Genomic DNA, 288,358 nt, shown 5'->3' with positions numbered 1-288,358 from the left:
AATTACGGACAAATGGCGTCCGTTAAAGAATCCTTCACGGACAACGGACAGACGGCCGAAATTACGGACTGTCCGTGAAATTTACGGACGGTTGGTCACCCTATATTGGCTGTATTGAGGACTACTGGGTAGTTGTGAATCATCATTCTATTGATAGTGCAGTGATCATGAAAAAGATGTTACACATTAGCTTTTCCCACCTTTATGTAGGAGAATATGGGCATATTACAGCGACTGACAGTAGGCTTGAAGGTGGAAATCATGGGTCAAATTCAATTTTTATCTTCAGGACAGAAAAAGTTTTGTAGAAACAATGTATTTTCTCAAATGTGTTACTTTAATGTTGATGGCTTCAACACCCCCCAACGTAGCTGTCATCATTTGCACCTAGTCTGGACCACCACTTAAAAGGAACCTTTTCAAGCAGCATAGTAAGTTCATCAGAAGTATTGGAACAGCAATTATTAGCAGACAAATCTGATTCATAAATGATGGCCAAACCTTCTCTTCATGATGCAGTAGAACAGTCAAGAAAAAAACATCTTTATTTTTTTAATATTTTTATTTGATTTAATAAAGCATTCACTGTACCACTTGTTAAGACAGGATTATACAAACCTATTAGGATATAGATTTCATACTCAATAAATTAATTACTTCCTTTTCACATATTATACTTTCATAAATAGAAACTCGATAATTACTCATAAAAAGAAAAGTGCTTGTGCAGTATATATTCCATATATACAGAGGGGGCAGTGTTTTTTTTTAAATAGTCCATCCCTTGATAAAATCATACCTGATCACCCCTCCAACCATTTCATGTTACCAGGGTCCAAAGCTTTTCCCCCTGCCGACGTCTTCTATGCCCTTTAAGTTTACACAGAGACATTTCCATATTATAAACTACAAGAAACCTAGATCTCCACATTTCAGAGCTAGGTCTATCTGGCTTCAACAAATCTAACACAATGCAAAGTCTTGCCACAGCCATAGCCATAAAGATTAAATATTGTTGATTTTTAAGATAATTTTCATCTTCCACCACCTCCAGCATCTTCATCTGTGATGATGCCTGGGTTGGTGGAAGATGAAAAGGATCTTAAATTCACTGAAGAAAAAAACATCTTTAGTACTGTAAACAGGGCAGTTGAATTTGTAAAGGAGGTCTTTTGGCAACAGGTTTGCACGGGATATGGGGTTTAATACGAAAGCATGTTTATCAATATTGAATGGGACCTAGGGTAACAGGAACAGGGTCTGAAATGTGGTGAAGTTCTCTCTAATTGGAGATGCCAACTCCATTGTTGGACAAGCCAGATAGAGGTATGGAACGAAATTTGGAGGATTTGAAGGCAGACAATTAGCATAGATATTAATGAGGCATGAAGTAGGCATCCTATTAATGGTGCACTTTACATAGGGGTCATTCTGATCAATGGGAATAAGGGAATTCATGATGCAGTTGCGACCTCTCACATAATTATTTTCCATCCGGGCCTGTTGTATTCTCTGAGGGGAAACCTAGATTCTCAGCCACTGCATTGCATCGCTTGAAGGAGAGTAAGCTTAATTGGTAGGCTCCTTTGTGCCTTACACTGTATCACACTTTATTGGGATTTTTGTTTCCACTCAGGTGGGAGCTTTACCTATGCCTGGTGTGAACGAGCACCATGACTAGTTTTCAGAGTCGCAAAGTCAATCTCTTGTCTCACGCACTATGCACTGTCCTCTGCTGCTTGTCTCATTTCATACACAGCAACTGCTCTTGCTTGTGCGCTATCTTCTTGTATCCCTCCCTGTAAGCAGAGCAGCCAGTGGTGCTTTGTTTTTAGGTGCAACCACAGGAGCAATCACGGACCCTTCAGCCAGCATGGGGAAACCAAGTAAATTATGGATATACTCTTCCTTTTTTAATTCTTCTGCCTCTATTGGTTTGGTTAACTGAGGAAAAGGTACAGGAGGAGGAGTGATTTTAGGGACAGAAACCCTAACTCTGCCAGCCAAATTGCTAATTTGGTAGCCAAAATTAGATTGGCTTCATTCCGCGGACCTGAGACCCGTGCTTTTGCTTTTTTGCTTCTTCAAACCAATCATGAAATGCTAGCGATAGTTCAATTTTGCTTTCAGGATCCTTTCTTTTCTTTCTTAAATTAGTCAATCTTTCTAAATCGAACTTACCATTCTCCATAAATGATGATTTTCTGTCACTGCTAGTAGATCCCACCGACTGTTTAAACAACCTGCATGTGATGTGTCCATACTTGTGATACATACCGTTGGCAGGAGTCCCTTTTGTTGGCCGGAGCTCTTATTTCTTGGATGTTTTAGCCCCAATCTCAATTTCACATGCACACTCTGGAATCCAAAAAAGAGTCTGGCAACCTTGTGCTGCAGCTCAAAGGAGAGAGAGAGGGAGGGAAGCTAATGGAAATATGGGAATGCGGAGTTTTGCTCTGCTGGTTTTGTCTAACTGATCTCATGGAGGGATGACGGAAGGGATCTCCCACTCTCACCCGTTAACCCACTTGCTTTCAAGCTTCCTTCACTTTGTGTTTGGAGGAGCAAGCGTAGGAGCTGTTGGGATAGGAATAACAAGCCTCTTTCGTGGTTGTAAGAAATTGGGTTGTTGGTTGACTTGGGTATGAGCCGTGGTCAAGCAGCAACCACAATCCTTGTCAGGGTGAGGCACAAGCCAACCCTAAATTAACCTGTGCTCAATCCTGCAGTGGCTTGGCACAGAGCAGTCGGGCTTAACTTAGAGGCAATGTGTAAAGTATTTGTGCAACACTTCAAACAGTATCCACATTCAAAAAGAATCCAACACAAGTTAGAAAAATAGAATTTCTTTTAGTAAATAAAACAAGTCCAAAGCGACAAAAATACAATTAGTAGAACTGGAGAAATGCATTTTTTTAAAAATTTGAGAAAATAGTGACAAAAAGCATGAAGCACAGATTGTAGATATCTGGTCACGTCAGACCGGGACAGTCACAAGTGACTGCGATGGAGTGTGGGCAGGCTACAGTGACTTAGTTAGGCCCACTAAAAAGAATACCCTAAATCCTGGTTTACGGAGTGTTCCAATTAACTGCGTCAATGATGCGCTGCGCAGCCGAAAAAAGTGATGCATCAGTTCAGAGATGCAGCAAGGCTGCAATGTGAGGGCCTGCTTTGTCGTTGAGGATCCTGTTGACGGGGCATGCAATGCAAAGTACGGACCGAGGATGAAGCACGCCATCTTGGTAATGCATTGGTTCCGATGAACTGCGAGGCTGAGATGCAAGGTCTGGCGACATCATTGAGGCTACCAGAGACGAGAGCTGCAAGGGCTTGCGCCGAGGAGGCATTGTGCAGCGGTGGTTCAGAGGGGCTACGATGAAGTGCAGGTCTTTCCAACAGGTCTAATACACGCAGCAGCGGCGATGCCTCAGTTCTGATCGGGGCTGCGCCGTGCAGCAGAGGAGATGTGTCTGTTCCGCTGGATCCACAGAGGCTGGCAGAACACCATAAACCCACTTCCAAGAGTCCAGGACTGGGGTGGCACTACTTGACAGGGTAGACTCGAAGATGGCTGAGTCCAAGTGCAAATGCAAGTTGTTGGAAGCCTGTTATGTCCCTGAGGCTTCAGATCAGGAGGCCAGTTAACTAGCCCTTCGAGTTACTCTGAGTTCAGGGTTCAAGAGATGCAAGTCCAGTCCTTCTCACCAAGGCAAGAGGGCAGTAGGCAGCAAGCAGCACACCAGGACAGTGGTCTTTCTGTGCAGCAGGTAAGTAGAGGGGAAGTCCTATAAGCAGCACAGCAGTCCTTCTTCGTGGCATAGTATCCACTGGTCCAGAAGTGTACTGAAGTAGTGGTGTCTGGTATTTATACCCAGTTGTGCCTTTGAGGTAGAATATTCTAGAGGCATGCCTTTGAAGTGCACAGGTGCCCTGCCGTCTTGGCCCTGACTGGAGACTAACTACAGGGGGTATGCAGCCCCTTGTGCAGAGACAGGGCACAACCTATTCAAGTTGAAGTGGGGCTGGGTCCAGCTCCTCCCTCTCATCCTGTCGCGATCCTACATGCAAACAAGGCAAGGCAGGGACGCATACACCACAGGTTCCTTCCCTGTATGCATGGGCAGTGGTATGAAAGGTATGGTAGCCCACTGCACTACGTTACCCAGAAAGCAGCAGGGCATCACCGTGCTAAACGGAACCTTCCTCGTAGGCACGCCTTCTATATAAGCGCTTCCGGTGCAAGGGGAAGGCGCTTGACAATCTAGTTCCGAGCTACTGAGAAGAGCGGACGCTTTTCTTCCTGTGGAACGGAGATTACAGCCGATGTTCACCAATGATTATTCCATCGCAGATTGCTCGCAGAGGACTTCAAAAGACCTGGGAGACATTTGCGTGCTGCGGTGTATTGTGACGCGCCTGTTGACAAACACCCGCTGAGCCGTTTATCGGAGCCGAACTGAAGTTCATCTAGAACCCGCACTACGCTCTAGAGTGCATTTCTTCCACATGACGGCGTTTTGACGTCTCCCAGCTGGGCGGCGTACAGGTACTGTTTTTTCAGTGAGAGAAGTGCTGGAGTACTTCTCTTTAGTACTTATCCTGCTTGATAGTTCTAGGCTTCAATCTGTGTTTGCGTGCACTACTCACATGCCGCGCTTTCACGGAGTAGACCCCCCGGTGGCTTCATGAACCGGCTGGGACAGTATTTATTGCAAACGCTGTTGGGAAGAACAGCGAAAGAAGCCTTTTCTGTGTTTACTCTTGCCTGCTGTGAGGTAACAGCGGTTGGAGTGACAAGTTACTGCCTTGACTCTGGTCTGCAGAGAAACGTGACTAGTATTTAATCCTACAGTAACTTCTGAGAATCGCTTTTCCTGGTCTGATTTGTGCAAGCTATTACATTATTTTCCGGTAAATTGTGAATGATAGAAAGAGAGCAATTGACTGCTGCTACATGTGGTGTGGCCCTTAACTTGTATGATTCATGTTTGTCTCGTGTTTTCCTTTGTCTCCCATGCAGTTCATCTTCATACACACCTAGACCAGACCTAGGAAGCAAGGGTTCCCGGCAGGATTTTGTTATTTTGTCCCCTTCCCTTTACCCCAGGGTGCTTTCTTCCATAGCTGTGTTTCACCATACGGTGGGAGGCAGTGTCCTGGCGAGGAGGGAGGCTTCTCTGCACGACATCGTCCCTGCTGGCTGCTAGGCAGAGGTTAGTGGCGAAATCACTCCTTCTTGCACTGCTGACAACCTGACAGATTGTCAAGCCCAAGATTGACGCCCAGCCCGGACGATGGACACCAATGTTGTGTTGACCTCGCTGCTGGAGAGCTTAACAGCTCTGCAGCAGGAGGTGCAAACCTCACGTTTGGAGAACCAGGACCTGAGAAAGGAAATGAGCACGTTACGTAAGGAAGTAGCGGGACTATCACGCAAAGGTCCCGGGTCGAGTCCCTACATTAAGGTGGCAACTCTACCTCCTCCGGTACAAACAGTCCACTTTCCTTCATCAGTTACCACACACGGGGGTGGGCTCTTTGCAGCCTCTCCTGGTCCCCCACCGACCTCCGATTCTGCTCCTACCGTCCATGTGATCCAAAATACAGGTATTTATTTGGCACCTCCGGAACGCTTCTATGGTGACCCCAAAAAGTTCGAGACGTTCCTCAACCAATGTCGGCTGCACTTCTTGTGTAAACCGCTCAGTTTTTCAGGACGAAGCTGCAAAAACGGCCTTCATGATGTCGTACATGGAGGGGAACGCAGCAAGCTGGACCATTCCTTTGATGGAAAGATGCATAGGTTCGCGGATTTCTGTTTGGAGATGAGTAAGTTATTTGATCGGAAGTCCCACATGATGTCCCTGGATCGCGAACTACTAACCCTTCGACAAGGGTCTCAGGACCTGTTGACCTACATCACCCCGTTTATTCGCTTAGTCGTGGGAACCGATTGGCCCCAGGAGAAGAGAACTACTCTATTTTATCAAGGGCAACGGGGAGAACTAAAAGATGTCTTGTCGCAGGTGGTACAACTGCTCTCAACATGCGAAGAAATGATAGATCTCACGGTGCAATTAGACCACCGACTACAGGAGAGAAGAGGGGATAGAAACAGAGGAGAAACGCGTCTTCTATATTCCAGACCTAGGCCTCCCATCGATGATCACACTAAGAACACCGATGGTCCAGAACCAATGCAGATAGGGGGTATCCGAGGTCCCCTCACCACGGAAGATCAAGAAAAGAGAAGGAAAATGAAGCTATGCCTATATTGCGGAAAAGGAGGGCATTTTATTCGTGAGTGCCGTGCCAGGGCTCAGCTCCCGGAACGGATCACCTCGCCGAGGGCACAAGCAACACTGGACACCAGAGGGCCTTCGGAAAACTGAAGCGCCCGAATCAGACTGAGTTCGCTGGTTCGGGCAGATGACGTACATCGATCTCTTCTGTCATTGCCAACACCATCCAACCAGCTGTGGCACATTTGAATGTTGGCGTCTCTCTGTGGATTGAAGAGACCACCGTACTGCAGGTGGAGGCCTTACTAGATTCAGGTGCGACGGGGAACTACATGGATCAAAAATACGCCCTGAACATTGGTGTTTCCTGGGAAAAGAAGAAGAACCCCGAAATCGTGAAGACGGTGGACGGTTCAACATTGACATCTGGACCCGTCATGTGTCATACCCTACCCCTTCTAATGCTGTTTGGTACGGATCACTACGAGTACATTCAGTTTGACCTTATTGACGCACCCGAGTTTCGTCTCATCCTAGGCATGCCATGGCTGACCTTGCATGACCCTGTTGTTAGCTGGGCTGCTCGCACCGTTTCCTTGAGTTCTACCTATTGTAAGGAACACTGTACCAAGAAGACAACCATGCCAGACAAGACCTCCGAGACACAAGCACGTCTAATGGCAAACGCCTATACTACCGAATTGTGTGATAGACCAACCGCCTTACCTGAAGCCTACAGAGAATACCAATCACTCTTTGACAAACAGAAGGCAACCCAATTACCTCCACACAGAGTATATGACTGCCGCATCGAGTTGATACCCGGAGCCGATATACCCTGCAGTCGAGTATACGCCCTGACAGAACCCGAAACACGGTATCTGAAAAACTACCTGGAGGAGAACCTGGCATCCGAGTTCATCACGCATTCCTCTTCGCCTGCCTCGCCCCCTCTTTTTTTTATTCCGAAGAAGGACTGCGACGAGCTAAGGACTTGTATTGACTATAGAGCAATAAACCGCGTGACAGTAAAGAATCGCTACCCTCTTCCTTTGATTCCTGTACTCTTGGACCAACTCAAGGGAGCTCGTTATTTTACCAAATTGAATTTGAGGGGCGCATATCAACTGGTAAGAGTGAAAAGCAGAGATGAATGGAAGACCGTATTCCGGACAAAATTTGGGCTCTTTGAATACCGGGTGATGCCCTTTGGGCTCTGCAACGCCCCGGCGGCCTTCCAATACTTCATGGACGAGGTTCTGCGGGGATTATTGGACACGTTCTGTGTGGTATATATAGACGATATTCTCATCTATTTGCCCAGTCTCAAGGAACATGTCACACATGTCAAGGCAGTGTTGGACCGGCTTCAAAGGCATTCCCTGTATGCCAAGCTGGAAAAATGTTTGTTCCACGTCCAAGAGGTAACCTTTCTGGGCTACGTAAGCAACGCTCATGGTTTTCAAATGGATACAAGCAAGGTTGAAGCGATCATGCAATGGAAAACCCCACATCACGTGAAGTCTGTACAGAGCTTCCTGGGATTTGCCAACTATTACAGGCATTTTATAAAAGACTTCTTGAGGATTATCCATCCCATTTCACGGTTACTGAGGAAAAACACCCCTTTCGTTTGGGGAGAGAAGGCCGAAAAGTCATTTCAAGACCTGAAAAGCAGATTCACCCAAGCCCCCATCTTATGACATCCTGACTCTCTTCTCCCTTTCGTGGTGGAAACTGACGCTTCTCAGTACGCCATAGGGGGAGTGTTGTCACAGCGACACCCCAAGACAGGACAGCTACACCCTGTAGCGTATTTCTCTAAAAAACTCACCTCCAGTGAAGTAAATTACTCTATTTCCAACAAGGAATTACTGGCGATAAAAAGGGCTTGCGAGGAATGGCGACACTACCTCTTGGGTGCACGCCATACTATTGAGATTTACACTGGCCACCGAAACCTGTTGTTCCTTAAAACAGCCAAGGCCCTCACACCACGACAACTGCGATGGACGCTATTCTTCTCTGATTACGACTTTATCATCAAGTACCGACCCGGACCACAAAACGGAAAGGCAGATGCCCTATCACGCATTGTAGACCCAGAGAATCGCATAGGAGCAGAGTATCTGGATCCTCCTTTGATCCTCGCTGAGGGAGCTGTCCAAAAAACATCCATCGCCTTACTCACCTCCAGGGATTTCCTAGAGGAAGTTAGGGTAGCTTTAGCCAACATCGATGTCTTGGTCTGGATTCAAGAAGATCCCGAACATCGAGTGGAGAACAAAGAACTATTGTACCATTATCATGCATTATATGTGCCGACCACCGATCTGCAGTTACAAGTACTGTCATGGGCTCATGATACGACGTTAGGAGGACACCTGGAATCTACAAAACAATTGCCTGTATCGAACGCTCCTTCTGGTGGCCTACGGTACGGAAAGACACAAAAGAGTACCTTAGGAATTGCTCTGTGTGTGCACAAGGAAAGGCCGATCACTCCAAACCAACGGGTCTGCTACAATCCTTACCTCTCCCTCCTCGACCCTGGCACACGGTGTCGATGGATTTTATCGTAGAAATGCCCTCCTGTAAAGGCTACACGGTAGTGTTGGTGATCGTGGATCATTTAACCAAGTTGGGACACTTTATACCATTGGACGGTTTACCGTCATCCTCTGAATTAGTCCTTATAATTCTTCAGCACGTGGTCAGAGCCCATGGACTGCCCAGCATTTTCATTATGGACAGAGGAACACAGTTAACCTCTCAATTTTGGAGGGCGTTATGTAAAGCAATGGACATCGATGCCAGGCTATCCACCAGCTATCACCCCCAAACAGATGGGAAGACGGAACGCCTAAACCAAACACTGGAGCAATATCTTCAGTGTTTTACCCTCCAAAACACTATGGACTGGGTCACGCTGCTATGGATGGCTGAGTTTGCCTACAACATGGGTACTCACAAACTTTCTCTCGGGGGCCAAATTTAAAGTGTGGTTTGTGGCCGAGGGCAGCACTGGTGAGTGCGGGTTCATTGGGGGCGGGGTCAGTGGAGGGTCAGTGGGGGAAAAAAAATCTTAAGTGGGATTGCATGGCAATTTGCAGTAACCGGATATTCAGCACATGCCCAGTGCAGCACAGGCTTCAGAGTCCAAAAAAATAGGTATGTTAAAGACAAACTGTTATAGTGTAATCAATATACAATTTATATGTGTCTGCCCCTTTAAGTTTGTTGTATACCTATGATTCCTGCACATGCTAGTCTGTTGTACATTCTGTTTAGAACTATGAAAATGAACTGTCTCCTTTATTCTACTGGAGACTTGGATGGAAGAAGTACTGTGCCTCATTGCATTAAAACTTCATTTCAATTTTAATGCTTGGATTCATTCTTAGAATTTTACAATTGGCGACGAGTTGTACCTGCTACTACTGAGAGGCACAGGAGCGGTATTTTCGACTGATATTTTGTTTTTTTTTAACATTTTGTAACATTTGGATTTTGATTTGCATTGCCTGAAGTTTCTTTTTTTTTCTCTCTTTCAACATCATATTGGACATCATATTGGATTAACAACCTTGCTGGCAACTTTTGGCATGTTAGAAAAGGCAAAAAGTAAGAGACAACGACTACGCGTGCAACTGTTACTATGGATACCTGAACTGTGAGGCGGCGCGAGATATCAAATCACGAAGTTGCCATTGGAAGGGTTTGCTGAGATCTGCACGAACATTTGCATCTGCACCATTTGATTGAAGAAACCATGGTGAGCTATGAGATCGCGCTAGGACTCGAGCGCGCCCCAACGTTGGTACCATGGTGATGTAAGGGATCGCGCTGTGATTCGAGTGCGTCAACCAGTGTCTGTAGATGTCATCACGCAAGATGCGTAACGTCTGACATCATTTCCTGTGATTTCAATCGGCATCACGTTGCGAAGTCACGTACACAGAAGAACGTGACGCTTCACACTATTGCCTGCAATTTCGAGGAGAAGATCACCGATCGTCTTTCACGATACATACAACTGGTGAATTGTTGAACTAGACGATTTTGATTTCGTTTGGGAAGTTGCAAAAAGGTATTTTTAATGGAGAAGCAATCCAATTCAAATGTACTGCTAAAGCGTTTATAAAACTACAGAACACAAAATTCATATTGGACAACAATTATAAAGTACTTTAGGGACAACAACAAGAAAATATATTGGACAATATGAGTCTGTATACAATTCAGAACAGTATTGCTACATTCTACAAATATTAATAGTGGGGTTTATATTAACTTTCTGGGATATTGTGTGTAAATATGCAGTTTGATCCCCCAACCAAATTTCTTCAATCAAAGGGTGATCCTCCAATTCCGTGGGTCAGATGGAAGGAAGAATTCATGACTTATTTAAAAGCAATTGATGGAGAAAGAATGTGGAATGAGAGGAAGAAAAGTATTTTTCTTCATTGTTTGGGTTTTGAGGGACAAGCAGTATTCAGAGCACTTCCTATTGTACAAGGAGATTTAGGGGGATTCGATGAAGCCATGTTACGTATAGAGACAAGGTTTAAACCCACTACCAGTATTGCACTTAATGGATACAAATTTTATACTAGAGCTCAAAGAGAGTCGGAGTCATTTGATGATTTTTTGACAGTGCTCAGAACACTAGTTGTTTCGTGCAATTTTGGAGCTATATCAGACTAAATGATTAGAGATCAGATCATTGTTAATGTTCAAAGTAAGAAGACACAAGAGCAACTATGGATTTTGGGTAATCCAAATTTGCATGATACAATTGCTACTGCTAAAGCGTTTGAGCAGTCTGATAAATGGATGAAAACTATAGAAGATGCCAATTCCAAAGGCGTTAAAAGTGATAAAGTATGTGATGAAGTGTGTGTGGTGAATAATACTGGCAGTGTTAACACTGGAAAAAACAGTATGGTAGGAAAGTTTGGGGGAAAAAATATCATTTGCTATAGGTGTGGAAGCAACAACCATGTAGCCTCGTTCAAATTTTGTCCAGCTATAGGAAAACAATACAACAAATGTGGCAGAGTAGGACATTTTTCCAAGGCATGTAGGGATGAAAAGAGAAAGTATTTGGATAAAAGTAGGAACTTCAATAAAAACAATGAAGTGTCTTGTATAAATTCAGATCAGTTGTCCGGAGTTACGTGTATTAGGTGTGAACATTCACCTTGTAGTGACTCTCAAGTAGAAAAAGGATTTGTTGTCTCAATATTGAATATAAGTAGTGTTGAGGGTGAGACTTTGAGTTCTCCGAAATGTATAGTAACATTTTTGGGTGAAGAACTCAGACTCATGGCAGATTCAGGTTCTCCCTGGACCATTGTGACAGAATGTTATTTCAAGGAAAAGTTTTACGGTAAAAAAAAAATTGAAGAGTTGTCCCCTCCTGATATAGTGGCACAAACGTTTGATGGTTCTGCTATTGATTTTATTGTTTTTTTGGCTTCCCAGATTGATTTCAAGGGAAGAGTTGCTTTGATCAAACTATACGTTGCAAAAAAAGGAGTTAATGTATTGGGTTGGAAAGATCAATGGAAATTAGGAATTATTCTCTATCCTCGTAACCGAGAACCTGTCATGGTTGTTGAAGGAGGTGTGGGGGAGTGTGATGTTGTTAGTGAGTTTCCAAATGTTTTTTCAGAAAAATTGGGAAAACTTAAAGGTTTTATGCATGTTATCAAACTCAAACCAGGAGCATCACCGGTTAAACAAAAGTTAAGAAATGTTCCCATTAATGTCAGAGGGGAGTTGAAAGAGACTTTAGATGAAATGCTTAGTGGCGGTGTGATTTAGGAGATCGAGTCATCTGAATGGGTTTCTCCAGTAGTTCTTGCACGTAAACCCGATAAGTCCTTGAGAATGTGCATTGATTTGAGAGCATTAAATGCAAACATTATTATTGATTGTCATCCTCTACCTAACATAAATGAAGTTGTAAGTATGTTAGATGGAGCTACAGTGTTCTCTACGCTTGATCTTAGATCGGCGTATCACCAGATTGAATTGGCGAAAGAATCTAGACATTTAACAGCGTTCATTACTCCACAGGGTCTATTCCAGTTTAAAAGAATGCCGTTTGGATTGGCGTCAGCGGCGTCTGTTTTTCAAAGGTCAATGTGTCATTTGTTCAAGGATATGAAAGGTTTTGTCAAATGTTTCCAAGATGACATTTTGATTTTTTCTCCAAACAAGGAAATGCATACGGAACACCTCAGAAATGTTTGTAATGTGCTAAATAATTACGGTTTATCACTCAAAAGCAAAAGTGTAAATTATATCAAGACACTGTTGAGTATTTGGGGCATACTGTATCAAAAGAGGGTGTATTTCCCAAAATATCTCTTGTTGACGCCATTTTGAAGGCTCCAGCACCAGATTGCAAAGAGCAGTTGTTGTCATTTTCAGGGCTGTTGGACTTGGCCCTTCTGGCAGGTTCACCCCTAAACTTTTTGCGAGTATATTAGCTCTTTCCCTATGGAGGACTAGTGGTTTTAGGCCTCTAGGCGCTTTCACACTGTGTCCCAGTGGAAAGCACGTGCCCTCTGTGTATTGTTTAGTTAGACTGACCTGCCCTCCCATAGGAATGCATGGGGGTATGTATGTGTCCCTGGTAGTTCCTGATGCATAGGGAGTGCAGGTGCGAGTTTGGTATGTGCGGATTCGTGTGATGAAATACTGCACGATGAAGTGTGCGGTGTCCATGTAGCTAGTATGGAAGTGCCACTTCTAGACGCTGGCATAAATGTGCAGTGACTGCCTGGCGCATGATTGGCTGGCTAAGGTCAGGTGATGGGCTAGGGAATCCCCAGAGTCAGGAGGAGTCGCCCAGTGGTGAATGGGGAGATCAGCAGCCAGATGGGTGGGAGGAGTACACCTAGGACCTGAATAGGGCTGGGCTTTCCCCACACAATGCTGGCTCCGCCCCCTGTGGTGCGACTGATGACCCTGGCCTGCTCTGTGTATAGGGAGAGGGGCTGAGCAAAATAAAGTGCTCAGGAACCAGTTGTAACTGGTTTGCCCCTTCCCTGCACATTGAGACAAAGGAAACCTATGTATAAAAAGGGGCTGTGACGCCATGTGTGGGTTCTGTTGTGCCTGTGTTCTTGAGGGGACACTCTGCCAGGAGGAACTGCCGCGGGACCCAGCTGCTGTTTCCTGTGGGTCCCTGCGTGCTGGCCTGCCTGGCTGCGGCTTGCTGGGGTCCCCCCCCAGCACCAAAGATCCTCTGACTCTGCCTTCCTGGGGACTTTGTGGGACCTAGCGCCTGGGAGCGCTTTTGGGCAGACTTGGAGGAACAGCGCTTCTGTTTCCCCTGCAGCCTGGAGCTGCGATCCTTTTAAAAAGGGAATCCCCGGCGTGAAGGATTCCCCCGCATTTCTAATTGTTTTCGGCAGGAGCCCACCATGCCGTTGTATTCCTGGTCGCGGGTGCCACCCCGCATTGCCGTGATCGTTGGCGGGTGCCCACCCCGCTTATTTACGTATATTTGCATGGAAACGCATAGCAGGTGCCCACCCCGCTTATTCACGTATATTTTAATTTTAACACAAAAGCGGGAGCCCACCCCTCGCTTCGGTGAAAGGAGCAGGAAAATAATCACCGCCGCAGGCCCGGAGTCTCCGCAACGTCATCTCTCCGCCGCGCTGGGATTGGCCCAGCGGGAGAGAGTGCGTCCACGTGACCAGAGGCTCGTCCAGGAAGCCGCGCTGTGAGTGGAGGAAGCGGACGGGAGCCTACCCCGCGCTTCCCCGAGGAAAGAAGGGAGGCCGAGTCCGCGGCATCAGGAAGAGCCCCGAGAGGTCCGAGGAGAGGAGTCCTGTCGAAGCCCCTGTGAGTGAGGGAGGGGGGGGTCGCTCCACCGCGAGGGCCTGACCTCTTGCTGAGTCCGCCGAGCGGGACTCCGATGCTTAACCGGGCACAATTGTTCCGAGATCCCCGAGAAGGCTCCAACGTTACGGGGGCAGATTATTTGTTTAAGAGCCTAGGGAGGCTCCAACGACGGGGCAAATTGTTTGTTAACGAGTCCCCCTGGCGGGACTCCGACGAGGCAGGCATTCTTTGTAAAGAGCCTAGAGGGCCCCAACGTGCACCACATTGTTTGTTTAAGAGCGCGAGTACGCTCCAACACTTGGGGGCATTAGGCATGTCCAGAGCCCTGTGAGGCTCTAACGTTGGCCCCCTCATTTGTTTAGAGCCCACAAGGCTCCCCCATTGTCGTGGGGCATTCCAGAGCCCAGAGAGGGCTCCAAAGGCACAGTGGTGCCCAAGCATTTTCCCAGCTGCCCAGCACTTAGTGGGCAGCTGCAACGTTTAGGTTGTGCCCCCACCCTCTTTACGCTTTGGCTTGCGCAGCCTGCGCAGTCTTGCCCTGACTCTGCTGGACAAAGGGCGTTTGGGCCCCTGAAGAGGCCAAGTTGGCCTGGGGACAGTTTTGCTGTGGTGTACCCTCACCTAGGGTACCGGGTTGTTCTTACATGTGTAATTTTGCGCCTGCGCAATGTCTTTATGCTTATTTTTCATTCCTAAACTGTTTTATGCATAGGAGATTGTTTTTGCTAGAAGAGATTATGCTAGTGAGTTCATAGTCCCCTGCGTGATGTGTGCCTAAGGTGTTTTAGGATTGCGTAGGGTGTACTTGCCTGTTACCAGTGGTTACTGGTTGTGCGCTACATTTTCTAATTGGTGCTACAGTGATTATATGTGCTATGTTCTAAAGTGTTATTCCTACAAAGGGCTAATTCTACAATGTGCTAGTTCTAAAAGTGCTTATTCCTGACAGTGGTCCATGGGGCCCTGTCCCATGTAGATAATTCCCCAGTAAATTCTGCCCATTGTAAAGTGTGTATTTATTATCTAATGTGTTTGGTATAATACAAAGGCTATTTTCATATATAACCTTGTGTGGAGTTTCCTTTTGTGGTGGGCCTTGGGTGTTGTTGCTGTGTGCGCGCGCAAACGCTTTACACATTGCCTCCGAGATAAGCCTGACTGCTCGTGCCAAGCTACCAAGGGGGTGAGCAGGGGTTATCTTTGGCGTGTAACTCCCCAGCCCTGACTAGAGTGGTGCTTTCTGCCTGGCTTTGGCGCAAGCCCTAGCCAACCAGAAATCCCATTTCTAACATTGGTGATCAGCGGTGGGATAGGACTTGCGTTTGCGCTGTACCGCAGCAGCAACTGGCTGCACTACAAAACTCTGCATTTTAGATAATCACATTTTGGGGATTATTGTTTTGAGTTCCATTATTTCTTCTCCTAAAAAGGTGTCATTTGAAAACTGTGTACTCTTGCTTCAGCTCAGACGCCTAGGTCTCTTGTGTTGCACCTGTGTTTTAAAAACCTTGCCAGAATGGAACCTACCTTTAGTGCATATAATCTGTTGGAATACAGTATGTTTGAGTTAAGGGGGTTCTGTGAGGAGAGAAGCTTAGCAGTGGGTGAGGAAGACACTCGGCCATCCCTTAGAACAGCCCTGCTCCACTGGCAACAGGATAAATGGAAACAGATAGGCAGGGACCAGGCCGCACTCCAATAGGGTGGTGGGTCTGAGGGTGACCCTGAGGAGTCTGAAGGGATGCCAGTAGATAGTGAGGACTCCATAGGTAGGGAGTCCCTTGCTGGGTCCAGTGTCAGGGGCAGCGCCCCACCCCTTTCCCTATCCCCAGAGGAGTGGGTAGATAGGAGGGAAGAAAGGGAGCATCAGCTGGCTTTGGAGAAGCTCAGGTTAGAGCATGCCAAGAAGATAGCGCAGCTGAATGTGGAGGAGAAAAGGTTTGAGACCGAGAGGGTCTTATCTCAGAAGCAGATGGCAGAGGCTGAGAGGGCCTTCGCCAGGGAGAAATTAGCTCTGGAGGGTAAGTTGTCCCCTGAGCGCAGTGGTAGTTTTCTGGATTCACCAGTAAGGGTGGGATCCAGTGGTGGCAGCGATAGAGAGTCCAGTGCAGAGAGTCCCATTCCCAGTTCCCAGAGTATGGTACCTGTTCCCCAAAGAAGAGGAGTATAGGTTGAAATTCAGGGGCAGTAGGAAGCTGTCTCACCAGTCTTGGGAGGAGTTTCTGGATGGATGTGATGATGCACTGACCGATTGTGTGGTTCTTAATATGGAATGTAGTTATTTCGGCATGTATAGGCTGGTTATCAAAGAACAGATGCTCAGTAGTTGTTGTCCCGGGTTGCGCCAACACCTGTTGAGATATGACTCCTTGGGTCCCTGGGAACTTGCAGAGGAAGCAGAACGATGGGAAAGTGCTCAAGGTTCTGAGGAGGCATGGGAAAGCGATTCCAAAAGTAGTGGCTCAGGTATCTTCCCGTCCTGTATTGGGGAAGAGGCTCAGAGTAGCCCAGCTAGGTCCCAGAGTAGTGAGAGGGGTGTAGGGGCTCACGACCTATCTCAGTGGAGTAGGAGTGAGTGGGTGACTGAGTGTCCCCAGGTGCCCGAAACCCAGTCTCAGAGCCTGGATGGTTTCTTCAGGGAACACCAGGTTGGGGGCCTAGGCTGTCCTGATAGTCCATTTGAGTAGGATCACCTAGCGTATGGAGAACCTGGAGCATCTGTAAGTAGAGCTCCAGTGGTTCTGGTGTCTGGCAGTGCCGCTCCAGTAGGGAGGGTATCGAAGTCCAGCGTGAGGGGTGGCATGGGGTTGTGTTCCCCGGTGGAGGAGCCAGTGGGTCAGGGACCAGCCGGGAGGGCTGAGTCTCCTAGAAGTGACCATGGGTCCTGGGGGATCTTCGCGCACTGTCAGGTGGACAGGGGACGGGAGATCTGCTCCAGGCAGACTGTCACGCAACATATGAGGCATATGTTACTCTCGGGGGGATGGTGTGTAAGTCCCCAGAAGTCCTGGAGTGCCAGGCAAGTACTCAGCCAAAGAGTTTAGACCCCTGGTTGGGAGGCCAGGTTCAGGATCAGCCTGACCTGGAGGAAAGGGCGACTGTAAGCAGTGTCCTGACCGATGTAGCTGATAGGGGTACCACTCCAGTTGGGAGGGTGCCAGACTCTGGAAGGGGGTGCAGAGGGAGGGAGTCCTCGTCTCTGACCCCGGTGCAACCTGAGGGGTTAAACCCTAGGTTGGGAGACCACTTCTCAGGGAGAGGTCCTGAGCTGGTGGGTGAATTGCGTTACGAGGTCGCCTCTCAGAGGAAGAGAGGGCGGAACCCTAGAAGAAGAGGTAGGGGGAGGAGAGCCTCGCCTGTGACTGTTGGTCAGCTTGAGGGTACAGACCCTAGGCTGGAGGATCAGTGGCAGTTTAGAACTGCCCTGATGAGGGGTAGAGTGGAGAATGGTTGCTATGTGCCAGGGGTTACTATCCCCGACTCTGTGGTTAGGCAAGGACCAATGGTATCTGGATGGCCTAGGGCCTGGTCCTGGCCGCGGACAGCTGAGGAGTACCAGTGGGGTAGCCCAGTTGGTCCGCCGAGTTTTTTCAGAGGGAACCACGTGGGTTCAGAGTGGCGTAAAACCGGAGAGTGTCCCTGCCGTTGCGGGCCTGCGTCCGTGTTTTATCTCCCCAAGCAGGGAAAACCATCACGGTGGTGATTGGTCTACCCTGCGTTTTGGCTGGAAGGGGGTTGTGTTGGACTTGGCCCTTCTGGCAGGTTCACCCCTAAACTTTTTGCGAGTATATTAGCTCTTTCCCTATGGAGGACTAGTGGTTTTATGCCTCTAGGCGCTTTCACACTGTGTCCCAGTGGAAAGCGCATGCCCTCCCATAGGAATGCATGGGGGAATGTATGTGTCCCTGGTAGTTCCTGATGCGTGGGGAGTGCAGGTGCGAGTTTGGTATGTGCGGACTCGTGTGATGAAATGCTGCGCGATGATGTGTGCGGTGTCCATGTAGCTAGTATGGAAGTGCCACTTCTAGACGCTGGCATAAATGTGCAGTGACTGCCTGGCGCATGATTGGCTGGCTGAGGTCAGGTGATGGGCTAGGGAATCCCCAGAGTCAGGAGGAGTCGCCCAGTGGTGAATGGGGAGATCAGCAGCCAGTTGGGTGGGAGGAGTACACCTAGGACCTGAATAGGGCTGGGCTTTCCCCACACAATGCTGGCTCCGCCCCCTGTGGTGCGACTGATGACCCTGGCCTGCTCTGTGAATAGGGAGAGGGGCTGAGCAAAACAAAGTGCTCAGGAACCAGTTGTAAATGGTTCGCCCCTTCCCTGCACCTTGAGACAAAGGAAACAAGGGCTATGTGAATATTACAGTAAATTCATCAAAGATTTCGCTACAAAAATGGAACCTCTTAGGGAGCTATCAAGGAAGAATATAGAATTTGTTTGGGGGAAAAGACAGCAAGAGGCTTTTGATAACATTAAAACTGAGATGTTGAGCGCTCCAACCCTCAAGGCGTTCTGCATGAATAAAGTGTGTGTGCTAACTGTTGACGCGAGCCTTTATGGTTTGGGGTGTGTGCTTTCTCAACGTGGAGGTAGAGAAGAGTGGAATGTCGCATTCGCATCTCGCACTCTAAGTATCACAGAGAGGCGTTATGCGGTTATTGAAAAGGAGTTATTAGGATGTGTGTGGGGAATTGAGCATTTCCGTAACTATATTTGGGGTGCTAGATTTGTTTTGAGGACAGATCACAAACCTTTAGTATCAATTTTGTCGCAGGGTGGTGGTTCAAAAGCCACAGCTCGTATTGCCAGGCTCATGTCACAGCTACAGGAGTACACTTTTGATGTGGAATTTGTTCCTGGTAAAATAAATGTGATGGCGGATTGTCTGTCAAGACTTCCCTGTAATGCTGAGGGTGATTGCGAAGTTGACGAAGTAGTTACTAATGTTTCTGAAGTAACATCAGGTAGATTTGGTTCCATTACTGAAGAAATGTGGAAGGAAGCGATGGAAAATGATGTTCTTTTGTGTTAAGTCATGGATTATGTTAAGATAGGCTGGCCATCTAAACTGGATATTCCTGCTGATGCTTTTCCTTTTTGGAAGGTTTCGGAAGAACTTTTCATTGAGGGTGATTTAATTTTCCGGCGGGGAAAGTGCATTCCTCCTTTATCTCTTCGTGATCGTATTATGGCAATAAGTCATGAAAGTCATTTGGGAATGTCTTTTATGAAGAGATTAATTAGATCTGTTTTTTGGTGGCCCGGACTGGACAGGTTTGTAGACAAAGTTGTCCGAGAATGTCAAGAGTGTATGAGTGGTGATGAAATGTGTAGATGTGATCCTGTGCCCCTTATGCCAGTTAAATGACCTGATCAACCTTGGCAGAAGTTAGGATTAGACATTGCTGGTCCTTTTAATTTTCTGCCGCATGATAGTAGATATGCTTTGGTATTAATCAATTATCATTCAAAATGGCCGGAAGTCAAACTGGTATCTCATCCCACAACGGAGAGCGTAGTTTTGTTTCTTAAGGAAGTATTTGCTCGAGAGGGTTATCCAGAAACCATCATATCTGATAATGGAGTACAGTTTAAATCTCATGAGATGTTGGAATTCTTTGACTTTTGCAATATCAAGCATGTGACAACTGCATTGTATGAACCCCAGGGTAATGGACAAGTTGAAAGGTATAATAGGGTTCTTAAAGAAGATATTTTGTGGGCAAGGAATTTTGGTGCTTTATGGAAAGATAAGTTAAGAGAGAAGTTGTGGTTGTATCATATAACCCCTCATACTACTACTGAGGTTTCACCTTTCAGAATTCTGAGGGGTAGGGATCCTGTTTCAAAATGATGCCCGTGGTGGTTCAAGAAAAGAGTGAAATGTGGTAACTCGGATATTTCCTTCAATGACATAGCTCAAAGAGTAGAAAATAAGCAAGGTAAATTTAAATCTTACTATGACAGGTGCATGAAGGTGAAGGAACCTTCTTTTGCAGTGGGAGATTGGGTCAGGATTCGATTACCTGGGTTTGTGCACAAAGGTAAATCAAAATTTGGACAGCCAATTAGAATTGTTAAAGTTAATTTTAATACTGTTGTCACACAAGATGGTAAAACATGGAATGTCAGACGTGTTTCAAAATGTGTTAGAACTAATTTTTAATTTTCCTTAGGGGAGAAATGTGTTATAGTGTAATCAATATACAATTTATATGTGTCTGCTCCTTTAAATTTGTTGTATACCTATGATTCCTGCACATGCTAGTCTGTTGTACATTCTGTTTAGAACTATGATAATGAACTGTCTCCTTTATTCTACTGGAGACTTGGATAGAAGAAGTACTGTGCCTCATTGCATTAAAACTTCATTTCATTTTTAATGCTTGGATTCATTCTTAGAATTTTACACAAACATTACAAACTTATTTTACATTTCATGTCACCAATTCATTTTCTGTAATCTGGTACCAAGTTGGAAATGGCAAGCCTTAAGAGCTGCTCCAGATGTATGTTTGTAAGCTTATTTCTGAGTTTGCTCTTCAACAGTCCCATTGTGGAAAATGAACATTCGCAAGCATATGTTGACCCAAACATACAAATTACCTTCTGGGCCACTGTAAAAAGAAGAAGAGGAAACTTGTCAGGAGGCACAATTTTCCAGAATTCTTCAGGTGCTTGCCCCAAAAAAGATGCTTTGAGGACTGAATTGTGCTACATGTCAATGAGCTCTATTTCTGCTTGAGCCCTTTCCATGCCAATAAGGGCAACAACGTCAAGATTTCGTGCACTCACCATCCAGGGGATTTTTCAACCAGCCTGAACAGAGGGGTGAGGGCTTTGAATTGAGCGAATTGTCGTTTGATCTCCCCAGAAATGTCCTCAAGACATGCACCAAGGTCTAGGTTTGACAGAATTTCTTGTGCATCTGGATACCTCTGCATCACAGCCAACAGTTTTGGGAAGTGGGTGAAGTCACTATCATCCAGTTGTTCTTTGAATTGCACAAGCTTACTTTCAAAAGCATAAATACCATTCATGAGGGAGCACACAAGCTGTTTACCTTGCAGGGTCAAATTGAGAGCATTAAAATGTGTGAAAATATCTGAAAGAAAATGGAGCATAATAAGCCATTTCACATCTGTTAGTTCTGGGAACGATTGGCCTCTACTGTTCACAAAGAGTTCAATTTCAGGAAGCAATGCGATGAACCGCTCCAGAACCTTCCCTTTGCTTAGCCAACACACGTCAGTGTGCATCAAGACGTCGGTATATTCCGCTTCAGATTCCTGCAGCATTGCTTTAAAAAGTCTATGGTTGAGAGCTTTGGCACGGATAAAATTAACAATTTTCACTGCACCTTTTAGGACATTATTCAGTTCTCCATGCTTTAATTTTGCACACAATACTTCCTGGTGAATAATGCAGTGGTAGTCTATCACAGTCTGTCCTATGAGCTTCTTTTTAAGTATAGATACAAAGCCTCTGTCATGGCCTACCATGGCAGGAGCCCCATCCGTTGTTATGCTGACAAGAGTATTCAGTGGTATGTCATTTGTTTTAAAGTAGTTGACATGCTGTCCAGTATATCTTCTCCTCGTGTGCCCTTGCAGTGGTAGAAGGCACAGGAGCTCTTCTTTGGGATGAAGCGATTGTTCCAGATCCCTCACCCAAACTAATAACTGGGCCACATCGCGTATGTCTGTGGACTCATCCATGGCAATGCTGAAGAACGGTGACTCTCTCACTGCTTTGATCACCTGCTCCTGGATGTTTTGTCCCATTGCCTTTATTCTGCGTGCACACGTGGAATCCGATAGCTGCAATGCACCGATTTCCTGAGAATGTTTTTTTATGTTTGGCAAGCAAGTAGCATATTTTGAAAGACGCTTCTGTCATAGCCTCAGATTCCTTCATCTGGCAAAGGAAGATCTCCTGCTGGGAAAAAAGAGCTTGCTTCAACGATGCCACTTTTGCAGATCGCAGTTTTGAGTTCAGTGGGAAGTTCGCAGTGTATCCAGAGTGCCATGTTTTGTAGTGCCGTTCCAGGTTATACCTCTTCAGAACATTTACTTTCTCTTTGCAAAGCAAACAGGTGGCTTTTTCTTTTGGACATTCTACAAACAAGTACTCTTCTTCCCATGCTTCATGGAAGGTCCTGCGTTCGCTCTGTATCGATCTGGGTCGTTTGCAAGGCTTGGAAACTGGGCTGTAGGCCATTGCAGAGCTCTCCAGCTAGTTTGTTACTATGCAACAAGTAACAAGGACCAGGAATCTGATTTTCCACCGGACGACGAATGGACCGACACCGCCCCACAACCGATGGACCGACATGACCGATGGACCGACACGACCGATGGACCGACACTGCGTCACAACCGCTGGACTGACACTGCGTCACTACCGCTGGACAGACACTGCGTCGCGACTGATGGACCAACACCACTTCTCGCAACAGATCTGTGAGCAACACCAAAGTAATGGGTAAACCTGTAAATGAAAAACAGGAGGCTTTCCTAAAGCCAGTGGTTTATGCAGGAAATGTGTCACTCAAGGGGATTTGAAATCAATGGTATGCACACACACGTATATACAAGCACAAGTTCATCCATAGGTATCTTGACGCTGAATAACAGATGTTTATTGCTACCCAACTCATTTTATCGACCTCAGATGGATGAAAGGCACGACCCCGCAGGATTTGAACCTGTGACCATGAGGTAGAACACAGGCCCCTGCAGTGGACGCATTAGTCCACTGCGCCACCAGACCCGGCATGCAAACAGTACAAGGATACAGAGTAGAAACACATATGGAAGGAGCTAATCTGGACAGCGCTATTTGGTGTGGATTAGCTGTCAAACTAAAGGAATCTGAAAGGCTCAGATACAATGGTCAGGCCTGTAGAGAGGGGATGGGCGAGGGGGGGGGCCAGGTTTCAGGTTGGGGTTAGTAGAGCGGGCGGAGAATCAAAGGGCGGGAATAACCAGAAGATTGGGCCAGTGGGCAGAGTCAGGTGTGGCCAGAAAGAGCAAAACATCCCAATTTTTTGTATTTGTTTGGCATTTCATTGCCCAGTTACATCTTATTACGTTATGTAATTCTCCCAGGAGATCTACTTCTACATGATCCAGCACTCTGGGCATCGCTTATCTCTGCCATAATGAACGCTATAGCTAGGGGCTCCATGGTACCTGAGTCATGGAAAGCCGCAGTGGTGATGCCCATATACAAAAAGGGTAATAAGGAGGACCCTGCCAACTACAGACCTATTAGTTTAATTGACGTGATTCAGAAGGTGGTTGGTAGGGTTCTCCTTATGAGATTGAGGTCATGGATCGAGGATATGAACATTTTATCCCACTTCCAAGCAGGTTTTAGGCAAAAGGTAGGCACAATGGATCAAGTTTTTAGATTTTTTATGATCTACTGGAAAGTGGTAGTTTTAGGAAAAGGCACTTTATACTTAGCTTTTATAGACCTTAGGTCTGCGTTTGACTTAATTCCTCGTCAAAGATTATGGCAGGTTTTATTTCAACTAGGTGTCCCCCAAGAGATCCTCGTTTTTTTAATGCTTCTCCATGAGGATAACCATGCTAATATTAGATGGGGTGCCCAGGGTCAGCTTACAGGGAGTGTCGCGGTGAACAGGGGGGTTCGCCAGGGCTGCGTATTAGCTCCCACCCTGTTCTCTCTATACATTAACGGGGTGGTGGATCACCTTAGAGACGACCCAGCTGATGCTCCAGTCCTGGCTGGTGAAAAAGTTCCCACCCTCCTGTTCGCTGACGACACTCTCCTGATTTCAAAATCCCCTGCCGGCCTACAAAACATTTTAAATAGATTTGGCTCTTTCTGCAAATCCTATGGCTGCGACGACTTTAATCCATAAAACATTCAACGTCTCGCACAAAGCTACCTTAAAACATGATCAACCAAAATGCACCCTGTTTTGATCTAACATTATTACAAAGGCATCTGAGACAGGTGGGGAGAAAGAGAGATGATGAGAGTCTTGAGAAAAGGCGCAGGGTGAAAGAGTCAGGGAAAGTAAGGAAGAGACAGTTGGAGAAACAGATGAGAGACCATCACATTGCCTACTGAAATAGGATGCTTTGCTTACCTCTCCGGGTGCAAAGATCAACCTGCGGGTGGAGCTGGTGTTGCAGGGTGATGGAAATCAAGCTGGTCGTGGAGATGGAGGCAGATGTGGTGATGGAGCTGCTGCTGGCCAAATCCAAGTGGCGAAGAAGGGGCCTCAGGCAGAGAAAAGGCTGCAGGGCGAGAAGACGCTGCAGTGGACGAGAAGAAGCATTCAAGCAGGCAATGTTCCATTCTGTTACGCTGCAGCAACTTCCCCTTTCACAACAAGAGGCAACGCTGTCTGTTACAGGGTGACCAGCCAGAAAAGACAAATATTGTATACGGACTATTGCACTTAGATCCCGGGCAGGAAAAAAGTAACTAGCAAAACAGCAGATGCAATGAGTAACATTCATTTCGAGTCAGTTCTCAGAAAAGGAGTTTATTAAGGTTTGTCTATTAAAAATTTCAGCATTCTAGATACTAGTTTGCAAGTTGCCATAGATACAATTACTGGAAAGAAATTACAAATCGTCACAATTTCTCTTTAAAGCACATTAAGCTCACACGCATTGAATTTCATATCTAATTAATTCCCATTGGCACTGACCCAGGCAGATCAACAGATCCATGAATCCTTATTAGATGACTTATTTTAAATAAACAACGTGCTTTATTAATGCAAACATTCAACGGTCATTAAGCTGCAGATACACTTGTTTCAGCAGTTCAATTGATCGACTTAAGTGCCTTCATGTTTTACAATGTACAGAGAAAATCATGTCATATAGTGAGACAAGTCGTAATTAGACAGTGTTTTAGGAGACAACACACATTTTGCAAGGTCATATCAGGTGCTGGGCTACTCCTGTCAAGCTAGTGTGTTTTGTAATGATAAAAAAAAATAATGAGTGCAATATATTTGTTAATGTGTTTTTTCAAAAAAGTTGGATGCATATTTAGTCATGGCTAAACTGACTCTCGCCAGACAATGGAAGCAAAACACAAGCCCAACGTGACACAGGTAGTGCGGAGTATTTGGGAGACAATGGTGGTGGAGCACATGTATCGGACGCTCACTGTGATTTTAAGGGTGCGGCAGCCGGTGACTCACCAGGAGGGAGCGTCAAGGGAAGTGAGGTGCCCACCGTACTGCCCGTGGTTACACTTACCTGCAGCGATGCTAAAGATTTTCCGGCTGCAGCGAAGATTCTCCGGGGCTGCGAGGACATCGACGTCGCCACGGACACAGGAAGCTTCTTCAACGGTCCTTTAAAAGTCAGCTGTAAAAGCGCTAGTTACAGCTGACTTTTAAAGGGCCTGTGCTTCGCGCCGGGTGCCGTGTGTGACGTCACGTCTCAGCGGCCCAGGCCAATCAGAGGCAAGCATAAGCAGAGAAGATGGTCGCAGGAGCAAACGTTGTGAATACATATTGAATATGTATTCACTACGTATGCTCCTGCGGCCATCTTTTCTGTTTACACTAAGGACCTGGCATACTGTATGTATGTGTATGCAAGGGTCTGCGGCCCGCCAATGAAGGCCGGGCGGGCCGTACTATGAATACCCGTGGCCTGCAACAACGCAGAACACTCTACACTAGGGTGTTCTCCTTTTTTTTGTTTGTACGAACTTGTTTGTACGGACACCATCCTAACATGCTCCAATTTGAGTGGCCCATCGAATCCCAGCTCCTGAGTGTTCACGAACATCACGCGCATCTAAGGGCTGTGTTACTGGATGCAAAACAACACCTCGCCATGGCGCAATCGGCGCATAAACGCTTCGCGGACCAGAAGAGAACCAAGGAACCTGTTTACAAAGTGGGGGACAAGGTGTGGCTAGCTACAAAGAACCTGCATCTTAAGGGAGCGGATAAGTTAAAACCCAAATACATAGGTCCCTATAGCATCATAGAGACCATTAACCCAGTGGCTATGAAGTTATCCTTGCCCCAGTCATTGCGCATCCACCCAGTTTTTAATGTGTCCCTACTCCAGCCATGCCCCATCAGCATGAGGTTGCCAGAACGTCCCCTCCCTATGGAGGTCGAGGAACAGGATGAGTACGAAGTGTAGGAGCTCCTAGATTCCCGTTTGGTAAGGGGACGAGTGCAGTATCTAGTGGAATGGAAAGGTTTTGGGGTGGAGGACAGAACATGGGAACCAGTGCAGAACCTCCACTGCCCTGATCTCGTTGAACTCTTTCATGCAGTTAATCCAGGAAAGCCGGGACGACTGCCGAGTCGGCGATCCTTGAGAGGGGGTTCTGTCGCGATCCTACAGGCAAACAAGGCAAGGCAGGGACGCATACACCACAGGTTCCTTCCCTGTATGCATGGGCAGCGGTATGAAAGGTATGGTAGCCCACTGCACTACGTTACCCAGAAAGCAGCGGGGCATCACCGTGCTAAACGGAACCTTCCTCGTAGGCACGCCTTCTATATAAGCGCTTCGGGTGCAAGGGGAAGGTGCGTGACAATCTAGTTCTGAACTAGCGTCCGAGAGCGGACGCTTTCCTTCCCGCAGAACGGAGATTACAGCCGATGTTCACCAATGATTATTCCATCGCAGATTGCTCGCAGAGGACTTCAAAAGACCTGGGAGACATTTGCGTGCTGCGGTGTATTGTGACGCGCCTGTTGACAAACACCCGCTGAGCCGTTTATCGGAGCCGAACTGAAGTTCATCTAGAACCCGCACTACGCTCTAGAGTGCATTTCTTCCACATGACGGCGTTTTGACGTCTCCCAGCTGGGCGGCGTACAGGTACTGTTTTTTCAGTGAGAGAAGTGCTGGAGTACTTCTCTTTAGTACTTATCCTGCTTGATAGTTCTAGGCTTCAATCTGTGTTTGCGTGCACTACTCACATGCCGCGCTTTCACGGAGTAGACCCCCCGGTGGCTTCATGAACCGGCTGGGACAGTATTTATTGCAAACGCTGTTGGGAAGAACAGCGAAAGAAGCCTTTTGTGTGTTCACTCTTGCCTGCTGTGAGGTAACAGCGGTTGGAGTGACAAGTTACTGCCTTGACTCTGGTCTGCAGAGAAACGTGACTAGTATTTAATCCTACAGTAACTTCTGAGAATCGCTTTTCCTGGTCTGATTTGTGCAAGCTATTACATTATTTTCCGGTAAATTGTGAATGACAGAAAGAGAGCAATTGAATGCTCCTACATGTGGTGTGGCCCTTAACTTGTATGATTCATGTTTGTCTCGTCTTTTCCTTTGTCTCCCATGCAGTTCATCTGCGTACACACCTAGGAAGCAAGGGTTCCCGGCAGGATTTTGTTATTTTGTCCCCTTCCCTTTACCCCAGGGTGCTCTCTTCCATAGCTGTGTTTCACCATACTGTGGGAGGCAGTGTCCTGGCGAGGAGGGAGGCTTCTCTGCACGACATCGTCCCTGCTGGCTGCTAGGCAGAGGTTAGTGGCGAAATCACTCCTTCTTGCGCTGCTGACAACCTGACACATCCTGTCAGTGATGGCCCATCCAGTCATATCTAAGTGCCCCATTGTGTGTGGCTCTCTAGGACGAATTCAAAAAGCCCAACTGCCAACTACCCCAGTCTTGTGACCCAGAGTGCATGCACCAAATAGCTTAGCAAAGCAATGCCAACTTTCTAAAAGTAGCATTTTCAATATTTTTAAATCTGACTTCACCATTAGTTAGGATTTTTCATTCCAATTCTAGAGACACCAACCACGAACTGGTTACCTGGTCCCATTTGGAAATGACGCTTATAAAACTCCAATGTTTCCTATGGGAGAGGTAGGCCTTGCAGTAAAAACAAATTGAAGAGTTTTTAACTACCAGGACATGTACACCTCAAAAGTACATGTCCACCATTTTAAATACACTGAACCTGGGCCTATCTGAGGGTTGCCATATATATTAAAAAGGAAGGTTACGACCTGGCAAATGGTTTACTTTGCCACGTAGGAATGGCAGTTTAACTGCATACAAAGAATGCATTGGTAGGCCTGAAATATGTTTAAAGTGCTGTTTAAGTGTATGGCACGATCAGTGCTGCAGGCCCACTAGCAGCATTTAATTTACAGTCCCTGGGCACAGGCAGAGCTGCTTTACTAGAGACTTACAAGTAAATTAAATATGCCAATTGGGTACAAGCCAATCTAACATGTTTTAAGGAGAGAGCGCAAGCACTTTATCACTGGTTAGCAGTGGTGAAGTGCGTATAGTCCAAAGACTAGCAAAAACAAGCAGGAGGTCTGAAGGAAAACAGTTAAGAGGAAAACCACACCAAGAATACCAGGTCTAACCGCGTTCATATGCATCCTCTTAGAATCTGTGCTTAGGGTCCTGACACTCCTGTCTATCTTCCCCTTTCCTCACCTTTCTAGAGCCCGCTCTCGCAGTACTGTATGAGACACACACACTTCTTCTTCAGTGACTATTCCATTTGCATGCCTACCCACCCAATCTACTGGTCATCACCTACTGAGAATACATTATTTGTTAATCCAAATACACTTCAGGCTGAGAGTACGCAGTGTTCCGGCCTAAAGCACCAAAACTGTTCAGTAAAATCACTTTCTCAGCAGCCTACTCAAACTTTGGAACAAAAAAACAGAGGGGCTTATTTATGAGCCCTTGCATCACTTTTGCACTGCCGGTGCATAACTTTTTGTGTAAAAATGTGCCATGTTGTGTCATATTTACAAAGTGACACATCTAGGTAGATGCGTCACTTTGTAAACCCCTGCGTCACATTATACCTGCATCAGGTATAATGTATGCAGGGTGGGCATTCTGATGCAAGTAAGCCTTGTGGAAGTGACACAGTGAAATTTATGAGACTTCACTGCATCACTTCTAGGACGTAAATGCGTCAATATCTTACGCCTGCCTCACAGCAGGCGTAAGACTGATGCAGGTTCATTTGAAAAGGGACTTGGCCATGTGAAATGAGCCATTGCTGGAGTTGCGTCACTTTTGCGACACACTCTAGTAATGCATCATTTTTGCACCTACAGATACGTCAGAAATACTGACATATCTGTAACTGCTTGCAACATGATGCATCATACTGTAAATATGACGCATCCAGCATGTCGCAAGGAGGGCGCAATGAATAGTGACGCATCGCTGTTTTCATGCATCGATGCGTCACTTTTCATAGATGATCCCCAAAGAAGTTAGTAATCACAAAACAAACCAACATAGCTACATCCTTACAAAGTTATTGAGCATCTAATACTAACGTGTCTAGGAATGTTATTATTTTTAGACATTTTTATCACATAGGCAAAGAAGAAGACATGTTTAAAACAAAACTACAGATAACCTGAGCTAAGACGGGTGACCTTGGTTCTTATAAGAAGACAGTCAGAAGGACCTTGTGCAGTGATGCTCTCTGCTGAGCTAACAGGATTCTAACTTTCTCATGAATGTCAAGGTGAAAATGAGGCTTCAACTGCCGCAGACAACGTGGCCTGCCCATATTGATATAACATGGGAGTACATTACAGATGCAGTTTCAAAACAAGATGGCTGAAATAAAAATGGTAATCTAATAGGTATAAAGCTAGACTTACATTTACAAATACATTCACTTTGTACAATAAGGACTTCTTACTAATTATTTACCTTGTCTCTGTTCAGCTCACACAAAATATGTGGAATAAATCTTAGGATGCAATCAACATTTCAGTTGCATTTAGATTGATAAGTAACAGTTTTTTTGTAATGCGGCAAAATACTGCTCACTATGAGGGTTTGCAAGTTGCAGGCCAAAACTGTGGTGTCAAATATGTTTCTGCCTCATGATGGAATTTAAGGGGCCATATTCAGGGAAAATAGTCTTAGACTCTTGTAGATAGTAGTCCTCAAACAAGTGACTCAGGGGGCTTGTAAAATCTGCCTTATCTAAAGATAACCCTCATATAGGGCTTACAGAGTTTATATTGAGGTCCCAAAAAAATTCAAACATCCACCAAATCAACCCCAAAGAAACTCAGTTCTACAGTTGAAAGGTAAAAAGAGAAACACTAAAGCCCAGAGCTGTATCGCGGGGAATACAGGGATACCACTCTGACACTTGCCCTGTTTTTCAGGGCCTGATCCCGCTGGGTCTGGAAACTCCAAACCTGGCAACTCCAGGCCCGGGGAGAATAGATCTAGGCTCATGTATGATACGGTGGCGGCTGCTAAACTTGGCACCCTCCCGCCCTTCTGCTGCACAATGCGTGGAGCAGCAATTGCTCCCAGCAGCTCTGCCCTCACCTGTTCCACCCTACCCTCTCCCACCTGCCACACACATCATGGGTCTAAAAAAAGCCCGTGCACCCATTTACCACCTGTTACCTGTAGGTGGTGAATAGATGGAGATTTTAGCAAAAACATGTAGATTTGGACGCTGTTTTCAAAGGTCTGCATGTTATTCCCCATTTTGGGATGCCATTTGTATTCCTCAGATATATGTGTGGCGATACCTACTGGAATCAGAGCTCCCATCACCCTTGTATCTCTGCACCAAAATCCCGGGAGCAGGTAATGAGGCCTAGAGTGGATAGATGCTGTGCCATGTTAGTGGAGTATAGCGCTTTGATATATCAACTTGCACCTGCTTCTTGGCTCTATGATGCACTGTAGAGATGAAGGAATGTCATAACAGTGAAGTTAGGCAGTTACAGTGAAGGGTGGGCACAGGGGTTCATAAGTTATTCTTAATTCTGCTTGGCGGTGCCATGTCTCTGGTTGCCCCGAAACATTTTGAGAAGCGCACAGAACGTCCAGAAAGTGCCCATCTCTTGAATTGGAATATTTTCAGCGCACAATTGGTGTAAGCAACCTTTGGTGAAGACTGTTGTCCCAGAATGAAATTGCACTAAACTCATCAGAAGATGGGATATCTCTGGGTACAGATGGGTGAAGAAGTCCCAAGGCTTCCCACCTACTGAGATCCTGTTTAGCAATCTGATATTTTTTGTCTTTAAGCTCTCTTGGAATGCTACAAGCATTGGCAAAGGCAATAGTTCTGAGTTCATTGGGTTAACCCGTACAAACATTATTTTTGTATGCATTATCACATTGCACTAAGTGCTAAGCTTATATACAAAATATTATTAGATTGCATTACCTTTTTCTGTGTTTTCCTTTGTTAACCATAATTAACTATCAACGTCGCCTCTGAAATGCACTGCAGACAGAACCTAAGAATTGTTGCTGTATGGTTGTCTTCTGTATGCTCTTTCAATGAGTTTTGGAGTCGCCAGGATCACTGCTGATCACATCACTGTCAAGTGGAAAAAAACTTTAGAGTGGAAGTTAACAAAATAATCTGGCTGTTCAATTGAGTATCTGTTACCCTGCCTTAATGTCCAGGCACGGTCATTTTCCAGAAGTAATTTTACCACTCTGCATTAGCGAATTGGACAATAGTTAAAGCTGGCAAGTTGAGTTTAGATTCTGTCTGGAAGTTATGTGAGGAAGACATTTAACAGATATCCCAGACTGTAGCCATAGAGCGCCTTGTGCACGATGTCTTAAAGTGTGGTCTCTCTTGAAATGGAAGCCAATGTAGACCTTTCAAGGCTGGTGAGATATGGATATAGCATGGAAAGCTGATGATGACCAAGAGCCATTGTTTTGTGTTCTTTGGAATTTCAAGGTGTCCTTTTCAGACAGACCCAAGAAAGAACATCGCACGGTCCAGCAAAGCGATTAACTGACACAGATGTTGAAAATTAATCTGGATGTTTATGTAGAGGGCGATGGCAAGATCCTTTAAAAAGGACACATGCAATGTATAGGCTTTCTGTGCTGCTTTTCTGGGTTAATGCCCAATGAGTGTGTATCTGGGCAGAAACATTGATTTTCTGTATCAGTGTCTGTTGTATAATTGTGTCATGGAATTCTTAGCTACTTTTTCAAAACCAACACTGCTGTCAGACTGTTTGGTACCTTTCATCAACACTGACCTCCATTCCATCCCAAAGGAAAACATGCATAAAAGTAAGATGGTGCCCTGTCGTTAAGACATCACTGTAGTTAAGATGGTGCCCTGTCGTTAAGGCATCACTGTAGTTAAGATGGTGCCCTGCCGTTAAGACGTCACTGTAGTTAAGATGGTGCCCTGTCGTTAAGGCATCACTGTAGTTAAGATGGTGCCCTGCCGTTAAGACGTCACTGTAGTTAAGATGGTGCCCTGTCGTTAAGACGGTGCCCTGTCATTAAGATGTCACTGTAGTTAAGATGGTGCCCTGTAGAAGATGTCACCGTTCTGCAGCTCTGTTTAGAGCAGATCTCCTTTCTTTCACATATAAAGCCCGCTTGCGTTCTGAAGGGGCCATAACCTTCATTCCACCTAACTCTGACATCCCCATTCTCACTGTACTATAATGCAACCATTGATAACATTTCAAAAGGGGTTTAGCATGTAGACTATACCCTCAATCAATCAATTAAATAATCTGTCATTCAAAACAATAAGCGTGAAAATGGGGAAACAAACATGGTATGGTGAGGAAATTATAAGAGAGACAGGAGAGACCTGTAGACAGGGTGATGCTATGGGGAACGTGTGTGTGTGTGTGTGTGTGTGAGAGAGTGAGAGTAAGAGTAAGAGTGAGTGAGTGTGTGTGTGAGTGAGAGTGAGAGTGAGTGAGTGCGTGTGTGTGTGTGTGTGTGTGTGTGTGTGTGTGTGGGTGTGGTTGTGTGTGTGTGTGTGTGTGTAGTTATGGGTGTGGTTGGTTATCGGTGTGTGGTTGTGTGTGTGGTTGTGTGGTTTTTTTGTGTGGTTGTGGTTGTGTGTGTAGTTGTGTGTGTGGTTGTGTGTGTGTTTGGTTGTGTGTGTGGTTGTGGTTGTGTGTGTGGTTGTGCATATGTGTGTGGTTGTGTGTGTGTGGTTGTGTGTGTGCAGTTGTGGGTGTGGTTGTGTGTGGTTGTTGTGTGTGTGTGGTAGTGGTTGTGATTGTGTGGGTGTGGTTATGTGTGTGGTTGTGTGTGTGGTTGGGTGTGGTTGTGTGTGTGTGTGGTTGTGGTTGTGTGTGGATGTGTGTGTGTGGTTGTGTGTGATTGTATTTGTGTGTGTGGTTGTGTGTGTGGTTGTGTGTGTGTGGGTGTGTGTGTGGCTGTGTGTGTGTGTGGTTGTGGTTGTGTGTGTGTGGTTGTGGTTGTGTGTGGTTGTGTGTGTGTGGTTGTGTATGGTTGTGTGTGTGGTTATGAATATGGTTGTGGTTGTGTGTGTGGTTGTGTGTGGTTGTGTGTGTGTGGTTGTGGTTTTGTGGGTGTGGGTGTATGGTGTGTGTGTGGTTGTGGTTGTGGGTGTGATTGTGTGTGTGTGGTTTTTATGTGGTTGTGTGTGTATGGTTGTGGTTGTGTGTGATTGTGTGTGTGTGGATGTGTGTGGTTTTATGTGTGTGGTTATATGTGTGGTTGTGTGTGTGGTTGTGTGTGGTTGTGTGGTTGGGTTTGGTTGTGTGTGGGTGTGGTTGTGTCGTTGTGCACGTGGTTGTGTGTGTGGTTGTGGTTGTGTGTGTGGTTGTGTGTGGCATTGTGTGTGTGTGTGTGTGGTTGTGCATATGGTTGTGTGTGTGGTTGTGTGTGTGGTTGTGGTTGTGTGTGTGGCTGTGTGTGTGTGTGTGTATGGTTGTGGTTGTGTGTGTGTGGTTGTGGTTGTATGTGTTGTGTGTGTGTGGTTGTGTATGGTTGTGTGTGTGGTTATGAATATGGTTGTGGTTGTGTGTGTGGTTGTGTGTGGTTGTGTGTGGTTGTGTGTGTGTGGTTGTGGTTTTGTGGTTGTGTGTGGGTGTAGGTGTATGGTGTGTGTGTGGTTGTGGGTGTGATTGTGTGTGTGTGGTTTTTATGTGGTTGTGTGTGTATGGTTGTGGTTGTGTGTGATTGTGTGTGTGTGGATGTGTGTGGTTTTATGTGTGTGGTTATATGTGTGGTTGTGTGTGTGGTTGTGTGTGGTTATGTGGTTGGGTTTGGTTGTGTGTGGTTGTGGGTGTGGTTGTGTCGTTGTGCACGTGGTTGTGTGTGTGGTTGTGTGTGTGGTTGTGGTTGTGTGTGTGGTTGTGTGTGGCATTGTGTGTGGGGTTGTGTGTGGTTGTGTGTATGTGTGTGTGTGGTTGTAGTGTGTGGTTCATGTGGTTGTGTGTGTGGTTGTGTGTGTGTTTGTGTGTGTTTGTGTGTGGTTGTGTGTGTAGTTGTGTGTGTGGTTGTGTGTGGTTGTGTGTGTTGTGTATGTGTGGCTGTGTGTGTGGTTGTGTGTGGTTGTGTGTGTGGTTGTGTGTGTAATGGTGTGTGTGTGGTGTGTGTGTGGTTGTGGTTGTGTGTGGTTGTGGTGTGTGTGTGGTTGTGGGGGATGTTTGTGTGTAAGTGGTTGTGTGAGTGGTTGTGTGTGTGGTTGTGTGTGTAGTTGTGTGTGTGGTTGTGTGTGTGTTTGGTTGTGTGTGTGGTGTTTGTGTGTGGATGTGGTTGTGTGTATGGTTGTGGTTATGTGTGTGTGTGGTTGTGGCTGTGTGTGTGGTTGTGTGGGGTTGTGTGTGTGCGGTTGTGTGTGTGGGTGGTTGTGTGTGTGGTTGTGGGTGTGGTTGTGTGTATGGCTGGGTGTGGTTGTGTGTGTGGTTGTGTGTGTGGTTGTGTGTGTGTGTGGTTGTGTGTGGTTGTATGTGTGGCTGTGTGTGTGTGGTTATGGTTGTGTATGTGGTTGTGGTTGTGTGTGTGGTTGTATGTGTGACTGTGTGTATGTGGTTGTGGTTGTGTGTGTGGTTGTGTGTGTGGTTGTGTGTGTGTGTGGTTGTTTGTGGTTGTGTATATGGTTGTGGTTGTGTGTGTGGTTGTGTGTGGTTGTGTGTGGTTGTGGTTTTGTGGTTGTGTGTGTGTGGGTGTGTGGTTGTGGGTGTGGTTGTGTGTATGTGGTTTTTATGTGGTTATGTGTGTGGTTGTGGTTGTGTGTGTGGTTGTGTGTGTGGTTATATGTGTGGTTGTGTGTGGTTGTGTGGTTGGGTTTGGTTGTGTGTGGTTGTGGGTGTGGTTGTGTCATTGTGCACGTGGTTGTGTGTGTGGTTGTGTGTATGGTTGTGGTTGTGTGTGTGGTTGTGTGTGGCATTGTGTGTGGGGCTGTGTGTGGTTGTGTGTATGTGTGTGTGTGGTTGTGTGTGTGGTTGTGTGTGTGGTTGTGGGTGTGGTATGTGTGGTTGTTTGTGTGGTTATGTGTGTGTGGTTGTTTGTATGGTTGTGTGTGTAGGTGGTTGTGTATGTGGTTGTGTGTGTTTGTGTTTGGTTGTGTGTGTGGTTGTGTGTGTGGTTGTGTGGTTGTGTGTGTGTGTCGTGTATGTGTGGTTGTGTGTGTTTTTGTGTGTGTGGTTGTGTGTGTGTGTGGTTGTGTGTGATGTGGTGTGTGTGTGATTGTGGTGTGTGTGTGTGTGTGGTTGTGTGTGTGTGGTTGTGTTTGTGGTTGTGTGTGGTTGGGTATGGTTGTGTGTGTGTGGTGTGTGTGATTGAGTGTGGTTTTGTGGTTTTGTGTGTGGTTGTGTGTGTGGTTGTGTGTGTGGTTGTGGTTATGTGTGTGGTTGTGGTTGTGTATATGGTTGTGGTTTTGTGTGTGCATGTGTGTGGTTGTGTGTGTGGTTGTGGTTGTGTGTGGTTGTGTGTGTGCTTGTGGTTGTGTGTGTGCTTGTGTTTGTGGTTGTGTGTGGTTGTGGTTGTGTGTGGTTGTGGTTTTGTGTGGGTGTGGTTGTGTGGGTGGGTGTGGTTGTGTGTGTGTGGTTGTGTGTGGTTGTGTGGTTGGGTTTGGTTGTGTGTGGGTGTGGTTGTGTCGTTGTGCACGTGGTTGTGTGTGTGGTTGTGGTTGTGTGTGTGGTTGTGTGTGGCATTGTGTGTGTGTGTGTGTGGTTGTGCATATGGTTGTGTGTGTGGTTGTGTGTGTGGTTGTGGTTGTGTGTGTGGCTGTGTGTGTGTGTGTGTATGGTTGTGGTTGTGTGTGTGTGGTTGTGGTTGTATGTGTTGTGTGTGTGTGGTTGTGTATGGTTGTGTGTGTGGTTATGAATATGGTTGTGGTTGTGTGTGTGTGGTTGTGTGTGGTTGTGTGTGGTTGTGTGTGTGTGGTTGTGGTTTTGTGGTTGTGTGTGGGTGTAGGTGTATGGTGTGTGTGTGGTTGTGGGTGTGATTGTGTGTGTGTGGTTTTTATGTGGTTGTGTGTGTATGGTTGTGGTTGTGTGTGATTGTGTGTGTGTGGATGTGTGTGGTTTTATGTGTGTGGTTATATGTGTGGTTGTGTGTGTGGTTGTGTGTGGTTATGTGGTTGGGTTTGGTTGTGTGTGGTTGTGGGTGTGGTTGTGTCGTTGTGCACGTGGTTGTGTGTGTGGTTGTGTGTGTGGTTGTGGTTGTGTGTGTGGTTGTGTGTGGCATTGTGTGTGGGGTTGTGTGTGGTTGTGTGTATGTGTGTGTGTGGTTGTAGTGTGTGGTTGTTCATGTGGTTGTGTGTGTGGTTGTGTGTGTGTTTGTGTGTGTTTGTGTGTGGTTGTGTGTGTAGTTGTGTGTGTGGTAGTGGTTGTGATTGTGTGGGTGTGGTTATGTGTGTGGTTGTGTGTGTGGTTGGGTGTGGTTGTGTGTGTGTGTGGTTGTGGTTGTGTGTGGATGTGTGTGTGTGGTTGTGTGTGATTGTATTTGTGTGTGTGGTTGTGTGTGTGGTTGTGTGTGTGTGGGTGTGTGTGTGGCTGTGTGTGTGTGTGGTTGTGGTTGTGTGTGTGTGGTTGTGGTTGTGTGTGGTTGTGTGTGTGTGGTTGTGTATGGTTGTGTGTGTGGTTATGAATATGGTTGTGGTTGTGTGTGTGGTTGTGTGTGGTTGTGTGTGGTTGTGGTTTTGTGGGTGTGGGTGTATGGTGTGTGTGTGGTTGTGGTTGTGGGTGTGATTGTGTGTGTGTGGTTTTTATGTGGTTGTGTGTGTATGGTTGTGGTTGTGTGTGATTGTGTGTGTGTGGATGTGTGTGGTTTTATGTGTGTGGTTATATGTGTGGTTGTGTGTGTGGTTGTGTGTGGTTGTGTGGTTGGGTTTGGTTGTGTGTGGGTGTGGTTGTGTCGTTGTGCACGTGGTTGTGTGTGTGGTTGTGGTTGTGTGTGTGGTTGTGTGTGGCATTGTGTGTGTGTGTGTGTGGTTGTGCATATGGTTGTGTGTGTGGTTGTGTGTGTGGTTGTGGTTGTGTGTGTGGCTGTGTGTGTGTGTGTGTATGGTTGTGGTTGTGTGTGTGTGGTTGTGGTTGTATGTGTTGTGTGTGTGTGGTTGTGTATGGTTGTGTGTGTGGTTATGAATATGGTTGTGGTTGTGTGTGTGGTTGTGTGTGGTTGTGTGTGGTTGTGTGTGTGTGGTTGTGGTTTTGTGGTTGTGTGTGGGTGTAGGTGTATGGTGTGTGTGTGGTTGTGGGTGTGATTGTGTGTGTGTGGTTTTTATGTGGTTGTGTGTGTATGGTTGTGGTTGTGTGTGATTGTGTGTGTGTGGATGTGTGTGGTTTTATGTGTGTGGTTATATGTGTGGTTGTGTGTGTGGTTGTGTGTGGTTATGTGGTTGGGTTTGGTTGTGTGTGGTTGTGGGTGTGGTTGTGTCGTTGTGCATGTGGTTGTGTGTGTGGTTGTGTGTGTGGTTGTGGTTGTGTGTGTGGTTGTGTGTGGCATTGTGTGTGGGGTTGTGTGTGGTTGTGTGTATGTGTGTGTGTGGTTGTAGTGTGTGGTTGTTCATGTGGTTGTGTGTGTGGTTGTGTGTGTGGTTGTGTGTGTTTGTGTGTGGTTGTGTGTGTAGTTGTGTGTGTGGTTGTGTGTGGTTGTGTGTGTTGTGTATGTGTGGCTGTGTGTGTGGTTGTGTGTGGTTGTGTGTGTGGTTGTGTGTGTAATGGTGTGTGTGTGGTGTGTGTGTGGTTGTGGTTGTGTGTGGTTGTGGTGTGTGTGTGGTTGTGGGGGATGTTTGTGTGTAAGTGGTTGTGTGAGTGGTTGTGTGTGTGGTTGTGTGTGTAGTTGTGTGTGTGGTTGTGTGTGTGTTTGGTTGTGTGTGTGGTTGTGTTTGTGTGTGGATGTGGTTGTGTGTATGGTTGTGGTTATGTGTGTGTGTGGTTGTGGCTGTGTGTGTGGTTGTGTGGGGTTGTGTGTGTGCGGTTGTGTGTGTGGGTGGTTGTGTGTGTGGTTGTGGGTGTGGTTGTGTGTATGGCTGGGTGTGGTTGTGTGTGTGGTTGTGTGTGTGGTTGTGTGTGTGTGTGGTTGTGTGTGGTTGTATGTGTGGCTGTGTGTGTGTGGTTATGGTTGTGTATGTGGTTGTGGTTGTGTGTGTGGTTGTATGTGTGACTGTGTGTATGTGGTTGTGGTTGTGTGTGTGGTTGTGTGTGTGGTTGTGTGTGTGTGGTTGTTTGTGGTTGTGTATATGGTTGTGGTTGTGTGTGTGGTTGTGTGTGGTTGTGTGTGGTTGTGGTTTTGTGGTTGTGTGTGTGTGGGTGTGTGGTTGTGGGTGTGGTTGTGTGTATGTGGTTTTTATGTGGTTATGTGTGTGGTTGTGGTTGTGTGTGTGGTTGTGTGTGTGGTTATATGTGTGGTTGTGTGTGGTTGTGTGGTTGGGTTTGGTTGTGTGTGGTTGTGGGTGTGGTTGTGTCATTGTGCACGTGGTTGTGTGTGTGGTTGTGTGTATGGTTGTGGTTGTGTGTGTGGTTGTGTGTGGCATTGTGTGTGGGGCTGTGTGTGGTTGTGTGTATGTGTGTGTGTGGTTGTGTGTGTGGTTGTGTGTGTGGTTGTGGGTGTGGTATGTGTGGTTGTTTGTGTGGTTATGTGTGTGTGGTTGTTTGTATGGTTGTGTGTGTAGGTGGTTGTGTATGTGGTTGTGTGTGTTTGTGTTTGGTTGTGTGTGTGGTTGTGTGGTTGTGTGTGTGTGTCGTGTATGTGTGGTTGTGTGTGTTTTTGTGTGTGTGGTTGTGTGTGTGTGTGGTTGTGTGTGATGTGGTGTGTGTGTGATTGTGGTGTGTGTGTGTGTGTGGTTGTGTGTGTGTGGTTGTGTTTGTGGTTGTGTGTGGTTGGGTATGGTTGTGTGTGTGTGGTGTGTGTGATTGAGTGTGGTTTTGTGGTTTTGTGTGTGGTTGTGTGTGTGGTTGTGTGTGTGGTTGTGGTTATGTGTGTGGTTGTGGTTGTGTATATGGTTGTGGTTTTGTGTGTGCATGTGTGTGGTTGTGTGTGTGGTTGTGGTTGTGTGTGGTTGTGTGTGTGCTTGTGTTTGTGGTTGTGTGTGTGGTTGTGTGTGGTTGTGGTTTTGTGTGGGTGTGGTTGTGTGGGTGGGTGTGGTTGTGTCAGTGTGGTTGTGTGAGTGTGGTTGTATGTGTGTGTGTGGTTGTGTGTGTGTGGTTGTGTGTGTGGTTGTGTGTGTAGTTGTGTGTGTGGTTGTATGTGTGTTTGGTTGTGTGTGTGGATGTGGTTGTGTGTATGGTTGTGGTTATGTGTGTGTGGTTATGGCTGTGTGTGTGGTTGTGTGTGTGTGTGGTTGTGTGTGTGGTTGTGTTTGGTTGTGTGTGTGTGGTTGTGGGTGTGGTTGTGTGTGGTTGTTGTGTGTGGTTGTGGTTGTGGGTGTGTGGGTGTGGTTGTGTGTGTGGTTGGGTGTGGTTGTGTGTGTGGTTGTGTGTGTGTGGTTGTGGTTGTGTGTGTGGTTGTGGTTGTGTGTGTGGATGTGTGTGGTTGTGGTTTTGTGGTTGTGTGTGTGTGGCTATGGGTGTGTGGGTGTGGTTGTGTGGGTGTGGTTTTTATGTGGTTGTGTGTGTGGTTGTGTGTGTGTGTGTGGTTGTGGGTGTGGTTGTGTCATTGTGCACATGGTTGTGTGTGTGATTGTGTGTGTGGTTGTAGTTGTGTGTGGCTTTGTGTGTGGGGTCGTGTGTGGTTGTGTGTATGTGTGTGTGTGTGGTTGTGTGTGAGGTTGTGGTGTGTGTGGTTGTTCATGTGGTTGTGTGTGTGGTTGTGTGTGTTTGTGTGTGGTTGTGTGTGTGGTTGTGTGTGGTTGTGTGTGTGTTGTGTATGTGTGGCTGTGTGTGTGGTTGTGTGTGTGGTTGTGTGGTTGTGTGTGTGGTTGTGTGTGTAATGGTGTGTGTGTGGTGTGTGTGTGGTTGTGGGGGGTGTTTGTGTGTGTGTGTGGTTGTGTGAGTGGTTGTGTGTGTGGTTGTGTGTGGTTGTGTGGTTGGGTTTGGTTGTGTGTGGTTGTGGGTGTGGTTGTATCGTTGTGCACATGGTTGTGTGTGTGGTTGTGTGTATGGTTGTGGTTGTGTGTGTGGTTGTGTGTGGCATTGTGTGTGGGGCTGTGTGTGGTTGTGTGTATGTGTGTGTGTGTGGTTGTGTGGTTGTGGGTGTGGTGTGTGTGGTTGTTTGTGTGGTTATGTGTGTGTGGTTGTTTGTATGGTTGTGTGTGTAGGTGGTTGTGTGTGTGGTTGTGTGTGTTTGTGTTTGGTTGTGTGTGTGGTTGTGTGTGTGGTTGTGTGGTTGTGTGTGGTTGTTTGTGTGTGTCGTGTATGTGTGGTTGTGTGTGTGGTTGTGTGGTTGTGTGTGTTTTTGTGTGTGTGGTTGTGTTTGTGTGTGGTTGTGGTTGTGTGTGTGGTTGTGGTGTGTGTGTGATTGTGGTGTGTGTGGTTGTGTGTGTGGTTGTGTGTGTGGTTGTGTGTGTGGTTGTGTGGTTGGGTATGGTTGTGTGTGTGTGGTGTGTGTGATTGGGTGTGATTTTGTGGTTTTGTGTGTTGTTGTGGTTGTGTGTGTGGTTGTGGTTATGTGTGTGGTTGTGGTTGTGTGTATGGTTGTGGTTTTGTGTGTGCATGTGTGTGGTTGTGTGTGGTTGTGTGTGTGGTTGTGGTTGTGTGTGTGGTTGTGTGTGTCGTTGTGTGTGTGGTTGTGGTTGTGTGTGGTTGTGGTTTTGTGTGGGTGTGGTTGTGTGGGTGGGTGTGGTTGTGTGTGTGTGGTTGTGTCGGTGTGGTTGTGTGTGGTTGTGTGTGTGTGGTTGTATGTGTGTGTGTGTGTGTGTGTGTGCAAGTATTGAGACTGTTGGTGGAAAACGAGAAGAATGTCTGAGATGTAGGGTAAATGCTGAAAAATACGACGGAAGAGTACTTACGGTGACTTAACAATGAAGAGAGAAACGTACACAAGTATTTATTTTATAGAGCACTATAGATTTGCTATACTTCAAGCTACATACATATACCTTGACAATATATGTATCTTCGATATACATGGACATGAAAAGTGGCATTTAAAGCTACCTACAAATACTACCCTTCGTAATATTTTTGTTCTCTCTATTTAGGTTTTGGGATTTTTGTATCACAGTATTTCTGTCGTCGACATTGTGACTTAAGGGAGAGATATGGTACAGAATAAAAAGAGCCTGAGGGACATTAGCTAAAAGGGTCGGGATATTTTAATATGGGATAATTAAAAGAAACATTGAGAAATTTTGGAACAGGTTTGGGATGTATTAGTTATTTGTTTTATTTGTATAGATTGGAAAAGTCCGAGTGCAACTTGAATAACCTCAGTGGGTGGGTCACCGACGAAGTAAAGAAGTCAATGAGAAGACCTTGACATCTTCAGGGAGCTCCTGAAGGACGAACGGACTGCGGGAGCTCTGGTGCAGCTAGGCTGTTGGTTTCCATGGCTGAGATCCCCGTGACTGCCTCTAGGATCCACACGAGTGTAGTTGAGCTCAGGAGATTGTTGGTGGATGGAAGGTCTGTGGTCAGGGTCAGAGGAGCCACAGTGAAGGAGCGCTGATTCTGCTTGGTGATGGTAAGCTGGGCAGAGAGACCTAAAGCTGAATCCAATGGAGGTTTCTCAGAATGTGTGTGCTGGGGTCTCTCCTTCTGATGTCTAGGATGAGTCAGGCTCCCTGAAACGGTCAATCTGGTTTTTAAGAATTCAAATGGACTCACGTGCGTCGGAGGCAAAGACAGAGGTGCAAGGGCGACAACCTAAGAGGGAATATGCAATACAGCACTCACTAGAAGGAAGAGGAGGCCGAGGAACGACAGACAGAATGGAACAAGAGACACTGAGAAACAAGCATTGGCATAACCAATAGGTCTCGTCTTTGGGACCTTAGAAGTGTTTAGCCATGCAACAGATGCATAACGAAACACTTATAAGGTCCCAAAAGCGAGACCTATTGGCTATGCCAATGCTTGTTTTAACTGCTGCAATCTATTGAAGCCTCACGGAGAACATCAAAGTGGCCGTGCGGCCGGGAAAGTGATCGCAATCAAACTTCAAAGCGGAAAGTAATCGCGTTAAAGCGCGGCGCGCGCGCCCGCGCACATGCACTGTAGCTCTAGGCTGGCCTGGTAGCACTTTTTGGAGCCCTCTCAAAATGTCTCACCTGACCCAGCGCGAGACCTAGAAACGGGCACAGGGAGGAGGAAAGGAGCGACGCGAGGAGATGAAGAGTGGCAGCAAGAGGCCTGCAACTACTTTAGAGAGAGCAGGGCTGGAAGAGGAAAAACACATCAATTAAGGGATAAGAATGAAATGTAATTTGCACTGATCTGTGTACAGAGAGGAACAGGGAAGCAGCCGTTTCAGGTGAGCCGCGCGTTCGTTCTGCCGTCTGCTCCGGTGTAACTAATGGAAACATTAAAAAAAGGCTTTTTTATTTCATAAAGGCTATAACTCAATATGGAAAGCCCGGCACTTCATTCAAAGTCGTTTCCACGTCTTAGAACAGATGCTGAGTCGCTGGGGATTATTCGAATCAATTTATAATGATTTCCACTGATAGAAACCTAATAACCTTCGATGACTTATGGAGGCTCTGTGGTAGGGTAAGCCGTCCTGGGCTTTGAGTAGTGTGTGCTTTTTTCCTCTGACATGCTGTTAATATTTACACATCTTGCTCCTGAACTCCCTCTTTGTGAGCTCATTCAATCCCTGCAGGGTCTCCTGTTTATCCGTCTCTGTCTTGCCTTGGTGTATGGGGCGCGTGTATGGGGCGCGTGCAGGGCCAGACTGGCAGTACCGGCATCGGGCATTTCCCCGGGAGGCTGGAAGGGTGGGGGCCTGTTTTGCAGTGATGCTGTAATATCGTTTCCCATTAACAAAAGCAGCAAGCAAGTATTTCCAGCCTCAAATGGCCAGGTAGTGCTTCCCCAGGGGCTAGAGCAACAAAATTGCCAGGGCTGCTTTGGGTTCCCAGCCAGCCCTAGGCTCATGCTGTGAAGGTCCGATGATTTTCGGCATTCAGCGTACTTTGTGTATGTTAACGTCTTTTACATATCGCTATCTTTATATGACTGGGTGTACAGTGCACATGTATCGAGATGGAGGAATATGCAGGCCCAGACTGGGAACCAAAACGGGCTCTGGCAAACTGCTTGGCCAGGCCCCCTGTGGGGCGCTGGGGGGAGGGGGGTGGGTGCGGCCAAGCTGTTTTATATTTTGTCACAGGCGGCCTATATTGCCGGCCCCAGGTAACAAGAATGTCCCCCTAGAGGCCCAAAAGCGGCCCTCACTCTGGAGTCCCACCGGGGAAATGCCCGGTGCCCGCAACGGCCAATTCGGCCCTGGGTATATGTCAATATGAACCTATGTGGCATAACAGTGTCATACGAGCGGAACCCTTGTCAGTAGCTGCCCCAAACACTCTCTTTTTCCTCATTATCTCTTGCTTCTGTCCACTTTTCTCTCTTTATCTATCGTCCACCTCTCTTTTATCCTCTTCCTCCTCCCTCGCTCCCCTTTCTCTTTTCTCACCTCCTTTGCCCCTCTTTGCTTTTCTTTTTCATATGGTTGCCTATCTCTATTATTTGTTTACACTCTCTATTATTTTTTTTAGAAATTTTATATAACGCAGATATTGCCCATAGGCATAAGAGCGCTTTGCGAAAGACAGAATGTATCAATAACAAATACTAAACATACATGTATCATTAAAGGTGGATAGAACACCAGGTTAGCCTCCCCGTGAGGTAGAGCACGTCACATGTATTCACTGTAGAACATAGCAGTGACAGGCAGGTGGTACAGTACCATGAGCTGGACAACAATTGTTTGTGCTGGTTGAGGTTGGTCTCTACACCTGGGGGCGTCAGGTGGTAGGAGCGGGTTAGGCCAGGTGTTGTTCAAAGAGAAGGGACTGTAGGTCTTTTTTTAAGGTGACCTTACCTGTGGCCAGGCAGAAGCTTGGCTGGAGAGAGTTCCTTATTCTTGTAGCATTACCATAGAAGGATTGACTCATGTTTGAAGGTGGGAGGAGGGGTTCAAGGAGGAGCAATTTAGCATTTGGTGAGCCTCAGCCAGTGCCTGAGATTTGCAGTTTCTCTGAGAGGTACGAGGGTGAAGATGGGTGAAGAGCTTTGTGCATGATGCAGGCAGTTTTAAATTAAGCTCTTGCTTCTATGGGAAGCCACTGAAGGGAGCATAGAATGGGGGAGTTGTGGTCGAATTTCTTGTGTTCTGTCATGAAGCGGGCTGCCGCATGTAGGACTGTCCTGAGAGGACTTAGGTGAACCTTGGGAATGCTAGAAAGGAGTGTAATTCTTTAGTCGAGTCGGGAGAGCACTAGTGCCTGGGCAACAGATTTAAGGTTGTGTGCTGGGATGAGGTTCCTGATTGCCCAAAGAAACCTTAGCTGGAAACAGTCATAGCTGATCTATCTTGTTTTTTCTGGGCAACTCTCTGTGGACCCTCCCATAGTCTTTACCTCCTTCCTCTCTGGAACTTCTCTGTCTTGCTTGCATTTTCTCTGGCCTTCCTCTCTCTCTCTCTCTCTCTCTCTCTCTCTCTCTCTCTCTCGCTCTCTCGCTCTCTCGCTCTCTCGCTCTCTCGCTCTCTCGCTCTCTCGCTCTCTCGCTCTCTCGCTCTCTCGCTCTCTCGCTCTCTCGCTCTCTCGCTCTCTCGCTCTCTCGCTCTCTCGCTCTCTCGCTCTCTCGCTCTCTCGCTCTCTCGCTCTCTCGCTCTCTCTCTCTCGCTCTCTCGATGAGCCCAATTCACAAAGGGCCTCCGCACTCATGGCAGAGGCCATGGAGTCGTGTTGTGCGGGCCTGCATTCGTAGAGGGGACCCGGCACTCGTGGTGGGACCTCCATACTGCAGTTACCTATTGCGGAGGTCCTGCCACGAGTTCAGGTGTTAATTTAAAATATCCACACGTAGAGTTCAGGTTGCGGAACATATGTGTTTATTCCAAGATTATTTAGGAGCAGACAGGTAAGTGTCTTTGCTGTGTAACGTCTTTGTGAACCAGATCACAACCGCTCTAGTTTTCTGCAGCTGCAATCAGCGATCCAACTGTCTGCTCCCTCACCTCATGATAGTTCTCCCAACTCGCCACCAACTTGGTTACGTTGAAATATCCACACGTAGAGGTCTGGTTGAGGAATATATGTGTGTATTCCAAGTACATTTAGGAGCAGACAGGCAAGCGTCTTCTAAGCGTCTCTCATGCCAACTGTCTCCCGCTCTTGCGCGTCCAACCTACGCACATGCATTCTACCCTTATCGATCACATTCCATCCTAATGTTCTACAGTAAATAAAGTCCATAATAGCGGGTCCCTCGCCACAAGTGTGGGCCCTCCCGCCACGACAGCAGGGGCTCCACCACAAATGCGAAGGTCCTTTGTGAATCAGCCCCTCGGTCTTTCTGACCTCTCTCTTGCTTTTCTCTCTGACTTTGGGATCTGACCTCACCTTCCCTGAAATGTCCTTGTATATGTTTTAGACTCTATTTCCCTAGACCACAGCCTAACTAATGTAATTCTCTGCCCACATGTTGGCCATCATCCTACATTTTGCACAAAGGTGGAATACCACCAGTCACTTATCAGCCCTAAATCTAATTAACACCTGATAAATGTGCAGGACAAGTATGGATAAGTTACACCTGATTCACAAAGCGTGAACCATGCCTTCATGGAGTCAAGTTACGTTTGCTTTGTGTTCCCAGTTATGCGCACTTGGTGCACAAAAGTGTGTAATTAGTTTAGATGAGTGGGTATTCTCTGGAGAGTGATCAGAGGCAACCAATGCAATGCAAATGATGTGAACACCTACAAAGCCTTAACTCTGTAGCTACAGCCAAAATTCTTTAGCAGTAGAGCAGATTCTTGAAACTTGGAGGTGACTTGGACTAATTGGTGTCTGACTGGCAGTAAGGGAGAGAACCGGTTTAGGAATAACCTTTGAAACCTAATGAGAAATAGAAATGAGAGAGAGTGCTTCATGGGTCACCAGGTCGAAAGTGGCTGAGAGGTTCAGCAGGACAAACAGGCGGGACGCCGCTGTCCAGGATGAAGAGGGCACCATTTGACACTTCGACTGGAGCCCTTACTGCAGTCTAGAGAAATGTAAAGCTAGAGTGGCGATCCACCTCAGTCCGGAGTTGCAGTATCCACTTCACTTCAAAGAAGAGTAGATTAATAATTTGCTCCGCGGAATCAGAAGTGGAGTAGATTATATTTAGTTTACGTTGAAGTGGGACATGTTTCTTGAGTATGTTTCTTAAGGTTCTTCATTTGTCAAACCTGTTAAAATGTCATTGTTGTCTACTGTTTCAACTGTCTGTGTAGAGCGCTCCCCTATCCCTCTGTGGAAATATGGATTTTTCTGATCAGTTATGTCCCCTATCTTGGACCCCAACGGTTCCATGTATGAATCACAAGTACATGTATGTTCCCTCCAGTTCCAGTTATGAAGACGCAAATACATGTGCGTCCACCGTCAACATGTCCTCTTTCAGATCCGCCATGAATAGGCCGGATATTCCATTCCTAAGTATGAAAGGCCACCGGCTTTATATGGTTCACTTATGCCATTTTTCAGTCCAGGCAAGTAGGCCCGGATTCTGTCATCAAGCTTTTCTTGCCTCCTGCCTCTGAAAGCTCCAGTCTGAGCCTGCATCTGCGACCATGAACTTTGTCTCATTCTCTGCGCGGCTCACGAAGCCTGACATCAGCTTGCTGCCTGCCAAAAACTGTATTTCACCTTCGAAATTATCTGCTCCGATCCCTGCCCAATGCATTCCTGTCTAGTAGTTTCAGTAAACATTCTTCCAGCTACCGAGCAAAGGCCCGGCTTTTCTGTCTTCATGCAAGTAATTCATAGCCCTGTTACTATGGAAGATTCCTGCCCTCGCATCTAGTGTAGACACTTAGACGCTTGTACACGCACTAACAGTCAGTATAGTCAGTATAGAATAAGATTCTACTCTAAGAGACCTCTCTTTTGGATAACATAGTTCTTTAAACATAGGATGTTAGATATGATTTGGGATTAGGTTGACTTGACCCTCCAGACTTCTGTCGCCACATGTAGAGCTAAATGTCAAGTCCCCTCCACCCCCTAGCTGCACGTCAATCACACGTCATGATGCTGCCGCGTGCATCTCTGCCAAGTATTTCTGCTGACATTGCGAAATTATTTCATAGGTCCACCCATATGTGACATCATAACCAATGACGTTTTCCTTGTTACTCCCAATTACGCCTTTTTCAGCTACGCATGTGAAATATTATCTTTGCTATCAATTGTTACGCCTCTTGCATTGGCTTCACTGTAATGCCTATTGTATAAAAGTGAATAATTATCAATAATGTATGTACTTCACTTCCTGAACCTTCGAGGTGATGGAACTTGGAGCAACCGATTATAATCGACCATTGGAATAAAGCCCATTCCGAACCTCTAATACCACGGATTCTGCCTCTTATTTACTGAGCTATTTTATTATGTTTCTGTATCAAATTAAGTCCCGGTAATTAAATTATTTACCACATGAATGGCGCCCGAACAGGGACACTTTCTCATCTCACGCGCCGGCGGTGCGTTGCAGGCCCGGTCTCCTGCCACAGCTGGACGGACAATAACGCGTACCAGCAGGATTTCCTGTATCTCCCTCCGGTCAAGGGGGGGCGACTGAGGCTGCGATCAACACCCAGACGAGGCGGTGAGAAGTGCGAAGTATCCCGACCAGAGCCTAGCTGAGAGAGCAAGATCCGAGGTATACAGAGGCCCACCAGTTTCCGAAGTCCCAAGTCGAGTCCGGTTTCCGAGGTGTTCGAGTCGAGTCCAGTCCGGTTCAAGTTCAGTTCAGTTTCCGAGGCCTTCCGTTCCGAGCTACCCGGTGAGTACCATTACTGGGGAGGCGTTCTGGCGTGCACATAAGTTGTGCCGGTCCAGACGGGTTTGGGTACACAAATCCGGTCTGCACTGTTTCAGCAGTGTATCTGTACTGTTTAGCAGTATATCTAGTATATCAAGTATATAAATTCAGAATAATTCAGTTCAAGTCGAGTATTATGTTTAGTGATTAAGTTTTCCTTAGATCGTCATCATCATTGTTGCTCGGTTAAATGTTAAATGTTAAATGTTTTTAGTACGTTCTGCATATTGTGGTATGAATGACTGTTCATTATTGTGATTACTGTATTAAGTTTGTTCAAGATCAAGTATCAGATCAGTTCTCAATATGCCGCTCTTTTCGAAATTAAGACAGATCACAACTAGAAAAGGGGTACTCGAAGAAGCTGTTCCTATTCCTCCTAGGGACACTCCAGGGTACTTCATGTATCATAAACATGGCCTAGATGCTATATTATTTCTTGATTTATGGGTAGACTACACTAAGGAATTACCAGAAAGTCAGAGGTGGCCCGCAGCTGGGACCTGGGATGCAGAGTGCATCGTGAAAGTAGAGGAAGAATTATGGAAAAAGAAAGCTAGACAATCACAGAAAGACGCCATTGAGTTATGGCATAAAGAATCGTATAGACGTACAGAAAAAGCACGTAGACAGGAAGAGAAGAGTAAAGAGAATTCAAATGAAGTCCGAGAAAATCTATTAATTGAAGAAGGTACACGAGTGAAATCAGAACAAGTAGACAGACAAAGACATGCCCTTATGAAGGGTATGTATCCCCTTCTGGCCGAGGGATTACCTAAGGCTACTGCGGGGATACCAAAAGATTTGCCACCCCCATTATTTCCAATAAAGATACATCCCAAGGGGCATCCTAGAACCGCAGAAGATGTTTTTCTTTCCTCATATTTAGATGACGCAGCTCCCGAGTATGCTAACCCCGCCCCACATAGACCGTTGGCCGGGGAGGTTCAACGCCAAGATCCTGTATCTGTATCTCTACAGCATCAAATACTGACACAAGTTCCGGCAAGCACATCTGTTTCCTCATCTGTTCCTACCGCTACTTCTATAGCTATGTCCACACCTATAGTTGCTGTATCACGTTCAACGAATCCTTTCACGCCCGATACCCCAGACGGGGCTACGGGAGGTGCTACCAATATTTTTTCTACGCCACCCAGAATAAATAAACTTACCTTTCAAGAGTCAGCACATTCACGTACCCCCAAACTCATAAATGCCCGTACGCTTAAGGAACTTCTTATAGATTGTAGATATGACCCTGTGCCCGGAAAAGAGGACGAAATGACCCTGGCATCATTACGTATCAGACGAGCCGCGGTGTATTTAGGGAAGTTACCAGGAATGACTATGCATCTAGATAATATATACCATTTTGTCCAAACAGGGCGAGATTCTGAATGTATTAACAGAGCTATGGAATACCAGAAAGTGGAAATACAGGGGGAACTGTTACGTTTCCTCATAAATTGTGTGATCAGAAATCAAGACCGACCGGGGGTAGACCCGGAAGCAATGCAAATTCTTACCAGATGGAGCCAGAATATATCAGAAGGGAGACATGATAAGCAAAACTGTATAATAGCCATGTGCCGAAAGATCCGTAAAGAAATAGAACGCCTACACGAAGAAAGATTAGCGGTAGACCAGTTTGAACAAAATGAGGAGGAGGAAGGATCAGGACTGCCCACAGGACAGTCAGAAACTATAGCCTATGTAGGTAGAGGAAGATCTTGTAATAGTACTAGATACTTTACTGACCCGATACGTCCGATATGTCCAGATAATAACAGGAATTTCCAAACACCTATAATAAATATGAGGTCCCCCGAGCATTCGTTCCAAGCCGCTGACAAATTACTGCGAGAACGAAGGGGTTATAATTTTCTTGATTCTATGGATGAACAAGAATTAGCCAGGTCAGCCGTTCATTGGGTTGACAGTCCCGGAAAGTATGATGATGATACAGTAGCACACACATTTTTGAATCTCACCCCAGATGAACAGCGTTTAGCTGGGATTTATATGATTCAACAACTTCTTATACTATATAAAAGCCAACATTCAGATCCTGGTCCCTTACCTGACATATTGACTGAATTACTCACGAATAGATGGAGAGGTTCAGGTACTAAGCTAATTAAAGAAATACTAGAATCAAGAAAGCAGTACATTCTTTTTATATGCCCAGAACATGTCTCACTGCCCATTAAGGAAAGAACCACGTATTACATGGACAGACAGAATCCCTTACGAGAAGTACACCCAATAAAGGGCGAGGACAATCAGTTTAAACGTGTATATGTATATACGCCCATATCAAAAATAGAATTGTTGGAAATGAAGAAAGTGGTACCCAGTCATGACAAAGACCCAGCGGGTTTTCACCGGGAAATTAAAGACATGTTACTCATGGGAGAGTATACCTATCCCGACATTATGACAATATTAAAGGTATTAATGCCTGCTGGCATTTATGAAAAACTCAAGGAAAAAGAGTGGGAGGTGGGAGACCAAAAGATAGATTGGACAGCATTAGAAAATGAAGAAAAGGCCCGAGGTCCAGGTTCGGGGCTTGGGGACAAAACTAAAGCACTACCAGGTTTACTAGTACAGGTACTGCCACGCTGGTTAACCACGAAAAAGGAAGACTGGGGTGCAATTTCAGCCTGTAAACAAAAGCAAGATGAAGACACTAGTGATTTCTATGCACGATTTGAAAAATGTTTTGGTATAAATAGTGGCATAAAAGCAAGTAGCGAATCATACCCACATCTGTTTGTGACAAAATTAGTTGAAAATTCCTTGCCCCAAGTGAAGAATAGAGTATTAAAATTCGAGAGTACCTGGCAAGGTAACACCCCATCACAAATGTTACAAATGTTACAGTATCATCACAATAGAATTAGAGAGGAACAAGATCATGAACAAAGACGCATGAAAGACACGAAAATGAAAATGCTAGTCTCCCAGACAGTTCCAGCTGAAGGACATAAAAAGGGTACGACACATTCCGGTGATTCAGCAGGACCTGTAAAAGGGACATGCAACTACTGTAAACAACCAGGTCATTATATACACGATTGCCCAGTCCTGAAGCGTAATATCGCCACAGGTATTACAAAAGAAAGACCACGGCCACCTAGACAGGATCAGAATGAACAAGGAGCACCGCAGCATGCACAGGCCATGCCAGCTCCACAACAATCTATACAGTTTGTGCCAGCCGCACCAGCGTTGCCTGTTGCTGCCACACAAACCACGACACGACAGCTGTACCAGACCGCACAGTATGACTATCCTGATTATCAGCGATACGCATGAACCAGCCTAGAGAGGGAAATTGACTTACCCCTTATCGAGGTCCCTGTAGACCAAGAAGGACCTTATGTACATAGTGAATTATTAGGCCAAGATAGAAAATTTTTACTCGATACAGGGGCAAGTCGAACAACTATAAAACGTAGTGAAGTTCCAGGGGTACCCCTCTCAGGCTCACAGAATATTTCCCTTGGTTTTTCAGGAAAACCTATTGTTAATGAAGTATCACAGCCTCTTCCACTTACGATAGGACCTTTGACCCGAACTACAGATTTATTGCTCACTAAATCCTGTCCAGAAAACTTGTTAGGTATAAAAACACTGAAAGCTCTAGGAGCTATAATATGTTGTTCTCCGGAAGGAGTAAGATTGTTTTTACGTGATTTCAAAGGTCACTATGTGTCTAGAGACATGGATCCCCGACTGCAGACTTTACCTACACATCTATGGGCACAAGGCCCTACTGATGTTGGTTGCATGAATATTACACCATATCGAGTTACACTAAAGGCAGGAGTGGTACTACCACGAATGCGACAATACAAGTTACCACCAGATGCTGTAGTGGCTTTACTACAAATCATTGACGAGCTCATTGCCCAAGGAGTGGTTGTAGAAACAGACTCCAATGTATGTAATTCACCGATAATTCCGATTCTTAAACGAACAGATCCGAAGGCCTCGCCAGTATATCGATTGGTTATTGATTTGCGCGAATTGAACAAATGCATTGTGCCACAATTCCCTGTGGTCCCAGATATCTCGTCATTACTGACAGCTATTGATTCCGAAGCAACATTCTTTACTGTAATTGATCTCAAAAATGCCTTTTTCAGCGTCCCAATAGATCCGGAAAGCCAATATTTGTTCGGATTTAGTTTAAATGGACGTAGCTTCAAATTCTCACGCGCACCTCAAGGATTTACAGAAAGCCCCAGCATCTATAGCCAAGCACTGAAACGAGAACTCGACAGTATCCACATGCCAGTTAACACTGCCTTGCTTCAATATGTCGATGATCTGCTGATCACCGCTAGAAGCGAACCCGAATGTGAGAAAGCATCACTGACAGTTTTACAATTTCTAGCCAAAAAGGGGCACAAGGTGTCCCCTTCTAAGCTGCAATTCTGTGTCCAGCGAGTTGTTTATCTTGGACACTCGCTGTCCAAGGAGGGAAGGCAGCTTACACCCGATCGCATTCAGTTAATAGCTAACATGCCAATACCCAAGACACAAAAGGAGGTGCGGGCTTTCATAGGCCTCACTTCATATTGTAGGCAGTGGATCCCTCAGTATGCATTTCTAGCAAAACCACTCATTCAGTTGACAACACAGGAGGCAGCCACATCGACTGTTCTCCCTTGGACTCAGGAACATACACAAGCTTTTGAAAGCTTGAAGAAAGCTCTATGCCAAGCACCTGTTTTAGCAACACCATGTTACAGAAAACATTTTACACTCTTTGTTACAGAACAAGAAGGTACTGCTTTGTCAGTACTCACACAGGAACAAGCAGGATCACACAAACCGTGTGCTTATTTTTCTAGTACATTAGATCCCGTAGCTCAGGCTCTGCCTGCGTGCCTGAAATCAGTGGCAGCGACAGCTTTAGCAATCAGACAAAGCGATGCTATAGTGTTAGGACATCCATTGACAGTTCAAGTACCACATGCAGTGGAGGTTCTTGTGAATCGAACGCAAACACAACATTTGACTATAGCAAGACTTACAGGGTACGAACTAACACTGTTTCAGCCACATATAGAAATCAGACGTTGTAACACATTGAATCCTGCCACACTTTTACCTGTAAATGGAACAGACCCACTAGCTCATGACTGTATTGATGTTATTACAATCACGACGAAACCCAGACAAGACTTGACAGATGTCCCATTGTCAGACCCAGACCTGACGTTGTATGTAGATGGTTCATGTATGAGAAAAGGTACAGGAGAACTAGTGGCCGCTTACGCAGTCACAACAGACACTGAAATTATTGAAACAAATTGCATAAATATCTTGTCAGCTCAAGCCGCAGAGCTCATCGCTCTGACACAAGCCTGTATTCAAGCCACAAATAAAAAAGTCAACATATACACTGATTCACGTTATGCATTCGGAGTTGTACATGACTTCGGCGTGCTGTGGCGAGAGAGAGGTTATTTAACTTCTCACGGTGCCCACATTCAGCACGGACCCCTCATTCATGCCTTATTAGATGCAATACATCTACCAACTGCAATATCAATTATGAAATGTAAAGCTCATACGAAAATTACTGATATCATTTCTCAAGGCAATGATCTAGCTGACAGAACAGCTAAACAGACTGCTCAAACTCAAACATCCGACATGACAAAGACAATAGTCCCGACGCCAACACATTGTATGACAATTAAAGATCCCGCTCTTGACGTAATTGACATACAGACACATGCTACACCAGAGGAAATAAAGAAATGGACTGAATTAGGAGGGATCCAAACGGATCAAGGATGGATGATGAAGGAAAAGTCTGTGTGGTTCCTTCCTGATTCAATGGTCCAGGTTATAATTAACACTGTACATAGTCCAGCACATCTAGGAGAAAAAGCTATGCTAGACAGCATTCAACACATTTGGTTCAATAAACATTTACGAGCAGCAGCCAAACAAAAAGTTCGTACCTGTATGATCTGTTGCCAGTTCAACCCAGGAAAAAGCGTTCCCGTAGAACAGGGTGGATTTCAGCCTCCTGATTACCCTTTTGAAGTCCTCCAGATGGATTATATCCAGATGGAACGATGTCGAGGATTCAAATATGTTCTCGTAGTTGTCTGTGCTCTTTCCCGTTGGACAGAGGCATACCCGGTTTCAGATTACACGGCCCCGACTACTGCCAAACAGTTAGTTCGAGAATTCTTCCCACGATACGGTTTACCACGTGTTGTTCACTCAGATAACGGCCAGCCGTTCTCATCCGAATTAATGAAACACGTCTCACTCTTGTTAGGCTATCAGTGGAAATTCCACTGTGTCCGACACCCCGAGGCAGCAGGTCTCGTAGAAAGACATAATCAGACTCTGAAAATTAGATTGTCCAAAATATGCAGAGAGAAAGGTGTCGACTGGGTAGTAGCATTACCAGTTGCACTCTTTTACACAAGAATGGTAGCACACTCTCGAACAGGGCTATCCCCGTATGAAGTGATCTTCGGCAGACCACCAAATATGTGGGGGACACCTATACCACGCAAAATAACTGATATTGACTGTAATATGCTGACAGATTATTTGGCTTCCTTGATGTCTGCACTACAATCTTGTCGTTCACAGGTAGCTGCAGCTTTTCCTGACAACACTGAGGTGAAACCCCATGACGTAGTTCCGGGAGACTTGGTCCTCGTGAGGAACTTTGATCGAAAGACTCAGTTGGAACCTAGGTGGAAGTCGCCTCAGCTGGTGTTGCTCACCACAAGGACAGCCGTGAAGATCGAGGGCAGAAAAGGCTGGATTCACTCAAGTCATATCAAGAAATTTCATGGACTACAATCAGATGTGAATACCACACCTCGCGTGTCTTCACCCATTGACTCAAAACTTCCTTTGGTTGAAACCAGTAGTCACGAACATTATAAACTAAAACTCAGATCTAATCCGTCGGGCAATTCGATTGTTTAAGTCCTCTCCAAGGTGAAGCGGTTGAATTTGTCTCTGACATGTATCCCTTAGATCTGAATAGAGAAAAAACCCGAAAAATGTTGAAACGACATGCGTATTGTAAATCACTGCGTAGTCATTGCACAGTGACGTTATTAATTTTGTTTTCCTTAAGTCTTTTTATAATTATTGCAAGTATATTGTTGCACATATATTATCCTATTTCTAGACATGTTTATAATATTACTGCTGAACATTCTTTTAGTGAATTACCTCCGCATGAATTGTCATATAGATTTGCGCTGCGCAATAACACGTTTATTAGTATGTTACATCATTCCCATCAGGTTAGCAATGCTACAAATTGTTGGATATGTGGCCGACTCCCTCCCTATCAGAATTATAAAGGAATTCTACCTCTCTTTCCATACCCGTTCACACACAACGGCTCCTGTGGAGCATGGTTTAGCTTAATCAATTCCCTAGATTCGAATTCTGCAGTTTATCAAGATAACTGGGTATGGGGAAATCTGAACTTAGTTTTACTTAAAGTCTGCCACCCCAACAAGGAGGGACTTCCCAAAAGAACAGGAACTGATCTAGAAAATGAAGTATATGGATTAGGTAATTTCACGCTTAATCTTATGATCCTAAATGTCGAATCCGAAGCTACTCCAATTTTGCCCGCTATGTCAATATTTCCAGTAAAAGGTGAATTATGTGTAAGAAAGAATGGTTCCATACATATGGGCCATAGTAGATGCACCACTGTAGTAGAATTTAGTGATCGAGGCAAGTCTACATTTAGAGCTTCCCGCCATTCCTATTTCATATGTGGTCAGACGGCCTATGTACGTTTGCCTCTAGATTGGGATGGTACCTGCTACATTGGATTTCTTTTGCCACCTGTTTTCCTAGCTCCTCCTGATTATCACAGAAATACTCATTTAGTATATAATAGAGTAAGGAGAGATCTCCCAATAGTCGATTACACTGAAACAGCATGGGAAAAATACACAGATTTCAATAAAGGTCTCTTTCCCTATATAGGTACCGTTACTAATAGTAAACTGATACGTAGATTAACTAGAACCCTTGAAGCAGTAGTGAACGAAACTATTTCCGCCTTAGGCAATTTAACAGAAGAGCAGTCTGCTATGCGGATTGTTGTGCTTCAAAATCGTCTTGTCCTTGACGTCATCCTGGCCGATAGGGGCGGAGCTTGTAGGGTCATCGGATCAAGCTGCTGCGTATTCATACCAGAAAATTCGCCATCTGTATATAAAGCTATAACCCGCCTTCATAAGATTGTAAGCCAGATACACCAGAATCCAGGCACCTGGACTTGGTCCGGTTGGTTTTGGAGCGTGTTATCAGCCTGGGGATGGAGAGTCCTATCTTTCCTAGGTATTGGCCTTCTCATACTATTCAGTTGCTGCTTATGCCTGCAATGTGGACCAGCGATTTGTGGTCTGTGTGCCACATCGTGTATTCCACATCAAGATTTTCGTTCAAGATCCCGGAAGAAGAAAGAAGAACAAATGATGCTATATGAACAGATCAGTGGATTAATGAAGATTGATATCTCTTGACGGGCAAGTAGGGGACAAGGAGGGAATGTGGAAATATGGATTTTTCTGATCAGTTATGTCCCCTATCTTGGACCCCAACGGTTCCATGTATGAATCACAAGTACATGTATGTTCCCTCCAGTTCCAGTTATGAAGACGCAAATACATGTGCGTCCACCGTCAACATGTCCTCTTTCAGATCCGCCATGAATAGGCCGGATATTCCATTCCTAAGTATGAAAGGCCACCGGCTTTATATGGTTCACTTATGCCATTTTTCAGTCCAGGCAAGTAGGCCCGGATTCTGTCATCAAGCTTTTCTTGCCTCCTGCCTCTGAAAGCTCCAGTCTGAGCCTGCATCTGCGACCATGAACTTTGTCTCATTCTCTGCGCGGCTCACGAAGCCTGACATCAGCTTGCTGCCTGCCAAAAACTGTATTTCACCTTCGAAATTATCTGCTCCGATCCCTGCCCAATGCATTCCTGTCTAGTAGTTTCAGTAAACATTCTTCCAGCTACCGAGCAAAGGCCCGGCTTCTCTGTCTTCATGCAAGTAATTCATAGCCCTGTTACTATGGAAGATTCCTGCCCTCGCATCTAGTGTAGACACTTAGACGCTTGTACACGCACTAACAGTCAGTATAGTCAGTATAGAATAAGATTCTACTCTAAGAGACCTCTCTTTTGGATAACATAGTTCTTTAAACATAGGATGTTAGATATGATTTGGGATTAGGTTGACTTGACCCTCCAGACTTCTGTCGCCACATGTAGAGCTAAATGTCAAGTCCCCTCCACCCCCTAGCTGCACGTCAATCACACGTCATGCTGCTGCGCGCGCATCTCTGCCAAGTATTTCTGCTGACATTGCGAAATTATTTCATAGGTCCACCCATATGTGACATCATAACCAATGACGTTTTCCTTGTTACTCCCAATTACGCCTTTTTCAGCTACGCATGTGAAATATTATCTTTGCTATCAATTGTTACGCCTCTTGCATTGGCTTCACTGTAATGCCTATTGTATAAAAGTGAATAATTATCAATAATGTATGTACTTCACTTCCTGAACCTTCGAGGTGATGGAACTTGGAGCAACCGATTATAATCGACCATTGGAATAAAGCCCATTCCGAACCTCTAATACCACGGATTCTGCCTCTTATTTACTGAGCTATTTTATTATGTTTCTGTATCAAATTAAGTCCCGGTAATTAAATTATTTACCACACCTCAATTAATTTCTTTTTTTTTTAAGTTCTGTTTTGCTCCTGGGTTCTTGGATTTATCTTCTAAGGAGACCTTTTTCTCTGGCGCCTCTCTGCCCACATCTTTCTACAGTATGGACTTGGGGACTCTGGGAAACTGGCTGCATACATTAGGACAGGCCAGGCATTACAAACAGAGAATTGTGAGGATACACATCTGTAATTGCAGGAGTATGTTGCAGGCAGCAATGCTGTAGCACAGAAATCTGTGGTGCACAGTGGATGGAGTGGAGTAGTGCATCCGTGTGGGAAACTCAGAGGGTATCAATTCAAAACAAAGACATTCGGAGCTTACACTTGTAAATTATATTATGTTGCATCGTTATATGCAGCACAATCATAAGAGAGGTTATGCCCAAATGGGCATATTATGAGAAAATAATTTGAGAGTCTCTCACAATGATTTATTTTCTAAAGAAATGTGAGACCCTGATGTTAATCCTTTTTAGGATGGGAATAGCGTTATTCAGTCAGACTCTGAGACTCCATCTCAATTAGTGAAATACAAATTTGTCTCAGCATCTGCAATGGGATCCCAACCGCACTGAAAGCCAATTTGACCGTGGGTGGGTGTGCAGCGATAGCCCACAAGGAGGAATCTGTGAGACTCTCCAGTGTACTATTTTTGAAGAGTTTCAGTCACTTAGACCATTTTTGAGGAGCAGAGAAACAGGACCAAGAACAGACAACTATTCAGCAAGTTGGATACGATTGACACTGAAACATCAGTGTAAACCCTCTCAGCAATGGAGCAGAAATTGATATGTGAGCTGATATGCTTGGATGAAGAAGGAGCAGGGGAGATAGATCCTAAGGTTTTTCACTGAGTTTTTACACAATGGATTGCTTCTTTGATGTAAATCTGGTGGGCAGCACTCCTTTCTTGCCACGTGTGGAGCAACTACTGTCTATAAAATGAGTATATTTGAGGCTCAGCTAAACCGTCCAATGCTTGATCATGGCGTTCCAATACGAGGCAGTTCCAGAGATGTGCACACAGCTGCTCGTTACATTGCCTTTAGTGGCTCAATGAATGTATTAACACCAGGGACAGCGCCCACACCAAAGCAATATAATATCACTGAGGAATGAAAAGAGATCGTTGAATGTCCCAGGCCAGTCTTTGTGGTTTAGTCTAGGCACAGTGTGGAGCCCTTAAAAAAGTCACTCGTGGCCCAGCGGCCCACTGTTATGCACAAGTCAACTAAGATCTGCACTATTCCTGCTATCTAGTTGCTGTGTTGTTGAGCATAAATGAGATGCAGAGTTTGCTATTTCGATGGTCTCTGGAGGCCACAAAGATGTCAGGAGAAGATTGAGAGAAGTGAATATGTCAATGTGTGGAGGAATGTTGGTGTTCCAGCCATTCTATAAATTTGATGATGAAGAAAATACTTGGCAATGTACAGGAAATGCTTACGTATGTTCCTGGTATAAAGAGATAATGGCTGACTAGTGTGAAGGGGTGCAATGTAGGGACAGGTTCAATCAACATTCCATAGTAGTCTCATTCCATCTTTTACCGTGACAAATTGACTGACAGAATTGAATGGCGGCGAGAAACTGCATCTTCCAAAACACTGTATTTCAGCTATTGATACAAGCCAGGCAGGGCAAACACTTCCTTGAAATACCTTTGTTTCACAGCAGATGGCATAATACAACAATATCAACATACTATATATATATCTGAGTCTCACTCCAATAGGTGAGAACCCTGCACAGTGATGACAAGATACAGTTTCACCTCGAGGCGCTTTTCTTTTGTCCACACATTTGTTAGCTCCTCAGGTATTATGCACTGTCCTAACAAAACTGTCTGTTCCAGCAGCACCATGCAGTCTTATTCGTAGTTTGGAGATTCAGTCTCTTGGGACTGGGACACTGTAAGCACTGTAAGCATTGTTGTTCTTTCATTAATTCATGCACTTAATTTATGATATTTCTAGAAAACGTCTCTGACAAACATTACATGTTACATTTTGAAATGTTACCCACTCTCTGAAGGGATGAAGGAAGCAAACTGGGGACATTACATATCGACCTTCAAGATGCCGCAGGAAAAAACACATTACGATAGTGAATAAGCAGCCTCAGGAATCACAATTACTGCTGCCAATCTGGAGAAGAAGCTTTGCAAGACTTTGCACATAATACAGTGTTGTTCAATAATATGAGTTAGCATGACTCTTTAAAATGGCATCGTTCGCAGTATCACATGCCGAGGGAGGACAGCAGTAGGATGAAACTCCACATGTGGAAAGCAACCTCACTTACTAGAGGCACAGAGGAGTGCTGGGAGCAATAGAGACAACAAGGCACACACTGTTCTTATGAATAGATATCATAATATTTGATTCTAGTAGGACCTTTGATGCACAAATCAACAAATGTATGTTTGCCTACTTTTCCATGCTGCGCACCTTAACAAAAGTTCTTCCATTCATCCCTTATGAACTTCAAAAATCAGTGGTTACAGCCTTAGTTTTGTCTAAGTTGGACTACTGTAATGCGCTATATGTAGTGTAGGCATTCACTACAACTAAACGTTTAAGCCAGTCTGTAAAGGCCTAATTACAAGTTTGCCGTTCCATAGGACCGTAAACTCGCAGCGGAGGTGCAGTAGCGGTCAGGGACTGCTGCATCAGTGGTCTGATCGCCGTGTTACAACTACAGTGGCTGGACTGCCATAGGACCGCACAACTGCCAAGGATCCATGATCCCTGGCAGAGGCACTGCATTCTGAGGGCTTCAATATACTGGTAGAGCCACTGCGGCACCATCATGCATATTATAAGTTTCCTCAGTACAACAGATTTCATGGTGGTGAGCCAGCCAGGAAACCTGTGGCGCTGAGGAAATTGGAAGAGCCCTACAGGGCCTCAAGTTCCCTCATGGACTGAAGATGCATTCAGGGGCTACATGGTTCCCCCCCATGTCTACATGCACCCTCGTCTCTGCACAGCATGGACTTCACAGTCCATGTCACAGAGAAACAGGCTTTGGCATTGCCATTACAGTGCCTTTTTAAAAGATCCCCCTGTGGGAAACTCGAAATCTGAGGCCGGTGGTGAGGTTTGATGGTATGGGAGAGGGGCAGTGGTGTGCCGCCCCGCTCCCACACCTCCAAACACATAATCAGGCCCAAAGACTTTATCAGAGCTTCACTGGCTCCTGGTGAGAAAGAGAGTGATGTTTAAAGCCTTATCCATGGCACACAAGATTCTGTCTGGTGATGGCCAAGCATACTTGTGAACAAAAGTTCTCTTGTTAGTTCCTCAGACGAAATTTGCCTTCTGCAAAGTCTAAAACTGTCAATGTCCCTAAAGTCAGAAGAAAGAAGTGGTGTGTCAGGAGCTTCAGCTATACCACGGCACATCTCTGGAATAAGTTGCTTGACCAGCTTAGAGGTCAACCTAGCTTAGCGAGCTTTAGGAAACATCTTAAAACTTGGTTATTCTCTCAAACATTCTATCAGCTTTAGGACGTCCGGTTAAAAGGTAGCTTCTGGACCCTCTATTGGCCTACACTGTAGACTCATCACCAAGATGCCTATGGCATTTGTGCGCTATATAAAACAAATCAAAATCAATAAACCAGCAGGACATGAACAGTCATACAGGGGCATCATAGAAACGATGACCAGTTGCAGATATTGTATTGCTGGCCAGATTAAATATCACTGACATCAATCTGTAATGGGTTCTTCAACTTACATTTGAACTACAAATAGTTGAATTCCCCTCTAACAGACACTCCCTGCTCACAACAGTCAGGAGCTCTGATCAGCAATCAACTAACCAAGATGTTGATATAGAAATTTGTCGGCCATTCTTTGTGACATAAGCCATCCCAAGTAAAAAATTGTGGGGCAGATTTACAAGCCCCCTGTGCCACCAGTACATCACTTTTTGTGTCGTACTGGAGGCGCATTTCACTTCTCCATATTTACAAGGAGAGGAAAAGCCACCCTGCGTGACTTTTCCTCTCCTTGTAAATATGGCCCCTTCACACGCAGCACTTTGCGTGGAAGGGGCGTTCCATGGGTGTTGCCGTGGGTGTTCCCACGCAACACCCATGGAACGAGACACATTTCCAGAGTTACGAGGAATCGTAAATCTGGAAATGCGTGCCATTGCTACGCCCCTCCAGGGGAGGCGTAGCGAGGCGCAACGAGGAGAAATGTTTTAATTTCTCCTTGATTTTTCCTCTTTCAAAGCGTGCTGCATTCCACGGCTCAAAATGAAAGAGGAAAATGCAAGTAGTGATTGTTTATGTGCAGGAAGGGGCACCATCCTGCACAAAAACAATCTCCCCCATGACGCAGGCATCCTTGCACCATGGTGCAAGTGTGCCTGCACCGGCGCATGGCTGCAGTTTGTGCGTCAGCGCAGGGGGAAGCACAGGAATGCGACATATTATTGTAAATATGTTGCATTCCTGTGCTTCGGAAGTGCCACAGCGTGGCACAGCCAAAGGGCTTGCTTTGCAGCACTGCGGCACTTCCTTGTAGATCTGCCCCTGCATAACTACCCAGATGGCTGTCTAACAGTGTTTGCAGAAAACATGAGTGACACCTACACACCAAATCAAAACATAGTTGAAGCTAAACACAAAACTTAACTTTACTAGAGATGATTGGGGACTCAGTAATCCACAACTGCACTGCATTACATTTAAGAGGCATATTTTTATTTATTTTTAAGCAGCCCGTGCCGCTGGTATTGTTCAATCACTGTGCCATCCCGCTTTTGGTTCCATACGAAAATGCACCCAAAGCCTCTCCAGTCGTCACAAGCAGCAAGTCTTCAGTGATCTCCATTGAAAACAGCATCGCGACCCGACACCAAAAGACACCTATGCACCCGGCTTCCGTGGGTGAGGTAACTCGTGCACTCCGGTGCCCAAGTGTGTGTTGGCCCTCGAAATACTTACCCTGTAAGTGGCTTGCTTGTTGACTTCTCCGAAGTGCCCTAAAACTTTAAATTACAAACCGCGACTTGTGCCATTGAAACCAATAGGAAACCCGCGGCTATGTTTAGACACTGCACGCGTCTCCCGTGGGCTGATTACTTACCTGCTAACACTGCAGAAGTAAAGCCCCAGCGATTCCCAAGGCCCTAGGCCTTTTCATTTTGCAAGTCGAGTTTGTTAAACCATTTTCTGAGTATATGGTCTGGTATGCCCCTAGGGCTAAAGCCATATTTGTGCTTAATTTATTGAGAAGTGTTGACATTTGAATGTGTATCTGGGTTCTAATCTCATAAAGAGATTAGTAGAGTGTATCTAAGAATAAATACATATATATTTGATATATATACCTGTGTGGTGTCCTTTTCATTTGGTAATTCAAGAGATTATAAGGTAAAACAAGCTGCTTTACATTCCTCAGAGACTTAGCCTGAAGGCTGCTCTCCACAGCTACCACTAGGATAGCTTTCGTTAAAAGGTTGTCTTAAACCTATCTACCATAAGAGTCGAATTGGACTGGTGCAAGGTGGCCACTATAACTAGTGACCAGCATATGCCAGGCCAACTTCTCACATTGGTGGGCAGCATGTGGGATTCCAGCTTGCCATTGTTTTACCAGAAAATCTCTATTTGAATTACTAACTGAAAACCACTAAGGGTACTCAAGGTACATATAAAGTCAAGCTAGTATCAATAAGTTCTACTGAACTTAGAGCTGTTTGTGAAGGCATAAGCGCACCCTTGCTACAGCTCAAGCTAGGTCCAGTAGGCCTCAACTAGTGTAGGTAGTACAACACTGCACAACACTAGTATGTCTCACCAAGGTGGAGCCAGTGGGTCCACCCCATCTCAGTACAAAGATATAGCCTACACTGAACTGAAGGCCTTATGCTTTGAAAGACAACTGAGGGTGGGCAGGAGTCCCTCATCACAACACCTGATAGATCTGTTAGTAGCAGATGACCTGAAACAAGCTCTAGGAGCAAGTGGGTCTGCATCAGGGAGTGGGTCAGCCATAGACTCTGGGTCTGATGATGAAAATCAAGATGACCTGGAGTCTGTGATTGAAGGGCCAGGCCCAGAAGGGTCTGAAAAGAACAGAGGAATTCTCCCTAAGAAAACTGACAAAGTGGGAGAGAGGCCTAGGTCCCTCTCAAGGGACTCTGACCATTCATACCACTCTGGAAGAGAATCTGTTCACCAGAGGAACTCCACCTATCCCAGGGAGTCCTCCTCTGAAAGAAGGTTCAAGATGCTCCAGTATGAGGAAGCTAGGCTTGCCCTCAGAACCAAGCAATTGGCCTTAGATAGGGAAACCTTCGAGCTCCAAAGAGCTTCTAAGAAGGAGGGGTTAGCTACCCCTGGTGGCAGCAACAGTGTCCCTAGAGGCAGAGATTACATTCCAGACCATAGGAACCTGTCCAAGGTTGTTCCTCCCTACCAGAGTGGGGATGATATCCACAAATGGATAACTGCTATGGAGAGGGCCTGTAAAGTTCAACAGGTCCCCCAGACACAGTGGGCAGCAATCTTGTGGCTCTCCTTTTCAGATAAAGGTCGAGACAAGCTCCTCACTGTTAGAGAAGAGGATGCTAATGATTATGAAGCCCTGAAGAGTGCTTTGATAGATGGGTCTGGCTTAACCACTGAACAGTACAGGTTGAAGTTCAGAGACACCCAGAAAGCACAGACTCAGGATTGGACTGACTTTGTTGATTGTGCAACCAAGGCTCTAGAAGGTTGGCTGGTTGGTAGTAGAGTAACTGACTTTAAGGGATTGTATAATCTTATAATGAGAGAACAGATCCTTAATAATTGCCAGAACCAGTTGTTGCATCAGTACCTGGTGGACTCTGATCTGACCTCTCCCCAAGAATTGGGAAAGAAGGCAGATAAATGGGTCAGAACCAGGGTGAGGCAGAAAAACCAGAAACAAGGTGGTGACACTAAGAAGCAGGATCCTAAAGGCTCAGAGAAAGGTGGGGATAAATCTAAAGATCAGAAGTCTTCACAAGGGCCCCAAAAATCTGCAACTGGTGGGGAGTCACAATCTGCAAAGGGAAAAGGCCAAAAGAAGCCCTGGTGCAAATTCTGTAAACAGAAAGGGCACTGGACTTCTGACTGTACAAAGTCCAAAGACCAAACCACCACCACTCCAGCCCCTAAGGCAACTGTTCCCCCTAGTGCAGTCATTGGTGGAGGTAATACTCAGAATAAGGGTGTAGTAGGGTTCACCCTGGGTTCTGATGTGGACTCCGGCCTAGTCAGAGTACCAACACAGGCATTGCTAGTTTGTGAGGGAGACCTTGATATGTCCTTCCTAGTGAGCCCCAGTAATCTGGGCAAATACAAACAGCAGCCTATCATAAATGGCAAACAGGCTTTGGCATTTAGGGACACAGGTGCTAGTGTCACCATGGTGGCAGAGGACCTAGTGGACCCTACACAGATCACCCTGGCTGCAATGTACCAGGTAACCAATGCAAGCAACACCAGGACCAACCATAGCCTGGCAGTTGTGAATTTCTCCTGGAGAGGGGTAACTGGCCTCAAAAAGGTAGTAGTCAGTGCAGACCTCCCTGTCGAATGTTTGTTGGGCAATGATCTGGAGACTTCAGCCTGGTCTGAAGTAGAATTATGGACTCATGCTGAGATGCTGGGCATACCTGCAGAGGTATTTGCTGTGACCAGGTCACAAGCCAAAATGCATAAAGCTGAACCAGCTCTGGATCCTGAAACTATGGAGCAGGTGCTACCCAAGAGGAGGAGCAGTAGGGTTAAGGCTGGGCCTTCCCCTCTGTCTCAGATCTCAGATTCCCCTCCTGAGGGAGGAGAAGCAGAGCCTGAAGAAGGAACTGCCCCAGAGGAACTTGAGCCTGGTCAGGTTGAGGTCTTGGGGGGAGGGGGACCTTCCAGGGAAGATCTGAGCAAAGAGCAACAGTGCTGCCCCACTCTTGAACCCCTCAGACAGCTGGCTGCTGCTGAGGCTGCTGGGAGTGATAGTGGGTCCCATAAGGTTTATTAGGATGAGGGGCTCCTATATTCTGAGGCTAGAGATTCTACCCCTGGAGCCACCAGGAGGTTGGTAAATCCTCAGAAGTTTAGGGGGTTCCTCTTGACCCTAGCACATCATATCCCATTGGCAGGACACTTGGGCCAAAACAAGACCTGGGACAGGCTTGTACCACATTTTCATTGGCCACACATGTCTGAAGACACAAAGGAGTTTTGTCGCTCCTGTGTCACTTGTCAAGCCAGTGGCAAGACAGCTGGCACCACGAAGGCCCCCCTGATACCACTACCTGTGGTGGGGGTTCCCTTTCAAAGGGTAGGGATTGACATTGTTGGTCCCCTTGACCCACCAACAGCATCTGGGCACAGATTTATACTGGTGGTAGTGGATCATGCCACCAGGTATCCAGAAGCTATACCCCTAAGCACTACCACAGCTCCTGTGGTAGCAAGAGCCCTCATTGGAGTCTTCTCCAGAGTGGGTTTCCCTAAGGAGGTCATCTCTGACAGAGGTTCTAACTTTATGTCAGGATATCTAACTGCAATGTGGAAGGAGGGTGGTGTAAACTACAAATTCACTACTCCCTATCACCCACAATGCAATGGGTTAGTTGGAAGATTCAACAAAACCCTAAAGGGAATGATTAAAGGACTCCCAGAGAAGCTTAGGCGAAAATGGGACCTTTTACTTCCCTGCCTTCTGTTTGCATACAGGGAGGTTCCTCAGAAGGGGGTTGGCTACAGCCCTTTTGAACTTCTGTTTGGGCACCCTGTTAGAGGACCATTATGTCTGGTGAAAGAGGGATGGGAGTTACCTCTCAAACCTCCCAAACAAGATGTAGTGGACTATGTACTTGGTCTCCGCTCCAGGATGGCTGAGTACATGAAGAAGGCCACTAAAAACCTTGAGGCAAGCCAAGAACTCCAAAAAGCTTGGCATGACCAAAAGGCTGTCCTGACTTTTTACCAGCCAGGCCAGAAAGTGTGGGTGTTGGAGCCTGTGGCCCCAGCAGCTCTCCAGGACAAATGGAGTGGACCCCATACAATTGTTGAAAATAAGGGAGAGGTCACCTACTTGGTAGATCTTGGCACTCCCAGGAGCCCCCTTAGGGTGCTCCATGTCAACAGACTTAAGGCATATGTGGACAGGGCTGACATGAGCTTGCTCATGGCAACTGATGAGGACCAGGAGGAGGAGAGTGACCTTCTCCCTGACCTGCTCTCACAGAACCCTGATGATGGATCAGTTGATGGTGTTTCTTTGGCAAGCAGCCTCACTGACCATCAACAAACTGAATGTAGACAAGTGCTACATCAGTTTAGACATATGTTTAGCCTGACCCCAAGTCAGACTTCCTGGTGCACCCATGAGGTGGACACTGGAGACAGTCTGCCTGTAAAGAGTAAAATCTACAGGCAACCTGACCATGTCAGGGACTGTATCAGGACTGAAGTCCAGAAAATGTTGGAGCTAGGTGTTATTGAGCCCTCAGATAGCCCTTGGGCTAGCCCAGTAGTCCTTGTCCCAAAACCTCACACCCAGGGTGGTAAGAAAGAGATGAGGTTTTGTGTTGACTACAGGGGCCTCAATGCAGTCACCAGGACTGATGCCTACCCAATACCAAGGGCAGATGAACTAATAGACACTTTGGCATCAGCCAAGTATCTCAGTACATTTGACCTTACAGCAGGCTATTGGCAAATCAAGTTAGCTGATGATGCCAAGGCTAAAACAGCATTTTCGACCCCTGGTGGGCACTATCACTTTGTGGTAATGCCCTTTGGTTTGAAGAATGCACCTGCCACATTTCAGAGGTTGGTGAATAAAGTTCTGACTGGTATGGAAACCTATTGCTCAGCTTATCATGATGATATTACTGTCTTTAGTTCCACCTGGCAGGACCACCTGGTCCACCTCAGGAATGTACTGGAGGCCCTGCAGAAAGCAGGCCTCACTATCAAGGCCACTAAGTGCCAGATAGGGCAGAGTCAGGTTGTGTACCTGGGCCACCTTGTAGGTGGGGGCCAGGTTCAACCATTGCAGAGCAAGATCCAGACCATAATGGACTGGGTAGCTCCAACCACCCAGACACAGGTGAGAGCCTTCTTGGGCCTGACTGGGTATTACAGGAGGTTTGTTAAGGGATATGGATCTATAGTGACCCCCTTAAATGATCTGACCTCCAAGAAAATGCCAAAAAAGGTTCAGTGGACAGCTAGCTGTCAAAAGGCATTTGATGACCTCAAGCAGGCAATGTGCACTGCCCCCATCTTACAGAGTCCAGATTACAAAAAGAAGTTCATTGTTCAAACAGATGCTTCAGAGCTGGGTGTGGGAGCTGTACTGTCTCAACTTAATGATGAAGGTCAAGACCAGCCAGTAGCTTTCATAAGCAGAAGGCTGACCCCTAGAGAGAAACGTTGGTCAGCTATTGAGAGGGAGGCCTTTGCTGTGGTGTGGGCCCTGAAGAAGCTGAGGCCATACTTGTTTGGCACTCACTTCATAGTTCAGACTGACCATAAGCCCCTCCTATGGCTCAAACAGATGAAAGGTGAAAATCCTAAACTGCTCAGGTGGTCCATTTCCCTACAGGGGATGTACTATACAGTGGAACATAGACCTGGGACCCAACATGCCAATGCAGATGGACTCTCGAGGTATTTCCACTTAGAACATGAAGACTCAACTGGTCAAGGTTAGTTTAATGTCCCTGCGTTTGGGGGGGGGGGGGTGTAGGAGAGTAGGATCTGCACTTATGTTGCCCCCACTTTTTTTCTGATGTATACACTGGTTTCTGACTATAGTCTGGCTGGGTCCCTGCTAATCAGGGCCCCAGTCTCACTGATCTCTCTAAAACAACTTGGTGTGCATATTAGATGCACTAGTGATTGCATACTGTGGTACCTTATGAGCCCCTAGTATATGGTACCGTAGGTACCTAGGGCATTGGTACTTCACAGGCCTACCAGGGACTGCAGCATGTATTATGCCACCCCTGGGAAGCATTCACAATCTGACACCACAGGCCTGCTACTGCAGCCTGTGTGAGGTAGTGTTAGCACTCCTCACTGAGGTATAGGTTCCAATATCTCACCATACACACACATATAAACCTATCAGTCACCCCTCTTGCAGGCCCTAACAATCCTGAGGGCAGGGTGCTTGGTTTACTATGTGAGGGGGTGCTTCTGCATGAGCAGGACCCCTCCGCAGCTGGCAGAGTCTATTCTCTGCTGCTGTTTGTGGATGCGGTTAAACCATATACTCTTAAGTGCATTATAACCTCGCGGTAAATGCTAACTTTGGAATGACTGCATCAAAGCATGTCGTGTTTGGTGTCAAACAACTTGGAATCATACACCCACACCAGTAACTGGTGTGGGAGTATGATCCCACCCTTCTAGAGGGGACGACATGTACCCACTGTACTAAACGGTAGAAATCTTCTAGAGCCCTGGCATCACAAAATGGATGCCACCAGCACAGACACTGGGCTGCCCTCCTGCTGCTGACCGAAACTCGCAGTGGAGGAAGCCCAACAAAGGGTATCCTGTCACAGGGAGGTGTTACCACCTCCCAGACAGGATTTAGTGTATTGGAGCTGGGTGGGTGCATTCTTAGAGTGCCTTTGAAGTCCTGCACTGGGGGAGCAGTAGGTCGTCTGTGCATATGCCAGCTCAAACCGGTTCAGGGGCTACCTGCCCCTGCTCTGGCGCGAAACTGGACAAAGGGAAGTGGGTGTAACCACCCACTACCCTGACCCTCCTAGAGGAGTGGTCATAGAGCTAGTCCCTCCCCTATCTTCACTATAAGATACCAAGCATTGCCAGTGCAATTCAGATTACACCTGGACGACGCTCTACAAAGAAGAATCCTGGCCCTTCGATGTTCCACTATCTCTGGAAGACTGAAGAATCTCCCTTGGAGTCAAGGAGTGACTCCCCTGCTTGGCAGGCACCAGTAACTTGATCAACAGTTGCAAACTTCACCGCTCCCGCCGGAGTCCGAAGTCCCTGCGTCCCCTGAAGCAGATTTCCTGACCTCTCGATGGCCATTTTGAGTCCCCAGCAAAGCTGTGGCGTCTGAACCCCACCAGTGACGAGGAACAGCAATACCAGGGAACCGTGCACTGATTTCGAGTGCAAACCCTAAACAACGTTCTACGAACTTGTGCTTTGGACCATCTGTACTCCAAGTCCCTAGCAAGTCTGGTACCCAAAATCAGCGGCCTACCCCATCCCGAGTGACCGTGGGCTCCTGTGGAACTTTTCCTGCAAAGGCATCTTTGTGGTTGCTTGCCCGTTGGCTAGTGACTCACCCAAAGACTTTCTCATCAACTTCAAGGGCTCTCCTGGTTGCTCCGGGCTTGCCCTCACTTACCCTCGCTGGGTAACTCCATCAGACCTTGCTGGTCTGCATCACCGTCAATCTTCACTCCACACAAGACTTGCAGTTGCCAAGGCTTGTTGGCTCCAATCCGGTTGCCGACACCGTCATCAGCTGCAGACGTTGTAGGACCCTCAGAATCCAGCTGCTGGTCATCATCGATCTCTCCTGGACCTCGTGAGCGAAGAGACAAATCACCATCGATGACCTGAAGCGAAGCGACATCAGTGGTCATCCATCCTGCTGGCCACCGGTCACTGGCAAGTGACTTTGAACTCTGTCCCCTCAATTTTCAGGTCCTCTTCAACTCCAATCCATCTTCGGATTCCAGCGGACACCTCTCCAGTCGTCACAAGCAGCAACTCTTCAGTGATCTCCATTGAAAACAGCATCGTGACCCGACACCAAAAGACACCTATGCACCCGGCTTCCGTGGGGGAGGTAACTCGTGCACTCCGGTGCCCAAGTGTGTGTTGGCCCTCGAAATACTTACCCTGTAAGTGGCTTGCTTGTTGACTTCTCCGAAGTGCCCTAAAACTTTAAATTACAAACCGCGACTTGTGCCATTGAAACCAATAGGAAACCCGCGGCTGTGTTTAGACACTGCACGCGTCTCCCGTGGGCTGATTACTTACCTGCTAACACTGCAGAAGTAAAGCCCCAGCGATTCCCAAGGCCCTAGGCCTTTTCATTTTGCAAGTCGAGTTTGTTAAACCATTTTCTTAGTATATGGTCTGGTACGCCCCTAGGGCTACAGCTATATTTGTGCTTAATTTATTGAGAAGTTTTGACATTTGAATGTGTATCTGGGTTCTAATCTGATAAAGAGATTAGTAGAGTGTATCTAAGAATAAATACATATATATTTGAAATATATACCTGTGTGGTGTCCTTTTCATTTGGTAATTCAAGAGATCATATGGTAAAACAAGCTGCTTTACATTCCTCAGAGACTTAGCCTGAAGGCTGCTCTCCACAGCTACCACTAGGATAGCTTTCTTTAAAAGGTTGTCTTAAACCTATCTACCATAAGAGTCGAATTGGACTGGTGCAAGGTGGCCACTATAACTTGTGACCAGCATATGCCAGGCCAACTTCTCACAGTGTCACAACATTTTCTCTATGGAATTGTGGGAGAGGTCACATAGCCCTGCAGTGGGTTGAGTCCTTTCTGCAAGGGCGCACCTTTTAGGTCGCACAGAAGACTCATCCGTCAAGGGTGTACCAGTTGAAGTATGGGTTGATACAGGACTCCTCTTTGAGCCCAACTCTGTTTAACGTGTTTGTGCACCCTTTGCAAAGGTAATTGAGAGCTTCGGGATCTCAATGGTGTCATATACTGATGACACTTAGCTTATCATTACTCTGTCAAAAAATGCTACTCAGATGGCTGCATCTCTCAGCCTCTGTCTGGCAGAAGTTGCAAAGTGGATGGACCTAAATTGTCTAAAGCTCAATGCAGGAAAAACAGAGGTTTTGACTTTGAGCAACCAGGCGAATATTTGGTCATCGGCCTGGTGGCCCAAGGAGCTTGGCCCTGTTCTGGAAGCCAAACTCAAGGTCAAGAATCTCAGCATCTGGGTGAATGATAAATTAACTTTTAACAAACAAATTCACAGTGGTGGTGTGAAAGTGTTTTGGACTTCTGACAATGCTGAGCAAAATAATGTGCCTCTTACCAGCAGAATCCAGGAAGACAGTGGTTCAGACCATGATAGTGTCAAGTCTGGACTACTGTAACGTGTTATACCTTGGAATTACACAAAGTAGACGCAACAGATTGCAAAGAGTGCAGAATGAGGCAGCTAGGCTAATTTTGAATCTGCCTAGATGGGTACCTATGAAGGACGCACTTAGGCAGCGTCACTGGCTCCCTGTGAGACAAAGAGCGGCCTTTTTAAGCCTTATGCTTCTGTGTAAAGCCATGAACAATAAAGGGCCATGGTACCTGCAACCACTGGTGAGACCTTATATACTCCGGAGGAATCTGAGATCAGCAAGGGAGCTGTTGGCTATAGTGCCCAAAGGAGAAAAAGCACGGATGGCCGGAAAGTCATTCAGCATCTTAGCACCTAAACTGTGGATTTCTCTGCCCATATCAGTTTGGCAGGCACAGTCAGAGAACATGTTCAGAAAAAAGCTTAAAACATTGTTCTTCAGATCAGGATGTAGAGGGGTTTCAGAACTGCACGTAGATGGGTGGGCTTCCGTACCAAGTGATGGGACACCTCTCATGAGGTAGCTTTGTGCTGTAAAAATGTCATTATTATTATTTATTTGCGGGTTTTGTAACATGCTACATGTTCTACTTCAGTGCAAAGAGGTTGGCAAAAATTCTAGATTGAACAGAATGGTGGAAGTTACACTCTGATTGTGGGAGGTGTCAAACTTGTCAAAGGGGCTTTAGTTGCTATCCACATTTTCAGTTCAGTTCAGTTAAAGTCAAGAGTGAACCTTTTGAATGCCATTTGGCGGGGCTCCTAAACTTGGGTTTAGGTCATTCTTCAGCCAGAAACCTTGTACTTTAAGGGTCCATGTCCATGGTTCAACCAATTGAAAGTTTGTTGGAGGACGTCTTCTGAACACAGCAGTTGGCCAGGAGTCCACCATTCTAGCTCCTCTCTTATTACTCGTTCAGGCAATAAACGTAAGATCCCAAAGCGACTGATTTACAATGGTTTCTTAAGGCGTAAGACAGTTTTTGACTGTATTTCCTTGTAGGCTTCTTAAAGCAGGAACAATCCTTCACAGTTTAACCCCAAAGAGCTTGTTACAGAATGGATCATTTTACTACATAACACCCTTTTAAATAAAGGGCCAATGATAATACAGTTGTGGTTTGGGGCAAACTGGGAGTGAGGTTTCACTGCACAGCTGCCGCCATGGCTGCTTCCATCCTTCCTCTATGTCATTCCTCCGCTCTGCACTAATGATATGCTGTTACTGCTGAGCACTTTTAATTTAATTATCTAAGATGAACGGTATGTCAGTGCCAAGCTGCCAGAAGCGCTCATTAATTAGAAAGCGCTTGCCAGTGGTCATTTGCAATGTCAATAGCTCAAACTCGCATAAATGCGAGACCTATTGCATTGCAAGTGCTAACGGCTGTCCTGCAGTTCCCCCGGGGCACAAGCAGGCATCCACTTCTGTGAGGACAGCTGATCTCATCAAAAAGACAGAAGTGGATGCCTGCTTGTGCCCTGGGGGGACTGACATTATGACAATGCCTTTTATTTATCTGTTTTGATAATTAACACATAAATAAATAGCATTGATATATGCTGTCACTCACACTTTGACAGATCCAACAGCTGAAGTGGGCTGATCCAATACTGTATGCTGTATAGGCTATAGTTAGTGAGTGAAAAATGTCAATGATAGTTCAATGGACAAATTAATGAACAGGGCTGATCCAAAGCCCCTCTATTTAAGTATATATGTATGTACTTTTCATTTATGTTTTTTTATTACACAAGTCCAGCCAAACAGCTAAAGCAGCCCCTAGGCAAATCCTAAAAAAAGTTTTACTTTAAAAAAAAAATTTGTTTGAGCCTATCCGACAACTCAAGCTGTCTGGTTGGAAAAGACTTGTTGTCAGCTTGCCAGACTGTTTATTGGTCATCATTGGTTGACATTAATATCACTCTTCTTTGCTCGTTTCTTATTTGATAGCTTTCCTTGTCCATCTTGTGTCTATGCCTCAACTGAAGCAAAGCCTCTTTGATTGCATCCTCCCACTACTCACTTTTAGGGAACTTCTTTTTTCTTTTCTGAAGCACACTACAAAAGCGCATGTGTTTTACAGCTGCCTATCGTGTGGTTTTCACCACATCCCCTGTTGCTCTCTCTCTCTCATATCTAAATCCTTCTCTCCCAGTCCCCCACCCTGTGCTTCTCTCTCTCTTATCCAAGTGTTTCTTTCCCTCGACCTTCCCTTCCGTGTTGCGCTCTTCCTCAGTCGCAGCATCCTCTCCTCCGTTACTCGCCCCCCCCATGCTTTAACTACAGCACCCGCTTTACAGATCTAACTGGCGTACACCATCTTCGCTCAGTGGATAAAAAAGAAATGCAAATGGAACCTGCATCATTTCAATGGCACCTGCATATGTTCTAAACATGCACAAATCAGTTAAATGCGTTGGTGCTGTATAGCACCACCAAAAGCAACTGGGAAAGCTAACCAGTCCCAAAGGTGAGACCTATCAGCTTTGCCAAAGCTCGCTTTTCATCTGCTGCTAATCTTTTAATTTGGAGCCAGGCTACATGAGAACTATACCAACACACACCCTAATCTGTTGGCACTTCCATTCATGTGCCCATCATTACTCATTCTCCTAACAGAATTCACGTGGGTGTAACTTACCTAGAAGGAAATACTTTAATAACATAACAATTTCGCATTGGGTGATCACCAGTTGTCATCTCTGTCCACTGCTGTTCCACAGATTACACTTTAGTGACTAAATATATTCAAATCTGCGTTTACGCTGTGTCAAGTAATTATATCATGTAAACAATTTGTGGAGAGAATAAGAATATTAATATCCTGTTCTCAAATTGTAGTGCACACTGCACTTCTGCTTTCTCTAAATTAACACTTTGAAGTATTAATGAATGAACCCATACAACGCTTAATGTAACTGAAACCAACTTTCAGCTCCAGCAGACCAAGAACATAGCCACCACCCAAGAGCCCGATAAACATGCACACACCTAAGACAGGTGCAATACAAACATTTTTATTTAGATCCTCGAATACGCTTGATACTAGCCAGGCGGGAAATATAGAGGCAAAACATTTCATAATCAATGTCCTTTTATTGGCCCCCCAGCGCCTTCAGACCCTTAGGGGTGATTAGTTCGCGCTTTACAAATACCGGGTTATTATGTGGGTGATTTTGCATGGGGGTTGCGGGGGTGGGGGAGGAATGAGTTTATGAGCTTCCAACACGAAAATGTGGCTAGTGTAGACACCAAACTTGGCAAGGACAGGCACCTTAAATTGCATTTGCAGGAACGGGGAAGCGGATACCAAAGGATTTTCGTGTGTTAATTGGCCTGCAACTACAACCACACCTGCCGACAGGTGCATGTGTCACAGAAAGCAATGCGAGTTTTTGGAAAAGAAAAGCATTCCATCATTACCCGATCCACCTAATTGGGGTTATTTCCGTAAAAGAGGAACTCAATAACAGATGCCACTCCCAGTCTTCGGTAATGTGAAGGCTACGTCTGGCTCTCACGCTAACACCGGCGGAGAGGTATTTTTGTGGGCGGACATCATTGCTCAGGTGTGTAAGGCTTCCACGTCTGTGTATTTGAATGGCAGATTATTCAAGGTTTGCTCCTCTGCTGGGGGAGAAGGCGTCCCCTTGGACGTGGCTGTCATCCTCGGGATCCAGGTCAGCAGCGAAGCCTCGGACGCGGGTGTCGCTCTGCTCCACTGCTCTGCGCCCGACTGGGGCTGCCCCTGTCCTGCATGGTGCTGGGCTCTGCGCGCTGCCATGCACAGCACTGCTCGTAGGCTGCGCCGGTGCCCGGGCTGCTGGCGGCGGACACTGTGCCTGCGTCACCTGAATCTGCTGGAGCGGGAGTGTCGATGGGAGCGGGATGCAGGGGGCGCCGGAGGTAAAGGCGACCACGAGCTCAGGGCATGTGGGCGGCATACCGCGCGGGGCAGAATGCCTCGCAAAGGTGGAGGGAGAGAAAAAACACAAGCGCGGCCGAAACGCAAACAGCTGCGTGTTTATTTAGCATCGCGCTTTAAAGTGAAAGCGGGATTCAACAAGCGCATGCGCAATGGGGTTTGCTTCCGAAGATTTCATTAAAAAAATTCCATTTACAACGCGACGTAACCTGGTTTGAACACATCTTCTGCGCACCCCGACGCATTGCTTCGTCACCTCCCCCCCCCACGCATTCGTCTGTTGGTTTATTAAAAAGGAATTGCGGCGAGTAGTATTGTTAATGTCTGACGTGTGGTTTGGGGTTGCAGTATTCCCGGTGAATTCGGCCATTAGCAGCTGTAGGACTGTGTTTGGGGCCAGTGCGTATTTGCTCGGCTTTCTGGGCCGTCCCATTTGGATGGGCTCGTCTGCCTTCCTTTTGTCTTTATGGGGCCATGTGTTTGGCCCCATAAAGATAAGAAACCTTTCACGACGAAAGGAAGGCAGACGAGCCCGTCCAAATGGGACGGCTCAGGAAGCCGAGCAAATACTTCACCAACAGCTCTTTTCCAATGGCTGGCCACCGTTTAGCCTAAACGGTGACGCCGGGCAATGGAAAAGTGGGGCGGGGCTTAATGCCCCTTACAGAAAATACCCATAAACGTTAAATCTCGCCAGCGAGACTGCGCATGAGCGCTTCCCACGCAGGCGAGACCTAAAAACGTTATTTAATCAAATACCCGAAGACTGTTGTTTTGCTCCTTAAAAGCTTGATTATGCTTCGAGTGTAAAGTGATTTTTTTAGGTTTCATCCCCTGTTTCTGCTTCTCCCCAAAAGCAAATCTTTTTTAAGATTTATCTGTTGAAGATCGAGCTTGGCTAAATATGTCAGCAAAATTCAGGAATTTTCAGTCCTGTATTTTAGAGGTGCATACAAACTTGTAAAGAATTGAAATCTATCTATCTGAAGATCACTATAACACTAAAACTATCATTTGCTTTGTCTTAGAAAACATGCATTTTGCACCCCTTTGATTCTACCGCTAAGAGCCTTTTGGGATGATTAATAATTAATCAAATCCTACAATGTTCTAAACCAGTGGTTCTTAATCTTTTGACTTTTGTAGCTCCCCACTGATTCCTTGCTGGAATCCAGGGCCCCATATTGAGCTATTATTAAAAGTGGGTTCCCCCAGCATAAGCAATTTCTACAATTTGAACCTCAAAAGAATACACAAAAATGAAGGAGCAAATATACATCAAATAAATACACAAATATCGGTCCTAGGATGCTTGATTCCGGTCCAGGGAAGACATGGCTTGGCAGTTCGGGCTGGACTGTTCCCATGAGGCACAGGGTCAAGACTGATTTGCATATGGCCATGTCTGAACTGGGGTGGCGTAGTGGGCAAAAGAATGATGGATTTAACCCAGATCTCCTGACTGGGGGAGAATGTCTGCATTGTCAGCAGTCCGTCCATCATTTGTTTGTTGTAACGCTTTTCGCCCTAAGTGGGATGGGTATTCCCAGACGTGGGACCCGTGCTCACTACGCCACTGGAGTCAAGCTATCCTGGCTGATGACTGCTGATAGCCAGAAACCGGTCCTAGGATGCTTGATTCCGGTCCAGGGAAGACATGGCTTGGCAGTTCGGGTTGGACTGTTCCCATGAGGCACAGGGTCAAGACTGATTTGCATATGGCCATGTCTGAACTGGGGTGGCGTAGTGGGCAAAAGAACGATGGATTTAACCCAGATCTCCTGACTGGGGAAGAATGTCTGCATTGTCAGCATTCCGTCCATCATTTGTTTGTTGTAACGCTTTTCGCCCTAAGTGGGATGGGTATTCCCAGACGTGGGACCCGTGATCACTACGCCACTGGAGTCAAGCTATCCTGGCTGATGACGGCTGATAGCCAGAAACCGGTCCTAGGATGCTTGAGTCCGGTCCAGGGAAGACATGGCTTGGCAGTTCGGGCTGGACTGTTCCCATGAGGCACAGGGTCAAGACTGATTTGCATATGGCCATGTCTGAACTGGGGTGGCGTAGTGGGCAAAAGAACGATGGATTTAACCCAGATCTCCTGACTGGGGGAGAATGTCTGCATTGTCAGCATTCCGTCCATCATTTGTTTGTTGTAATAATAGAACTTCCAGCTGTCAACGTTCCAGCTGACGTGAGCAGTCTCGCGCATAGGAAGGATAGCGCGCGGGGAAGGGGAGAGGAAAAGGATAGGGGCAGGCAAAGATAACAATAGACACAACACATCTCCTTCCTTTACGAAATTTGAAGATAACATGGAAAAGGGTAATTAAAAGAAGAGATGGAATACAACAAGTGAAGTATCTATTCGCATCCAAATCTTTGTATTTGCTGGGCTTTGCCAAGTTACGGCCATATCTACTTGTGCTGGCCACTTCAACCAAAGTGTCTTTTTCCAACACAGGTTCCTGTCTAAAAGTATAGCTTCCACTTGACTCACAAGAGCTACCCATCTCGCCGGCGGTGGTATCGGACACCTCATCGTCAAGCTCCAAAGCATCCTGATCTTCCACGGGTGTGGTGATGCTTCTTGCTTCAGGGGATTCCTCTGAGGCACTAGTGCTGATGTCTCTCAATTCCCCAATGGATTCGATGAGGTCATGTTCCTGATCATCCCCGGTGGTAAGTTAAAAAAAAGGCGACACTGTGCTATCCTCTTCATCATCTGAATCGGATGATGCTTGGTGCAACCAACTATACCTGTCTATTGTATCCAAATCGTCCTCTGCATCCTTGATTACCCTTGCATTTTTTCCTGTTTGTACACTCTCCTTTCTAGGACAAACGGACAACGCAGAGGCATGCCAAACCTTGCCATCGCTGAGGAGCGCAGAGTTACAGAACACCTTCTCAACCTTTAATGGTGCTGAAAACCTGTTCTGCCCTTTAATAACGTGTCCACTTCTTCTTACTCTCACGCTATCACCTTCCTTGAGCTTGAGTTGCTTGCAGTTGTGCTTGCTGTCATACTTCACTTTACTCAGGTCCTTCGCCTCTTGGATTCTTTTTCTGACAGTTTCCACTGACCACTCAGATTTCCTTGCTTCCTTGAGCCATCCAATATTGTCTTTTGAGATGGGTGTTCTTCCCCTCATAATCTCAAATGGGCTTATCAAGGTTTTTTCACTTGGTGTGATCCTGTACCCCCAAACCATTTTGTTAACTTCCTTTCTCCAACATTTGCCATTGTTGTTTGCTAATTGGATATTGCCTTTTATTACTCTATTAAATCTTTCAACGGCCCCATTGCCGGCAGGGTGGTAAACAGAAGTGGTTTTGTGGGTAATACCATTCCTGACAACGAAATTCTTGAAAACCTCTGACATGAACTGACTTCCGTTATCGCTTACAATAGTTTTAGGTATACCTTCTCTTGTGAAAATACCGTCCATGAACGTCACGATGTCTACAGCCTCCACCCTCCTGCAAACTTTTATTTCAGGCCACTTAGAAAAATGATCCACTAAGACCAGAATGTTCACTTGTTCCTCTTGCAATAGGACTGGACCCATTATATCGATTCCTACACGCTCCCAAGGCATGTTCGGGCACTTCAAAGGTTGCAAGGGTGGTCTGAGAGTCATTTGAGTCTTATCAGAGTTCACACATTGTATGCAGTCTCTTACTGCCCTCTCAATTTGTATGTCGCACCCAGGCCACCAATACCAATTTTTAATTCTCTGTTTAGTTTTGTTAATGGCTAAGTGACCCTCATGGCAAATGTTGACAATTCTTTCCCTTAAGGTGACAGGAGGTATCACTTTACCCTGCCTGAAAACAAGGTTGTTCTCCACCGATAACTCACTCCTCAATTCCCAGAAAGGTCTTAACTCGCTTTTTAGATATTTCTTCTTAGGCCAACCAACCACAATGAGTTTATTAACTTCTTTTAGAGTCTCATCCTTTTGACATTCTTTTTTCCAGTCCTCTTCTAGTATACTAGGGAATTCTTCATTTATGCTAGCTACGCAGAGCTCCTCTTCATCCACCCCTTTCTCCTCATTATGCAAAGGCAACCTGCTCAGGAAATCCGCGACCACGTTCTTGGCTCCAGGCAAATACTGTACCTCATAATTGTAATCCAACAGCCTTATGGATAAACGAGCTAACCTAGGTGAGGCATTATACAACCCTTTCACTGTCAGCACTTTCACAAGCGGTTTGTGGTCACACCGCAAGACAATCCTTTTTCCCCAAATGTACTGCCGGAAATGTTCCAGCCCCCACACACAAGCCAAGGCCTCCCGCTCGATAACTGAGTATCTCTCCTCTGTGGAAGTTAAAGAGCGAGAGGCGAAAGCGATAGTGACTTCCTTGCCATCCCCTTCAATTTGCGTGAGGACTGCACCAATTCCCTTACCACTTGCATACGTAGTGACTACACAGTCAAGATTGGTGTCAAATCCCTTGAGTGGTGGTGCATCACAAATTTCCTTTTTGAGTAATTTAAAACTGTCTTCACAGTCCTTAGACCATTCAAATTTATTCTTGTTTTTCAAAAGTGTCCTTATGCTATACGTTTTTGTAGAGAAATTCCTTACAAATTTGGAGTAGTACTCCACCAGTCCCAAAAATGCTCTTAGTTCTTCCTTATTTTGTGGAACTGGAGCGTCCTTGATAGCTTTGAGTAGTTCCTTCCTAGGTTTAATACCCTCTTGAGTAATTTCATGACCTAAGTAGGTGACAGTTTTGTTGCTGAACCTGCATTTTTTATGTTCTGCCGTCATGCCATTTTTTTCCAAGATTTTGAGTACCGTCATCAACCTGTTGTCATGGTCTAACTGATCTTTACCCATAATGAGAATGTCATCCTGGAAAATAAGTAACTTTTTGACCCCTTTGAACATTTCATGCATGAGCCTCTGGAATAACGCCGCTGCCGACGCTAATCCAAAAGGTACTCTTTTGAACCTGAAACAACCGAAAGGCGAAACAAAAGTGGTGAGGTGCCTACTTTCCGGATGCAAAGGTACCTGGTGGTAGGCAGCAGCTATGTCTATAGTCGAAAATACTGTCATGTTCTTTGTGAGAGATAACATCTCGTTAATTCTTGGAAGGGGATATTGATCTATGAGAGTGTTTTTATTTAAGTCACGCAAATCAATACACAACCTCAATTTGCCATTGGATCTCCTTGCGACCACCAAAGGTGCGACCCATTCAGAAGACTCTGTAGGTTCTATTACGTCCGCTTCCATCAGTTTATTAATTTCACTCCTCACCTCCTCCCTTAGTGTCATTGGGATGTGCCTAACCTTGTGCACACATGGCACAGCATCCTCTTTAAGTTTTATCCTATGTTGGAATCCTTTCAGTTTACCAATCTTTCCATTGAAGACCTTGGGGAACCTGTTAACTAAGTTACTACAATGTAAAACTTCCTGTTGCATGACTAGCACAGGTTCATCGCTGTTCGGGTTCAGTGTAATACCAAGTTTACCCTGGTGCTTCCAACCAAGCACCGACGACCTAGCAACCGCGACATACAACTTGCTCGAAGTTTTCCTCTCCTTGAATGTAAAAGAAAGTTCCTTGAAACCCATGAGTTCAATAGGTTCCCCTGTGAACGTTTTAAGTGTGATGTCTGGTTTTTCTAAGTGATTCCCTAACTTCGCTTTAAACTTTTCTCTCCATACATCCCTGTTGATTATCGTGCATGGTGAACCAGAGTCAGCAACAATCTCAATATTAACACCTCCAATTTCAACTAAGCAAACAGGTTTTTTCTTTTTGCAATTTCCATTTCCCTCACTTTCTGTTGCTTCCGTCACATTTAATACACATAAGTTGTATTCCGAGTCATCCGAGGAGTTTTGTTCATTATCCTCCTCATCCTCAACAAATTTCACTTTTTCTTTAATCTTCCTTTTGCAAGCCTTCTGAAAATGACCCATGAGGCCGCATTGTGTACATTTGTTATTCCTGGCTGGACACTTCCAGTCATTTGACAAATGCTTACTGCTACCACATCTGTAACATTTTAATTGCTCATACGTTCTAACATTCCCTTTAAACATTTGTCCTTCTTTCCCTTTGTATTTAGTTGCATTTTTGCTCCCACTTTTTTTTGCCACAATACTTGTTTCTTCTGCTTTACACTTATTCTCATTTATCACTTCCTTCGCACAACGACCAGTCAATTCCGCCTTTTTAACAATTTCAATGACCTGTTGAAGAGGTTTCTCTCCCTTGGCCCATAATGCGTCTTGAATGTTGGAATTTGCGGCGCACATCACTATTTGGTCCCTGATCAAGTCATCGTGCATGTTTTCAAATTTGCATGAAAGTGCCAAATCCTTTAAAGCAGAAACATAGTCATCTATGCTTTCCTCTTTACCGTGTTTCCTTCTGTAGAACTTGTACCTGTGTACCGCAACGCAAACTGTCGGCTTATAATAACCATCTAGGTCCTCCATGGCCTCATCATACACATTTCTTTCTTCACCAACTCTCACTTTTTTACTGATACTGTTATACACCGTAAGTCCACCAGCACCCAAACAGTGTAACAAATTCTTTTTCCTTTCCTCCTGTTTAAGCGGTTCATCATCCTTATCAAAAGTCGAAATATAATTACAAAAATATTCCTTCCATTCTTTCCATTGCACAGGTGGTGCCCCTTTACCTTTCAAAAACGCTTCTGGGGGCTGTAAGTTGTATATGTTCCCTGAAGCCATTGTTAATTTCCTTTTTATTTTTGACAGTCTATTAAAGTATGTGTGCTACGTGAGGTCAGTAGCTAGAGCACAAATGTTCCCAAGTTCATCTGAATAGAAACACTTCAATTTTTAAATAATCCAATTCACTCTCACCTGCGTATTATAGGCAAGGCTTCTTTTTCACCAGAATCTAATTCATAATCCCCCATCAACTTCTTCAAAGTTCGTTTTTAAGTAGGCTCTGAAAAATGCTCCGTATAAAAATCGGTAATCGAGAGTCTGTTACCAAACTACAAAATGGCTACATGCACGCTTCCTGTTGCGTGATAAAATCAAAATGACTGGTGCGTCAACTTCTTCTTTGAAGATGGCGTCGTTACCTGCATACGTCACCGGTGCTCCCATGTAACTGCGCACCACAGCTCCTGATGAGAATCCGATGCGTTGAATTATTCACAACCCCAACAGGTAACTTCCTTCAAATTCACTGCTTTCTATCCTCGAATACCTGTAATTTTCCTGTAGAATGCACGGCTAGTGATGTTTAGGCAGGGTTACGAAAGTCAGTAGTCACTTCCAAACTCTCAACACCGGACAGTCAGATAACCTTCGCCGGTACTGCTTCCCCTACCAACACTTTCTCACAATTTCCGCCGTGCCGTCATCAAGGTACTTCCACTTAATATGTCAAACTTCAGACTCTTTTCCGACTCTTGTAATTTTCCTCACCATCGATCACGTTGCATGTATATCTGCATATTTCCACTTAAATCAATCGGGCAACCTCCCTTGTATAAGATTCCATACAATTCAAAATAGACGTAGTGAAGATGGCATTTCTTACAACTTCCGATGTAACTTCTCACTTTTCAAATCCATTCACCAAGTTGTGGGTTCTTCTTTGTGCCGTCCAAGTTTCTCGTCGCCATAAATGTAAAGATAACGCCAGGAAACACCTTCAAGCAGTAAGTTATTTATTAACTCAAAAGGACGACACACCAAGAGGAGTGCCCTGTGTGAACGACACACTGTTAATCAACTGTCATAAGCAACTGTAAAGCAACTGTCATAATCGAACTTCCAGCTGTCAACGTTCCAGCTGACGTGAGCAGTCTCGCGCATAGGAGGGATAGCGCGCGGGGAAGGGGAGAGGAAAAGGATAGGGGCAGGCAAAGATAACAATAGACACAACACCTGAGCAGGTCCGGGTCCACCGTCCGCGCCGCCTCGGGTCCGTTTCCGTTACTTCTGGCGCCTACTCACTGAAACAGCCCATCAGTGCTGGCATGCATTGCAAGACCCCTCTCAGCCAATCCTGGTGCTGGTGCAGCACCAGGATTGGCTTAGAGCAGGCTTACGCTCCGCCCGCCTACCCATTGGAGACCGAGGTTTGAGCCTTTGCTCAACCCCCGCCCTCCTAATGGGCATGCGCCAGCCTTTGTAAACACGAGTGCACATGACTGGGCACGATGCAAAAATCACCCTCCGTCCCCACTCCTGCGCACTTGTGTGCTGCTGGCTGCCTGTCAGTCAACATGACGCCAGACCGCCCACCCCCTTCAGACTCTGAAGGGGGTGGGCGGTCCAACGTCATACTGACTGACAGCTCTCCCTCAGCGTCTCTGAACGTAAGTAAACTGAGAGTTTACTTAAGTTCAGAGACGCCAAGGAAGCTGCGGGCACGGGGCGCGGGCGGGGGGGCAACACCCCAACACCCCCAATGGACGGACCGCCACTGAAGAATGGTATCTTATGTACAGAAGGGCCTATTCTTTAATCGGGCAGCATATTAATGAATGGAAAGCTCTGTCCTTATTAAAGTGTACCCAAATCTAGACAGCCCTTCATGGCACTATCATATCTGAATATTGAGAGTGAAGGCAGCTTGTAGAGGCTTAATAGCAATAAAGAACTTCAAATTTTTTTAGGCAATTTACCTTTCAGAAAAGATTGATCACTTATAGCCTGGAAGGGCACAGAAGATTAGCTGATTTGTACCATAAACACCACAAAAAGCATCTCTGATATGATGTTAGTGGAAATTCAGGCCAAAGAAGCTTAACTCAAAACTACCATACAAATTGCCATCTACAAAAAGAATGCATGAGCTCAATAGGGACATTATTAAAAAACACAGAGGGGCAGATTTACAAGCCCCTTCCAACATCTTTACAAAACCTAACGCCTGCTTGTAGCAGGTGTAAGGGGTGACGCAGCACAGCAATTATAGGCCGGCCCTGAGCAGTGCTAGAGTTGCATCGCGCTTGCGACACGACTCCAGCACTGCATCACCTATATGCTGACAGATGCGTCACACATCTGTCTATCCTTGCACCACGGTGCGCCTCATTTACAATGCGGCGCATCCATAGTGGTGCAAGGGGTTTCTAACGTCACACAAAATAACTGGAGCATCCCTGCTGATATGCAGGGATGCGTCAGTTATTGTAAATCTGCCCCAGAATCTCTCGCTAATACACAAATCACAAAACCTTTGAAGGGCAACACCACTCCACAATGAATTAGTGGGAACTGGGGAACATATTTTGAAGTTGATAGTTGGAGGGTTCACCCACGAGGGAGAGTCAGGCTAGCATCACTCCTGATTAATGCATTGTCCATGAATGAGGTCTGTGAGTGGGCTGTCAGACTTCGTACCATCATGAGCCCGACTTTAGGGTCCAGTAGACTTGGTTGGGGCTCCACTGAAGAATGTATATCGTTTGTAATATTTCAAAGCGTATTCATATTTGTGAGAAAATGTTTATAAACAATTTCCTCACAGATGATTTCAACTGTATGCAACGATTACAAATTGCTGCTCCCTCGATTTTTGTAAACGCGATATTTACGCAATCAAAGCTGTAAACACGTTGACCTACAACTCATCTCTACACACTGGACCATCATTGTTTGACTTTAAAACTAATTTTAATGAAACAAACCTGTAGAAATCACTAAGGGGCATATCAACAAGGCGGCGATAAAAAATTATCGGTGCCTTAGCGCCAGTTTCCAGCGATAAAGCGGCGATAATTTTATCGCCCTATCAACAAGGCGACGCTAACCCCTGTTAGCATTACTTTTACGGCGATAGCGACCGGAATTTTATCGCCTTTCAAGCCAGCGATAATTAACGATAATGACATGCAAAGTAGGCATTCCTGACTGAAATCCCACGAAAAAAGTCGCTAACACAGCTGCTCACTATTAACAAGGATATCGCCAAACCGCTTAGCTACAAAAAAACGCACGCTAACTCCCGCTAACTCCAGTTTTTAACACCTGATGAAAACCTGACTTAGACTGGAGATAAGGGGGAGTATATAAGGGAGAGTCGGCCCGAGCTTCCCCAGAACAGCCACAGAAGCCATGGAGGTAGTCATCATGCAGATTGGAGTCCCACCAAGGCAGCAACAACAACAACCACCACCAATGCCACCACCACCACCACCACCCATGCAGCGACGAAGAAGACAGCGGGCAATGCGCAGACGTGTCTACCTCACAGACCTAAGGCCAGAGGAAGTCATAGCCCACTACAGGCTCAAAAGGACATCCATCCAGCACATCCTGACCCTCATTGCCCACAGACTGACGCCACCAACACAGTGGACAACCAACATCCCTCCGCAGACAAAACTGCTCGCTGTGCTGCACTTCTTGGCCTCTGGGACATTCCAACCAACAACAGCCAGAGTCGGTGGAGTATCACAGGCAGCCTTCTCAACCTTCCTCCCCACTGTCTTGGATGCCATACTCAGCCTGATTCCTCAGCACCTACACTTCCCCAACACTGTTCAGGAGCAGATTGCCATCAAGCAAGGATTCCATGCCATTGCTGGCTTACCACAGGTGATCGGTGCAATTGACTGCACACATGTACCATTTGTGCCCCCTGCTGACAGCAAACACATCTACCGCAACAGGAAGCACACCTATTCAATGAATGTGCAGGCAATAGTGGACCACTGCGGACTGTTCACAAATGTCATTGCCAATCTTCCAGGGAGTGTGCATGATACATTCATCTTCCGACACTGCATCATAAACCAGCGCTTCCAGGATGGCACATATGGAAATGCATTGCTTGTCGGTAAGTACCAACTGAACACACCACATGCACAAAAAACACAATCATGTTGACCCATCAAGAGGGAGGATGTAAATACATTGCCTAGGTACTGATTGGGGGGGTGCACAAAATGCATGGGCACATGTTGATGTATTGTGTACGAGGATGAGGTATACAGGCTCCACTGTGTAGAGCACGGCTACTCATAGTATGGCCTGATAAAGCGAACTATTTATGCCCTTTAGGGTGTGGTCACCTCACTGGTGGGCACAGGCCACCGACGCAACCCTTCACTGAAGAACAAGGAAGAAAAATGTAAGATGACGAATAGTTTGATTGGAGTGGCACTTTTATTCAATAAGCCAAGAATATATCAATAAATGCATATGAATTCATTTTCTATGCAAAGCTATTATGAAACCTGACTTCACTCCGTCAGGGATAAACCACATGATCATTATAATGCTCAGAAGTCTAGGAACCTGGCTGGAATTAGGACCTGCAAAATTGCATAATTGAAATCAATATGAAATTAAAAGACACAGAATATACTTCTATGAAAATACAACCCTAGAGGCAAGCCTTTCTAGAGAGACCTACACATGCAAGATTAACATTTCAAGAAACCGTAAATGCAAGGAATTGGGTGTGGATGGGAAATACCGAGAACAACCAAGGATTAAAAAAAAGCAAAAAGGTTATCTAGATTGGGATGTACCACCTGAGCAAGAGGCTTTGAGGTCCCAAATCAGATAAACGGCCGGCCGGAGAACCCACGCATGTGATGGACACAGCAGCAGAGTTCCACCTTACAATTGGGGTGTTTGATCTGATATACCCAAAAATGAGGAACAATGACACTGTCCTGACGCTTTCTCTGACGCTGGTGGCTTGACCGCATGTCTTAATATACGGAACTGGTCAAGTGATTGAAACAGAGAACATTTTGTCCTGTACATTTTGTTCTGAACCTTTTGTCCTGTACATTTTGTTCTGAACCTTTTGTCCTGTATATGTCTCTAAAAATATGTAAGAGCGGAACTTAAGACAGGTGCTTCCATCGCAAAGCTGCGTGTGTGGTTTCACTTGGCCAAGCTAGGTTTCGAAAATAATAATGTAACAAGAAGTACCAACTGGTTCCAGCTGGTCTTTGTATACGTGCATGCATGGGTGTTTTGCAAGTGTGTTGTGGAAAGTTACTGCACTATACGTGGTTGCCCAAGCTACCTCTCAGTGTTGGGCCCAAGAGGCATTTATAGTTATGACAAGTGAGGCCTGACAGATCTCTATATTTTAAGATGGTGAGAACTGTTGGACCCTGGTAGCTATGTCAGGGGAGATGTGAGTCACTATGTAACCAGTGACTGTGTGACATAAAAGTGGCCAAAGCAGCACATTTTCAGGGTATAGTTTGCGGGGCCTATATTGAGGCCTTCATGCTACCAAGGTCGATTAGAATGCTCTATTTGGTAATCAGATGGTAGAACGGGATCCTCCATCATTTCCCTGCTCTTGTTCATTTATGAACACATTTTGAGACTCTTCTGCTAGTGGGGGGATCCAGGGCGTATCGTTAACATACGACTCAACGTTGCCCTGGAGCTGTTCTCTTGGTCTGGCAGTATCTTCATCTGGCTCAACAAGTATTTCAGCATAGTCTGTACCCGATTTATCGAGCAGACATTCATATCGGGCAGCTATAGGGCCTTCGCTCAGGGTATCCATCCCTGATATGTCGGGGCCAGTGTCAGGAGCTGCAAACTCGCTCATTTCTAGTTGTATCCCAATTCCATCCCCAGGACCCCGATCCATATCCTCATATTTATCTACCTCACAGTTCCTTGTACTAGAGTAGTTCATCCCTACTATCTTAGTGCTAAACTTTTTGACGCAATAGCTACCTATCTGAAAGACGCAACACAGAAGCAACATAATCCCAACTATGAGTATCACTAATTTCAGAATTGCTGTCAGCCATGAGGGCATCCAGCCAAAATCGAACCAGTCCGTTGGAAGAATGTCCGCAGGGGCACCTCCCTCCTCCTTCATTTCTTTTCCCAAGTTGGTCAACTCCTCAATGGCCCTTGATATTGATCCGTTATCCTCGTCGTTTCCCGGTATGAAGGTACAGCAGGATTTTCCGATCTGATGGCACAGACCACCATCCTTAGCAGTTAGCATGTCGAGGAAGTAGCGATGCTCCAGGACCATCAGTCTTAAGGGACGCAGTTCTTCCCTGATTGCATTTAGTCCATCCCTAGTGCTGTTGATGGCTTTCATGACCTCATAGCGGGTTACTTCGAGCCAGCGTGCATTTGCATTTGTTTGGAACATTGGAGCTGCCCCTCCAAAAAAGAGCTGGGCCTCATTGAAGAGGCGGAACTCCTGAGGAACATTACCAGGGCCTCCGATGCGAAGTACTCAGCTGTTCGCCGGTGGCGGTGAAGGAATGTGACATCACCTGTCATTGGATGTGACAGTATGTGGGAGGCGTTTGATGCTGGCACAACCAGGTGTACTTCATGCACAGTCACAAGGGAACACAGTCCGAGCCACTGAGGAGGTAGCTGGAGATAGAGGCGTTCTCCGCAAGCCCAGTAGTAGTCCATCAACGTGGAGGTGCCGAACTGCATATCGAAATTGAAGATAGTTCTGCTGCAATCTGTGTTACGTCCAACAGGTACGGAGCCTTTACCTATGAAACAAACAGAAGGGTTTTTTAGTTTAAATGCTCTTTTAGGTTCTGATATCCCTTCCCTGCTCCAGGTGTACCTGCCACTTGCCTGCTCCCATACTTGTTTACACTTCACCTCCTCACCCCAGGCAATGTTATCTGTTTTGTCTCTCAGGTTTGCCAAAGGGAGGCCTAAGGAGGCTGCTTGACAGATTAGGCCGTCAGCAGGGATCCATTTGTTCTTTATGTAAACTTGTGCTACTAGGCTTAGCACAGGTCTTTGGGCACATGGACCATTGGGGTCAGGGTGACGGTGTATGGTTTCATCAAAATTGTGTATGTTTTTATGACAACTAGCGCCGGGTACCGACACTGAGATATATCCGGCCTTTAGGATTCTCGGTTCCCAAGTGTCCATGTCCGGTATACCCTTTTTGCGCATGCTTTTCACCTCTTTTTCCACAGCCCCTGTCTCGGTGAGAACCTCGTGTACCACAGGGGTATAGTCCCATACTGTGGTATTTACAATATACGCATCCATTTTAACCTCGCTGATATGGGTCAGTCCCTGCGCGCGGCAAAGATATAAGTGCAAAAGGCACCTGGTAACGGGGTATGGGACTTCCTTGGGAAAGAGTAGTCTGTCAGGTCCTACGGCATGGGGGATGTATGAACACACGTAGCAAGAATCATTCGTTGTTGATTTCCCTACTGCCGTCATGTCCCTGTACCATGAGTTGTCTACTAGGGAGGAGTGGACCGAAGGATCTCTTACTGCTAGCTGTAGATCGAGTAGGGGCCCAAAGCCCTTTTGTATCTCAACAAGATGTTGGAATGTTTTGTGGTGTTTAGGCTTATAGGGGACCAGGGGTTTTGTTCTGTAGGGGGAGATAGCAAATCGGCAGACTCTGTGATGGCGAGAAGGGCGTTTGCGGGAAAGTTGTTCTGTGATATTGGCAGCCCTATTTTCCGTGATATTTCTGTCCCCTGAGGTGGGAGCTGAGAGTTCGAGATGCCCACTAGTGTGTGTGGCTAGTGCTGCTGTCGGGGAGCGTGGGACCTAACAAGCTGTGCGTTATTTTCTTCTGGTTATGGGTGGCCACTGGTACAGTGGACGGAACAGTGGATGATACTGTTTCTGTGCTACCTATACTAGGATAACTTCTTACAGCAAAACAGACATACCAATTAAACGTTACTAGTGCCACTCCAACAAGGGTACATAACATGAATATTGCGCATATACACATCTTTGCATCCCGGCTGCTATATTCATGGAGCAGCACGTGGGTGTCCTCGTCTTCGTCATCAGTGGAAGGGGAGCCGCTGTCTTCATCCCGGGGGACCATGGGTAGGTCGCTTCCTTCTTTTAGTCCATTGTCTAGTGCTGTGAAGGTGCAGGATCGAGGCGGACGTCCTTTCTGTGTATTCATGCCTTGCGCTCATCTATCTGGATGGCAGTTGGGGAAGAGTCTGTCACCTCGAAAGGACCTTCGAACTTGGGGTCTTTCCAGCACCTGACGTGCTTCCAAATGAAGATCAGGGTCCCAGGACGGATCGGTGGGAGCTCAGGATCGGTGGGGCCCTTGTCTTTCCTCTTGGATACCTGGACAGAAAGGAACTGCGCAGCGCGTGTTAGTGTGCACAAAAAATCATAGAGCTCTGCTTTAACAATCTCAGAGGATGACTCGCTATCAGTTTTGGGCCTGGTGGGAGGGAGAGTTACATTTATGGATCGTCCAGTGACAAGCTGGTGGGGTGTGAGATGGTGATCTGAACTTGGAGAATTTCTTAGTGAGAAGAGGCAGTAGAGCCACTTTTTACCGATGGTGGCGCTTATTTTACTTATTTTGTTTTTGAGCAGACCGTTGAGGCGCTCACAAATACCATTACTTTGGGGGTGGTAAGCGGATGTCAGTTTGTGTCTGATGCCTAGCATTGTGGTCAGGGAGGAAAAGATGGCGTTTGAAAAATGTGTCCCGTTATCTGTCCTGATAGCGTCCGGGATTCCCCAGCGAGAAATGACGTTGTGGTTTAGGAATGAGGCCGCTGCTTTGGCATCGCAGTGGACGCATGGTCCAGCTTCGATCCAGCGCGAGAATGGGCATACTATCACAATGAGATATTGGTAATTTTGGCATCGATCAATCATATCGACATAGTCAAGGTGGAGTTCTTTGAAGGGGCCAGAAGGTTTAGGGATGGTGGAAGCGACTGTTTTGAGAGTTGGGTTTGGTGAATATTGTTGGACATGTTGTGGACATGTTATCTCGGGAGACATGTGCGGGAAGGTGTAGCTGATCTAGTGCCACCTGCAGTAAGGCTTGTGGCATGACAGGTTTCCCGGACATGATCTGTCTGTAAATAAAATCAGCAGGGCCATCTTCTTCCATAGCTCTTTCTCTTGATGTGGTGCACTTTCTTGTATTTCTCTGAGATGCAGTTGGGCAATATAGTCATATTGTTGCGTACTGTCAATGAGGTAGGGAGTATTTGTGTCAAGAGTTTCATTATTTACTTCTGTGTGATGCGCTGGAGCTACACTATCTTCACGCATTGTTGTCTGCTCTGCAGGGGCTATTGCTTGGGCAAGTAAGATAGAAATGTTTTGAGGATCTGGCTCACTTGCCGGTAGGGGGCCTCTAGCTGCAGCTTTGGCAGCCCAATCTGCCAGCGCGTTACCTCTGGAGACAAAATCTTGTCCATTAGTGTGCGCTGCGCATTTGATAACTGCGACCTCAGTGGGAAGTATGAGGGCCTCAATTAATTCTTCCAGCAATTGTTTGTGACATACAGGCGCCCCATCTGATTTGCGAAATCCACGCCTCTTCCAGCGCAAGATGCTCGAATGCGTTGTTGTTGTGACATATGCAGAGTCAGAGTAAATGGTGATGCGATCGTCAGCCCCGTGGTTCAACGCGGCAATTAATGCCACTAGCTCGGCAGCTTGGGCTAGGTAATGTGGGGGCAATGTAATTTGTTGTACAATGTCTAGGGAATCAGAGGAGTCAGGCTGTTGGGCCCTAACTACTGCGGCTCCTGTGTACCTGATCCCTGTCTCCTGATCAATGGTGGAGGACCCATCAACAAAATAGACAGTGCTGTCTGGTAAGGGGTCCTCTTTTGCTGCTCCTGACTCATCTGGAGAGTATGTGGCACAGTCATGCGTGTCATCGTCTGGAGTTGCAATTGGATGAGCAAAGAACGTGGCAGGATGGACTGTGTGGCATTTGACTACTTTCAGAGAGGGTAATGACAGTATGACTTCATTCCCTGACACTCTTTGTGTTCTTAATGTTGTTTTGGCTTTCTGAATTATATCAAAGACGGCGTGCTCAGTGTAAAGTGTCAACGGGGACCCCATGACAATGGGGGTGCTTTTCTCTACAGTGAATGCTGCAGCGGCGAGGGCTTGTTCGCAGGGGTAATGACCTCTCATGACTGAATCTAACATGCCACTGAAGTAGGCGATGCGCTTATGGCCCATGGGGTATTTTTGCGTAAGTACAGCAGTCATGACCTGACCGTTGCAGTGAGTGAACAGGTAGAATTCTTTTGTATAATCGGGTGAACCTAAGACTGGTGCGTTTGTGATTTCATCTTTTAACTGTTCGAAGGATGCTGACATTTCAGGTGTCCAGTCTATCTTATTATGTTTGTCTTTGGCTGCTTTAACTGCTTTCAGCAAAGGGGCAGTTATCGTTGAGAAATCAAAGACCCATTGACGGACATAGTTGACTAGACCAAGGAATTTTTGCATGTCTTCACAGTTTGGGGCTCTAGAGTACTTTTTATGGCCTCAACTCTATCTGGCGTGACTCGCCTCCCTGATGCTGATAGTAATTGGCCTAGGTAGTGTACCTCTGTTTGGCAGTACTGAAGTTTGTTTTTGTTCACTTTGTAACCTCTGTGTGCTAGTCTAGTAAGCAGAGAAGTGGTATCTTTCCTACATTGTTGTTCGGTGGTGCTACAAAGCAGAATGTCGTCGACATATTGCAGCAAGGTGCTGTCACATTGGAAGTTTGATAACTCCTCTTTGACAACTCTGTTAAAGACGCTAGGGGACTCACAGTACCCCTGGGCTTACCTTGTATATGTCATCTGCACCCCCCTGAATGTAAAAGCCAATAGGTATTGGCTGTCTTGGTGGAGGGGGACGCTAAAAAACACATTTTTCAGGTCTATCACAGAAAAGTACTGTGCTTCTGGGGGAACATTTGTGAGGATAACAGAGGGGTCTGGGACAATGGGAAACTCTGGTACTACTATGTTGTTTACGTGACGTAAATCGTGCACTAGACGCCATTGATTGGTCTTAGCCTTGCGGACGGGAAAAAGACAGGTGTTAGAGGAAGAGGTAAAGGGGTATATGACTCCCTGATCTAGCAAGGCCTGTATAGTGGGGGCAATACCCTCCTCTGCTTCTTTAGACAGTGGGTACTGTTTTATTCTGGGTAATATTGCGCCTTGTTTCAGTGTTATTCTAAATGGGTTGGCAGAGTGGATGAGGCTCACATCATTAGGGCCGATGGTCCATAATTGTGGGGGGACTTGGGCTAAGTCTGCCTCACGCACGGAGTCATATTTGGGTGTGACAGTGGGTGTCCTTTTTTCCACTACCACTGAGAGGGGTACCTCATTCATGTAAATGATCTCTGTTTTGGAAAACTCATCAGGATCGCCAAAAAGTTGGTCATCTGAAATGCTTCTTACTAATTGTCCAGGTTCAATAAAAATAACACAGGCCCAGTTGCGCATATTGTCGTCACCTGCTAGGAATGCCCCGTATGTAGGTGTTATTTCACGAGCATGTATGCCTAAGATCATGTTCCTACCTGGAGTCTGGGGATCCTGGGACTGTGGATGAAAAAGGAACTGTTTTGGGAGCTGGACAGTGCGGTTGTGCAGTTCTGGTGTGCTAGCTACAACGATATGTACAGCAGTGGAGAACGCTTGCTCATCTAGAGGGCGAACTCTTATTTGATCCTTCAGGGAGGAATCAACAGTGAGTGCCATCATCCTTGCCAAGGGTGTACCTGGTATAGAGCAAATCATTGTTCCGTTCTCATGGAAGTGAATAGTCATGTTCAATTTTGCCATGAGGTCGCGCCCTAAAATGTTAACCGGAGAGTGTGGTGAATACAAGAGTATGTAGCACCTGTGTCAATGAGAAAACTATATGTTTTATTGTTTACCGTGACCAGGACGGTGGGGTTATCTTCACCGCTCATGGTGCATGATAAAACCGGGCACACAAGAGTTGTCTGTGGGCTGTCCTATCTAGTATATCCTCCTGCTTGGTATTGTTGGATGGTGCCTTGTGCCAACGGATTGTTGGAGGCAATCACCACTCCACCTTGGGGTGGTGCATTTTGTGCTTGGGGTATCATTTGGTATGTGGGTGTCTGTTGCAGTGGCTGCATGGGGGCTTGCATCTGCGGGGGCGACTGTTGGGCTTGAGCAATGACTGGTGCTTGGAGCTGTACTTGTTGTGGGGCAGGTTGGGCGTAGGTATACAGCATCTGGGGTTGCTGGGGGTACATTTGCTGTGGCTGGGGTCGCGGTGGGGCTCTTTGAGTGGGACCCATAGACTGCTGGCCTTGGTCTCGAAGTCTAGTACGGCATTCTCTCTGTATGTGACCCACCTTATGGCAATAATAACAAGTGAGTTGCCCTGGCTGCCCTTGGAAATCTTTGCTGTCCCATTCCATTACCTCTTCCCTGCATGCCTGCGTTTCTGTTGACATTATTCCTATTACTGTTGTAATACTGTTGTTGGTCACTATTGTAGGAAGGTTGTGCTGCTATGTATTGTACTGGGGGCTGTGGCTGTATGTACTGCATGACAGGCTGTGGTTGTGTCTGGACATATTGTACGGGAGGAGGCTGTGGCTGCGCCTGCACATATTGCATCATTAACCACCACAAGGGCAGCCCAAACCACCTGAACCAGGGGCATTCAATAGTTATTCCAAACAAAAGGTTCAGAGTGTACAATTCAAAAACAAATATCCAAAAACAATAAAAGCATGAATTTATGTAAACGAGAGAAAAAGAAAAAGGAAAAAAAAAGGAAAGAGACTCTAATAGAAAAGCATACAAAGTTTATTTAATAAAACAGCTCAGTGTATTAAGCTGGTACATATAACATTAAAAACATATACATGACCAGACAAGTGGCAGACAAGGAGAAAAGTACATAACATGGGAGTTTATACTATTTTTCATAAAACTCCAGTAGACAAAGAAGTATGTCCTCCAATAGTTGCAGCCACAATAGCGTCAACGGCGTTTCGACCTGTGGTGTTAATCCATGGTCATCTTCAGGACGATAAATGTACTGAGCATCCTAAGAAAGTGATTTCTGTGTTAAACAAATTTAGATAGCAATGTTATTTTGCTCCAGCGGTCTAAACTTCAGAAGCCGCTTGAAATAATATGCAAACGTCAGGAAGACTTCAACAACCTCAGTTTGAAGAGCCGATCGTAAACAATTATGAATTCAGGGGGTCATGGAGCGAGCAAATCGTCCTCAACTTCACCCTATTTAATCCAAGCGGGAGTAAAGCACCGCACGATATATCACGAAACCAGTGGCAGCACTGGTTTCGTGATATATCATAATTGTTTACGATCGGCTCTTCAAACTGAGGTTGTTGAAGTCTTCCTGACGTTTGCATATTATTTCAAGCGGCTTCTGAAGTTTAGACCGCTGGAGCAAAATAACATTGCTATCTAAATTTGTTTAACACAGAAATCACTTTCTTAGGATGCTCAGTACATTTATCGTCCTGAAGATGACCATGGATTAACACCACAGGTCGAAACGCCGTCGACGCTATTGTGGCTGCAACTATTGGAGGACATACTTCTTTGTCTACTGGAGTTTTATGAAAAATAGTATAAACTCCCATGTTATGTACTTTTCTCCTTGTCTGCCACTTGTCTGGTCATGTATATGTTTTTAATGTTATATGTACCAGCTTAATACACTGAGCTGTTTTATTAAATAAACTTTGTATGCTTTTCTATTAGGGTCTCTTTCCTTTTTTTTTTCCTTTTTCTTTTTCTCTCGTTTACATAAATTCATGCTTTTATTGTTTTTGGATATTTGTTTTTGAATTGTACACTCTGAACCTTTTGTTTGGAATAACTACTGCACATATTGCATGGCAGGCTGTGTGTTGGCGGTAAGCGCGCTCTGAGCCGCCTGTGGGAACGTGGTGACCGCTGTCATTTGACCGACTGGTGCAGCTAGGATGACTGTGTCAGGAGTGTCCTTCTTTTTACTAAGCTTCTGCTGCACCAATTTAGCAGCTGCATTCTCTATGGCTAGCTGCCTACTCTTTTCCTGTTCTTGTCTCTTTTTACAGAAATGTATAATGTGATCCTGAATCTCAGGCCATGGTTTTGCTTCCATAGCTACTACTCCATCTAATTTCTCCTGTACATCCTCTGGCAGCCCCCTTTTAACCATGTGGTAGAAGACAAGTGGTCTTATTTTGTCGAATTGTTCCCCATCATACTTCGTGTCATTCATAGTTATTAAACCGCCACTGACACTTTTGAAAATGTCCTCCGCTTCTCCACCCATAATTGATACAAGCAAGATTTTCACATCACCTATCGCTAAGATGTTACCTGTAGTGTTCCTTTAAAGGGCGGCTATCCATTTGCCAGCACCCTCCGCAAGGGGGGTGAGTTGTTTCTTGAGGTTTTCCTTGTCAGCATAGGACCATGCCACATAAACAGGTGGGTCACCGGCTTTGTTGTACAATAGTGGCATCTGGTGTGTCACCCCTGTGTCCAGCGCCTTGGGCCGTGTAAGATCATGTTGTCTGGCGTATTTCTGCCAAATCTTTAGACTAGCCCTCATATAGTCGTAGTCCCAATCTTCATCTCCTGCACCCTGGAGGATGCATTCTACAGCTGTTGCCATATGCTGGGGCTCGAAGGACCCTTCTCTTGGCCATGGGAGCATCTGCAGGGCCAGGGACTCTGTCCAGCCCGCTAAGTCATCTGTGAAGGGGTTGACAGCATAGTCTGAGCCTTCCCCTAGTATCACTATCTCGTTGGGGGTCAGACCGTTGTCTCGCAGGGCGCATGGTCTGCTGAGAAACATGCTGGCACGCTGGCTAGCTCGGGTGCTGCGCATGGAAGCAGAGCCAGAGACATCGTACATGATGTCATCGGGACATCTGTGCGTCCCCAATACCCTAAGGCTCTCTAATTCTGTTGTCCTGGGCTTTCTCCTTCCCCCTGCATTACCTAATGTGCGACATTCCTGGCATGGTGGGAAGAAATGGATCAAATAGATCTCTAATGGCAGTGCTCAGTGGGGGTGCCCCTTGTTTTAACCCCTTGAGTGCCCCGCCCTTTCCACGCCCTGTGCCGTGCGTTTCATTAGCGGGCGGGGCTCATGACGAGATAGTCTCGTCATGGGCACAGCGCAACCGCGGCCCATGACGAGACCATCTCGTCATGGGCACTCAAGAGGTTAAGAAGCGGACCTGAGCTGTTGGGACAGTTATATGTGTTGGTCTCGATGGAGTTGGCTCAAGGCAGGGGGAGCACAGTCCTCCATTTTCCTCCGTGTCTGTAAAGAGTTCTGCGCGTAATGTGGGTGGGGACGGGGAGTGTGCTGCTGCTTGGCCGCTTGAAGGTCCATGGCTCACTCTCCTGAGGGTATCAGTTATATGTTTATTCATTTGCTCCAGTTTAAATGACGTGCATCGGATCGTGTTTAGGACATCCCCGGGTGGGGGGCTGGGTGTTGTTATTCTATTAAATACGGGGGCTGGTGTTTGTTCATTCGGCCTATGCTCCAGACCTCCACTCAAATCTGTAGTTGTTCTCCAATTGCCGTAGTGGACCGGGGTAGTCGCCAGGGGGGCCTGCTGTTCCCTATCCCTATACTCTTGGGGGACCAAAAAATGGCAACTGGTCTTGAGGGGCGGCCTCCCGCTCTTGGAGCTGGGGGGTCCTTGCGTTGGGGCTGGGGAGCGAATGGTGAGAGGAGGCAGGTGAATGGGATGATGCGTGTGAGTGGTGAGATGAGGTGTGAGAGTCAGTGTCCGACTCATCGCTTTCATCCTCACCTAATGGGGTAGTCATGGAAGTGGGAGTGAGTTTTAGGGTAAATTGCGCATCTATCGGTCCGGGTAGTCCTGGTACTGTGGCATGGACAGTTGGACTGCCTCCGAGAGCGAACGGTGCAGGCAAAGGGGCGTTAGGGGCTAACGGTGTGGCAGGTGTTGTTCCACCGGTGCTAGTGTCAGGTGGTGCTGGCCAGTTGGCACTGCACTCAGCAGCGGGTGCAGAGGAATCTGATGGGGCGAAAAGCTCTGCTGGGAGTTGGCTGTAGCCAGCCGCTGGTAAGTTATTCGTGGTAGACTGTAAATCTGGTTCCTCGGTCGGGGCGGACTTTATTACGGGGTACATACCGTTGGCCTGATATGGCGGAGGGGCCGAAGGGGTGGTGGCCACTGCAGTGGTGTGCTCTTGTGCGTTATCCTTAAAGATGCGCCAGAGAGCTAAGGTAGCCTTCCTCTTCTGTAGCTTAGCACCAGAGTACTTTGTGTCTAGGAAGGTAGTGGCATGATCTAAGATCGTTTAATCAAAACTACCCTCTGAGGGCCATGGGTGATTCACGTTTTTCATGAGCTTATGAAGTTCCCTACAATGTTTGAGTATGCGTTGTTCTTGCCCACCGAATGTTTTCAGGACGTGCTGGAGAGGTGTTGCCATAATGAGATCTGTGAATGTGTGCAGGCAAGATAGGTATTTCACTGGGGGGTGGTGTTTCTGCCTACACCTCAGCAAAGATCAGGTACGAGTTCACCTCCTACGCCCTCAAGGACCCGGTGGTATATACCGTCTTGTAGTTCGAAGTTCTGGAAAGGGGTGCAACCAGGAAAAAGTATCTGGCCACCAAAAAAGGCGTCAGCTATTTTAGACTGCAGTGGATTTCTGGGCCAAAAGCTTGACAGAATTACTGGGCCTACCCAATCTGCAAGTCGTAAAATAAAGCATATGTGAAAACCAGTGGTCCTCTTATATACAGTAGAACTGAGTATTCTATTCATAGAAGCACTGGTATGTATGTAGTACCCTATGTGTGGGGGAAGTTGGTAAATTGATCTCTTATAAGTTCATCTCCTATCTCATGAAGAATAATGATAACAAGTAGTAGTCTTAGATCCAATTCCTCAGGTCCCCTATATATTCCCTCAAGGGAAAAGTCAGGCAATTCAAGATTGTAGCGGGCAAGGGTGAGAATGATTTTACTCTGTAATGGGTTTCGTGGCCAGGAGGAAGTGAAGTTGGTGGGTATTTCTAAGCCTGGGGACAGCAGGCGGATGCGTATGTAGATCCAGTGTGGTGTGTTGTGCACCGCAGTGCCCAATATTCTTTTCTCATATATTGCATGAAGTGCCTGCATGGAGTTCTGTGACAGTGAAAGATAGGTGGCGCCAAATGTATATATATATAGTAGTGCAGCAGGAAATACTATTTTAGTTTGTGTTTGAAGGCACTCGTTGATGAGGGTGTAAAAATGCTGGAGCGATAGATAGCGTAACTTGCCTGGTATGAGTGTAATCAATGCCAAGCGCCTGAAATATTGTGAGAAGAATTGTACTAGTGAGGGGTGTCACGTGAAGGAAGCAAGATGGGTGACCGTCAGAGAGACCAACTACGTGGTTGTTGATCAAGTATATAGTGATATTATTGTGGGGATTACCGTTCATTTCCAAAACCTGAGCTGGAACAATTGAATATGCGTGCCCGATCAGGCAGGGGGACGGAATCTGCGAAGTCTTGGAAATGATCAGTCAACAGTGCTCTTAAAAGAGGTGCTGTGTTGTTCTGAGACTGTGGGTGTGCAGAAAGAGAAGGAGTGGGGGAGTTGGGAACTTCAAGGTCTGGGAGAGAGGCTGTCTCAGATGAAGCCACTGATACTACGGAATCCAATGAAGATTCCCCGTCGGTAATAGAAATAGGGGACGGAGCAAGATTGATAGGGTGACCTGGGTGGTCAGAAGAAGGTACAGATAGGATGGAGGAGTTGTAGTGTTCCTCAGAGTAAAGTAGGCGGGGGCAAACCGTGTCTGGAGATGGCGGGGTGAGAGATATATGGGGGAGGGCGTCGGATAGGTCTGTCAGGGAAGTGGCAGAGATGTGAACTTGGGTGTTGGGGGTGAGAGTGACCCCCAAAATCGCCCAAGCGTCGGATAACTTGTTTCTGAGTTCGTCAGTGAGGGGAGTGAATTTGCTGGAAGTAATATTGTGGACAACCTGAGGAGTGTCATGCACAAATTGGATAGAGCAGTTGATAATTCGTGGGGAGGTGGTGGACATCACAAACGTGGGGGAAAGCTAGTCATGACTGGAGTAGGAGGTGCAAAGAGGAAAACAGGGGGGTAGGAGAACTACTTAATTCCCCCCCTTTTTGGCATCCAGTTGCAGGAGCAAGTGATAGACAAAAAATTGGACGAGGTGAGAGGCGCAGTGAGAGGCAAAGGGAGGGAGGGTGTGATAAGAGGGGTACCTATCGAAGGGAAATAGTTGTCCGTACGCACCCCAGATAACAGTGACAAGGTGTGAGGATGAGATGGCCAGAAGGTGGGGGGCTAAGGAGGTGCTAATGTTAGCAAAAAGCACAAGGAGGCACTTCAAAGCACAATGTTGCACAGACCAAAACAAATGACAAAGAACATGAAACACACAAATGTTAATCCAGACCAAATATTGTTTTCCAGACTAAACATCGTACAACAAAGAATAATAAGATACACAGGATGCATCTTGAAAGAAGAGCAGAAATCCTAGATATGAAATCTCACGAACCACGAAAGGTACAGTGGTGCACCGTGCAACAGGGGAGGAGAGAGTCGAGAGGCAGAAGTGCACAAGGAAGGACCCGGAGGGGCAAGGGTGGGAAGGCGGGGCGATGCAGGCGAGTGGAAAGGGAGAAGAGGAAAAAGAGGAGGAAAAAAGGGGGAGAGAAAGAGCACCGAGAGATAGTGTAAATAAGCAAGCAGAGCTGCAGATCAGGAGGGGGAGGGGGGACGGGGGAGCTGACCCGCGGCAGCAGGGAGAGAAAGTGAGCAGCAGCTCCAGTCAATGTAGTGCGCAGGCTGTGGAAGGGGAAGTGGAGTGCTGCAAATAGCACAAGTCACTTCCTCCTTCTGTGATGGCGCAGAACGAGCTGACAAAGCCCGTCAGTAATAGAGGACAAAGAGTTGAGCTAAAGAAAGAATAGTAACACCCAATCCCTGCAGCAAAATGTCGTGGGGAGAATAAAGGAAAGAGAAGGAGGGAGGGCCAGAGGAATAAAGCCGCAAGGGGCACCGGAAGGCAGCCCACATAGGGAAAAAAACAATAGAAAGAAGAGCAAGCAAACCTTAGAACCGGAGGGAAATCGAGGAAATCAATCAAGGAAATCAACAATCATCAATACACGCAATGAACATCTCCGGGAACCGGAGGATAACCATCCCTGCACCGAGCAGGGGCTAACCATCCCTGGAATAGCCAGGGGCAAGGCAATAAAGTCAACAAACCATCTCCGGGCTTGATTGCCGGAGGCTTACCATCCCTGGGCCGGCCAGGGGCTACCCATCCCTGTGCTCGCCAGGGGCTAACAAATAGAATTAAGACTCTTCCCCGGAATGGAACCGGAGGCTACCCATCTGCGGACTAGCCGGAGGTAAACCTATACAAGTCAATACAATTTCACATGAAAAAATGTCCACACACGGCGAGGAAGAGGGAGCAACACAATTACTGAAATGAAGATATGCAATCGTGACCAAACAAGGAAAGAGAGAGAGTTGTTTGAATCGTGACCAGAGATATTGCAACAGGGTGGGAGGAGCGCAGCCAGAGACAGCTCAAAAGAGTGTGCCACTCACCCAGGGAGCAAAGACCAAGGAAAGGCAAGGGAAAAGCAAAAAATGTCCTTGGCTTACCCGTGGTCTGCAATGGGTGGAGGTCACATTCTGAGAGACAGCTCGTGGAAGCGCCGCAATCCACCACAGACAAGAAGTATCGTGGTACGATGAAGTTCGTGGTCGCCAGCTGATAAAGGGAACTATTTATGCCCTTTAGGGTGTGGTCACCTCACTGGTGGGCACAGGCTACCGACGCAACCCTTCACTGAAGAACAAGGAAGAAAGATGTAAGATGACGAAAAGTTTGATTGGAGTGGCACTTGTATTCAATAAGCCAAGAATATATCAATAAATGCATATCAATTCATGAAACTGAAATCTGACTTCACTCCGTCAGGGATAAACCACATGATCATTATAATGCTCCGAAGTCTAGAAACCTGGCTGGAATTAGGACCTGCAAAATTGCATAATTGAAATCAATATGAGATTAAAAGACACAGAATATACTTCTATGAAAATACAGCCCTACAGGCAAGCCTTTCTAGAGAGACCTACACATGCAAGATTAACATTTCAAGAAATATTAAATGCAAGGAATTGGGTGTGGATGGGAAATACCAAGAACAACCAAGGATTAAAAAAAGCAAAAAGGTTATCTAGATTGGTATGTACCACCTGAGCAAGAGGCTTTGAGGTCCCAAATCAGATAAACGGTCAGCCGGAGAACCCACGCATGTGATGGACACAGAAGCAGAGTTCCACCTTTCAATTGGGGTGTTTGATCTGATATACCCAAAAATGAGGAACAATGACACAGTCCTGACGCTTTCTCTGACGCTGGTGGCTTGACCGCATGTCTTAAGATACGGAACTGGTCAAGTGATTGAAACAGAGAACATTTTGTCCTGTACATTTTGTTCTGAACCTTTTATCCTGTACATTTTGTTCTGAACCTTTTGTCCTGTATATGTCTCTAAAAATATGTAAGAGCGGAACTTAAGACAGGTGCTTCCATCACAAAGCTGCGTGTGTGGTTTCACTTGGCCAAGCTAGGTTTCGAAAATAATAATGTAACAAGAAGTACCAATTGGTTCCAGCTGGTCTTTGTGTACGTGCATGCATGGGTGTTTTGCAAGTGTGTTGTGGAAAGTTACTGTACTATACGTGGTTGCCCAAGCTACCTCTAAGTGTTGGGCCCAAGAGGCATTTATAGTTATGACAAGTGAGGCCTAACAGATCTCTATCTTTTAAGATGGTGAGAACTGGGAGACCCTGGTAGCTATGTTAGGGGAGATGTGAGTCACTATGTAACCAGTGACTGTGTGACATAAAAGTGGCCAAAGCAGCACATTTTCAGGTTATGGTTTGCAGGGCCTATATTGAGGCCTTCATGCTACCAAGGTCGATTAGAATGCTCTATTTGGTAATCAGATGATAGAACGGGATCCTCCAACAGGCCCACATGCTGCCAGCGGCCTGGCAAGCCTTTCTTGTTGGGCCGTGGACCTTGCAGACATTGTAGCTGTGTGCCATGTCTGCAGATTTCATAAGAGTGCCACCAAACACTGCCACACCAGCGCGGACTCCGAGAGACTCTGCACCATGGGGGCTGTGCGAGTCCAGCGATAGTCAGAGTGGAGATGCATGTGCGCCAAGAGGTGAAATATAACAAAAACTCGTTAACAAGTAAATGGTCCATGAAAGACCTGTGAAGTACTGGGGTGTGGCTGTGTGTGTGTGCCCAGGAAGCTGTCCCAGCCCAGGCTGCCAGGGGGGGAGGTGACAGAGGGTGACAGAGGGAGAGAGAGGCAAAGAGACAGAGGGAGGGCGACAGAGGGATGGAGACAGAGGGATGAGGGCGACAGAGGGAGGGAGACCGAGGGCGACCGAGGGAGGGAGACAGAGGGAGGGAGAGATAGAGCAAGGGAGGGAGAGACAGAGCGAGGGAGGGAGACAGAGAGAGGGTGGCAGAGAGAGAGAGAGAAAGAGAGAGAGATGTGTGGATGCCAGGTCTGGTGGCTCAGTGAACGAGGGTGTCCGCACCAGAGGCCTGTGTCCAACCACATGGTCAGTTCCCTTACTTACTAGCCCTGCCCCTTTCCCCACTGACCCCGCCCCCACCCCCACCCGTGCTGCACACTGCCACAAACCACACAGCAAATTTGGGACCAGAGAGAAAGTATGTGAGTACCCATGGTGTAGAGTAACCCCCAGTACCTGGCCATCTATGTACCTAATCAAAGTCATCCGAACTGTTATCCCAGTCCGGTGTGTGGTCGCATTGTTGGTGAAGATGATCATGTTGCAGTTCTTGTTGCCGGGGACCTATTAGGGTGACCCAACGTTTCACAAGTACTCATACATGTACAATCAGTGTGTCAATTCTGAGGTTTGTCGTGACCAAGGTTGTAACAATGCACTTTGATTGTAGGAAGTGCAGAGTGTGGCAAATGTGTATGCATAGTCCGGAAAATGTGTCATGAAACCACCATACAGCGCCATTGGTGTTGACTGCAGTGTTGTTGGTGCTGCTGTTGATGGTGTCTAGTAGCATCTCCTCTCTCACTCTGCCATACATATTTCTCATTCTCAACCCTGTGATATGGTGTGTCATGTGGTTGCCCGATGAGTAAGTGGATGTGCATTCGGTCACTACTTGTGTGTTGAAATTGATCAGTCAAATGCTAATCCATTCCAAATGCTAAGAAGTGTGCAAAGGAGAGCCATGCCATGTGTATCAGCGTGGTGAAGTGTGTGGACAGTCTGATCTTGTCGAATAAACCACATAGTGAAAATGATTTTGAGAAGATGTGTCATGTGAATCTTATCCTCTGCTAGTGACAGATGATGCAGGCCAGTAAGTTTACGTTGTGTCACAAGTTATTGTTGATGGTGTGTGCAAACCTTCACTGTCCCCGTCCCCAGTGGGCCATGCAGGTGAGGTGGCTGTGGTCTTTTCCTCCGTTTTAGCTCTGGACATACAATTGCATGGCTTGTGTGGTGTCACAGGTCTGCCATCAGCATGAGATGCATGTCTGAATGTGAGCTGTGTCATGTGTGACCTATGTCATTTGAACATTCACATGGCGGTGACTGTGAGGAGTGTGGATCAGTGCCGTGGTTAGATGTTAGGAGAGCCAGGCTGCCTGTTGGTGTCTGTGGTTTTTGTGCAGGTATCATTCCCATTTTGTACACTTGTAGTGACACTTATGCAACCGTGCAGCAAACACCAGCAAAAAGGATGGTTGGAGGATCAACACTGAGGCAATGTACTCAGCATTGATGCCGCCAAATAGCCAGAAGCAACACATGTCTAACCTAAGTCTAAAAATAGCAAAAATCACAATAGAAAAAAATGTCAACAATGCCAACATAGTATGCCTAATGAATCATGTACCCATCTCCCCATTACATGTCATAGGTGATCAAGGATATGCTCTCTGCCCGTGGATGACGACACCAATACGAAACCCACCACCCAGGCACAGAGGCAGTACAATGCTGCACATCGACGCACACGTGGTATCGTGGAGCGTACATTTGGCGTGCTCAAGTCACGTTTCCGTTGCCTGGACATTACAGATGGCAAACTGCTGTACAGCCCAGAAATGGTAAACAAAATCATACTAGCATGTTGTGTATTGCACAACATTTGTGTCCGCACAAATGCCCCCTGGATCCAAGTGCTTGCAGCACCGGGCGATGACCAGGATGATGACGAAGATCAACGAGGTGGCCCACACACCACAGCCACTGCTGCTGGAATTGCCCGAAGGGACAGGATAATAAACAATTACTTCACTTGAGCACATCACATTGTGACTGACAAACAAAGAGATGTATATGGAAAATTACCTCAAGAACTGTTTGTGACAATAAACAAACTCAACGCACATACCCTGTCTGCAAGTTACTTTCCTGCATCAGTATATCACTATGAAATGTTACCATTGTACAATAATTGCAAGTAAGAGTCCAAAAGTAAAATCCTGGTGTGTATTTTTCATCATCACAGAGATTCAATAGTGTGTCAATCGTGCACAGCTTTAATTTACAAGGAGTAAAATCTGCACACAATTCATCAATGGTTGTGTCAAATAGTATGTAATTCATGATTCACAGGGTGTACATATTAAAAATTGAAATGTATGGGTTTGTAAGTGCCAAATAATTAATTATATGGTTATTTCAGTGTTAAACTTCACTGTTAAGGCCGTGAACAGGGGGACAAATCAGAAAATTGGGTGTGGAATGTTGCTCAAATCTGAGAAGTGGGTGTGGAATGGGGCTCAAATCTGAGAAGTGGGTGTGAACTGTGGGTTGAAGCAGAAAAATGGGTGTGAAATTGGGGTTCAAATCGGAAATATGGGTCCTAAATTGGGGGCAAATATGAAAAGTGGGTGTGAAATGGTGCTAATTCTGAAAATATATCTCTGCATGCATCCAAGACATTGAATGAGCCACCAGCAGACCTCACATGCACACCATCTCTGGACACCTTCATGAAGATCGTCAAGACCGGTCTCTACGTTGAACAAATCGGCTCATTGTCAGTATGACCTAACAGACAAGATGAACTATCTGACCATCTCCCTGCAACCCGTGGTGGACAAAGTCACTGAGAGACACATAAACACCCAGCTGACTGGCTACATTGAAGAGAACTCCATCATGGACCACTCCCAGTCTTGTTTAGATATAAAACACAGCACGAAGAACGTAAACCATGCTGACAATGCTTAAATATGCATGCCACTTGACCTGTGTCACATTGTGGACAACACATCCTACTACACCTCTATGCAGCCTTAAACACCCTCTCACACACCACACCCCAGATGCCAGACACCACAAGGGGATACGAGGAACAGCCCTCACCTGGATCCACTCCGTCTTCCCCGCAATAAGCCAAAGGACCCTCACCCACCCCTATCTCCTAAACCACAGGCAACAACTGCGGAGTCTCCTCCACCTGCTTCAACACCCTCTGTATACTCAACAAGATCTACAGATGGATCCTGACAGACACAAGGAAAACAGTCACTCAGGCCCTCGTCAGCAGCAGACTCGACTACGGAAATGCACTCCACGCCGGAGCCACCACCAAGCTCATCAACAGACTGCAAAGAATCCAGAATACCGCTGCACGCCTGATCCTCGACGTCCCGCGCCACAAACACATCACCCCCCACCTGAGGAACCTGCACTGGCTCCCCATCGATAAAAGAATCTCCTTCAAACTCCAGATCCACGCACACAAGGCACTCCACAAGACCGGCCTGGACTATCTCAACAGTCGACTCTCCTACGTACCCAACAGGAAACTCCACTCCGCAGACCTCTCCCTGGCTACCGTCCCATGCATCCGTAGAACCACAGCCGGAGGCAGATCCTTCTCCCACCGCGCTGCCAAGACCTGGACGACCCTCCCCCTCAACCTACGACAAACCGAAGACCTTCTAACCTTCAGGAGATGACTCAAGACCTGGCTGTGCGACCAGTAGCAACAGCATCCCCCCCACTCCCCACCCTCAGCTCCTTGAAACCCTTGCGGGTATGTAGTGCGCTTGAAAAATTATTTGATTGATTGCGTGCTTGAGTACCACATGGAGCGTCACTAAGACACACATTTTGCTATATGCACATGTCCCCACTCACTGCCATTGCTAGACAGCACACAGCTCATCCTCCCCCTCATGAATAACGCAGAAGACACAAAAGCCAGCTCCCAGGAATGAATGTCGGAACTAGCAGATTGGATGACACACCTCTGCATAAAGATCAACTGTGAGAAGACTGACCTCCTCATCTCCGCTCCATCCACATCCGCATGGGACAACCTCTGGTGGTTGTCTGCCCTTGTGAGCCCGCCCTCACTGACAGACCATGCAAGCAAGTTTGGCATCATCCCAAATCCACCATCATCCTGCCCAGCCAGATCTACTCCATTGCATGCTGCAGCTGTCTACAGATCTAACCAAATCCATCACAGTGGATAACCCCAGCATGCATTAAAATTGTCACAAACGCACTCATCCCCGGCAGACTGGACTACTGCAACAAACTCTACGCAGGGAGATACAAAACGCCACTACACAAGTTCTAACACAGCCTGAAAGCTATATTTCAACTGCAACAACGGCGGGCCCTTCTTGCCGCACCTCACACCAGTTCTTGAGATAAATGTGATGATTGTCGTGCAATCCACCCCAAACGCCAGCCGCTGGATGGCGCTACTGTGCTCCAGATCAAACGTCAATAGAAAATGAAAAATGGGGGTGCACGAATAAGATAGTCCAATGAGTCAAAAAATTCTTTTAACTAAATGTCCTCTTTAATTTTCATTTAAATTTTGTAGGTAAAAAGATTGGTCAGCCAACGCGTTTCATTCCCTCAAGGGGAACTTCATCAGGGCCACGAAGTCAAGTACTTCAAGTTTCGGCAATAGCCTGGACAGAGTTATAGATGCGACGGCGTGTTCCTCGTTGAAAGCTGCAGACACACCTGTCTCCAGAAACCCACGTCCCAAACACAAGAGGCAACACATACAGAACATCCAATGTAGCACCGACAAGGAGAAAGTAAGCTGCAAACTACTCACACACGCCTACATTTCACTACACATCATCAGGCACAAAGACATCCACGACAGAGTCAACCTCAACATCCCCAAGAGGAACTGCTGATCTGACAACCTTGCCCTGCAGATTCGACCGGGATCAGAAAATCACAAGGCAGAGGAAGAGCTGCCACCTACGCCGCCAGCAAAGCCATGGACGAGATGAAAGTCAACTTCAAACAATCTCACCCCCAGCATGCTTACATGCGGAACGACAAGACACGGCTATTTGGCTGAGGCGGAGCTGCACTCCCACTCCCCCACAGCGACTTGGGAGCCTCACGTGTGAGTAGGGCACATCATGCCCACCCTTATTGTCGGATTGATCTGCGCACATACTCATCACCTACAGACCACCCCAGGGGATGAGTACCCTTACAATTCACATCTCTTTTTTGAAAGAATGTCTGTGAAATTACCAAAAGATGTGGGGACGAGTAATGCCACATGCCATTTTGGGTGTCAACTGTCTTGGAACATAAAAGGTAGTCTGTGTATACCCCTGAGGAAGTGTTGGCTATAGAACAACAATTCCCATTCTGTTGGGTGCAGGGGGATACACAGTACCTGGGCCTACAACGTGCTCCGACTCTTGCCTGTACAGCGAAGCTCAAATATTCAACACTGTTGGATGAGACGGCTAAGGCGCTGGACGCCTGCTCAAAACTGAGCCTCACATGGTTTCGATGCATAGCGGGAGGGAAAATGTAGAGTCTTCCACGCATTTCCTATGTATGTCAATTTGGACACATGGTGTCCCACCCCCGTGCACTCACACAATTGCAAGCCCTCATTAATAAGTCTGTCAGGGAGGGCAAGCGGACTTGCCTCTTACTTGTGCAGCTTACACACCCGAAAATGCAAGGTTGCCTGGGATTGCCCCTCATTGGTGGCTACTAACAAGCCACATGCCTTTGATATATAGTTGAATGGAATAGGCTGCTATCGGAGAAGCAATGGAACTTCATGGACCAGTCTGTGGCGGGCAAAAAGATCTGGATCTAACTGTGGCTAGCCCATAAGCACTGGCCCTGGGGCTTGTACTCTTTGCCGGTTAGGGCGCCCACCCACAAGGTCTTGGACAGGGTGGCAGTATGGAAGGGGTGGGCCTCTTTCCCCTCACTGACGAACTACAGCGTGGATAACCCGGACTTGCCCCCGGATCAGGAATCAGTGATATTCCATCGCTGGCAAAAACAGGGCTGCAAGAGCATAGGGTCTATCGTTGATCGAGAAGGGCTTGTGCCACATCTGCGGCCCATACAGGATTATGATTTTTATTATGATTTTCCCGCTGCTGTTGTGTATTCATAATGCCAAATAACACACTGGGTCACGGGCTCGACGTTGGTTACGTCATATGCGAAGTGGTTAGCGCTAAAGAAGACAAACATTCCCTCATATCTGAGATGTCCAAAATGCTTTTCACCAGTCTGAGTGGTCAGTGCACAAAAGTGCAGGTTTTGTGGGAAATGTAGCTGGTGAGGCCAATTTCATCCAAGGAATGGGAATGTATCCTGTATTGCGCACACCACACTGCGCACAGTGTAGCGGGGGCTGGAACCCCCTTCAAGGTTTGCTCTCATTGGTGTTTCACACCTGTGCAACTACATGTCTGGGATAAAAGCAAGCCAGATCGCTGCTGTCGGGGATGCTGGATGACTGGTACCCTCGTGCACTTACTCTAGCATTGTCCAAAATTGTAGAGATATTGGGGTGAGTCCTTAGATAACCTAGATACAGCGTGCAACATTGCAATGCCCGGCGCACCGGAGTACACTCTCCTTGGTCTCTCACATCCGAAGGCCTTCCCACTAACATCCCTCAGGGGTAGGCAAATAGTCCCAGCATTGCTGGCGGACAGGCCGGTTATCCTAGCACAGTGGGGTACAGTGGCAGTTCCAGGGCTCCTGTCCTGGTTACAACATCTAAGGAACCTATTAGCTCTGGAGCATCTGTCTCGGGGTGCAGAGGGACGGGTGAGAGATTTTGCAACTCCGTGTTGCCCCTTTGTGATTTCATTGTCCAGAGATATGAGGGAAGTAACATGCCCAAAGTACTTGCAGGTCTGACGCATTCCACCGATGAGGCAATCATCCTCCGCCGCTCACCCAGTGGAGTGACGAGGGGGCTCCCTTCCACACATATTGTGTATGCTTACTATCATCTAGGTAGGCTGCAACCAGTGCGGAAGGTGGGGTTGTGGGAGGGTTATTGGGGAGGGGTTTCTTTTCTCCGTTGTTCTTGATTGTTTCACTTGTCTGTTTTACATGGTTATTCTTTGGAAAATGGAAGACGCTCTTAGTGGCTTGTTCGCTCTTCTGGTATGCGGCCGGCCTCCGGGTTGTGGCTTAAACTCTGTGTAAATGCTCACAATGCTTGCACGGCCGGCATCCAGATGTAGCCAGCAAGCTGTGTTTGCCACATTAGCCAGCCTTCCTATAAAAATATGTAACCCTAAAATGGAGTCTGCCTTCATTGTGCAAACCTATCTTCACATTGTATTATTGTGCTGTCACCAGAGTTTTGGCATGAATGTCCAACATTGCTATAAAAATGGCGGCCCGTGAGATTCTTATCTCAAACACGATGATATGTCCCCCGCACATTTAAAAGGACATGGCTGGACACACTCCACAATACTGTATCATCATCAGGCCAGTAGCAGCCTCTTAGCGTGAAGAAACCCATTGCAAACTATGAAAAATGCCGCATACACATCACAGTAGGCCTATGGACATTAGCGGGCCCTTAGCGTGCAGATTCTGATCGCATTTCATAAAACTGGACGCATACACATTACAGTGAGCCTATGGACATTGGCGGGCTCTTAGCGTGCAGATTCTGATCGCATGTATTCAGCCTGATGACATTAGCTGCCTCTTAGCGTGCAGATTCTGATCGCATTTCATAAAACTGGGCGCACACACATTATAGTAGGCCTATGGACATTAGCGGGCCCTTAGCATGCAGATTCTGATTGCATGTATTCAGCCTGATGACATTAGCTGCCCCTTAGCGTGCAGATTCTGATCGCATTTCATAAAACTGGACGCATGCACATTACAGTAGGCCTATGGACATTAGCGGGCCCTTAGCGTGCAGATTCTGATAGCATGTATTCAGCCTGATGACATTAGCGGCCCCTTAGCATTCAGATTATGATCGCATTTCATAAAACGGGCCGCATACACATTACAGTATCAGCCTGAGTACATTAGCGGCCCCTTAGCATGCAGATTCTTGTCGCTTTGTACAAAAAATGCCTCTAATACACAGGAAGTGATGTATGCCTGCGTCCTGTCTCCTTGTGTGTGGCATTCACTTTCACTTTCTCTTTTGAGTACAATGTGTTTGATTTGGCTGAGTGAGGAGGTGTTTTGTGGATTGTGCTGGTGGAGAGTGGATTTTGTAGTGTTGCTGTGTTGCTGTGTCCTGTCTAACGTGTATTTTTGAATTATTTCACATTTTGTTTACTTTTTACTGTCTACTGTCCTCAGTCTTGTTGTGTTTGTTGTCGGTTATTTTCCTTTATTGTCATTATTGGGTTTTCTTTTGGTAGTCTGGGGTGAGAACTGGGGTGTGTGGAGATGCCGGCGGTGGGAAGGTCAGGGCGGATGTCAGAGGGGGCATTGGGGGGCTTCCTGTGGCTGGTGCGGTGCTACCTGCCTCTGATGCTGGAGAGGGGAGGACAAATCCTCCAGGGCTATGGTGTGGCTGTGCGGAAGTTGCGGTGGGAGCGGGTGCGGGTGCGGGTGCAGATGCTCCACTGCTTCAAGGTCAACAGTACTGTGTGCCAGTGGAAGCACCGCTGGCAGGACATACTGGCTCGGGAGGCGGACCTGCTTGACTACACCGGAGTCATGCCTGGCATCCAGGGTGGTAAGTACCAATTCCCTTGTTGTCCACGAATAATGTTACGTACATATATGAGTGACGTGTGTGAGAAGAAGATATGATATCTTAATGCTGTCCCAAGACCATGACACTGTAACAACGAGGTTAATGCAATGCGACTTGCTGAAAATACTTGCGCATGATGGCCTTGACCTTGGATTTGCATGACTCACTCTTCCCACTACAGTGTGTGCAACAGTACGGAATGTGTTGGGATAGTCTATCAAAATACCCATTATTGATGTGCGCCATGCAGTGCAAGGTGGAGTGACGATTGGCGTTGCAATGACCGCGTAGATTACGTTTGCCAATGGAAATATCACATAGGAATGGAGATCCTCGGTGTTAAACATCCCAAAATACACATGCTTAATGTGAGTGTATACTCAGCAGGAAGGGTTGCAGGGGCGTGGCGGTGTTTGCATGTTGAAGTATAGCAAGGGGTGTGTCTGTTGAAGAGCAATGTTCAGAGTTAGTGTTTGGAGATGGGGAGCAACGTTGCCTGTTAGTGGTGTAGCGGAAGGTTGCCACAGGCCATGTCTGCAAGGTAGGAAAAGAAGCAGACTCACAATCTGGTCTCTCTGGGGCGGGGGAACACGGCATAGGCCAGCTGGTCGGATCGTCGGGTCCTTTGATGTGCCATGGAAAGAGAGTTGTACGTTAAGGTATGTTCGCCCAGTGTTGTGGATGGCTGTGTGAGCCTGGGTGCACATCTTGAATGTGACTCTAGCTTTGATGTGGAGACAGTGGAGTGTGCGCAGGTGGTGGGAGGTGTGACAGGGTCCTGGCAGTGTGAGGATCAGTCCTGTGGTTGCATTTGAGATGTCCTGCAGCTTGCGGATGGGGTTCATGTAAATTCTGTCATGGACTGTGGTGCAGTAGTAGGGTGAGCTATTGCACAGGGCATGAGTGAGTGTCTATGTGTGTTTGAGTAGGAGTCATTTGACTGTCTGGCATAGGAGGCAGAGTTTGTGGAAGCACGATGATGAGACTGGATAGATCTTGCAATTATCTTGGACATCGGAGCCCATGATGGATTACATGTTGCGTGCCTTGGCCGTGTTGGGATGTGGGTTCCCCATGCCGTGTGAGGACCCTGTGTAATTCCATGCATGGAGGTTTTGGAGCATGATGTGTACTTCTCTTTTGTTGTTGCTCACTTTATGCAGCTCTTTGACATTCATCTAGCAAGCTCTGCCATGGCTTCGCAATACTTGTGTTTGTTGGAGTTGTGTTAGTTGGATGTGTCGAGGAGGAGTTGCCAGTCGTATGCCTATGATACAATGTTGAGTCCATAGCTAATCCCGATTGTGGCGTGCAGAGACATGTAGATGTGAAAGATTGTAAGGCTGAATGAGGGTCTCTGGGGGACTCCACGGCTGGTTGTTGTAGGCTCCAAGACAACAGAGGGGTGTCTGACCCACACGTATGTACGTTGAGGAAGGAGCAGATCCAGTTGAGGGCCTTGTCTTGGATCCCTTTGTTGTGGAGTCTGCATATTGGTGGGCTTTGTGAGACAGTGCTGAACGCCGCAGCGGTCGGTCAAGGATGATGAGTAAAACGGTTTTGTTTTGCGCTCCGTGTGGATGAGGTGCCTTGATATTGCATGACTCAACTCATATGTGGAGCTCGGCCAGCAGTGATGTTTGGCTGTGCAGCCTCTGCTTCCACATGTTCGTGTGTGGATGCCATTCAAAGTAGGCCCAGTCATGTGGCCAACATGAAGTCAACACCACAGGGATGTAGCATTGTCTGTCACTGTAACAATTCACATTGTGAATATGCCACGCATGCTGGGGTTTGCTAACAACACCTATTTGCGTTTGTCCTCTCACAGATGGACGCCAACCTATCACTGCGGGGGACATTGACCGTTTCCGGGACCCACACGCCACTGATGAGTAGTGACAAGAAATATTGGCATGTTGCGTGGTCATGAGTGTCTGTGCCAAATGCAACACGTTGTTGATTAGCAGTATGGGTGTGTATCGCATGTCAATTGCCTATGATGTGCAGAGGTATTCAGCCTTTCCGATCTGTGTCAAATATGGTAGTTTAAAGGGGTACAATGCATCTCATTCAGAGTTGTGACTTTGTCCATCAACAGTCATTGATACACATGTCAATGTATGTGCCTATTTAAGAGCAACTAATGCTGCCAGGTAGGCATTTACACTGCAGTTGTGTTGTCAATAGGCCACTAGCATTTGCTCCCATGTTCATTTGCGCAGCCTAGTCAAGATGGCACACTTACATGCAGTAGACATCGTCCAAGGGGCGTGCAGTGGGTGTGGCATTGTGCACAATGAGGCAGTGCTATTATGTCCGTACAAGGTCAGACATCTTGGCACAGTGATACCTAAGGTATGCTGCATAGCACAGAAGCAGAAGTGGCAGGGTGTAGCTCAGATCCAATTTTGTCAATGGCGTGTTACACAAACACATTCCATAGATGTGTACGTCAATTGAAATTTGATATTTGAGCACTGCAATGGTGTTGACAGGCTATGTCCGAGTGGACATTCCTTGTTGGAATCAGGATCATGTGTACCAACTCATCTGACACAATTGGTGACATCACTCAACACACATTTCATATGCATGCATGCATCATTTGATGTCACATAGATTGGCAAATCCAGCCTGCGGAAACAATATCTGTGTGTACGCATTAGCCATAAGAATTACACAACCCTCATGACCCCAGGGTGCCATTACAATGTGTAATCCATTGTAACAGTTTGCGTAGTTGATGCATGCATGTTCATCTCTACTATGGAGTGAGATTGGGGGTTACAACACATGCATGACTGGCAGTTGTGGGTCAATGATGTCTCCCCCTCGCAGTGGATGACTGTAGGAGAGTAGGGTCTGCTATCCTATGGTCACCCCAAATTTTTGCTTTTTGCTTCACTGGTTTTTGACATATTGAGGCTGTGGGCCTGCCAATCAGACCCCCAGCCTGCTGTTCTCTCTACTAAATTAAAACTATGCACCCTAGGTGCATAACCAATTGGAAGTGGATCACCCTGTCAGCCCCTGTACCAGTGTACACTAGGTACCCAGGGCATTGGTGTACCCAAGGCCTGCCAGGGGCTGTAGCATGTATTATGCCACCCCAGGCTTGGCCTAACAATTTGACACAGCTGGCTGATCACTCAGCTGGGGTAAGTTGGTGTAATCACCTCTTACTTAGGTGTAGTATACCTATACCTAACCTTAAATGGGACACCTGGTAACCTATAAGTCACTCCTATGGCAGGCCTTAACAATCCTGAAGGCAGAGTGCTTGGTTCCATGTGAGATGGTGCTCTGGCATGAGCTGAGCCTGTCTGCAGTGGTCGGAACAACTTCCTTCTACTGTTTCCAGATATTGTCATACCATATACTCTTAAGTGCATTATGAACCTCGCGGTTAAATGCTATCTTTGGTTTGGCTTTATCAAAACATGTCGAGTAAGGTGTCATACGAATTGGAATACTAACCCCTCGCCAATTCTGGCGACGGGGTTAGCATTCCACCCTTCTAGAGGGACACGACATGTACAGTACCTGAAACCCGGGTAAAATCAGACATAGCCTCAGCTCCACAAAATGGATGCTGCCACCACAGACACAAGTCTGCCCTCCTGCTGCTGGGAGTCCTTCCAGCTTGGGAGGTGTGGACAAAGGGTTTCCTGCCAGGGGAGGTGCATGCACCACCCCAGACAGGATTTTGTGTATTGGTCAGGTAGGGCTTGAAAGAAACCAGACATGCCTGTGGCTCACAAGGAGCCTTGGTGCATATGCCAGTTCAAACCGGTCCTGGGGCACACCAGTCCCGGGCCTGGGGCGAGCTGGACAAAGGATTGGGGGTGTAACCACCCCCCTTCCTGGTCCCACCCTTAGGGAGGGACCTAGCAGGTAGTCCGGCCCCTAGAATCCGCTTAAAGGTAGGAGCTGTGTCCTAAGACTTCAGACATCCTGGAATCAACTTAACACTAAGAAGAAGACGGGAACTTCGACGCTCTGCTGCACAGAGGACTGAAGCCAATCTCCCCTGTGGTCAGGGAGTGACCACCTTGCTAACGCAAGCACCATCCAGCGAATCAACGTCTGCTTTGCCGCCGCCTCCCGCCGGAGCCCGAGCCCAGAGACTGACAAGACCTGGACCTCCAGACCTCTCACCGCCCGATCCACAGTCCCTGAAAAGAGGAGACCCGTGGAGGCACCGAGACACGTGGAGCCAGCCATCTTGGAACGACTACGACAAGCTGACAAGTGCAACAACCGAGGCTCCCTCCAAGTTGTGCTTTGGGATCTGAGAAGCCCAACACCCGAGCAGCATCTGCACCAAAGGTGAGCCCTCCAGCATCTCCACGATCTGCGTGGGGCCCTTCTGCATTTTGCCACTCGACGCGCCTAACCGGTTGCTGGCCCGCTGGCTAGTAGCCATCTTGGCGACGAACTCTACGAAATACACCGCTGGTCTGGTTGCTCCAGACTGGCCCTTGCTCCCCTCCAAAGGAGCAGTCCTTCTGACCTTGCTGGTCAGAACCATCAGCTTATTTCCTTTTCCTACAACAATTGCTTTTGCCAAGGCTTGTTTGCTTCGATCAAGTCGCCAACACCGCCGACAGCGAGAGCCTGCGTGGGACAGCTCGTGACTCGACTCCTGGACGTCGTCGACCTCCAGGGACCACGTGGCTGCAGAGACAAGCTACACCTTTCTTCCTGTTTGCACCCGACATTGCCTGGTACCCACCTGGTGCCACGCTGGTCACTGGCTAGTGACTGTGAACACTGTCCCCTCTGCTTACAGGTCTTCAACATCTCCGATCCACTCTTGGATCCACTGCATCTCTCCCGGGCCGACCGCCTGCAGCATCTTTGTCTTCAGGCTCCACGGAACAGATAGAAGAAACCCGACGCACTTCGAGGCCTATGCACCCGCTTCCTGTGGGTGAGGTAAAGCTGGCACACCTGTGCCCAAGTGTAGTATTACATCTCTAGTGCCTGTGTTCCAAATCTTGAGTTCCTAGTCCATCCGGAAGATCCTCTTTGCAGTAACTTTGTACTTTTTACGCACCCATTGAAACCTATGGGAGCACGCGTGTGACTATTTGCTCTGCACACGCCACCCGTGGACCTCCTGGTCACTAACTGAAGTTAGCTCCTTGTAGGCCCAGCGATTCTAGAGGCCCTAGGCCTTTTCCCTTTTCTGTTCGTGGTACTTATACCACTATTTTAGTATATGGTTCGAGTGGCCACCAGGGCCTATCCATATAAAGTGCAACTTCTGTGTATTCTACTGTAATCTTGTTTGACGATTTGTGCTCCTGTGCTCATAAAGAGACTAGGGGTTACTTTGAGAAATAAATACATATATATTTTGAATATATATCTGTGTGGTGTCCTTTCATTGGTATAAAAGGGGGTTGCATTTGGTAAAACAGCTGGCTTAACACGCTTCACGAGTTTAGCCTCAAAGACTGCTTAGCCTACGCTACCACTAGGGCAGCTAGTCCGAAAAGGTTGACTTACAACCACACCATAAGGGTTGCTTGGCATGGTACAAGGTGATCACTTTAACTAGTGAGCATCGTATACCAGGCCAACTTCTCACATTGGTGAGCAGCGGTTGGATTTGAGCTTGCTGTGTTTTACCATTGTAATCTCTTGGTTACCAATTGAAAGATCACATAGGTACCTGTAGGTACATATAAAACAAGATTAGATATACATAAGTTCTACTGAACTTAGTTGTTGTAGAGCAAAGGGAGTAGCACACCCTGACTACAACTACTAGATAGGTTTAGTAGGTAAACCCAAGTGTAGGTAGATTGCAACAAATCCACCCACACTTAAGAGCAATGGCCGGGGCAGAGGGGTCCACTGTACCCATCTCTGTTGAGAGTGACCCCCAGAGGGCACCATCCAGCTTTGCTACCCTTAATCAGAATGAGCTCAGGCATTTGGCAACTCTTAGAGGCCTTAAACAGCCCAAGAACCCTACCTCTGCTGAGCTCAGAGAACTCTTACAGAATGATGAGAATCAGAGAGAACTCAAGAAAGCTTCCCAGTTAGCCCCCTTAGGGTCAGGAACAGGAGGCCCCCCTTCTGAAGATGCCACAGAGGTACCCCCTTCCAATAGTCACCCCTTAGATGGGATGCCTACCACAGAGGAAGAAAGTGATGGGGATACAGATGTGAGTGGGGATGAAGGGAGAACTAGCCCAGTGCCAAGTGTTATACTTGGCCCAGCTAAACTAAGGCTATTGGGGACTGACAGTGGGTTCACCCCATTGGATCTCCCCAGTGGACTTAACACAGGGCTTGGAAGGCAAAGGAATCGCTCAGGTGACTCCAATGCTTCCCATGGCTCTAGAGGCTCTCAAGGTCACTCCAGAAGGAGACTGACCACCCCTCAGAGGAGGGAACATGAGGCCAGAATGCAGGAAGCCCAGCTGAGGATCAGGAAGCAGGAGCTAGAAGTAGCCCTGATGGAAGAAAAACTGAACAAGGCTAGGCAACCTAGAGAGAGTGGGTCTATACCCACTGGTGGCAGCATTGTCCCTAAGGACAAAGATAGGGTCTTTGATAATAGGAACCTGTCTAAGGTTGTGCCCCCCTACAAAAGTGGGGATGACATCCACAAATGGATAACTGCTCTTGAGAGAGCCTGCAAAGTACAGCAGGTTCCTGAAGACCAGTGGGCAGCAATCCTCTGCCTCTCCTTTGAAGGAAGAGGCAGAGACAGACTCCTCACTGTTAGAGAAGAGGATGTCAGAAACTACAGAGTCCTGAAGAGTGTTCTGGTAGATGGGTTAGGCTTAACCACTGAACAGTACAGGTTAATGTTCAGAGACACCCAAAAGACACAGACTCAGGACTGGTCTGAATATGTTGAATGTGCCACTAAGGCTTTGGAGGGTTGGTTGCTGGGAAGTAAGGTATCTGATTTTACAGGATTGTATAATTTGATGATGAGAGAACAGATTTTAAATAACTGTCAAAACCAGCAACTGCATCAACACTTGGTTGACTCTGATCTGACCTCTCCCCAAGAATTGGGAAAGAAGGCAGACAAATGGGTCAGAACCAGGGTTAAGCAAAAGAACCAGAACCAGGGCCAAGGGGGTGATCAGAAGAAAACAGACCAGAAGGGTGGAGATCAGAAATCTAAAGACCAGAAGTCTTCAACAGGGCCCCAAACTACTGCTAAGGAGGGTGGGTCCCAACAACAGTCCAAAAAGAAGAAAGAAGGTCAAAAGAAACCCTGGTGCAATCATTGCAAAAATACAACTCACTGGACTAGTGATTGCAAAAAGGGTGGAGCCCCCAACACTGTTGCCCCTAAGGCACCTGCTCCCAGTACTACTGTTAGCAGTGTTGGTCCCCAGACAAAGGGTGTAGTGGGAATCACTATGGGAACTGAAGGAGATTCTGACTTAGACAGAACCCTGACACAGGCAGTCTTGATCTGTGATGGGGACATTGATTTGTCCCTGACTGTGAGCCCCAGTAACCTGGGCAAGTACAGACAGACTCCTTTAATTAATGAAAAAGTGGCTCAAGCCTACAGGGACACATGTGCCAGTGTCACTATGGTGACACCAGGCTTTGTGGACCCTGGACAGTACATACCAGGTGAGAACTACCTGGTGACCAATGCCAGCAATGCCACTACTTCACACAGTGTGGCAGTTGTTAACTTCTCATGGGGAGGGGTAACTGGCCTCAAAAGGGTTGTGGTTAGTGCAGACCTCCCAGTAGAATGTTTGTTGGGCAATGACCTAGAGAGTTCTCTATGGTCAGAAGTGGAGTACAGGACTCATGCAGAGATGTTAGGTATATCATCACATGTCCTTGCTGTGACCAGGTCACAGGCCAAAAAGTGCCTCACTGAACCTCAGGTCTTGGATCCTGGAACAATGGACCAAGCACCTACCAAGAAGAAGAACAGGAGGGTCAAGGCTGTGCCTTCCCCCCTGCCTCAGAGTGATGATCAGCCTTCCCAGGAAGCTGATCTAGAGGACCCTGAAGGAACTGTCCCTGAAGAGCTTGAACCTGATCAGGTTGAGTTTCTGGGGACAGGGGGACCTTCAAGGGCTGACTTGAGGCAGGCTCAGTTATCCTGTCCCTCTCTTGAACCCCTCAGACAGCTGGCTGCTGCTGAGGCTGCTGGGAATGCTCAAGGTACCCATAAAGTGTATTGGGATGAAGGGCTCCTTTATTCAGAGGCTAGAGACCCCAAGCCTGGTGCAACCAGGAGGTTGGTTATACCTCTGCAATTTAGGGGCTTCCTTCTTACCTTGGCCCATGACATTCCTTTAGCAGGACACTTAGGCCAGAACAAGACTTGGGACAGACTTGTCCCTCACTTTCACTGGCCTCATATGAATGAAGATACAAAGGAGTTTTGTCGCTCCTGTGTGACCTGCCAAGCCAGTGGCAAATCAGGTGGCACAACAAAGGCCCCCCTAATACCACTACCTGTGGTGGGGGTCCCCTTTGAAAGAGTGGGAATAGACATAGTGGGTCCCATGGATCCTCCCACTGCATCTGGGCACAGATTTATACTGGTGGTAGTGGATCATGCCACCAGGTATCCAGAGGCAATTCCCCTTAGGACCACTACAGCTCCTGTTGTGGCCAGGGCCCTGCTGGGAGTATTCTCCAGAGTGGGGTTTCCTAAGGAGGTAGTATCTAACAGAGGTACCAACTTTATGTCAGGATACTTGACAGCTATGTGGAAGGAATGTGGTGTCAACTACAAGTTCACCACCCCTTATCACCCACAATGCAATGGGCTTGTTGAGAGGTTCAACAAGACCCTAAAGGGTATGATCAAAGGATTACCTGAAAAGCTCAGGCGAAGATGGGACATCCTTCTACCCTGCCTTCTGTTTGCTTACAGAGAGGTCCCACAAAAAGGAGTTGGCTACAGCCCCTTTGAATTGTTGTTCGGGCACCCTGTGAGAGGCCCACTGTGTTTGGTGAAGGAAGGATGGGAGTTACCTCTCAAAAAGCCTAAGCTAGACATAGTGGACTACGTACTTGGTCTCCGCTCCAGGATGGCTGAGTATATGGAGAAGGCATCCAAAAACCTTGAGGCAAGCCAGGCCTTACAGAAAGCTTGGCATGACCAAAAGGCTGTCTTGGTTGAGTTTCAGCCAGGACAGAAGGTATGGGTGTTGGAGCCAGTGGCCCCAGCAGCACTCCAAGACAAATGGTCTGGACCCCATACAATCCTGGAAAAGAAGGGAGAGGTCACCTACTTGGTCGACCTAGGAACTCCCAGGAGTCCCCACAGGGTACTCCATGTTAACAGGCTTAAAGCATATGTTGACAGGGCAGACATGGGCTTGCTCATGGCTACAGATGAGGGACAGGAGGAAGAGAGTGACCCTCTCCCAGACCTGTTGTCTCAGAACCCTGAAGATGGCTCAGTTGAAGGAGTGACCCTTGGAGGCAACCTCACTGCCCATCAGCAGACTGAATGTAGACAGGTTCTACAATCATTTTCACATATGTTTTCCTTGATACCTAGTCAAACTGACTGGTGTACCCATGTGGTGGACACTGGTGACAGTCTGCCTGTAAAGAACAAGCTTTACAGACAACCTGACCACGTCAGGGACTGTATAAAGGCTGAGGTACATAAAATGCTGGAATTAGGTGTCATTGAACCCTCAGAGAGCCCCTGGGCTAGCCCAGTGGTTCTGGTCCCCAAACCTCACACCAAAGATGGCAAGAGAGAGATGAGGTTCTGTGTGGATTACAGAGGACTCAATGCTGTCACCAGGACAGATGCACACCCTATTCCAAGGGCAGATGAGCTCATAGACAAACTAGCTTCTGCAAAGTTTTTGAGCACATTTGACTTAACAGCTGGCTATTGGCAAATCAGATTAGCTGAGGAGTCTAAGGCCAAAACAGCATTCTCAACCCCAGGTGGGCACTACCAGTTTGTGGTGATGCCCTTTGGTCTGAAGAATGCACCTGCCACCTTCCAAAGGCTGGTGAACCAAGTCCTTACTGGGTTGGATGACTTTTGCGCAGCATATCTGGATGACATTGCTGTCTTTAGCTCCACCTGGGAGGATCACCTGATCCACCTGAAGAAGGCTCTTGAGGCTCTGCAAAGGGCAGGCCTCACTATCAAGGCTACTAAGTGCCAGATAGGGCAGAGTAAGGTTGTATATTTGGGCCACCTTGTAGGTGGAGGCCAAGTTCAACCACTGGAGAGTAAGATACAATCCATCAAGGACTGGTCCCCTCCAACCACCCAGACTCAAGTTCGAGCTTTCTTGGGCTTGACTGGGTACTACAGGAAGTTTGTTAAGAACTATGGGTCCATTGTGACTCCTCTTAATGATCTGACATCCAAGAAGATGCCCAAAAAGGTTCAGTGGACAGTAAGCTGTCAAAAGGCATTTGATGACCTGAAGGAGGCCATGTGCTCTGCACCTATCCTGAAAAGTCCTGACTACTCCAAAGAGTTTATTGTCCAAACAGATGCTTCTGAGTTGGGTGTGGGAGCTGTGCTGTCACAACTTAATGTAGATGGTCAAGACCAACCCATTGCTTTTATTAGCAGAAGGTTGACCCCCAGAGAGAAGAATTGGTCAGCTATTGAGAGGGAGGCCTTTGCTGTGGTGTGGGCCCTGAAGAAGCTGAGGCCATACTTGTTTGGCACTCACTTCAAGATTCAGACCGACCATAAGCCCCTCTTGTGGCTAAATCAGATGAAGGGTGAAAACCCCAAACTGCTTAGGTGGTCCATTTCCCTACAGGGATGGACTTTACAGTGGAGCACCGGCCAGGTACTGACCATGGGAATGCAGATGGTCTCTCCAGGTACTTCCACTTAGGACATGAAGACGAGACTGGTCAAGGCTAGTTTAATGTCCCAGCGTTTGGGGGGGGGGGTTGTGTAGGAGAGTAGGGTCTGCTATCCTATGGTCACCCCAAATTTTTGCTTTTTGCTTCACTGGTTTTTGACATATTGAGGCTGTGGGCCTGCCAATCAGACCCCCAGCCTGCTGTTCTCTCTACTAAATTAAAACTATGCACCCTAGGTGCATAACCAATTGGAAGTGGATCACCCTGTCAGCCCCTGTACCAGTGTACACTAGGTACCCAGGGCATTGGTGTACCCAAGGCCTGCCAGGGGCTGAAGCATGTATTATGCCACCCCAGGCTTGGCCTAACAATTTGACACAACTGGCTGATCACTCAGCTGGGGTAAGTTGGTGTAATCACCTCTTACTTAGGTGTAGTATACCTATACCTAACCTTAAATGGGACACCTGGTAACCTATAAGTCACTCCTATGGCAGGCCTTAACAATCCTGAAGGCAGAGTGCTTGGTTCCATGTGAGATGGTGCTCTGGCATGAGCTGAGCCTGTCTGCAGTGGTCGGAACAACTTCCTTCTACTGTTTCCAGATATCGTCATACCATATACTCTTAAGTGCATTATGAACCTCGCGGTTAAATGCTATCTTTGGTTTGGCTTTATCAAAACATGTCGAGTAAGGTGTCATACGAATTGGAATACTAACCCCTCGCCAATTCTGGCGACGGGGTTAGCATTCCACCCTTCTAGAGGGACACGACATGTACCGTACCTGAAACCCGGGTAAAATCAGACATAGCCTCAGCTCCACAAAATGGATGCTGCCACCACAGACACAAGTCTGCCCTCCTGCTGCTGGGAGTCCTTCCAGCTTGGGAGGTGTGGACAAAGGGTTTCCTGCCAGGGGAGGTGCATGCACCACCCCAGACAGGATTTTGTGTATTGGTCAGGTAGGGCTTGAAAGAAACCAGACATGCCTGTGGCTCACAAGGAGCCTCGGTGCATATGCCAGTTCAAACCGGTCCTGGGGCACACCAGTCCCGGGCCTGGGGCGAGCTGGACAAAGGATTGGGGGTGTAACCACCCCCCTTCCTGGTCCCACCCTTAGGGAGGGACCTAGCAGGTAGTCCGGCCCCTAGAATCCGCTTAAAGGTAGGAGCTGTGTCCTAAGACTTCAGACATCCTGGAATCAACTTAACACTAAGAAGAAGACGGGAACTTCGACGCTCTGCTGCACAGAGGACTGAAGCCAATCTCCCCTGTGGTCAGGGAGTGACCACCTTGCTAACGCAAGCACCATCCAGCGAATCAACGTCTGCTTTGCCGCCGCCTCCCGCCGGAGCCCGAGCCCAGAGACTGACAAGACCTGGACCTCCAGACCTCTCACCGCCCGATCCACAGTCCCTGAAAAGAGGAGACCCGTGGAGGCACCGAGACACGTGGAGCCAGCCATCTTGGAACGACTACGACAAGCTGACAAGTGCAACAACCGAGGCTCCCTCCAAGTTGTGCTTTGGGATCTGAGAAGCCCAACACCCGAGCAGCATCTGCACCAAAGGTGAGCCCTCCAGCATCTCCACGATCTGCGTGGGGCCCTTCTGCATTTTGCCACTCGACGCGCCTAACCGGTTGCTGGCCCGCTGGCTAGTAGCCATCTTGGCGACGAACTCTATGAAATACACCGCTGGTCTGGTTGCTCCAGACTGGCCCTTGCTCCCCTCCAAAGGAGCAGTCCTTCTGACCTTGCTGGTCAGAACCATCAGCTTATTTCCTTTTCCTACAACAATTGCTTTTGCCAAGGCTTGTTTGCTTCGATCAAGTCGCCGACACCGCCGACAGCGAGAGCCTGCGTGGGACAGCTCGTGACTCGACTCCTGGACGTCGTCGACCTCCAGGGACCACGTGGCTGCAGAGACAAGCTACACCTTTCTTCCTGTTTGCACCCGACATTGCCTGGTACCCACCTGGTGCCACGCTGGTCACTGGCTAGTGACTGTGAACACTGTCCCCTCTGCTTACAGGTCTTCAACATCTCCGATCCACTCTTGGATCCACTGCATCTCTCCCGGGCCGACCGCCTGCAGCATCTTTGTCTTCAGGCTCCACGGAACAGATAGAAGAAACCCGACGCACTTCGAGGCCTATGCACCCGCTTCCTGTGGGTGAGGTAAAGCTGGCACACCTGTGCCCAAGTGTAGTATTACATCTCTAGTGCCTGTGTTCCAAATCTTGAGTTCCTAGTCCATCCGGAAGATCCTCTTTGCAGTAACTTTGTACTTTTTACGCACCCATTGAAACCTATGGGAGCACGCGTGTGACTATTTGCTCTGCACACGCCACCCGTGGACCTCCTGGTCACTAACTGAAGTTAGCTCCTTGTAGGCCCAGCGATTCTAGAGGCCCTAGGCCTTTTCCCTTTTCTGTTCGTGGTACTTATACCACTATTTTAGTATATGGTTCGAGTGGCCACCAGGGCCTATCCATATAAAGTGCAACTTCTGTGTATTCTACTGTAATCTTGTTTGACGATTTGTGCTCCTGTGCTCATAAAGAGACTAGGGGTTACTTTGAGAAATAAATACATATATATTTTGAATATATATCTGTGTGGTGTCCTTTCATTGGTATAAAAGGGGGTTGCATTTGGTAAAACAGCTGGCTTAACACGCTTCACGAGTTTAGCCTCAAAGACTGCTTAGCCTACGCTACCACTAGGGCAGCTAGTCCGAAAAGGTTGACTTACAACCACACCATAAGGGTTGCTTGGCATGGTACAAGGTGATCACTTTAACTAGTGAGCATCGTATACCAGGCCAACTTCTCACAATGACTATCACCAATTTCATAGTAATGGTGGAGCGAGTAAGTGCCTAAGTCAGCATTCATACCTCAAACATGTTTCCATGTGTGCGGCATGATGCAGCATGATTGCAAGTATGAGTAGGGCAGTCCCAGGCCTGTTATTGTGCATGTAGTGTGAGACTACAATAGGTAGTTATTCACACCTGCAAACATACACCCTTGCCTGTCTTGGCACTGACTTGATGTACTGCACACAGTTCCTGGGGGAAACGCATGGCTGCACATGTGCATTGTACTTTTGATGCAGCTGTCTGTCACAGGATGGGAGAGGGTTGTACTGTGCACATAGGGGTTATGCCTCCCGGATAAAGTCAATTGTACATGTCACCCACAGCCCGGTTGTCCAATGGTGTCATGTTTGCAGCGTGTCCTTAGCTTTCAGTTATGTCAGTGCATGTACCATGCCATGCACTGTCATGTCAGTCTCAACAGCATGTAGTTATTGAATCATGCTTAGACATTGGGTTTAACAGGTCAGTCCTTGACTTAACAGGGTGAAGCGGATGTGTTGCCTCCCATGTTGTTTTTAACTTGTGATACAGATCTCATGTTGGACGGTTACATAGTGTAGGGGACAGAAAACTGACAGATTTTTTTTCTCTCAGACAACATGACTCCTAAGGAACAGCACCGATTCCAGGTCGCCAAGGACCGGTACCTCCACGTGCGTAAGGTACATAAGGGATTTAGAATGATGGCAAGGAGGTACCTGGCCAAGAAGAAGGCAGACCTGCCGGAATGCGTCCTGGCTGGCAGCAGCAACAGACCATCAACCTCAGGTGTCAGTGTGGGCTCCCAACCTGTCAATCCCCCTGCCGCCACACCCACACCAGTGCCAGGCCACCATGCGCCGCCACCTGCACCAGCGCCAGGCCACCATGCGCCGCCACCTGCACCAGCACCAGCACCCGCACCTGCTCCCATGGATCTTGGACTGTCCCAACTGATACGGATGGTCCAGGACAACACCAATATCCTCCAAGACATTCGCCGTGAATTTCTATGCCTCAACCGGCAGATACATGAGATCCGGGCCCACCTTGGACTGCCATGAAGACTGCCCCTGTTGTCACCCCTCCACCTCTTCTCCCTTCCCACACTGTCCCTCTTTGAGTATTATGTTGTGTAATGTCATAGTTGTGTGTGTTATTTAGCATAGTTTTAGTGTAGGCCTAGTTAGGATTAGCTTTAGGCTTTTTTACTTATTGAATGTTATAGGATTTGGGAATAGGTTTCATTTATCTTTGGGTGGGGGGTTGATGTATTTATTCATTTTCTGTGTTTGTAATTGGTTAGGTAAGATAGCTTTAGTTAGAAAAAATATTTGTAGTTAGTTTAGGGCTAGAGTAAGGGACATAGATTAGTGTAGGGTTGTTCTATATATATTATTGTCGAATAAATCTTGTAAACTTTAGATTTCTGCTTGCACTTATATCATGGCTGATGCGGGGGAGTGGGGCTTGCCCCATTGTGTGCAACTCATACCATCACTGGAGTAATCATTGTATGTGTAACTATGGTCCTGACCTGTCACTCTGCGGCTAGGTATATACTGTTCCCAAATAGGTACAGTGTGCACAGAGTCCACAGTCACCAGAGGTTTAACAGAGGTTAAAGTTAGATATAACCTTACTCTCTAAAGTGGTAGCTTGGTCAAGCAGTAAGGCAGTATCAGAGGACAGTGTAAAACATTTGTTGTACACACTCAGTCAGCAAATGGTCTCACACACTCAATAACTGAACTCTATGCCAATGGGTTTTATATAAAAATATATGTTTATTTTATTTTAGAACCAACAATAGGTATCAAAATATACTTCCTCAGATTGCGAGGCTTTAGTTACATACTTTTGCAATATGCAATTGACTTTGGTAGGTAATAGTTACAAGTTGTTGCAATAGGCAACACAATTTCAAACACAATAATACATTGAGCTCAATGTGAGTTTGAAGTTATTTGCAATAGATTACTTCCAGGATTACTTTTCTAGTTCAAGGACTGGATCCTATATTCAGTCCTGGGCAAGGTCTTGGAAACATGTGAGTAAATTCGTTGTAGTTGCTGTTGTGATTTTCAGGCAATATGTTGCTATTTCAAAACTTGACACTTAGAAGAAATTTAACAGAAAAACTGGAAATTATTTCCTAGGGAAGAAAATTGTGTTATCGGCTTTTGGGTAAGTACTCGACTGGCAGAGTCAAGGTTCTGGCCACAGACTCAGGGGTCCCCCAGGGGTCCCCCAGGGTCAGGTTTGTATAGTTGTTACACCCTCTGTGGCACTGTGGCGGACGGGGGCAGAGTGAGTTTGGCTCGATGTTATCCTATGGGAGGCAGGGGGGCCTTGGTTGGTGGCTGCTGACTAGCAGGCCACGCGGCTTGGGGAGCTGGGCTCCTGGTCACTTGCTCAGGGCAAATGGGGAAGTAGGTAGGAGTAGAAGTTACACTGCCAGGGCCACTCGGGCGGGTGGGTGCAGGGTGCCTTTGACCCTTCGTGCGCTCATTGGATTGCAATGGGAAAGTTTCAGGACGAACAAAGGCTGCAAGCTCGGGGTCGAAGATTTTTCATGTGCCCCCACCCCTTTGGGACGTAAATTGGGTAGTTGGAGGGTGGGTATGTACCAGGAGTCGGGCACAGGGGGCCGCAGGGCGCCGGGTGCCGGGGTGACTTTTGGTCTTGGGAAATCTTACCCTCTGTTGATTGTGGTTGGGGGGGTCCCTGGTTCTGAGGCTGCAGGCATCGTCATGAGCGTCGAGGTGAGACCTTGTGGGCCAGATTCGGGGTCACAGTCGCCGGGTGGGGACGTCATCGGGGTCTTTGTCCACTCCGGCACAGGCCAGGCTTGGCCGGTGCAGAGTGTGCAGGGTTTGCGGTTCCGGGATGATGCCAGGGGTTAGAAACTTTCTTTGAGCAGAGCTACTGCTCATGGGATTCCCAGATGATCAGAGTCACAAGGTAACCAGGTCCTCCGGGGTTTGTGAGATTGCTGGCCAAAGTGGGTCCGGGCTTTGGCAGGAACAGGTTCAAGGGTCGACAGGCCGGTAGGGCTGGTGCCAAAGCAGTTGGTGTCTTCCTCTTCTTAGCAGCTGCACGGCAGGTTTTCTTTCTTCTTGCTCTTCTTTGCTTTTTCAGAATTTGGAGAAGGAAGGTTCAGGGTGCCTCTAAATACTAGGTTTAGTTGCGTTACAGGTAGGTACAGGGCAGAGACCAATGGGTCCCTGCCCTGGGGTGGGTACACACACTATCCTGCCACTCACCTTTGGGAGTGGGCCAGTAGCGTAGTCCTGATTGTGCAGGGCTTCCCATCTTCAAGATAAAGAGCGCCCGGAGATGGGCTTCACCTCGCCTCCCCCACCTGAGGGTTGGGGTGGGCAGGCTGGCACATCCCCTGTCCTTATTTTGTGTTTCCGGCCAGTCTTCCTGCCAGAGTGGGGGTCAGAACCGGGGGGGCAGTTTTCTGGGTACAGCAAGTGGCCTGGAGAAGCTCACAGAGTCAGCATGCCTTTGAAGCTTCCCCCTGGCCATCCTGGGGGAGGAGACCTAGCACCTCGCCCAGGATGTACATTGTTGCAGGCCCAGGAGAGCGGGGGCTCTCCACACTGGGGTCCAGCAACATGTCTGATGTGTGGCAGCCTAGGCAGCCTCCAAGACCAGACGTGTATTGTAGGTTAGTTGTCAGGGGGCATCTCTAAGATGCCCTCAGTAGTGCTTTGGACATTGAATCACACACTGGCATCAGTGCGGGTTTGATGTGCTGAGAAGTTTGATACCAAAATTCTCATTCTTCAGTGTTCCCATTATGGTGCTGTGGAGTTCGTGTTCGACGAGCTCTCTGCACCATATACTCTTAAATGGCAGCACTGCACTTACAGTGCCCAGGAATGGACCGGAGTACTGTAGGTGCAGAGGGATAATGCTGCTGTGCCCACACCACTGGCATAGGGCACCCAGCTATACGGGTGGATGATGTATGCCAGGGCAGTGTAGGTTGTGTGCATGCAACACAGGGATGTGTGCCATGTCGACTCTTTGTTTTGCCTTGTACCCAGACACTCTGCCTGCAAGGGCAGTGTGTTTGTGTTAGGGTACAGGGCCTCTAAAGGTGTCACAATAAGTGCTGCAGCCCTTAGAGGCCTTCCCTTGTCACAAGGCCCTGGGTACCTAGGGTACCATTTACCAGGGGCTGACATGTGGCCAGGGTTTGCCAATTTTGAATTTTAGTGTTTAGGGAAGGAACATAGGACCTGGGCACCTGATTGGCAGGAGTCCAGGGCACACTCAGTCAAAGTCCATTCAGCAGTTCAGCAAAAAGTGGGGGAATACCATGCAGGAAAGATGGCACTTTCTCACACATATGTCATACATGTCAGGGGTCAGAGTTGGTATATTGCTAGATTGTGCTATCTGATCAATGTGGTCAGTGCAATTTGGCCCGTGTAATCTCGTGGGACCCCCTGTCTGACTCCGGTTGTCTCATCTGTGCCGTCATCGCAAGTATTATTTAGTTTGGCCCACTGTGCCCCCTTCTGCCGGGATTAGTTGTATTGCTCATTTACATTTCTTACCCTGTATTCGGACACGTGTTTTTCAAACTGCCTCCGCTCTCCCTTCCCGCCACAGTATCCCCTGCTGAGCCGCACAGCAACACGCACATTCGTACCGCCTACATGCCAGGCTGATCCTCCCACCTCCCCTTCCACTGGCGTACATCCACGCCGGGTCCGCGCAAAGTGCAGGAACATCCTGGGCCCGCAAATTCAACTACACACGTTGCCACTACAATGCTAGCACACTCAACGCCCTCAACATAGGACGATCACACACCTGCTTCCTGCCCGGAACAGAACGCACACAAGGACACCTCTCCAGCCGGAACTGCATTGTCACCAGCATCCAGTCTGCAAATCCACCCACTGTGTTGGAAGCCAACTACCTCAGATGCATTATCCCCAACACCCGCCACAGACGCCGACACACAAGTGAACTCTGGGACCTACTCAACTCAACCTCTCCAGACATGGTCTCCATGAGAGTGACCTAATTGTACCCCTCCTCGGAACACTACCTCGCCATAGCCATCCTGTGCAGCTACAAGATCAACCACAGGGACCGCACCAATGGAGTAGGAGTAGGAATTGCCATAGTCAACAGGAACACTCTCAGAGTCTCAACCAACAATGACGACATCCTCATCAATGCCCAACACCTGCACTTCCAGATCCACAACAATCCCAACACCACCCACAGAGTAATCTGCGTCTACATAGCCCCCAGACCCCTAACACATTTCTGCAACTCCGTCACCAACTTTGTCAGTAGACACGCCCTCACATCCACAGACTACATCCTTCACGTTGAGCTGAACTTCCACCTCGTGTACATTAACGGCACTGTATCCACCACCCTGATCGACAACCTGGCCAACCTCGGCCTCATACAACTTGTCACAACACCCACCCACCACAACAGCCACACGCTTGATCACATATTCTCCGCAAGCTCCCACGTCTACTCCAACCACACAACCAACCTCCACTGGAACAACCATCAATGCATCAACTTCGCATTCCATAAAGACACGACGCGCCACCACACCCAACAGATCCACCGGCACTGCTACAGCAAAGTCACAGAAGCACAGCTAACCAGCATCCTTGCCTGGAGCACAACCACAGACACTGACTCCACCGCCCAGAACCTCAGACAAGGGATCAGCGACTGCGCCAACACACTCACCCAGATTAAGACACACTCCAACAGACACACAAGCAAGTAAGTCAGCTGGTTCAATGCAGAACACCATGCCTCAATGCCGACCTGCCATGAGCTAGTGAAGAAATTGCACCGTGAACAGACACTGGACAGCTACGCAACCCACAAAGACGCCACACTCAGACACCATCACCTCATCAGATACGCAATCGGGCCTCCTTCAAGGATCGCATTGCCAACAACGCACACACCAGCTTAGTGCTCTTCAACCTAGTGAAAGAACTCTCCAACACCAGCTCCAACACCAACACCATCCCACCTTTGCAAGACCTGTGCAACTCCTTTGATACTTTCGTCCATTGCAAGGGTGCAGACATCCACGACAGCTACTACGCCACGACTGCCATGAATAGCACTGAGACCTCCATCCCCACGGACCCCATACGCACCAACCCCCTGCTCTCCTGGACCAACATACATGACACAAACACAATGCACATCTGGTACAACATCCACTCCGAATCAACGTCAGCCACATGCCCACACCACACCTGCTCCAAAGCCAGCCCCACCATTGCACCCCATTTCCAGATGAGCATCAACATCTCCCTCGTAAATTCAACATTCATGTAGAGCTGGAAGCACGCCGATATCAACCCCTTACTCCACAAACAAAAGGCTGACCCCAAGGGCCTCCTGAACTTACGTCCCACCTCCCTGCTACCATTCCTGTGAGGAGTCATTGCGAAGACTATCAACAGACAACTGACCCACTAACTCTATGGGAACAGCATCCTGGATCCGTCCCATTCACGCTTCAGCGGCAACTCCTGCAGCAAAATGGACTCATCTCCGCCACCAATGACCTAATGCCACGGATGGACAACAGTGAAACAGCAGCACTCATTGTCCAGGACCTGTGATTCGCCTTCAACACTGTCTTGCACCGCACACTATGCACACTCATACACGCGACCGAGATCCGAGACAAAGCTTGTGACTGGACAAACTCCTTCCTCTCCGGCAAAACCCAGTCCGCCCACCTCCACCCTTCCTGCTCAGAGTCCACAGTAAACTTCAGCAGATTACCCCAGGGCTCATCCCTCACACAACATTGTTCTACATGTACATGTCACCATTGCACACGTTACCCGACTGCACAACCTCAACATCATCTCCTACGAGAACGACAGCCAGCTGATCTTCTCCCTCACCATGGCCACCCTCACTTACACAACCAAACACCATGTAGGACTGTAAGATGTTGCTGAGTGGAGGAAGAACTGCCAACAGGAGATAAACATCAGACAGGACAGAAATGATCTTCCTCGAATCCACCCCCTCCGCCTGAGACACCTCCTGGTGTGCCAGTTGGAATACGGTAACACCCTCTATGCAGGAGCCTCGACCAAACTCTAAGAACGACTTAAACGCATTAAAAACGCCTCTGCACGCCTGGTCCTCAACATCCCTCGCCAACAGCACATCACACCCCACCTGGGGGACCTGCACTGGCTCACCGCCAACAAGTGTATCACCTCCACGCGCCAGAACCACGCACACAAGCCACTCCACTACACCGGACATGCATACCTCAACAGACGACTCAGCTTCTGCCCCCCAATCCAGCAGGTCCGCTACGCTGACATTGCAATCGCCACAGTCCCCCGCATCTGGAAAGCTAACTCCTGCGGAAGATCATTATGCCACCTCAACGCAAAGAACTGGAATACTCTCCCCACACTCCTGCAGCAGGCACAGCACATGCTATCATTAATGAGACTCCTCAAGAACGGGATTTCCAAGCAGTGGCAGACTCCCCCCCCCCCCCCCGATCCTTGAGACACTCACGGGTTAGTGGTGCACTTTAAAGATGTTGTCATAGGAAGATTAGCTAGATTGCTTTTGCACATACACGGCCATCTCACTGCCTATCCGTGTCAGGTGACACATGTACATTGATTGTATTAGAGGTAAAAAAGCTACGAGAACACAAAGCACATGGGCTCAAAGTGCCTAAAGGCAACTAAACTACGGCCAAGCTAACAAAGTCCTCAAAAAGAGGACGGTATCCCATCACCCACCGTGGTGGCATGCTTTATCATATGGGATCTCCTCTCAACCAAACCTGGTTTGGCTGAGGAGCTACTACTCCCAATGTGCAGCTACGGGAGGAGCTTGCGGATGTTTTATTCTACGCTGATGGAACGTGATCTCCTAAAGATCGATGAAGCTAACCTGAGTAGGGTGAATATAAGCAGTGCAGTGTAAAAAAAGTGATTTAAAATTGCCTACAGGAACACAAGGAACTTTAATAAGGAATATCCCTGTGCCAACGTTAAAAGCAAGGTAGTAGCGCGGACTGGCCTAATAACCGAACGCACTCACTAAATCCAAAAAGACGGTCTACATGTTTCAGCCTAACGCGATAAAAAATTATCTAGGCTTTCATCAGGACCATTATAACAAAAACTACTGCACCTACAGCGAAGTGCAAAAAGCAACGACTTATACTAGTGTTTAGGTGAAAACAGGCCGATACACCAACCTTGTACCGCAGGATCAAATGCAATAATTTAAAGTATCCTGCCAGTCACAATGGTGAATACCTGTATAAATGAAACAAAAAACAGATATCAATCAATTAATGGCTAGGCAGTGTAATGTAAACAAGGCACAGGACCAAATAGACTGAAACAGACGAACTGTAATGTACCAGTCTTACCCGTAATTAAATCGGGACTTCGCCTACCGCTCCTGGTAACAACTCAGGGCGTGAGACAACGCTCTGTGAACAAAGGTAAATAAAAACAGCGTACAGTGTAGTGAACAAAAAACCAACAAACATGTACCAAGCCAAAAGGCCAGTTATTTTCATAAATGCTGAAGCGGGATCAAGTGGATGGTGTGGTCATCTCTTCACAACAGGACCTCTCATACAGAAGCCCAGGAGCAACTCTCATAGGAGCGCAATGCCCAGGCCATGTAATTAACATATACTCATCCCATTGATCTATCTCTAAATAGAGCAAGTCTTTTCTATCGAACCACACAAAGCGGGAATACTGGTGATCATCCCGGAGAGGTTGATGGTGTTTTTGAAGGAGGATTGCATACTGCGAATCTGGGTCACCCTCTTGTGCCAAGGAAAGCAGATCGTGTCTAACGATCTACTAGAGAGAGGGAGAGTAGAAGTAATTAACCCAAAAAAATTGAGAGTGTATTTAACAGGAAATGGTCTATTACTGAACCATGTCACTACCTTGTACATAATGAAAGACGAAGGCCACCAGAGCGCGGGGCAAGCCGCCACTCCGTAATGTCAAAAGTACAGCAATTCAAGTGCTGCCATTACTACAACGGAGGATCGGTTGTCCTAGCCCTCGTATATCTCATATTCACGAAACGAGGTAGCAAATGGACCATCACCCCCAAGGGGAACAATAACCCTAAAGATGGTACAGGCGGATTGCCCCATCGAATAAAGTCACGTTATGAGGGTCACATCACTGATGCGCATGAAGACTACGAAAGATCCCCTCGGCATCAAATATCAAAGTAAACACCCATGTGGGGTCTCCTACCTTTCTGGCGCTGCCCCGGGCCTCCTTCCTGAATGCTAGTGGCGGCCCGGACGACTGCCGCTTCCAAGTTTAAAAACAAAAGCTCTGCCTAGGCGCGTCAGTACGCGCCGTCACGTGTCGATCCCAGGTGCACGGATCATGACGTGACCTAGCAGTCTGGGTAATGTAGTTCATTAGCTGGAAAACGCGGAGTGAAGAGTCCGGAAGTGACTCAAAACACAAGTCACAAAGTAAATGTCGTGCACCCACGCCAAACAGGTTATAAACAAGGCACTGTCTAACCTAATGAAGGCATAGTGCAACACCACCAGGGATGTGAGCAAATGTGCATCAAGCTGGAAATGGAAAGCAGTGAGGTGTCCATAAATGAAGATGTAGAACAAGGGACAGCTCCTGACTATTGATCCAATCTACACATATAAACAACCAAAGGCCATGTGGCAACTATCTTTCTACAGAGACGACCAAGGTATAGAATCATTGAGGCCATGGCGATCAGTCTGAAGCTTGAACACCCAACGTTGTTCTTTCTTAAAAAGAAATTTGGCCACATCTACAACATGCGTGGGAATAAAGGGTTGTTCAAGAACAGTCCATAGAAGCTGTTCAGGGCCATGGTTGTTTTCAAGATAATGGATGGTCAGTCTTGTAGAGGCCTTCTTACAGCGAATAGTACTTTTATGTTCCATGATACGCTGTTTGACTTTGCGTGTTGTCATCCCCACATATTGTTTCTTGCAAGGGCAAGTAATCAAATAAACCACCTTCTCACTATTGCAGTTGGTGTGTCGGAGCTGTTTCCACGGTTTAGGAAGTCCAATGTCGATCTCATTGGTGTGTTTAGTCTGAGCGCAAACCATGCAACCCCCACAGGGAAAATGTCCCCTGACCGGTGGAAGGCCCCATAAAGATCCTGACACGGTGAGTGGTATACTACGTGGTCTAGTATGGACCACCGCATCACGTAAGTTAGTGCCTCGTTTGAATGAAAACAGGGGAAAAGGTAATTTTTCATCACCACTGTTCAGAATCCGCCAGTGCTTACGCACAATTTTCTGGATGCGATTGGAGGATGTGCTAAAAGTGTTCACAAATGTCAATCTGTCCTGAGATGTTTTTTGGGAGCAGAGACCTCCAAAAGGGCATCAAGATTATTATTAGCCGCTCGTTATAGGATTGCTTGATAAGCCTAGTAGGATAATTCCTGGCCTTCAAGTTCTGTGACAGAACCGTGGCATGTTTTGTGAAAGCTTCGATGGTGGAACAATTGCGTCTCAGTCGCAAGAACTGGCCGAAAGGCAGGCCAGTCCTCAATCCCTTGCAATGGAAACTCTCGAATTTCAGTAAGGAGTTCCTTGCCATGGGCTTGGTGTACAATTCACTGCCTAAGCCGCCTCCTGTAGGAAAAATCCACAGATCCAAAAAGGCCAGTCCTAATTTACTGAATTCTACAGTAAAGTTCAGAAAGACGTTTTGGTTATTGAGCCAGTTGTGAAAAGCTGTGAGGGAGACCTCATCTCCTCTCCATATGACCAAAACGTCATCAATGTATCGTTTCCATACTTTGATGGAATCCAAAAAAGGGTTGGTAGGCGAGAGAACATGGTCCTGTTCAAACAAATGGACATACAAGTTGGCCAGGCTAGGGGCAAAAACACTGCTCATTGAAGTACCGGATATTTGCAGATAAAACCGGTCTTCGAACTTAAAGAAGTTCTCTGTCATCGCTAGCCTGGCACATTCCATAATAAAAGGAACCGGGGAACTCAAAGGCTCCATGATGTTATCCAACAATACTCTGATTGCTTCCAGAGGGTCCACTTGCGGTATACATGTGTATAATGATTCCACATCAAAACTGACTAAATAGTCAGTCTCAATGTTGAAATCAATGCCCGGGAGGATGTTCAGAATATCCTTAGTATCTTGTAAAAAAGTGGGCATGGTTCTCACCAAGGGTCTAAGAAACACATCAACGAAGGAGGACAAAGGCTCCAATAGTGACCCAATACCCAAAATAATGGGTCTGCCAGGTGGTGGACGCTGTTCTTTGTGCACCTTGGGCAAGGTGTAGAAATAGGGAACGACGTGGTGAGTCGTCACCAAATAGTCAGCCTCTCGATTGGAGATCCAACCTTCAAGTTTGGCTTCAGAGACCAAGTCGCCAATTTCTCTTTGAAGTCTCTCTGTAGGGTCAGAACCTAACGGTCTGTAGAAGCTTTCATTGTTCAGCTGTCGTAAACATTCTGCCCGGTAATCTGCGGTGTTGAGGATGACAATCGCCCCGCCTTTATCGGCGGGCTTGATGATATTAGACGAATTTTTAGATAGAGAATCAACAGCCTTTTTATCGATATTGGAAAGGTTGTGATAATAGTTGTTTGCGCCCATATCAATCTTGGCAACTTCTGTAGAAACTGCTGCCTCAAACGCTAGAACCGATGGTGGAACAGAATTACCAGGTGGCAAAAAAGGGGATTTATTACGTAACCCACTGTCAGCAATCTCTACCAATTGAGAGGCAGTATCACAGGTCAAAGTAAACACCCATGTGGGGTCTCCTACCTTTCCGGCGCTGCCCCGGGCCTCCTTCCTGAATGCTAGTGGCGGCCCAGGACGACTGCCGCTTCCAAGTTTAAAAACAAAAGCTCTGCCTAGGCGCGTCAGGATGAGTGGACCAAACTCCTCATCCTGAAGAAATCATGGACTCGCACAGGCATTCGTGGTGCCATAATGACGGAGTATCTTCGAGCTAATTGTGCACCCACAGGGCTTATAGTGACCAACACCCCACGCCTCTTTCTACAGGACAAAGTGTTCCTTAAAGACTGGTCTCTCATTGCTAGGCGCTGTACGCGGGACTGGTTGATCATAATCATCAGTACCGCGAAGCGCATAGCTGATAGCGTTTTGATTGAAATTCAACTGTTAGAAGGCCAGATCAAAACTACCCTCTCCAACTCTGTTTATAAAAAGAATCTAGATGAAACCAACAAAACTAATAAAGATTTGAAAGATTCCATCTTAGCTTCCAAGATTGAGAAGTTCAAAAAGGATTTGGCAAAATTTTCTCTTGAGAGGATTTATCCTTACACTCAAGAAAATTATGTTGCCCCTGAGTACAACAGAAAGGGTAGGAAGTATGGCTCTAATTATTCCACATCTGGGTCGGATGACTGGTCCACCGACTCTGATTCTACTGAACGCCCACCAGCACAAAATCGAGGGAGAGGTAGACATGGCTACCGACGCAACTGGCAAGGAAATCCACATACACAATGGTGGAATCCAGCTCCTTGGCAATTTCCTAATGTTCCATTTCATCCACAAATGATGCCTTTCAACCCGCCCCCTCAAATGTTCCAACAACAGCCTTTTTTAGGGCAGGGCGGCGGCAGAAACAGGGGCAGAAGGAGAGGACAGCAGGGCCAGACACGAGTCCACTTCAGTCCACCACCGTCCCCACGGAGCCTTCGCAGTATGACGAAGGGACCCCAGGTAGCAGGACCCAGCAACAACTGATTGTTAACTTGAGCTTGTACGCTCTTACCCCCCCTGAGACTAACGTCTTAAAGAAGGGGCTTGGTTTCGTACCTACCAACTTAGGCGACCCTTTTCTAATTCAGTGCGAATTAGCCAGATTCTTCCGAAAAATCAGATTACGGTTCTTTTTCAAAGATAAGACCTGTGATACTGCCTCTCAATTGGTAGAGATTGCTGACAGTGGGTTACGTAATAAATCCCCTTTTTTGCCACCTGGTAATTCTGTTCCACCATCGGTTCTAGCGTTTGAGGCAGCAGTTTCTACAGAAGTTGCCAAGATTGATATGGGCGCAAACAACTATTATCACAACCTTTCCAATATCGATCAAAAGGCTGTTGAGTCTCTATCTAAAAATTTGTCTAATATCATCAAGCCCGCCGATAAAGGCGGGGCGATTGTCATCCTCAACACCGCAGATTACCGGGCAGAATGTTTACGACAGCTGAACAATGAAAGCTTCTACAGACCGTTAGGTTCTGACCCTACAGAGAGACTTCAAAGAGAAATTGGCAACTTGGTCTCTGAAGCCAAACTTAAAGGTTGGATCTCCAATCGAGAGGCTGACTATTTGGTGACGACTCACCCCGTCGTTCCCTATTTCTACACCTTGCCCAAGGTGCACAAAGAACAGCGTCCACCACCTGGCAGACCCATTATTTCGGGTATTGGGTCACTATTGGAGCCTTTGTCCTCCTTCGTTGATGTGTTTCTTAGACCCTTGGTGAGAACCATGCCCACTTTTTTACAAGATACTAAGGATATTCTGAACATCCTCCCGGGCATTGATTTCAACATTGAGACTGACTATTTAGTCAGTTTTGATGTGGAATCATTATACACATGTATACCACATGTATACCACAAGTGGACACTCTGGAAGTATTGTTGGATAACATCATGGAGCCTTTGAGTTCCCCGGTTCCTTTTATTATGGAATGTGCCAGGCTAGCGATGACAGAGAACTTCTTTAAGTTCGAAGACCGGTTTTATCTGCAAATATCCGGTACTTCAATGGGCAGTGTTTTTGCCCCTAGCCTGGCCAACTTGTATGTCCATTTGTTTGAACAGGACCATGTTCTCTCGCCTACCAACCCTTTTTTGGATTCCATCAAAGTATGGAAACGATACATTGATGACGTTTTGGTCATATGGAGAGGAGATGAGGTCTCCCTCACAGCTTTTCACAACTGGCTCAATGACCAAAACGTCTTTCTGAACTTTACTGTAGAATTCAGTAAATTAGGACTGGCCTTTTTGGATCTGTGGATTTTTCCTACAGGAGGCGGCTTAAGCAGTGAATTGTACACCAAGCCCATGGCAAGGAACTCCTTACTGAAATTCGAGAGTTTCCATCCCAAGGGATTGAGGACTGGCCTGCCTTTCGGCCAGTTCTTGCGACTGAGACGCAATTGTTCCACCAACGAAGCTTTCACAAAACATGCCACGGTTCTGTCACAGAACTTGAAGGCCAGGAATTATCCTACTAGGCTTATCAAGCAATCCTATAAACGAGCGGCTAATAATAATCGTGATGCCCTTTTGGAGGTCTCTGCTCCCAAAACATCTCAGGACAGATTGACATTTGTGAACACTTTTAGCACATCCTCCAATTGCATCCAGAAAATTGTGCGGAAGCACTGGCGGATTCTGAACAGTGGTGATGAAAAATTACCTTTTCCCCTGTTTTCATTCAAACGAGGCACTAACTTACGCGATGCGGTGGTCCATACTAGACCACGTAGTATACCACTCACCGTGTCAGGATCTTTATGGGGCCTTCCACCGGTCAGGGGACATTTTCCCTGTGGGGGTTGCGTGGTGTGTGCTCAGACTAAACACACCAATGAGATCGACATTGGACTTCCTAAACCGTGGAAACAGCTCCGACACACCAACTGCAATAGTGAGAAGGTGGTTTATTTGATTACTTGCCCTTGCAAGAAACAATATGTGGGGATGACAACACGCAAAGTCAAACAGCGTATCATGATACATAAAAGTACTATTCGCTGTAAGAAAGCCTCTACAAGACTGACCAACCATTATCTTGAAAACAACCATGGCCCTGAACAGCTTCTATGGACTGTTCTTGAACAACCCTTTATTCCCACGCATGTTGTAGATGTGGCCAAATTTCTTTTTAAGAAAGAACAACGTTGGGTGTTCAAGCTTCAGACTGATCGCCATGGCCTCAATGATTCTATACCTTGGTCGTCTCTGTAGAAAGATAGTTGCCACATGGCCTTTGGTTGTTTATATGTGTAGATTGGATCAATAGTCAGGAGCTGTCCCTTGTTCTACATCTTCATTTATGGACACCTCACTGCTTTCCATTTCCAGCTTGATGCACATTTGCTCACATCCCTGGTGGTGTTGCACTATGCCTTCATTAGGTTAGACAGTGCCTTGTTTATAACCTGTTTGGCGTGGGTGCACGACATTTACTTTGTGACTTGTGTTTTGAGTCACTTCCGGACTCTTCACTCCGTGTTTTCCAGCTATTGAACTACATTACCCAGACTGCTAGGTCACGTCGTCACGTCATGATCAGTGCACCTGGGATCGACACGTGACGGCGCGTACTGACGCGCCTAGGCAGAGCTTTTGTTTTTAAACTTGGAAGCGGCAGTCGTCTGGGGCCGCCACTAGCATTCAGGAAGGAGGCCCGGGGCAGCGCCGGAAAGGTAGGAGACCCCACATGGGTGTTTACTTTGATTTTTGATGCCGAGGGGATCTTTCGTAGTCTTCACGCGCATCAGTGATGTGACCCTCATAACGTAACTTTATTCGATGGGGCAATCCGCCTGTACCGTCTTTAGGGTTATTGTTCCCTTTGGGGGTGATGGTCCATTTGCTACCTCGTTTCGTGAATATGATATATACGAGGGCTAGGACAACCGATCCTCCATTGTATTAATAGCAGCACTTTATTGCTGCACTTTTGACATTACGGAGTAGCGGCTTGCCCCGCGCTCTGGTGGCCTTCGTCTTTCATTATGTACAAGGTAGTGACATGGTTCAGTAATAGACCATTTCCTGTTAAATACACTCTCAATTTTTTTGGGTTAATTACTTCTACTCTCCCTCTCTCTAGTAGATCGTTAGACACGATCTGCTTTCCTTGGCACAAGAGGGTGACCCAGATTCGCAGTATGCAATCCTCCTTCAAAAACACCATCAACCTCTCCGGGATGATCACCAGTATTCCCGCATTGAGTGGTTCGATAGAAAAGACTTGCTCTATTTAGAGATAGATCAATGGGATGAGTATATGTTAATTACATGGCCTGGGCATTGAGCTCCTATGAGAGCTGCTCCTGGGCTTGTGTATGAGAGGTACTGTTGTGAAGAGATGACCACACCATCCACTTGATCCCGCTTCAGCATTTATGAAAATAACTGGCCTTTTGGCTTGGTACATGTTTGTTGGTTTTTTGTTCACTACACTGTACGCTGTTTTTATTTACCTTTGTTCACAGAGCGTTGTCTCACGCCCTGAGTTGTACCAGGAGCGGTAGGCGAAGTCCCGATTTTATTACGGGTAAGACTGGTACATTACAGTTCGTCTGTTTCAGTCCATTTGGGCCTGTGCCTTGTTTTCATTACACTGCCTAGCCATTAATTGATTGATTGATTTATCTGTTTTTTGTTTCATTTATACAGGTATTCACCATTGTGACTGGCAGGATACTTTAAATTATTGCATTTGATCCTGCGGTACAAGGTTGGTGTATCGGCCTGTTTTCACCTAAACACTAGTATAAGTCGTTGCTTTTTGCACTTCGCTGTAGGTGCAGTAGTTTTTGTTATAATGGTCCTGATGAAAGCCTAGATAATTTTTTATCGTGTTAGGCTGAAACATGTAGACCATCTTTTTGGATTTAGTGAGTGCGTTCGGTTATTAGGCCAGTCCGCGCTACTACCTTGCTTTTAACGTTGGCACAGGGATATTCCTTATTAAAGTTCCTTGTGTTCCTGTAGTCAATTTTAAATCACTTTTTTTACACTGCACTGCTTATATTCAACCTACTCAGGTTAGCTTCATCGATCTTAAGGAGATCACGTTCCATCAGCGTAGAATAAAACATCCGCGAGCTCCTCCCGTAGCTGCACATTGGGAGTAGTAGCTCCTCAGCCAAACCAGGTTTGGTTGAGAGGAGATCCCATATGATGAAGCATGCAACCACGGTGGGTGATGGGATTCCGTCCTCTTTTTGAGGACTTTGTTAGCTTGGCCGTAGTTTAGTTGCATTTAGGCACTTTGAGCCCATGTGCTTTGTGTTCTCGTAGCTTTTTTACCTCTGGATTTTCGTGTTAATACATTATCAGTAGGGGGACTTGTCCAGGTTGGTTCTATGATCCCTCAGACCCTTTCTTAAACTGTTTTGTTGACATTGATTGTATTAGCCTTGCTGGACCTTCTTGTGAATTCACAGCCCCTTACTTATTGCCCCAGTTAAATACTTGATTGTTCATGGAAACACGCACCTGTGTGATTTAAGGGAATTTATTTACAAGACAATGTTTGGAATGGACCAGAAGTGGCCCATAAGACATGGGATTGGCAGGATGCCCGTTGGAGTAGCAGGCAGAGTCCATTGTGAGTGACAGAGCCAGGGGAAGAGGCAGATTTTGCAGTGCCATTGTCAATGAACAAAAGGAGATTTGCTGTAGGTCAATGTGTGGGTCCAAGCTGTGTGTTGGTGGATGTCGGCAGACAGTGGGAGAGGAAGGTCAGTGGAATGATGGTATGTACAATCCGATGGTGTGACAGGCCTATGTACATCACTGCTAGCTGGACTTGCGCATTACCATGGTGGCAGTTTCATTCTCAGATTAGTCCGATAATGTGTCATGTGTCTCACATGTGGGTGGTGGTATGGTGGGAGCAGCACTGTGAGGCACAGACAAATCAGGGTGCGGAGCTGAGGATGTGGATGCGCAAGCAGCAGATGTTGTCGCAAGACCGTGGGGAGGTAAAGATGTCATATGAAGGAGCATGGCCTGCCATGTCCGTTCCAGATTGTGCTGGTGTTGAGCTGTGGCAGCATTCTGTTGGAACTCCCTCCCCTCCCTGGCCTCCATTATCCCTGACAGTCGGGATAATGCAGAACAGACACTACTGGAGCTATCCTGCCGGGACAGTGTGTCCGCTCTCCGGATCAGGACCCGAGCAATGTCATCCAGGGTACGTTGGATGTTATTGACGGGTGTGTGGATGTCTGACATCCTCTGCATGTTGTTGTCGATGCGATTCAGACACCCACTGAGCTCCTCCAATTTGGCGGAGCTCAGTGGGTGTCTCCCGTGTCTCCCGTTGGACCTCAAGCACCATGGTGTGAAAGGCCGCATATGGGTTGCCTGGGTCCTGTGAGGCAGCTGTGGTGGGAGGTGCTTGCTGCTGGGTGGTTTGTGCAGGGGGTGGGCTGGGCGCAATGCTGCTGGGTAGCCCTGCTCCTGGAGTTGGTGTGTCGAAGGAATCAAGGAGACGCTGAAACTCGTCCACATTGATGGTGGGTGTTTCCGACGAGTCATCGTGGCAGAGTGGGTCATCCTGCTGTCCAGGAGGTGTTGTTTCTCTCTCTGAAATGTTCATGGGAGATACAGTTTAACAGTGGAATCCATGTATGGGCATGTGTTATTTGACTTAACAATCAGACTGAGGGAGACTGTACATTATAGATATTTTGTACAATATGCATGATAGTTTCTGGATGGTGATTATTTCAGAGACATCACGGATGTGAGGGTGTACTTGTACGTTGTAATATCACAAGTTGCCTAGGTGAGAAATGTGTCTTGACAGTGTCTACACACAAATGCTACCTGTTCTGTCCTGGTTTATGTTATGTGACTAATGCAGTCCGCAACACCTATTAGGCAATGTTGATGTACTCAGATATTAGTATGTGTGTACACTGCATTGTGTGATGGTGGCACCTGCTGCCTTTGTTTAGCTGCCCCTTGTCCCTTTCATGAAATGGGCCTTTGACATCTTTGTATGGACAATGCAGACATGTGGAAATCTGTGTGGATTGTGTGTCCTTGTCAGAGTTGTGACACTTGTGTATAGTAGGTCATCAGGTGTCTTGTTCACATCAGGGGTTGTGTGTACATAAGGTTGTGGCAGGGTGTGACATGCTCCCTTGAGGATGTGTTCCACACTCCGCAACATCAGTGAGGTGTCCTGCACCATGTGAATCTCTTTGTCCTGCAGGCATGCTATCCATCATGCCCTATCACATGCCTTATCAGTGTGGCTCAAGGAGTTGCAGCTTTGCAGGGGCTTGCACATGTGCATGTGTTTTGTGTGCTATTAGTAATGTGTGATGAGTGCCCACTTTTGGCACATTGGCAATGGGAGCCTACTTGGGGGCATGTTATCAGGGACAGCCATGGTGTTATCGGCGCTTTAGCGGCAGGAAACTTCCGCTACAAGCGGCAAAGATGTTCTGGAAAATATGCCACATAGAATTCCAGGAGAAGCACATGTTCTGGTGTGAACATGGGCTTTGATTGGAATTCTCTGCAGCATGTTATCAGGCACATTATCACCGCTTTGGTGGCAGTTTCATGCCGCTGAATTGGCGATAATTTTAAGAACGTCCTTGATTATATACACCGTGTTTTTTCTACAAAGCTGCACTGTGTAGGACACATGTGCCTCTAAGTCGCTTTGGCTCCTTGTGATTTGTGTTGTGTGCATTGCGTCTGTCATGTTTAATCTTGCTTCCTGCACTTCTTTTGGATTACCCATTCAGAGTATGGTGCAGCATGTATAGCAATTGTTGTTGCTGTCTGAGCAGACAGTGTCAACACCCATTACCCACAGATTTGGTCCCACATGTGGAGTATGTGTGGCAGTGGTGGGCCGTTTTGTGCATCATACCAGGCGCTGACCTTGTAGCCTCTCCATGAGCGCTTTGATTTTAGAAGTGGGGACTACATACTCCATGCAGCGATCACAGCAGAGATTCGTGCGCATTGTAAAGGGGACCAAGCAGGACCTGAGCTTTCTTTAGGGTCCCAATACATATTGACAGCAGCTGTAAAGTTTAAGGTAGTCACATGCCTGTACATGCGCATGGGCCTCGTGGAGCTGCCCCCTTTGGACATACTTAATTGAAATGGGAGGTAGATGTAGGGAGAGAGATACTGGAAAGGGGTTGTGCTGAGATTGTAGAGTAAGCGTGGAGGTGCACCAGGCACACCCGCTTTCAAAGGCTTCTTTTTAATGTTTTACATCGCCTTACCTCACAGCGGCAAAAAGTCAATGCATGTTTCTACACTGACTCATAGGAATGCACAAGGGTTCAGGGAGAGGTGGCAAACTTCCCTCACATGATTTGGGGGTGACCACTTTGGGCTACTTATTGGACCGTAGTGATGACACTATTAAAGGTGTTGACGGACAGGGAGGTAGATCTGTCGTTGGGGGCTTGTATCCTACATTGCTTCCCACACACGGCTCAAAGTGGGATTGCCGCAAGTTTATGGATAGGGGATTATTAGTGGCCATGAGGGGATATTACGATGCACTGGAAGGCAAGTGGGGCCATGAGTTTAGATCAATGGGAGTGCGAGTTCACCAAATGGGAAGAGTGTGATGGGATAGTTAGGCTACTACTGGTCAAGGGTACGGTGAGCAAGGGATCACTTGAGGCGGCTAGGGCATGGGCCCATTTCTTTGGACCATTGGTGGACAAAGATAGCGAGAGCGATGTCAACACTGAGCCAGGCTTTATAGCCCGTAGATGTAACCATTCGACACCATTGTAGACATGCATGATGGGTGAATCTAAAGCGGCAGCCTGTATATTGTGTTTTTAGTGTTTATCTTCTGGATACCACAGATTACGCACTGCTAAGGCTATCAAGGAGTACAGAGCAACATGGGTAGTGACATGCCTTGAGGGAGTGTGAAATAGACTTTCGGATGGATTTGTGATGATGAAGTTTGTTTATATGGCCTGTGTTGAAAATTTGTTGTTAATCCCCTTTTTACATGGTTCTTAATATTAAAGGTAGTAGAGGAGACATGTCATAGTAACAAGCCAAGGATCCTATGCTCAGAAAATTGATCATCATACTGAGGGGAGAGGGAGGGACATATTATCAAGATCAGCGTTAAAATTATCGCTGCTTTAGCGGCAGGTAACTGCCACTAAAGCGGTGTTAATATGCTTGATGATATGCCCTTGTGAATTCCCATAGAAGTCCATGTTCTGGTGTGAACATGGGCTTCTATGGGAATTCACAAGGGCATATTATCAAGCCCATTACCGTCACTTTAGTGTCAGTTTCCTGCCGCTAAGGCAGCGATAATTTTAACACTGATCTTGATAATATGTCCATGGGTTGGTGCGATTGTTAGATTTGAAGATCTTGCTTTCGCAGACATGAAGAGTTTTTTAATTTGCAAGAGAAAATAGCACATGCTATGCGTTGACGTGGGGCGGGGGAGGGTGGTGGGTATTATGGACAGGAATATGTGTGAGTGCAGGAAAGTTGACTTTGGATGACTGAATGGATTTCATGGTGTGCTCTGCATCGCATTTTGCAATGGAGGGCACACGACTAAGGGGCATATTATCAGGGACGGCATTACAAATTATCAGGCACTTGAGCGGCAGAAAACTGCCGCTTAAGCGGCGATAATGGGCTTGATAATATGCCCTGGGGAATTCCAAATGAAGTCCATGTTCTGGTGTGAACTTGGGCTTCTATTGGAATTCTCCAGGGCATATTATCACGCCCATTATCGCCGCTTTAGTGGCAGTTTTCTGCCGCTCAGGCGGCAATTATTTAATTATTTAATTAATTATTTTAACGCCGTCCTTGGTAATATGCCCCATAATCCGTATTTTTGGTGTGACATTGCATGTGTTGTCTGTATGCAGAGTCACTCATTACTTTCTCATCTTGCTGTACACAGTGCTGCATAGCATGTACAGGCAAAGGGGCATTTATGTAGTACAGGCATGAGGTTGTCACAATGTCCCCCTTGCCACATCACCACACTTATCCAAATCATCTTCAGAAGGCCGCAACTCCCATGTGCCAAAATGAGTATGCAGTGTGAATGTGACTGTTCACGTGCATGAGTAAGCATGCCAGCGACAAGCTCAGCACACCTGCAACATTACACATGTGTCTGGCTTGTGTGCAAGGTTGTGTGTGGCCCTCCAAGTCACCCTTGTTGGCCACGCACATCCTTGCACACAAGTCAGACACATGTGCTATTTTGCAGGTGTGCTGGTCTTGCTGTTGGCATGCTTACTCGTGCACGTGATCAGTCACATTCACACTGCATACTCATTTTGGCACATGTGAGTTGTGGCTTTGTGGAGATGATTTGGATATGGGTTGTGATGGTGCAAGGGGTGCATTTTGGCAGCATGCTGTGTCTCTATGTGATGTGGCATTTTTGTATGTGATGTGGCACTTATTTTGTGGTCTGATGATGTACCTGGACTGTGTTTTTCTGACGTTTCAGTGCACATTTCAATGTCAGTGTGTCTGTCAAAGTGTGTCTAGCAATTTTTATGTTTTTATCAGTTGATGTGTGTCCATGCCACCATGCACAGGACTATCTGGGACCTGAACCACAGTAATTGTGGGTATGCAATGCTATTTATTGTACATGTGTGCCATTGTGGCCATCCACCCCCGTCCACCCACTCCATAGTTTGTACTTACCCTGTGGTTGTGTCTGGTCACCTGCAGCAGTGTCCCGACCCGGCACTTCAACCACCGTCTCCTCGGTGATGACTTGCGCCACCATTTCCTCCTGCTCATCCAGCTCCAACAGGGGCCCAGAGCTACCACCTCTAGTGGCCATGGCTGCCCTCCGGTTGGCGGCCATCTTCTCCTTAGTGTTCTTTTTGCTGTTGTTCCAGCGCTTCTTTACCTACTCCACGGTCCTCCTCTTCCTCTCTCCCACAGCATTGACCTTTGCTGTGATCTCCTCCCAGATCTGTTTCTTCCTGGACAATGGCACTGCCCTCCGGATAAAGAGCTCCTGCTGGTGTTCAGCCACCAGGCCATACAGGACCTGATTCTCCTGGTGGCTGAACCTGGGGTTCCTCCTCCTCTTTGCCTTCCCCTGGCTCTCTCCCTGCTCCTCCTGGCTGGCTGTGGGGTTTTCTGTGGTCTCCTCACTTGGCCCCGCTTCCTCCATGTCTCTGGTCTCTTCTCTGGTATCCATTATGGTTTTTTTGGCCTGCTTGGGGGCCTTTTATACTGCATTTTCCCGCTTGCTGCGTGCAAAATGCAGGCCTGTTGGCAATTGTCGGGCTGATTTTGGAGATAATTGGCTTAGCGTGACTTTTCGCGGCTTAGCGTGCGTTTTTTTATCGCCGCCGCTAAGATTTTATCGCAAATCCATTGGTGCCGGATCTGTTTGCTATCGCTGGCTAGCGGCGCCTTGATAATACGTCGCTACTGCGGCGATAAAAAAAGGACTTCGCCGGCGATAACATTTTCAGCGCTAACAGCGCTTTGCGATAATTATAGCTATTTGTTGTTGATATGCCCCTAAATGAATTAGAGAAGAATGTTGTTTCCAAATTTGGAGAGATTTTCTACAGCTCTTTATCTACAAGGTAATCAAGAAAATGCCATGTTGAAAAATCCATGGAAAAGAGCACAGTCACATTTGGAGACGAATTTGATGCATATTAGACATAAATCAAGAGGCCAAATACACAGGCTGCCCAATTTGAGGGCTGAAGATGCAAAGCCTATTATCTACACTTGACCCAGGCTAATTGATCAAACACTTTGAAGAGTCACCGATTTGAGAATTTGCCAGTAGAGATCTCAGGAAACAGTCTTCGTTGCACATTGTAAAAGGAAAAAGAAGCAGCAGCTGCAAGCTGACACTGAGTTAGTGCAATGCTGCAATTACTGCCTGCACAAAGAAATGAAATTACTAAATTACATCCGTACGTTTCCTTCAACAACAGAGGACTGAAACACTGAAAATGGCTATGTATGAAAAGCCAAAAGTTAATTCGAAAAATATATTACTGAATGATTGAATGAGGGCACAACTTTATATCATGAGGCTACGTTTAGTGTGACTTTATTAGTGTTATTTCCTTTATGGCTAAATGCCCGAATTAGTCGTGTATCCAAGTGAATGAAAGTTGCGCAAAGACGCATCTTGTAAAAACATGAGGAAACTAACTATAAACTAGGGGCCCGATTCACAAAGGTAAAGTTAGACAAAAGTCTTTACGACTCTCGGTATTCACAAAGGGGCCGATTCACGGAACTAATCTAAGCTAAAATCCTAAACTTACTACTTTTGGTATTGACAGAAGGCATTTAGTAGTAGTAAAGTTAGGACTCCTAACTTTACTACTGCTAAACTGAAACAAAATCCTAACTTTACGACTTTCGGTATTCACAAAAGGCATTTAGTAGTAGTAAAGTTAGGAGTCCTAACTTTACTACTAGTAAATGCCTTCTGTGAATACCAAAAGTAGTAAGTTTAGGATTTTATCTCAGATTAGTTCTGTAAATCGGCCCCAAAGTGAATACCAAAAGTCGTCAAGTTAGACTTTTGCTTAAATTTACCTTTGTGAATCTGGTCCAAAATTCCTACAATATATTGATAAATATCTTTTGCAAAAATGTCCATTAAAAGAAGATAATAATTATAAACTACAACTAAGACACCTCCCATCCAAATACCCAAATCTAGCCACAACCCTGAAAAGTAAAATCAAACCTGAAAACCAAAATAATTGTAAAAACTAAATGAAATATATTTATCAAAATACAACAAAGCAAAAAGTATACACAATACAATGTAAATGAAAAGTACATTAAATATCCCAATATTTTACTATATTATAATGTTAACATTGATATTATTTACAACAAAATCCCCAATATATTTACCTTCGATATTTTTACCGTCACAATAGTTTGACTATGAAACTATGGGCAAACAATATTTTGGAGTCAATATTCAGCTGTCATATACTTGTGTTCACATTGAATATCATTGACGAAATCTATTCAACACCAAAGTGGTGGAAGAACATTATTTTTTAAGTGTTACCCATTCCTGATAATTGGCAATAACTTCTCATTAAGGCCAATGAAAATTGTCAACCTTTTATCGCTGAGGACAGCCACTGTGTCCCTAAGCACAATAGTTTGAGGCAGCATGAGTCTGTATAATGAATAACTGACTGAAGGCCCAAGGTGTGCCAGGTGACATCTTAAACCAGATAATCAGGTTAAACCAAGGGAACTACGCCAAAGTCCATTGGGGTGTGCATGCAACTTTATCGAACCAATCCCTATTAATAGGGGGGTGAGCCAGGGGTGTGTGCTTGCACCTACCCTGTTCTCAATCAACATTAACGATGTTGTTGACCATCTACCAAGTGCAACCATAATTTCCCGAAGCTCTGCGGGACCCCTGTGCCCGCCTTACTATTTGCGGATGATGCTATCTTGGTCTCACAGACACCTTCAAAATTGACTTATTAACTTCAACACGTACTGCATCAGAAAGGGACTGGAAATACCAGCAATACACAATACCCGTAGGACTTTCAGGAAAAACATCACAGTTGGCAAAAAGAACTTGGAAAATGTATCAAATTTCTATTATCCGCGTATAACATATGATGACAGACTATCACGGAATACCCAAATAAACCACGCAAAAATGGCCCTCATCCATGGCTCAAGATCAATCTCTAATACATATCATATGTCCATGACTGGAACGATCATACCGGCTCTAGGGTTATACAAACATAAAGCGCATACAGGAACTCTATACGGGGCCAAGTTGTGGGGAAGAGATAATATAAAGCAGCTTGCTCTAGGGGAGAATACATTAATGAGAGGGCTACTAGGTCTACAAGCAGCGACACCATAAATACCCATGTACCATGATCTAAACATCAGTCAGATAGAGCACATTGCAATCTTGAGACCCATTCTCTACTGAATAAGGTTGTGGATGACACAGGAACTGGCTCATTATAGAGATGACCTTAGGGAAATAATGGAACTTGCTAAATCGTTAACCTTCCCTTGGCTACGATAAGTAAAGGCATGGCTCACCAAACTTGGTTTAAATTGTTACTGGAAAGAGCCGCAAGTATTATTGCAAATTTCCAAGAAATTCCTAAAACAAAAACACTGGAAATACATTTCTAATTGGTCACTAAGCCTAGGCAGATTGACCATGCAATTCCTTGCTGTCAAGCCAAGCCCAGGTTTTGAGGAATTTTTAGACACCATTCAGCCACATTTGGGAAAAATATTATATTTGAAATTCTGTTAAGAAATTTTGCAATTTAAAACCTATACTACAAAATGGTACCCATGCAAGAGATTTGATGATGATTCTGTCTGCACGTTATGCACTTTAAGGCAAATTGAAAGTGTTGCACACATTTTGTTCTTTACTGCAGCCTACAATAAGATCAGGAAGAAATGGATTCACCCACTTTGCAAAAAGTTGAGCTTTGAAAAACTTCAAGAAGCTCTAAAAGTCCTGAAATGTGACACAACACTGCACATAATCTTTAGTCTGAGTAGATATCTTCTAGCAGTTTCATTTCCACGAAAGAAGATAGGCTTGACATTTTAATAATATGAATTTGTTATTTCTTGCTTTTAATTGATTCATGCCTTGTACTGACACTGGATCATTGTTGCTACAATAATTTCATGTATATAACTGTTTTATTGGACGTAATGTAAATGTTATGCACACTTTTAATGAGTTTTAACTGAAATAATGTATAATTGATTGACTGGAGTTCATTACAATCAAGATTGATGCCTCAGAGCAGTTATTCTTCGGGTTGTCAAATGCCTGCTGACCCTTCATGGCTTTAATGGCTTAGTAATGTGGTCATCATGAGGACGGCTGAACTCTATACAATAGTCAAATAATTCACAGCGAGGCTGAAGAATAGAGATTTACATGTGAATGGTGGAAGACTCCATATCAAGGTGTCTTTATTGCCAATGCCTCCTTACTGAGGTGCACTTGGTTCTCTCCCTGCTCTAGCAGAATGCCACCATGGGGGATATTCTCAAGAACGTGTAATAACTAGCGCAAAATTTGCTTAACGCAACTTTGCACAACGCAGTCTATCGCGGGAAAATAACGCTGTGTTAATATTGTATTCTCAACTCGGCGGCACCATGCGATAGTCTCACGACAACGCACCAAATGACCGCATTAAAACGAATGCGATGCCTAAAAAACGTGAAACACGAACGCGAAAAAAGTTGCGATGTGGCCAATCGTGTTACAAAAATCAGCGATTACCAGCGACAGGCTTGCAATTCCCACGCGTCATGCGGGGAAATGCACTACAAAAGAAGAACAAAAAAAAGGCAAAAGAAAATAAACTGTGTAGCACCATGGATGCACCCGGACCAAGTGCAGAGGACAGCGCGAACCCCACAAGCCCCACAGATGACCAGCAAGGAACCCCGGACTCAGGGAAGGCCATTGAGAAGAGGAAGAGGAAGACGCCGTTCAGTCCACAGGAAAACAGGATCATCGTTATGGAGGTGATAGGTCACTATCAACAACTGTTCGGCACCGCAAACGTGTCATTGGCAACACAAACGGAAATATGGCAGTCCACCATGAACAACGTGAATGCAGTCGGAGTGTCGAGGAGGCCAATGGAGGAGGTCAAGAGGCGTTGGCATGACATGAAAAGCCAAACCAAGCAGAAAGTCGCTGTCAACAGGAAGGCAGCAACGGCGACTGGAAATGGGAGTCCTGCGCCACAGGAGGAGCTAGATGATCTGGAGGAAATGGTGGCCACAGTCATCAGTGGGGAGACAGTGGGAGGAGTTGGGGGGCCGGACACAGCTCGATATGACCTGACCCAACAGCAACAGGGTGAGTAACGGCCAGGGACTGGGGGGACGGGGGAGATGGGCACAATGGCACACATGCACAATTATGTGTAGGACACTGCACACCCACAATGAGTGTGGAACATGTCCCTGATACCCATGGCAACCTGCAGCACACATAGATACACCAAGTAGGCTCCCCTCCACTGTGTGCACAAAGGGGCCCCTATCCCCCTCACCAATCACACAACCTACCCATGCACATGTGCTGAATCCGCCTAAGCAGCAGCTTTGTGAGCCACACTGACAATGCAAGTGACACTGCATGACCAATAGCTTGGCTGCAGTCAAAATACATGACATGGTGCACACCACGACACTGAGGTGGCCCAGTGTAGATCACATCCTCCAATGAGCAGGTCACACTGTGGCACATCCATGTGCACATGCAACCCCTGACGTCAACTACAAAACTGCAGACAAACAATGCACATGAGTACAAAAACAGTCCAAGAGCACAAATGACCCAAGTCGCCAACATCTCAGCACCGTAAAAGCACACAAGTCAAAGGCACATCTCCTCAAAGGGATAAGGGGCTGCTAAATTAGATCTGCAGGGATGACTCTCCCACAATGCAGCACACACACATAGCAATCACAGCACATCAACATTGACGACAACGTGGTACAAGGTGCAACAGTTTCACTACAGAACAGAGGACACAACTGGTGCCGAATGTGCGTAGAGACTGGCCAATCACATCTGGCATAGCGGGACACTGTGAGATGAAAATATACGAGTACAACCACACATCCGTCATGTAGTCCAAATGTCCACTATCTCCCATCAAATAGCCATCTCCTCAAAAACAGTCACAATGTACATTGTCAAGCATCTACAATGCGTCAACATACATGGGACACACTGTTAACCTGCATCTCCCCTTTACATTGCAGAGGGACAATCAACACCTCCTGCAGAGCAGACCAGACATCTCTTCAGTGATGATGAAGAGGACACCCTCCAATGTATCATGGACAGCCTCCGCACCCCACCCCAAGGAGCAGTGCAGCCCAGCTGCATCGAGGTGACCCCACCCCCTGCACAGACCACACAGCAGGAAGCACCCACCACCACGGCTGGCTCCCAGCACCTCACCGGAGAACACATGACGTTCCAACACCGTGTGTTAGACTGCCAGAAGCAGCTGGCTGAACATGTGCGTCTGAGGTTCGAAATCATGGCAGCCAAACTCGATGCCATACGTGGGTGTATAAGTCCCATCAGGGACCATTTACAGTCCCTAACGAACACCCACCGTCCGTTCCATGCCCTACAGCAATTCTTGGCTGACCTTGCTGGAGCCATTACTCGGATACAAGAACTGTCTAGTCAGACAGGCTCCAGAGACGACAGCACAGAGTTGGCACAGATGCGGAGGACAATGGAGAACATGCAGCGGATGCAGACAGGAAGGATGGCTGCCACGGCTGAACACCAGCGAGATGTAGCTGGGATTTACCATGCCCTGCAGATCCTCATCTTGCCATTGCTGACACAAAGCCTGCCCCAGATGACTGCTGCAGGAAGTTCGACACACACATTTCTCCCCCCTGATGTTTCTGTGGCGCACAGTGATGCAGCAATACCACCTCTGCCCCTGATGTGTCTGTGGCACACAGTGATGCAGCCATAACACCACCACACACACCTGGAACACCTGACACAGAAGACATATCAGAGGACGATGATGTGGATGGTAAGGACTCTGTGTCAAAAAGGAGGTTGTAGCATTCTTCCCCGCCATATGGCCTGTTCCTGCCTGGTTCAGCCCTCTGCATCATGCCCTGGAACAACACCTTCCACTGTCCCCCCAAACACTCTGCAACATTCACCTGGACCCCGACATGGACTCATATATCTGCAATGGTTACCAATGACACAGCAATCAGGCTGCAGACTGGACTCTTCCTCTTCCGACTAACATGTCATTCCCCAAAGGACTCTGGTTGGCCCTCCACTGTGCAACCATGTAATGTGGGGTGTGCATGGCCATGTACTGCTCCAGCTCTGACACTCCACGGAATGTGAATAAAACATTCCAAATCACACAGATGTGTCATGTCAAGAATAAAAGTATGGATGAATGTAGGGATATCGATTGCACAAAAAGGTATACCCTGGGAAATGACATCAATGCGCATGTTTGACCGTGACACACATGGCCAATCATATGTCTGTGAAGGTGTGAACTAGCTGTGGCCTCATTGCTCACTTACAACAATCTCGCAACCCCCCAACATAGCGCCACGTCCATGTATGAAATATGGCTGTGTGTGAAAATAGGTTGGTAGCAGGACCAAAGTAGTGTCCCCCATCACATGTGACGACAGTACATCTCTTTGCATACCTACACACACTCAACTGTGTGGACACGGCCTGTTTTGATGGATCACATTGATCCACATGTCAAGAAGTTGGATACCATACTCACATTGCTGAAGATACGTAAGTGCACAGGTCCGCCAGCAACTTTCCTAACCACAATGTCTGGCTTATAGATGTGGAGCTGCCAATGGGGGCTCACCCCTAAGTGGAATGTGTCAGTCAGTCCCTCCCTGTGTACGGACAATGCTCATTGAGGCACACAATTTGGCATTCTAATCAACACTCATCACAGTTGAACACTAGTGAAGTTGCCTACACTTTATTAGCATGTGCGTGTCAGTACGGGCAAGATAAGGGCCACAACATGCAGACCAATGCATCATATACTAACAGGCAGCATAGGAACATGTAGAGGTGCAAGACATGGGGATGCAAACATGGACAGAAATCATCACGGATGGCAACGGTCTCAACCTACCTTGCCTTGCTGAACGAGTCATGTGATGTTTGGCGTACGCTCATTACACCGTGTCAGGGGACACCATTCACAGCCCATGGGATCTGCATAGTCCTGTACCACAGACTGCACTAACTGTCAGCTCTGCTGACAGTGAGCAGGTGACAGAGTCCAAAAGGGTCACATGTAGAACTATATTGCCATGTGTGTACACTCCCTCTAGCAGGGTGTCAGCTTGAGGAACGTTGCCATGCGCCGCTGTCCACTCATCTTGCACAGGTGTGTGTCAACCCCCAGTGTTGCACGCACATGCATTCTGAGTCCAGGCGAATGCAGCCATGTCCACTGTAATGGTGGGATATGTGACCATTTCTTCAAGGTGCAAAAGGGTGTTGGGACCTGTGCTACGGGTTACAATCAGTTGTGGCTGCAGGAACGTAGTTTCTTGTCCATGAGAGCGAGCTCAGCTTCATAGGCAATCAGCTCCAAGAGTACGTCATTGTCGGCTTCGACGAACACGAGGGCGAGCCAATCCATTAGCTGGTCCGGACAGATGTGCTCCGTCCATGCAGTTTCACCATTCCGCAACACAGCCCAATAGGGGAGCGCCTCGATGTGGTCAGTGCACATGAGGAATTGTGCAATCTCCCACGCCCAACTGCCAGCACATGCGCCAAATATCAAGGCATCCCATGAACGGGTATCACTCCTAATCGTGGGCCAACAGGGGGCGCACACACATGTCATAATCCAGTTCAGCTACCGTTGTGCTGGATAGGCAGACATCCATGGGCCACTCGAATATGCATGATCAACAGTGGAACCAGGGCTGGGCGCAGGTGACGTACGCAAGTTGGAAGCTCAAACAGTAATTGATCCGCAGCACTGCCAATGGCAGTGCCCCAACAGATGCAGCATTCGGTCACGGTACAGTTCCACGTGACACGGATTGCGCATGTGCCTGGGATATTCTGCCATTGCGTTGTTGGGTCTCGAAAAACCGGCACTCTTCTGACCTGCGGCTGTTGCGTGGATGATATGCCACAGCTCGGAGCAATGAGTGGTATGGGTGTGCAAAGTTTGGACGTATGGGTTTTGCTGTGCTTAAGTGTCATGGGCATTCCATGCAGGAGTATCTCGGGAAAGGCCATCTGTGTGTGGGGTGTGGATACATTGTTCTTTCATTATTGCTGTGTGGAGTGTGGGAGTCATCATCTGCTATGGTATATCTTTCAGGGGGTGCCCGCCGCATGCACTGCCAAGGTCATAGGTGCAGATGTCCTTCCGCCTTCTGTATTGGCACAAAGGAGCTTTCATCCACAAATTGTCTGACTGACTACTGCTTGCATTCTTAAAATGTGATGTGGTTTTCACTTTGCAAATGAGGCTCGGCCTTAAGCTTATGGTGCACCAAGAGCGATACACACACAACAGTTGACATGTATCAGCCAGGACCTCGAGCGGCCTTGCGCTCCTTGTACAATCCCTTCCTGTGCGGCCGCCCTCCTTGTGCATGCAACAGGGTGACATTGTTGGTTGAGGTTCGCGTGGCGCCGACACTGCAACAGAGACACACGCATCAGTTGGTTTCCTGTCCAGCCCAGAAATGAACCACGCACTGGGCCCAGGGATGATTCTCTCTCTTTCTCTTTCTCCCTCTCTTCCTTTCACTGTCTGTCTCTTGGTGAGTAACATAGTGTTCTATGTTGTATCAGGCTTTAGGGCATATCAGTGAGTTTTTCTGCCTTGGAAACGAGCCTTGCATCGATTTTGGCAACCATTTGAGATACCTCCATATTCCACTCAGAAAAAAAACTATATCAGTCACCTGTTTAAAATGAGGAACAGAGAGCTCTCCCAGGGGCTCTTGGTTGTGCTTAGCAACCCACAGGTACAGAATGATGGTCATTTCTGTCTTTGTGTATGTGGGTTTCTGCGCACTTTATATAATGTGTGGTTGATACGATAATGTTTATGGTTTCGCTTATGTTAGGCATGTTGGGGTGAACCATTACCCAAAAAAGGGACCATCAAGACATAGTCATGCACACCTACTTTAACATTTTAAAATGTCATTCTGTCCCCTAGTTGTATCTACACTAGCCTGTAGCCAATGGCTCTTTAGGTTAAATACCCCCATCAGATAGCTTTTGGGCAATAGACTTGCTAACTTGGCAATAGCAGGTCCATTATGTAAGAGCCCAAACATCCATGGCAAATCCAAGTAATTAGTTCTCAGAAGTATGTTTGTAGTTCTGGCTACATCAGTCTCATGTCAGTGAGAAGATTGATCAACTGGGTACCTATGATATTTGGCATGCACTCTTTTATGGGTGTTTCTCATTGGTCTCTTCACCCATCTTGATACTAGTTGTTGAATTACTTCTGACTGAAGAACCTTTGTCATTCTTACTTAGGTCCATGACTCAGGCCCTTCTACCCTTGGATCTCTGGGAGCCCTGAAATCATGGTCAGTAGTACAAGATCAAGAGTTTAAAATTACATGCTTCATGCAGAAAGGAATTTACTGAGCCCTAACTCTCTCCTCCTCCATTTCAAGAACAAACCTCAAATCGCAGGAGGACAATGATCAGCCAGAGGCAGAAAATGCCTAACTTTAAAAGCTACTAGAACCACAAAAAAAGAAAACAACAAAACAGGCATCCTCCTGCCCAGCTCCAAGAATATAGAACATTCTCATGGACTACATAAGGCAAAATCCATTTTTTTTTGCCTTCTGCACTGAATGAGCACCCCCTGATTATTCAACCTGTTCCTCTGTAATGGTATATATCATCTAGACTGTTTGAAAAGCGGTCCATGGCCAAACAGCTAAGTCCACACTATAGCATTTTTGATTATAATAATAGCAATAAGAATCGTTTTTAATAATGAATATTAGTGATCGTTAATAAAAATTAGTAATGATAATAAATAATTGTTTTGAGCTTACTGACTGATGAGGGGTGAAACCCCGAAACCGGTCCTAGGATGCTTGTTTCCAGTCCAGGGAGAATCTGGACTGACAGTTCGGGCTGGACTGTTCCCATTGGGCACAGGGTCACGACTGATTTGCAAATGGCTCGGTTCAAACTGGAATGGCGTGGTGAGCAAAAAAACAATGGATTTAGGCTCATATCTCTGTACTGTGGTGAATGTATGACATTGTTCTGCATTCTGTCCATGAATTGTTGTTTTTGCATTTGTCACCCCGAGTGGGACGGGTATGCCCAGACGTGGGTCCTGTGCTTTCCATGCCACTGGAGTCAAGCTATCCTGGCTGATGAGGGGTGAAACCCCAAAACCAGTCCTTGGATGCTTGTTTCCAGTCCAGGGAGGACCTGGCCTGGCAGTCGGGCTGGACTGTCCCTTTTGGGCACAGGGTCAAGACTGATTTGTATATGGCTGGATTCAAACTGGAATGGCATGGTGAGCAACAAAACAATGGATTTAGGCCCAGATCTCTGTACTGGGGTGAATGTATAAGATTGTTCTGCATTCTGTCCATCAATTGTTGTTTTTACATTTATAAAAAAGCAGATACAGACATGGTGGTCTGCTGACCCCAGCAGGCCACCATCCCTAGGAGTGCTAGCCATTCCCAATGGTGTTGTAAATTGCGCTTGCCTCATGGATATTAATGAGGCATGCAATTTGCGACCCCATTGGGAATCGCAAATAATGTCTGAGACACTTGCGAGTCGCAATTCGACGCAATTTGCGACTCGCAAAATTGAATGGTCGTACATCTGGCCCTTAATTTTTTATTTCAGTTATCCATCTCTGGTGGAGAAGTGCAGTCTTCTCTTCAGCCTTTGTCTGAACCCTGAGTTTCTCTTATTTTAGCATGAAAAACAAGTTACATAACAGTAGATTTGTCAAAAAGAAGCACAGTCCCCTGCTCCTAAGTTCTAGGATGATCCTTTTTCAGGATATATTTTTTTCAGGCTGTACCAACCCTCACACACCAAGGTGGCATGCTTCAATATCTGCTCGCACTCTATGTTGGGTGGGGGTGCAATACCCAGTTGGCTCTTTATGGAGTACTTTGCATAGATCTTTTAGCATGTGTTTGTGCTTCACCAGGATGTAAAGAACATCCTCTTCTAGAAAGATGTTTTTCCTAGAGAATGGAAACCAAATAAAGATTGGGCCAGTGGAGTAAAGTTTTATTATTAACTAATGTTGAAATCCATGATAAAAGTAACTTGTAGAATTTAATTATCCAGGGAGTCACTAAAAGGTAGTCAACATGTTTCTTGCCTGAAATAATTCCATTCATCAGGACCAGGGTTACTGTATTAATGGGCCTGTAATTGAGAGTATGTATGGAATGCAGGTCCCTATCATTCATCAATATGCACACAGCAAAACATAATGTGAGATAGATGTCAATATTTGAACTTACATGTATCTTGACACAGCTATGGATCCCTAACAGTAGAAGGATCCCATGGAGTAAAAGGGTCTAGTGTTTAAGGAATATTATTCAACTTTCAAGTACACCAGCTGAAATCCTACAGAAAGGGTCCACAATCTTCCCAAATTATCTATTTGTTTGCTCACATGAAACCTGCCACTTCTAGCATCTGTGCCTTCCTGTATTGTTAAATATGTGTGCGCTCTTATTGTGTCTTCTCGGAGCTTTGTGACTAGGACAATCTCAATGGAGTTAAATCTGTCTTGGCTACCCCTCTTTTGAAAAATAGAGCCTGGACCCAGCTATTGATAGAACTTATCATTGTTTTCTTCTTGAAAAACCTGCCCTAGACACTTCTGTGTCTTTCATTTACCATACCTCCATTCCCCGTTCATTACCTACATAGTCAATGAAGACCATTATAGTTGCACAGATTTGGGCCTTGCTTGAATCCTCTAAATCACTTTAGCCAGTCATAGAGCTTTTGCCTCTAGGTCAAAATGCAGTTCTGAAGAAGCAGTAAATGGTACAAACAAGTCTAAGATTCTAATCATCAGTGGCAGTGAGAACCTTTTGGTTCCCCATATTATGCTTTCTGGAATAGGACTGCAGCTTTTCACCAGTAAAGGTGGAGAGGATCTTGGGCCGACATTGATTCTGATCTTTCTATGACTCCCTCAGATCAACGCATTTGTGTGTCCTGTGTTTTGCACAAGTTTTTCCTGCATCACTCCTTTAGGATGATCTCAATAATTATTCCACTAGAGCGAACTACTGTAACTTCCTTATTTGGGCTATCCCCATTTCCTCCTTCAATAGCTCCAGCTGGCACAGCATGTAGAGGTATGCCTTGCCATCACAACAACGCACTTTACTGTTTTTTCTCATTCTTGCTGAAATCTCTTCACTGGCTCACTATCTCTTCCAGCATTTTCGTTAGCATACTCTGAGTGTCTTCGAGCTGCCTATGGACTCACCACACAGTTTCTCAGGGGCAAGGTCCTGGTGTACATTCCAGTTTCCAATCTATGACTATCCAGTTTTGACCTGCTGAATGATTCTTGCTTTAGGTGCCATTGACAGGTTCGTCTCTCTTCAGGCTTCCAGTATGTGGCACAATCTTTAACTTCAATCCCCAGTGCCCCAGACCCTGCCATAACTAAACCTCTGTAGTTCATACAAACACTTAAATGAATGTTTTCTTCTTCCGTTTGAGTTTACGTACTCTCTTTCAGTTGTTCTGCTAATGTAATTGTGGAATTATAGTGTCGAGAATCCCCTAGAGGTGAGCATATGCACTCTACAAAAAGCACTCTAATCTAATCCAAGAAAATTAATGTTACATATTTTTTCCAGTTCTGGGCCATGTTCCACCATGACAGTTACAGTAATTGTTTCATAAAAAGCGTAGCTGAGCAATGAAAATGTGGGGGAAGAGGACATGTAGTGTTTTGTGAATGTGTAAGTATGCAAATTGGAAAGAGGAACCGCAGAAGTGCTTCCTTCCCCATCGCACTCCTGGCAGCAACTGGCCATTACGTAATTGAAACAAGCATTTGCAATGCAATAGGTCTCGCATTTACACAAGTTTAAGCTATTGGCATTGTAAATGACAATGCCTTTTTAGTTATATTTTAAAAAGGAAAACAAAAATAAAAGGCATTGTCATTTGCAATATCAATTGTACAAACTCGCTTAAATGCGAGACCTATTGCATTGCAAATGCTTGTTAGTAACTATATATCTGTCTGAGCTAGAACATTTTTTGGGTAAAAATCTGCATATGCAGATGATGGATTATGTGGCAAATGCAGCAAATCCACTTTTAATGCGGAAAACGCTGGAGCAGCAGAACCACATAATTGCACTAGCCATGACTATAAATCAATTCTCCTGGTTGCACTCTAGTGTATAGGAAGCTGTTTCTTAGCAGCTTAGGCAAAAACACATGTAATGCCAGCTCACAGTATCCTCGCAGACCTGAAGAAAGCCTCACAAACTCCGGAGGTGACAGAGGCGCTGACACCAAGGGTGTGATACAATCTGTCGCACCACTCCAGGGCTGACAAGGTGGCATAAAAGATTTTTGGGAGAACACTTCCCACAGGAGCTGGAGCGCCAGAAAGTTTGGAAAGAATATGGAATGCTGGCACACAAGGGCCAGAACTAGAGAAACCGAACAGGGCAGCTGGACTTGCCATTATTGGGAGATATGATGTAGAGCACTTTGAAGCCACCTGAATGGCAGTGGCAGCCTACAAGGCAACATTGAAAAGATGTCTGTACAGAGAGAGGCAGAACTGGAACAACAGGGGATCCCATAATGGCCTGTGCACTATCATTCAAGTGTTCATGTGCTTTGGGATTGGGGAGTTGCCACACCTTACTTGTCAAGTTGTGTGAAACAAGCACTTACGCCTACAAGACTCAACTCTAATGTTACCCACGTGCATAATAAGCCGCAACAGTACGGAATCTGTTTACTTTTCCATGAAGCGTCTACCTTTAAACTCCACAACGGGGGTGGAAAAGAAATACAAGTATAATAAGCTGAATATAGAAAACAAGAGAAAAGTAAAACCTCAGGCCTGCCACCAAATTCATAAACCCCTCTTTCTGAAGAGATAAGACGATAGTAGTAAGGCCTCCGTGTCTGAGGAGTGAATATGTTTCCGCTGCGCATTCAGTAAAATTTACTGAACTGTGAAGCTGTGACTGGACAGCCAAATGGAAAAAACCCTCTGCACACTGGGGTTTGGAAGAACATGCGCTGCCAAAGCCAACAAACTTTACCTTCGCACTTGAGCACCAACAGAGAAAACAACAAGGAAGTCAACCGCGGGGCCAAAGTGAAAGTGATCGCGGGGGAAAAATGCTACCGCCGGCCACAGCTTGCAGTGCATGTGCATGAGTGGTGCGCGCGCAGCAATAATCACGCCATATGGCGTCTCTGCTCAAGCCCGCGCACATGCACTGCAATCTGTGGCCGGCGGTAGCATTTTTTGAAGCCCTTACTTAAAGTCTCACTAGACCAGCGCAAGCGCTGGGTCAGGTGAGACCTAAAAATGACTTGCATCGAGATTGGATTTTTTTAAGAAAGACTACCCAGCGCTGGTTCTTAAAAACATGATCAAATCTATATCTTTTTCAGCACTAACTCACAGTACTCAGTGACTGCAGTATTTAATTTGCACAGAACTGCATTGGGTCTGCCGAATGCCGGAGTTGGGATGACCAGTTCCATTTCAACTCATGTACCTTACTTCACCATTACTCTTCCTGCAACTTTTTGTTCAATATACCGCATACCACACACAAGTTCATAGCATATAATGCAACTGGATTGTCTTTTATACTATTGGATGCTCAAAAAGTCTTTGACCAGGTCGAGTGGGCATACCTTTGGCATAACTTAATAACTAATGGCCCTCGCATATTGACTGCTATAATGGCTATGTACGTGCAATCCCACGCAAAAATCCAATTGATGTGGAGGAAGTCGGTAAGAATTAAGATCTCACGTGGCACAAGACAGGGGTGCCCGTGTTTCCCAATTCTTTTTGCGGTTTATATTGACCCGCTAATTAGAACAATGCTAAATGACCAGGCTATTAAACCGGTAGTGGTCAGGGGATATAACACCAAAGTGTTAGCTTACGCTGACGACATTGCAGTTGTCACCCCTGACCCACTGGAAGCTTTGGGTTGGATTGAGGTCCTGGCGTATGAATTTGGGAGGCAGTTGGGTTACAGACTGAACAGAGATAAAACAAAGATCGTCTATTCCAAGGCCACTCTGTTTCAAGATCCACGGAGGACGGCAGAGGCTACATATTTAGGATTAAACATAAATGCGGAGGCAGGGACGGTCTGGGACATTAACTCGGCACCGCTTCTTAAGAAGATAGGTAATGACTTAAAAAGAATGGACAATCTACATCTCTCCATTATAGGACGAGGAAATGTTATAAAAATGACAATGTTTCCCAAAATATTTTATTTGTTCAGATGTATACCGCTGGAACCATCAAATGGTTTTTTTTAAAAAAATAGAAGGGATGTTCTCACAATTTTTCTGGGGATATAAAAAGACTAGAAGGTCACTGAAGTTGATGACTCTACCACAAAGCCGTGGGGGCGTGGGTATCCCCCATATGTTATATTACTACTGGGCTATAACTCTGCAGCAAATGACCAGCCTCTTTAGACCTAAAAATTGGTCAGAATTAACCCCGGGAGATCAAGACAGGGAGATTCCCCCCCTCTATTTATGAGTTTGCCCTAGGGGATGTAGCATCAGGAATTTTATTGAGGCAGCTGGAGGGGAGTTATTATAAAAAAAACTCGCTTCAAATCATTAAGAACAGCCTGGAATGTTTGGAACAAGGTAAGAAAGTTTGTGAGAATACCAAAGGTTCAGAGATACCTATTATTATGCCGATCATCAATGTTTCCACCTTCATTTAATGACAGACTAGGTAGAAATTGGGAACAGGCTGGAATAAACAGTTTAGGAGATATTTGTAATCAAAATGAGTTAATATCATTCAGGGAACTCCAGGAACAACATGGCGTGGATCCTAAGATACTTTTTAAGTATCTGCAAATCAGGGAGATAATTAAACCAGTCACGGCTCAGCTCACTAGCTTGGATAGAATTTCTTTGTTAGAATGTTTGGTGTATAGGCAGCCCCGTGTTAAAGTTCTATATTCAATTTTGATGAATGCCAATCAAGATGATATAGGTAGATCAGAAAGTCTATGGGCAGGGAAGCTGGGGGATCAGAATGTTGATATGTGTAGATCTCTATATTTGTCTAAAAAAATATTTTTGGCTGCAAATCTTAAAGCTCAACATTTTAAAACTTTATTCAGGCTATATTATACGCCAGCAAACTGTTTACTTGGAGGAAAAGGGAAACCAATTACTGCCCAAGATCCTGACAAGGCCCGGCTGACATAGTCCATATGCTTTGTGGATGTAGTAAATTGAGTGTCTTGAAACAAAGAATAGAAAACTTTTTGAACCAAACTATAGGGCGACCAGTCCCATTAACTTCTACAATGGTTATATTTGGTTTCGATGAAAGCTTACAGATGGACTTGTCCCAGGTATACTTTTGTTTTATGGTAACAGCCATCCTTCGTATAATAATCGCATCAAAATGGAAGAATGTAGACCCACCAACCTTTCAGGAGTGGTACGCTAGGCTTCATCATGTGTATAATCTGGAGAAGGCATTGTATAAATGTAAAGGAAGGAGTGCGAAAAAAAGAGGTCGCCAAGTGTGGGGCCCTCTGTTGGAGCTATAGGTGAACTAAGAAAATAGATTAACAAAAGGTATTTTTCGTATTCCCTCTCTCCTTCCCACTAAGCTAGTCCCACTAAGCTAGCCCTGCTCTTATCTTCTTCTAGAAATATTTGTATGCTCTGTATGTTACCCTATCAAATGTTCTTTTTCTTTATATATCTATTTTCTATAAGCAGGATATATTAGAAGGAAGCAAAATATGCTTGGAATATTCATATATGAGTATGTTGCATTGATGAATTAACTGATGAATCTTACTATGTGTTAATCTTTGGAATAACTGTATTTATTGTTTTTCCTGAATTATAAAATAATATTTTTTTCTTTAAATCAACTTTATTAGGACAGGTTTGTAATTGGATACATTAATTCAAATACAAACATAAAATAAACCCTGCTAATGCATCAAATTCCTGACAAATCCCCTCCCTTAAACAATTCCCCTAAAGTGTACAAACCATTCCCCCAAGCCAAATCCCACAACCTGAAGCCTCATCCTTTCTGCTTGAATTCACTGACCTTCAATGTAATTTCTCTCTCTCTCTCTCTGTCTCTCTCTCTCACACACACACACACACACACACACACATACCTTATCAAGCCTCCCCAAGTGAACTCTCCTTGTCCTGCACCAAAGCACCAAACATTATATTCCCCTCCCATGTGTTTTTTACCCTGGCCCTCACCTGATGCTCGATCCCTCCAAACTGCTGACCTCCAGGAAGACCCTGATGGGTGTTTGTCTACCTCCCTAGGCACCAATCTGACCATAGGGTGCTTACTGGTAACTACCTTTACACTACACCACAATTTTTCATTCCACAACTTCCCCAAACTTTTTCTCATCTCCGTCACGTAGTAAGCATTACCACATTTTGAGAAATGAATACCATCATCCTTAAACAAAAACTTGTCATCTTCCTTGATGCAACCATGTGATAAAACCTTCATGGAAAGAGATATGCAAAACACTCTCACAGTTTTGGGCAATTTCCTCCTTGCTTTGTTGATAGCTGCCAGTTTTAACACCCCCCTCCAATGTCTTCTTGGCACATATTCTGTCCAAATCAAACATGTACCTAAATATTTGCTCTTTAATAAATGAATTTCCTCTTTCATCTATTTCAACATCATTAAACCTGATAACTTAACCGGATCATTCTCTCCCAAATGTATTAACAACATATTCGGGCACCCTTTGTATGTGTAAACAAGTCATTCAGAAAATGCAATAAGCTGCCCCATTGCATGCCACTTCTGCCCCACCATATTACCTTGTGCCTACTACTAGGTAGTTCAAGACTTCATCCGTATAGTTGCTGATGTGTATAGTTGGCTGCCCAAAGCAAAAAAGAATGTCCCACTATCCATGGTAACATTTTAATCGATGAAAGGCCTTTTATACAACCTTTAGCAAAGAAGAAAAGGCAGCATAATGCCATATGATGCTAACAACCTTCTATTATTTCTCATTTTCTTTCATGTTTTTCATGACATTTTGATCTCCATATCCCTATTCTTATTATCTGGCCTCAAACCCTACCTAGGTTTGCTGCTTCAGTGGCCACTCCAATTATATTTGAATGTGTCTTGTACCTTTATAGACTACAACTTTGTTTCAGTTTTATAAGGCTTGTTTCCCCACCCATGGCTGACACAAGTGAACAACGGGGCATATTATCAAGAAACGGCGTTAAATTCCCATAGAAGCCAATGTTCTGGTGTCAACATGGGCTTCTTTTGGAATTCGCTACGGCATATTATCAAGCCCATTATCGCCGCTTTAGCGGCAGTTTTCTGCCGCTAAAGCGGCGATAATTTTAACGCCATGCTTGATAATATGCCCCTTAGTTCAATGCACCAGTGGTAAATGTGAAAACAGGTTATTGTAGCCCTGCACAACCTCATCCAATACATTGTTGAAATAGAGTCATTGCTTTTGGGTTACTAACAACCCCTTTGAAGGGATCAGGGGCTCTGCGGTAACAGAAACAAACCTATTTTGTTATTCGCTGTGGTACATACACACTGCACCAAGGTGAATAGACACTTTAAATAAAAGCATTTATTATGAAAGAAATAAACTATTTCTAAGTAAATCTAATATAACTACACAGGATATCATAAAAAGAGGAAGAAGGCATGTTGTCAATAAAGAAAAGAAAATTAAAATTTCTAACATGGTTCAAATTTAATCTCAAACCTAACACCCTAAACCCTACTTCTTTGCGCTACATGGAACAGAGCATGGAAAGCAGAGTTTCTAAGGGAGAAGCAACGCACTGAATATCTTGTTGACAGCTGAAGCATGAAGGCAGTGTTCTCTAGGAAGGGCACACACGGGTTGCGGTAACAGCCTTTCTCCGAGACTTGGCACTATCAGCATTGAGCTCTCGCTCTTTCGAAGTGCGCCGGCAGTAGGTGAGACCATCTTCTGGCAGAATCTTGGGTGACTATTTGGAGGAAGGACCTTTCACCTCAGTGATCAAATGGTGCTCCTTATGTGTTAAATCTTATCAGTAATTGGAATTTTTGACATAAGAGGAAGTAAACTCAAACTACATTATTTTGATTATATGTCTAGACTTTGTTCTTATTTGACCTAGACATGGTGACATATAGACACATGACCCACGCTTATATCGCATCAGGTGTTATATCTATGTCATTAGTCAGACAACCTTACACTTTCACAGTTTTTAGAAAGAGTAAGGTCAGACGACTTCTGCGTCAACTGGCAGACATGACAATGATGCTGCATAAATCTAGAAAGCTGGCAACCTCCTTGATCTGAATTGGCCACGGGCCTATTTAAGAAATGTCATATGAGTTGGCCCCTAAGGACTTTACGCCATCACCGGCATGTACGTCTGAATGTGACATCATAGGACGTATCTCACAGGGAGGAACTTAAAAAATATAGGGAGACATTTATGTTCTCAAATCACCAGGATCTAAAATGACTAAAAACATGCTAAAATATTCAAACACCATATATATATATAAAAGCAACCAAACTCAGTGCCACGCACTGACATTGCCATGACCTCTCCACTTACGACGGCGGTCCGTGGTGAGGGGGCGAACCTCTTAACACCGCAACAAACGCTGTTGTATTTCCAAGAAAAACAGCAACCACGGACTCCGGCTGGCTTCTTAAGCAGTGAATTTATTTTGCAAGATTTTGGCAACTCAACGCATTTCTGGACCCCGTTCCTTGATCACGAGTGCCTTTAGTGAAATCGCATTTCCTTAAATTACCACGTGACACAACAAAACAATAAAAAGTGAAAACAGACTTTCAGTCCAAAGTAAACTTTTCTTAAACAAATTACAAAGCCGCTTCTGTCAGTAACAATTACATTTCGTAAACCGCAATGATCGTGACCAATCGGTAAATGAGTATTACACAAAAACAATAATACAATTACCTTTCGTTACGAAATTGCGTAAAGAAAGGGTATAGTCCTGTTTGAGACCTGAGTACTGAAAAGCAACCAATAATTGCCCTCAAGTGGTTTCATCCTAGGAAACATTTCAGAATCAAAGTTCTTTTGAACATTATTCAGATTAAGTCTGCCACTGTGGACAAATAAACAAAAACCTACGTGCCTAAATCATTGCCCCAGTGGGCATTCCAATTACTGGCTCTTATTTCCTAGTTCACCCTTACATTCTACTGCTCTTACTTGGTCTCTACATAAATCAGGGAGTCTGTAGCGGACCACAGGGCCCCGGGGACCACCACCTCCCCGGGGCTTTAAAGACTTGGGAGGGGGGCTGTGCGACCCCCCTCCAGGAGCCCTTGATGGCCCTGGGGACCGCCACCCCCCAGGGCCAGCTCCTGCAATGTCCTGTGGTGCCCACCTCTGGGACATTGCCGTTTGCTATGGCCTGTCATAGCAAACTCTGCTTTGCTTCATTGAAGCAAGAGCAGGAAAACCTGCTCTCGCTTCAATTAAGGAAATTAGATTGCTTTTGAGCAAGGGGAGCTGCATGTCAGCAGCTCCCCTTGCTCAAAAGCAATGCCGGCTCCCGCAGGAGGCAGGGAGTTGGTGGGACCGTGGGGACATTGGGGCTCCCCCCATGGTCCCCAACGCAAAGGGCGAGCCCTGGGGGATGGGGTCCCTGGGGCCAGGAGTGGCCCAGGAGGTGGGCCGCGCGTTAATGAAAAAACAAAATGGCCGGGCCCCGGGGGATGGGGTCCTCGGGCCGAAATCGGCCTGGGGATGGGGGCCGCGTGGCCTCCTCCTCAATTGCAAAATTATTTTAATGATGGCCAAGCCCCGGGGGATGTGGTCCCCGGGGCCAGGAGGGCCCGGGAGAGGGGGTCACGCGGCCCCCCTCCGCGGTAATTGAAAAAAAAAATGGCCGGGCCCCAGGGGATGGGTTCCCCGGGGCCGAAATCAGCCTGGGGAGGGAGGCCGCGTGGCCCCCCTCCTCAATTGTAAAATTATTTTAATGATGGCCAAGCTCCGGGGGATGGGGTCGCCGGGGCCCCCCCTTCCCTATAATGAGATAATAAAAAAGAGGCCTTGAGAGGGGGCCGCACGCCCCCTTCCTGTTTAAAAAAAAAGGTATCAGGCCCTGGGGGATGGGGTCCCCAGGACCCCAAAAATAGTTTTTAAAAAAGGGGGGCCTCACAGCCCCCCTTATAAAAAAAAATTGTTTAAAAAAACGGCATCTCGCTAGAGGCCACGCCGCCTTTTTCCACCACTTTGCAAACGCGCCCCCTGGCACGTTGTTAGTTGGGAAATTAATTCCCCTTGTATACTGACAGTCCCTGGGGGCCAACTAGCCCACCAGGTATCTCCAATATGCGCCACAGAGCTGTGTTGCAGAGAGGTGGTCCGATGGCCATGCCCCTTTTTACACCACTCTGCAAACGAGCCTATTGGCGCACTGCTGGTGGGGCAATGAAGTCCTCTTGTGTCCTGAGGACCTCAGGTTGCAATTTGCGACCCTTTTGAAAATGCTAAAAACACAGGGATGGTGTCCTGCTGGGATCAGCTGACCACCAAGTTTGTTTTTACCTAAAGCAACTGTTTTTTTTAAATTTTTAAATGCAGCCTGTTTTCCTTAGAGGAAAATGGGATGAGTTTCAAAAAGAAAAGTGAAAAGGTTTCTTTTCATTTTTTATGAGTAGGCAATGGTCCGTGGGACCGCTGTCTACTCTTTAAAAGCGTTTTTACGATCATTAACAAAAGGGAAGGGGTCCCTTGCGACCCCTTCCCTTTTACAATTGAGTTACCACCAAATTGGATTTGGTAATAAAAAGCTAATGTTTTGAGACTGCATTTCGGTTTTAAAACATTCATACATACCACTACACATCACTATTGGGAAAGGCCCTTAACACACCACTTCCAAATTCCAAATCACTAGCAAATTTTGCGATTCGGTAATAGATTATTGAATCACAGCATAGCGTTTGGTCCGTAGGAAAATGTTTATTTCAGGTCAAAAATGGCCCGATTCTGTGAATAGGGCTGTTTGCAACCTGAAAAAAGCTTCTTACATCTGGCCCCAAATGAATAATCATTCAACATTCTATGATGTTGAAAAATGTTCCTGTGTTATCACCCATAGGTGATGGTGATGGTGACCATCTACACAACTTGCCAACATTTTCAGTTTTACGACGTGTTGATGGTAGTGTGCCACTAATGGGGCATTTTCTTTCTATGCTTTATTTTTGCTCCACTGTATCCAGATCATTGGGTTATGCCGAAGCAATGAATCTGGCTAGGTGAAAGTGAGAGGAGTGAGGTCCACTGACTCTACAGCATCACCTCTGGCTGCATTGGCTTATGAAAGGTTTGCTATCCACAGTTCCCAGATCCCTCTTCTTGTCTGAGATAGATCTGAGTATCATCCACATACATTCTGTAGGTGGTGTAATGGGCTCCCATGATTTGAGTGAGGGCTCATGGAGATGCTTTTGCTGCCTTCTGAAAGGGCCAAACAATGGAGTACTCAGCATGTAATGGAATTGGAAGCTTGAAAGATAACCCCAGTTTAACTTGATGCATGTAGCTAGCCATAAACGATAAAAAAAGGTGAAGAAAATGTCACTAATTTCACCATGCAATACGAGACCACCAATAAGAGCTTTGTGTTAAATGGTACCAGAAACGGAAGAACAATCAGGTAGATTCATGGAACACACTTTTGAAATCACAGTGTTCCAGGAGCAATCATGAGGCTTGATGGCATATACAATGGGAGCATTGGGTGTCCTTGGTTTAGGTTTAGGATGCAACCAGACCTTGCATCATCAAACCTCAGAAACAAATGATGCTGCTCGGAGTCGAAGTCAAAGTAAAACTTCAAAGCATTGATTTTGGCAGGCCAGTAGATATAAGGAAATGAAGATTCTTGCTCAAGCTGTGTAAACAAAGAGATGGCGGACCACTTCTAAAATCCATAACCCAAGCGCATTGAGGATCTTGGAGGACATTTTATGAGGCTTCCTACAATAATTGGAGTGGGAAACAACAACTTCTCGGGAGGATGTAAATAAGGATGCCACTGGCCCCAAGTAAACTGTGCTGATGCTGGAGAGGCAAACTGGTGTTGGCCAGTGCATCGTTTGAGGCAGATGGGCTAGTTGTGGATGGCAAAAAGGAAACTAAAATTAAAACTGCGATAAAGCCTACAACAGTTATTCTGCAGTAGGTGCTAGGACAGAATAGCAAGAATAACATTCACTCTGAGGCATGGAACTATCATCTTCAGCAATGTGTCCACGTAGACCACATCAGATATTAAGGCAAGTGGTCTCCACACATATGAAACACCACACAACTAGTGTATGGCATTGTTATAAACTTCAAAATCGTGAAAAGTTTCCCTCTGTGAATGCAGACAGAATTTCCCAAATTTACCTGACTTCGTCTGAGGTGAAATTAACTACTCATTGCTGTCTCATATTCTTGCAGATTCTGGAAAAGTCACTCCTGGTCTCTCCTACTACTCACAGGCATCCCAAGTAGGCTCTTCAGTTATATGTTTGTATCCAATCAGGACTCCTACAGGCCCCAGTGTTGTTCACTCCCAACTGGGCAGCTGGTTCTTCCACAAATAATGGAGTCTTTATTTAGTCTTTATGAGTTCCATAGACAATCAATGGGGGGCCAGCAGGCTGACCCTTGGGGAACAATTCTAGTCCCTGGGTGCAAGTGGTGAGCAGGAGTCTGTAGGGTTTCTTCCCCAGCAGATCAGTCATGATTCTTCTTCCTACAGATATTTTCTTCCAGGTTCAGGAATAGCCTGAGTAGTTGATGCCACAATTAGCCAGTGCTCTAGCCATTGGTCAAATACTTTGTGCAGCCTAATAACTGCAGATTTAACACTAAAACTCCACCCCTCCTTCCCTGGACTTCTACCGATTGGCTGTAAACCGTATATAGGCCTTTATTAAAGATGGCAGAGTGACCTCCACCACATTAGCTCTGATGGCCTTACCAGAATCATCCATTTGGAAATGAAAAACCTCCAACTCTTTCTGATTTAGGAGCAGCTTCAGTCCCTGGTAAGGACACAAGCAAATTAATTATATAGCCCTATAAATGAAAAGATGTCTGTCACTTTAGAATTGTTATGGCATCTCAAAGTGAAAAGGAAGGCTGGTGCTCTGGTCCTTCTTGCTGCCAGATGTTCCTTCCCTCTCTCAATGGGCCCATCCAACTATGGACCAATTGTCAAAAATAGCCAGAGTTTGAGTGCCTACCCCCAAAACAATCTTCCTGCCTTCAGAACTTGATGTATTTTTTCCTGGCAACATTTCACTTCAACACCTAGTTTTGATGCCAATTACTGCCATTGAAGAGAACAATGCCGACAGAACTAGTTTAACTTTGTTTGACTTCCAGGCAGCATAAAATAGGATTTCAAAAGATGACAAAATTACAAGTAAAAATAAATTTTAAGTCAGTTTATATAATTGATTTTAGCAAAGTTGTAAAATTAAGCATTTGATTACCACGAACCCCTCTCACAGGAAACTGCAACGTTATCTCTTAGTGACAAAAGGCATATAGTGGCTGTTTACTGCATGGACATGCATTTCTTAAAAAATTAGCATGTCCCACTTTAAGACATTAAACTCCTAGCCCTGTGGGCTTGCATGGCATCACATAGGGGTGACTTAGCTGATGCATACACATGTGTTTTGATAGGTTCCGGTGGACAATTTGTCTCTGACTTGTTACTGCAGACCACATTTGGCATTTAGCTTCCATGACAGTGGTGCATTTCCTATGTCAACTTACCATGGTCTTAATGGAAAGTAAAATAAAAATATTTGGTGCCACCAATATTATTTTCTCATTACCTCGAAAGAGCACAAATTCTACGATGGCTCAGATGCACTAGATAAAAGAGCCCAGGTGTACTATTCAGTTTAGTAACTTTTTTTAACCAAAAGGAAAAATACGAAATATCTTCTTTTTTATTAGCAGTCAATTATAATGGTGTGCCAACAATCACAAGTTGTACCGCATATCAGAATATATATATATGTGTGGGAATTATATTTATTCAAAACTGTTACAGAAAGCACCTGATACCCATATGGGACCGCACCCATGTTATCTAAACACCTCAAATAAAATAGATACTGTACTGTTTTAACCTGAGTATTGTCATATCTGCATCCAGGTTGTTTAGTATAACGTGAAAGCAAAATAGATGAGAGGAGAAAGAAACATGCGGAGGAAATGATGTTGCTGCAAAACGTAAGCAGGTATGAAGAACTTCATCTAGTTAAACTCATAAACCGAGCAGACTTCAATAAATCGTGTGGGCCCATGATAAAGATGCCAGTTTCTGTAGACTGTTCTTGATTAACACCTGTGTAGCACACAATCTACCATTAGTATGTCATGGCAGCCCCCGTCACTAGCATCTATAAATACAACCAGTGGAGCTGTCCCAGGTTTATTACTTATTGAGCACAATGATGGGTCGGGATTTATTTTTCACTCGAGTCATATTTAATACACATAAAATAAATAAATAGAGAAGGCGGCATTATTGTTCACTTGTGGTGCGTTGATTTTTAATTGCACGATGACATATTAGAGCAGCTGCCACCAGAAAGAAGGCAATGCTAACAGCACAACTACACAGTGTGCACTAAATTGTTCAGCATTTTCAGCATTAGTATTAATCAACAAGTGTGAGAAAGAACTCCAAGCAAGCAGTTGGCTCGAAGGACTTCTCACCTGAGGCACCGCAGAAGTCCATCAGCGATACCGCAGTTTACTATAGTCCCAAGGGAGCCGCGACTACGCTAGTGGAACCAATTATTACAAGTGTGTAAATAGATGCATCGGCCTTGCACACCAACAACTGTGCGCAGATTTAGACGACGAGATAGGTCATAAAGCAACGGACTGTTTTGCCGTGGATCTAGTTACGTTAGTTAAAACAATATATAAAGAGGTATTTAACCTAAAACAGCGGGTAGTAGCTCTGTCGGATGAAGTTGAAAAGCGAAAGCAATCAGAAAGTGCCCCACGAACTGGGATCTCCCCCATTTACCCACTGACACGTACACCACATTAATTGACAATCAAAATAGGCGGAAAAATAGCAGTGAAAAAACCAAGGGGCATATTATCAAGGACGGGGTTAAAATTATCGCCGGTTTAGCGGCAGAAAACTGCCCTAAAGCGGTGATAATGGGCTTGATGATATGCCCGTGAGAATTCCAATAGAAGCCCATGTTCACACCAGACCATGGGCTTCTATGGGAATTCTCAAGGGCATATTATCAAGCCCATTATTGCCGCTTTAGCGGCAGTTTTCTGCAGCTAAACCAGCGATAATTTTTAACACCGTTCTTGATAATATGCCCCAAGGTCCCTAAATGCCCCTGGATTGCAGCATGTGCATTTCTTGACTTTGAAACTCTTTCCCCCTAAAATGCAGCAAAGAATATCTCCATCTACCTGTGGTACGACAAGGGCTGTACTTAATTTTCCTGGGGTGTCAGGTCAGTTTCATGCGGAGTATTCTGCGGCTAGTTCCTTCTCACAGGGACCAAATACAGGGGCTAATAGAGTGAGGGGGCACAAGGGCCAGATAAGGAGGCTGTTGGACCTGGCCCTTTTTGCAGGGTTATCCCTGAACTTTTTGCCTTCCTCCTAGTATTTTTTTCTGACCTGGTGTTGGTGGTTTTAGTACTCTGGGCTTTTTAGCACTGCTGTCCAGTGTAAAGTGTGTGTACTCTCTATGGTAAACGTGGTAAGATTGGTCTACACCTGTTTGCATATTTCATTTACCTATCAGTCACTTGTAAAGTGATCTCTCACATACCCGGGGCCAGTAAATTAAATGCTACTGGTGGGCTTGCAGCGCTGCTTGCGCCACCCACCAAAGTAGCCGTTCAAACCTGTCTCAGGCCTCTGCCATTGCAGGACCTGTGCGCGCAGGTTACTGCAGCTGTGACGTGGCACTCAAAGTGGGTGCCATGTCTGTGACTCCCCTTTTACTACATATCAGTCACCCCTAAGGTAGGCCCTAGCTAGCCCTACGGGCAGGGTGCTCTGTAGGTAAAAGGTAGGACATGTGCCTTAACTATGTGGCATGTCCTGTTAGTGACAAACAGCCATTTTGGTTTCTCACTACTGTGAGGCTGCCCTCTCATAGGAATGCATTGGGGATTCCCTGTTATGTGTTTCAGTGGTAATTCCTGGTATGAGAGGAGTAGCGTGATCCAATTTGGTATGTTTGGAATAGTGGTAATAAATGCTGCGCAATGGTGTTCGCAGATTTATTATCACTATTTTAGAAATGCCACTTTTAGAAGCAGGCATTTCTGTGTGCCTGCCTGTTGTGTATTGTATGTCTGGCTCTCGAGTGACAGGGGCTGGGGAGGTGCAGTGGCTTTAGAGGGGCAGGGGGGAGTCAGCGCTAGGTTGAATATACTGTTCTGCATTTGGAGTAGTGGGAGGAGTAGCACCTGGGCCTGAATAGGACTGTGCCTGCCTTCCACAATGCTGGCTCCCCCTCCCTGTGGTGTGTCTGGGGCCAGAGCCTACACTATCAAAGGAGGTTGTTGTACACTTGTTAAGTACCCCCCTTAGAACTGGTTTAGACTAAGTCCAGTGCCCAGTGCCGGGGCAGACCAAAAACTTGCACTAGTATAAATATTGGGGCTGTGACCCCATGTAAAGTTGCTGTTGGTGCTTACTTGAGACTTGTGGCCGGCAGGCTGCCAGACTGCCAGGAGGAACCGCCACTGGGGACTGACCTGCTGCCCTGCTTGGCAGCTGAAGGGTCTGCTGTCCTGTCTAGGAGACCCAGTGTGCTGGCCTGCCTATGCCAGCTCTGCCTTCGTCCTCACCTGAGAGAAGCGCTGCTTGCTCCCTGCTGGTGTCTGGGAGTGGGAGACAGGCGGAGCGCTGCATTCATTGCGGATTGCCCTGGAACCAAAGCGCTGCTGGGTTCCCATGTGCTCGAGTTCCTGGCAGGGGCTCGTGTTGCAGTAGAGTGCGGTGAGCACTGCTGCCTGCTTGCAGTTGGAGCCCCTAAGGAGGTGTTTTATCTGCTCCCTGAGGCGCCGGGATCTTACGGTGTCCGCACGCTAGAAGTGCGGTGTTAGCGCTTCCTCTTGTTGCCTGTTGAGCCCAAGGAGTTGGCTCGAACCCTGAGCAGGCGAAAATGCCCGCAAATATGAACCGGAAGTCAGGCGGAGACTCGGCCTGACTGTGGGTGGGGCTGTGAAGCGAGAGCAGACGCCAAGGGCCGGACGTGACCTTCAGAGGAAGTTAGGCAAGCTTGTGCCAGGAGGTGGGCGGGGCTCCCAGGTTGTCGGTGAGTGCCCCGCCTGTTGCCCAGAGGAAGAGAAGGAGCCAGAGCCTTGCAGGCTCCCTGTGCAGCCGAAGAGGGGCTCAGTGCAATACCTCAACGGAGGCCCCTGAGAGGCCTCATTATTTTCCCTGGCATCATCGCAGCTACGCCACTGGGTTGTGGGCAGCTGCAACATCGGGGGCATTCTCCAAGTCACGGAGACAGGGCGAATTGTACCCCTGCCCCCCTTGCATTGTGTGTGCCCCCCTTCAATGGTGCCCTATCTGGGGAGGGCGGCTACGGGCTGTATTTCTTGCCGCCTGACCGGTTCCGAGGGGCCATAAGTAGGAGTGGTTTTGGAAAAGACTACCGTAACAACGCTTGGAGGAGCGCAGAGGCTCCCCGACCCTTATGACAATACCTAGAATACCACATGGCAGATAATAGGCGCGCAGAGGTGCGATCTCTATGGGTTCCTGTAGTATCCTCATGTAAGGTTATTACTGTTCTCCTGTATCTTGTAAATAGCTGCTCAGCCAGTGTGAGTTCCATGTGGAATGTTGACGTGACTGGAATGTTGGAGGTTGGTGTGGTGTGAGACAGTTAGGAGAGGATGGGCTGAGCAGCTAGCATGCTGCTCCTGGTGGGGCTATACTATGGACTTTACTATCTTAAATAAATAACCTAAAGATATATACTGGCTACGTCTGCTGTGTCACATCATCCTATGGAACCAGGTCACTTCAATTGGCGACGAGTTGGACTAAAGAAACCGTGCGTGTAACCTGAACAGACTGGTCTGTAACTGATCCAGTGTGACTTGAAGATGTTGACTTAAAGAAAAGAAACTCCTCATCTGGCGGAATCACCTGGCACCGTGAGCCCCACCAGTGACCACAACACCGGTCGCCCTAACCTCTGTGCCAGTTCCTGCTAGACTTTCCTTCTTCCATGCTGCAGTAATCCTGGAAGAGGTGTTAAGGAGGAGGAGTTTGTGTTGATGTACCTTTGGAGAGTGATTAATCAAGAGAAGTCCCTCAAGTGCAATCAAGAGGAGTTTTCACTGCAGTAACGAGTAGGAAGTATCTCTCCAGTCTGGGTCATGATCTACGTAGAAGAAGAGTAGTTCCCCATTGTTTGTGTGGGGAAGAGCGTCTTGGGAGGTGCAGTTTTAAGAGTCCTTGAGGTGCAACTAGTCCTCAGTGTCCGTGGTCAACTGACCTATGTATGGGAGAAGCCCGTCTGTCCCGGTTTCGTGAGCTGAGGAAGTTTTGTCTCTGTCAAGAGAAGCACACGTCAAGATTCATATGGACAGCTGTCCTGCGTAATTCTGTCTGCACTGGATGTGACAGTTACTTTGGAGGAGCCTGGAAAAGGACTTTAAGTGCCTCAAGTATCCGCTATGTGAGTAGGGATCTCTGCAGTTGGGTTCACATATCGTTTTGGATTTGTAAACGTGCACTGTAGTGATCATTTTCAGCGTGGAGAAATCACATGAAGGACAGCTGAAGATGTGACATGGAGCCTTTGGGATAGCGTGGCGTTTCCAAGTTTCTTTCTAGCAGTAACTAATTGCGTGGTGACAAGATGTGGTGCATTTTTGGTGCATCACAGATGCACTGTCACAGGGAGCAGAGTTAAGTGAGACACGTTTTTGTCATTTATTGTTGGTCTATTCTGAGACTTGATGTCTGTGGGAATATTCAACTGTCATCTTTGAATTTAAAAATGAGGCACATGAGTCTTCTTGTGCGCGAGGAGGCTTACCTTCGTGTGGGTCTCGCGCTGTGCCTGTATGCAATTGTGACGTTCTAGTAAGCACCGTGTCTGCCCATCAACGTTTTCAGGCACTGGCGTGCTGTGAACCACCCGGCACAGCGTGGGATAGCATGGCGCCATCTTGTGGAAGGCAATTGCCATAGTCATTCTATAATTATCAGCCTTTCAACTTGGCAACCGCTCATTTTGCCAACCACGTTTTTTTGGGATGCAATAAAGTTTGAACAAGCTACATCGGAGGTTATGATCAGATTGAACTTTCAATACTAGTGTTCTCCTGTTTTCTGAGCGCAAGTCTCGAGTGGGAGTTTTATTTTCATTCGATTTTGTGAAGCGCTAGAAGGTCATCCCATGATGACCAGATGGATAATCTTACACAGTTCAGTGCATGCTATCATCCGGTGTCAGAGTTGGTGTGTTTTACGGCAGTTTTACATATGGATATAACGAAAGTTTAACAGGAATATTTCTAAAAAAGCTTATTGGAGCGATGATGACTTTCAACAGGAAATGTGTTTGATGATTTTAATCCTCTGCACAAGGTTACGTTGCCATCTTGTGTCCCAAGTTGGAATTCATTTTTTAAATTCGAGACCTGTGTGTGGGTTCGGTTTACCAGCAATGTTTGTTCCTGTCACATGTTTCGTGGAGCTCGTACAGAGTACTATTTTGTTCATGGCAATCCCTAGTTTTTGTTATCAGCGTGGTGACAGGCACACCATTGTCATTTTTGGTGCATGTCTACAGTATTTAATGCTAAAATGTTTTATTTTACAGGAAAAAGTAATCTATACATTTACAATGTCTTGCTATTGCTGCATGCCATCTTTGTTAATTTGCCTTTCACATGTACATGTTTTGTTGGCATGGGAGTAGGTACTTGTCCCATGTCTCTTATTTACGCAGTTTTTAGGGGGTTATTGTCCCACCTATGTCAGTAGTAATGGGTGTTAGTCCTATTTACTCAGTTTTTAGGGGGTATTAGTCCCACCTACGTAAATGTTTATGGGTGTTAGTCCCGTGTACTTAGTGTTTAGGGGGTGTTAGTCCCACCTAGGTCATTGTTAATGGGTGTTAGTCCCATTTACTCAGTTTGTAAGGGGTGGTAGTCCCATCTACGTTTTCGGTAATGGGTGTTAGTCCCATCTACTCTGTGTACAGGGGGTGTTAGTCCCTCCTATGTTATTAGTAATTGGTATGAGTCCTTTTTACTACATTTCAAGGGGGTGTGAGTCCCACCTTTGTCACGTTAGTGTTGTGTGTGTAGGTAGCCGTCTTTTGATGCCTCACTGTGCTGCATTTGTTGTCAGGTTTGCTGCACTAGTCTGTGGGTTTTAGTCCCATTTCTGTATTCTGTACATTTGGGTGTTAGTCCCTTATACTCAGAGATTAGGGGGTGTTATTCACACCTACGTTTTAGTGATGGGTGACGTCCACCCATTGTGTATTTGTTCTGGGAGTGTTTTTTCTTCTGTATGTTTCTTCAATTTCTAGAGTATTTGTAGTCGTTCTCTATTGTGATTCTCTGTGTTTTCTTTCATATGTATCATATGTCTTTTCAATCTCCGTTTGGTAGTTTAACGCTCTTTTTGTGTCTTATTAAAAGAGGAGGTTGGTGATAGTGTGTGAGTTTAATGTTTTCTTTGCTGTCTTATTATAAGAGGAGGATGGTGATAGTTCATTCTTATTTTTCATCCTTTTCTTATCCTTTTTCTTCCGTTTTATAGTCTGCTTCCCTTTCGTGGTATAGTTTATTCATCTAACCTTTGGGTTTTGGACTATTTATCTCTGGTTTATATTTTGGGTTTAGTTGCTATGTACTTTTAGTATTGTTTATTTTATTGTCAATTGTAAAGAAGGGAGATATTGTAGTATCCTCATGTAAGGTTATTACTGTTCTCCTGTATCTTGTAAATAGCTGCTCAGCCAGTGTGAGTTCCATGTGGAATGTTGACGTGACTGGAATGTTGGAGGTTGGTGTGGTGTGAGACAGTTAGGAGAGGATGGGCTGAGCAGCTAGCATGCTGCTCCTGGTGGGGCTATACAATGGACTTTACTATCTTAAATAAATAACCTAAAGATATATACTGGCTACGTCTGCTGTGTCACATCATCCTATGGAACCAGGTCACTTCAGTTCCCCATCACTATAGGGGATTTCCCCCAGGTGTTTAGAGTGATATAGATACGGTAATCCTCAGGGGTGTGTTAATGCCTGTAATGTTATAATGCTTGTATGGTCAGGATAACAGGCATTCCTCTAGAGTGTATATTCTCTGCACAAGTGAGGGGATGGTGACTTTTCATGATGTTTGCACGACTGCAAGTGCCTACTATGGTGCACTGATGTCCATGCCTCATGCTTGGTGCTAAGTGCACCGTTACCAGTAGTTACTGGTTGCTTTCACTAACTGAATTATCATGGTTATGACAGTGGCCCGATTGGCCCTGTAAGTGTATATAATCCCCTTTAAAGTGATACCTAGTGCCAGGTGGCACAGTGTATATCTGTGATTATGCTCTAATGTGTTTTATGAGTAAAACAAAGGCTATTTTTGGTATAACCTTGTGTGGAGTTTCTTTTGTGGTTTGCCTAGAGTGTCACTGCTGGGTGAGTGTGGTGTGCAAACGCTTTACACATTGCCTCTGGGATAAGACTGACTGCTCTGCCAAGCTACAAAGGGAGTGAGCAGGGGTTATCTTTGGTGTGTAACTTCCTTGCCCTGACTGGTTTCTGCCTGGCTTAGGCGCTTCCCGTAGCCAACCAGAAATCCCCTTTCTAACAGAGGCCAAGTAAAGTTTTTATGACAAAGGTTCCAAAGTTGAGTTTGGGGGACAGAGAGGATGATGTATTTACTATGTAAGGTCGGTGGACCATTGCTACTCTCTAATTCGTCCAGATATTTAATATGTTAAAAGATTCCAAGATTTATCTGCACAAGAAGGATTGTATAGAAACACAAGTAAAGCACGTTCAGAATGCAGGAGGACTGGTGGGTCTGGAGCTGCATAAAAATCCTCCGACTGACTCCCAATTCACTTCAAAATCTGGTCTACAAGTACTCTCCACTTTCAATCCCCCAGGTCAAGCCAGTAGGATCGACTATATATGAATTATCCTCCCCTTGTGGTGATCCGCAGTTGATATGATGGTTGTCCCAAGAAACAACAGTGAACATTGTACACCCTCTGATTTATTTAATCATCTGAAGGGCGCTCCTCTCTCGCTAACTACTGGGTTTATTCCATCTAATAATAGGCGTAGACCTAAATTGCTGAAAATAGAAGTAGATCTAGAGCATAGGGCCATTATGAATAAGGCCCGTTTAGATGTCATAGGGAAGCCCTATAGTTATCCCATAGATACCCATATAGAGCCCATCGTTACAGCAGGATAGAAACTTTGCGGTTTAATCCATACATGTAAATCTTTTCAATACCATTGGTCAAGGCTTCCGGGGAAAGCCCACCCAGGGAATAATGCCAGCAAAAGTGGCCAGTACATGGTATAACAAGTGCTATAGGGTAGCAAAAAATGAGTTACGTCATGCTATTGTAAGGAGCAATGTTAATGATATTCGACAAAAGAGGAAACTGTACAAGCAGGTCCAGGTAAAAGCATGTAGGAGCTGGGATACCCAGATCTGGGGTCAAATGCCAGGGATGATAGGAGATTCTGGCGCCTTGTAGCTAATGGGGGAGAGAGTGGCAAGTGTCATTTAGCATGTACCATCAATTCTGATACCTGGTGTGAACACTTTTCTGATCTCTATGGCTCTTCTCTAGGGTCTGAGGAGGTTATCAGTACCCCACAAGTTTTTGAGCTACAGGGTTCCATTTCCACCCCATTATTAGATATAAAGGAAACTGTAAGTTCACTCACGTGCATTGCCCTTGGCAAGACTGCTTGTCCTGACAGGAATCCCTGGAACCTATTCCACGCTGATTTAGATAATTGGGCCAGTTATATAAATAGGTTGTCTGATGGAATTCTTGAGGGTGTGGACATTCACGCTAGCTGGAAAGCAGCGGAGGTCGTTCCAATTTACACAACAAGCATTTGCCGAATGCTTGAGCTATTGGTGTTGCAAATAACAATGCAATGCCAATAACTCAAACATTCACTAATTCGAGACCTATTGCATTGTAAATGCTTGTCTTTTTATGCAAAAGGCTGTATTCTGTCACGGTTAAACTGCTTAGATAGGGTGAAACCAGACTTCTCACATCGCAGTTTAACACAGTCTGAGCGCGCGCCCGTTAATATAAAATAAAAGTATATTTTTATATGGAGAAATATTACACAGAACTACACCCACTTTCCTGTACATGTGTAGGGACTGTCATTTCGGGACATCTGGCAATAACAACAAACCAAGTATTGTGAGGAAACCCAGTTTAAGGGATTGATTAATTACCATATTCATGACGTCATGGTGTGTGCAGCCGATGGTACATATGAATATTGTATGTTTGCACATCTGGCTTTGGCGTCCTCTTCCATTTTTATCAACATTTCTCTTGATCCTATTATTTGGAGCGATGTTCCTGGGGACCAGGGGCGGCTGGTGACATTTCAAAGTGGTGAGGCGTAAAATGATCTGCATACTGCACCGTTGCGAGCGCCCGAACCACCATAAGGGGGGTTCGTTGCGATTTTCTTCCCGTGAAAATTTTGAAAAAAGAGAAGAAAAATGGTGCATTTTCAAGAAAATTTGAGAAAGCAGGAAGGTTAATAAAGCAATTGTGAAAGTGTCTCTGTGAACTGTCACTTTTCTCTTTACCTATCTCTCTCCCAGTATTCACCACCTTCACCTGTAAGTGGCTGCGAGCTGCTCTATCGGCGTCACTCTCTTCCAATGACACTCTCACTTTCCCATCATCTAAGTATCCCTTCCTACCTTATCTCCTTCGCTATCTCAGCATCTCCCCTCCTCTGTCACTGGCTGGGTGCTGCTGACACTGCCCGTTGACTGTCTCTTGCTGCCCCTTCCATTGTCTCGCAACCCCCCATTCTCTCCTGTCCCTATCTTGCTATCTCTTCCTATCTTGTTGCTGTCACATCCATCTTGCTTGCTATCCCTCCCTACATCTCAGCAGGCGCGGTGCGTCCATTGGGGCGTTGGGGCGTTGCCCCCCCGCCCCCGCCCGCAGCTCCCTCGGCGTCTCTGAACTTAGTTTATTTAAGTTCAGAGACGCCGAGGGAGAACTGACAATGCATGTCAGTCAGCATGACGTCGGACCGTGGGCGGTCCGGTGTCATGTTGACTGACATGCATTGTCAGACAAGGCAGGGACAGGCAGCACTGCAGCACAAGTGCGCATGAGTGGGGACGGTGCGCACATTTTTCACCCATGCCCAGTCATGCGCACTTGTGTTTTCACTGACTTGTGCATGCCCATTAGGAGCCCCTCGGTCCCCTAATGGGCAGGCGGCGGGCGAAGAGTAAGCTGTGCCCTCAGCCAATCCTGGCGCTGCAGCAGTGCCAGGATTGGCTGAGGGGTTGCCACTCCAGTGCTGTTGAACTCAAGAGGCGCCATTGCCAACGCGGAGCAGAGGTGGTCAGGTAAGTTTTTATCTTAATGTTATGCTCCCTCGGCCCCCCACACCTGCGCGACCCCCCATCCCCTCACGAGATGTACTCTGTCGTAAGTCACTGCTTGAGTCCGTTCCCCTACTTTCTTAAACATGTCTCCCCCACGGCGGAATTTGCCAAGGGGCAAGGCCGATGGTTGAGGCTCGGCCTTTGGGGACGGGCGAAACGGGCAGAGAAGGAAAAGAACTCTGTCTTTTTCTTCGTGGCCAAAGAAGACAAGGACAGTGTCCAGTTCTCCCACTGCTGGCAGCTGGCCCCCTCTCCTTTGTTCCCCCTCTTCCCCCTCTGTCTCGCTCCTCCTCGTGTAGTTAAAAACTGGTCCGAGACTTCAAGAAACAGGTATTACCTTCTCTTTCCTCCTTTCGTTTATTTGCTTCCTTGTGAAATGGATCCAAAAAAGAAAAACACTTGCTGGAAACGTAGTCTTTTGCTGACATTTTTCAATTTCTAAGTGCAGCCTCAGGGTAGAGAGAAATAAAACATTCAAAATATGAAAAATAACTAACTAACTAAAGCAAGGTGGCCATATTGATTTATTCACACCTAAACACATTAGCGCCACATTAGTGTTTGCCAGTGAAGCCCTACTTTTGTTGCCTCCTCGCTCTTTGAACAACCATGTTTTCCCTGGGTGGGAAAGCACACTATTCCTGGAGGTACTGAAATACCTGCTTGTTGGGTGCGTGCATTGGAAAACAAAATGCATACTGCGGCTCTGTATTCACAAATGTGGTCTTTAGAAACCATTCTGCTTTCGTTTTGTAATGATATAAGCAATGGGCACTAGGTCAGCTCCGTTACTCTCACACGTTCCTTTCTGCACCCTCGTTCCCTTATGTCACTGTTTCCTTCTCTTTCTATTCCCCGGTTAACTGACTTTTCTCTCTTGCTCTGGGGGTGAAGGCCGATGATGAGAAATACACCCCGGACCGGACGCCGGACCTTAAAAGAGTGGCAGCGCTAAGCGCCCACCACCTGCAATCACTGGTACATATTAGGCGCTATATAGTAGAGTCTAGAGATAGTTCATCCGATTCTTGTGTGAGATGTGCTCTGTCGTAACCACTTTTCATTTGCTATGACGGGGGAATGGAGGTGCGGAGACAGAGAAAGAGACGCGGGAGGAAGGTATCCCTGTGCCCTCAGCCAATTCTGGCGCTGCTGCAGCGCCAGGATTGACTGAGGGCACAGCGTACTCCTCACCCGCTGCCTGCCCATTAGGAGACCGAGGGGCTCCTAATGGGCATGCGCAAGTCAGTGAAAACACAAGTGTGCATGACTGGGCACGGGCGAAAAATTCACGCACCGTCCCCACTCATGCGCACTTGTGCTGCAGTGCTGCCTGGTCTGACAATGCATGTCAGTCAACATGACACCGGACCGCCCATGGTCCGACGTCATGCTGACTGACATGCATTGTCAGTTCTCCCTCGGCATCTCTGAACTTAAGTAAACTAAGTTCAGAGATGCCGAGGGAGCTGCGGGCGTGAGTGCGTGTCGGGGCAGGGGGGGGCAACGCCCCAATGGACGCACCGGCCTGCTGGGGTCCCCGGACTGCAGCTTGCGTCACAGGCCACACCCAGAGCCCTCCCCACCCCGCATCTGGGGAATATCAGCTGCCTCAGGGGGTGCACTTGTTGAGCTGCTCTCAGGCTGCAGCTGCGGACATTCGCTGTCATGGCTGCTGTCAGGGAAGGATGGGGCCATGTTATGTGCAGTGCAGCTTCAGTAGTACATGACGGCGTGCATGATATCAATCCAGCATCTGCATTAATTGCAAAACTTACTCACAATATAATTAAGTTCCTGATTAACTATTCATTTTCGCAGTTCTACCGATGACCAATTTATTGTCCTTATTTTTTTTAAAAAGATGTTCCCAGTTCAATAAATCACAAGACACGTGCGTCTCTTTGAGCATCTTTCTTTGCGGTTATTTGGGGCCAGAAACAGGGCGTGAGTAGGCTTCGATACGGGATTAATGTATTTAATCATAAAGTTGAGAGTGCAGACAATGAGCGTTTTCAGCGCCTGATCTGGCAGTTTCACCTGAATTAATTAATTGACAAACTCAGCGTATTGAACACAAGGAATGACTCCTGATTAATAATCTATGCTCATATCTCACCATATTAGCTTTGTGGATATTTTTAAAACCCCTGTCGCTGCTGTGAAGAACCCTGCGAGCTGGCTCTTTGTCCATCAGGGTAGTAGAGGTCCCCTCGGCATAATTTCTATCACAGCAAGACACAACACCTTTGTACCCGCAGGCATACCACGTTTCACGTGCACAGTAGTCCAGGCGGACATGCCCATGTTCTGCAAGGATTCACAGCTGACCGACTGCTTTCCTGGATGGTGGTTGCCTACAACAAAAGCCTTCCTGTTCGCTCTATGTGCGAGGGGACTGGTACAAAAACACTGTAGAAAGTGATGGGCGGAAAGTAACAATTAACAAGAAGTGCCGCGGACCGAACGCAGAACGGGAGGGGACGGACCGCGCATGCGCACTTAACATGAGCGTGCACATCGGCTGTCTGAAAGAGACGCCGTGAGCGTGCACATGGGCTGTCCGAGCGCTAGCTGGAAGAGGCACCATGAGCATGCACATCGGCTGTCTGAAAGAGACGCCATGAGTGTGCACATGGGCTGTCCGGGCGCCGTGAGCGTGCACATCCCTGTCCCACTTCGGCCACCAAACCAACGACTAGAGGTTTCGCCAAGGCGAGCGGCGCATGCGCTGCGTCACTAGGCGAGACCTAAAAAGGGCTCCAAGGGCTCCCCCCTCAATTACCGGCCAATAAGTCTCATTGACTTGACACATAAGGTTTTTTGCGTGCAGATATTAAATAGACTTGCCCTCTGGATAGAAGAGCATGCTGCCCTATCTAACTTTCAAGCTGGCTTTAGGAGAGATGTAAGCACCAGTGACCAAGTCTTTAGATTTCTCACTATTTTGCAGAGGTCACATCTTTATTTAGTGATTGTGCATCTAAAGTCTGCATTAAACTTGGTCACCCACCAGAAACTCTGGGAGGAACTGAAGTCGAATAAGGTTCCCATGACTTGTTGAATGTCTGTGAGTGCATGCACCAGGATACTTATGCTCAGGGACGCTGGGGACCCCAGGTTGAGCTGATGGAATGCACTGGGATTTACAAGGGTGTCCGGCAGGGATGTGTACTAGCTCCCACCTTATTCTTCCTCTACCATAATAATGTGGTAGTTTACCTTGATGACTGCGAAAATGATGCACCTTGGGTTGCAGGCCTAAAAGTTCCTTTGTTTTTATTTGCAGATGCCACTGTGCTAGCCTCAAAGACCCCAGTTGGCCAGCAGACCTTGGTAAATTTGCTGATTTTTGTGTTGCCCGTGGGTTGGTAATTAATTATGCAAAATCTAAATTTATGACTATCAACCCCCACAGTTCATTTAGAGGTTCCATCATTCTTGAGGGAAGCAGCCCTGACAGGGTAATCTCCTTTGATATCCATGGAATAAGGCTAACTCAGAATATGCTATGGCTTCCCCAATTAAAGAAAAGCAGTATGAACTTGTGCCACCCCACGTCTGGAACTCAGAGGCTGTATCAAACCTCAAAGGAGAGACACATTTCATCAGCATTAAATGTGTATAGCTCCAAAGCAGAGAGTAGCTCAATATATGGTGCCGAATTATGGCACTCATCAGGACTGGCTGTGCTGGGGGTTGCAAAGAATAACTTTTTAAGGTCCCTGTTAGACCTGGCACCTTGGCGTGAGTCTCCCTTCCACTTTCTTTGCTGATGTGCCTCATGTGTTTTGTTGGTGTTAGCTGCTCAGGGCACTGTGCCACTGCCAATCAGTGCCACAGTGCAAGTGCTCCCTATGAAAAGTGTATACATTGATTGGTGTCCATGTTTGGCTTATTTGGTTTACTATCAGCCCCTAGTAAAGTGCACCAGGAGCGCCAGGGCTTGTACATACAAATGCTGCTGGTGGGCTTGCAGCACTGGTTGTGCCACCTACAGAAGCGGCCTAGTACAATGTGTCTAAGGTCTGCCATTGCAGAACCTGCGTGCAGTCTGGTACTGTCATGCTGACTGCGCAAGTGCACCTACTTGCCAGTCCCTAAACCTTCCCTTAACTACATATTAGTCACCCCTATGGTAGGCCCAAGGGCAGGGTGCATTGTAGGCATAAGGTAGGACATGCCCTGATGAGTGTGGCATGTCCTAATAGTGAATTAAAGCCATTTTCGTTTTTCACTATTGAAAGGCTACCTGCTCTCCATAGGCCAGAATGGGCTGCTGGAATTATTACACTCTATAATCCCAGCGGACTCAGAGAGCATGGTAGAAAGTCAAGTTTAGTATGCCTGAACTGAATAATAACATACTTCTTTTAGTAAAGTTTATTTTAATATCCTGTGTTTGTAAATACTACTTTTAGAAAGTTAGTATTTACTTGCCTAACCATTTCAGTCTGCCTCTGCTGTGTGTGTGTGTGCTGCCTAGTTTCAGTGAGGGGCAGGGCTGGGGAATTCCAGGAAACAGGTTGGCTGCCAGGTGGTGGGTAGAGAGATTACACCAGGATGGGAGGGAGCAGTACACCTTGACTCTGAATAGGGCTGTGCTCTGCCACCACAATGCCGGCTCCGCCCCCTGTGGAGCGGCTGATGTCTCTGCCCTGTGCACTGAAAGGAAAGAGCAGAGTCACCACAACAAAGTGCTCCAAAACCGGACTGAGCCAGGCACAGGCCCCCTGGCCACAAAGAACAAAAGATACTGTATAAAAAAGAAGGAGCCCTGCTCCTAAGAATTTAGATCATGTTAACGCCAAGACGAAACTCTTTCTGAAGAGAAGGACCTGGGAAAGCTACAAGGAGGAGTACTGTCTCTAAACCTGAGAGACTGGCCTGTGGTGGGTACCTTGCTGCAAGAAGGAGAGAAGAAGAAAAGACTGAAAGACTTTTTAGTTCACTTGTGCATCTAAAACAATCTCCAAGGGCTTGCTTGTGAACTTTCCCCCTGAACTGCGCCCCAGGAACAGTGGGCGCTACCCCTCCCTGGAAGAAGGGAACTGCTGCTGGTGAATGCCCCCTTCAGCGCTGACTCCAGAGACCTGAGTGCGACTGGGAACCTGTCCCGCACTCTGAGAACCTGTGCGCCCTTATCCCGCCGAGCAACGTGACCCCTGGACGACTGTGCCGCAGTGTGCACCGTAACGGCCTGCCCCGCCTGGCCTGAGCATCGCAAACTGCTGCCCCCTCGAGCCGGAGCTCGCACCACAAGAAAGGACCGTCCGGTCCAAGCAACAAGCCTCTGTGGCCCCCGAGCCGTAGAGCCCACCGCAAAGATCGCCCGCACCTGAGTTCGCCTCTCCTGGACGACACCCTGGTGGCAGCGCCTCACCGCTGAATTCACCCCAAGCCGCCGCCCCGCCTTCTGCAACATCGCGACGGACGTCCGAGTCAAGAGGCGCTCCAAGACGCATCGCTGCCCTCTGCGAAACAGGACCTCTACGACTGCGGCGTCGCCTCGAACCGTCCAAGAAGAAACAAGGTACTGTGCGCTTCGAAAGCATCAGCGTACCTGCAGCGTACGGCTTCAGCGTAGAGACTTGGGCGCGCTCTGACCCCCAGCGTACAGGCAGCGCACGGCTGCATCGCAGAGAACTGTACGCTTGATCGCAGGCCAACCGTACGGCCCGTACTGCCTTCAAGATCGTCGTCCCCGTACGCTTGCTCACGCGGGAAGCGTGAGACGTAGTAGGGATCGTTGCGAAGAGCGGTACGACGCGTACCAAGAGCGGTACGACGCATACGAAGAGTGCTGCGACGCGCACAGACCCCAAAGAGGTGCAGACAGCACCCAGCCTTGAACTAAGAAGAACTGTGGCATCTTAAATTATAACAAGTAACTGGAACTGTGTCTAAAGTCCAAAGACTGTATTTAAAAGCCTGCTTGAGAAGTTTATATAAAGAGCTTTATTTTTACAAATACAGTCTGGTGCCTCTGTGTGGTGGGTTGGTGATTATTGTGGGACCCTGCAAGTGCTTAACCATATGTACTCTAGAGATTAGCCTGACTGCTCGCGCCACACTACCTAGAGGGTGAGCAGGGGTTGTCTGCTGAGAGCAATCCTTTGCCCTGATTTGGAGGAGAGGGTCCCTGCTTGTCGCAAGTGCATACCTGCGCCAACCAGAGACCCCTGATTCTAACAGTCCCTGTTAGACCTGGCATTTCTTGGAGTGATTACCCCTGATTTTCTGCCTCTACCTCCTCTATTTTTGACTGAGTTAGATGCTTTGGGCCCTTTGCCACTGCTGATCAGTGTCAAAGGGCAAGTGCTCCCTGTATAAAGTATAATGGTAATTGGTTGTCCATGATTGGTATGTTTGCCTTACTGGTAAAGTGCACTATGTGTGCCAGGGCTGGTAATGCAAATGCTACTAGTGGCCCTGCAGCACTAATTGTGACTCCCACACCAGTAGCCTTACAAAGGGAACTCAGGCCTGCCATTGTAGTGCCTGGGCGCAGTTTGTTAAACTGCCATGTTGTTCTGACAAGTGCACCCAAATGCCAGACTTTACCCTTCCCTTTCTATGCACATCAGACACCCCTATGGTAGGTCCAGGGTACCCCCTGGGGAGGGTGCAGTGCATGTGAAAGGTAGGACAGGTACTAAGGTGTGTACCATGTCCTGACAGTGAAATCATCTCCATTTAGTTTTTCACTGTTGAAAGGCCATCTTGCCCATAGGATAGAATGAGAAGGCTGTGTAATATGTTTGCCAGCCTATCTTCCCAAAGGCTTAAGATGGAGAGGTGAAGTTTAGTGTGCCTGAACTCACAATGTAATAACACATGTTTTTATGGAGGTGGTTTTTGCATTGTGTGTTTAGAAGCCACTCCTTTAGAAGTGGCTGGATCTTTGTGCTCTAACATTTCTGTGTGTCTCTGCCTGGTTGTGGATTGACTGTCTGGATTTGAAAGCGATCTGGAGAATGTCTTGACCCAGGGGAGGAGGTGAGACAGCAACAGGTTGACCTGCATCTGGAGTGTAGGGGGAGGAGAAACCCCTAGAGGTGAAGAGGCCTGGATTGCTGCCATAAAACAATTGTCCCATCTCCTGCTGAGTTATTGAGAATCCAGACCCCCACTAATCAAAGGAAGAAGGTGCCACTGGCAGGTAGGCACCCATAACTGGTTTGAACAGGGGTAAGTGCCCCCCTGAACACAAAGACTTCAAAGACATTTAGGGGTATAACTATGAGAGCTGAAGCCCCTGAACTTTGGAATGATGGCTTGATCAAGAATGAACAAGACTGAAGCTACTTCGTGGTCAAGAGGAACCTTTACCAAGGAAGAAACAACTGAAGAGACTGAAGGAAAGGACTGACCCTTGCTGTGTGTTTTGGGGCTGGCCTGCAGTTTGCTGTTATAACCAAGTAAAGGCTGAAGGGACTTTGCTGTGTGCTGTGTCCCCCTGCTTGAAAGGACTTTGCTGTGCTGTGTCCTGAAGGAACTTATCCCCAAGGGGCCGAGGTGAGCTGGCTCCCTGCTGCAGAAACTCAGGAACACAAACGTTTCCACGAGAGTCTCAGCTACGCTGTGTGCGTCTGCTTTTTTGCAGCCTGAGACCCTCATAGGAAGTGACCTGTGATCGTGGGCACCTGGAGTCCAAGCGAGGATCAGCAATGCTGTGTGTGTTTGCTTTTTGCAGCCTGAGCCCTTCGTGAGGATGGTCCTGTCATTGTATGTACCGGAATCCAAGTGAGTCTCTACGGCGCTGTGGGCGTTTGCTTTGTGCAGTGGGAGACCTTTGTGAGGATTGCCTTGTTATCGTGCACCGGAATCCAATTGAGTGTCAGCGATGCTGTGTGCGTGTGCTTTGTGCAGCCTGAGACCTTTGTGAGGATTGCCTTGTTATCATGCACCTGGCATTAAAGTGAGTCTCAGCGACGCTGTGTGCGTGTGCTTCATGCAGCCTGAGACCGTCGTGAGGAGTGCCCTGTGATCGTACACCCAAAGTTAAGGAGAGTCTCAGCGACGCTGTGTGCGTGTGCGCTGTGGCTGCCTGAGATCTCTGTAGTGTCAGCGGCCCAGACCGGCAGCCCCGGAGGAGCTAAGTCGCCGGCCCGAGCCCGCCGTTGTCAAAGAGGGACCGTGAGCCAACCTCGTCGAGGGAGGGCCGGAGTCCCACTGCCCGGAGTTCAGGAAGATTGCATTGGAGGCCCAAGTCGCGGGAAGAGGAGAGGAGAGCGAGGTCGCGCCCCCCTGGTAACGTATGGACTTCTGGGGCGGGGTGCGGGCTCGGAGGGAGACGCTCTTGGCCGCTCTCCTTCCTGCAGTGTGAGCCTCTGCTTCGGCTCATATCGCGGCCCGTACTTGCCAGAGGTGTGGCAGTACCGGGGACGGAGTGCAGAGTTGTACTCTTTGTTCACATAATACCCATGTGGGGGCAACTGTTGACAGAGGCTGGCGGAGAGTAGTTCGAGTGGCGGAGAGACCGCCTGAGGCACCGTGAATGGTGCTGGAGCGTATTACACATTGCATTGTTTCTGCATAACAAACTACCTGATTAACGTATCCCGCATTGCATTTTCTTTACATTGCAAAGTGCCTGATCCTAGTGTTACGTATTGCATTATTTTTACATTGCAAAGTGCCTGATTCCAGGGTTACGTATTGCATTGTTTTTACATTGCAAAGTGCCTGATTCTAGCATGATGAGTTGCATTATTGTTACCTTGCAAAGTGCATGACTCTAGCATTACGAACTGCATAGCATTGTATTAGGACTGCGGTGGAACATTTGGAAGTGCTCATTAATATCGCCAGAACTGACAAGGGCTGGCTGGCCTAATAACCGGCCAGAAGGAATATTACAAATACGCATATGTTGGATTTATATCGTGTGGTCTTATCGTATATCTTTTTATATAAATTTATACTTGTTTTTATGAAACTCGTGTGGAGTCTATTTGTGGTGTCATCATTGGGTTGCTGTGAGCGTGGTTGCAAATACTTTACACATTTGTCTTGAAGATAAGCCTGTCTGCTCGTGCCAAGCTACCAAGGGGGTGAGCGGGGGCTATCTCAGAAGGTGTCCTTCCTTTCCCTGACGGGTCCCTATTTGGCCTAAGGTACCTACCTCAGCCAACCAGGGATCCCGGGTCTAACAGTCCCTGTTGGGCATTCCCAAAAGCTTGCCTTTGCTTCCCCTAAGGTGGGACATGGACTTTAACTATATTACTCATAAGGCCCAGCAATGACCTCTTTTGTATTGATGTAGGCTTAGGTATATTGCAGAATACTATAAGGCTTTCAGGGAGATAGCTGAAGCAGATACGAGTTGTAGAATAAAGTGGATATGTTCCATTAAGGACTCATTGTCCCAATTGGGCCTAGAGGATTATTGGTGTGACGATGAGTGTTGTCCTCACCTCTCTAAACAGACCCTAAAGGATTTTTATTGGGATCATCTGTGGGGTCTTGAGGTGAGCAGAATTTTTAGATTTCAAACCATATAGCCAGTTCTAATGCTTTTTAGATTTTATTCCAATCCATGCTGCTAGACTTTTATATATTAAGTTTTGCCACAGCACTTTACGACTCCAGTCTTTTTGTTCCAGATGCAAATCTAAAACTGATAAATGCACTGTCTGCACAGTGTACTGTTGTGCAGAAGAGAATTGGGATAGAAGTGGCAGGCTTGAAAGTCTTGGATTAGAGACACTCCACGACTCGGTATTGCCCATGCTGAAGGGATCTCCTGCCACAGATTTTCTTTAAATGTTTAAGTATAAGGACTCCAACATATTCACAACACCCTCACATGTTTTAAGGGTATATTCGGGTAGTTATGGGACCCTATTTATAAAAAGGGTGGATAAGCCAATTGTCTGCACATCAAATATTAGTATCCAATTGTTTAAAGAATAAGAATCAGTTAGGTATTGTAACCTATGCCACAGCTGATGATCAGGAAAAAACATGGGTAGTTCAATTGTGGTGCTCACGTGGTGACAACACCCAGCCACCCCGGGTGCCAATAATACGTACTGTGTGAACAGCCGGAGTCAAACTTCAAAATAGCACCGAAGCACACATAAGTTATTTAAAAGTATTCCTTGATAAGGACAAAGTTCAAGTATTTCTTTGTTGATTCAATGAAATGTCTCCATTTATTATTCCATACACTTCCTGATGTGGACAGTTGGAATTTTTTAGACAGCCGACACATGTTTTGTCCAACAAGACTTCTTCAAGGCTGCGAAAATGTACAGTATTTTAGAGGAGTTCAGCATGTTCCATTTTATATTGTTATAATATGGAACATGCTGAACTCCTATAAAATACTTTACATTTTCACAGCCATGAAGAAATCCTGTTGGAAGAAACATGTGTCAGCTGTCTAAAAAATCTAACTGTCTACATGGACCCTATTTATGTGGGGTTTGTGAGATCCTGTATCATACTTTGTTGCCAGCTTGATGGGCCATATACTCTTTTCTACCTATGGAGATTTTTACTATGTTTAATAGATGCTGTACATTGCTATGATTACTGATTTTAATTGGATTGATCATTTTATGTTATTGTATAAACTTTGTACTACTGTATTTATTATGCACTTTTATAATTTTGTTTTTAAACCAAACAAAATATTTGACTGACTGACTGACTTGTATCACTTTTCAAGCACTTTAACAACGCATTCAGTACTACATCTACACTAATGATATCCAGTTGTATTTGAAATTAACCTGCAAAAAGAATTTATGATCCTTGATCAGACACTTACGGTCATTCATTTATGGATGATCTGCCATCATCTCAAGCTTAGCTCTATATAGACAAATTTCCTGAACTCCACTCCACATTTCTCTATGACAGTCATATCTTGAATCAACAGACACTCATCTATCGCAGAACACACAAAATCCCTTGAATTCCTTTTGGACAAGAACCTGAATCTTCAAGCAAAAAACAATTTGGTTTCTACCGGAACACAATTGCATCTGAGACTCTTCTGCAGAGTAAAATGTTTCATCACAGAAAAAGATTTCAAATACGTAATGCAATCCCTGGTTTTATCTTTATGGGGCTGTGAAAATTCTCCTCTGAGTGCATCTGGTTTTTCTCGAGACTGCTGTGGCTGTAGCTACCACCCTAGAACAGGGCACACAAATGCTTGATTTTATCTTTCCAATCCTGGTCACTTTCATTTGGCTTCCTACCTTAGCAATGAGGAATTTCAACGTAGCATATGTTATGCACAGAGACCCATCAAGTTATTCTAATATCTTGCTTACAAGCTGTTAGATGTGGCATCAATGGCATGGTTTTCCCCCTGACCTTTTTGGCTTCAGACCTGTTTTGCTGGCCTCAGGTCTCTGCTCACGTTACCATTGCTGACCAGTGCTTAGGTGCCTGTGCTTCCTCCCTAAAACATGGGAAGATTGGCTTATATCAATTGACACATTTAATTTACCTGTAAGTGCCTAGTAGAGAGGCACTACATGTGCCCAGGGCAAGTAAATTAAATTCTACTAGTGGGCCTGCAGCCCTAACTGTGCCATCAACTTAAGAGGCATGTTAACATGTCTTAGGCCTGCGATTGCAGCCTGTATCTGTGCAGTTTTAAAATGCCATTTCTGTGTTGCAGAATAAACCTCTTGCCAGGCCCAAACCTTCTTTTTTAATACATATAAGTCACCCCTAGAGTGGGCCCTGGACATCCCAGAGGGCAAGGTGCAGTGTATTTTAAAATTAGGTCATGTACTTTTAAGTTTTACATGTACTGGTAATGAAAACCATCAATCCGTTTTTCACTACTGCAAGGCCTGCCTCTCCCATAGTACAACATTGGAGAAACATTATTGCATTCTAACAGGTAACCAGGTCATGTTTGGTGTCTTTGGAATTGTAATGAAAAATCCTACCTCTTGATGAAGTCAGATTTTAAATTAAAATTTTGAAAATGCCACACTTAGAAAGTTGGAATTTTCATGCCTTAGCCATTTGCAATTGGGGCCTGCAGTTTGTCTCTGGGTCACGTGACTGGGTGTGGGTGACAGTTTTGCCTTGTGTATACCCCCTAAATAGCCACGCACAATGGAGAGTTTATGTGTGCCTGGATGGACCATCACTGGCAGGATGGGAGGAAGGAGCTGGACCCCACCCCACTTTCACTTGAATAGGCTGTGTTGTGCCTCCACACAATGGCCCAAATATTTCGTATGAAACCTGGGCAGGGAAGGCAGGGCATCTGTGCACTTCCAAGGCCTACCTCTAGAAGCTTCTCCCCACTTCAGAGGCACAACTGGGTGTATATATACTGGGCCTCAGACACTACCACTTCAGTACACCTCTGGGCCTGTGGATACTCTGCCAGGAAGAACGACTGCAGTGCTGTTGAAAGGACTGCCACTCTGCTGAACTGCTGCTCTGAAGGACTGCTGTTGTCTGTTCTGACCTGCTGCCTCCTTTCTGGGGTGAGAAGGGCTGGACCTGCATCTCTTTAACCCAGAATCCAGAGTGACTCCAAGGGCTAGTTGGCTGGCCTCCTGATCTGAAGCCTCCGGGACACAACAGGCTTGCACCTGCACTTGGATTCTGCCTCTGTAACTCAACCCTGACAAGTGATGCCAACTCAGTACTGGAATCTTGCAAGTGAGCTTAAAGTGTTCTGTCAGCCTTTTTTGATCCAACTGAACAGACGCATCTCCTCTGCTGCACAGCGCAACCCTGGGTACAACCCACAAATCTCCGCCGCTGCTGCTTGGATTGCACCTATTGCAAAGACCCGCATCGCCTCTACAGCCCCATTGGAACCGCCACTGTGCAGCGCATCCTCAGTGCAGGCTGTCGCATCCCTCGTCGACAGATGCCTCAAGAATGACAGCAGACTCCGCATCGCAGCCTCATAGCGCTTCAGAACGGATGCATTGCCCCAACTGTTTGCCTCATCCTCAATGCAAGACTAAGCATCACAAGCCCCATCAACAGGATCCTTGACGATGATGCAGGCCCTTGCATTGCAGCCTTGTTGCATCTCTGAACTGATGCATCGCTTCGGCTGCATGGCACATTTTTGGCGCGGATTCTCGTAATGCTCCGCAAATCAGGATTTAAGATTCTGCATTCAGCAGGCCTAACTGGGTCCATGTAGCCAGCCTATGCTTGATCGCGGTTGGCCTAAACTTGTGACTTTGTCCTCGTTCATAAAGAACAATCTGGATGCCAATACTGATAAGTAATTTAAATAATAATGGACACAATTAACGAAGCTGAGGCGAATAACGGTGGAGCGCTCATGAGTTTTATTAATGTGGTCTTCGTTGTAAGCAAAAGTGTCATTTTCAGTCATTGTCAAAAAAAAAAAGGGAAAAAGAAATAAATCCAAACGAAAAACAAATATAACAAGAAATCCTAATCATACAACTAATTCAAAACAAAATTACAGCGAATCTAAGGGGATTCGCTATCCAAGATTCCCTCTAGGACACCTCGCGGAATGCACCCGCTAAACAACCGAGAACAAGAATGGGTGTTTGGGTTAGGTCCTTGGTCCACTTAAATTGTAAATACAGGGAACCAGGGATTGGCTATGTGAGTGTGTGTGTTTTTATGATTGAGGAGTGGTGTATGAATGATTCAGTTTGGATGTTAATGGTGAGATGTGCCAAATTGGCGGCTAGCCATTGTCTTTAATTCTTTACTATTGTATTTTTGTAAAATTCATCGTGGTGTCTTTTGTATATGTGTGTTCAAAATATTCATGGATAAAAATTCAAGTGAACAAAAAAGATGTTCTTCTAATAAATACTATTAACTAGTACTGTCTTGGTGTGTTTGAGATCTCCCGCGTTTTTCCATCATTATTTAAATTACTTATCAGTATTGGCATCCAGTTTGTTCTTTATGCTAATGGGCTCAGCCTTACTGATTAGAGCCACACCCATTCTTGTTCTCGGTTTGTCCTCGTTCAGCACAACCAGATATGCACAGTTGGCACTTTGTGTTTTTGGCACTATTTTCACTAAAACCTTTAGACTTCCATATCTATTGTTCTACTAATTGGATTTTTGTCATTTTGGTCTTGTATTATTTATTAAATAAATCTCTATTCTTCTAACTTGATGTGGAGTTCTCTTTGTGTGGTATTTTTCACTTTGTTGCTATTTGAAGACATTGCCACTAAGTTAATCCTGACAGCTCTGTGCCAAGCTACCAGAGGGTTCAGCACAAGTTGATTAAGGGTTGCCCTGTGCCTCACCCTGCCAAGGATTGTGAATAATGTTTGACTAGGGCTCACACCCCAGTCTACCAACAACCCAATTTCTTACACAAGCTATCCTCTGAGCTCCTAGACAGACAACACTATGACTGGAGCAATGCTACGCTCTTAGTTGAAACTCCTTCCTTCAAGAAAAAAGATAACATGAAACAATAACTCTCAGATAGAGGATAGAGATACCAAGTCTGGAAGTCACATCCCATGTCTACAACAACCATACCATCCATCAAAAACTTCAGAAAAGAGTTGAATGTTTTACTACTCCAAAGCCACTTCCCTCTTCAATAGATCCTCGTTGGCACTTGATGAAGTACTGAGGAAGTTCCTCAGGGAACAGGGCCACCACTGTACTATTTACGTAGTGTTCCACCTTCTTGCTACACCACCCACTTTTTCAGATAGGAATATGGTGCTTTTAGGAAGCCTTCATTTACTGCACGCACACTTGAAATATTTCATCATTTTCTGGACCATTTGTTGCTGGTGTTAAGACTGTGCAGTGTGGTACTGCTATCATTGACACAGTATGTGTGTTCTGATCCTAAATTGCTGCTGTCAAAATTGTTTTTACTCAGTTGGTCTATTTAATTTTCATGTAAGGCCCTGGTAGATTACACAGAAAACAAGCCATTGAATGGAAGATGAATGTCAAATCTGGGCTGTATCTGTATATTTAAACCACTCATATTGATGACAAAAAGATAAAGGGCTACCATGGGCACAACTATGCTCTGGCTGGGGCTGGGTTACAGTTTTAAAGCAATTAAGTGATTTGCATGTAGGAAAACCTATTTTTGTTTTTAAATAATGTTTCACGTAAAGAGCGTCTTGGTCTTCCCTGAACAGGTTTTGCAATGATTACAATCTTTATTTCACATCACCACTTCAAAATAGTAGAGAAGAATTATTCACACTTATGTTCTACTTAGCTTCAAAATTCTGTTATACTGGGGTAAATAGATGTTTGATTAATTTAGTGGAAAAGTAACTTTATACAAGTATACTTTTTGTTACCTGATCCAAGGCTGGTTTAGAACCAGTTTCTCTCTCCACTCCTGAGCCCAATACACATTTATGTCTGAGAGTTAATGACTCAGCTGCCAGAGGGCAATGACATGACCCCTGGGCCATGGAAGGTAGGGATGTTGTGACCTACAGGTCACTTAAGACGGAGTAACCATCTAGGAAGGGGACAGGAACAGTTGCCAGAAGAAAATACAGCCTTTAGAATCCCTCTTTTGTCCTGGAGATACCAAATAGGGCTGGAAGGATATGCTCCGATTCATTCCAAGGGCCCTTCTAAACTATCAGGCTCCAACCCCAGTCGGAGACACAACAAGCTTTTAGCCTTAAGAGAGGGAAGGTTAACTCATCCAAATAGGGAATGTCTAAGGGACAGCCAGAGTCCTCCAAAAGGAAGAATTAGTTAGACATGTTTGATTTCGGGCTTCTGGAATTTTTTTCAATAAAGGTGGAAGTGCTGCAAAATGAAGTGGATACTATATCAGAAAGTAGATAGGACTGGGTGGGGAAAATTCTCCCATCACTGGCTAAAGCATGGGATAAGACTAGCTCCTTAGAACATTCCTGTGAATGGGAAGACAGCACCTGAAAAAGATTCTGCGGGAAGAAAGGACCTAAAGACTTCTGACGCCTTTTGGCATGGATGGAATAGAAATGCTCTCCAAGACTGACATTGTTGATCTCCTGTATGTCAGTTCAGGGACACAAAAAGCAGAAGGACTCCTGACTCCAAGAAGGCCCAGATAACTGTAGAGGAATGGACCCCTGCAAGAGCCCAGTTGTAGTGAGACCTGGTGCCTAGAAGCTTGCCATAAGGAGCTGGGAGCTGCAGGTGTTACCAGAAAAAAAACCTTTCCCAGCAGTCCGAATAAAGTAGGACTTAGTTATTTTATCAGCCTTTAAAGGACAATGTGATGATGCTTGCCCAAGCAAAGCACACTCAAGGTGAGCAAGAGAGTCAGGTGTGCCCTGCTTGGAGCTTTTTGCTGTTATGAAGACAGGCTCAGTGAGTCCTCATCATAAAGATATATGGTCTCGAGGAGACTTTTTGGACTACATTCTCCAGCTTTGTCCTTGATTTTGAGAACAAAAATAATTGTAAATTCAAAGGCAAAATCTTGGACACGGTGAAGGTGGTAAATTTAGCTTATAATCAATACAAAGTTGGTGGCTATGAAGATCCAGCTTTGTCCAACTCAGAGCTTGTGTAACCAAACTAAGGACCTCAAAGGGCACTCTGTGATAATGTATCCAACTTTGAATGATACTTACCAGCCTACACTTTGGCCATTACCCACTGAAAGAGTTTGAGGGGCATATTTACAAGCCCCAATTGCCATTGGAGCGTCTTTTTGATGCTCGGGTGGCGTAGCATCATATCCCATATTTACAAGGTGGTGCTAAGCCACATAGCATCGCTAAACGCGACCTTGTAAATATTCCCCTTTCCACTGCAGTCTTCTGCTGGAAAGGGGCGTGCAATCGGTATTGCTGTGAGCATTCCACCGCAACAACATTTGCTTTTTGACACTGCCCCAGATTTACAAGGTTGAGGCAGCGCCAAAAACTAACACCATCTAATGGCAGGCATTCTGCATCACACAAAGAAAGAGCAAATCTGCATTTTTCTTTTATTTTTATTTTTTATTATTATTTTATTTAATCTTGAACATGTACATTTATAGAATCTCAGTATACTGTAGTCAATATAACAACATATCAACATGTGACTTTAAAAGATACAGTAGTGTGTACTTTGTCGGAGTTCTATACATAAAGTGTAGTACAGTTAGTGAAAGGAAATAGCATAATACAGCAGAGCTATGCATCGGGGGTAGATGATGTCTCATCAACCTGCAATCAGAGATAGTGCATTAGTGGTTCCCAGATGTCCTTGGGTCTAGAAGTAGTGGGGAGTTCTTCAGCATACAAGGCCAGGGTGTCACGGCAGTAGACCTTATCTCTCAACCACTGTTTAGAAGAGAGGCTCGCAGGACTCTCCCAGGACATTGCCACCCTACGTCTTGCTAATAACAAAGCTATTGAAATGAGTCTTCCCACAGCTCCCTTCAGGGTCGGCGTCAAACCCAGCAGACATATGTGTGGGGTACAGGCTAATTCAAGACCAGACATTTCATGCATAATAGTAGTAATAGATACCCAGAATACCAGTACATTTCCACATTCCCATGCTAAGAGCCAGAAAGCCGCGTCAGGGGCGCTACACCTCTTGCATTTGTTATTGTCTCTGAGACCGTATTTAAATAGCCTGTGTGGTGAGTGGTAGATTTGGTGAAGGTACTTAAAATGGATGATACCTATGCTACCATTGGGTGTGAGTGCGCCAGTTAATTTGGAATAGTATTCCCAGTTGTGAGCCTCTGAGGGAGGCGCTGCTGGGGGGCTGTGGAGTCAAGCGTGTAGCCCAGGTCACTGGAGGTGACGGAACATTGAGCTCTGAGGCCCCAGGGGGAAACCGGACACCTGTGCCTCGTGCAGGCCCTGCAGAGCACCGGAGAGAGCACGTGGGGAGCCATTCATACAGCAGCAGCCTGGCCCAGCCAACTGTGAGTACCTGGGAGGAGGTGCTAGAGGCCCCAAGGAGGTGGGAATTCACCTGCTCATGTGAGGGATACACACCCTGAAGCCCGTTGCTGTAGGCAGCCAGGTGGAGCACACTGGTGGACAAGGGGGTGGACAAAGAAGGACCCCAGTGAGTGGCAGGTCTCGCCCTGCAAGAGCAATACGGGTGCAGAAGGGCAGGACGCCCTGGTTCTTCACAGGTCTCGCCTGGCAGGAGCAAACACGCGCTAGCCATGACAAATATACCCCCAATTGAACCATTCACAGTGGAGGGGTCACCGTCCGCAGTGGCGGCCAGATGGAAAGACTGGGAAGACAGGCTACGAATATTCTTTGAGGCCACTAAAGTCCACCGAGACCAGAAATGTGCCATGATCATTCAGCTAGGAGGGAAAGACATTCACAATATCGTCAAGACGCTAGCGGAAGCCACGCCTAAAACGCATGTGACCCTAATAGCTGCCCTGAATGAACACTTCGAACCCATGGCTAACCGCGACTACGAGCGATTCATATTTCGACAAGCGCGCCAGCTGCCGGAAGAGTCGCTGGATAGGTTCCATGCCCGCCTCAAGAATCTAGCAGCCACGTGTGGTTTCAGAGACGAAACCGAAGAAATCAGAGGCCAAATCATCCAGGGATGCGCGTCAGCCAAACAGAGAGCGGATACTGGAGGAATCAGGCAAGCCGCTGGCTGAAATATTGACAATGGGTCGCACCAAAGAGCTGTCGAAGGCGCAAGCGGCGCACATGGAGGCGGCGCTTCAAGCACCAGTGAAAGTGGAGCCAGTTAATGCGGTATCGGCCAGGCCTAAGCAGAAATGGGACAAGAAAGGGGCAAGATCCACCGCCACAGAACAGCCAAAGTCGTGCAGCTACTGCGGGGGACCGCCACATACTGCCGCAACAGAGTGTCCGGCAAGAGGGAAGAAATGCTCCGGGTGTGGGCGTTTCAATCACTTCGAAAAGGTGTGCCGGTCGAAGAAGTGGTACCGCAAGCCCCGCCCGGCGGTGAACGCGTTCAAAGAGGGAGAGTCGGCAGCTAGCGACATGGATGATGACGAAGAAGAGGAGAGGGTGGTGCACCGAATTCACATGATAGGCACCACCACGCGCAAGGCAAGGCGGCTGCCACAGTGCAACGTCCGAGTAGGAGCGCAAGACATGACGGCAGTGGTGGATACGGGCGCCAGCATCAACATCATGGCCGCGGCATTGTACAGCACGATGAGCCCGAAGCCGGCCCTGCGCCCGTCCACCATAACCGTGTTTGCATATGGCCAAGAAACGCCGCTGAACGTGCGGGGACGGTTCAGGACAGTCATATCACATGGAACTCAGTCTGTCACCACCAATATCTACGTCACTGAGGACGGCCAGGGCATGCTTCTGGGATGCCGAGCGGCAGAGGAGTTGGGGGTAGTGACCTTTGCATTTGGGGTGCACTACGAGTCTATGCGAACTCTGCTGAGTGAGTTCGAAGAAGTGTTGCAGGGGATTGGCAAGTTTCGAGGGAAGGAAATCCACCTCCACATAGACCCGACAGTCCAACCGGTTGCCCTCCGACACCGGCGAATAGCATTCCACCTACGGCCGCTGGTGGAAGAAGAGCTCAAGAAACTCGAAGCGGCTGGAATAATCGAGAAGGTGTCAGGGCCCACGCCGTGGGTGTCCCCCATCGTGGTTGCCTGGAAACCCAAGCAGCCCGGCGCAGTCTGGATATGCGTCGACATGCGACTCCCCAACGTCGCAATCAAGAGGGAGCGACACATCACACCCACGATTGACGACCTGATCGGGGAGATGGCTGGTGCTCGGTGGTTTTCGAAACTGGACCTCCGGTCAGGATACCATCAACTGGTCCTAGACGAAGCATCCCGAAACATCACGACGTTCTCCACCCACGTGGGGCTCAGGCGGTACACTCGACTGAGCTTCGGAGTATCAAGCGCCGCCGAGGTGTTCCAGAACGTGATACAAGAACTCATAGCCGGGATTCCAGGGGCGATCAACGTCAGTGACGACATTATGGTTCATGCTAAGACAGTCACAATGAGCGTTTGCTCCAAGTATTGCGCCGGATCCAGAAAGCTGGCCTGACACTACATCGAGAGAAGTGCAAGTTCCTGTGTGAGAGGCTGCAGTTCTTTCCGCAGAAGGGGTGAACCCAGATCCCGAGAAGGTGAGGGACATCAAAGACGCCACCGCTCCCACCAATGTCACGGAGGTTCGAAGCTTTCTAGGGATGGTCAACTACTGCGGGAGATTCATCCAGGACTTGGCCAACCTGACAGCCCCCTTGAGAGAACTGACCAAAGACTCCACACCGTGGACATGGGGAAGCGAGCAGGCTCAAGCTTTCGAAACGATCAAGAAGTCATTGTCAGAAGCCACGACGCTCGCGTTCTTTGACCCCGCAAAATTAACCCTCATTGCTGTGGATGCTGGCCCAGTTGGACTGGGCGCCGTTCTTTTGCAAAGAAACACACCCCAAGATGAGTGGAGCCCCGTAGCCTTCGCGAGTAGATCGTTAACAGAGACCGAGCAAAGGTACTCACAAATAGAGAAGGAAGCCATCGCCATTCATTGGGGCTGTCGGCACTTCCACCTGTACGTGTACGGGAAGCCGTTCGTGGTTGCCACCGACCACAAGCCGCTAGTATCACTGTTCTCCGGGACTTCAACGAAACCTCCACCATGAATTGAAAAGTGGATGCTGCAGTTGCAAAACTACAACCGCAAGATAGAGTACCAACCAGGATCCCGGAATCCTGCCGATTATCTATCGCGCCACCCCCGGAAAGCCACTCCCCAAGAGATGGAAGAGGCCGCCGACACCGAGGAGTATGTACGGTGTGTCACTGCGCGCTCGTGTCCCATACCCCTTTCCATGGTCAACATTCAGCAAGCTACCAGCCAAGATGAGTGCCTGCAGCGGGCCAAGAGGGCCGTTCAACAGAACAACTGGCACCGAGCCCGGGAGGAGTGGAAAGGCTTGACAGCGACGGCGCAGCAAATCATGGACAGCCTCTACCATGTCCGGGATGAACTTACCGAGGATGCCACCGGATGTCTCCTGAGGGGGCATAGGCTAGTGATCCCGACATCACTCACCCAGCAAATGGTAGATCTAGCCCATGTGGGACATCAAGGCATTGTCAAAACCAAGTCCAGACTTCGCTCAAAAGTCTGGTTTCCCCTGATGGATGATCTCGTGGAGACCACGGTTCGGGCGTGCCATTCGTGTCAGGTCACGGGAGAAGCGCCGCGCCCCGCACCCATCGTCATGGAGCCGCGGCCGAGAGTTCCATGGTCCCAGATTAGTGTGGATTTTGGCAGCCTGCCTGATGGGCGTCACACCCTCGTGGCAATCGACGACCACTCGAAGTACCCAGAAGTGGAAATCCTGTCGGTCCTGAGTGCCAGCGAGGTCATCCCCAAGTTTGAGAAAATCATGGCCACTCACGGGCTAGTGAAGGAGGTTCGGACAGACAATGGGTCACCGTTCCAGAGTCAGGACTTTGCCGCATATCTACAGGGTCTGGGGATCCGTCACAGGCGAGTAACGCCCGATGGCCGCAAGCCAACGGGGAAGCCGAAAGGTTCATGAGAACCCTCAACAAGGTGATACGCATAGCGCACGACAAGTCTCAGTCCGTGGAACTGGCCATCTTCACGTTCCTTCGGAGCTATCGCCAGACACCCCACACCACCACGGGGGTCGCTCCAGCGCATCTGCTAATGGGAAGGGTAGTTACGGATACCATACCTCACCACCCGGAGTGGCACCCTGACACCCCAGAAGACAGCGCCATTGACGCCCGGAGACGCAGTGCACTCGCACGTACTGACACCCGGCGAAGAGCTGCAACCCCGAACATCCGTCCAGGAGACAGAGTGCTCATAAAGAACCGGACCCTCAGAAGCAAGTTTCGACTGAGGTTCGAAAATGAGCCGTGGACAGTGGAGACCGTCCGGGGAACTTGCATCACTGCCGCCCGAAGAGGGGAAAGGATCACCAGGAATGTTTCCCATTTCAAAAAGTACATTTCACCATCCCCTGTCGACTGTCGGGAGCGGGCTGCTCCCAGTAGCAATCCGGAAGGGGTGGAGACATTCATGGGTGGAGATACCCCCACCGGTGCAGCGCAGGGGCCGGCCCCGCTACAACCGAAGGCTACAGAAGTTCCCCAAGTTCACCAGCCATCAGAAAGGCCCAGCCTGGGCGGACATTCGGAAATCTGCAGTCCAAGTAACGGCGAGCCTAGTGGTGACCTGAGAAGAAATCCAGAGAGCGCCCCACATGTAGAGGCGCCAAGGTACCATCTCCGAAGTAATCCCGAGCTATCCTGCCGCCTGAAAGACTATTTCACGTAAGACTGTTCTAATTTAATTGTGTATCCTGAGCCTGAATAGGAAATGGGGAGTGCAGAGATCGGTGGGGCTAAAGTAGGATGGAAATAAAAAAATGTTTTGGTTTTTGTGTTGTTGGGGAGGGATGTTGTATCGTGAATCGTGACGCGATACGCTTGGGCGTACGCGTCCGATCACGTGATTAAGAAAAGATAATAAAGCAACGGGACGCACGCACGTACGCCAGTTAGGCGCCGGCGGCGGACCGAGTTACAATACATTCCCCTGACTCCTCGTACTTCTTTGCTCACGAGGCATCACCAGATCAGGCAGAGTTTCCCCGTGTCATAGGACACCACAATGGGGTATCCTCTGTGGCAGCCCGATAGAGTTTAGATTATGTAGGGTTTGCAGCGACAGTAGTGTAGGGAGCTCAGCCAGAAATGTTGGGTAGTGTGCTTGAAGTGTTTTCTTCAGTCTGTGGATATTAAAAGTGAATAACGGCGTCTGGTTTTGGACATAGCTGAGGTCGTATTGTGTTAAAAAACTGCCATTAGGGAAGAGATCTTGCATTTTATCAATGCCAGCTAATGCTAGAGTGCGCATGACGCCTGATTCGTGTGTGACCGATATATCTGCGGGATGTGTCAGTGGCATAAGTGGAGCGTATAACGGCAGTTTCGCTGCCCTACGACCCAGCACCCGCCAGGCTGCGATTGTGGCATCAATAGAATTGATTTCGGAGCTGGGCGTGCCCCTGCGCACATGGGTCAGTATGGAGCTTAGAGGGATGGAGTGTGTATCAGCATCCTCCACTGCCACATGTGGTATGAAAGCATGAACATTATACCAGTAGTAGGCAAATTGAGCTTGAGTGCAAAGGTAGTAGAGGTAAATGTCAGCTACACTGAAGCCCCCCCTATTGTAATCAAGTGTGAGGGTATCCAGACTCACCCCTGTTTGTTTCCCCCCCCCCATTTCAACCTGATTATCAGTGACCGGATTGTTCTAAAGCGCATTGCAGGAAGTTGTATCGGGATATTGTTGAAAAAGTAGAGTAACTTGGGCAGCACAACCATTTTTATAAGGGCCATGCAGTCTGCCAGTGAGAGTGGCAGTCGTATCCACCTGTTGCTCTAGTTTTATGCCGGCCGCGCCGTCATTTTCGCAAATCCGCATTATTGATTGTTTATGTGCAGAAGGGTGTACCTTCCTGCACATAACCAACCGTCTCTGCAGCGCAGGGACCCTTGCAACATGGCAGCATTCTGCCTGCATGGCACTAGGTGGCTTTTCTCGCACTAGCGCGAGGGAAAATACAGAGATGAATATGGCGCACCCCTGCATTTTCAAAATGTCAGAGCGCCGCACTGCCAAATTTGGCAAAACTCTGTGCTTTAAAAACTTTTTGCAAATATGCCCCCGAGTATCAAAATAGTGACTAAATCAAAAGGAAAACTTTACCATCGCAACCCACTTGGTATATCTTTACTCCATCGCCATCAATATAAATTGCACCCAGGTTCTCGTCAACCATGGATTGATAGTTTTCAATGATGCTTTACTTTTTCAACCTGCTTATTTGTCTTAAAAATCATGTCTCTGGTTCCCCTTATCTAATTGTGATTGTGTTTGTTTCTTTTTGCTTACTTCATTTTTCTGTGTTTTTTCAAATTGTATTTCCTAATTGTATTGTGTTGCTGTCTCTGATTTAAAATAAATGCCACAACGACGTCAATAGAATCAGAAGGGAAACTTCACCAGTGATGAGTATCTCTCGTGTATTATCAAGGGCTGATACCCTAGCAGTGCATGTGATACAGCTGGATCTGAAACTAGTTTGTGATTACTTTCGCTGGTTCTTTAACATTTGTACATTTATGTTGCTTTTATACTTGTGTGGCAACACAGCTATTTTCCTGGAAGCATAAAGTCGCAACACGATGGAGTTTGTTGATCTCTGATGGCTTGTCTTTGAATTTCTTTTAGAGAGTTTTACTAAACTAATTGGCTCTAGGCTTTTTGGAAACACTGCTTGCTCTAGCATGAAATTTATTAACTCTGGCCATCACAGCCCGAGGCTTGGGAAGGCCAGCTTTACCAGTGATGCCAGTACTGGGTCATATCAGAAGGTCAAGGGCGTGCGCAAGGTTGCAGTTTTTAGGAGAACCAGCAGAGAGATTCTAATGAAAACCTACTGGCTTTGTTTGATTGCACGTGTATGTGCAGTGAGGCAGTCTTCCCAAACCCTCCTTCTTGCCCTGGAAGCATCACAGATTCCATGTTGTACGAGTAAAGGACGTCCCACTTGCTACCGAAAATACTCTGATTACTCCTGCGTAGTTAACATTTCACCTAGACTTAATTTACATCATTAATTTCTTACCAAAATTGCTTCTGCAGGATTACACAGGCTGAATATATTGACAGCAATGTTTTTATTTTATTACACTAGCGGGGGTTCAGACTTGTTTGCTAAAATATCATTTATAATATTCCAGTTGACCTTGATTAAGATGTTAAGGTCCCTCAGAATGGTAAAATGTGATTGTTTCTATGTTTCGCAAGCAACTCAAACAATATTGCTACATGGTAGACTGGTTCAGCCTCACAGAGCCAGCACAGTCTTGCTTCTCTAAGCATGCCTGGCCAGGTCTTCTCCATTCTATTTCATATGCTGGATCATTCCCAACTCCCTCAAATCTGTAGGTATATTGTTCCACTGCTCATAAGCGACTAACATGTCACAAATCCCCTCACACACACACACACACTTAAAGAAGGTATATCTTGTCTGATCATGGTATATACATTCAAACAAGATCAGTGTTGAAATTGTTTTTGTACACACATTTCTTGTGGTTTGCAGACATCTTAAGTGCAATGTGAGAGCATCTTATTTCTTTGGCCTGGGGGTATTTTCTATCTTTATTTAGTACCTCTGAAAGCCATGGTGCAGCAAATTTCTCATTCATACTTTTTAGTGTCAGTGATAGTAGTAACTCATCAACGATGCTCGTCGTTTTCTTTGGGAATAGGAGGAGAGGTGGTTAATGTATTTGTTAGTTCAGGTTTAGGCGTGAGGAGGCAATGTTGTTTATTATATAGGTCTGTTCACTTTTGTTCTTGCATACATGCGTACTGGTGTATGTGTCTCACATGTTTAGAACTGAAAGAAGAGTAATTTTCTATGTGATCAGACCAGTTAACTCAAACAAGATCAAGAACCACTAGGCTGACATATTGGGAATGGTATGTTTTCGAGTGGAATGCTTGATTCAGGAGAGCTTAATGCAGTATTGACCTAGGGGCATATCATCAACAAATTGGGAAAATTTTATCGCCGGGGAAGTTCTGTTTTTATCGCCGCAGTAGCGACGTATTAGCAAGGCGCCGCTACCCAGTGATAGCTAGTAGTTACGGCGCCAATGGATGGCGATACAATCTTAGCGCCGGCGATAAAAAAACACACGCTAAGCCGAGAAAAGTCACGCTGGGCCAATTATTGCCAAAATCATCCCGACAATTGCCAACAGGCCTGCATTTTGCATGCAGCAAGCGGGAAAATGCACTATAAAAGGCCCCCAAGCAGGGCAAAAAAAAACAAAAACAAAATGGAGACCACAGAAGAGAGCAGAGACATGGAGGAAGCTGGGACAAGTGAGGAGCCTACAGCAAACCCCACAGCCAGCCAGGAGGAGCAGAGAGAGAGCCAGGGGAAGGCCAAGAGGAGGAGGAACCCCAGGTTCAGCCACCAGGAGAATCAGGTCATGTATGGCCTGGTGGCTGAACATCAGAAGGAGCTATTCATCAGGAGGACAGTGCCATTGTCCAGGAAAAAAGAGATCTGGGAGGAGATCACAGCAAAGGTCAATGCTGTGGGGAGAGGAAGAGGAGGACAGTGGAGGAGGTAAAGAAGCGCTGGAACGACAGCAAGAAGAACACGAAAGAGAAGATAGCAGCCAACCGGAGGGCAGCTATGGCGACTGGAGGTGGTAGCCCTGGGCCCCTGCTGGAGCTGCATGAGCAGGAGGAAATGGTGGCGCCATCACCGAGGAGACGGTGGTTGGAGAGCCAGGTCGGGACACTGCTGAATGTGAGTAGACACAACCACAGGGTGAGTACAAACTATGGAGTGGGTGGATGGGGGTGGATGGTCACAATGGCACACATATGCAATAAATAGCATTGCATACCCACAATTACTGTGGTTCAGGTCCCAGATAGCCCTGTGCATGGTGGCATGGACACACATCAACTGATCCACCATAAACATTGCTAGACACACTTTGATGGACACACTGACATTGAAATGTGCACTGAAAAGTCAGAAAAACACAGTCCAGGTACATCATCAGACCACAATATAACTGCTACATCACATAGCAAAATGCCACATCACATAGAGACGCAGCATGCTGCCAAAATGCACCCCTTGCACCATCACAACCCATATCCAAATCATCTTCACAAGGCCGCAACTCCCATGTGCCAAAATGAGTATGCAGTGTGAATGTGACTGATCACGTGCACGAGTAAGCATGCCAACAACAAGACCAGCACACCTGCAAAATAGCACATGTGTCTGACTTGTGTGCAAGGATGTGCGTGGCCAACAAGGGTGACTTGGAGGGCCACACACAACCTTGCACACGAGCCAGACACATGTGCATTGTTGCAAGTGTGCTGAGCTTGTTGCCGGTATGCTTACTCATGCATGTGAACAGTCGCATTCACAATGCATACTCATATTGGCACATGGGAGATGCGGCCTTGTGAAGATGATTTGGATAAGTGTGGTGATGAGGCAAGGGGGACAATGTGACAACCTCATGCATGTTCTTCAAAAATGCCCCCTTGCCTGTATATGCTATGCAGCACTGCATACAGCAGGATGAGAAAGTAACGAGTGACTCTGCATACCGACAACACATGCAATGTCACACCAAAAATACGGATTTAGTCGTGTGCCCTCCATTGCAAAATGCGATGCAGGGCGCACCATGAAATCCATTCAGTCATCCAAAGTCTACTTACCTACATTCACACATATCCCTGTCCATACTACCCACCACCCTCCCCCGCCCCATGTCAACGCATGCCATGTACTATTTCCTCTTGCAAACTCAAAAACTCTTTATGTCTGAGAAAGCTAGATTTTCAAATCTAACAATAGCACCAACCTAGTCCCTCTCCCCTCACTATGATGTACAAGTGTCCGAGCATAGGATCCTTGGCTCGTTACTATGACATTTCTCCTCTACTACCTTTAATATGAAGAACCATGTAAAAAGGGGAAAAACAACCAATTTTCAACACAGGCCATATAAACAAACATCATCATCACAAATAAATCCATCCGAAAGTCTATTTCACTCTCCCTCACGGCATGTCACTACCCATGTTGCTCTGTACTCTTTGATAGCCATTAGCAGTGTGTAATCTGTGGTATCCAGAAGGTAAACACTAAAAACACAATATACAGGCTGCCGCTTTAGATTCACCCATCATGAATGTCTACAATGGTGTCGATTGGTTACATCTACATGCTATAAAGGCCCTACTCTGGTACCAGCTCACCTGGCTCAGTGTTGACATCGCTCTCACTGTTTTGGTCTACCAATGGTCCAAAGAAATGGTCCCATGCGCTAGCCGCCTCAAGTGATCCCTTGCTCACCGTACCCTTGACCAGTAGTAGCCTAACTATCCCATCACACTCTGCTCATTTGGTGAACTCTCACTCCCATTGATCTAAACTTGTGGCCTCACTTGCCTTCCAGTGCATCGTAATATCCCCTCATGGCCACTAATAATCCCCTATCCATAAACTTGCTGCAATCCCACTTTGAGCTGTGTGTGGGAAGCAATGTAGGATACAAGCCCCCAACGTCAGATCTACCTCCCTGTCCGTCAACACCTTCAATAGTGCCATCACTACGGTCCAATAAGTAGCCCAAAGTGGTTACCCCCAAATCATGTGAGGGAAGTTTGCCCCCTCTCCCTGAACCCTTGGGCATTCGTATGAGTCAGTGTTGAAACATGCATTGACTTTTTGATGGTGTGAGGTAAAGCGATGTAAAACATTAAAAAGAAGCCTTTGAAAGTGGGCGTGCCTGGTGCACCTCCATGCTTACTCTACAATCTCAGCACAAGCCCTTTCCGGTATCTCTCTCCCTACATCTACCTCCCATTTCAATTAAGTATGTCCAAAGGTGGCAGCTCCTCAAGATTCATGCGCATGTACAGGCATGTGACTGCCTTAAACTTTACAGCTGCTGTCAATATGTATTGGCACCCTAAAGAAAGCTCAGGTCCTGCTTGGGCCCCTTTACAATGCACACGAATATCCGCTGTGATCGCTGCATGGAGTAGGAAGTCCCCCCTTCTAAAATCAAAGAGCTTATGCAGAGTACAGAAGGTCACCGCCTGATATGATGCACAAAACGGCCCACCACTGCCACACACACTCCACTTGTGGGCCCAAATCTGTGGGTAATGGGTGTGGACACAGTCTGCTCAGACAGCAACAACAATTGCTATACATGCTGCACCATACTCTGAAAGGGTAATCCAAAAGAAGTGCAGGAAGCAAACCATGCAAGATTAAACATGACAGACGCAATGCACACAACACAAATAACAAGGAGCCAAAGCCACTTAGAGGCACATGTGTCCTACACAGTGCAGCTCTGTAGAAAAAACACGGTGGATATAATCAAGGACGTTCTTAAAATTATCGCCGCTTCAGCAGCAGGAAACTGCCGCCAAAGCGGTGATAATGTGCCTGATAACATGCTACAGAGAATTCTAATAGAAGCCCATGTTCACACCAGAACATGTGCTGCTATTGGAATTCTATGCGGCATAATTTCAAATTCAAATTCAAATACTTTATTCGACAATTAAGTCGTAAAAGTGACATATAACAATCACATACAAAATAGATCAACATATAATATCAATACATGATTATATTTATAAGTCAACTTTAAAAATAGCATATAAATAAAATAAAATAATCAATACACAAGGATGCAACCATGAAACGACCCACAGAGTATACCAAGCCAATCAGGTGCCTAATTGAAAGTCACTTTAGCAGTAATCAATCTAGACCGAATTGCCCAGGCCCACTTTATATATTTTGACATTGCAATTGAAATAATGGGACTTGGGTCAGTAGACAAGATTCTCATTGCCACCTCATGCCTTCGGGTACCCATTAATCGGCAGACAGGTAGCACCCATTTCTTGCGCGGAATGGTATAGAGCGGACAAAAAAAAACAAAGTGACTCATAGATTCGCTCTTATCACAACACTTTGGGCATCTATCTTCGGACCCTGCTACCCAATTGGAAGTGAATGATCGTAGCGGGAGTGTACCTATCCTAAACTGGAAAAAGAGTTTACGATCAGACGGTACTTAAATTAGGCCCCAATATGGTTCCAGTTTGCTATAAACCTTAAATTCCAGAAATCTGCCGGTTAAAAGGGATGAACATCCCTTGATAAATAATTCCGAACCGATCATCTCCCAATATCTGATTTTCACAGACTCTTTTGAGGGGAACACCGCATTATAAGGATCATCCCATAGGTCTCTCAACCCCATGCGATAAAGTAACAATTTTACAGACCTCAGCCAATCTATTTTATGGAAGGAATCCTTTTCTATGATTTCCTTTAGGCCCAGGGCATAATGGCTAAGCTCTTTAGTTGACCATATCCTACACCAATACAACAGAGGACGCAGGTAAGCTACATCCTGTAAAGATTTCAAGCCAAGATCCCAGAAGAGTGGTAGCTGGGGAGTACTTTGCGGGACGCCAACAACTTTCCGGATGAACTCGTTCTCCATGGCATTCAGTGGCTGTGGGTTTTTGCCATGCCCCCACAGCTCAGACCCATACAGAGACGAGCTACGAATCTTCATCGTGTAGATCTCTAAAAGTGGCTCCATTGGTTGAGACTGTGAAGTTTTAAATCGTTTCAATAGAATGCCAGTCTGTTGTTGGTATTTCAGTAATGAGAGATCTATATGGCTATTCCAACGCATATTTTTCTGTAAAGTTACTCCCAAATATGTAAATGCATCAACCTGTTCTAAGGAAGATCCGTTCATAAGAATTACACCTTTGAACGGTCTATAGATCTTATTAGGTCTAGGGCCATTAAGCACCATAAACTTGGTCTTCGTGACATTAATTTCTAGTCCACGCAATAGGCAAAACTCCTCGAAGCGCCGCAAGGTAAGCTGGAGGCCACTCGGAGTTTTCGAAATCAACAGAGTATCATCCGCAAACATGAGGACTGGGACGCGAGCTCCAGCCATAGCCGGAGCATCCGTGGGGACCCGGGAGAAGAACTCGGCCACCCCGTTGACGAAGAGCGAGAACAGGGTAGTTGCCAAGACACAGCCCTGCCGCACTCCTCTCTCCACGGGGAAGGAGTCCGTAACCTCTCCCGGCCCACCCCAACGTACCCGAGCGAAATTGTCCTCATGTAGGCGAATGACAAGTGCCAACAGCTCCGGTGCCATCCCCAGTCCCTGAAGAACCTGCCACAGATTGCCACGCGGGACTAGATCAAATGCCGCCCGCAGGTCGACAAACACTGCGTACAGGACGCCTTTTTCTAATACCACTGTCCTCCAATACAATATCAAGAACCTAAAAACCTGGTCAATGGTGCTGGTCTTGGGACGAAAACCAGCCTGTAGAGGACTCAAGATATTACCATCTTCCATCCAGGACTGGATTTTGCCCAAGACCAGCCGTCCCATGACTTTTTGTATAGCATCTATTAGGCTGATTGGCCTATAGTTGCTAGCCAAAGACTTAGTGGCTCCTTATAGAAGCCCCATTCTTGGTGAGATAGACTAGTATCCTCTGTATCCTTTGCATATTGACACTTAAAAAACTCTATCCAAGAGTCCTGTGGAACACAATTATGTGGACTTTGAATTATTTCCCCCCTTTTCCACTTAAAAATATCCCAAAAGTTCTTCTGGTTCTTTCCACTACATGCTACCTTGAGATCTTGCCACTCACTCTCTTCCCAATCCTTTTTAGCTTTCCACTGTACCCTCTTGTAATTGCTACGAACTAATCTTATTTTATTCAAATCCTTTTGCTTAAGCGCAGCTCCTAGCTCTTCCCGAGCTTGTTTACAGGTGGCATTAAACCAGTTCTCCTGCTTTCTTTTGTTGACCCGTTTTGCAAATGCTGGCCTACAGAAGTAAGTTTTAAGCTTAGCAAAAAGCATACTGTGTATATTTTCTACAGCTGAATAAGGTTGACTATTGTTACAGCCAACCCTCATTAATGTTAACGCCTCGTCAAGATTGCTTTTTATGCTATCCACAAGGTCGGGGTGCTCTAAAACTTTTCCCCACTTAAGGTGACGTTCATCGTTTGATGACCGAATAGTCAGGCCTTTCATAACAATTGTCCCTTCCGATCCTTCCCCCATGCCCGATCTAAAATAGGCTACTAATGGGTTGTGATCGCTTTCAATTCGAGGTTTGACCATCATCGCTCGAGACCATGCCACATCCCAAGATGGACCAGGATATAATCTATAGTGCTAGACCTAATGCCATTGTCATAGGTTTTACACCGTGCCCTGTCAGAAGGGGTCCTGCCATTTGTCGCCCTCAGTTGGTTGGTCAGGCAGAACCCCTTTAAGTTCAGGGCAGCCTCTGTCCATTTGCTTGCTATCATTATCTCGAGCTGTGGGATGCCCCATCTTAGGTCCTCCTCCTCCGTTAAGAACAAGTCATGATGGCCCAACGGTTCAAAAGTCGTATTAAAATCACCTGCTACAAGTGGGAACGCATCGGTAGATCTTGACTCAACAAGGGAGTTTAATGTTGATACCACTGCAGACTTTTTACCACCTGGTAAACCTCTGGCATAGACATTGTATATGTCTACGTGCAAGTTTGATGGAAAATTTAGCCTAATTCCTAAGATGTCATTATTCTGATTTGGGATAGGTTGGATTTTACACTTTATACATTGTTTAACCCATATAACCAAGCCGCCTATTGGCCGACCCTTTGGCCTTTTGACTGCTGGAACATGAAAATTCAGATAGCCTAGCCTAAATACAGGCTCTACCGACCATGTCTCTTGGAAGAGGCAGATATCATGGTCGTCGATGAAATCTGACCATAGGGATGACGCTAATTTAGATCCCATACCCGCCACATTCCAGGATAAGAGCTTTGTGCAACCGACCGTGTTAGGGGCCCCTTTAGGTTGTCCTATATTTACAGCCAAGGGTGTGGTAGCAGATATTCTTTGTACAGGTTCAAGGCATAAGCCTTGCTCCATATCCCTAGTAGTTTTTTTTGCGACAGACAACGCATTTGCAGTGCTGTCGCCACTGGAGTTTGCTGTTATAGACATCCCACCCAGTTTTTTCCCTTTTTCTATCTCAGGGACTACATGTTCCATTTCAGGGCTGGGACATCCACTACTATACTTCTGTCAATCACAATCAGTCAGTCCAGACAATACATCAAATCGGTTGAAAGACCTAATGTCCCCCACTGGGTGACCCATTTGCATGACTCTCCCTCCAGGTATCCCAAACAAAGACAGGGGGGCCGGTGCATAAAAATAAGACAATGGTACAGTACTGATTGGAGATGGAAAATCAACATCCTGGGACCATCCACAGATATGATCAACACAACATCTATCCCTAAAGTTAATGATGACACAATCCCCCTTGATTGTCTTAGGTTTTCTGCCCACCCAGTTTACCCTCCTTACATGCAATATTTCGGCTCGCATGTTGGCCGGCAAAGGCCGTTTAGTATTGAGCCAGAATGTACATTTGTTTTTTAAGGCCCAGTACGTTTCCCTAGTGCCAGTTGCCAGAGGTGGGACCCCAGTTAAGACAGCCACATATGGGGCAGCCTCTGGGGGAAGATGTATATCAATCAAATCCGGAAGGGCCTGTCCCAGAGGTTGTGCCTGTGCGGGCTGCTCAACATTTCTTGCTGCATCAGGCAAGATTCTGTTGGGACCGCCGCAGGCTGGATGATTTTTCCCACTCTGCTGGTTATCGTTCTTCCCTGTACCATATTGCTCTTGGGAACCTAAAGGATTAATATTTACAGCAGCATTGACTTGGTCATTCGTAGTAGATTTAGTCTTACTACATTGGATTTGCTCATTGGTACATTCCAATTGTGGGTTCAGTCCCCTTCCACCACCCCGTTGCTGTGCCGTGGCCAATGAAAGTTCCATGCACACAAGTCTACTTTCAATGGACCCCAGCCTATCATAGATAGGAGCACATGCGTTTTTCAAGATAGTATCTAATTTTTTCCAAAACGCTTTGTCCCCCTGTTTCGCAAGGTCATCTCCCTCGGATAATGGCAAATTTGCCCTTCCTTCGCTTGTAATAGTTTGGGGGCATAAGATGACGTCTTTTCCTGGACCACTCACGGGACCAGAATTCGCTTTTTTATCCACCACGATCTGCTGGCCACCTCTACGTTTTTTTTTCCAAGTTAAGCCTGTATGCTGTTTGGCAGGACCCCCCTTGATGTTACTAGCAGAGCGGGTCCTAATAGTTGTTAAAGGCTTAGGTTGTAAAGCAATAGTACCTACTGGCGACCGTTCTGCCATTTCGCCCAAGGTATCAGATAAAGGGGAGGTAAATGATATAGCATCGTTGTTACACTCCTCCCTCAAAGAAGATGCCAGGCCTGTAGTTGCCTGCATGGCGGAGTTGTGGCACGGTGGAGATCTAGAATTGACGATAGTTCCCAAAGAAGACCTCTTATCACATAAAATATCCAATGACAGCCTTTTTTCAGTTAGTTCTATGTCCTTTGCTAAAACCGATTGGACACGCACAAGGAAATTATCAAGTGTTCCCATTAGGGCTCCTCCAGTTGGCAACGAGGATATCCCTTCTCTGTTTCCAGGCTTATTCATTATTCAACGTGTGAGTTTGGACTCAAGAGTCAGTTGTTAGTTACGACTCGAGAGCCCTCCTGCAAACTAATCCACACCACACAGACCTTACCCCACAAATGTTAATGAGTAGGCCCGGCCCGGACTCTATCGGGCTCAGACGGGCCCGGGCTTCGCCCCGGTCGTCGCCCCGCTCGCGTCCCGCTCGCGCAGGTGTAGGCGTACCTTATATAGTCAGAGGAGGAGGAGTCAGGAAGAGGTCCCCAGGTGCTGCCGATAATCTTGGCGCTAAGCGCCCTGGTCCTCGCAGTCCTGACAGTGGTCCCAGAGTGTGTTGCACAGGATTAGCGATGTTTTCACCCAGCAGCTCCGCCGCTAGCCTCTCAAGAATCAGGAGATCAACAGGAAAGAACCAAGCCTGCGAGTGGCTCCCGTGAAGCGGGGGCCGCGAGGCGTGAAGAGTCTTTGGGAGGAGGAGTCAGGAAGAGGTCCCCAGGTGCTGCCGATAATCTTGGCGCTAAGCGCCCTGGTCCTCGCAGTCCTGACAGTGGTCCCAGAGTGTGTTGCACAGGATTAGCGAAGTTTTCACCCAGCAGCTCCGCCGCTAGCCTCTCAAGAGTCAGGAGATCAACAGGAAAGAACCAAGCCTGCGGCACATAATTTCAAGAACATCATCGCCGATTGTAGCGGCAGTTTCCTGCCGCTAAAGCGGCGATAATATTAAGGCCGTCCTTGAAAACATGCCCCCAAGTAGGCTCCCATTGCCAATGTGCCAAAAGTGGGCCCTCATCACACATAACTAATAGCACACAAAACACATGCACATATGCAAGCCCCTGCAAAGCTGCAACTCCTTGAGCCACACTGATAAGGCAAGTGGTAGGGCATGATGGATAGCATGCCTGCAGGACAAAGAGATTTACATGGTGCAGGACACCTCACTGATGTTGCGGAGTGTGGAACACATCCTCAGGGGAACATGTCACATCCTGTCACAACCTTATGTACACACAACCCCTGATGTGAACAAGACACTTGATGACCTACTATGCACAAGTGTCACAACTCTGACAAGGACACACAATCCATCCAGCTTTCCACATGTCTGCATTGTACATACACAGAAGTCAAAGGCCCATTTCACGAAAGGGACAAGGAGCAGCTAAACAAAGGCAGCAGGTGCCACCATCACACAATGCAGTGTACACACATACTAATCTGAGTACATCAACATTGCCTAATAGGTGTTCAGGACTGCATTAGTCACATAACACAAACCAGGACACAACAGGTAGCATTTGTGTGTAGACACTGTCAAGACACATTTCTCACATAGGTAACTTGTGATATTACAATGTACAAGTACACCCTCACATCCGTGATGTCTCTGAAATAATCACCATCCAGAAACTAACATGCATATTGTACAAAATATCTTCAATGTACAGGCTCCTTTAGTCTGATTGTTAAGTCAAATAATGCATGTCCATACATGGATACCACTGTTAAACTGTATCTCCCATGAACATTTCAGAGGGAGAGACGACACCTCCTGGACAGCAGGACGACCCACTCCGCCACGATGACTTGTCTGAAACCCCCACCACCAATGTGGATGAATTTCAGCGTCTCCTGGATTCCTTTGCCACACCAACTCCAGGAGCAGGGCCACCCAGCAGCATTGTGCCCAGCCCACCCCCTGCACAAACCACCCAGCAGCAAGCACCTCCCACCACAGCTGCCTCACAGGACCCAGGTAACCCATATGTGGCCTTTCACAGCATGGTGCTTGAGGTCCAGCGTGAGACACGGGACTATGTGCGGGTGGGGTTGGAGAGCCTGGCAGCCAAATTTGATGACCTACGTCGGTGTCTGAATCGCCTCGACAACCACATGCAGAGGATGTCAGACATCCACATACCCCTCAATAATATCCAATGCACCCTGGATGAAATTCCTGGGGTCCTGATCCGGAGAGCTGTCACACTGTCCCGGCAGGATAGCTCCAGTAGTGTCTGTGCCGCATTATCCAGACTGTCACGGATAAAGGAGGCCAGGGAGCGGAGGGAACTCCAACAGATGGCTGCCACGGCTGAACACCAGTGCAATCTTGAAGGAACATGGCAGGCCCTGCTACATCATATCACATCTGCGCCTCCTCACGGTCTTGCGCCAACATCTGCTGCTGCTGGCACATCCACATCCTCAGCTCCGCACCCTGACGTGTCTGTGCCTCATAGTGCTGCTCCCACCACCACCACCACCACCACCACCCACATGTGAGACCCATGACACATCAGAGAACGAATCTGAGGATAAAACTGTCCCACTGGTAATGCGTAAGTACACCTACCAGTGACGTACAAAGGCCTGTCTCACCATTGGATTGAACATACCATCATTCCACTGACCTTCCCCTTCCACTGTCTTCCGACGTCCACCAACACTCCGCTTGGACCCACACATGGACTTGCAGCAAATCTCTTTTTTCCTTGACAATGGCACTGCAAACTCGTCGTACACGAACTCCTCAGCACCATAATGGCAACACTGAAGACTGAGAAGTTTGGTATCAAACTTCTCAGCAAATTAAAGCCGCACTGATGCCAGTGTGGGATTTAATGTACAAAGCACTACAGAGGGCATCTTAGAGATGCCCCCTGAAAACTAACCTACAATCCACGTCTGGTCTGTGAGGCTGTCTAGGCTGCCACACAGCAGACATGTTGCTGGACCCCAGGGTGGAGGGCGCCCGCTCTCCTGGGCCTGCAACAATGCACATCCTGGTGCTAGGTCTCCTCCCCCAGGATGGGCAGGGGGAAGCTTCAAAGGCATGCTGCCTCTGTGAGCTTCTCCAGGCCACTTGCTGTACCCAGCAAACTGCCCCCCCTGGTTCTGACCCCCACTCTGGTGGGAAGACTGGCCGGAAACCCAAAGTAAGGACAGGGGATGTGCCAGCCTGCCCACCCCAACCCTCAGGTGGGGGAGGCGAGGTGAAGCACATCTCTGGGTGCTCGCCATCTTGAAGATGGGAAGCCTTGCCCAATCAGGACTAGGCTACTGCCCCCCTCCCACAGGAGAGTGGCAGGATAGGAGGTGTACCCACCCCAGGGCATGGGTCCCTGCCCTTTACCTATCTGTAATGCCCCTAAATCTAGTATTTAGAGGCATCCTGAACCTTCCTTCTCCAGAGTCCAGATTCTGAAAAAGCAAAGAAGAGCAAGAAGAAAGAAGACCTGCCGTGCAGCTGCTAAGAAGAGGAAGACACCAACTGCTTTGGCCCCAGCCCTACCGGCCTGTCGACCCTCGAACCTGCTCCTGCTAAATCCCGGCCCCACTTGTGGCCAGCAACCTCACAATCCCTGGAGGACCTGGCTACCTTGTGACTCTGAGCATCTGGGACTTCCATGAGCAGTTGCTCTGCTCAAAGCAAGTTTCTAACCCCTGGCATCATCCCGGAACCGCAAACCCTGCACACTCTGCACCCGTCAAGCCAGGCATGTCCCGGAGTGGACAAAGACCCCGATGATGTCCCCCCCGGCGACTGTCACCCCGAATCCGGCCCCCAAGGACTCACCTCGACGCTCATGACGACGCCTGCAGCCTCAGAACCAGTGACCCCCCCAACCACGATCAACAGAGCGTAAGATTTCCCGACACCAAAAGGCACTCCTGCACCCGGGCCCTGCGGCCCCCTGTGCCCGACTCCTGGGTACCTACCCATCCTCCAACTACCCAAATTACCTCCCGAAGTGGTGGTGGCACCTGAAGAATCTTCGTCCCCGAGCTTGCAGCCTTTGTTCGTCCTGGAGCTTTCCCATTGCAATCCATTGAGCGCCCGAAGGCTCAAAAGCACCCTGCACCCAGCCGCTCGAGTGGCCCTGGCAGTGTAACTTCTACTCCTACCTACTTCCCCATTTGCCCTGAGCAAGTGACAAGGAGCCCTGTCCCTACAGCCGCGTGGCCTGCTAGTCAGCAGCCACCAGCCAAGGCCCCCCTGCCTCCCATAGGATAACATTGGGCCTAACTCACTCTGCACCCGGCCGCCACAGTGCCGCAGAGGGTGTAACAACTGTACCAACCTGACCCTGGGAGACCCCTGATTCTGTGCCCAGAACCTTAACTCAGCCAGTCGAGTACTTACCCAAAAGCCGATAACCCAATTTTATTCCATAGGGTAACATTGATTGGTTTCATCTGAAATTTCTTCTAAGTGTGGAGATTCTAAAACTTAAAATATTCACCTAAAATCAACCGAGCAACAAACATGGAAATACTCACCTGCTATTAGGAGAGATCCCAGTCTGGATCTTGGTGCCCAGCACTGACCCTGAAAAGTACTCACAACCGTACTTACCACTAACCCAATTTTCTTCCATAGGAAACCATTGACTGTTTTTTCTGTGAAATTTCTTCCAAGTGTCAACTTTTGAAATAGCAAAATATTGCCTAAAAATCACAACAGTAACTAAAACGAATTTACTCACTTGTTTCCAAGACCGTTCCAGGACTGAATCTAGGATCCAGTCCTGGAATTAGAAAATTAATCCTGGAAGTAATCTATTGCAAATAACTTAAAACTCACATTGAGCTCAATGTATTATTGTGTTTGAAATTGTGTTGCCTGTTGCAACAACTTGTAACTATTACCTACCAAAGTCAATTGCACAGCCGCGGCCCTTGGAGGGAGTTCCGTGGGGCGGAAAGGCGGGGCGGGGAGGGGCAGGGTGGGGGGTACTAAAAACCGGAATATGGATAATTGGTGGTAAGTAAACAATTAAATAAATAAAACGAATTTCGTAGCGCGCGCTGCATCGCATTTTGCGATGCAGGGCGCGCAGCGAAGTATTTAACTAAAGCCTCGCATTCTGAGGAAGTATATTTTGATACCTATTGTTGGTTCTAAAATAAAACAACCATATATTTTTTATATAAACCATTGGCCTAGAGTTCAGTTCTTGAGTGTGTGAGACCATTTGCTGACTGAGTGTATACAACACATGATTTACACTGTCCTCTGATACTGCCTTACTGCTTGACCAAACTACCACTTTAGAGAGTAAGGTTATATCTAACTTTAACCTCTGCCAAACCTCTGGGGACTGTGGACTCTGTGTACACTGTACCTATTTGGGAACAGTATATACAGAGCCACTTTCTCACAATATGCATGTGTGACAACATGTACAAGTCTGTTGCAGGACACAAGTAGTGTCACCAAGAAGGATAGCAAAGCATAATCTCCTGGCATATCACCTTACAAGGACGTGTTGGTCAAAGATTGTTGTGCTGTAGCACATTGCATGTCACATCTCTAGGTGTTCACAACAGATTCACATTGCTGATGAGACCCAAGGGCACAGGTCTAACATACATACATGGAACTACAAAGTATGCCACACTGAAGTTGAATCTACAATAGTTACTGAAGCCAAAGTGCAAAGCGTCAGTCAGCCCCTACCTGTGCACAAACAATACCAAACCAACTTCAGAACCCTGCCATGAAGTGCCCACATATTGGCCAATGTGCCCACGGATGTCAGTTGAACTGCACTTAGCATATAGTTTGCATCAGTGGCAAGATTACAAGGGTGTCATCACTATGCGCCAATGCGAAAGTTACAGCTGGGATGAGTGGCTATGGCACTGTTGGTACAGGGAGCAATGCAGCCACTTGTGTGCAGCAGAACTGTGTGCCTGCAACCAAACATCATCAGGTCCAAAAGCATAACTCAAATGATTAAGGGTGTCACATAGCAAGAAACTCAAAGTTAAGTCTGTATTCCGAACAGTGCAAATCCAAAAAGACACCTGTGAATGACCTCTATTCCAAAGTCATGACTCAGTCTCATATAACTCATATGACTCACTAACACTGTTGTGCCATGTGACGTTAATAATGGACACACAAATGACCAACGGTATGCATGGAATGGAGATCGATTGGCCATGCCCAGGAACATGTGAGATGTTGGAGGTAACAATAAACTGTCACCAGAGTAGGCCGTAAACCATATTTGCTAATCTATCAGACATGCAAGGTCATTGTGCTCACATCTAATGTATCTGGCCTCAATCCATCCTGCTGAGTGACAGGTCAGGACCATAGTTACACATACAATGATTTCTCCAGTGATTGTATGAGTTGCACACAATGGAGCAAGTCCCACTACCCCGCATCAGCCATGATATAAGTGCAAGCAGTAATCTAAAATTAACAAGATTTATTCAACAATATGAAAGATACAAAAGCCCTACACTAATCTATGACCCTAACTCTAGACCTAAACTAACTACAAATATTTTTATTAACAAAAAATATCTACCCTAACTATTTACAAACATACAAAATGAATAAAGACATCAACCCCCCACCCAAAGATAAATGAAACCTATCCCCAAATCCTATAACATTCACGAAGTAAAAAAGTCTAAATCTACAACTAACTAGGCCTACACTAAAACTATTCTAACTAATACACACAACTATGACATAACACAACATAATACAAAAATAGGGACATTGTGGGAAGGGAGAAGAGGGGGATGGGTGAGTACAAGGGCAGTCTTTATTGCAGTCCAAGGTGACTCCGGATCTCGTGGAGGTGCCGGTTCAGGTACAGAAGTTCACGGCGAATGTCTATCAGAATGGTGTTGTTGTTGCGAACCATCTGCAGTAGTTGTGACAGGACCGGATCCATGGGTGCAGGTACAGGTGCAGGTGCTGGTGATGGTGCTGGTGCAGGTGCAGGTGGCGGTGCATGTTGGGCTGGCACCTATGTGGGTGTTGCGGCAGGGGGATTGACCGTGTGGGAGCCCACACTGGCACCTGAGGTCGAGGGGATGTTGCTGCTGCCGGTCAGGACACATTCCGTCAGCGACTTCCAGGTCACTGGTTCTTCTCGGCTCAGTACCTCCTTGCCATCATTCTATAACCCTTATGTACCTTCCTCACGTGGAGGTACCGGTCCTTGGCAACCTGGAATTTGTGCTGCTCCTCAGGTGTCATGTTGTCTGTAAAAAAAACTCAATGTCAGTTTTCTGTCCCCTACACTATGTAAACGTCCAACATGATATCTGTATCACAAGTTAAAAACAAGCATTGGCATAGCCAATAGGTCTCGCCTTTGGGACCTTATATAAGTATTTAGTTATGCAGCGCAATATCCTTACTGCAACAACATCAACTGTTGCATGGCTAAACACTTAAAAGGTCCTAAAGGCGAGACCTATTAGCTATTTATTTAGGCTATCTGATGGATCTGCATGCATATAGGATAGATGGATAGATAGATTGTGACTGCCGCAGGGCTTGTAATTACATAAACAATTTTATTATCCGTTTACTGATCTCATTTTTTCAAGGGCCTGCGTCGTCAATAGCTCCGAAAAGGTAAATTGCCAACATTTAAGAACGCTGCATAGAGCCCTTGTAGCAGAAAAAAGAGGGGTACATTTTCCACTCTATCTGTACTGTAGAAAGAGATATATAAAAAGCGTTCACCCCACATGTAGTGTCTACAGTTATTACAGCAGAAAAAACACATTGCTGAGATGAATGACAAAATCAGCCACACATTACAAGAGCACCAAGTAAGAAGGTGTAACCAAACCAATTCTTGTTTACGTTTTATATTCTCTCAGCTCAACACAAAAACAAAGGGTTCTGGAGCATTAACAACAAATGTTTTCTTCACACGCAGATCTGACCTCGCACGCCAGGCTTTTATTGCATTTGCTGTGACTCGCTGCTTTCCTATTTTTTCGTCATAAAATGCTAAATCCACAAACCCAGAAATATAAATAGCTGCTGCTTGGGAAACGAGAGGGTATTCTCGTTTTTCGCGGTACTGACCCCAGCGTGGTATTTTGGTTAGTGCGACGTGAAGTCGTTGCACAGGAATGCTATTAGACTGCTTGGGAATATTTCTGCGGTTTGTTTTGGTTCTGGCTGGCGGCGCCTCGGCCAAAAATTAAAGATAAAGGAAGAGACTGCGTCGTGGAGCACGAGGCAGAGGAGGGCTGTAGAGGGGAGAAAGCGTGCGGGGGGGAGAGAGAGCACAAGGGAGGGGTAGAGGAGAGAGAGCACACAGGAGGGGTAGAGGAGAGAGACAGTCCAAGAGAGGGAGAGAGGCAGTCACAGAGAGACGCAAGCCAGGCAGTGGTTAGTGAGAGAGGCAGAGACAGGCAGTGGAGTGAGATAAAAGCATAAAGAGAGAGAGAGAGCGAGAGGAGCGAGGCCAAGTAGAAAAGACAGGCAGACAGAAAGTCAACGGAAGAGAAAGAGACAGGCAGTCAAAGAAAGAAAAAGAGACATTCAGTGGAAGAAAAAAATAAAACGGGCAGAGAGAGCAAGTCAAAAAGAGAGGGCGGGGCAGAGATGGACCGTGGAAGAGTGAGACTGGCAAGGTAGAAAAGAGAGACATCGGAACAGAAAGAGACGGGCAGTCAGAGAGACTATCTGGGGCAGACAGTGGAAGAAAGAGGGGCAGAGACAGTCAGGGGAAAAGAAAGGGAATCAGCAGAGGCAGATAGCGGAGCAGAGAGGGAGGGAAATACAGGGGAAACGATAGAGTGGCGGTGACAGAAACAGTGCAATGCACAGAGACAGGGAGACTGATACACAGAGCGAGGCAGATGCGGACTGTGGAGAGATAGACAAGGAGACACAATGGAAAAGATAGAGACATTCAGGGGGGAAGACAGAAGCGGAGAATGACAGTGGGAAAGAGGGGCGCAGACTGAAGCACAGAGAGGCAGATAGCGACAGCTGAAAAAGAGAGAGACAGGCTCAGTGATCGGAGACGCGATCAAGGGAGCAGAAAGGAAACTGATTAGAAGGGAGGGGGTAGTGTGAAAACAGCGGGGAGAGAAGGGAGGGTGTAATAAAAAAGCAAAGGAGCCAAAGCTATAGAGAAGGGAGGGGGGAGTGGGAGCAGCTGTGCACGTGCATGTGATCGTGCACTCAAGGTTTAGGCCAGCCAAAACTGTGGGTAGCACTTTGAAAATCCCACATATAAAATGTCTCTTCGAGCCTTTGGCTCAGCGAGACCTAACAACGTGGGAGGCAACACACTCGCTTCACCCTGTTAAGTCAAAGACTGACCTGTTAAACCCAATGTCTACGCATGATTATATCTCTACATGCTGTTGAGACTGACATGACAGTGCATGGCATGGTAAATGCACTGACACAACTAAAAGCTAATGACACGCTACAAACATGGCACTATTGGACAACCGGGCTGTGGGTGACATGTACAATTGACTTCAGTCGGGAGGCATAACCCCTACGTGCACAGCACAACCCTCTCCCATCCTGTGACAGACAGCTGCATCAAAAGTACAATGCACATGTGCAGCCATGTGTGTGCCCCAGGAACTGTGTGCAGTACATCAAGTCAGTGCCAAGACAGGCACTCTTGCACAAGCGTGCAAGGGTGTATGTGTGCAGGTGTGAATAACTACCTATTGTAGTCTCACACTACAGGCACAATAACAGGACTGGGACTGCCCTACTCACACTTGCAATCATGCTGCATCATGTCGCACACATGGAAACATGTGTGGTGTATGAATGCTGACTTAGGCACTTACTCACTCCACCATTACTATGCAATTGGTGATAGTCATCCACTGCGAGGGGGAGACATCATTGACCCACAACTGCCACTCATGCATGTGTTGTAACCACCAATCTCACTCCATAGAAGAGATGAACATGCATGCATCAACTACGCAAACTGTTACAATGAATTACACATTGTAATGGCACCCTTGGCTCATGAGGGTTGTGTAATTCTTATGGCTAATGCGTACACACAGATATTGTTGCCGCAGGCTGGATTTGCAAATCTATGTGACATCAAATGATGCATAGCTAATGCATGCGTATGAAATGTGTGTTGAGTAATGTCACCAATTCTGTCAGCTGAGTTGGTTCACATGATCCTGATTCCAGCATGGAATGTTCACACGGACATAGACATAGCAGTGCACAAATATCAAATTTAAATTGACGTACACATCTATAGAATGTTTTTGTGTAACACACCATTGACAAATTTGGATCTGAGCTAAGCCCTGCCACTTCTGGTTCTGTGCTATGCAGCATACCTTAGGGATCACTGTGCCAAGATGTCTGACCTTGTACGGACATAAATGCACTACCTCATTGTGCACAATGCTACACCCACTGCACGCCCCTTGGACGATGTTTACAGCATGTAAGTGTGCCATCTTGACTAGGCTGCGCAAATGAACATGGGAGAAGATGCTAGTGGCCTATTACCAACACAACTGCAGTGTAAATGCCTAGTTGGCAGCATTAGTTGCTCGGAAATAGGCACATACATTGACATGTGTATCACTGACTGTTTGAACATTCGAGTCAGAAGGAGGGCTAAGTAGGTTTCCTGTGGGCTGGTGGCTTTGGCGTAAGTGTGACTATAAGTCCCGCCCCCCACCCGGACTCATGCAGTGACGTTGAATCCAACATCACAACCGAAAGCTTTCAGAAATCCTGAAGGGCTTTTTTTACCATAACCGTAAGTGTTAGCGGTTTCAGACTCCACTGGTTAGGGTACGCCTTAGCGAGCGTATACCGCCATGGCTGTCTACAATTAGGTCCTGAAGAATGCTTCATGTAGTATCGTTAGAAGCAGAAACATGTTGACCACATTGCACTTTGATTAGGACGTAGCTGGTCCATTTACCACCAGAGTTCACACGTCCACCTCACTCCTTTTAACCGTGTCCAGTTTACCACTATTAAAGTTATCTATTGGTTAAAATTGTGACACCTTTTTAAACTAGCACTTTCACGGATTGCACTGTCTTCACACAAAAACCCAGCTCCGCTGTAAATCAGGAGTCGCAGCACACCGGGGAGACATTCGTTCTCTCCGGTGGGAACCCAATGATGAAGCATGTCACCAACTAGGTTGGTGAGTGAGGGTTCTTTTAAAACACAGTGATTCACCTTTCTTAACACTTCTGCACTTGTTCAACCTTGACGGATACACTCTTCTTTTGTTTGCTTCTACCAGCCCTGAGGGACTAAGAGTGGCTCCAAATAATTTCCCTCTCTCTCCTGTTGTTAAGTTATATGTTGATGGACAAAGTCACAACTCTGAATAAGATGCATTGTACCCCTTAAAACTACCATATTTGACACAGATGGGAAATGCTGAATACCTCTGCACATCGTAGGCAATTGACACGCGATACACACCCATACTGCTAATCAACAACGTGTTGCATTTGGCACAAACACTCATGACCCCGCAACATGCCAATATTTGTTGTTACTACTCACCAGTGGCGTGTGGGTCCCGGAATCGGTCAATATCCCCCGCGGTGATAGGTTGGCGTCCATCTGTGAGAGGTCAAACGTAAATAGGTGTTGTTAGCAAACCCCAGCAAATGTGGCATATTCACAATGTGAATTTTTACAGTGACAGACAATGCTATATCCCTGTGGTGTTGACTTCATGTTGGCCACATGGCTGGGCCTACTTTGAATGGCATCCACACACGACTGTGGAAGCAGAGGCTGCACAGCCAAAACATCACTGCTCGCAGACCTGCACATATGAGTTGTGTCATGCAATATCAAGGCACCTCATCCACACGGAGCGCGAAAAAAACAGTTGCACTCATCATCCATGACCTATCGCTGTGGCGTTCACCACTGTCTCTCAAAGCCCACCAATATGCAGACTCCACAACAAAGGTATCCAAGACAAGGCCCTCAACTGGATCTGCTCCTTCCTCAACGGACATACGCTGTGGGTCAGACACCCCCCTTTTGTCTTGGAGCCTACAACAACCACCCCTGGAGTCCACCAGAGATCCTCACTCAGCCCTACAATCTTCGACATCTACATGGCTCCGCACGCCACAATCAGGATTAGCTATGGGTTCAACATTGTATCATAGGCATACGACTGACAACTCCTCCTCGACACATCCAACTAACACAACTCCAGCAAACACAAGTATTGAGAAGCCATGGCAGAGCTTGCTAAATGAATGTCAAACAGCTGCATACAAGTGACCAACAACAAAAGATAAGTACCCATCATGCTCCAAAACCTCCACGCATGGAATTACACAGGGTCCTCACACGGCATGGGGAACCCACACCCCAACACGGACAAGGCACGCAACATGGAATCCATAATGGACTCCGATGTCCAAGATAATTGCAAGATCTATCCGGTCTCATCATCCTGATTCCACACACTCTGCCTCCTATGTCAGACAGTCAAATGACTCCTACTCAAACACACATAGACACTCACTCATGCCCTGTGCGACAGCTCACCCTACTACGGCACCACAGTCCATGTCGGAATTTACATGAACCACATCCGCAAGCTGCAGGACATCTCAAATGCAACCACAGGACTGATCCTCACACTGCCAGGACCCCTGTCACACCTCCCACCACCTGCGCACACTCCACTGTCTCCACATCAAAGCTAGAGTCACCTTCAAGATGTTCAGCCAGGCTCACACAGCCATCCACAACACTGGGTCAACATACCTTAACGTTCAACTCTCTTTCTATGGCACATCAAAGGACCCGACGATCAGACCAGCTAGCCTATGCCTTGTTCCCGCGCCCCAGAGAGACCAGATTGTGAGTCTGCTCCTTTTCCTACCTTGCAGACATAGCCTGTGGCAACCTTCCGCGACACCTCTGACAGGCAACGTTGCTCCCCATCTCCAAGCACTAACTCTGAACATTGCTCTTCAACAGACACGACCCTTGCTATACTTCAACATGCAAACACCGCCACGCACCCTGCAACCCTTCCTGCTGAGTATACGCTCACAATAAGCATGTGTATTTTGGGATGGTTAACACTGGGGATCTCCATTCCTATGTGGTATTTCCAGTGGCAAACTTTATCTACGAGATCATTGCAACACCAATCGTCACTACAAACTGCACTGCATGGCGCACATCAATAATGGATATTTGGATTGACAATTCCAACACCTTCCCTACTGTTGCACACACTGTAGTGGGAAGAGTAAGTCATACAAATCCAAAGTCAAGGTAATCGTGCGCAAGTATTTTTTACAAGTAGCATTGCATTAACCACGTTGTTACAGTGTCACGTCTTGAGACAGCATAAAGACATCATATCTTCTTGTCACACACGTCACTCATATATGTACGTAACATTAGTCATGGACAAAAAGGGAATTGGTACTTACCACCCTGGATGCCAGGCATGACTCCGGTGTAGTCCAGCAGGTCTGCCTCCCGTGCCAGCCTGTCCTGCCAGCGGTGCTTCCACTGGCGAACGGTCCTATTGAATTTGTAGCAGCAGAGCATCTGCACCCGCACACGCTCCCACTGCAAATTCCGCACTGCCACACTGTAGCCCTGGAGGATACGTCCTCCCTTCTCCAACATCAGAGGCATGTAGCACCGCACCAGCCTGAGGAAGCCCCCCAATGCCCCCTCTGACATCCGCCCTGACCTTCCCACAGCCGGCATCTCCCAGCTCCCCAGTTCTCACCCAAGACTAACAAAAGAAAACCCTCTAATGAAAGAAAACTAAAATAACCCACAACAAACACAATAAGACTGAGGACAGTAGACAGTAAAAAGTAATAAACATGTAAAATAATTACAAAAGACACTTTAGACAGGACACAGCAACACAGCAACACTCCAAACTCCACTCTCCAACACCACAATCCACAAGACACCGCCTTCACTCAGACAAATCAACCAATATATGCTCTAAAGAGAAAGTGAAAGTGAATGCCACACCCAAGGGAGACAGGAAGCATGCATACATCACTTCCTGTGTGTTAGAGGTAGTTTTTGTACAATGCGACAAAAATCTGCACACTAAGGGGCCGCTAATGTACTCAGGCTGATACTGTAATGTGTATGCGGCCCGTTTTATAAAATGCGATCATAATCTGCACGCTAAGGGGTCGCTAATGTCCTTAGGCTTACTGTAATGTGTATGCGGCCAGTTTTATTAAGTGCGATCATAATCTGCACGCTAAGGGGCCGCTAATGTACTCAGGCTGAATAAATGCGATCAGAATCTGCATGCTAAGGGGCCGCTAATGTCCTTAGACTTACTGTAATGTGTATGCGGCTAGTTTTATTAAATGCGATCATAATCTGCATGCTAAGGGGCCGCTAATGTACTCAGGCTGAATAAATGCGATCAGAATCTGCATGCTAAGGGTCCGCTAAAGTCCTTAGGCTTACTGTAATGTGTATGTGTAGGAGAGTAGGATCTGCTTCACATGAGTACCCCCACTTTTTGCTGGTGGTTCACTGTTTTTCGACCTTAGTCTGGCTGTGGCCCTGCTAAATCAGGACCACAGCCTAGCTGCTTCCTCTCTAAAATGGTTTCCATGTACATTAGGTACATATCTAATTGGAATCTGGAGTGCCTTATAAGCCCCTAGTATATGGTATACTATGTACCTAGGGCATAGGTACCTTTAGAGGCCTACCAGGGGCTGCATCATGTATTATGCCACCCCTGGGAAGCACTCCAAAATGACACCACAGGTCTGCTACTGCAGCCTGGGTAAGGGTGTGCTTGCACCCCTTACTGTGGTATAGGCTACCTATATCACTACCTTATACAGACACATATAAACCTATAAGCCACTCCTATAGCAGGCCTTGACAATCCTGAAGGCAGAGTGCTTTGTTTTATGTGAGAGGGTGCCCAAGCATGAGCTGAGCCCCTCTGCAGCATTCGGAAATACTTCCTTATGGCTGTTCTGTGATACAGCCATACCATATACTCTTAAGCGCATTATAACCTCACGGTAAATGCTAACTTTGGGATGGCTGCATCAAAACATGTTGTGTTTGGTGTCAAACGCTTTGGAATACTACCCCCCCCCCCTGCAGTCCTGGCGGCGGGGGTAGCATTCTACCCTTCTAGACGGAGAGACATGTTCACACTGGCTAAGCCCGGTTAAAACTTTCCAAAGCCCTGGCATCACAAAATGGATGCCACTGCCACAGACACGGGTCTGGCCTCCTGCTGCTGGGGGGAATCTCCGGCGGCGGAGGCCTGGGCAATAGGTTTCCTGTCACAGGGAGGTGTGACCACCTCCCCAAACAGGCAGATGTGTATTGGGGCAGGGTGGGTGCATTCAGAGAATGCTTTTGAGACACTGCCTGGGGCACACAAGGTGTCCCTGTGCATAGCCCAGTTCAAACCGGTTGCAGGGGCACTCAGCCTGGCACGAAACTGGACAAAGGGGAAGGGGTGTAACCACCCCCACCCCAGGTTCACCCATAGGAGGGGCCTTAGAGTTAGTCCATCCCCTAAACTTAGTATAAGTATAGGAATCCAGTCCCTAGGACTTTAGATTACCCTGGACGAACCTCTGCAACATATATCCTGGACCTTCAACTTTCTGTCACGGCTAGAAGACGGAAGAAATCTCCTTTGGGGTCAAGGAGTGACTCCCCTGCTTGGCAGGCACCGAAGAAGCAACTGACCAGTCTGCAATTCTGAAGCTCCCGCCGGATGCCGAAGTCTCTGCATCCCCAGAGGTAGATTTCCAGACTTCCCCGAGGCTACCCTGAGTCCACAGCAAAGCTGAGGCCCGCAAAGCTATCGTGGGTGACGTGGAACCATGACCCCTGGACACCGTGAACTTTTGCAGCAACACTACCTTTCTGGTCATCCTTGAAGTTGTGCTTTGGGCTCTGAGTAGCCCCAGCCTTGAGCACCTCAAAAATTGTTGGCCTCCACTCCACGAGTGACCCGTGGGCCAGCTTCAATTGCGATCACTTGAGGCTCCTTTACGATCACTAGCCCATTGGCTAGCAGGTCCCCACGAAGGTAACTCCTTTTCTAATTGAGCTTCTCTGGTTGCTCCAGACGTGTCCTGACTTACCTACGATGGGTGAGTCCCTCAGACCTTGCTGGTCTGAACCGCAGTCCTTTCTCTGCATTCCTGTGACTTGCCGTTGCCAAGGCTTGTTGGGTCCTTTCGGGTCGCAGACACCGCAGCACTCGACAGACTTCGTGGAACAGCTCGAATCCGGGCTCATGGATTTCGTCGACACCTCCTGGACCTCGTGGCTGAAGAGTCAAGACACCCATCAACTTACTCGAAGCACCCGACATCTGTGGGCATTGGTCCATCCTGCCCTAGGTCACTGGCAAGTGACCCAGACTCTGTCCCCTCTGCTTTCAGGTTCCTTACATCCTAGATCCAGGCTTGGATCTCTCCGGACACTTCTCCTCTTCACGGCAGCAGCAGTTGTTTGCAGGCTTCCATTGAAATCGACGACGCGTCCCGACACCAAAAGACACCTATGCACCCGGCTTCCCTGGGTGAAGTAACTCGAGTACTCCGGTGCTCTCATGGGTGCTAGCCCTAGAACTTCTTAAGTCCAAAAGGGTTTGGTCCTGACTCGATTAGAAGTGGCCCTAATCTTTAAAATTCCAACCGCGACATTGCCCATAGAAGATAATAGGAACCTGCGGTTGTGTTTCCACACTGCATACAGCTCCAGTGGGTCCCCTGTGTCACTACCTTGGGTGGTTCCTTGGGGTCCCAGTGATTCTAGAGGCAATAGGCCTACTGCCTATTTCAGTCGTGGTTCTTATACCACTTTTTTAGTATATGGTTTGGTGCGCCCCTAGGGCCCAAATGTGTATTTGTGCTTTTACTGATGCTTGATCACTTGTAACTTTAGTACTCCGAACTCCAGTCTCATAAAGAGACTCGAGAGGTGTGTTTAACCTTAAATACATATATTTTGAATATATACCTGGTGTGGTTGTCTTTTCATTTGATCATTCAAGAGATTATAGACTGGTAAAACAAGCTGCTTTACATTCCTTCAAGACTTAGCCTGAAGGCTGCTCTCCATAGCTACCACTAGGATAGCTTTCAATAAAGGTTGTCTTTAACCTATCACCATAAGGGGTTGTTTGCACTGATACAGGGTGCCCACTAGAACTAGTGGACAGCATATATCAGGCCACCTTCTCACAGTATGCGGCCAGTTTTATTAAATGCGATCATCTGCACGCTAAGGGGCAGCTAATGTACTCAGGCTGAGTACATGCGATCAGAATCTGCACGCTTAGGGGCCGTTAATGGCCTTAGGCTTACTGTAATGTGTATGCGGCCAGTTTTATTAAATGCGATCATAATCTGCACGCTAAGGGGCAGCTAATGTACTCAGCCTGAATACATGCGATCAGAATCTGCACGCTAAGGGGCCGCTAATGTACTCAGGCTTACTGTAATGTGTATGCGGCATGTTTCATAGATTGCAATGGGTTTCTTCACGCTATGAAGCCGCTACTGTCCTGATGCTGATACAGTATTGTGGAGTGTGTCCAACCATATCCTTTCAAATGCGCGGGAGAAATGTCATCGCGTTTGAGATAAAAATATCACGCCCGCCATTTTTCAGACAGTGGTGGACAGTCAGGCCAAAACTCTGATCACAGCACAATAATACAATGTGAAGATAGGTTTGCACAATGAAGGTAGACTCCATTTTAGGGTTACATATTTTTATACAAAGGCAGAAATATTTGGCAAACACAGCTTGCTGCCTACATCCAGAGGCCGGCCGGGCAAGCATTATGAGCATTTACACAGAGTTTAAGCCGCAACCCGGAGGCCGGCCGCATACCGGAAGAGCGAACAAGCCACTAAGAGTGTCTTCCATTTTCCAAAGAATAAACATGTAAAACAGACAAGTGAAACAATCAAGAACAAGGGAGAAAATAAACCCCTCCCCCAATAACCCTCCCACAACCCAACCTTCCGCACCGGTTGCAGCCTCCCTAGATGATAGTAAGCAAACACAATATGTGTGAAAGCGAGCCCCCTCGTCACTCCACTGGGTGAGCGGCGGCGGATGATTGCTCCATCGGTGGAAGGTGTCAGACCTGCAAGTACTTTGGGCATGTGACTTCCCTCATATCTCGGGACAATGAAATCACAAAGGGGCAACACAGAGTTGTGAAATCTCTCACCCTTCCCAATGCACCCAGAGACAGACGCTCCATAGCTAATAGGTTCCTAGGACATGGTAACCAGGACAGGAGCCCTGGAACTGCCACTGTACCCCACTGTGCTAGGATAACCTGCCTGTCCGCCAGCAACGCTGGGACTATTTGCCTACCCCTGAGGGATGTTAGTGGGAAGGCCTTCAGATGTGAGAGGCCAAGGAGAGTGTACTCCGGTCCGCCGGGCATTGCAATGTCGCACGCTGTATCTATGTTATCTAAGGACTCACCCCAATATCTTTTCAATTTCGGCCAATGCCAGAGTAAGAGCACGAGGGTACGAGTCATACAGCATCCCCGACAGCAGCGATCTGGCTTGCTTTTATCCCAGACATGTAGTTGCACAGGTGTGCAACACCAATGAGAGCGAACCTAAAAGGAGGTTCCAGCCCCCGCTACACTGTGCGGAGTGTGGTGTGCGCGATACAGGATACGTTCCCATTCCTTGGAGGAAAGCGGCCTCCCCAGCTACATTTCCCACAAAACCTGAGCTTTTGTGCACTGACCACTTGGACTGGTCAAAAGCATTTTATACAGCTCAGATATGAGGGGACGTTTGTCCTCCTTAAGCGCTAACCACTTCTCATATGACGTAAACAACCTCGAGTCCCATGACCCAGTGTGTTATTTGGCGTTATGAATGCATATCAGCAGCGGGCAAATCATAATCCTGTAGGGGCCGCAGATATGGCACAAGCCCTTCTAGATCAAAGATAGACCCTATGCTCTTGCAGCCCTGTTCTCGCCAGCAATGGAATATCGCTGATTCCTGACCCGGGGGCAAGTCCAGGTTATCCACGCTGGAGTTCATCGGTGAGGGGATAGAGGTCCAGCCCTTCCGTACTGCCACCCTGTCCAAAAACTTGTGGGTGGGTGCCCTAACCAGCGAAGAGTACAAGCCCCAGGGCCAGTGCTTATGGGCTAGCCACAGTTATATCCTTATGTTTTTGCCCACCACAGACTGTTCCATGAAGTTCCAGTGCTTCTCCGATAGCAGCCTATTCCATTCCACTATATATCAAAGGCATATGGTTTGGTAGTAGCCACCGATGAGGGGCAATCCCAGGCCACATTGCATTTTCGGGCGTGTAAGCTGTGCAAGTGAGAGGCAAGGCCGCTTGCCCTCCCTGACAGACTTATTAATGAGGGCTTGCAATTTTGTGCACGGGGGTGGGACACCATGTGTCCAAATTGAAATATATAGGGAATCAACATTTTCACTCCCGCTATGCATCCAAACCATGTGAGGCACAGTTTTGAGCAGGCGTCCAGCGCCTTAGCCGCATCATCCAACAGTGTTGAATATTTGAGCTTCACTGTACAGGCAAGAGTCGGAGCCAGTTGGAGACCCAGGTACTGTGTATCCCCCTGCACCCAACGGAATGGGAATTGTTGTTCCATAGCCAACACTTCCTCAGGGGTATACACAGACTACCTTTTATGTTCCAAGACAGTTGACACCCAAAATGGCATGTAACATTACTCATCCCCACCTCTTTTGCTAATTTCACAGACATTCATTCAAAAAAAGATGTGATTTGTAAGGGCACTACTCACCTGGGGTGGTCTGTAGGTGATGAGTATGTGCGCAGATCAATCCGACAATAAGGGTGGGCATGATGTGCCCTATTCACACGTGAGGCTCACAAGTCGCTGTGGGGGAGTGGGAGTGCAGCTCCGTCTCAGCCAAATAGCCATGTCTTGTCATTCCGCATGTAAGTGTGCTGGGTGTGAGATTGCTTGATGTTGACTTTCATTTCGTCCATGGCTTTGCTGGAGACGTAGGTGGCAGCTCTTCCTCAGCCTTGTGATTTTCCGATCCCGGTCGAGTCTGCAAGGGCAAGGTTGTCAGAGCAGCAGTTCCTCTTGGGGATGTTGAGGTTGACTCTCTCGTGGATGTCTTTGTGCCTGATGATGTGTAGTGAATTGTAGGTGTGTGTGAGTAGTTTGAGAGTTACTTTCTCCTTGTCGGTGAAACATTGGACGTTCTGTATGTGTTGCCTCTTGTGTTTGGGATGTGGGTTTCTGAAGACAGGTGTGTCTGCAGCTTTCAGGATGTGTTAGAACTTGTGTAGTGGCGTTTTGTATATCCCTGCGTTGAGTTTGTTGCAGTAGTCCAGTCTGTTGGGAATTAGTGCGTTTTTGACAATTTTAATGCATCCTGGGGTTATCCATTGTGATGGATTAGGTTAGATCAGTAGACAGTTGTAGCACGCAATGGAGTAGATCTGGCAGGGCAGGATGATGGAGGATTTGGGATGATGCAAAACTTGCGTGCATGGTCTGTCAGTGAGGGCAGGCTCACAAGGGCGGACAACCACCAGAGGTTGTCCCATGCGGATGTGGATGGACCGGAGATGAGGAGGTCAGTCTTCTCACAGTTGAGCTTTATGCATAGGTTTGTCATCCAATATGCTAGTTCCGACATTCATTCCTGGGAGCTGGCTTTTGTGTCTTCTGTGTTATTCGTGAGGGGGAGGATGAGCTGTGTGTTGTCTGTGTGGGATGATATGCTTACCCCGTGCTGTCTAGCAATGGCAGTGAGTGGGGACATGTGTATATTGCAAAACGTGTGTCTTAGTGACGCTCCATGTGGTACTCCACAGTTGTTGCCTGTGGTTTTGGAGATAGGGGTGGGTGATGGTCCTTTGGCTTATTTGGGGGGGAAGAAGGAGTGGATCCAGGAGAGGGCTGTTCCTCATATCCCCTTGTGGTGGTGTCTGGCATCTGGGGTGTGGTGTGAGATGGTGTTTAAGGCTGCATAGAGGTGTAGTAGGATGTGTTGTCCGCAATGTGACACAGGTCAAGAGGCAAATTAACACAAAAGACTCTGCTGTACCTAAATGTTTTGATACCTCGCAATAAAGTCGATTGAAAAAGACCACTCTTGCTAGACCATGCCGTTAAATAATAACGCAAATCTAATTGTCACATTGATATTTTGTCTTTTCTTTATTCTCAAATTAATTGAAACAAATCATAAATGTATCCATCACGTGTTGGGAAAAGAGGTTCAAATGATAAGAAAACATCGGAAACCTGCTAAAGCATAATTCCCATGGACAATCTAGGACACAAAACATTCAAACACTTTCTCTTTCATTCACAACCATTCAACCAAGAACACACATTAAACGAACATACATCCTAAAATCTGGAAAGTCATAATTCAGATGCCCAAAAGTAACTGGCATATCTCGTTTAAGTCCCTAAGAAAACGAACAATAATAATATGCTGTAGATAATGATTTATAGTCGAAGTCTATAGAACTGACATCAATGTATTGAGATACTAAATAAACATGTAAATTCGAGACGCCGACATGCGTTTCGGTGTAACACCCCCTTTCCCCGGGGTAACACCTTCTTCAGGGCGTGAACTTATTCGCGTCCGATGTCCATGGGACCTGTTGGATGATAAACAGAGTTGACAAACAATCTATTTCATGATTATAATTAAACTAGCTGTATAGCACATAATATAATGATGGATAACTTCTAATCCCTACTGGGTAAATGCATAGGTCCAGGCGCAAGAGTGGTAAAAACAGGATAGGTAGGCTAAACCAAATAGCTGCACATATACAACAAATAGAAGTTCAGAAAGAAAAAAGAATAACATACTATGGAAACAACCATTAAGAGTCTGAGAGTTCTCACACATCTTTAAAGGACTGATGGTTTCTAAGATTCCTAATGTAAATGTTCCACCATTGTCGTAAGTGACACTAATGAGTAAAACAAAAAAATAATTATTAGCCAAAGATCGACATGACTACAATCAGTTCTTAAGAGGAACAATTAGAACAGAAATCCAAGCTAGCAGAGGGTATCTCTTTGCCCTTGAAATACAAAGAGTATCGTGTGCCACCCATGGGGCGAAAAAATGGAAATAGACAAGGTTAATAGTTCATTATGAAAACTCACCGTAAGTAGAAAGAAGGATGTTAATGGGCCATGTTAATAAGCTGATACAAGCTTGTCGAATGAGCCAGGCAGAGTAAATATTTTCATCCACTAGAGGGGGATGTTGGTCTTAATCTAAAGACAAAAAGCAATAGTGACTCTAGATTGCTGCCTAACGAGTATATATGAGCATAGGAAGCACCGAAGGGCAAAGAAAGGGAAGGTTTCCCCAGTGCAAGAGTTGATAACTACCTTTAATGATATGGTTCGACTATCTCTTTGGAGAGGATTTCCAAAAAGTGTTAAAAGAGAATCTGAAAAGAGCAACATGGAATACAGTAAGTCCCACGTAACAAGTTTACCAAGTGCAAACTGTTTACGCTATTCAGGAGACAGATTGTTTACGCTATTCAAAAAATGACACAACAGAAGAGGCAGAATCGAAAAAACACCTACTTCATAAGTCGAAGTTTCTAAAAATCAGCTCTAATCCAGTGGCGAAAGGGGTCCAAGTGTTAAACAGGTCTAATGGTTGGTAATACGATCCTAAAAGTCTAAGATAATCATAAATTTGAAATTAGCCATTGCAGAACACGTTTCAGGCCAAGATAGTTCAAGTTACAGAGATTTCGAACGCTGCTAGGGCTCACCGTTAGAGTTGCCTGATGCCAAAATGGAGAAACACCTCTTCTTCCAACTAGTCTTTCCCTGATGCAAAGAACCTTGGGAACAAACAGCCAGAGAGAATTCAGCTGTTTAAATACTGCTCGTGTAACGAGCTACGGACGTCACAGTGGTGAGTTGGAAAAGGCGGCAGTGGATCGGCTAGGATAGACTGAAGTTATCTAAATTAGGAAAATGATTCACAGAGTTCAAACATCGGGAACGGCTCGAATGTATAAATATACATGTTAAATGCTATTGAAACAAAGGAAAAATATTGATGCGATAAGCAAAAATCAGAGAGGTTTCCCATAAAGTCTGCTTTGAATAGGCATAGGAATGTAAAGAGAGGAAAAAGCATAGTCATAGTCAAATCGAACACCAGACGTCCGCAGGTTAGGGAAACACTGGCAAAACACGAAATATATATTTTTTAAATAATCGCGTTAGCCCATGGTAGATCCTCATTTAGTCCCTTTGTTTTAGAGTTCAAGAAGAAAATCCAAAAAACTTCCCGTTTTTTACGGATGATGTTATTTTCAGTCCCTTTTAGTGTCCGGATTTTTTCTAGTATAGTCCAGCGCACATCCTTCTCAGAATGTTTAGGCTCCATCCAGTGAGTCACCAATGGGGCTGACAGGTTCTTGCGCCTAATGTTGGACTTGTGTTTCCCTATGCGGATCTTACATTCCCTAGCAGTCTCTCCCACATAGGGGATGTTGCAGGGGCATAAAATTACATATACACAATTAGATGTTTTGCAGTTTGTCATTTCGCCCAAACTAATGGTACGATTATTGATTGTGATGATGTCGCCTTCAATGGTATTGGGGCATGCCTGGCATCCTCCACATTTATGATGTCCCCGGACAGGGGCATTCCCTGTGATGGATCTCTGTACCGCGATGTTTTGTTCTGGCAATTTGGCCCTTACCAACATATTTTTCAAGTTCTTGTTTCTCCGAAACGCAAAAAGGGGCTTAGGAATTCTAGGTGTCTGATTATCTAGGTTGAGTAGATGCCACTGTGAATTGACAATTTGTCGGATTTTATGATTGATGGATGAATGTTTGATGACACATACCAATTTTTCAGTCTTTCCCTTTTCCTTTGGGGTGAATAAAGCATCACGATTGTAATATCGTGCTCTTTTAAGAGCGTCCCTAACAAGCCTGTTAGGGTACCCTCTCTATATGAATTTTTGTTTCATCGCCTCAGAGTGGAAGAGGTAATCTTTGACAGATGTACAATTCCTGCGCAGGCGCAGGAACTGACTGAATGGTATGCTGCCTTTCTGGCTATTCGGATGAAAGCTCTCAAAATGGAGCAACGTGTTTCTGGAGGTGGGTTTCGTAAATAGTGATACCTTCAGTTAGGAATCTTCATGTTCCACATACACATCAAGAAACTCCAATCTTTGAATACTGCTTTGTGCTGTGAATCGAAGATTTGGGTCAGCTAAGAGAGATTCATGGTCGCCACTCCAAACAAAGAAAATATCGTCAATGAAGCGCGACCAATGACAAATATTTTCATAAAAAGGGGCCAATTCGTTATAAATGTTGCGCTCCTCAAAGTGTCCCATGTACAAACAGGCGACACTGGGAGCACAGGCCGCCCCCATGCTGACTCCCTGCACTTGATGGTAAAGATCCCCATCAAACTCAAAAAAGTTTTCTTCCAGGACAATTTCCAAACACTGAATCAAGAAAGATCTGTTGTATAATGATGTTTCTGATTCGATTTTGTCCTTGACCACCCTAAGGGCCTCTTCCTGGGGAATGTTAGAGTACAGGGACTCAATGTCCATGGTGACTAGTATTTCTCGTTCTTGATTATATCGAAGACCTTCTATTTTAGAAATGAAATGTCCCGTGTCCTTCACATAGGATCGGAGTGTGGTGACTATGGGTTGAAGGAACCGGTCGATGTATTTAGAAAGTGGTTCCGTCGCCGAACCTATGGTAGAGACAATGGGTCTCATAGGAGGATCAATTTTATTTTTTATAGGTTTTGGGTACCTCGTAGATGGTAAGGTATTCCGCTTCCTTAGTGCAGATCTCTTCTCTCTCTATAGCTGCTTCCACAGCCCAAAGGATTCTGCGTTTCAACCTGGGTTCTGGATTGGTGGTAATCCTCAAGTAATGTCTAGGTGATCCCAGAAGGGCATTCATCCTGTTTTTGTAATCACAGGTGTTGAAGATGACAATGCCTCCCCCTTTGTCACACGGTTTCACTGTGAGGTCTTTGTTGTTCTTAAGAATGGTGAGGGCATTCCTCTCTTCCCTACTGATATTGTGAGTGGGGCAAGGTACAAACTTGGTAATTTTTTCAATCTTATTGAGGACAGCTTTCTCAAAAAGATCTACTTCTTTGCCTATTTGATCTACGGTAGGAGTAAAATTAGACGGTGGTTTGAGGCCAGAACGGTTCTCATTGAGATCAATCTCATCTCTGTTCTCAAAGAATTTTTTTTATCTGATTTTGCGAAAAAAGGCATGGATGTCTGTCATGAATTCAAATATGTTCATCGTGGTCGACGGAACAAATGATAGTCCTTTGGTGAGCAATGTCTCAGTGGAATCATCCATCAGATGTGCTGATAAATTGAAAAACGGAATTTTAACTACGTTCGCCAATACTGATTCTGGCGAGTTCGAATATATCTCTGTGGTTGAGCTTGTTCCTGGTATCTCTGAGGTTGGACTGGTTCCTGATATTGATTTCTTTGGTGTGTGTTCTGGTATTGGTTCCGGTACTGGTTTCGAAATCGTGGGCGGGATACGCCTCTTCGGTTCCCTAAAAAATGATTTTTACTTTGGTATCTCTCAGTATCCGATCTATAATGTGGAGTTTGATAGGACGCACCCTCACTATCCGAGTCGGTGGTGTCTGAAAACGTAATAATGCGTTTGTTGCCCCACTGGAGATTTGTGTTACCAGTTGTGTTTTCACTGGTTGGGGCATAAAAGTTCTCAGATAAAAAAGGATAGGCCCGTTCCTGAGAGAAGAGTCTGATGTCTTTCCTCAACTTATCTGTCTTTCTTTTGAACAAATATTCACTAAATGAATCTAGCTCAGTCACAATCTCTTCCAATTTTTTCTTGCCTTCCTCAAGACCGCTAGATGCTTTGAGTTTATCCTCTAGGTCCTGGATTTCCTTGTTCAACAACTGGATAACCTCTCTAGCGGTTTCAACAATAAGGATCATCCAGTCACTTGAGCATCTATTTGATATCAGGGCCCACTTTTCAAGGAATTGCCTGATTTCCACAAATAACCCCGGTATGTTTCTAACTCGAAGGCCAATGGGGATGGTTCCCGCTTTGAGATACTCCAACATAAAGTTGGCATGTGATTCTGTGCGTTTGGTCTTTTTCTTTAAATTAAATAATTTAGTCCATTCCTCGTTGGGGCCTTTGGAAAGAGAAAAAGGGTCTATCAGAATCCAATGTTTGACCTATGAGGCGTGCATAGTCTTCATCTGAAAACCCAAAGGTTTTAATGCTATCCATAAGCAAATGGAAATAAGGACAAACTAAATTGAAAGAGTAAAAATACAAAAAGGAAAAATGATGCAAAAAGGAAAAGGAAGGATTAGATGGGTAAGAGAACGAATAATCACAAACAAAGTAAATAAACCGAAGGTCCCAAAGGATACACAGGAATATGAGTGCAGCTATTAATGATAGATCCAAAAATTGATCATATGAACAGACCCCACAGCAAACCAGGCTGGGAAGGAACAACCACTACAAAAAGGGGAACCCCTGTATGAATAAAGGTAGAGCAGCAGGGGATAAATCACAAATTAACACAAAAGACTCTGCTGTACCTAAATGTTTTGATACCTCGCAATAAAGTCGATTATTGAAAAAGACCACTCTCAAGATGCATGCATATGTAATCATTGGCAGCATGGTGTACGTTCTTGGTGCTGTGCTTGATGCCAAAACAAGGCTGGGAGTGATCCATGATGGAGTTCTCTTCAATGTAGCCAGACAGCTGGGTGTTTATGGGTCTCTCAGTGACTTTGTCCACCACGGGGTGCAAGGAGATGGTCAGATAGTTTGTCTTGTCTGTTGGGTCATACTGCCAATGAGCCAATTTGTTAAACATCGTGACCGGTCTTGACGGTCTTCATGAAGGTGTCTAGGGATGGTGTGCATGTGAGCCTTGCTGTTGGCTCATTCAATGTCTTGGATGCATGCAGAGTGTATTCCCCCCATTTGGGACCATTTCACACCCAATTTACAGCTTAGACCCACAGTTCACACCCACTTTTCGAATTTGCACCCAATTTAGGACACATTTTTCCAAATTGAGCACCAAATTCACACCCATTTTTCTGCTTGGACACACAGTTCACACCCACCTCTCAGATTAGTGCCCCATTCCACACCCAATTTTCTGATTTGTCCCCCTTATCACGGCCTTAACAGTTATATTTAACAACAAATTAACCAATGAAATCATTTTTTGGCACTTCAAAACCCATACATTATAAATTATCATGTCAAGTGTACCCTGTGAATCATGAATTACATACTATTTGACACAACCATTGATGAGTTGTGTGCCCGATTTTACTCATTGTAAAGTCAGCTTGTGCACGATTGACGCACTATTGCATCTCTGGGATGATGAAACATACACAGCATGATTTTACTTTGGTACTCTTACTTGCAATTATTGTACAATGGTAACATTTCATAGTGATATACTGATGCAGGAGAGTAACTTGCAGACAGGGTATGTGTGTTGAGTTTGTTTATTGTCACAAACAGTACTTGAGGTCCTTTTCTACATACATGTATTTGCTTTTGTCATTCACAATGTGATGTGCTCATGTGAAGAAATTATTTATGATCCTGTCCCTTCGGGCAATTCCAGCAGCAGTGGCTGTGGGGTGTGGGCGGCCTCGCTGATCCTCGTCATCATCCTGTTCATCATCCTGTTCATCGCCCGGTGTTGCAGGCACTTGTATCCAGGGGGCATTTGTGCGGACACAAATGTTGTGCAATACCCAACATGCCAGTATTATTTTGTTCACCATTTCTGGGCTGTACAGCAGTTTGCCACCTGTAATATCCAGGCAACGGAAACGTGACTTGAGCACGCCAAATGTACGCTCCACGATACCACGTGTGCGTCGATGTGCAGCATTGTACTGCCTCTGTGCCTGGGTGGTGGGGTTTCGTATGGGTGTCATCATCCACGGGCAGAGAGCATATCCTTGATCACCTATGACATATGAGGGATAGATGGGTACATGATTCATTAGGCATACTATGTTGGCAGTGTTGACAGTTTATTATCTTGTGATTTTAGCAATTTTTAGACATGTGTTGCTTCTGGCTATTTAGCGGCATCAATGCTGAGTACATTGCCTCAGTGTTGATCGTCCAACCATCCATTTTGCTTGTGTTTGCTGCACAGTTGCGTACGTGTCACTACAAATGTACAAAATGGGAATGAGACCGGCCCAAAAACCACAGTCACCAACATGCAGCCTGGCTCTCCTGACATCTAGCCAGGGCACTGATCCACACTCCTCGCAGTCACCGCCATGTGAATGTTAAAATGACATCGGCCACGCATGACACAGCTCACATTCAGACATGCATCTCATGCTGATGGAAGACCTGTGACACCACACAAGCCATGCAATTGTATTTTCCGTGAGAAAACGAGGGACAGTCCGCAGCCACCTCACCTGCAGGGCCCACTGGAGACAGTGAAGGTTTGAAAACACCATCAACAATAACTTTTGACACAACGTAAACTTCATGGCCTGGGTCATCTGTCATGGGCATGGCATGAAACTCACATGACACCACTTCTCCAAATCATTTACACTATGTGGTTTATTTGACCAGATCAGACTGGCCACACACTTCACCAAGCTGATACACATGGCATGGCTCACCTTTGCACACTTCTTAGCATTTGTAATTGTTTAGCATTTGATCTATCTATTTCAACTCACAAGTAGTGGCCGAATAGATATCCACTTACTCATCGGGCAACCACATGACACACCATATCACAGGGGTGAGAATGAGAAATATGTGTGGCAGAGTGAGAGAGGAGATGCTTCTAAACACCATCAACAGCAGCACCAAAAACACTGCAGTCAACACCAATGGCGCTGTATGGTGGTTTCATGACACATTTTCCGGCCTATGCATGCACATTTGCCCCACAATGCACTTCCTACAATCAAAGTGCATTGTTACAACCTTGGTCACGACAAACCTCTGAATTGACACACTGATTGTACATATGTGAGTATGCAACGTTGGGTCACCCTAACCCTAACAGGTCACCAGCAACAAGAACTGCAACATGATCATCTTCATCAACAATGCGACCACACACCGGACTGGGAAACCAGTGAGGATGACTTTGATTAGGTACATAGATGGCCAAGTGCTGGGGGTTACTCTACACCATGGGTACTCACATACTTTCTCTCTGGTCCCAAATTTGCAGTGTGGTTTGTGGCAGCCGCACGGGTGGAGGCGGGGTCAGTGGGGAAGGGGGCAGGGCTAGTGAGAAAGGAAACTCACCATGTGGTTGGACACAGGCCCCTGGGGCGGACACCCTCATTCACTGAGCCACCAGACCTGGCATACACACATCTCTCTCTCTCTCTCTCTCTCTCTCTCTCTCTCTCTCTCTCTCTCTCTCTCTCTCTCTCTCTCTGCCTCCCTTCCTCTCTCTGTCTCCCTCCCTCGCTCTATCTCTCCCTCCCTTGCTCTATCTCTCCTTCCCTCTGTCTCCCTCCCTCTGTCGCCCTCGGTCTCCCTCCCTCTGTAGCCCTCATCCCTCTGTCTACATCCCTCTGTCTCCCTCCCTCTGTCTCTTTCCCTCTGTCTCCCTCTGTCACTCTCTGTCACCTCCCCGTCCCTGGCAGCCTGGGCTGGGACAGCTTCCTGGGCACACAGCCACACCCCAGTACTTCACAGGTCTTTCATGGACCATTTACTTTTAAACGAGTTTTTGTTATATTTCATCTCTTGGCGCACATGCATCTCCACTCTGACTATTGATGGACTCGCACATCCCCCATGGTGCAGAGTCTCTCGGAGTCCACGCTGGTGCGGCAGTGTTTGGTGGCACTCTTATAAAATCTGCAGACATGGCACACAGGTACAATGTCTGCAAGGTCCGCGGCCCAACAAGAAAGGCTTGCCAGGCCGCTGGCGGCACGTGGGCCATACTATGAGTACCCGTGCTCTACGCAGTGGAGCCTGCATACCTCATCCTCGTACACAATACATCGGCATGTTGCACGTAGTGGTGTGCCCATGCATTTTGTGCCCCCCTCAATCAGTACCTAGGCTATGTATTTACATCCTCCCTCTTGATGGGTCTACATGATTGTGTTTTTTGGGCATGTGGTGTGTTCAGTTGGTACTTACCCACAAGCAATGCATTTCCATATGTGCCATCCTGGAAGCGCTGGTTTATGATGCAGTGTTGGAAGATGAATGCATCATGCACACTCCCTGAAAATTTGGCAATGACATTTGTGAACAGTCCGCAGTGGTCCACTATTGCCTGCACATTCATTGAATGGGTGTGCTTCCTGTTGCGGTATATGTGTTCGCTGTCCGCAGGGGGCACAAATGGTACATGTGTGCAGTCAATTGCACCGATCACCTGTGGTAAGCCAGCAATGGCATGGAATCCTTGCTTGATGGTAATCTGCTCCTGCACAGTGTTGGGGAAGTGAAGGTTCTGGGGAATCAGGCTGAGTATGCCATCCAAGACAGTGGGGAGGAAGGTTGAGAAGGCTGCCTGTGATACTCCACCGACTCTGGCTGTTGTTGGTTGGAATGTTCCAGAGGCCAAAAAGTGCAGCACAGCGAGCAGTTTTGTCTGAGGAGGGATGTTGGTTGTCTGCTGTGTTGGTGGCGCTAGCCTGTGGGCAATAAGGGTCAGGATGTGCTGGATGGATGTCCTTTTGAGCCTGTAGTGGGCTATGACTTCCTCTGGCCTTAAGTCTGCAAGGTAGACACGTCTGCGCAGTGCCCGCTGTTTTCTTCGTCGCTGCATGGGTGGTGGTGGTCCTGGGGGTGGTGGCATTGGCGGTGGTTGTTGTTTTTGCTGCCTTGGTGGGAATCCAATCTGCATGATGACTACCTCCATGGCTTCTGTGGCTGTTCTGGGGAAGCTCGGGCCTACTCTCCCTTATATACACCCACTTATCTCCAGTGTAAGTCAGGTTTTTATCAGGTGTTAATAACTGGAGTTAGCGGGAGTTAGCGTGCGTTTTTTTGTAGCTAAGCGGGTTGGCGATATCCTTGATAATAGTGAAAAGCTGTGTTAGTGACTTTTTTTGTGGGATTTCAGTCAGGAACGCCTACTTTGCATGTCATTAGCGTTGATTATTGCTGGCTTGAAAGGCGATAAATTTCCGGTTGCTATCGCCGGAATAGTAACGCTAACAGGGGTTAGCGACGCCTTGTTGATAGGGCGATAGAATTATCACCGCTTTATCGCTGAAAACTGATGCTAACGTGGCAATAAGTCCCTTGATGATATGCCCCCTAGTTTCTAGTATCTAAGGATCAATGAGAACATTCACGTTAGTGGGTCCAAGTTGTTTTCTCAGTGTAAGTTGAGATCTCCAGGAAAGATTATTTTCAAATCCAATCAGTTGTGCTGTGATGTCACGAATCAGAACTCTTCTCTCACTGGAAGATAAATTAAGTTTACTCTTCTGCATTTGGATGGGGAAGTCTTTACTTCATTAGTAAAGCTAAAATATTTTTCTGTGCATCATGACAAACCTCACACTAGTTTTATCTCAATACCCCACTAGCACAAGGAATCCTATGATCGTTTGCGCAAATAAGAGAAATAGGTTACTGCTAGACTTACTTGCGGAAAACTGTTTTGAAAGGTGGAGTAGTCAATGTCTGAGTTGTGGATGGAGGATACAGTAGACTGGGTTCTGTGTAATAGTAGATATACAGTTTGGAAGGACCACATTGACACGTTCCTTTGGCTGAGAAAAGGATATCTCTTGTTGAAGAGGTCTGATGTCTGTTTTGAATGTTTCTAGGGCTCTGGATGGACTTGAAAGAAATGTTTGTGCTGAACAGGTGTGTTTATGGTGACTGGTCGTTTGTGGTGGCATGCATAGCTTAGCATGTTAGGGGAGTTAAAGGATTATGCTGATATTGCTTGAGTGAATAAGGTGGGATCTGGAGTTCATGTGTACTGACATTTGGATTCCCAGGTTGTGAAGTTATAGGATGAATTTTTAATTGCTTGGATCACTCTAAATATTGTGGATGTTTTCTTACTTCAAAAACTGCATTCCTTGCTCCAGACATAATGTTGGAAATGAAAGGCATGTTTGTGTGTCACTGTACCTCTCTCTGTTAACTAGGGTTTCAAGCATTTGAGAAACCCGTGGATAGAAATGGGCTATTGGTGGCAATGAAAGAAGTTCCTCTTACCTTTCTGGATGCCTCTTCGAGTGTGGAGTGTAGATCATGTGTCACTCATCTGCAGGATTTCACTGGTAAGATCTGTCACATCCCGCAGCAGGATCAGGTTTACTTCTTTTGTGCCACATTTGCTGCTGTTCCTGCACTTAGATTGATGTGTGTTTATGAACCTGCACCCAGTGAGTGGTACAAATACCTGAGAAGACTTTGGGTAGCACTTACAGCACCCCCAAAATGACTTGTTGCTCTCTACAGATGAAGGAATTAATCCATAAACATGTGTCTAGAGTTACACAGCACAGGCTGCACCAACAAGGGTGAAAAATTAAAGGCTACTACTGAAGTAGGGGCGAGCTGTCCGACGTGATTTTGCATGCGCAAACGGGTTTGCGAACCTGTTTGCGCATGCAAAATCACTGCTGGCCATGTACAATTCCTAAATAGCGAGCCACAATTTAGTTGCGACTCGCTATTTAGGAACTGCGAGTTGCAATTAAGAAGGGGAGTTCCCTTCCTAATTGTGTCCGCAATGCTATGTGTGAATGTTTTGTGACCGCAATTGCGGTCGCAAAACACTCGCTAATTACCACCCTCTTCCAGACGGTGGTAATGCAGTCGCAATGACCCCTTCCACCTTGTGACTGTCCCTACAAATATTTTTAAGGGCAGGCAGTGGTTCTAGGGACCACTGCCTGCCTTAAAAAATTAAACAAAAAAGTTTCATTATTTTGTAATTGCATCCCGTTTTCCTTTATGGAAAACGGGCTGCATTTAAAAAAAAAAAGCTGCTTTATTAAAAAGCAGTCCCAGACATGGTGGTCTGAGAGCCCAGCAGGCCACTATCCCTGGGAGGGCTGGCATTCCCAATGGGCTCGCAAATTGCGAGAGGCTCATTAATATTAATGAACCTCGCAATTTGTGACCCCATTGGGAATCACAAAACAGTGTAATAACACTGTAGTACATTTCATTTAGGGCCTCGCAATTTGCGACTCACAATGAGTCGCAAATTGCGAGGCGCTAAATGAAAGGGTTGTACATCTGGCCCTAAGGGTTATCATGCACTGCATTTACCATGATTCATTCAGGCACATTGAGTGCTGGGATTTGAGGCAGTGTGCTCTCACCCTCCTTTTGTTTGAAAAGGATCTCTTGATCTACTGAGCTGATGAGCTTATGTTGATGCACCTGCGTCCAGTGAGTGGCACAGAGACCTGAGAAGAGTTTGGGCAGCATTTACAGCACCCCCAAAATGACTTGTTGTTCGACACGGATGAAGGAATCAATCCAGAAACATGTGTCTAGAGTTACTGAGCACAGGCTGCACCAAAAAGGGTGAAAAATGAAAGGCTACTACTGAAGTAAGTGTTATTATTGTCAGCAATTACCATGATGCATTGGGGAAAATTGAGAGCAGGGATGTGAGGTAGCGTGCTCCCACCCTCGTTATGATATGTTATTAATTTTTAAAGCACAGTGATTACTCCAAACAGAGTGTCCCGCACTAGGATTGCCCTACACAAACATCGACAAAGATTGTAAAAAGAGAAACTGCAGAGAAAGGGAAGATAGAGCTGAGCCGGGAGCAGGAATAGGCCAAAAGCTGTCTCTAGCAGTACCAAAATTAGGTCAGTCTGAACAACCAGGTTTTAAGTTTCTTGCTGAAGGTAGTTTCTAGGGTTTCTTGTCTCAAGTGAAGGGGCAGAGTATTCCACAGCTTCGAGGCCCAGAAACCGAAGGAGCATCCACCCAAACGAGATCTTTTTGTGATGGGATTCGTCGCCAATGTGGCGACCTGACTCTTCAACTGGGTTGGTAGGGTTTCATGAAGGAGAAGAGATATCGGGGACCTTTGTATAGTGCTAGAGGCACTCTTGTGGTCTGACACCCTGTGATGACCTTTGACTTTGGTGTGTTATTTTACCCTAGCCTGAATGTACGATGTCCTGCATATGCCTTGTTTCTCGTAAAGGTTTCTTTCTTGCAATCTTGCAGTCTTTCAGTGGAAGCTGTCACAGAGGAGAACAGCCTTGCCAAGAACAGAAAGTGTGGGATGTGCATTTGAAAGCATGAGAGAGAGAGAGAGGTGTGGAATGTACTTTTTGGTCTCAAAGTGCAGTGTTATGAGCAGTGGTGCACAAATGTGCACTGTGTTGTACATTGAGAGATGAAGTACATGATGCTATAAGCAGTAGTGCACAAATGTACATTGTGTTGTACATTGGTAGTAGTTCTTACTATTGGCTTTGACATGGCCTCATGTCATCCTGAATTCTGACTCTGCCTGGCTTGAGCTTTATCTGCATGCACAGCCAAGCTTGCAAGTTGTTTGGGTTAATCACGTTTAATGATTGTTTTGTGTGAGATTGTTTAATGTACCCTAGCAGGCTTCCGTGAACTTCGTTAAGATAAAGGGTGGAACATGTGAGAATGGAGAGGGGATGTGAGAACTCCTTTCTGCCATTGAATGTTTGTTTGGAAGATGGCCAGTTCTAGTAAGTTTCCTTGTGCGGGGAGGACGATTCTCAAACCTTCTAGTGTTGTTTTGAGATTGTAAAGCTGAGGGTTGTTGACTTAGAAACCGGGATTTTGGAATCTGAATGGGGACGGACGTGTCTACTTTGGTACAGTGGAACCCTGGTTGCTGAGGCTCTTATCCCCGGCTGTTTAATCCCCCGGTCAGGAGTGGGCTAAGATGCAGTGTATGCACCAGGTGAAGTGTTGAGTATTGATTATTGCCATTGTGATGTGTGGCCAGTGGCTTTGATCATTTGAAGTGTTTGAGTTTTGATTACTACCATTGTGAAGTTTGGCCAGTGGCTTTGATCATTTGAGCTGTTTTCTTTGTGATTCAATGTATATATCTTTCTGATCTCTTGCAGGACGTCCCATAATATTTGCTTGAGTCTTATCTCATATTATTTGCTGCTTAATTATTCATGGTATTATTTGTGCATTTAACTGTTGTATTTACCATGTGTGTTATTATTGCTTGCATATAAATATATATATCTTTGAATGTTGTGCATTTGGCATCTGGGAAAGCCTTTCTATTAGAGAGCTTTGTGTAAAATAAAACCCCAACCCTTATTCTAAAAAGAGAGTCTTTGCATTTTGTAAATAAAACCCTTTTCTAAAGGTGTTGTGTTTATGTCTCCTGCTTCGCCGTGTGTTTTGAGCCACCGTGTGGGAGATCCTGTATTGCCTGAAAGGTGAAGAAAGACATTTTGCCATTAAACATTTCATAGCAAAGCCAAATGGGTTTAAAAGATATTAATTTGCTCAGCGACAGCTAACGTAGTTTGTCAAGGGCCGGGCCAGAGGGCACACACCTCGGGAGATTCAGCAATAGACGTGCTGTCGAATTCTGCACTCTGCATGTTTTGTAGTCTGCCCTTTCTGGCTCTGATATAGAGTATGTAATAATAGTACAGTTTGGACATAACGAGACCCTGGACTATTGTTTTCCTGGCGGCTATAGGGAGAAGACCAATGATTTTGGCAGAATTTTGAAAGTGCCAAAGCATTTCCCAGGCAGGATATTTGGCTATCAAATGTTTGATTGGTGTCAAACCAGATTCCTGCATTTTTCACTTTGGGTTTGGGGACTGGAGTAGGACCAAGTGCATCAGGCCACCAGCTGAAGGTCAAACAGAGGGCGGTTTACCAACAATGAGTACCTCTGTTTTATTGGCATTAAGCATGAAGCAGCTCCTGTTCATCCATTCCGCGAGTTCCACCAGGCAGGATCTAAATTGCGATGCAGCACCACCCTCCTCCTGGGAGAGAGTGATAATAAGCTGTGTGTTATCGGCACAAGACACAATGATGACATTCTGTCACTTGATGATATCTGCCAGGGAGGGTGTGTAAAGACAAAGTAGGGCTCAGCATAGAGCCTTGAGGCACCCCCTGTGTCAGAGACAGCACTTCCGATGAGAAGGGTCTTTGAACTAACTGAAAGTTGGAGTTCTTGAGGAAAGAGGTTAGCTACCTCAAAGCTAAGCCCAATTCCCTAGCCGATCTAACAGAAGGCCACAGGATACAGTATCAAATGCTGTGCTAAGGTCCAGCATTATTAGTGCTGCTGTTTGACCCCAGTTGGCACAGAGTCTGAGAGACTTGGAGTTCAGCAATAAGGCTGACTCTGTGCTGTACTGGGCCAGAAAACCTGATTGAGTCTCATGGAGTAAGTTATTAGTCTCTCGGAAACTTATCAATTGGGCATTGACATGCTTCTCTGCAACTTTCAAGAAGAAGGGCAGAAACAAAATGGACCTAAAATGTTCTGATTTTCCTTCTACATGGATGTGTGAATTGTAATGGTTAGGTTTATGTAGGGGATATTGGATTGGGACTGCACTGAATGTTTGAGGTGTATTTGAGTTCTATTAGGTTTCTCTGTGAAACGTTTATGTAGTGGCGGGTAGGTGAAATGAAGATGCCTCTTATCACATAGGTGACTCAGCATTTGGAGACACGGCTGCTCTTCATTAATAGTGATTTTACAGTTGTAGGATGCTGTTATTGAAGTGTGGCACTGTTGGGATTGATAACTGAAAGAGCGCTTGAATGTTTTAGGATGTTTGCCCACACAATTTATATCATTCTTCAATAATTGCTTACCGATATGGACTAATAGTAGCTAAGTATTTTAGGCTACAAATGATTGAAGGAGGTTGGGGTGTCTGTCACAAGCTGTTGGGCATTAAGATAAATGGTTTGGACTTTCAGAAATCACTCTGATATCTCACTTTCAGATGCAGGAGCCAGCACTCCTAGTGCTTAAGTTTATGTTGCCAGGCATTTAATTCTATAAAGCCTTTGTTGATTTGGTTCTCTCAAACGTGGGGTTGTTGTGATGTCTGTTGGCTTTTGTCTCATGTTTTGGAATAAACTCGGGAGGTGAGAAGCATGTTTGTGCATCTTTGGACCTCTCTGTGGATCTGGGTTTTATGGTACTTCATGAAGTATGTTTGAGTAGAAACTGCCTTGTGGTTAGTTTATCTTACTGAGCTCCTATTTGTTTATGGACAAGGGGCCATAAAATGTAAAGTGCCCCGAGGAAGCAACTGGCATGTGCGCCCACTTTGCGCGCCCACGGGGCACTTTGGTATTACAGAAAGGGCTGCAGTTGCTTGTAGCGCTATCACCAAAGGATGTTCTCTCATTTGCTTGGGGAACTCCTTTGCCTCTGTGCCTGCGCTGTATTACAGATGCGGGCACAGAAGCAAAGAAACTTTGAAGAGGCACACTGTCAGTGCACCCCCTGATGTCAGCCCTCTGGAGGGGAAAAGAGAGGCCCTATGTACCACCTAGACATTGCCCTGTAGGTGGGTGCAGTCACTCACTGCACCCGCCTGCAAGGGATCTCTCTCCCCTCTTAAAGATGGAGGGCGGGTTACCACCTGCACAATGAAACACGGAGCGGCTACTTCAAAGTCTCTCCATATGTCACTTAAGTGCGCTGCCCCAAGGGTAGCACGATGCCCTGGGGCAGTGCATTCAATATAATAAGACACACTTCCTTTTTTTACACAGGGCTCTCCTTTTGAAAGGTGCACCTGGACCAACAAAGAGAGTGTGCAGAATTCTGTGATACGGCCCCGGATGTCTCTTTTGTGTTGGAATCAGCAGTAGGGTGGAGGTATTGCCGTCAGCTGTGCCCGGTACCTTTATGTATGTTTGTGTGGTTTAGCTAGGTTTAACCTTTTTATTGAGATTAACTGGAGATGTTGAGCTGTACTGGAGGTTTACCGGGGTTAAAAGAAGGGTGATTTGAATGCCCTCCTACATTCTGGCCTCACTTACATCATCCCTTCACTCAGTGCTTAATTTGATTGATGGTTTCTGGTGCTCGGCACAACACTAACCCTGGGCATAGTTTGCATATTCGCGCTACGCTACACTACGCAAAGTGCACTTTGCACTACGTCGCGCTACGCATAGCTACGCGAACTGCGTGATGCGGTAGGGAAATGCTGTTCGCAATGATTGCACAGTGCAGGATGCTTGTCCGCACTGTGCAGTCTAGGCAAACGGCATCGTGCACAGTGCAAGCGGTCGTTTTCTGCCGCTCGAGTAGATTTGTACTAGAGCGGCAGCTTTCTCAAAGCGGACTGGTAGTTTTTCATCATGAGCGGTCGCGAGCATACGCGACCACTCACACTGAGAAACCTGACCTCCCTGCGTTGAGAATCTCGCCGGAAGGTTTATTTTTTCCACACTCGCGATCGGCAACTTGATGTTGTCGATCGCGAACGAGGAAAAAGTCTCGCTGGGATGTTGATTTTGCTCACTCGCGGTCGCCAACTTGACTTGAGGATCGCAAGCGAGCAAAAAATGCCTGCTACGCTATGCGTTTTTGCACTGTGCTACGTGCGATTCGCGTTGCGCCTAGTTGCACTCGCTACGCACACTCCGCGAGTGTAGCATAGTTTTCCGCCCAGGGTTACACAACACTTAATTGTCAACACTGTACTTATGACAGTCTGCCACATGGTGGCGCAGCTCATCTTGTTTAGAAATGAGCAGTACAACGGTTGTTTATGAATACAATATACATTAAAAATAACTAATACTTGCCTCCCCAGCCATTCCTTTATCTTTGGGGACCTGGAACAATCTGAACTGTCGCACTTGCAGGCGAGGGAGAGGGTTAGTAGTTGTTTTGGTGCCGTCATTGGGAGCAATGGAAAGGACAATGTGAGGTGCAAGCTGCAGTGACCTCCTGTCAGGGCCCTGGCATTTACTATTTTACAATTTAAGCACTGTCCCTCCATTCCACCTAGCCCCCAGCCTGCGCTGCAGCGCCCCTTCACTCTACCTCCATTCCTGCTTTACTCCAGCTTAGGGATATTAGAGTGGTCTGGGGAAAAAATGGGGTTCCCATTGTAGAGAGTTCCGTGCTTATGTTGGTGTAAGGATGATAAAAACAGTAAGATATGGGGTTGGATGACTAGTGTAGGAGGTAATATGGGCCTGAGCACAGAAAAGAATCAATGGTCCCCAGCACATGGGAAGGACTCCCTGCACGTAGGGGCCTTTGGGTTTTCATTGCTTCTCAGAAACAAAACAACATCCTTGCTTCATAAGCTTTGTTTCTGGGGGGAAAAAAGTATTGGAGAGCAGGAGTCACCAACAGGGTGCCTCGTTCACTTCTGACAAACAAGTTCTTGCAGAGTGGACAGCATTGCCGTCAGAAATGAACTTCCAATGCAGCGACTAACTGGGAAGAAGACAGGGGTCTACTGGGGGGGTTGATGAAGTCGGGATTCTTGTTTCGATTGAGAATGTCATCAACTCTCATCATAAACCGGTTGGCGTAAGAGGAAGCAAACCTTGAGCCCATGGCCGTACCCCTTATTTGATGGTACCATTCATCCCTGAACAGAAAAAAGTTATTCTGCAATATGAAGTTACACATCTCCAAAATCATCTTCGAATGTTCCTAAATGTAGGCTGCTTTTCCATATGAAAAATACAATACCATAACCTATTGGAAACAAATGTTAAGAATAGATATAGGCAGGGAGCATCTTACTACAAGATAATAATTCCAGTATTGAGAGAAATTGTCATCATAAGAGGTAGAATTGCCTCATGTCCTTTTTATCATGTTTATGTCTATCTGGCCTTTCTTATTGTATATAATGTATAATAAAGGTCTTTTTCGAAAGACCTTGTGTAAATATATATATATTTTTTGGATAATTTCTATGATGTTTTTTCCAACTGTTTTACAGCCCTGATGAAGTCCATCTATTTTTAACGAAACGCGTTGGCTGGGCTTTATGCTTCTGATTGGGAATGAAAATAACGATTATATGAAGAAAAGAAATTTCAAGACTCCCCGCACTCTAATTTTGTTTAAATTTGCATGAATTCGATATTGTTAAAAATTTATAAATGTACTTTATTTGATTATATGCTTCTTTTCATTATTTCTTTATTCTAAGAGAAGTTTCTTTTCGTATAGTGTGACTTCTTTAGCAGTGGGGTTATGAAAAGTAGAGCATTACGATTTAAACACATTATGCGGAACTAATATACTGGTGCAGCCATTTAAGCCCACACTGTGGTTTCTTTAAAAAATAGTATTTAAAGTTGGGGCAGGCTTGCACAGTATCCCTATTAGATTTGATTGATCTATTAATTATTTAATATGGAGTACAACCGGGAAAAACAGGCAGCTGATCTCTTTCAACAGAGTAAATTGCCTATTAAGGACAGTAATAAAGATCCTATAAAAGATAGTTTCAGGAACAAGTTTCTAAAACTAGAAAGACTTAAACAATCAGAACTCTCAAAATGGTGGGATGGGGTGACACTTAAAAACTATATGGACAACAAACCGATCCCTAGGGGCTTGAGATTTTTAATCTTCCCCACATTTGATGGTCTGGAAGAGGATCAACTTAAAGAGTGGGAGGACAATCTCTACTCTGCCTCTTTCTGTATGATGAACATCTTGATTAAAAACTCAGAAAGAAAAGTTGATGAATTAAAGAATCAAATAGTGAAATTGTCGAAAGAAATCAGTGAAATGAAATTACCTGAGGTCATTGAGAAAAATTACAATATCCTTAAGGATGTCATAAGTAAATATCAATCACAAATCAAGGAACGAAAATTGAGTAAAATCAGACGAGATGAGAGAGATTATAACTCAGGACGCATCTTCACCTTTTCTAAAAACTTTGATGAGGTTAATAAGTATAAACAGAGTCAATTACCAGAGGATAGAGCTGATTTAAGTTTGGTCCAATGTAGCAGCTCTGACATCCTCAGTTGAGGAATCTGGACCCAGGCCTAAAGAATGCTCTTCTTTTTCCAAAGAAATCCAGTGGATGAAGCTGGGAAAAAGAAAAAACATGACAAAACAAGGAGGGGTCGGAGAAAAAACTGACAATACAAGGATGGGTACCAGAAGTCAGGACAAGAAGAAATAGTTGATAGGAATACAGTCTCTAATAGAGACTCTGGTTCTAATAAGGACTTACAAGTAATAAACCTTTCTGATAGGCCTATAAATGAAATCGAATTGATGTTTTGCAAAGCGGACTGCCATTTTGCCCAGATGTGGATTTGTTAACTTAGAAATTGATTTGTTTCAATTTGCGAGAAGACTTAAGCTAAAGAGTTTCTTTTCTGAATATGACAAGTCTTGCACTGTTGAAGGTGGCACAGTAAAAAAATCAAAATTGACAATCGCTGATGTTTAGGACATTCATTTATTGTTATCTTTGTCAAATGAAACTGATATTGGAATTGATGATTTACCAGCGATGTTGGGTGTTGATATGGATTATAGTTGCAGTGGTGGGCTGGCTCAGTCCTCTAAATTTATTCAACAAGGAAACCAATATGCAGCTTTTGATCTTTTTGTCAAAAATACGTTATGTGAATGTTATAAATTTCAAGATAAGACACTTTTACAACATTCGTATCACTCTAAGCACTCTCGCTTATCCAAACATGAGTTAAGTGCTCTCGTTGATCTGGGCTCGGACGAGTCTATTGTTATCCGAGAAGCCGACAAAGGCGGTAATATTGTGATTTTACATAGACAGGATTATGATCAGGAAATTGAAAGACAATTGGAAGATACTAGCAGTTAGAAGAGACTTGCCAGAATTCCTATGGTAGAGGCTACTAAGTTTTTATCAATGAAACTACACTCATGGAAGGAGACAGGTCTATTAGATAACAAGGAATTTGGATATCTTAATGTACAGCATCCCAGATCTATCTTCATATACATCCTACCAAAGGCACATAAGTCCAAAACCAATCCTCCAGGGAGACCCATCATCTTGGGCATTGGGAGTCTGACTGAGCACCTCTCGGAATATGTCAATTCATTTCTTACAACCCTTACTGGTTAACTCACCTTCAACATCAGAGATACCACCAATGTATTGACTAAATTACTTGATGTAGAATGGGATCCATCTTTAATGTTTGCCACCTTGGATATAGTGGGACATTATACATGCATAGAGAACAGACTGGAGCAAATAGCATTGCAACACTACCTATCCAAAAGAAGTGCGAGCTTAACGGAACATTCGAAGATGATTTTGGAGATGTGCGACTTCATATTGCAGAATAACTTTTTTCGGTTCAGAGATGAATGGTACCAACAAATAAGGGGTACGGCCATGGGCTCATGGTTTGCTCCCTCTTACACCAACCTGTTTATGGGTTGGTTTGAGAGGGAGCATGCCTGGTCCCCCAGGGCTGCTACTTGGATGGATAATGTAATCTTTTGGGATCGTTTTATTGACGATATTTTGATAATCTGGAGAGGCAATTATGAGAGTCTGAGAAGTTACGTTGAATACCTAAATGACAACCCGATGAATGTAAGCCTTACTAACTGTTGAAGTAAAACCCAAATTGATTACCTGGATGTACAGCCGTACATTGCGGATAACAAAATACACAGTAAACTTTACTGAAAGAGACTTCTACTAAGAGCTTATTAAGGGCAGATAGTGCCCATCCAAGATCTGTCATCTTAGGCATTCCTTATGGTGAAATGATACGCCTACGAAGAAATTGTAGCATGGAGCGAGAGTTTGTTGACTCTTTAGAGGTCCTGAAACAAAGATTATGAAACTGCGCATACCCTGAGCAACTTTTGGATATGGCGGAAAAGAGAATCATGAAGGTCAAAAGATCAGACACCTTAAAACCTAAAATCAAGAGAAAAACCAATGACCGTATAGCTTTAGTAAATATGTATAATCAACACCATCATCAGATTTACAAAATTCTACAAAAAAATTGGAACTTACTCAGAGGTGTTCTAGGACTGACTAATGTCATCTCTAACAAACCCTTGGTCACATATAAAAGAGGACCCACGATTATAAACAAGATAATGTGGAATTACTTAAAACTGCCAGAGAGTACTTCAGCTGGTCCCGCATGGCTAACACAACCGAGAGGTTTTTATACTTGTTTCAGTTGCATTATTTGTGAGCAAATGCAAGGAGTTTCAGTAGAACACACACAAAACATTTCAAATAATCAGTTTATTAATTGCAATAGTACTTTTGTAATTTATGTTATAATTTGTAATTGCAGTAAAATCTACATTGGCACGACTATTAGATCACTCAAGATGAGGATACAAGAACATAGGAGGGCAGTTATCAATACAGACTAGAAATCGCCACATGCACAGCACATGCTCAAATGTCATCCTAATAAAATGGGCTTCAAATTTCATGGAATCCAGAAACTAGAAAATGACCTAAAGGGTGGTAACAAAGAACTGAGAATGAGACAAAATTAGGCAAAATGGATTAGTAGATTGAGCAGTGTACAGCTGGGTCTCAATTTAGAGAGTGAACTGCATTTATTTCTATAAGTTTATACGTATATCTCTAAAATGTAATGACCTTATTGTAATGAATAACTGTTTTGTTTTTGCTGTCATTTTTTTCTGAAATAGTTTTAAACTTCTAAATTGAAAAGTTACATTATGTTTCATATGTAATTTAAGATTATATCCTGTGTACATCTTAATTAACGCAGAGTTACTCTTTCCCTGAATTTAGAAATACATTAGGAGCTTGCACTCTAGAAATGTATATTGGTAATTTAAAATATCTTATGAGTAAGGAAATGACTAAAATAAGTGTCACATAAGATGTGATTTGAACTAATTGTATTCAAAATTGTACGGTTATTTCACTCTCAGTTTGGAATGATCTGTAAGTATACAACTTAATTTTCAAACCTTGGGAATTTTGAGAATTATAACAACTTTGTGCTTTTTGGTGCATTGGGTTGACGGGAAACTTGTGTATTTTGAATGTCTTCTCCTTATGAGCAATCTGATTGGGAGATACATCGAGTGGACCAGAGAGGGAACCATATGTAGGTAAATAGACTGCCTTTTTTCTTTACCTAGGAATAGCTGTAGAATATTGGTGATCGGTTCACTGTTTTTCTTGTGTATTTTGAATGGTTTTTCCGTATGAACAATCTGATTGGGCGATACATCGAGTGGACCAGAGAGGGAACCATATGTATGTAAATAGACTGCCTTTTTTCTTTTCCAAGGAATAGCTGTAGAACATTGGTGATTGGTTCAGGGTTTTTCTTGTGTATTTTAAATGTTTTTTCCTTATGAGCAATCTGATTGGGCTATACATCGAGTGGACCAGAGAGGGAACCATATGTATGTAAATAGACTGCCTTTTTTCTTTTCCTCGGAGTAGCTGTAGAACATTGTGAATTGGTTCAATGTACTTCTTGTGTATTCTGAATAGCTTTTCATTATGAGCAATCTGATTGGGCGATACATTGAGTGGACCAGAGAGGGAACCATATGTGTGTAAATAGACTGCCTCTTTTCTTTACGTAGGAATAGCTGTTGAACATTGGTGATTGGTTCACTGTTTTCCTTGTAGCGATTGGCTCAATGTCTTTCTTTTAGACAACACACTTCTCATTTTTGATTGGTGCATTTTACCCGGACCAGAGAGGGAACTTTGGTTAAATTATGATTTTTGTTAGAAAAGATCGAATTGGTTTTTCATTTTGTTACGACAAAAGTGATTGGCGCTTTAAAGGGGGTGACTTTAATGACACAGTTTTCTTGCCTATGATTGGCTAACTACTTGTATAAATACTCCTTGAAGGTTGACAGTAGACACCACGGTCAGACGGATTATACTTTGGGCACAACTTCATATGATACCGGGTAAGCCACATAGATGGAGGTGATATTGCGCTTGTTAACTTTCCTTAGGTGGATTCATGAAAGGATGTTTACTTGGTATTTTTTATACATATTGGACTATATATATAACTTGTGAGAATTCATGTAGTAATTGGAGACATTAAATTAATTTATCCCCTTATTTCTTTATTTTGGTGTGGATTTTTAATGTTAACCTTGGTGTTTACTCTAATAAAAAAGATAGAGTGATTTTTCTAAAGATAGGTTTTGTTCTCCCCCTTTTATTATAGCATGGATAGAAGGCAATAATCCTTAGAAAATCCAGAAGACATTGGTGGTATTGGAATATCGATGCATATTACCTACTGGCGGTCGCCAGTAGGTAGTTATAGTTAGGACCAAGTTTCCATAGGAAGAGCATTTTTTGTTTTGCTTTTAACTTTGGGGTAGTTTGATGAATTTTCATTAAATTTTCCAAACCAATTCTTTGTTCATATCAGCTCCTATGTGGGAAGTTTGGGGGTGATTCGTCAAGGAGGGGCCGAGAAAAAAGGGGGTCCCAAAAAGTGTTTTCTTCATGTTAATTTCCATAGGAAACTTTAGACAAGGCTACATGTCGAAAGGGTGAACGGAATTGCCCCAAATTTGGCAGCGAGAAGGTTCTTGGTCTAGAAAGCACACTTTGGTTTATTTGGTGTAAATCCGTTCAGTAGTTTTGGAGAAATATCGAAATTTACAGATATCGATATTTGGAAATTCTGCCATCTGATCGACTGAGGCGTTACGAGCACAAACTTGCTGCTTATTGGCTGTGAGCGGTGCGAGCGGTTGCAACTAGGAAGTGGTGGCCGCCATTTTGTGATTCTGTTGAAACGAGTAAGGGGAAAAAGGGGGGAAAAAGTAGGAAAGGGAAGGGTAGGAGCACTGTAACGTCTGTGGGGTGTTTAGGGTGTGCTATACAGGGAGTGTGAAGCGAAGTATTTAGTCCTACCGGTGTGAAAGTGCTGTTTTGCCGAGAGTGGGAGGGTGCTGAGGTGAGGTGCCGGTACACTCGGGGATGAAAGCGTGCGCCTAAACCGTGAGCTGAGTGCTGTAAACTGATGTGCTGAAGTATTTATCCCTACCGGTGTGAAAGTACTGTTTTGCGCAGAGTGAGATGGTGCTGAAGTGAGATGCCGGTACACTCGGGGATGAAAGCGTGCGCCTAAACCGTGAGCTGAGTGGTGTAAACTGATGTGGTCTGGGCACTGTAGCATACTGGCTGCTGTAGGATAGCTGTGCAGGTGGAATTGGTATGTGTTTAGAGTATAGCGGGAGTGGGAAGCAAACTACTCACTGTTACTGGTTTGAAGACTCGGGGATGAAACCGTGAGCGTAAGCCGTGAGCTAATTGCTGTAAAGTGATGTGTGTGGGCGTTGTAGGATACTGGCCGCTTTAGCATATCTGTGTAAGTAGTGTTAGTATGCGTTTATACGATATAGGGAGTGGGAAGCGAACTACTCACCTCTACTTTCTGAAGACTCGAATGCAGTGTTTTAGGAAGCAGGAATAAAGAAATAATCGTGAAGCATATAATGCAGAATGTTGCAATGCCACAGAAGAGCAATGGTGAAATCAGGTGTGTCTAAGAAAGTTGGTGTGTGTGATAGGAAGGAGGAATAAAGAAATAATTGTGAAGAATATAATGCAGGATGTTACAATGCCACAGAAGAGAAATGGTGAAATCAGATGTGTCTAAGAAAGTGGCTGTGTGTAATAAAGCGATGGAGTCTGAAAGTTATATGAAGAGTGTCTTTATTTAAGTGCCATAAATGGATCCACTTGTGCAAGAGGTAAGGCATTCAGTTGAGGCAAATTCCAACCGCTTCTGCTGTATTCAAACGTAAGCTCTTGCATCAGTGAATTCCATATTACATGTTACAGTTCCATGTGACATAAACAATACCTATTACACTTGAATTACTCAAAATTCTATAATGAAAATAAAGGTAGGATACAATTAGCACATGTATCCTTTAAGAAAAGAAACAAAAACAAAAATTGCAAAGTGTAATCATCAAACTTCTTCGGTACCCTGTTACTCCTTTGTTGTAACACAAAATTATCAACAGTAGAAGAGTCAGCAATCTCTGTACAGTAGATTCAATCTGGTGCGTGTCAGAATTGGTAATAGTCCTAGTCACATCGGAACTTTGAGGAGGAACACAAAATTGTGCTTCTGAGAAGGACATTAGGTACCCTTCTCGCCAAACCATACATTATTGACTCCAGCTCTACCACACAAAAAAATGTGTGCAAAGAGCTAAGGCGCCGAGCTGAGGCAAACTCCAACCGACTCTGTCATATTCAAATCTGAAGCTGCTGCATTAGTGAATTCCACATTAAATGTAATAGGTCCATGTGACATAAACAATAGCTATTAGACATTAATGACTCCATTCTATAATGAAAATAAAGGTAGGATACGATTAGCACACTGTGCCAACCAGTTCCTAAACAATGTTGTGTTTTTTTATGTTGATTGCCAGCTCGTGAGTAGAGGCTGAGGATGAGTAAATTTGTGTGAAAGGGCTTCATGGATAACAGGCAGGCAGAGAGACATGTGCAGAAAGAACAGAGATGGTTTCAAAATGGATGTCGGGTTTAGGCTAATTTAGGAAGTAAATAGCGTATTTGGATAGGCCATACATCACCCATCACTGGTTAGACTGGAGACGTAAGGGGCAATAATGAAAACAGAGTTCAAATGCCTGAGCATACTTAGAAAGTTATTATATGAAAATAGTTCAATTGAAGTGTATTAAAAAAATTGAAAGGAAAAACTCAAAAAAGTTGGCAAAAATCAATCCAAGAAGAACATGAATTTCTTACAAGTCTTGGAGATTGCAGTCCGGAAGTTCTTCAGCGGCTTGAGATGCGTAATGTTCCAAGAGGTCATTGTTGCCATTGTGTGAGAAAAGGGAAGCGATCCAATTCATATCTTCGAAGGGACAGTAATGTTCCTTGAATGTTGGAGCGGCAATTTGAATTGGCAGGCAATCTGCGATGTTGTCAAAGGTCGTACGTTGCAGTAGATATTTCGTGGCTGTGCAGAAATCTCATTCCGCCACGATACCTTTTTGCGCTGCATCCGCCATTGCTCTACTGCCTGAACAATCGAGTTCATGGATTTCAAGATACTCCATTACCTGCTGGATATCGGGAGCGATTGTTGGGATGTTGGCAAGGCATACATCCATTCGCCAATCGAATGGGCAAGTTTTGCAATAGAAAGATGGTTGCATGCAGATTGTATATGTGTAAATAAATGTCATGTTGTAGCTGTCCCCGATAATAGATAGAGGCAGGCAGCTGAAAAGTTGTTCCATTTTTTCACGGTATTGATGTAGCTTTGCGTAGAGGTGCATTCTGTCGGAAATTCTTGTTACCACAGGGAGCGCAGTCATTTTTTACAAGCAAAAATAGTAGCAGGATGGCCGCAAAGAGAGCGAGAATTTTGGGCACTGTTCCTGATATTCCAGAGATGATCGAATGAATGAAGTGTGGTATTATACAAAAAACAGTTTGAAAGGCTGTGAGAAGGCCGGAGGAGACCGTATTAACAAAGTGTGCCAGACCTTGAGAGTGAGATGTGTTGAAAATTGGGTAACAATTCACAAAGTGTAATGAGAGGTTCGAATTTAAAAGGGACTGTATTTTACTGGAAGTTCGTGCTATCTGCAGGCGATACATTTCTTTTGCAGAAGTGAGGGAAACTTCTGTTCTGAAGAAAAGCGCTTTAGTTTGGTTAGTTTAATGAAATCTGTTTGCAAAGTAGGGATTCAAGGCCAAGTTGAAGTTTGGGAGTTAGTTTGTGTGGGTGGGAATAGACATTGCTACAGGAAGTTACTCGGTTTGAAACAGTAAGGACATACGGTATGCCACCTCACATTCCGTAGGAGTGCATGTTATTGAGAAGGAGATAACTGCCGTTGGAAAGCTGTGTGAATGTTGGTGTGATTGTGGGAGTTGGCGTGCTTTCAAGAAAGCAGGCAAGATTGGGGGCTGTAAGCTTAGAAGTGTCGTGCAGTTGAAAATCCTTGCATAGTAATGAATGACTGCCATTGTGGTCACAGTTTGCACCTGTGAGAAAAACTTCTGTATGCTCTTTAAGACAGCGATATGTAAATGGGAGAAACCACTGCTCCTGAATAAACGAGCTACCTTATATAATTGCACACAACATGACAAACAACATGTACACCTATCAGACACAACGACACTACGTACTGTGGGAACCGTGGCTAGCCATGTACACTAAGCAAACATGGCATAGCACCTCTGTTACACAATGCAGAATGCGGGGAGAGATGGGAGCAAAGTATGTGCGAAGGTGGCAAGGGATTCTTGATTATAAAAGTATACAATGCAAAGTGTTGAGGGGATGTGCCGGACAGACTTGAGTATGCAGAGAACGCACATATACATGTGAACATACACTGATGATCTATTGAGTGAAGTAGATAGTGGACAGAACCATAATAGTACAGTCAGTAGGGAAGATTTCGAAAACATAGCACGTACGTGCCCTTTCCCCCCCCAAATCTTTAGCGCAGTGGGCTGGCTCGGCGTACAGAAGGCTAGCGTAAGGGTATGAATAAAAGACACATTTCTCTGGGTGTGGTTCTCTTCCGGAATGGCGAACGTGTCTGCCAGGTCTGCGCAGCTTACACCGCCACGAGGTTGACTGTGTGGCTGTGTGAATGATGCTCTAAGACTGCTGGTACTCAGAAACCGTCGTGGCCGCTGCGACGCACATATGCCCCACAGTTCACCTTTCACTACCGCATTATGTGAAAGAGGGCCCATCATGTGCCGGCGGAAGGTCCTGGGGCGAGGTCTGCAAGGTCGGAAGGCTCCTCAGATCAACGCTGGCTACCGCGACACAGGCACACAGCGTTCAGTGTGAGGCCCAGCAGCGTGGAGTGCTCTGTGTGCTACTAACACAGTAGTCGAAGAGGTACCAATAGTGGAACGGTGTCTTGATCCCACAATGAACGATGTTAGAACTACATCTGAGAGTGGAGATGAAGGTACTCTCTTGGAGCAGGTGCAACCAACTCTAGGTCACAATAGTAGAACGGTGTATTTGATTCCAGAATGGACGATGTCCGATATTACCTGCTGCTTGTTAGTTTTCACAGAACTCCCTCCTCTGAGGTACATCAGACTCTGTGCTTCCATAGCTGATTGCTGCACATGATTATTGGGCTTGGTTGACACCAGTCAGTGGAGTACACTGCGGTACAGCAGGTCCGAACAGTGAAACAGGGTTTTGATCCCACAATGGACGATGTTAGAACTGCATCTGAGAGTGGAGATAAAGGTACTCCCTTCAAGCAGGTGCTACCAACTCTAGGTCCCAACAGTGGAACGGTGTCTTGATCCCACAATGGACTATGTTAGAACTGCATCTCAGAGTGCAGATGAAGGTCCTCCCTTCGACCAGGTGTAACCAACTCTAGGTCCCAACAGTGGAACGGTGTCTTGATCACACAATGGATGATTTTAGAACTGGATCTGAGAGTGGAGATGAAGGTACTCCCTTCGACGAGGTGCAAGCAACTCTAGGTCCCAACAGTGGAACGGTGTCTTGATCCCAGAATGGACGATGTCCGATATTACCTGCTGCTGAGTTTTCAGAGAACTCCCTCCGTTGAGGTGCATCAGACTCTGTGCTTCCGTAGCTAATTGCTGCACATGATTATTTGGCTTGTCTGACTGTAGTGGCTGGAGTACACCGCGGAACAGCAGGTCTGAACAGTGAAACGGGGTCTTGATCCCACAATGGACGATGTAAGAACTGCATCTGAGAATGGAGATAAAGGTACTCCCTTCGAACAGGTGCTACCAACTCTAGGTCCCAACAGTGGAACGGTGTCTTGATCCCACAATGGACTATGTTAGAACTGCATCTCAGAGTGGAGATGAAGGTACTCCCTTCCACCAGGTGCAACCAACTCTAGGTCCCAACAGTGGAATGGTGTCTTGATCCCACAATGGACGATGTTAGAACTGCATCTGAGAGTGGAGATGAAGGTACTCCCTTCGAACAGGTGCAATCAACTCTAGGTCCTAACAGTGGAACGGTGTCTTGATTCCACAATGGACGGTGTTAGAACTGCATCTGAGAGTGGAGATGAAGGTACTCCCTTCGAACAGGTGCAATCAACTCTAGGTCCTAACAGTGGAACGGTGTCTTGATCCCACAATGGACGGTGTCCGATATTAACTGCTGCTTGCTTTTCACAGAACTGTTTTCGTAGAGGTGCATCAGTCAGTGTCTGTGCTTCTGTAGTTAACTGCTGCACATGATTATTGGGCTTGGTTGACTGTAGTCGGAGGACTACACCGCGGTACAGAAGGTCCGAACAGTGAAACTGGGTCTTGATTATATGATTGCGGATGTCAGAAGTTAAAGTCTGTGATGATTTCTGTGTACCCCCTCCGACCAGGTGCAACCAACTCCGTGCATCCGAATCCAATGGCATGTGGCTGTGAGGTGTTAATGACTACTGCCTCTGGCTTACACTGCGGCTTACACTGCAGTCAGCAGGGCTCACAATTCCGATCGAGTTGTGATTGTTTAATTACAGAATACAGTAGGCAACTAACTACAACGTTTTGAGATATATAGAATATTCTTATAGTATATTTGCTTGAAGATTTTTTTTTAGATGAGTTATATGTTTAGTACAATGGTGACCTTCATCTTGCAAGTTCAAAGGAACACTGAATAGTCTACACTGTGGACAGTAGAAATCGCAATTCGAATAGTTTTGATTTATTTGTTGCAGAGTTTTCTGTAATTTATGTTGTTGTATTTTGAGAAGAGGAAGTGAGAAAAAGTATTAATGGATGTCTGTGTGACTAATGCCTTCAATTTACACTGCAGATAGTAGTGTTCACAATTCAGATCGAGTCGGTATTGTAGATGACGCAGTCCTGTAGGAAAAGACATTGCTGCAGTGCGCTCTATCTGCACCATGCATACGCGTCATTGCAGGTTTCGCACATGCTTTTTCTTGCTTCGCGTACAACAAACTGTGTAGCTAAAGTCCACCTTACGTAGCTGTGGGTCTTTGCTGACCGCTCTCTCTGGCCTACACTGCAGACAGCAGTGTTCACAATTGAGATGGAGTCGCTATTGCAGATGATGCAGTGTTGATGGCAACAGACATTGCTGCTAGTACGGCCCGCTCGCAGCACGCTTCATCGCTGGCTGTGCACATGCTGAATGCTTTTGATGTGGCTATCTGAGTGCACTAGAACTGCTGGACCCTTTATAATACAATCTTTTGTGTATTATTTCAGATCTACTGCCTGTATCTCAGTATACCACAAGTTATGGTTCTTTTATGACAGAATCTTTTCTGTATTATTTTACATCTACTGTCCCTACCTTACTGCAGCACAAACTATTGACCCTTTTATTATTGAATCTCTGTGTGTGATCCAATGATTACTGTTGTAGTTGATGCTAGCAGCAACAATTCCCTGAGGGCTGGTTTACACTTACCGCACACGCATCCAGCATAGACGTCACTGGATATGTGACCCTGGTAATAAAAAGGAGTCGAGCGCACGTGCCCGTACCCACTTCCACTATCTATCTGTGTCTGTGTGTTCATTATCTATGCATGATACTGCCCCTGGGCCGTACCACATTAGATTGTGCTGTGGACAGCGAATGCAACCATGTTACCTCTGGCAGTGGGGAAAAGTTCTTTTATGTAGCTTTTAGATGCATGGCTATCACAGGTGGAAGGTTACTTTACAGAGTATGAATATTGATGAAGATGATAGTTGCATGTTGTGTGTACTGTCAGATATGTGTACATAGCAAAATGTTTTCAAAAAAGCTCTGTAAGCAGAAGAGGAGTCTCTCATCAAACGCTGTACAGAGAATGGCGAAGATGGGTGGGGTCCTCCAACTGGGAAATGTTATGAACCAATCAAATGCTTTTCTTTAAGGTCACATGGCAATCGCGCAGCGAGCGCACAAGGAGGCTGCACCCGAAGCGATTTTGAGAAAATATTACCATAATATAAGTTTATTACAGTTAGAAATCTATAAATGTTTAAAATATTTTAGATTATCGCTTGTTCTCATATACACTTTCAACTTATTTAGATATAGTTTTAAGACAAAAAAAAATGAGGGAATTGCATTCCCGGCGTGACACCATACGTCTATGACGTAACACAGGGCATGGCAGCGTGCACTCGTTGCATATGCAACGCTCAGCCGGCGTGACCCCATACGTACATGACGTAAGGAACAGCTTGGTACTGCGTACCCGTCACATACCAAAGTAGCAGCTGGCGCGACCACATACGTATATGATGTTACGCGGGACGCGGTGCTACGAACCCGTCGGATACGAAATGCACATCTTTTACGAGTTTAGCAATATGGCGGATAGGATTCGCGTGCTGATGGAGCTTGGTACGGGACTCTAGTTTCTCAGGAAAAAAAAATGTATAGATTATTTTTTTAAAGATATAAAATATTACATAATTTTTAAAGTTAAAAAAAGGTTTATAGAGTTCCAAAATATTAGAAAATAATTAGAAAAAATATAGGTTTTATAAATATTAAAATATGAAATTAACATTTAAAAAACCTTCGAAATTCACTGAAAAAACCATAGGTTTTATAGACGTTATAGTTAGGAATTAGCATTTAAAAAACCTTAGAAATTCACTGTAAAAACCATAGGTTTCAGGGACGTTATAGTAGTTGGACATTTCACTCATAGAAAACCATAGAAATTCCCCTGTTATAGTTAGTTGAGCTAACTACAACTTGCGCCCCCGCAATTCACTGCTGATGACGTCACATATTACATCATTCATGACATGGTCAGTGACATCACTGATGACATCACTGATGACATCATCCACGTGAAAATCTGACGCACCTTGTCAGACCCTAATATAAGAGTTGATACACCCATTCTAAAATAGTGACTATAATTTTCAAAACCATGAAGACACCAATACCAGTTAGTACATATCCACTCACTAATTCCTAGGTCTACACACACATCCATTCATTCATCCATACAGTCACTCATACATACAGTCAGCCATTAACCCCTTCGACGCGCATGACGGAACGGTTCAGTCATGCACGTCGGTTGCGCTGTGCGCATGACGGAACCGTTCCGTCATGGCCCCGCCCGCGCACGGAACCTTCAGCGTGGCGCGGAAATCCGCGCCGCGCTGAAGGGGTTAATACAGCATTATCATATCCAGTCACATATCTATACAGACACTCACACACCGCCTCTCAATGATAGAGTTATTCACACATATAGTCAGGAATGGAAATAAACAATCACAGTTTTATTTACTCACCTGTGCAGTTACGCATATATCACCTCACTTATTTAAACATATACTAACATATACTTCCACTCTAATACAATAACTAATACAAGCACACACTGATCTATACAGGCACTCTCACAATCACTCAGTCTCATATATAGTCATTTATACACTTCAACACTAATATATACTGCCTTTCATATATGCAGTTACTCGCACATGTACCACTGAGGCATCCATTCACTCACCAATACAGTCATACACACACAGACCTTCACAGATATAGACTTGAACATATATACCCTGTGAATTATCCACTCACACATCTATGCACAGAGTCACACCCCCCCACCCATCCACACAGACACTCAGGCACCCATACAGATACTCAGACAACCAATCAATACCCATATAGATCCTCATTTAACTGCTAACCAACGCATGCAATCGCTTACACACCAACTGACAACCTAAACTGTGTGAATGTCTGCATCAGTCGCTAACACATGCATTAAGTAAGACACAATTAATCACTCACTTATACAGTCAGTTACACACCTACTTAATCATCCATCCTGACTCTTATACACCCATTCATTCTTCAGTACACCTTGGCATATTTATATATAAAACATATTTACATTTTATAGAAACACATAGTCACTGGATGATGTCATCAGTGATGTCATCAGTGATGTCATTTGAGATGTCATCAGTGATGTCATCAGTGATGTCACTGACCATGTCATGAATGATGTAATATCTGACATCATCAGCTGTGCATTGCGGGGACGCAAGTTATAGTTAGCTCAACTAACTATAACAGGGGAATTTCTATGGTCTTCTATGAGTGAAATGTCCAACTAACTATAACGTCCCTGAAACCTATGGTTTTTTCAGTGAATATATATAAGTAAGGCTCTTTTTACTCCGAAGTCAAGTGAATCCTGCTGCCATTACTAGGATCCTTTTCAGTGTGCCTCTTCGAACCGAGGTTCCATTGTTTTAAAAAAAAACATATATATATATATATATATATATATATATATATATATTCTTTTAATAATTGTCCTATTAGACTTATCAGGTGCTTGGAAGTGTAAACTGGATGGTATATAATTTAAGTGGGTAATCAAAAATGTTTAGAATTATTAACTCGCTGTCCTCTCATAGATTAAAAGATGGATGTATTGATTATAGCCATGATAGATTTTGCTATCTTCTTTTTAGCTTGGATATAAATTTTTTAACAAGATGTCACGAGATTCTTGGCTTTCAAGATTTCACATTCGTAGATTGATGTGCTGATCTTCGTTATCTGATTCACAAGTGAGTGCTACTTATATGAATATTTTCTTTAATAGGCCCTTAGGCCCACATGCATCAAAGGAAAACCCGGTCGCAAACGGGTAGATTCTCAGAATCAGCCCCTTTGCGACCGGTATTTTTGCATTTGGGATGCATCATCCCAAATGCAAAATTCGCAATTTAAGGAATCTCTAAATTGCGATTACTTAAATTGCGATTGCATTTAAGGAATCCCAAATTGAGATTCCTTAAATGCAATGCATTAAAGTAAAAAAAAATAGCGATTTCGCTAATAGGGGGAGCAAATTACCATGAAGTTGAACTTCATGGTAATTTGAAAAAACTTAGAAAAATGCACTAAAGTGCATTTTTCAAGGTTCCGTTTTACACACACACATGCCCTTGGGGCATGTGTGTGTGTAAAATGTACTCATATGCAGATTTCAGGGGTGCAACAGGGTGTCCTTTTGACACCCTGGCACCCTTGAAATTGCATGAGCAATTTGCGATTCTCTAATTGAGAATCGCAAATTGAGAATGTCTTCCCATTCATTCCTATGGGCCTCTAGGCCCATAGAAATGAATGGGGAGGTATTCCTTAATTGCAACTCGCAATTTGCGAGTCGCAATTAAGGAATTTTAGAAATCGCTATTTTTTAAGCGATTTCTACATGCATAGCCTTTTGCTATTCCTTATTAGCGAATCCTTATTTTTCGCTAATAAGGAATCGCAAATGGCATTGTTGATGCATGTGCCAGATTGTGGGTTGATGAGCTATTGTTTCCAACCGTCATAATCACCTTCAGTACTGTTGTACTACAAATCACAGAAAGTACTTCATTGACTACTTTTTCAGGTATCATAAATGGGACGTAGAATACCTTACATATATTTGGATTAAAAATCTTTTTTTTATCTGGATGTCCACTTTTTTCTCCTTTCATACTCCTATATACAGATCATGTCTGAACTGAGAGCATTTGTAATAACTATGAGGATTATATGTTGTGAAACGTGTCCGATGATTTTTTTGGAATATATGTAGGCTGCTTTTCCATATGAAAAACACAATACCATAACCTATTGGAAACAAATGTTAAGAATGGATATAGGCAGGGAGCATCTTACTACAAGATAATAATTCCAGTATTGAGAGAAATTGTTATCATTAGAGGTAGAATTGCCTCATGTCCTTTTTATCATGTTTATGTCTATCTGGCCTTTCTTATTGTATATTGTATAATATAGGTCTTTTTCGAAAGACCTTGTGTAAATATGTACATATTTTTGGGATAATTTCTATAATGTTTTTTCCAACTGTTTTACAGCCCTGATGAAGCCCATCTATTGGACGAAACGCGTTTGGCTGGCTTTATACTTCTGATTGAAAATGAAAATAAAGATTATATAAAGAAAAGAAATTTCAAGACTCCCCGCACTTTAATTTTGTTTCAGTTCGCATGAATTTGATATTGTTTATAATTTATAAATGTATTGTATTTGATTATATGCTCTTTTTCAATATTTCTCAAATGGAGAAGCTTTAACCTAACACAAATGACTATGTTATTTAGCACATTAAAGCACCGTACACTGACAATGCCAATTTAATTATTTGTTTTGTTTAGCACTGCAATTAGCGGGGCTAAGCTATAGTTCAGTATTACTTTTATTTCTGCGTAAATGGAACACTGTAATGCTCATTTGCTACAGTTATTTTGCAAGCTGGTACAGTCTTGTGCTGCATGAATAGAGCTATTTTGTGTATTTGGTATACTGGAGCGCATTATTCATTTGCGAATTTTGCATTTTTTGGTGGGGCGCCATGCTTATTGCTAGTGTTCTGTGTCCTGTTGCAATCATTGTTTTCGGAGCGCTCTACTGTGCTGCACTGCTATGATAACATTCTCCTTTTGGTACATTATGGTGTTCCACTTTCATGAGCATTCCCTTTCATGGCACTCTGTGGTGCTGTATTCCCATGGTGATCATTTAATTCTGGTGTACTGCAGACAAGAGCGCATCATTTCCTAGCATAGGAGGGCCAGCCTTTAGAGGTATACCAGGCATGACATTTCTCACTAAGGGCCAGATGTAGGTAACTTCAATTTAGCGAGGCCTTAATAGCGATTTTTACCGAATCGCTATTAAGGACTCGCTAAATGGAATGTAGGTAGGAATCGCTAAAATATTAGCGATTCCTTAACATTCCTTAATAACGAATCGGTAATTGAGATTCGTTATTAAGGAATACCTACCCATTCATTCCTATGGGCTAGGAGGCCCATAGGAATGACTGGGAAGATATTCACTATTAGGGATTCGGTATTACCGAATCGCTAATAGCAGGAGCTATTTCAAGGGTGCCAGGGTGTCCAAAGGACACCCTGTTGCACCCCTGAAATGTGCATGTGTGCACATGTGGCGCACATCCATGCCCTAAGGGCATGGATGTGTGCCACATGGCACATTTAAAAAAGCAAAAAAGTGCTTTTTCTAAGGAGATCGCTACTTACCACCAACTTGAAGTTGGTGGTAATTAGTGATTCCTTAAGGCTGAAGTGCACTATTTTTAGTGCTACGTACATTGCATTTAAGGAATCGGTATTTCCGATTTCTTAAATGCAAGAGCAAAATAAGGAATCGCTATTTTGCGATTCCTTATTTTGCAAGTAGGTTTCAACTCACCTACATTGCACTGAGCCAAATACTGGTCGGTAACACAGAAATTCTGCGAATTTCTGCATTTTCGCTTGATATTTGGCCACCTACATCTGGCCCCCGATGAACCGATCCATTATTAATGATGTGCACCATTTTTTGCATCAAAACTTCTCTGTAATATTTCTTTAAAATGCTTTGAGGACACGCATTAAAATTGATTGAGCTGTGAATTGTTAAAGAGCAACAAATAAAAAAATGAAAATATCTTTCGGTATATTTTTGTTTGTATTAAAACAAAGTGGCTTTTTATTTAGCATGTCTTCAATACCACTGAATAAATTAAGCTGTGTATTTCAACTGAGTTCATCAAAGTATGAGTTTGTCACATGTGGCCTCATTTATGAAGTTTGGCTTCAGGGCAGCACAGTAGGCCTTGCTGCTGCGCTGCTCTATGGCAAAATAAAAGGGCAGGAATGCGCTGTATCCATCAGATACCTGTCCTTCGGGCAATAAGCACGTCCAAAGCCCAAATCTGGGGTAAAAGGCCGCTTTATTGGACAGGCAGGCAATTCTACACATATCTTAAAATACAGGTCATATACAGATCATATTTCAAACAACATATCCCCGCCTAACACCCCCCGCCCCTAAACAAAATACCCCAAAGCAACTATTACCCACATTGTTCGGCCTAAACCTCCTACCCAAACCCCTATCTACATATCCTGCCTACCTCTTGCCTCCAACCTCGCTCCCTTGCTTCCCCCTGTCCGAAGCTATTCCTAATGCCCCCAACTCTTCCTGCCTGTCTTGATCTCCTCCAACTCTGCCACCTGTCCAAGCGACAGCCACCAAGTAAATATATATATATATATATATATATAATTCACTGAAAAAAACATAGGTTTCAGGGGCGTTATATTTAGGAATTGGCATTTAAAAAACCTTAGAAATTCACTGAAAAAACCATAGGTTTCAGGGGTGTTATAGTTAGCTGGACATTTCCCTCATACAAAACCCTAGAAATTCCCCTGTTATAGTTAGTTCAGCTAACTATGACTCGCGCCCCCGCAATGCACTGCTGATGACTTCACATATTACATCACTCATGACATGGTCAGTGACATCACTGATGACATCACTGATGACATCTGAAATGACATCACTGATGACATCACTGATGACGTCATCCAGTGAGTGTGTGTTTCTGTAAATTTTAAATATGTTTAATATATATATAGGGAAAAACCTATGGAAGAATGAGTGGGTGTATAAGTGTGTGAATGGATGATTTAGTAGGTGCGTGACTGACTCTATAAGTGAGTCATTAAACGTATCTTAATGCAGACTAGTGACTAAACTGTGTGAATGTTTGTATCTGTCTGTCTGTTGGTGTATAAGCGGCTGCATGGTTTTGTGAATAGCTATATGAGTGTCTCTATGGGTTTTTGATTGGTTGTCTGAGTATCTGTTTGGGTGCCTGAGTATTTGTGTGGGTGGAGTGTGTGTGAATACATGTGTGAGTGGGTGATTCTATGGGTGCATGGTTTTAAGAGTGCATCTGTGATGGACTGTATGGTTGGGTGAGTGTATGTATGGGTGTGTTAGTGATTGAATGTATATCTCAGTGGTACATGTGTGAGTAACTACATATGTGAAAGGCAGTATATATGTGTGTAAGAGTATATAAGTGGGTATATGTGAGAGTGTGTGATTGTGAGAGTGGCTGTATGGATGAGTGTGTGCTTGTATCAGTGATTGTATAAGAGCGTAAGAATGTGGTACTATTTTTATGAGTAAGTGAACTTGTGTGTGTATAACTGCATAGGTGAGTAAATGGGAGTGTGATTAATTATTTGCATGACTGACTAGGTGTGAGAGTACCTCTATGGATGATTGGTGGTGTGTGAGTGTCTATGTAGGTGTATAATTGCATATGATAGTCCTGTACTGAGTGACTGTAAGTATGAGTGACTGTACAGGTGAGTGAGTGGATGTGTGTGTAGATCTAAGAGTCAATGAGTGGGTATGTAGTTATTGGTATTGGAGTATCTATGGTTTTGAGAATGGACGTCCGAAATTTTGATTGAGTATATCAAAGGGTGTGAGAAGATGCACTAATTTTTCACATGGATGATGTCATCAGTGATGTCATTTCAGATGTCATCAGTGATGTCATCAGTGATGTCACTGACCGTGTCATGTGTGATGTAATATGTGACGTCATCAGCAGTGCATTGTGGGGGCGCGAGTTATAGTTAGCTGAACTAACTATAACAGGGGAATTTCTAGGGTTTTGTATGAGGGAAATGTCCAGCTAACTATAACGCCCCTGAAACCTATGGTTTTTTCAGTGAATTTCTAAGGTTTTTTAAATGCCAATTCCTAACTATAACGCCCCTGAAACCTATGTTTTTTTCAGTGAATTTCAAAGGTTTTTTAAATGCTAATTCCTAACTATATCAGGCCTGAAACCTATGGTTTTTTCAGTGAATTTCAAAAGTTTTCTTAATGACAATTTTGAATGAATTAATTGTTATACTGATTTTTTTGATACTGATTTACTACATTTTTTAAACTATTTATTTTTAGATATATTTTTTTAATTACATTATAATTACATTATACATTAAAATACAAAATATACTTTCTCAGAATGAATTACTTTAGTTTAAATACTTGGCAAATAGGCAACAGACTTTTAAGTACAGTAGTTACAGTTGTTGCAATGGGCAACACAATTTCAAACACAAAGCAACATTGAGCTCAATGTGAATTTCTAGTTAAATGCAATTAGTTACTTTATGGATTACTTTTCTAACCACAAGACTGGATCCTAGATTCAGTCCTTGGACATCTCCTGTAAACAGTTGAGTAAAAGCGCTTTGGTTATAGTAGTGATTTTTAAGGAATATTATTGTATTTTAAAAGTAGACACTTAAAAACTTTTTCCCATAGAATCACCAATGTTATCCTATGGCAGAAAATTCACTTAGCAGGTAAGTAGTGTTATCGTTACTTTTTCTTACTCAGTGGTGGATCCTGGATCCAGCACTGGCCAACCTCCTGTAAACAGTTGAAAGAATGTGTTTAAGTCATACAGACGATTTTTTAGGAATATTTTTAGTTTGTGAAAATAGACACTTAGAAACTTTTCTGGTGAAAACCACACAATGGATTCCTATGGAAGGAAATACAAGTTACTGGTAAGTACACTTAGAATTAATTTCCAGGGTTAGTGCTGGGCTAAAAGATGTAGCACTGGGTTCTCTCCTGATTACAGGTGAGTAAATCGGAATTTGTAGTTCGGCTGATTTTAGAGGAATATTTGTTTGTTTCAAAAATGGACACTTAGAAAATTTTCTGGTGAAAACCACACAATGGATCCCTATGGAAGGAAATACAAATTACTGGTAAGTACGCTTAGAATTACTTTTCAGGGTCAGTGCTGGGCTAAAAGATGCAGCCCTGGGTTCTCTCCTGATAACAGGTGAGTAAATCGGAATTTGTAGTTCGGCTGATTTTAGAGGAATATTTGTTTGTTTCAAAAATGGACACTTAGAAAATTTTCTGGTAAAAACCACACAATGGATTCCTATGGAAAGAAATACAAGTTACTGGTAAGTACGCTTAGAATTACTTTTCAGGGTCAGTGCTGGGCTAAAAGATGCAGCACTGGGTTCTCTCCTGATTACAGGTGAGTAAATCGGAATTCGTAGTTCGGCTGATTTTAGAGGAATATTTGTACAATGGTGAAAGAAGGGGGTAGGGGCCTGAGGTGACGTGTGCAAACACGCCCTGTGGCGCGTTTTAAGTTGGGGAATTCATTCCTCTTCAATCCTGAGGTCCCCTGGGGGCCAACTAGCCCACCAGGTACCTCCAGTATGTGCCAGGGAGCATTGCAGAGAGGTATTCAGAGGCCACGCCCCTTTTTACAACACTCTGCAACACAGCTCCGTGGCGCTTACTGGAGGTACCTGGTGGGCTAGTTGGTCCCCAGGGACCCTCAGGATTGTTGAGGAATTAATTCCCAAACTTAAAAAGCGCCACAGTGCGTGTTTGCACAGATCTCACCTCAGGCCCCTCCCCCTACCTTCACCACTGTGCAAACGCGCCCCGTGGGGTGTTTTAAGTTGGGGGATTAAGTCCCCTTGAATCCTGAGGTCCCCTGGCGGCCAACTAGCCCACCAGGTACCTCCAGTATGTGCCAGGGAGCTGCCTTGCAGAGAGGTCTTCAGAGGCCACACCCCATTTTACAACACTCTGCAACGCAGCTCCGTGGCACTTAGTGGAGGTACCTGGTGGGCTATTTGTCCCCTAGGGGACCTCTGGATTGAAGAGGAATGAATTCCCCAACTTAAAACGCGCCACAGGGCGTTTTTGCACAGTATCACCTCAGGCCCCGTCCCCTACCTTCACCACTGTGCAAACGCGCCCCATGGCAGGTTTTAAGTTGGGAGATTAAGTCCCCTTGATTCCTGAGGTCCCCTGGCGGCCAACTAGCCCACCAGGTACCTCCAGTAAGCACCAGGGAGCTGCGTTGCAGAGATGTGTAAAAAGGGGCGTGGCCTCATTACACCTCTCTGCAACGCAGCCCCCTGGCGCATACTGGAGGTTCCTGGTGGGCTAGTTGGCCCCCAGGGACCCCCAGTATTGAAGGGGAATTCGTTCCCCCTCTGCAAACGCGCCAGGGGGCGCGTTTGCAGAGTGGTGTAAGGAGGGGGCGTGGCCTCCGGCCCAATCCTTTTTTTTCCCCCCCTCTGTTTTTTAGAAGGGGGGCTGTGTAGCCCCTCTTCTTCTTTTTTTTGGCCCTGGGGACCCCATCCCCCAGGGCCTGCCCCCAATTTTGATTTTTTTTTTTAAACGGGAAGGGGGCCGCGTGGCCCCCCTCCCCAGGCCATAATTTGCCCCGGGGACCCCATCCCCCGGGGCATGGCCCTTTTTAAAAATATTCTTTTTTTTATGGAGGGGGGCTGCATAGCCCCCCTCCTGTGCCACTTATGGCCCCGGGGACCCCATCCCCCGGGGCCTGACCTCCGTTGGGGGCTGTGGGGGGGTCCACAAATCCCCCCACGGCCCCGCCGGCTCCCCGCGTCCTGCAGGAGCCGGCATTGCTTTTCCACATGGGGAGCAGCTAACATGCTGCTCCCCGTGTGGAAAAGCAATCGTATTTGGTATTTGGAAGAGAGAGCAGGTTTCCTGCTCTCTCTTCCAAATACCAAAGCAGTTTGCTATGGCAGGCTCCCATCCTGCCATAGCAAACAGCAGTGTCCCGGGGGTGGGCACCCCGGGACACTGCAGGAGCCGGCCCTGGGGGGGTGGCGGTCCCCAGGGCCATCATTGGCTCCGGGGGGGGCCGCGTGGCCCCCCCCACCTAAGTTAAAGCCCCGGGGGCGGTGGTCCCCAGGGCGTGTGGGGGGGCTCGAGACCCCCCACACAAGGTTTTTATTTTTTTTAAAAAGCCCCGGGGGTTGCGGTCCCCTCTGGGCCCCCCATTATAAAACCATATTGCCCCCGGGACTTGGCCCCCCCGGGGGCTAAATCTAAACAAAGCGCGGGAGTCCGCGCTTCGTTTTTTTTCCCGTTAGCGGGATGCGCGTACCCTACGCGCATCCCGCGATTTAAAAAAAATATATATTTTTTTTTTGGCCTTTTTGCGTCTTTGTATTTGTGCTTTCTTGTGCCTCGGTTCTACCGAGGCACAAGATGGCTGCCAACACTTCCTGATTCAGAGTGTTGGCAGCCAATTAGCATTCAGCTAGTGCTCGGGAGGGCCATAGATATCGCTAACTTTTTTACCTTAATTTTCTCAGGAACTACTGAACAGATTCACACCATTTATGCAAAAGGCACAAGTCTGAACTGAGGACTACCTCTTTGCCAAATTTGGTGTCATTCCGTTCAGCGGTTCGGGCTGTAGCTGCAACAACAGATCCTATGGGAAATTGCATGGGGAAAACGCGTTTTGGGACCCCCCTTTTTTCTCGGTCCCCGCTTGACGAATCAACGCGAAATTTTCAGGGTAGGAGCGGTGCGGAGCTGGCCAAAAGTTTGGGAAATTTTGCGAAGATTCGTCAATCGGCGCCAAAGATATTCCCAATAGAATGTTGCGGATTTCCTATGGAAAATAGGTCCTAACTATAACTATCTACTGGCGACCACCAGTAGATAAGATATATATATATATATATATATATATATATTCTTTTTTATTTACAAGAAAATTGAGATGAGAACATATTGAGGGAGGGAGGGAGGGCCAAAAACGATCTCCCCTACCTCTCCTCATGAAGCGGTAAGCGCGCCACAGATAGTTCTAGACCCTCAGGCTCACGCTAAACCGCCTAACCCATAGGAATTGCCCGCGTGCCCCTGGGCCGTACTAACGCCCGAAGCTACCCAGGGGTGGACAATCTGTGATTGCCACCCCCAGGAGCCCTCATCGGGCAATAAGCACGTCCAAAGCCCAAATCTGGGGTAAAAGGCCGCTTTATTGGACAGGCAGGCAATTCTACACATATCTTAAAATACAGGTCATATACAGATCATATTTCAAACAACATACCCCGCCTAACACCCCCTGCCCCTAAACAAAATACCCCAAAGCAACTATTACCCACATTGTTCGGCCTAAACCTCCTACCCAAACCCCTATCTACATATCCTGCCTACCTCTTGCCTCCAACCTTGCTCCCTTGCTTCCCCCTGTCCGAAGCTATTCCTAATGCCCCCAACCCTTCCTGCCTGTCTTGATCTCCTCCAACTCTGCCACCAGGAAAAACCCTAACTCAGGAGTTTTTCCTGTCCCCCCCCGATTGTTTGGGTTACCCAATTTGTCTGGACCTGCCTTATTATTTGAAGCAAAACATAGCACCAATGTCGCCAAACAGGTGAACAAATTTTATTCATTGCAAACCATTGTTAAAAACTGTAAAAGCAACTGAAAAAACACTGTCGCCAAACAGGTTATAGCATAAATTCTATCACTTATCCAAGGAAACTACCACCATAATCTAAACTACAAAGGGAGCACGGGAGGGGAGGTGGGCGAGGGGGTTGGGGGTAGGGGGGGGGGATGTGGGGATGAAAAAGAGAGGGTAATGCAGACAATTACAAAAGCAAAAACATTTTGTTTACCAATTCCAGCTAAAAATTGGGAATGAAGAATGAACATGCATAAAATGCAAATCTATAAAGGATGCTGCCGCTTGAACAGCAATAACTCAACACCATGTTTGTATTTCAAGGACCTTAGAAATCATCTCTTTTATGTTTAGAAGATAAATCTCATTCCCAATAAAGGACAAATGAACCCCATCATGTCTGAAAAACTGGTAGTCCTCTTTTAAAATTTCATTATGGACTAGCCAATAAAGTCTGTTAGAAGAACAAAAACGCTGCATTTCTCTATTTACTTTCCTTTGCGCTCTTTCAATCGCTGTAAATCTCTCCGCCCTTCTCCAAATTCTACGTGGCATCAGAGCTGTCAGGACCAGCTGAGATTTGGACCAAGATTTTGAAAAAAGTTCCAAATCAGATTTTATTTCTATTAGTAGCCCAAGCCCTGATAGCTGGACTAGGTCGTTCTCCCCTAGATGGATCAAAACAATTGCAGGTTTGTTCTTAAAAGACAGTTCACTCATAAGAGGTAGAAATAGGCCCCACTTCGTGCCACTTTTTCCCCACCAAGAAATAGACACATCTTCAGAACTAAAACCTAAATTTCTCCCAAAATGCCGTTTTGCTGCTTGTTTTGCCGCCCATTTGACGAACGAGTGTCCAACTATCCAAACTTGTCGCGGAGACATTGATAAACTTGCCATCAGACCTGCAAAGAAAAAACAATAAACATCTCATATTTTAAACTTCGTATTCCAAATTTCTAATTAACGCAGACAACAATCTGAGGACCAACGTCCCAACTTCTTAACATCACTAATGGAAAAACCCCATCTGGCAGCTTCCGAAGCCGCCCCAATGCGAAAGGAATGTGTCCCAAAATTGGCGGGATTCTTCCCCAGCTTTTTTAAAGACTTCCGCAAGACTGAAAGGAACTGGGCGGCTTTTAGCTGAGATCCGTCCAAATGACAGAAAACAAACTTCGAGGATGCACCTCCTAAAGATAAAAAATCTAACCATGCCTGTTTGGGGCATAAGGCACCGCCGATATGTTGCAGAATCACTCTTGAACCTTTCCCTGTTTGGTCTGTTTTTGAGCGTTCAAGAAACATTTTGATATCTGAATGAACCAGGGATACATTTTGTGTCTTGAGATCCCCATACATAGCAGTACCCAGTAATTCAGATATCCTAAATGCTCCAAAAAAGAGCCAAATCATGCATGACTTGAACAATTGTGTTTCAAAATCTGAAAAACAAACATCATATAAAATGATTGTTAACTTATACAGTAAACTTAAAGATATAGGCTCCCTTTTGTACGACCCTCTCTTTTTTGTTTTCGCCTTGCCTTGCAGAATCCTCCTGCCCATTTCCCCCGCCGATGGCTCATATCCCCAAAAGAACTTGCCGTAAAAGGATATACCAGCCAACTTGCCAGCGATAGTCGTGGGGGAAATGTTCTTGTCTATATTGAGCATAATAAACTTAACAATGTCTGCTCTGCGGTGACACAACCCTTTGCTATTGTGAGCTCTATATAATGCGCCTGAACTTAAAAATTCGAGCCACGCTCTTCTGTATGCCATTTTCGTGCTTTGTGCTAGTGAATCTTCAATGAGTAGGTGAGCCTTCATGTTGCCAGATCCCATATCCCGCTGGGTACCTGAGTTTTCCGTAGATCCGCTTCGGGCGCCAAACCACGGAATCTCTCCCACTGAAAACGAGATAGGGCATCTGCGATGTTATTCTCAACCCCTGCATTATGTTTTACTTTGAATATTATATTAAACTTTAAACAGTCAAGCATGAATATTTGCAGTAACTTTAGCAGTTGTCTGTCCTTGGCTTTCTGACCGTTCACAAGATCTACTACGGTCCTGTTGTCCACATTAAAAAGAACTGTTCTATTTGCCAGTTTATGCCCCCAAACAGTCAGAGCCACTATTAAAGGAAAAAAATCGAGGACAGCTATGCTTTTCTTCTCAGCAACCCATCTGGCAGGCCATCTTTCTGCACACCAATTCCCTTCCCAAAAAAGTCCAATCCCGTTGGCGCCAGATGCGTCAGAGAACAATTGCATATGCCAGACAAAATCCTCGTCCAGTGACCAAAGGGTGACGCCATTAAAGTCTTTTAAGAACCAAAGCCATACTTCAAAATCTGCCCGCATGCTAGCAGTTATTCTAATCCTATGGTGTGGTAGCTTGATGACAGACATGGAAAAACCGAGGCACCTACAAAAGGCTCTGTCTGCTTTTATGACTTTGCAGGCGAAATTGAGATGACCTAAAACTTTGAACTTCCCGTTAAGTCAGTTTTTCTGCATTACTTGCATATTCCAAAAGTTTAGTTATTTCCAAAATGTTCTTTTCAGGAAGTCTAGCTTGCATGCACGTAGTGTCTATTTCAATACCCAGATAAGTCAGACAACAGCTGGGGCCCTCCGTTTTGTCTTCTGCCAAAGGAACGCCCATGTCCTGAGCGAATTCCTTAAAATCCTTCAGAGCTATCCTGCAATTTTGTGAGCCAGCCTGACCCATGAATAAAATATCGTCCAGATAATGTGTAACTCCAGTGTGCCCTGTTTGAAAAGAGAAACACCACTGTAAAAATGAACTGAAGGATTCAAATAGCCTGCATGATATCGCACATCCCATAGGAAGAGTTTTGTCTACAAAAAACTTTCCTTCAAAAAAATATGCTCAGTAATGAAAAGTCAGAAGGGTGTACCGGTAAGAGCC

This window comes from Triturus cristatus, chromosome 1_1 (genome assembly GCF_964204655.1).
Source record: "Triturus cristatus chromosome 1_1, aTriCri1.1, whole genome shotgun sequence".
NCBI lineage: Eukaryota > Metazoa > Chordata > Amphibia > Caudata > Salamandridae > Triturus > Triturus cristatus.
The sequence above is the reverse complement of the archived record's forward strand: the minus strand, read 5'-3'. Positions refer to the sequence as shown.